The sequence below is a fragment of the Thamnophis elegans genome, chromosome 6 (genome assembly GCF_009769535.1).
Source record: "Thamnophis elegans isolate rThaEle1 chromosome 6, rThaEle1.pri, whole genome shotgun sequence".
Taxonomy (NCBI): domain Eukaryota; kingdom Metazoa; phylum Chordata; class Lepidosauria; order Squamata; family Colubridae; genus Thamnophis; species Thamnophis elegans.
The window spans coordinates 18357462-18631302 of NC_045546.1; the positions used below are offsets into that span (position 1 = coordinate 18357462).

The 273841-nt window shown below is 39.4% G+C and overlaps 7 protein-coding genes across 11 annotated transcripts in view; 4 read left to right on the forward strand and 3 right to left on the reverse strand.

Moving 5' to 3' along the window:
• Positions 1–19506: 19506 nt before the first annotated feature.
• RAB39A (RAB39A, member RAS oncogene family) lies at positions 19507–25504 on the forward strand. Its single transcript, XM_032220214.1, has 2 exons — positions 19507–19838; positions 25078–25504. The coding sequence occupies exons 1-2, from the start codon at positions 19507–19509 to the stop codon at positions 25502–25504; spliced, it is 759 nt and encodes a 252-aa protein (XP_032076105.1).
• A 7244-nt stretch (positions 25505–32748) lies between these two features.
• On the forward strand, positions 32749–64804 carry CUL5 (cullin 5). Its single transcript, XM_032219588.1, has 19 exons — positions 32749–33163; positions 38693–38802; positions 39530–39629; positions 40739–40915; positions 41525–41666; positions 43707–43852; positions 43934–44014; positions 44958–45051; positions 49689–49819; positions 51189–51296; positions 52885–52949; positions 54204–54336; positions 55443–55574; positions 56156–56279; positions 56491–56666; positions 56769–56930; positions 57266–57384; positions 59095–59218; positions 61882–64804. The coding sequence occupies exons 1-19, from the start codon at positions 33140–33142 to the stop codon at positions 62074–62076; spliced, it is 2343 nt and encodes a 780-aa protein (XP_032075479.1). The 5' UTR covers positions 32749–33139; the 3' UTR covers positions 62077–64804.
• Positions 64805–69571: 4767 nt separating this feature from the next.
• On the forward strand, positions 69572–91641 carry ACAT1 (acetyl-CoA acetyltransferase 1). The gene is made up of 12 exons (XM_032219454.1): positions 69572–69698; positions 73566–73613; positions 74948–75065; positions 75871–75966; positions 77168–77268; positions 78447–78590; positions 81336–81486; positions 85237–85332; positions 86243–86356; positions 87473–87537; positions 88871–89028; positions 90355–91641. Exons 1-12 carry the CDS (start codon positions 69663–69665, stop codon positions 90473–90475), a joined length of 1248 nt encoding a protein of 415 aa, XP_032075345.1. The 5' UTR covers positions 69572–69662; the 3' UTR covers positions 90476–91641.
• A 2393-nt stretch (positions 91642–94034) lies between these two features.
• On the reverse strand, positions 94035–116155 carry LOC116510533 (protein NPAT). 3 transcript variants are annotated; one of them, XM_032220132.1, is made up of 18 exons: positions 115915–116155; positions 113485–113603; positions 112636–112696; positions 112056–112128; positions 110829–110869; positions 109496–109717; positions 108540–108621; positions 107840–107942; positions 105674–105765; positions 105496–105583; positions 105105–105204; positions 104296–104421; positions 101764–103365; positions 99719–99834; positions 99516–99621; positions 98458–98503; positions 96338–97424; positions 94035–95305 (listed from the first exon to the last, which is right to left on the reverse strand). In XM_032220132.1, the coding sequence occupies exons 1-18, from the start codon at positions 115949–115951 to the stop codon at positions 95231–95233; spliced, it is 4176 nt and encodes a 1391-aa protein (XP_032076023.1). In that variant the 5' UTR covers positions 115952–116155; the 3' UTR covers positions 94035–95230. The 3 variants fall into 3 exon arrangements, with proteins under 3 accessions (XP_032076023.1, XP_032076022.1, XP_032076024.1); XM_032220131.1 differs by having other exon boundaries at positions 94035–95308; XM_032220133.1 differs by lacking the exon at positions 113485–113603 and having other exon boundaries at positions 94035–95308; positions 115915–115993.
• A 96-nt stretch (positions 116156–116251) lies between these two features.
• Positions 116252–187854, forward strand: ATM (ATM serine/threonine kinase). The gene is given in 73 exon segments (XM_032220134.1): positions 116252–116411; positions 120306–120417; positions 120498–120610; positions 121086–121231; positions 121988–122152; positions 123708–123873; positions 124580–124818; positions 125464–125627; positions 126131–126300; positions 126389–126760; positions 127336–127524; positions 129070–129165; positions 130110–130329; positions 130680–130805; positions 133747–133872; positions 139256–139345; positions 140523–140691; positions 142058–142257; positions 143537–143619; positions 143697–143860; positions 144687–144754; positions 144877–144939; positions 144941–145005; positions 145292–145412; positions 146286–146412; positions 146415–146449; positions 147236–147396; positions 147708–147718; positions 147721–147854; positions 147856–147954; positions 148983–149094; positions 150401–150525; positions 151132–151192; positions 151195–151296; positions 151299–151329; positions 151900–152022; positions 152024–152072; positions 153021–153185; positions 153413–153427; positions 153429–153467; positions 153469–153547; positions 155858–155921; positions 157403–157606; positions 157716–157857; positions 158865–159041; positions 161380–161568; positions 165436–165512; positions 165812–165961; positions 166897–167005; positions 167999–168087; positions 168172–168274; positions 168689–168837; positions 169557–169661; positions 170144–170263; positions 171548–171782; positions 173116–173302; positions 173688–173800; positions 173896–174113; positions 174610–174817; positions 176883–176973; positions 176976–176986; positions 177986–178144; positions 178382–178520; positions 178922–179004; positions 179173–179313; positions 179902–180018; positions 181386–181535; positions 182582–182747; positions 183987–184073; positions 185296–185410; positions 185637–185700; positions 186871–187007; positions 187096–187854. Coding segments are annotated over 72 exon segments (9138 nt in total). The 5' UTR covers positions 116252–116411; positions 120306–120345; the 3' UTR covers positions 187280–187854.
• Positions 187855–188538: 684 nt separating this feature from the next.
• On the reverse strand, positions 188539–210581 carry C6H11orf65 (chromosome 6 C11orf65 homolog). Its single transcript, XM_032219930.1, has 9 exons — positions 210538–210581; positions 209271–209388; positions 206771–206863; positions 204608–204661; positions 204068–204268; positions 199134–199270; positions 193037–193207; positions 191970–192025; positions 188539–190450 (listed from the first exon to the last, which is right to left on the reverse strand). The coding sequence occupies exons 1-9, from the start codon at positions 210564–210566 to the stop codon at positions 190365–190367; spliced, it is 945 nt and encodes a 314-aa protein (XP_032075821.1). The 5' UTR covers positions 210567–210581; the 3' UTR covers positions 188539–190364.
• A 23049-nt stretch (positions 210582–233630) lies between these two features.
• The window catches only part of EXPH5 (exophilin 5), a 62722-nt gene continuing 22511 nt past the window's right edge, over positions 233631–273841 (reverse strand). Inside the window, exons 3-6 of one of the 3 annotated variants that reach the window (XM_032219388.1) lie at positions 273570–273741; positions 248002–248059; positions 244631–244748; positions 233631–240725 (exon numbers count right to left, since the gene is read on the reverse strand). In XM_032219388.1, coding sequence (XP_032075279.1) covers positions 235966–240725; positions 244631–244748; positions 248002–248059; positions 273570–273741 — 5108 coding nt within the window. In that variant the 3' untranslated portion in view covers positions 233631–235965. Of the gene's footprint in view, positions 240726–244630; positions 244749–248001; positions 248060–248891; positions 249024–254189; positions 254501–273569; positions 273742–273841 lie in introns of those variants that run through there. The other 2 variants (XM_032219389.1, XM_032219390.1) reach the window with 2 other exon arrangements.

The window sequence follows — 273841 nt, forward strand, 5'->3', positions numbered from 1 at the left end:
TGCCTTCATAATGAGAAAGACGAGACAGTCGACCACTTGATCAGTGGGTGCAGCAAAATTTCACAAACTGACTACCTACAACGCCATGACTGCGTTGCTAAGATCATTCACTGGAAATTGTACCAAAAGTTTGGATTTGAGTACAGCAAAAAGCACTGGGCCCATCAGGTTGAGAAGGTTTTGGAGAATGAGAAAGTCAAGATCTTGTGGGACTTCAGAATCCAGACTGACAGGCACTTGGCCCACAACACACCTGACATAACAATAGTTGAAAATAAAAAAGTATGGTTCATTGACATTACAATACCTGGAGATGCACGAATTGAAGATAAACAGCAAGAAAAAATCACAATGTACCGGGACTTGCAAATTGAAGTTGAGCGACTATGGAAAAAGAAATCGTCTGTTGTCCCGATTGTAATTGGAACCCTTGGAGCAATACCTAAAGGGCTACCTCACTATTTGGAAATTTTAAATTTATCAGACTTGAACATTCTGATTCTACAAAAAACCACCCTACTTGGAACAGCTTATATCCTCCGACGTTACCTTAACAGTTCCTAGGTCCTTGGTTAGGACTCGAGCTGTTGAGCTACCAACCAGCCCCAAAGGTTGTGAATCTTACCAAAGCTTAACCACACAATATTATTATTATTTCATTAAACATGAAACTCAGTCAACTGAACATTTAAAAATGTATCACAAATATTGACTGGCACTGAGGGTTGATACTGGTTGCTGCCAGCATCCTAGTTATCAACCTATTTATTATATACTTTATTCATTAAACATGAAACTCAGTCAACTGAACATTCGCAAATACCATTGACTGGTGCTAATGGTTGATACGGGTTTCTGCCAATGTCCTAGGTATCAACCAAGTACCTTCTTAAGATGTGCAATGTGAGAGACCGCCTTCCGCCAATTACCTCCCTGCGACCAATTAGATCTCACAGATTGGGCCTCCTCCGTATTCCATCGGCCAGCCAGTGCCGGCTGGCAACCACAAGGAGGAGGGCCTTCTCAGTAGTAGCCCCGACCCTTTGGAACGAACTCCCCGTGGAGATTCGTACCCTCACCACCGTCCAGGCCTTCCGCACAGCCCTTAAGAACTGGCTAGCCCGTCAGGCCTGGGGATAAGGATAGCCGCCCCTCCCGAATGATGAATGTATGTTGCTTATTACTTTTATTATATGTGTCTACGTCATTGTTTGTATTCCCCCTCCCTGATTTTATGTGAGCCGCCCTGAGTCCCCTCAGGGAAAAGGGCGGCCTACAAATGTTAATAAACATCTCAAACAAACAAACATCTCAATGTTCCGAGTACCGCCGTTTTTTGCAGTTCTGCTGGTGTTATTGCAGGAAGCTGCAATTTGTTGGTGTATCTTATAAAGTTCTTGGACATGGTACCAAGTGCCCCAATGACAATGGGTATCACTGTTACATGTTTCATCCATAATTGGGTAGTTTCGATGGCCAGGTCATGGTATTTCATATTTTTTTCCAGTTCTTTTTCTTCGGCTCTGGCATCTCCTGGTACTGCGATGTCAATAAATTGTACATTTCGGCCTTCTACAATCATGATATCTGGAGTGTTGTCCAAATGAGGGTCCATCTGTATTCGAAAGTCCCACAAGATATTAACCTTCTCATTTTTGGTAACCTTTTCAACTTTGTGCTTCCATGACTTTTTGGATATAGGTAAGTCATATTTTTTTACATAATGACCAGTGGATTAATTACCAATTCGGTGGTATCTAGCTTTGTAATCAGTTTGTGCAATTTTGCTGCATTCACATATTAAATGTGAAACAGTTTCAACTGTTGTTGTTGCAAAGTCGGCAGTTTGGATTTTTATATCTTTGTTCTCATGGCATTAGTTTGTAGTGCTTGTTCTCGAGCAATGAGGATTCTTTCTTGATTGTTCCCATCTTAAGCCATGTCCATGTCAAGTTGTTATCACATTTCCCTTCCATGTTTTTCAAGTGCTGTCTATGCAAAGCTTTGGTTTTTATTATCATTATTATACTTAATTCATTAAACATGAAACTCAGTCTATTGTTGTGGTTTTTATTATCATTATTATACTTAATTCATTAAACATGAAACTCAGTCTGTTGTTGTTGTTGTTATGCACATTCCTTCCGTTTCTACAAAACAGCAATCGCAGCTTTGCTGGCTTGTGAACCATCATGGTTATTCCTACAGTACATGGGAATTTTTACTAGAGCCGTGTAAAATAGCAGGAAAGAAGATGCTAGTTTTCCAGCTGTCCAAAATTCTGCCTCAAGGCAGAATAAGGATAGAGGGGAAGCAACAGAGCCCCCAAACCTGGCTACAGTTTTTCAACAATTAGGTAGCTACATTTATGGACAGCCTTATTTGTTATTCTATGCATTGTATTTTAAAGATAAAGATTCCTTGGAGTTCAGATTGATTCCTGGTGACTCTACCTGTGTTTTTTTTTAAATCAAACAAAATATTCTTTTGACTTTCCAAGCTAGCTGAGTGAATTTCAATGCAAATACTAGGCATGTCTGAGCTTTGCTTGTTTCTTCTAACATCAGCCAAAGTTGGCTAGCTGGTGCCATCTGCTGTGTTCTCCTTTATATTTCTTACCTTTTTTCCAAGAATTTCTTCATTCTTCCATTGCCTCTTCTCCAATATAAGCCAAACTCATATATATATATACTGTATATATACAGTATATATACAGTATATATATATACTGTTCTGTTCAAGCTTGTGGACAGTTTTCATTTGGTGAAATGATTCCTGATTGCTGGGCCGTTTTTTGATAACATTTAAACAGAAGCCAATCTGATGGTTAAGGTGCTAGCCTAGAAACTAGGAGTGTTTGAGTTCTAGTCCCACTTCATGGAATCAAACTTTGGGTGCATGGTTACGATGGTTTCAGGCTCTCTGGGATCCTGGGATTGTCATTTGAGACCTTCTTAGGGAGTTTCTGACAAAGTCAGTGGATTCACTTAAAAACCGCTTGCATACCATCACTCTGCTAAACAACTAATTTCCACAACACAGACAAAATATTGACTTAGACTGTATTACTGTTATTCTTCTCATCCTTCCTATTACCTATCTCCTTTTCTGCTTATGACTATAACCTTGTTGCTTGTATCTTTACCATTTATATTGTTTTATTTAGTTTCCTAGTATGATTTTGATTGCTTATTTAGTATCCTATGACTATCACTAAGGGTTGTATCTTATGATTCATGATGAATGTATTTATGACAACTATGAACATGATTTATCACTTATATATTTTAGGTACACTGAGAGCTTAAGCACCAAAGGCAAATTCCTTGTGTGTCCAATCATACTTGGCCAATAAAGAAATCTATTCTATTCCATAGATCTTCAGTGATTTGCTTAACAATGATGGCAAAAAGCTCGTAAAATGGGGCACAATTCGTTTAACAACAGTCTTACTTAGCAATAGAAATTTTGGGCTCCATGGTGTCTTAAGCCGAGAACTACCTGTGGTCTTCTGGATCACATTTGAGATGCTGTTTTAACCCATAAACAACATCTTATGAACCCGAGGTTACACGTCATGTGCAGTCGTTGTGGAGCAAAAGTCGCTCGTGTCCGTAGCATCCCAAAAGCTACACATGACCGGTGCTAAATGGGTGACAGGGACCAGAGGCAGGCGTAGTGCTGTCCTGGGCCTCACAGCCATGGCAAACAGAGAAGTATCAAATCAAATAGTCTAATATAGTGGTGTTAAATTGGCGGCCTGTGGGCCGGATGCGTCACGTGCAGGCCACGCCCACACCAGGTCCGCGAAGGGGGAAAACACCGCTATACATCATGTGATGGCAACCTGAGGAAGTGAGTTGGACACCTGTGATCTAATACATATTTGTATGTATACAGGTAGCCCTCAACTTACAAGAGTTCATTTAGTGACTGTTCAAAGTAACAGTCGTGCTGAAAAAAGGGACTTATGATTTATGTTTTTCACCCTTACAACATTGCAGCATCCCTGTGGTCACATGATGAAAATTTAGATGCTTGGCAACTGGTTCATATTTATGGCCGTTGCTGTGTCCCCTGGGGTCATTTGATTCTCCTTTGAGAGTTTCTGACAAGAAAAGTCAATGGGGAAACCAGATTCAACTAACAAGCTTGTTACTAAATTAACAGCTGCAATGGTTCACTTAACAACTGTGGCCAGAAAGGTCGTGAAACGGGGCAAAACCCACTTAACAAATGTTTCACTTAGCAAGATAAATTTTGGGCCCAATTGTGGTCATAAGGCAAGGACTACCTGTACTGCAATGCGTAATAAAAATGGCCATGTAGCAACTGGTGATATTTTGGGAAAATTACTGCAGACGGTTTTATTTCTCCAACTAGTTTTAACCCAAGAACATTATTTTCCTTGCAATCTATGAAACACCCTTTATGGTAGAATCAGTGTGGCACATACTGTAGCAGACAATGTCAGAGAGCAGGCTATAATGGAAGAAAAGCAGAGTGAGGGTAGTCTGCTGTAAGTGCACACAACTGGGAGAAGAAACTTCATTGTTATACACATAATTCTCAATATACAACCACAATTGGGACCAGAATTGCTAAGGGAGTCACAGCTGATTTTATTACTTTTTTTTGCCCTGGTTATTACCATATTTTTCAGACTATAAGATGCACCAGAGTATAAGACGCACCATGATTTTGAAGAGGTAATTTTTTTAAAAAAAGTTTTTGCACTCTGCAGGCCTCCCAAACCCTCTGCATACCTAGTTTTTTGCACACAAAAAAAGGGGGGGGGATGCAGAGCTTTGGGAGGCTGTAGAGTGCTCCTAGGGGCTGGGGGGGCAAAAATGAGCAAAAAATGGCAATTTTTCACAAAAATGGGCCATTTTTTGCAAAAAAATGGGGGGCATGCAGAGGCTTTAGGAGGCTTGTAGAGTATTCCTGGGGGGCTGGGAGGGGGCAAAACCAAGCCAAAACAGCCAGTTTTTTGCTCATTTTTGCCTTCACGGGTCCCCAGGAGGCCTCCCAAGCCAACTGCATGTCCATTTTTGCAAAGGGGGAGAGGTTTCGGGAGGCCAAAAATACTGTATTCAGTGTATAAGACATCCAGATTTTCATCCTCTTTTTAGTGGGGGAGAAAGGTGAGTCTTATACTTTGAAAAATATGGTGAGTGAATCATGGCAGATGCCCACAGAATCATGTCATTGTTAAGCAAATTCATTTCCCGGATTGACTTTGCTTGTCAGAAGCTGGCTAGGTAGGAAGGTCGAAAATTCACATGACCCCAGGAGGTTGCAACCATCATAATCACATGCAAATTGCCAAGCACCCTATTGTTGATCATGTGAACATGGGGATGTTGTAACAGTTGGGGGTAACCTTTTTTCAGTGACGTTGTAACGTCGAATGGCTGTTAAACAAAAGGTTGTAAGTAGATTACTATCTCTAACTTGATTTAAATGGCTGTAAGTATGCACAGTTCCCACTGTGAAATGACCTCTTACGAGTGAAAATGTGAACCATTGCAGAGGTTTCAGCAGGTTTCATATTCAGCAGGTTCTGACCAGTTCTGGAGAACCGGTAGTGGAAATTTTGAGTAGTTCAGAGAACCGGTAAATACCACCTCTGACTGGCTCCGCCCCCATCTATTCTCTGCTACCCAAGTCCCCTCAGATCAGGAGGGAATGAAGATTTTGCAGTATCCTTCCCCTGGAGTGAGGAGGGAATGGAGATTTTACAGTATCCTTCCCCTGAAGTGGGGAGGGAATGGAGATTTTACAGTATCCTTCCCCTGGAGTGGGGAGGGAAAGGAGATTTTGCACTATCCTCCTGGAGTGGGGAGGGAATGGAGATTTTACAGTATCCTTCCCCTGGAGTGGGGAGGGAATGGAGATTTTGCAGCATCCTTCCCCTGGAGTGAGGAGGGAATGAAGATTTTACAGTATCCTTCCCCTGAAGTGGGGAGGGAATGGAGATTTTACAGCATCCTTCCCCTGGAGTGGGGAGGGAATGGAGATTTTGCACTATCCTCCTGGAGTGGGGAGGGAATGGAGATTTTGCAGTATCCTTCCCCTGGAATGGGGAGGGAATGGAGATTTTGCAGTATCCTTCCCCTGGAGTGGGGAGGGAATGGGGATTTTGCAGTATCCTCCTGGAGTGGGGAGGGAATGGAGATTTTACAGTATCCTTCCCCTGGAGTGGGGAGGGAATGGGGATTTTGCAGTATCCTCCTGGAGTGGGGTGGGAATGGAGATTTTGCAGTATCCTTCCCCTGGAGTGGGGAGGGAATTGGGATTTTGCAGTATCCTCCTGGAGTGGGGTGGGAATGGAGATTTTGCAGTATCCTTCCCCTGAAGTGAGGAGGGAATGAAGATTTTACAGTATCCTTCCCCTGCCATGCCCACCAAGCCACGCTCACAGAACCAGTAGTAAAACAAAATTGAATCCCACCATCGGACCATAGCTCTATATTTGTTTATCACATGTATATTTGCCACCCATTTTTAGGAGCTTAGGAGCTGCATGCATGCTCCTTCCCTTTTCATTTTATCTCACTACAGCATGGTAAGTTAGGCTGAAATAGCGTTACTTTTCAAGGTCACAAAATAAGTTCCACAACAGAGATTTCACTCTCGCTGCTGCACCTGGGCTCAGCTGTACATTGCATGAAGCATTGTGTCGTTATTGGGCTTTGTTTTTTGTTTTTTGTTTTACCTCCAGGCTATTTTTGCTTTGGGGTTTTTCAGGCCACTTTTATACACTTTTTTTTTCTTCTAAAAATGTACTGCTTTTTCTGAACAGTATTGATTCAGATGTACTGACTGCACAGCATTATAACTCATGCCAGGAGGCTCGTCTTTAAAGGTGTAGAACGGGCTCTGCAACATTTCCTCCCTCGTAGCTTCTGATGAGTCGAATTTGGCCTGGAGTGATGAGAAGACATTCAGCAGGTGGGAAATTCATGGTTGTCTTCCATTTTCTCTCTGCTGGAAACGGATGTTTGATAACAGGGTTTTGCAAGACTTCCACTGCCCTTGAAGGAGGAAAATACTCTGCTTTTACACAAAGCATATCCTGGGTGGTATTTTCAGATACACTGGTCCATTTGTCCCAAAGAGTTTGCATTTTGATGCTCTTCCATTATTCCAATAATAATGGAATAATTGTTAAATGGATCTGGTTTCCCCCCCCCCCCCCATTGACTTTGCTTGTCAGAAACTTGCAAAAGGGAATCACATGACCTCAGGACACAGCAACTGCCGTAAATATGAACTAGTTGCAAGCATCTGAATTTTGATCACGTGACTACAGGGTGCTGCAATGGTGTAATGCAGTGATGGTGAACCTTTATGGCACCGAGGGCCGAAAAGGTTGCACGGAAGCATCATACACTCACATCGCAGCCACGATCCAGAAAAGCCGAACTTCCAGATTCTAGCATGCAGGCGCGCCCGACAATCAGCTTGTTGGTGTGTATGTGCATGCCGGTTTTCGGCACTGGCGTGCTTGCAAAGGGACTGCGCTCCGGAAAAGCCAAACTAGGTTCTGGGATGCATGCTTGCCTGACAATCAGCTGGCTGGCATGCATGCGCATCCTGGCTTTTGGCACTGTTGCACACACAAAGGACAGCTGATCATTACACATGCATGGAGCCCAGGAACCTAGAAGACAAACAGGCAAGACTGCATGTGCTGGCCGACATGGCTTCATGTGCCACTTTGGGCATGCCTGCCATAGGTTCGCCATCACGGGTGTAATGCATTCCCAAACCAAAGACAATGCACATTTTAAGGCAATATGTGAAAAGATCGGGTTGTAGATCATTACTTTACGTGAGAAATAAACTTAAAAATTAATGAATGCTTAGATTAACTAAAATAAAAACTTCACTTTACCTGTAGCGGAGTTTTAAAAAGTGCAAAAATACACAAAATGACCACAGAAGCTAAGGTAAGACTGCAAGGGGATATAGACAGAGCTACTGCATAACTAATGTGTCATCCTTTGTTTCTGTTGAGAAGGATAGCAAGTCATGAGGCAACCGACACTGACAAGTTCGAACCTGTGTGTTGAGTACCAAACAAATGGCAAGTGTGGGACAAAATTTTCTTGTGCAAATATGTTGAACATTCGATGAGTTTCAAAGAAGTTGAGTATCAAGCAGGGATAGGTTCCTGCCAGTTCTAACCTCTTCTATAGAAGAGGTTCCACAAATTTACCGTGCCATTTAGAACCGGTTCCAGCTCCCTCCCCCTGCCCATCCGCACCACACTTGCCCGGCCCGCCGCTCACTGATTGGCTGGCTCACCAATCACCCCGCCAGCCTCTAAGAGTCCTGTCTAAAACTTAAAGTGTTAAAGCTGTCAAGTTTGAACACCCCTAGGGTTTTTTTTTTTTTCTAAAAGGTTAGAGGTGCAAGGGTCTTGTAACTTGACAGCTTTAAGACTTGCGTGCTTCAAATGCCAGAGTTTCTGAGCCAACATTTTGGTTGCTAAGCAAGAGTGTTGTTAAGTGTGTTTCATCACATTTTACAAGTTGGCCATGCCCACCCAGTCACATGACTGCCAAGCCACTCTCAGTCACATGATTGGCAGGCCACTCCCACCCAGTCACATGGCCAGCAAGCCATTCCCACAAAGCAGGCCACACCTATAGAAGAAGTTCTAAAAAAAAATTGAAACTCACCACTGATAACAAGGTACCTGTTGTGGTCTGCCAGCGACCAGCGGAGTTGGCAGAAGAGTCGGACAGTAAGGAAGTTTGTGAGGAGCATGGGCCAGTGCCTGAGGCTGGGGAAGGCTTTGACGAGGGCTCTGTGTTGGAGACAGAGACGAGGCAGAGGCTGTCTAGCAGTGATCAGGTGCCTATGGAGCTAGACAACAGTGAGGCAGAAGAACAGCTAGAGCCTGTTCCCAGTATGCGCATGCACAGAGCTGCCAGAAGAAAAGAACAACTCAGAAATCAGGGTATATTTGGGAATAAAGTCACAGGTGGAAGGTGATTGGCCCCTCCCATAGGAAATAAAAGAGGAGCGAAAGGGGAGTGGGCTTTTGCAAGAAACTATTTGTTTGGTCAATCATTAGATTCATTCAGGAATGTGAAGATCTGTCTGTGAATCTCAGAGACTCTGTGCCCAGTCTTTCCTTGCACAGCACCTCGTTTGGAAAATATTTACGTGGCAGCTTTCCAAGATAGATAAAGTCTGTGGTCATAAATATTCCTTTGAAAGACTGTTTGTCAGGCCTTGCTGAATGTGAATAAGAGGAATTCACATTGGTTTAATAAAAGGGGTTTTGTCGGGACCAGGACTCTGCCTCGTGCTTTTTGGGGAAGCCCAGGTCAGAACAGTACCACTGTACTTCGTTGTTGTTGTTTTTCGAGGAAGCTATCTCACTACATGGAATAAATTGCTCAAAGCTCTTTCCTTCTCATTCTGTCTTTGCAGAGCATTAAAATGCAAAGCACATGGTGTTCTTTCTCTCCCTTGTTTTGTCTGGTTCTAAGAGACATGGCCCTGAATGTTTATCCAATTGAATGTTTGATGGTTGGTACTATAGTATAGTGCTTTACTTTCATCAGTATTCGTCCCCTCCTTAAATATAGCTGGTAAGAAAATAGTTTGGAAGAGGTTACATTTAGGCTGGGCTCAAAGCCAAATGCTTTTAAAATTTCCAGTTTTAAATCCTTACTTCAGATGCCCATAAACTCTTACTGGAATTAGAAACAATTCCAACATTTTTTTTAACGGAATGTGTTTTAACAAAACATCACTGTGCATTTTACTCCATCGTTTCAACTGGATATTATTATTAGAAATATTTAAAGAGAACTCGTTACAGTACTTGAAGTCTGAGCTATTTTACACCATTAATTGCCTGGTTTGAAAGATTTCTAGATGGCCGTTTTAATTTAAATAAATTTTATTTGAACAAAAAAGAAATGTCAGTCAGAAAACAGCAACTGTTTGTTAAGACAAATAAAATATATCTTCAATCTACAACTCTGTATTTTGCTACTTTTCCTTCCATAGAATCGTAAAGTGCGTGAATCAGAATGGTTTTCGTACAGCTCAAAAAATTTTTTGGGAAAAACCCAGTGAGGGGAGAACCATAGTATGTCCTAAAATAGCCAGCTCCTGAAACAACTAAATGGAGCTTAATATCCAGAAAATTCATAATTCTGATAGCTTGCCTGTAATCTTCTCCATGGCCCTTTTAAAGGGGGGTACCAAGAAATAAATGTAGGTACTCCACATGTAGTGTACAGTGCACTGGTGAAATTCATTTTTTTTCACTATTGGTTCTGTGGGCGTGGCCTGGTGGGCGTAGCAGGGGAAGGATACTGCAAAATCTCCATTCCCACCCCACTCCAGGGGAAGGATATTGCAAAATCTCCATTCCCATCCAACTCCAGGGGAAGGATGCTGCAAAATCCTCACTCCCTGCCCACTCCTGGAGGAAGGATATTGCAAAATCTCCATTCCCATCCAACTCCAGGGGAAGGATACTGCAAAATCTCCATTCCCACCCCACTCCAGGGGAAGGATATTGCAAAATCTCCATTCCCATCCAACTCCAGGGGAAGGATGCTGCAAAATCCTCACTCCCTCCCCACTCCTGGGGGAAGGATACTGCAAAATCTCCATTCCCACCCCACTCCAGGGGAAGGATATTGCAAAATCTCCATTCCCATCCAACTCCAGGGGAAGGATAATGCAAAATCCTTACTCACTCCCCACTCCTGGGGGAAGGATATTGCAAATCTCCATTCCCTCCTCACTCCAGGGGAAGGATACTGCAAAATCCCCATTCCCACCCCACTCTAGGGCCAGCCAGAGGTGGTATTTGCTGGATCTCTGAACTACTCAAAATTTCCACTACTGGTACTCCAAAACTTGTCAGAACCTGCTGAATTTCACCCCTAGTACAGTGGAAATATTACTTCCCATGATCTGGATGTTAATGCAGCCCAACATCTCATTGGCTTTAATAGCTGCTGCACAACAATGCTCGTTCATTTTAGCTGATGGTCCACAAAGACTTCTAGATTTTGTTTTTTCTTCCATGTTTTATTTATTTTATTTATGTAACACTAAAATTCCATTGAAAAGTGTGTGATCTCGGTACAGTTTTTTTAAACAATCATAATCCACATATTTGTTGTTGAATTCTTCATAATAATATTAAAAATATAATAATATAATAACAATAATACTTGACATCTTCTTTAACAACTCCCATTAATATTTCCTCTTTTTATATCTCCTCCTTTCTGACCTGTTTTTTGTTGTCTAGCCATTGATAAAATACATCCCATATAAAAAAATATATTCAGTTTCTTCTGTATCCTTAATAGTGAGTGTTAATCTATCCATTTCTGCACATTCTAATATTCATCTGACGGAATCTCATCATTTTTCCATTGCTGTGCAAATACATTTCTGGTTGCAGTTAGTATATGTAAAACCATATATATAGTCTTTATCATATTTTTCTGGTATAATGCCCAACAAGAATGTCTCTGCTTTCAAGTCTATGTGTTGCTTTATCATTTTTTCCAACCAAATATGTATTTCCGTCCAGTATTTTTTAGCTTTGGGGCATGTCCACCACATATGATAGTATGAACCAGATGATCGATTATACTTCCAGCATTTAGCAGATCTATCTTTATACATTTTTGCTAGTCTTGCCGGTTCAAAATACCATCTATAAAACATTTTATACAGATTTTCTTTGTATGCAGTTGATACAGTTGACTTCTAGATTTTGTTACATGTATTGGTATCAAGTCAGATATCCCTATCTAGCACCTTTGTTTTTCCTAACCAGTTAGAGAACTTAATATATGTTATGTTTTAACACCATCTTCTTGGATCTGAATGTTGAATAGAACATTCTATTTTGAAGGAAGACCAGTTAACATTTTGTTCTTTTTACTGTCTTGGCTTTATTGTTGCTTATAATCCTTTTAAATGTTTGTTCCTTCTAGAAGTGTTGTTTCTTAGGCAGCAACTGAGGTTTGATTCATCTTAGAGCATATGTGCACCACATGCTTAAGGTGCTCCTGTCTTCTAAGCCAATTTAAGAAAATTGATTTTAGACTGAGCAGCTATGGCATCAGATTTCAAGTTGTTTAGTATAGAAAGAAGGTTAACATGTTCTCCCATTAGTAATGTGACCAGACGTCCCGATTTTGGTGGGATAGTCACGATTTCTAACAATTTGTCCCATGTCCCGCGGCATTTTTAAAAAGTCCTGATTTTGGCTTCATGTTGAAAGCACAGTGGATTTGCTTAAGAAATCCTAACCGGGGCAAGACAAAAGACACTCTGTCTAACCTCTCTCTGTGTCTCAGTACTTTCATTGAAGATATTAAAACGTTAAAGCAAGAAAACAGAACCCCCCGCCCGCCGCTTTTACTTCCTTTTATAAAAAAGATGACCCAGTACCATAGAGCTCCAGGAAATACTTTGGCTAGAGAAGTAGCGACTGTTCCTACCTGGATTTCCTGGAGGGAGGGGCACGGAGGTTGGCTCGTGTGGGAAAAATGGTGGCAAGGTTTCTTTGAAAAATATTTCCCTGGGACTAATTTCACCATTTTAATTTGCTCAGTTCTTTGTATTAACATCTACATCATTCTGGATTGACTTGGAGTGCCTGCCTGCTGGTAAGTGAGCCGGGTTTTTTTCTTTTATTTTTTAATATATTTTAAAATAATATTTTATTTATTGTGCATAGAATTTTTTAAAATAATTTTATTCTGTGTGGATTCTTTTTTTAAATTGTCTTAGACTATTTAAAAAAAGGTTCTATCCAAAATAAATTGAAATAAACCATTTTTAAAAATTCTATGCACAATACTTTGAAATAGCCTTAACTTTCAAACAGTTAATTTAGTGACCAAAGTTACAATGGCATTGAAAAAAGTGATTACCATTTTTCACACTTAGCAACAATTGCAGCATCCTCATGGTCACGTGATCAAAATTTTGATGTTTGGCAACAGTTACAATTTATATTTGTAAATTGTAGTTATGTTGAAATAAAAAAAATATTACAATACTATTTTTGCGTTGTATGAAAAATTTTGTTGCTCCTTATAAAATGTTTAATCAAGCCCCCCCCCCCAGTCAAAGGTTTCCCTCTTTACCAATCTGAAAATCTGCTCACCTTACCCATTAGGCAATCTTGCTACTATGTCTTCCCACCATTTTGTTTTAAGATACGGTATTTTTCACAGTATAACACTCACCAAGATTTTGAAGAGGCAAATAAAAAAAAGTTTTTGCACTCTGCAGACCTCCCCAAAATGGCCCATTTTTCACAAAAACAGGCCCGTTTTTTGTCAAAAAAAAATGGCATGCATAGCCTTTAGGAGGCTTGTAGAGTGTTCCCAGGGGCTGGGGGGGGGGGCAAAATTAAGCAAAAAACAGCCCATTTTTTATTTATTTCTGCCCTCTCCAGCCACCAGGAGCACTCTGAAAATCTCCTAAAGGCTATGCATGGCCATTTTGGGGAAGGGGGTGGGGCTTCTGGAGGCAAAAAATGATGTATTCAGTGTATAAGATGCACCCAGATTTTCAGTCCCCTTTTTGAGGGAAAAATGTGCGTCTTATACTCCAAAAAAAATACAGGTAAGTCTTCCTGGACTTAGTTTTTGTATAAAATGTACTTATGCAAAGTTAAAATTCATACATAAAGTTAAAGCAGCAAAATGCACATATCTGCAAACAAAGCGTCATACTTTAAAATACAGTACATATTCCTTTCTTACCATCCTTTGGGTTTCTAATGCTGTTTTTATCAGTTAATGCTACAACTAGGAGGAACGTGTGCTTTGTAAACAGAAAGGTGTTGGTTTAGACATAACTGTTATTCTTCTTGTGCCATATCTGTCATCGGACATTAAAGATCATGTTGGCAATCCTATTTTTGTCAACAGCCACATGAAAAAATGCTGCTGAGCTTTGTCCAAAACTGTCACTTAGGTTTTGAAGCCATTGTGTTCTTCTTCTGCCTGGACTTCATTTGCCTTCAGTTTTTTCCTGGAGGATTAAGTGAAGGATGCCATATTTTTTATGGGTGTCGCATCACATGTCCAAATACTCTAACTTCCGCTTTCTAATGGCTTTGATGATTTCCCTTTGCTTTCCCAGGTGCTTTATCACCTCCTCATTTGTGATTTTTGTCAAACCAGCTTATACGTTACCGCTGCCTGATAATTTAAAAATAAAAAAATTGATTGCGAGATCAAATTTGGGTCAGTGCCCAGGACTGGGGATTTACTCTTCCGAACTTTTGGACTCATGCAGTTCCTATATCTGGAACTGTTCTTCACTACCACTAGAGGCCACTTGTGAACAGCGGCCAGTCAAAAAGAGCTGATATGTTTTCATTTACAGGTTAATTTCTGACCTCTATTTGATAAGCGTAGTAAGATTCATATTAAAAAAAAAAACCTAAAATAACATGCTGGAAAAAAAATCTTGTCTCTAAGTCCCATTATACAGAAGTTGGATCTGGATACTAAGGCCAACTATATAATGTATGCTAAGTACATAACATAGACATAATGCAAACATTTATAGATATCCACTCTTCCTCCTCTTCTTCCCCACTCCAAGCTAACACACTATACCATGCTAAGCCATAAGGTTCTTGCTTAATGGGTGGCATTAATCTGGTCAGTGTGGTTTTGTAAACGACATCTGAGAGCTTTGTATGACATGGAAACCCAGCCAATTTTAGTTTATTTACTTAAACATGGTTAAATAAATCATAGTTTTGTGATGGGTGAAAATCTCACATTTTCTCTTTCTCCCTCTCTCTCTCTCTGTCTCTCTCTGTGTGTCTCTGTCTCTCTCCCTCCTCTCTCTCCCTTTTAACTCACAATCTACTCTATAGTGCTAGGTTGGCTTGAGGGTCCCCCATCCATGCACTTCAAGCTCAGCCAACCCCAGATACACATTCTTAACATTTTTCTCATAACATGTTGCGATTGGTTAATTGATTGTATTCTTTATTCTGTATTGATTGTGATTTTGCAGTATTTCTCAACCTTGGCAACTTTAAGATGTGTGGACTTCAGCTCCCACAATTCCCCAGCTATTGTTCCATGATTTTTCACTAATTATAAAAATGTTGATAGGGTACTTAAAAGACTAAAAGTACATTCACACATTGTTTAAATATACCAGATGGGGAGAAACACGTGCCGAAAAGTAAACATTACAGAGAAGCCCAAAAAAATGTTTGCAGCTTTGTATTGTGCAAAGTGTGAGCATATTACCTACTAGAACATTTTGGAATCCACCAACATCTGTTGACCTTTCTAATTTAGCCCTCAGACTGTTAGACATAGGAAGGAAGAGATTCAGCCACTTGCCAGAAATAATACATTTATTATCCTCTATCATTTCAGAGCCTTTTTACAAAGTTTTAGCTGATTCATCAGTGGAGTTTATTTTAACAAGAAGGATACACAATTTTGGTGCTCTTCAGATGCAAACACTTGATTATCTAATGCTTCTTTAGTTTTCATATATGCCTATACAGACGGCAAAAATAAAATACAGAACTTGACAAATTATTTGATTTAAAAATCATTGTGAGCTTTGTTGATGAGAATGTAAAAAATATCAAATTTATTTATTTCATTATTTACCTGTAATGAAATGTGGTTGTTATATGCCACACAATCCACCCAATAAAAGCTAGATGACTCAGCAAATAAATCAAATTTGATATATCAAATATTTGATGTATCAATCTGATGTTTTCCAGATATACTTACTTAGTTCATGTGATCAAGAAAGACATGTGGTCTTTGGTCTTTTGCATAAGGATGAGAATAAAGAGAAAAGCAATACTCTTGTGGGATTCCTCCTAAGTAACATTTTACTGACAAATGTCTTTAGCGCACCAAGCCCAGTTTTCCAATTGGGAACATTAGTTTCTTTTTCTTTTAATATAACACATGCTGTTCCATCCAATATGAAAAAAAAACAGAAAAAAAAAGAATAACAGAGTTGGAAGGAACCTTGGAGGTCTTCTAGTCCAACCTCCTGCTTAGAGGCAAGAAACCCTACACCACTTCAGACAAATGGTTATCCAATATCTTCTTTAAAACTTCCAGTGTTGGAACATTCATAACTTCTGGAGGCAAGTTGTTCCACTGATTAATTGTTCTATCAGGAAATTTCTCCTTAGTTCTAAGTTGCTTCTCTCCTTGATTAGTTATAATGACAGAATCTTGCAAGTCTGAATGCATTTTTGCGTCTCCCATTTCTTTATCTTCATGAAAACCTGGGAAGGTCACATATGAAATGCTTTTTTAAAATTACATTTCGAGTCCAGACTTCGTTTATTTTTATCTGACTGTTGTGCCTCGGTTGCAATTCTTCCCCGTATTTCTGATTGGCTGCCCCTGAGATATTGGAACACTGCTATCATGTCTCCCCAGTCCTTCTTTTCATTAAAGTAGACATACCCAATTTCTGCAGCTGTTCTTCATATGTTTTAGCCTGCAGTCCCCTAATCATCTTTGTTGCTCTTCTCTGCACTTTTTCTAGAGTCTCCACATCTTTTTTACATCGTGGCAACCAAAACTGGATGTAGTATTTATAATGCCTTACCAAGACATTATAAAGTGGTATTAATACTTGCATAATACAAACTCTTTAAACACTCAATCAGGTCTTAAAAGTTTAATATCAAAAATCAGATATATGATACAAGGTCTCTGGGATATGTACAAGAGGCTTTTGGCTCAAGAAATGTAACCATATTTGGTTCTCATTGTTGTGGCAAGAACGTACAAGGCAGAATAATGTATATGCCATCTACAACTTCTGAAGGAAGGTGGAACATAAACCTAATAAAATAACAAATAAAATGCAGGAAGCATGAAGCAAGATACAATAGATTTCAATGCCAGAAAGGCTCACATTCAATCTGGTTTGTGCGCTGCCATATTTCCTTCCCAAAATCAAGTACAAACTATCAAGAAATCCTGTTTTCAGTTTGCCCTCCCCCCAAGGGGGCATGATAGTTGGGTGATTAAAGTGTTGTATGATGGGTGAGCTCCCATTCTTGCCCCAGCTCCTGCCCACTTAGCAATGCAAAAGCATGCAAATGCAAGTAGATAAATAGATATCAATTTGGTGGGAAAGGTAACAGCATTCCATGCACCTTGGTATATAGTCATACTGGCCAAGCATCTTTGAACAATGCTGACTCCCTCAGCTAAGAAATGGAGTTGATCCCCACCCCTAGAGTCTGTCACAATTCGGCAGTGTGTACATATATGCATATGTATGTATGTATGTATGTATGTATATGTATATATGTGTATATGTATGTCTGTAAATTATGTGTGTATATGAATATTTATTGAATTAAATATATATTATTTATTAAAAATTGAACACAGAATAAAGAAGGATATGTTTCATTGTTTGAAACATCCTTTATAAGGGAGATGAGTGGTTTGATTTGTAGATATACACATATACATATATGTGTGTATACACACAAATGCATATACACACACATACACACAGAGTATATATGCATGTGTGTGTGTGTGTGTGTGTATGTTTGACACCCTGTTTCCCTGAAAATAAGACCTCCCTAGATAATAAGCCGAATCGGGCTTTTGAGCGCATGTGCTAAAATAAGCCCTCCCGTGAAAATAAGCCCTCCCAAAAATATTGCAACACAGCAGCAGCCATGAGGTGACCATGCTCACCACCTACTGCACCTCAAAAATAATAAGACCTCTCTGAAAATAAGATCAAGTGCTTATTTTGGGGTCAAAAGTAAGACCCTGTCTTATTTTCGGGGGAAACATGGTGTCTATATATCAAACTTCTTAACTGTCCATTTCCCTTAAAGAGTAACTTTTAAAGAATGAAACCTATCCCTCTTTATTCTGTATTATTATTATTTTTCAAACATGTATTATGCAATCCCAAGTGGAGTTGATTTAAATCAAAACATTCAATAACTTTTTAAAAAATCCCCCCTGTTGAAAATCCTAAAGCAGCTTCAGATGCACAGCCCAAGGCAATAAATATACAGCCAAGTGACTGATGATGATTAGTTTTCTTTTTAGTGGTCAACTATTGGTTGTTCCTCTTTTGATGTAGCAATGTTCCTTCTCTTACTGCATGCTAATTCAAAAGTGCAGCTGGGGATACCAGCTTGCAAAATGTGAAGCCAATTTGCATTTTACGTCCAGTTTTCTCAGAAGGCTGCAGTTTCTTTCTCTCCCCATTCCCCCAACATAGAGACATACAGGCATTTGTATTAGGCATGCAACCAACTTGTTCTCAGAAAACAGGCTGTTGTGTTTTGTTGCTGATGATGCATTCAGTTTTTAACACGGTGCTGAATGGATAGCTCCCCTGCCTTTAACCTCTGCTCCATCTGCCTTAGCCGACTTTCTTCCCTATTTAAAAACAGCAGCATGGGTGCCAGAGTATGCTGGCAAAAGCCAAAGGACCACACTAGCCCCCCCCCCCACACACACACTATCCATTGTATGGTGACAAAAAAAGAACTGTTCAACTTGTGATGCAATGGGCAAGGAGATGAATCAGGACAAAAAAAATAGACTTGTATTAATTATTGGAACATAGACAATGTGGATTTAATTATGCTGAATGCGATGTGTTTAATAGAGGCTGGGTTTTCTTTTATTGCTGAAGTAACATATGTCTGAACATATGCAGAGTGCCTTCTTCTGGCTAATGGAAAACACAAGCACAGATCAAAACAGGAGGAGGAGGAGGAGGAGGAGGAGGAGGAGGAGGAGGAGGAGGAGGAGAAGAAGAAGAAGAAGAAGAAGAAGAAGAAGAAGAAGAAGAAGAAGAAGAAGAAGAAGAAGAAGAAGAAGAAGAAGAAGAAGAAGAAGAAGGTGGTCTACTAACTCCCATCTCACAAAGGTTGATTCCATGGCATAGACCCACCTATCAGCCAAGAATGAACAGTTTCTCTTTATCTCTCTCTCTCTCTTCTTTCTTTCTCTCGCTTCTTTCTTTTTCTTCTTTCTTTACTTTCTCTTTCTTTTCCTTTTCTTTCTTTTATTTCTCTTTCCTTTTTTCTCTTTCCCTTTTCTTTCTTTCCTTCTCTCCCTCTCTCATCTCAAGAATAAAGGCTCTGGACAAGCCCCGCCTTCCCCCTCCCCTCCCGCAACCCACCAGGGACAGAAAATTGGAAGGGCGAACCCAGCCCCCTCCCACCGCTGCCCCCAGCCTTCCACCTCGCCACTCGCAGCGTACAGGAACAAAGAAGCGCCGAGCGAGAAGCAGCGTGGCAAGGCGGGCGAGCGGGACGGCGGACCAAAGGGAGAGAGGGAGTGAGGGTCTCCAGCCCTATCGATCCCCCGGCGACTTTCGGCTGACAGCCCCGGGGGGATCTCCGTCTTTTCGGGTCGAGTCCTCCCGCCAGATCAAAAGGCACCTCCCTCCCTTCCTCCCTTCCTTCCTGCTGCGCCAATGCCTGGGATAGGGGCCGTGGGAGCTCGGTGCAGGCACCGCCCGAGAAGGCGCCCCGACCAGGCCAAGGGGAGCGGCCAGCAGGCGGACGGCAGCGGGGAGACCGCCATGGACGCGGCCATCTGGATCTACCAGTTCCGCCTGATCGTGCTGGGCGATTCCACGGTGGGCAAGTCTTGCCTCTTGCATCGCTTCACCGAAGGCCGTTTCCCGGGCCCGATGCACTGCGATCCCACCGTCGGGGTGGATTTCTTCTCCCGCCTGGTGGAGATCGAGCCGGGCAAGAGGATCAAGCTGCAGCTCTGGGACACGGCGGGCCAGGAGAGGTTCAGGTACAGCCGACGTTGGCCCCGGACGCTGCTTCGCTTTCCCGCCTCGCTTTTGCTGGCATCGCCTTCCAAAATCTCTTTTTCTCACTCTTTCTCTCTGCTTCTCCCCCCCAAAAAAACTGAGTCCGGAGGAGAAATAGTAAAACGGATTCCGCATCCTCTGGAGCGTCTGAGGATGTGCAGAGTGCCACTCCCTAGCCACGCCCACTTTTGCCCCTTGCGTCTCTGTATATGTGTGTGTGCGCGCGCGTCTATGTGCATGAGCGCGCGCGCGCGCGTTCATTCACAAGTGTGCTTGCGGGCTAACTTTTTACTCACTTTATATGCGGGCCCTTATCTGAGCCTCTAGAATGGGGGAAATTAACTCCCCGTCAAAGGGACATATAATTTGTGGCTTTCGCGTGATACCCGAACTCTGTGCTTGTGTGAGTGTAAGAGCGTGTAAGGGGTGTGTGGGAGAGGCAAGGGCAAGGGCTTTGCAGCAAAAAAAAATCTTTTTAAAGGAAACAAAACACTTTCTGGCCTTGGTAGACTTGGGTAGCTTCTGAAATGAAGGTGTGCTTTGTGGGCAGCCTGTATCCCTGGTCAAATGATTTTTGCCACCTCCACCTCCAAAGCCTCAGCTGCCCCCCAAAAGTTATAATTAAACAAGCAAGCCTTGTTTTTTTGATCTGGTCCCTCTTTGATCATTCGGAACTGAAGAAACTCCAATCGGACAATGGGAAGCATCCAAACGATTCATCCGTGAGACATTCCATGCCATGGGAAATGTTGGTAGGCATTTGCTGACACAGCTTTGAAATCGATGGATTAGCCAAGGATAAGGCAGTGGCTATTAGTTGTATTCGCTATAGTTGTATAATGCTCAGAGGCAATCTTAACTCTGGACACTAGTTGGTTGCAAAACCCAACTGGAACTGAGCATCTGCAGTAGAGGGATGAGGTCACACATGACATCAGTTATGTAATTTGTACTCACTGTGTCATGATGACATCATCACCGCTTAGAGCTGTGGTCCAGCTGGCAGCTTGAAGCTGGATTTTCTAGAAACAGGAAATCAACAAGATACACCTGTCTGGCTGATTCATATTTACTTCACGCAATACATTACGCTCCAGTTAACTGAAATTGCTGTTTGTGAAATTAATCCTAACTTCTAACCTATTTATTAAGTTTATACACGTATGCCCTCGACTTAACAATCACAATTGAGCTCAATGTTTCTGTTGTTAAACAAGGTAGTTAAGTGAATTTGGCTCCCTTTTACGACATTTCTTGCCACAATTGTTAAGTGTATCTGACTTCCCCATTGACTTTGCTTGTCAGAAGTTTGCAAAAAGTGATCTTGTGACACCGGGACATTGCAACCGTCATAAACACGAGTCAGTTGCTGGAATTTTGATCGTGTGACCATGGGGATATTGCAATGGTTGTAAGTGTGAAAAACAGTCATAAGTCACTTTTTTTGTGCTGTTGTAACTGAACGGTCACTAAACAGATTGTTGGAAGTTGAGGATTACCTGTATCATAGACTAACCACAACAAAACTAATAATTTGTTGTTGTTGTTATGAAGTTGTGTTCAGCCCATCGTGACCCCATGGACAATGTTGTTGTTGTTAGTTGTAAAGCCCTGTCTGACCCATTGCGACCCCATGGACAATGTTCCTCTAGGCCTTCCTGTCTTCTACCATCCTCTGGAGTCCATTTAATCCCACACCTACTGCTTCAGCGACTCCATCCAGCCATCTCATTCTCTGTCATCCCCTTTGTCTTTTGCCTTCAATCTTTCCCAGCATGAGGCTCTTCTCTAGTGAGTCCTTCCTTCTCATTAGGTGGCCAAAGTATTTGAGTTTCATCTTCAGCATCTGGCCTTCTAAAGAGCAGTCAGGGTTAATCTCATCTAGAACTGACCGGTTTGATCGCCTTGCAGTGCAAGGGACTCGCAGGAATCTTCTCCAGCACCTTAGTTCAAAGGCCTCAATTCTTTGGCATTTAGCCTTCCTTATGGTCCAACTTTCACAGCCATACATTGCAACTGGGAAAGCCATAGCCTTGGCTATACACACTTTTTGCTTTTGCAGGTGATGTCTCTGCCTTTTAGTATGCTGTCTAGATTTGCCATAGCTTTCCTCCCCAAGAGCAAGTGTCTTTTAATTTCTTGGCTGCAGTCCCTCATCTGCGGTAATCTTGGAGCCCAGGAAAATAATTAATAATTTTTTTATTATTTAGTTAATAATATGCACACCTCTCATTCCTGCTGACAAAGAGAGAGGGTGGTCTGGAGAGACAGATGATACATAAACTGAATTAGGCTTGTGGGTTAGTTTCTCAGTTCCTGGGAAAGGCCAGCTTCTATCCAGATGCTTCTGTTTGTTTTGGAAATTACACCTTTGTTGCTATTTGGGTGGCTAACAAAGGCTAAAAGCATTTGAAAATGTTTTTTTTAATGCAGATGAATAGTACTAGGCACCAAATCAGAACAATAGTGCAGTAATAAAAATATAGTTGTAGAATAGTAACAGACTGAAACAAAGCTGGAAAGGTTCTGACTTCTTTTTTAAAAACAAAAACGAAATTTTATGGGGCCAGACCTATGAACAAATCACAGGCCATCCATCATCTGGGATGTGCGAAGCACTAGTGAGAAAAAAAATGCATTTGATTACATCTAAAGAATATTTTGCTCATCATTAAGCCATTGTGATCAGCCATTCACAGGTCCCCAAGTCCATTTTCATTTCCCTTCCTTGTCATATACACTTCAGGAGTCCTCAACTTATAGCAATAGCACTTAGACTTATATACTGCTTTACAGCCCTCTCTAAGCAGTTTACAGAATCAGCATATTTCCCCCCAACAATCTGGGTCCTCCTTTTACCCACCTCAGAAGGATGGACGGTTGAGTCAACCTTGAGCCTGGTGAGATTCGAACTGCCAAATAGCAGGCAGTCGGCAGGCAGCAGAAGTAGCCTAGAGTACTGCACTCTAACCACTGCGCCACTGACACTAGGACCAGAATTTCCACTGCTAAGTAAGGCAGTTTTTAAGTGAGATATTTTATGACTCATGGTTGCTAAGCAAATCATAGCAGTTGTTAAATGAATTACATGGTCATTAAGCAAATCTGGCTTCCCCCCCCCCCCATTGACTTTGCTTTATTTGTCTGAGGCTGGTTGCAAACGGCATTCAGATGTTCACAAGAGAGTGCAACCATTTTAAGTACATGCTAATTATGCCAAGTGCCTGGATTTTGATCATGTGACTGTGGGGAAAGCTGCTATGGTCCTAAGTGGGAGGAGTGATTATAAGTCATTTTTTTCAGTGCCATTGTAACTTCAAATCATCGCTAGTATTTTCTAATAATGCCTCCAGTGTATATATCCTGAAGTTAGAAGTACCACTGGAAATGAACATCATGGTTTAGGCTGTGCTTTGCTTTGCATCTTGTTAGTATTTTTTAAAAAATATTAAAACTACTTTTAAAAAAACTGGGGTAGAAGTGAGAGTAAGGAGCCTGAGATGTAATGGATATTCTGAGTCTAATACATTTTTATTTAATATTTGCATGGAGAAGTTGTGAAATTTGACAGGAGGCTACACTGGAAGTATCTATCCAAAAGGCTATTTTTTTCTTAGAGGCTGGTTTATTTATTCCAGCATCACATATGATCTGGAGACATGGAATAGAATAGAATAGAATAGAATAGAATAGAATAGAATAGAATAGAATAGAATTCTTTATTGGCCAAGTGTGATTGGACACACAAGCTCTTTTGTGCATATGTTCTTGGTGTACATAAAGAAAAATAAAATAGGATACATTCATCAAGAATCATAAGATATAACACTTAGTGATAGTCATAGGTTACTAATAAGCAATCAAATCATACTAGGAAACAAATAAAACAATATAAATTGTAAAGATACAAGCAACATGGTCATAAGTGGAAAGAGATAGGTACTAGGAAGGAAGAGAAGAATAATAGTAATACAGTCTTAGTAGATAATTTAACAATGTTATGGGGATTAGTTGCCCAGAATAGCTGGCATTGATACCCTGATTTACCTTTGCACAAGAGGGCAAGCTGGACCAGACAACAGAATCGTCTGTTTTCACTTTAATTCTATCCAACTCTACTGGCATCCATAGAAGGTGTGAGTGTGGCGATATTGCACATCATTTCAGCACTGATATAATTCAAGGTCAAACTTGGCACATGTACCGTATTTTTCAGAATATAAGACGTAACGGAGTATAAGAGGCACCAAGGTTTTGAAGAGGCAAATTTTAAAAAAAAAGTTTTTGCACTATGCAAACCTCCCAAAAATGGCCCATTTTTTTGCAAAAATGGGCCCAGTTTCCTCCCCCCAAAGGCATAAATAGCCCTTAGGAGGCTTGTAGAGTGCTCCTGGTGGCCCCCCAAAAGTGAGCAAAAACTGGTCCGTTTTTTGCAAAAACAAGCCTGTTTTTTGTCAAAAAAATTGCATGCATAACCTGAAAATCAGCCTGATTTTCACTCATTTCTGCCCTCCCCAGCCCCCAGGAGGACTCCTACAGACTCTGCATGGACATTTTGGTGAAGGGGCGGGGTTTCGGGAGGCAAAAAATGCTGTATTCAGTGCATAAGACGCACCAGATTTTCAGCCTTTTTTTTTTTAGGCAAAAAGGTGCGTCTTATACTCCGAAAAATACTGTACAGGGCGGGGCATAACCTTTTCCTAGGGGGTCACAGCAACACTTGTAATAACAACACAAATAATTCATACACCATTCGAAAGCCCATCAAAAACTGAGTTTATTGACACGATTTAATAGTCAGTATGACCACCATTAGCCCTTCGAACAGCATTCAAACGAGGTGGATTGATAAACGTCGCTCCAGCATCGCGAGCCTCTCGAAAGGCAATGCATTTTATTCTGTCAATGATCCTTTGTTCTTCCGAATCGAATTTTCCAGCCATTCTTAAAGCAAATTTAACATTTAATAGCTCATTCAATTCAGTTTTTTATGGGCTTTAAAATGAGGTGTCGCGGAAGTTGTAAACTGCTGTCGATCTTGCTGTGACCCCCCCTAGGAAAAGGTTATGCCCCACCCTGTATGTGTTTATTATTTTGAAAAAAGCAACATGATCCTGCAGATACTCATTGTCATTCCCCCCCCCCTATTGTTTTTGAAATGTACACAATTAAAAAGTGTAATATTCTTGCTGAGCTTGTCTTTCCCTTTTAATTTTACAGGTCAATCACCCGTTCCTATTACCGGAATTCAGTTGGCGGCTTGCTGGTGTTTGATATCACAAACAGGTCCTCTTTTGAACATATATATGATTGGTTGGATGAAGCAAAAATGCACGTTCAGCCTTTCCAGATTATCTTTATCTTGGTGGGACACAAATGCGACTTGGAATCAGATCGCCAGGTTACAAGAGAGGAAGCTGAAGAATTAGCATCTGCCTGTAGCATGAAATACATAGAAACATCTGCCAAGGAAGCCACAAACGTTGAAGAATCATTCACTATCCTCACCAAGGACATATACGAACTTGTGAAAAAAGGAGAGATTTCAATACAGGATGGATGGGAAGGGGTGAAGAGTGGTTTTGTTCCAAATGTTGTACATTCCTCAGAGGAAGCTACCTCACTAGGAGAACAATGCCCTTGCTAAAAAAAAATTTTTTTGCATGCCATACAACTTAACGAAGGGTTGGAGAAATAAGGCAACCGTTTGCAAAAGATCATTTTAAAAGATGCGTTAGATCAGAAATAAGTGATCTGTGGCTTCTGAGATGCTTATAGCTCCTAAAATACTTACTTACGTGTGGCTTGCAGGATTCTATAAGGATCATAAAGAATCAACAGCGTTTGCTTAAAAAGCAAAGCAAGCTTCTAATCGTTAATTACGGGAGTCAGCCAAGTCGGTGGAAGCAAAAGTGCAGGTTTTTATTTTAAAGAAAGGAAAAATTATTTCGTTTTCATCTTTTGCAACTTTTTGAAAGACGTATATAACTATTTTCTACAAGGCCGACTCAGGTTTATTTATCATTTGTTGCTAACAGGTTTTTTCCCCCATATGTTGTAACTATGAATATTGTCAAGAAAAGTAAAGCATGGCCATCATCACGTGTCCTTCACAACCACCATGTGCATGAAATAAGATGTATAAATCACATGAATTCTCCATATTTTTCTCACTGTGGACCTCAGGGGTACCCATTCCTTTATCTGTGGTTAACTTTTCACAAAAGAAGCTCCAGTCCAGGAGGGGACAATCTTTTTGGGACAGAAAGCACTTGAACACCTAGTGAAATTGGTGCGAGATACACTAATTTATTCACGTTCACTTGTGCTGTCCCAAAGGTGCTTTTTCAGGAGGCAACTGGACTTTCTTGATTTATTTTTTGAAGACATTTTGCTTCTCATCCAAAAAGCTTTTTCAGCTCTGTCAGGATAGTGGGGATAGTACTACTCAGATGACCCTGAGGACACAGATAAACTACCAAGGGCTTCAATGACCCTCTAAAAGGATGTAAATGACCAGCTGTCTGCGAGGAATATAAATCCTTCCATTTCCTATTATCCTGTCAGAGCTGAAGAAGCTTCTTGGATGAGAAGCAAAACTTCAAAAGAAAAAAAAGAAGAAAGTCCAGTTCCCTCCTGAAAAAGCACCTTTGGGACAACTATGACTTGGATGACTGAGAATCTCCATAGACATTCACTTATACTCTTACACTCATTCTTCCTCCAATTGTGAGAAGTATCTCACACCCAATGTCTTTCCAACTTTCAACCATTTTGATGGGGTTACCGAGTTGGAAGAAAGTAAAATCTCACTCCCAAATTAAAGATCCCTCTGAAGATTATTCTGGGAAATAATGGTGGGATGCCTATAGAGACCGCCTTCTGCCGATTACCTCCCACAGACCCATTTGATCCCACAGATTAGGCCTCCTCCGTATTCTGCTGGGTGGACATGGCCATGGTGGGCATGGCCTACTCGGCTTTTCTCGAGCCTCAGGGAGGGCGAAAACTCCTCCCCCGGGCTCTGGAGGCCTTCCGGAACTTCCGGGAGACCTGTTTTTGCCCCTCTCCAAGCCTCCACATAGACTCTGCACTTACCAAAATGGGCCCTGTGGAGACTCCTGGGAGGGGTGGGGTGGGCAGGGCCAGCCAGGTGTGGGATTTGAAGGTTCTCCAAACTGACCATAACTTTAGCTACAGGTTCTCTTGAGCCCGGGCGAACCTGTAGCAGCCCACCCCTCATTCCAACTGAAGAAACCTTCAGATCTGTGGAGATTCTCAGTCATCCAGGTGCTTTTTTTCTTCAAAAGGCAACTGTCCTGTTGTTGTTGTTGTTGTTGTTTTCCTTGAGGAAGAAGAAGAAAATGATTTGGTTCTCAGCAGAGAAGCAAAACATCCCTCCCTCGTTAGAACTGATAAAGCTTCTTTTGATGAGAAGTGAAATGTTTTCTTCTTCAAGGGGGGAAAAAAAACCCCAGCCCTTGGCTTTTGAAGAAAAAAAAGCACCTTTGAGACTTACAATACAATAGCAGAGTTGGAAGGGACCTTGGAGGTCTTCTAGTCCAACCCCCTGCCTAGGCAGGAAACCTTTCTTCAGACCCTGTCTGCCAAACAATTTTGGCTGGCAGGGTCTAAGAGGAGAGAGCCTTTTTGATTGTGGGCCCCCCACCCTTTGGAATATTGTCCCATCGATCAGCCCCACACTTGGACCTTTCAGAAGAGCTTTGTAACCTGATTCTGCTGACTGACCGAGGGCCCTGATAGGGACTCTCAATGCTGGGGGTGCCTGGAGAGGGTGAAAAGAAGGTCCCCACCATCATGTCACCTGTCCTCTTGATTTGTTCTTTAGCCTTCATTTAATGTTTCTTGATTTGTAATTCTTTTGTATTATCTGTTTATTACGCTGTAAACCACCCAGAGTCGCTGCTACAGTGAGACGGGTGGCATATATGTTTAATAAATAAAGGAAGTAAATAAATAATTGCAGCAGAAGTGGAGGAGGAGAAGGAAGGACAATGTAAAAGTGGTAAATTTGCTTACCCTCGCTACCGGTTCAGAAGCAGGAGCGCATGTGTGTGTGTGCTTGCTTCGCTCGTGTGCGGCACTTCTATGCATGCATAGAACCTTTTGCGCATGCACATAATGTTCATGATGACGTCTGGGCAGGTGGGCGGAGCTTCCCGCCGCCGCCACTACTGGTTCGGCCGAACGCAGTGGTGGGTTCCGAATCCTGTCACAACTGGTATGCTGTGCACGGGGCCAGGCGTCCTAGATGGGCATGCCACTGCCCTGTGACACCTAGCTGCTCGGAGGAGGTCATGCAGGCGCTTCTCCCTCCTACTACCGGTATGGCCATACCAGGCTGTACCACCCAGAACCCACCACTGGCCAAACTGGAATGAACTGGCAGAATACCACCTCTGGTGGGGATGCAACTTCAGTGCCCCAGGCCTAAACAGCTTATGGCACGGTAGTGGGCCACAGCCCAGGGTTGGTGTCCAACGTTGGCAACTTTTTAAGACTTGTAGATGTCAATATGGCTGTGTTAGAAGAAATATCCATCTGGCTCAGTTCCAAGCCAGGAGAAAGGCACTGGAGACAAAATGGAGGATGGAGGCTGATTGGAAAGAGAGCCCATTTATTGATGAAGCAGAACCACCAAGCACGTGTGACTCTGGGTAGCTGACCACATGGAGTTCAGAGGGAGGGGCATTTTTACCTTCTCTTAGGCTTTGAACTTGAGCTTACTGTTCCTTTGCAAGAACATGTATTCTATTGGCTGTTATCAGATTCCTATGGGCCATGTTTGTCTGAGCTCCCAGGTTTGGTTGAAGCCCTGGAGGGTGATGAGGTAATGAAGAGGTTTGTGTTTTGAAAGGGTGTTGGGCAATTCCTATTGTGGATTAATGGCTTTGTCTTGGAGGGACATGTCTTAATCCCATCATTCTGGAGCTGAAGGTCTTTGGTCTTGTAGCTAGGTTGGCCCAGTCTTTCTTAATGGACACCAAATGTCTGTTGGGGGCAGGGAGCTGAAGCTCTGAGTTTCTGTCTCCTTTAAGATTTCCATTTCTCTTTTAGGGGGAATATAATATTCTGCCTTTTTAATATTTCCTAAAACATTTCCTTCTTCTGGGAGGGGTGGCTTCCCACAGCTGTCTGGGGAATTCTGGGAACTTGAAGTCCACAAGTCTTAAAGTTGGACACTCCTGCTCTAGACAATCTGAAATAAAAGCTTTGGAGTGCCAACCAAGATTTGGAGGGAATTTAATGTTATGATCCTTGCATTAAATGTTGACATCTAGTGAGAGCCAGGAAGCTTACGTTTTCCATAGTAGCCCCTGCCCTGTGGAATGCCTTTCCTTTTGAGATCTAACAGAATCCATTTTCTTAACTGCAAAGAGGTAGCTTGACCCCAGGCACTATGATAGTAATACATGAAAATAATTGATTGGTGATGGAATAATGGAGAAATCCCCTCAACCAAGGCTGCCCCCTGCTGTACTCCACCTTACTAAAGGGCTACCTACTCCCACACGTTTAAATTTTTTTCAACTAACACATGAAACATGTAGGCCTAAAGAAGGTCCATGCGTCTCCAAATTCTTTCTCCCCCCAGAATGCTGATTATAATGCAGGCTACTAAAACAAATTATCCTCCAGATACAGGAGTGGCCTGTTAAAGGGACGGAGAACCACCAAATACCACTCCTGGCTGGCCCCGCCCACACCACCCCTCCCAGGAGTCTCCATGCGGCCCATTTTGGATGCAAGGTAAGTGCAGGGCCCACGGGGAGACTCAGGAAGAGGGAAAAACTGGTCTCCCAGAAATCCCGGAAGGCCGGAAACGGGCCCATTTCGGGCCTGCAGAGCCTGGGGGAAGCAGTTTTTGGTCTCCCAGAGGCTGGAGGAAAGGCTCCGGAGCCTGGGGAAGGAGAACCCCCCCCCCGCCACCATGGTGCAGGAGGCTGCCTAGCCCACACCCACTATGGCCACACCCAGCCACCCAGCAACCGAGCAGTGTTGGGGACTTTCACAAGGAGTGGATTGAGGCTGGAGTCAGTGCTTCAAGAGCCATCACACACAGAAGGATCCTGGACATGGCCTTTTCCCGACAATCCTCTCCAGGCTGCGGTCATCCCTGCTGCTTGTGCACCTTTTTCTTCCACACTTTTCCTTGCCACATAACTTTCTATTAATGTGCTTTGATACAGCACTTTGGGAGCATTCAATGTCTTTTGCAATTATCTTTTGAGGCTTTCCTTCCTTATGGAGGGTGTCAATGATGGTTTTCTGAACAACTGTCAGGTCAGCAGTTTTTCCCATGATTGTGATTCCTACTGAACCAGACTGAGAGACCATTTAAAGGCTCAGGAATCCTTTGCAGGTGTTATGGCTTAATTAGCTGATTAGAGTGGGACACTTTGAGCCTAGAATATTGCACCTTTTCACAATTTTCTAATTTTCTGAGATTGTGGATTTGGGATTTTCATGAGCTGTAAGCCATAATCATCATAATTATGACAAATCACGGCTTGAACTGTCTTGCTTTGCATGTAATGAGTCTATCTCATATTAGTTTCACCTTTTAAGTTGCATTACTGAAATAAATGAACTTTTGCACGATATTCTAATTTTTCAAGTTTCACCTGTATGCATGGAGAAAGCATCAAATTCAGTCTCAAACATCTCCAGGAAATGGAATGAATTTCAATTCCTGGTCCCGACACCAACACATTGATGTTGTTTCTGTGGCAAGCTGACAGCAGTCTGCTATTGTCTTCTTGTGGGAGAGTTTGACCATGACCTAAGCTAAGCTGGCTTCTGCAATCTGCAAATCCTAGCCCTGAGATTTCTCAGTGATCTTCTTCCAAGTTCAGTCCTACTTAGCTTCCAAGACAACATGAGGTTAGGCATGGCAATCTTGTCCCAAACCTTGGGTTGCTTCTGTTAATTGGTTAGATGGATGAAGCATAAATCAGCATAAATATCATCTTGTTCTTTGCAATGCTTATAATGCAATGCCATGCCACACCAATGGATTTTTCTTTTCCAATTGCAATGCTTTAACATTGTTGAAATTACATGTGGCAAAGAAACCAAAAACGTGTCACATTAGTAAATATTTTTTAGATTTCTTCTGCAACTCTTATTAACAATAAAATGTAATAAAATTCTCTTTCTGAATCTTTAAAAGTCAATGAAAGAAATACTGTTTAAAACAAAACGTTTTTCTTAATTGTCTTGTATTATTCATAATTATATTCCATTTGGGTTAGGTAGAAAATTAATTTTTTTTCATTTAACAGTGGTGGAAATAAAGTACCATATTTCCATAATAAGTAAAAACTTAATCAAATATATAAACCTGCTTTCAGATATTTGTGCAAAAAAAAAAAATCCCTAAAGGAATAAGGATCGATACATTAGCCACACAGTCATATTTTTGTTGCACAAACCAATAGGATACAAAGATTTTTTACTGAGCAGATAAAGATGGCCAAATCTTCATAATGGAAGATTTTTCAACTTAATGACATTATATGTTTCCTAGATGTCTTTCTCCATTGGCCAATCTATTAATCTAGTTATGAATATTACCTGAATATTGATCTTTAGTGCAGTAATTCACCAAAAGGTTTGCAAATTGGCAAGATAGCCATAGAAAACCTGAGCCGGTTGCTTTTTTGCAGGAACAATGGCAAATCATTTCTGAAATAGCAATAGCACTTAGACTTATATACCGCTTCATAGCGCTTTTACAGCCCTCTCTAAGTGGTTTACAGAGTCAGCATTTGGCCCCCAACAATCCTCATTTTACTAACCTCAGAAGGATGGAAGGCTGAGTCAACCTTGAGCTGGTGAGATTTGAACTGCCGAGCTGCAGCTACCAGTCAGCTGAAGTAGCCTGCAGTACTGCATGCTAACCACTGCACCACCTCAGCTCTGTGATTACTTGCCAAGAGAAGTGCAAGGACTTGCAAGGCAGTCTCTGAGAATCAGACAAGACCGAAGGGAAGGTGGTGGCGGTGAGAATCCAAAGAGTTTGCAGACTGGCAATAAAAGATAGCTCTAGGAAGCATCAGTTTATACATACATTTTATTGACAATTTTAAATACAGCAGTAAAAACTAAACTCAGAAAGTAATAAAGAATTAAAAAGTGCCAAGAAAGTAAAAGGAAAGAAGACAAGGAAAAGGAAAGAGTGAAATAAAGAAAATACACTCAATTACCACTAAGTGTGGTAATTCTTCTACCTCCTATAAAGTTACAAATGGATATCTATGTCTTCACCCCATATCCCACAGCCAAACCAATCCAAACCAACCATCCAAACCAAGGGTGAAATTCAGCAGATCCTGACAGGTTCTGGAGAACCAGAAGCCAAAATTTTGAGGAGAACCGGCAAATGCCACCTTCGGCTGGCCCCCAGGAGTGGGGAGGCAATGGAGATTTTGCAGTACCCTTCCCCCTGGAGTAGGGAGGGAATGGGGATTTTGCAGTATCCTTCCCCCAGGAGTGGGGTGGGAAGGAGGATTTTGCAATATCCTTCCCCCAGGAGTGGGGAAGGAATGGAGATTTTGCAGTATCCGTCCTCTGAAGTGGGGAGGGAATGGAGATTTTGCAGTATCCTTCCCCCTAGAGTGGGGAGGGAATGGGGATTTTGCAGTATCCTTCCCCCAGGAGTGGGGAGGGAATGAGGATTTTGCAGCATCCTTCCCCTGCCACGCCCACCAAGCCACGCCCACATAACCGATAGTAAAAAAAAAATGAATTTCATCACTGATCCAAACCAACCGAGCGCTGCCGACCTTTCTCCCCTGGTTCCTCCCAAGAAAGGGAAGAATGGCCTCCGCTCGGTAGGTGGCGCTATGGCGCCCGAGCCGCAGCGCTGTCTCTCCTCCGGATTTGGACTTGCCTCTCCTCGGCACCGCATCATGCGGGCTTGGCCGGCCCCTCGCGAGGAGCCGGAACGCCGCTGCCGCCGCCGCTATTCCAGCCGCCAGACCCCGGACTCCCGCGGGGCCGCCGTCGCCATGAGGCGCTGAGAACCGCGGCCCGCAGGAAAGCCCGGGAGGCCGCTCCGCCGCCGAGCAAGCCGTCAAAGCCGAGAGTCGAACCTCGCCTGGCCGCTCGCTCGCTCCCTCTCCCGCCCGCGGCCCGTCCGAGACCATGTAAACCGGAGACCGGCTAAAGCCCGAAGGCCGGCCCCGAAGAGCGGGGAGGGCGCCGGAGCTGCTGGCTCGGGAAGGCCCGGAGCGCGCGTGGGTTGGGGGGGAAGAACATGGCGACGTCTAATCTCTTAAAGGTGAGAAGAGGGAGCGAGGCGGGCACCCCTTCGCGCCGCTCGGCCCGTCCGGCTACTAGCTCCGGCCCCGGCTCTGAAGGAGCTGAGGAGAGGAAAGGGGAGGGAAGGCCGTCAGGAAAGGGAGGAGTGGCCGAGGGAGTCCTAATCAGTGGGGCTGGAAGGACGGGCAGCGAGGGGGAAGGTGTTGTATATGCGTGACCCGCACTAGGCTTTAACTTCCCGCCGTCCCGTGAAGTGAGCAACCTTCGTGGTTCACCTCAACAACCTCAAGCCAGGAGCCACGGTTGGCTAAAAAGAGCGGAGCCCCCCACCCTTTTTTAAAGCCAACCTTGTCCGGAGAAGAGGAACCCCGACCTAAGAGGTCTGATCTGACCCCGTGCGGGTGTAGAAAGAGAGTGAGGGGCTGGGTTCATGTCAACGCGCTGAACCCGAGATTATTGCCTGAATGGACTCGGTTACATCACCATATAAACCATCTAAGATGTCTGGGGTGGTGGGGGTTGTGGTACCTCTTAATAATAAAGCAAATTAGCCTGTTGGAATGTCACTTGGTGTGTTTGTGGTCTACGCTCAACCCCTGTAATAATGGTTTGTGGATGAGAGTGCTGTTATTATTACTCTTGTTAGTCTAGATAATTAGTCTAGATTATTATTAGTCTTTTATGGTAGGTAGGTAGGTAGGTAGGTAGGTAGATTAGATAGTGATAGATTAGATAGAAGTGGAGTAGATAGGTACATAGATATAGAATAGAGATAGTTTAGATAGTGGTAGGTAGGTAGGTAGGTAGGTAGGTAGGTAGGTAGGTAGGTAGGTAGGTAGGTAGATAGATAGATAGATAGATAGATAGATAGATAGATAGATAGATAGATAGATAGATAGATAGATAGATATAGAATAGATGAGAGATAGGAGAGAGAGAAAGATGGATACATAGATAGGGATAGATAGGATACATAGCTAAAACTCATCATGCCTCCTGTTTTCACCACAACTCTGCCAAGTGGGTTGGGCTAAGGAGGGAGAGTAACTGTCTCTAGCTCTAAAATTTAATGCAGACTGAGCCATAAACTAGCCCACCAAATTTTAACCTTACAGTATTGTGTGAACTGTTCAGAGAATTCAAGACTAATCTGAGCTAGGTGAAACAAGTAGTAGCATAACGTAGAACAGAATAAATAGAAGCATAATGTAATTTTGTCTATTACTAGTTATTATAAAACATTTAGTTCATATACATTTTTATTTTGCATATATGTAATATGCCTATTTTTATGAAATAAATTATTCAATTATTATGAGCAAGAAAGGTTTGGTTAATGGAAGTAGATTACTGTCAATCATTGCACACAATATACAAACACGTTAAAATAACTGAATTAAAGCATATTGGAGAGATGGGAAACATTTCAACTATGTTCAAAAAATAACAAAAAATATCTGCACCAGAAATCTCTCTAACTTTACTCTCAATAAATATATTTCTAGATTCTCTTGAGGCAGGACATAAAGAAGGATCTAAAAGATTGCTTTTAGATGTGTAGAAGAATAAGAAAATAAACAGCATACATTCATATGGCTCTTATTGTATTATTGTCCTGTTCATATTCTTGTAACTATTCTTATAAATCTAATCTGATGCATGATGAATCTTTGTGAAATGCATTAGCTTCTCAAAATTTCTAGTGTTTATGAATAGAATGGATGTGCTTGGAGATGCCAACGTTATGCAGCTTGGCCATCTGTGTAAATATTGCATGGTTCTGGCTTCTAATATGGTGGGAGGAGAACCACATGGATTTTGAGAATTTATCTTCATAATATTTCAAATTATATGGAAATAGAAGCCTACCCATAGTTGCTTCTTCTAGGTTTCCGAGTGTCTTAGTCCTGGCTTGCTTAATAAAACTATTAAAATGTAAATGTGTGCAAAATGAAATTAATACCATTCTTGGCACTTATCCAGCTGGTAGAAGGATCCTAAACCACAGATTCTTACACTTATACAAGAATGAAAGCAACATGAATTATGGTTCTCCATAGATGTATTAAAATTCACACATCACGTTGGGCCTGACTTATTAACCATGGTTTTAGAACAACTTTCTTTTGACATGATTTATACAACACATTAAGCCAAAGTTTAAAAAAGTCATGCTACGGCTTAATGCAGAACATATTAGTTTTATGGATTAACTTTCATGCATTAATTCCTCGTGCATTGTTTCAAAATGGCCTACACTGTTATTAAAAGTGGCTTTAAGAAATAATCATGTTGAATTATCTGAATTTACAAATTTTGTTAGTTATACATAACTAAGTCTAGATAATTTTTTACTATTTATGAAGTGCCAAACATTAGTTCCCCACTCTGTTCAATAAGAAATAGATTGAAGATCTATTTTGATCAGTGTTTCGCTATAAGACATAATCCCCTCCCAGGCAATATTTATTTTTACAGCTTTTTTAACATTGACTTCTTGCAAGGCTTTTATTTTGTTTCTACAGTGAGCAGCCTGATTTGTTGAATCAAACCACTTAGTTTACCTATTATGATTAGTGAAAAAAAGTTGGCTGCTGATATTAAGTCTTTCTGGAGGAATGTTGAGTTCATCAACCCCCTTTTTCCTCCTCAGTTTGTTGAGCTCTGATCCCAGCTACTGCCCTGTCCCTTCCTTTTTCTCCTTCATATTTTCTCTATCATTTAGTTCTTGTACCCATCTTTCTAGTCAAGAAAGCATTGTGTGTGTGTGTGTGTTCATAACATCATTAGGTTTGTTTGAAATTCCAGAGTGTAAATTAAAATATAATATCTTATGGCTAAAATGCATTGGCTGCATTTTTATAAATATTTTTTTTGAGAATAAAATCCTTAGTGGAATCAACAGGTACATGCTGTGACATCTTTTCTCCCCCTTTTGTGCAACTTCATACAGTTGGTACTGCTGGAATATCACTTGTCCCAGTTTCTTTGTAGCTCTATTATCTATACAGCCCTTTGTTTCTTTGCTTTATTTCTGCGTCCAGTGGATCCTGCAAACTAAACAGCTGTTGTATTTCACCTGCCATCCAAGATTCCTAACTTCCAAGATTTAAAAGGGAGAAGAAAGCGAGCAGAAACACATTTCTAAAAATTGGGCTGATACAAATTCCTTGATTATATCACCTCTTCTTATCTCCTTGTAGTAGAGCTACACTAGTGAAACAACAACAGAAACAACAACTGCCAAGTTTGCCCAGTGTGATAAGCCATTAGGAAACCTGTTTAATATCTTATGTGAACTCAGTTATTTTGGTTAGTAGACTTTGCATTATAATTTAAGTATGTTTTACAAACTCATCCAATTGTGATTATTCAGTAAACTGTAGTAAGCCATATTATTGGTGTGAAATGTTGAACTGATCACACTGTGGAAAGATGGTTTGCAGTGCGCATTGTAGTTATATTCGATGATCTTTGGAATTACTTTTCATCTTCATTCATGCTCTAGACTCATAGAATAAATTATTTCTAGAAATAAGCGCATCCTCGCTGTAATGTAGTAAAATTTTTCTTGAGAGGTAAAAATCCAGTAGTATCAGTAAAGTTCTTGGCAATAATGATGACATAACATGGCTATATGAAGGAAATAGCATAAAATGTATAAAATCTTCCATTATATTAATTTAGCTAAATAGTAGCCTTAGTGTTTATGGTATATGATCTGCCGACAGTACTCAAAATATGGTAACATTTCTTAAGCTTTGTGACAGTTTATGACTGATTATGTTCATTTCAATTATTGATATTTAATTAGCAGTGCTAATGTCTCTTTTCTTGAAAAAGATTTCAAGTTGAGCAATGAGATTTTGTTCAGAATCAGATATGAAAATGTTGAAATCAAGGGAGGAAAGAAAGGCATGGTCTATAAAAGTACTTTATAAAGAGAATAGTGGAAATCTTGCTTACTAAATTAGGAATCTTGTGGGCTTTCTTTTTGTTAGCGTACAATGGAATAAGTTGGTGGAAATTTGTTACATAGGTACAGTAGTGTTTGCCTGCATTTGCACAAAGAATCTAAGCCATGGGTTGCTTAACTGTAGTTTACTTAATAGCTTATAATGGCTTTGTGTAAATATCTGCAAAGGTAAAAGGGGTTAGGCAACATAACATTCTATCATTATAACGCCAGTCAAAAATGTTGTTAAAATAGCAAGGGATTTGTTCGTCTAAATTTTGTAAAATTAATTGATTTCATGAAGATATTCTGTTTCTTATATACACAGTATGTTTATATACTTATTTGTTAAATAGATTTCTATGGCCACCCAACCCACACATGGTAACTCTCAACAGCATTAAGAAAAGAATAATTCAGACACTGTGTGCTTAATTTGAATGTTCCTTGTGGACCTTCTCTGTCACATTAAAGGAATTACCATGATGATAATCAATTGTAGAGAGTCAGCATTCGTGATATGATCATGTGTTGCTTTTGAAGGGGTATTTGTGGGACAGAATCATGTAAAAGACCAAGAATGATGATCATATATGTAGAAGCAAACCCATAAATACAATAAGTGTAACTTGTCATTATTATATCTTACTTTTGTATGTTTTTTCAATTATGAATGTCTCTTGAATTTTTTCTTAAACTGAAGGGTTTTTTTTTTAAAGTAATCCACAAAAGAAGAACAAGTAAAGAAAAACACGATAGGAGCAAATGGTTAGAAATATGTAGCAAGTTCCATATTTTTAGAAGCAGGTTTATAATGAAATGGTAATAATATTTGATATCACTGATTATTTTTGTATAATTAATTATGTACTATTTTTGAATCTAAAATTTCAATAGAATAGCAACATCTTGCAGCAATTATTAATCTTTTCTGTCTTTGAGGGGTTCAGCGTATCAATACATAAACCCCATTGCTGTCAGCTATATAAAATGCATTTTCCTTTCCACCGTATATTTTGATATGGAGATAGCACTTTTTCAGATGCATAGACTAGATTGAGAGCAATTTGACATGAGGTCCTTTTGTGCTTATATGGATCCAAAATCATTGATTGCAAAATATAGTTAATATGCAAATTGGATTCATATAAAAATGGTAGATTCCTAGTACTGTACTTTGTAGTATAGACTATTATCTAGATTACAATGGTGTTTTAAGTCTATTTGTTTCTTTTAACAGTGTTTCATTATGATTTAATAATACATCCCCTGGATATTCCAATTTTACATAATTGGTGAATCATGAGCTATTCATTCAGAAGAAATGGGAACTAATTTTCTTACATATTTTAAAACAGTGGCACTTATCATATTTGAAATATGAAGCTTTTTATTGTTACTCATGTGTTTTATGCTATTTATTGTTACTCGTGTGTTTTACACCCACACATACACCCACATATATATATACTATACATGCTTGTTTGGAAACAAGTCCCACTGGGAAAACTTCTGAATATGGTTGAGGTGTAACATTCACTTCTATTTGACTAAAATCTCTTTCTCTCTCTCTCTCTCTCTCTCTCTTTAAAGAATAAAGGGTCACTTCAGTTTGAAGACAAGTGGGATTTTATGCGCCCAATTGTTTTGAAGCTTTTACGCCAGGAATCTGTTACTAAACAACAATGGTTTGATCTATTTTCGTAAGTAACTTCTGAAATGTCTATTTCTTGGAATAGAAAAATATTTATGTATTATTTATTTGTTCTGCAGTGTCTTATCAGAGCAGATGTTCAAAGGAAGACACTTCAATGGATTTCTCACGGGAACTTGTTTTAAATACTTCTGTGCTGATTATTAAGGGCTATTGAAGATCTTACATTTACAGTCAAAGCAATTAAAATGAGGCATCATATACTAAAAGGCATAATCTAGGGGAAAAAGACAGCTTATTAACATATAGGATATTAACTTGTATCTTTAGCTTTATTTGTGAAAAGAACTTTGGTTTAGACTGCTTGGGTTTTTATCTGCAAATAAAAATATGAGAATCTGATGGCTTCTTTAATTAATTGAACTTACAAGCATTAATTGGGAATTTCCATATTCATTTATTCTAATATGTGTATTACATTTCAAGAAGATAATATTGTTTTCTCCTTTCCCCCACCTTTAGTTATGATCAGCATAGTATTGTTGGACCCAAATTGTTGGGGGCAATATGATGACTCTGTAAAACCGCTTAGAGAGGGCTGTAAAGCACTGTAAAGCGGTATATAAGTCTAAGTCTTAAGTGCTATTGCTATTTAGTTAGGGTTTTTTTGGGGGGGGGTCTGCATTTTTCGTGCCCACACGTAAGCAATTTATTATACAACACCTAAAATAAATTGAGAAGTTATTTTAACTTGATTTGATTTGCATATTTTCTAGAGATGTCCATGGAGTTTGTTTGTGGGATGATAAAGGCCCAGCGAAAATACATCAGGCCTTGAAAGAAGATATCCTTGATTTTATTAAGCAAGCACAAGCGGTAAATTAAACATAATTAGCAAGTATTTTTAAACAATATATTTTTGTTAGATTTTACATCCACCTTTGATTTAAGAATTTAAACATCTCACTCAAATGCCTCTTGATAGGATACTGTGTATTATGCAAACAAAAAAGTCAGTATTGTAACATCTAAACTGTAGTTTGAACTCAAAGCAAGTTAGTCACTGTAAAATCAGTATAAATGTTTGTCGATTAATCAGTGCTCAATTAAAATAACAAGTTAAGTATGGGTAGTTTAGTATATATATGTATACTTAAGTTAGTTTCTTTACATATTTCATTATCTATCTATCATCTATCTATCTCAATATTAAACATTATACTGCCATCACCCATGTTTGCTTGAGTCTAAGTCTCCAAAATACAATTAAGACTAACCTCTGAACCAAACATTCTGATTGTGCTATGTGTGCATGGGAAATTGTGCACCTCTATTTTTCTGAAGAGTTCTTGATAATGCTTCTATGTCAATCAAATCTCATTTTAAAACTCAAATATTAAAGAACCACATTTTATTGTTTCTTCTTCATTTATATTCAGGAGCTCATTACACATTTTGATACCCATTCTCAGTTCATTTATGTTCCCTGTTTAGAAAGCAGCCTGTGAAAACATCATATTATTAAAGGCATGCATTTTGATTGGCTAAAACTATAATTTTCTATCAGCTGCACTTGGAGTAAGTACAGCTGAGCATCAAAAATTATCAGAACATATTTCCAAATAAGCATGCCTAGTATCATGCCATACAGTATATGATTCGCAGTTTTGAATACTTTTCAGATTATTCCTTCAGTGGCTTGGTAACTTCTAAGGCTTAGGCATAAGAAGCTGGCATCTTAAGCTCTCTTTTATCTTCTTGATGTTTTTCTTTAGCAGTTGTTTCCTTAATTTCAGGCACATTTTCTAAAAAATATATGTTGTCATGTTGATATTTGTGTGTTTGTCTGTGTATATACTCACACACACATGATGAATTTAAACCTCAATATCCCAAATGAAATGAGTGGGAGCGTAATGTCCATTTGTTCATGAAGTGGAAATTCTTTGCAAATGTATTTATATTTGCCTTTATCTTGCTTTCAGAGGGTGCTCAGCCACCAAGACGATACTGCATTACTGAAAGCCTATATTGTAGAATGGCGTAAATTCTTCACACAATGTGATATCTTACCCAAGCCATTTTGTCAGTTAGAGATTACTCTCATGGGTAAACAAGGCAGCAATAAAAAATCCAATGTAGAAGACAGTATTGTACGGAAGGTAAGTGCTGGGTTTCGTTGTAGCCTTTTTTCATGGTGAAACAGAAGAATGAAATACTATACCACTAGTCAGTAGGTCTTTTGGGGAACCAATAAGATAGGACTAAAGAATATGCAAAGTTTGATTCATCCAGAATAAACCTACATGAAGATTTTTCTTTAGAAAAGTAAAAGTAAATAGTAGGAGATGGGAAAAGTTAAGTCAGATATAACAAACCTGAGATTATTTTTAATAAGTAACTTGTTTTTAGTGCTTTTGAATTTTATCTATGTCAAGGGCAAATTTCAAATTCGCATCTTTTTTTGTTTTCAGAAATGAGTAATTTCATTCAGAGTCTTCACCTCCAGGGTAACTGAATACTAATTGTGCCCTCTGCTTATAAATGCAGACTCAGTTTTAAATTATTGAACCATAGACCTCATAGCCATGGCACACTTTTATTTTAAAAAGGTCATTTTTTTCTCTTTTCTCCCTCCTGGTTGAGAGATTTAATACAATTTATTTTAAATCTGCCAGATCCTTTATACCTAAAAATAAAATAAAAGTTATGTTTTGTGTTTTAGCAATTGATCCATCATATTTGCTGTTTAATTATTATTGTATTTTTAGCTCATGCTAGATACCTGGAATGAGTCCATATTTTCAAACATAAAAACTCGCCTTCAAGACAGTGCAATGAAGTTGGTCCATGCTGAACGGTTAGGAGAAGCATTTGACTCTCAACTTGTCATTGGTGTTAGAGAATCTTATGGTATGCCTTGTTATGTAAGACTATTACATTATATATGAAAAGTATTCTAGCATTCTTCAAACACTACAGTGTTTCCCAGAAAATAAGACAGGGTTTTATTTTCTTTTGACTCACAAAATATGGCTGGGCCTTATTATCAGGGGAGGGCTTATTGTTTTGGGGTTGCCAGGAGACTTCTCTCTTGCAAGGGGGCTCCCGAAGAGCCAGGCATAGCCTCAGGGTCAAACGGCTGTGTTGCGCTGTCGCAGCAGCGCAACACAGCAGCCATGAAATGACCATGCTCACAAGCAGCCACCCGGCAAACCCCCTTTCCAGCCAGGCACAGTGCCATTCACTGACCTAGGGGAATCAGCAAGCCATGTGAGCTCCTGTTCGCCTCCTGGCTCCCGCGGCTTGGCGCTTTTGGAATGCCCCTAGGTCAGTGGATGGGGCTCTGCACGGCTGGAGAGGGGGATTGTGCGAGCAGCTGTTCTGCTCCCCGCTCACTTGCCTCCCAGTCTCACGGTGCCCTTGCCCAACTCTCCCAGCAGAGCCAGGCCACCTCCGCTGCCGCCACCCTCCGCCACCGTCATCCCAACATGGCTTTTTCTGTGGCTTCCAAACCACAGAGGTAGGATACCAAGTCCTCTGGCAGTGGCTGCTCTGGGAGTACGCTCTATGGTTGTGGGCTGCTGTTGGCTTGGTGCCTTCGGGATACCGCTAGGTCAGTGAGTGGCACTCTGCCTGGCCGGAGGGGGGATTGTCCAGGTGTCTTATTTTCGGGGGAGGACTTATATTTTTGCCCACCCGAAAAATGTTTCATGGCCTTATTTTCAGGACATATCATATTTTCGGGAAAATGATAGTAAAACGATTGCTAGCAAGCATACTTAACAGCGAACATGTATCTTTAATTTTTTTTAGAAATGCTTAGGAATAATACATATGTACAAACGTGTGTGTGCATAATGATTTAGGTCATTGCAATAAAAGTAAATTAGTTTTCTTAATACCAATTTAATGCTTAAAGTTAGAACTTTAAGTCTCCATGTGAAGTTGAAATGATCAGGAAACTGCAGGGCTTTTCGCATTCTTCAAATTTTGTCTTTTCTCATCTGGTAAATAAGGGTTTACACCAAACACCTCAGTGGAAATTTGTTTTAAATTACCACATTATTGCTTTTTGCATAGGAAAAGCTACAAAATGGAAGTTAAAAAAAATCAAAAACCATGGTCTGGGAATATGAATTAATTTAAGATGGTAGCTACACTGTATTGCCAAAAGTATTTGCTCACCCATCCAAATAATCAGAGTCAGGTGTTCCAATCACTTCCATGGGCACAGGTGTATAAAATCAAGTACCTAGGCATGCAGACTGTTTTTACAAACATTTGTGAAAGAATGGGTGGCTCTTAGGAGCTCAGTGAATTCCTGCGTGGAACTGTGATAGGATGCCACCTGTGCAACAAATCCAGTCATGAAATTTCCTCGCTCCTAAATATTCCATAGTCAACTGTCAGCTGTATTATAAGAACGTGGAAGTGTTTGGGAACGACAGCAACTCAGCCATGAAGTAGTAGGCCACTAAACTCGTCCAACATCAGTGTATGACCTCACAAATGCGCTTCTGGAAGAATGGTCAAAAATTCCCATAAACACACTCCTGAACCTTGTGGACAGCCATCCCAGAAGAGTTGAAGCTGTTATAGTTGCCAAGGGTGAACTGACGTCATATTGAACCCTATGGATTAGGAATGGGATGTCACTTACATTAAGTTCATATGCGAGTAAAGGCAGGTGAGGGAATACTTTTGGCAATATAGTGCATGAATGTAATATAGTCAGTCCAAAAACTTTCAGTTTACCTTCTGAATTTAAAACATCAAGAACAGCTTCTCCAAAATAGATTTTATTATTCCCCAAATTACTTGAGAGTAGCAATTTTATATTCAAATTATTATTGTTTATCCAACTCTTGTTGCCATTGTCTTAAGAAGATTAAGTATATTTCTTAACAGGGATAAGAAGCAATTACTTTAATTTGATATTTCTTGTTACAGTTAATCTGTGTTCCAATCCTGATGATAAACTCCAGATTTATCGGGATAATTTTGAAAAAGCATACCTAGATTCAACAGAGAGATTTTATAGAACTCAAGCCCCTTCATATTTGCAGCAGAATGGCGTACAAAACTATATGAAATATGTAAGTGAGAAGGTGTTCTTTTGAAGAAGTCTGTTGGTTACATATTAATATTTTAAGCAATGATATTCTGTTTCTGCACAGGCAGATGCTAAACTAAAGGAAGAAGAAAAAAGAGCACTACGATATTTAGAAACAAGGCGTGAATGTAACTCTGTAGAAGCAGTAAGTACTCTTTTAATAATACTAAGAATTAATATGCTAAAAGATTTAGTAAATTAAATCACTACTTATACAAGTCTGAACATACTCAACCTTGGTTTTTTAAAAAAAATCTAGTTATGGAATATCTGAATGTATTAACATAGTAACCTATATCATGTGCAATTAAAAGCAGAAATTCCATAAGGTCAAAGATTGTTCTCTGTTGCAGAAGTTGATGCAAGATTATTATTGCTCTTTCCAAGCAGATTCTTCTGTTTCTAAAAGTGTAAACATACAGTTTCAGAACCATGAGAAAAATTGTGTTTGTAGTTCTTCGTTGAAATTGTTCTTTTAAGAAAACAATGCTGACTGATTTGTAAATATGAAAAAATGTGACCTTCATAATAAAGATTGCACTGATAATTGTTACCTAGTTGGGTAATGAACCACCTGCAAGCAAATAACCAAATTCAGAGAGCACTAAGAATTCCATGGTATACTAAAAAAAAATTATATTTTATACTACAAATGTGTAACAGTACATAGTACCCTCTCCCAGCACAGTGCATTCTAGGACATAGTGGATATTAAATATATTAGGAAACTACCAGTCTTGGAATATCAGAAAGTACATTGTGTCACTTGCTTGATCTGCTGATTTAGATACCAGAGTTTTGATGCCACTTGTGTGGTTTTGCCAGCTAAGACTTCCAGACTCTCTTTCAGATCTCAGAAGCTTAAGAATCACTATTTTATTTATCTCTGCAGATGTGTTATTAATAGTATTTTAATACTTCTTCATGTTCCTTAACATTCTCCTCTTTAGATATTGTATACGTCCTGGGTGGGAGAGGAGGCTAGACTCATTGCTTTGTAATTCAGCATAAATTTTCCCATTCCATGCAAATGCATTGAAACAGTGGTATTCTGTGTACATTTGACTGTTAACTTCTTTCCCCCTCAGCTTATGGAGTGCTGTGTAAATGCTTTGGTGACCTCCTTTAAAGAGACAATTTTAGCTGAATGCCAAGGCATGATCAAACGCAATGAAACGGAAAGTAAGTGAACCTGTGAAAGTAAGAGAATATGTGTGTCCTCCCCTGGTCCCTACAGTTAGTTGGAGTTAAAATGGATTAGAATTATTTTGTTATTGGAGACATAAGGAAAATACAGTTAAAAGTTATTCTCTTCCCGCTACCATTTTGGTTACATATGTTAATTTATAATGCAGTGCTAGTTTCATTTTTTTAAATGTTTTTTTTTAATTTAAAACAAATACAGCATCCTTCTTTACATGCTATAGAAAGTGTATCAGTTGGTTACAAAAAGACTTTCGTGCATCTCTTCCACAGTCAACAAACATAATTCATATTAACTTAAGTATTTTAACTCAAATATTTATACATGTCACCATCATTATATTTCCATTTTCATTTGACTATAATTGTTTAAGCGTCCTTCATCATAAAATATACCAAAATTTAATGCATAACCACATATTGGCTTTTCAATTACTATTTTTAAAATCCTCCACTAACACTAAATCCTTATGTCATATTCTAGCTAAACATCCATAATATTTAATAAAGTTTTCTAATCCTCCTTTCCAAATCACTGTTTAAAGTTGACATCCAGTTTCCTTGTGTTATACCCATATCTATGTATATGTTGTTATTCTTATCCCTCCTTTATTTGGCTATATCCCCCTAATAATCAAAACTTTATTTGTATCTAACTTAGTTGTTGTTATTATTATTATTATCATCCTTTATGTATAATCCAAAGGGATTGCTAATCTTCCTCACATGGGTACCATTCAATATTCATATCCAATTATACTCATCATAACACTACACATTGTATACATTAGTAACATCAGTTGTTTATTTAAGCTATATCTATTATCAATAAATTTCACTGAGTTTAACTAGTTTTAAATTATGTTCTTCCATCTATCAACCTGTGTCTTTCCAATAGCAAAACAGTCTCATATCTTCTGCCATTTGTGGTGTCAATCCTCTAATCATCTTGATCAGCTTTTTATAGACTTCTCTTAGCAACTCCTTGCTTATAAGATCTCTCATATAATCTTTCTGTTTCCTTATTCAGCTTATCTTTGATTGTCAGCAGTGTTATCAATGCTTTTGCTAATAGAATTTCTCTCTTTAAATCCATAGATTCTTTAGTTTTTTCTTCTTCTGTATCTTGCCCGCTAGAATAGATTTGCTGTCCATTTAATTCCTCTTTCAGTATTTCATTCTTTCCATTTTCAGAAACAAACCAATTACCATAAATATCAGCAGGTTTAATCTCTTTATATTCATTTTCCACTTCGATTTTTTGAGTTTCAATCACCCCGTTTTGCATTTGATAGACATCCTCAATTTTTTCATCATATTTTATTGTTATGTGCTCTAAGTGTTCCAGTTTTTTCTCTATTCTTTCATATATATTTGATAATTTCTGTATTTCTGAAAGTATCTTTTGCAAATTTGAGACTTCTGTTTTCTTTTGAAATTGTGCCATTCTAACAAACCACTCAGCGGCAAAAGTATTGGCTGCGGTCACAGAGCATCGAGACCGTACGACCATCTCATCGCGACATTGGCTCCTCCTCTGTTCATTTTTGTCATTACTTATAATCGGCCCTTCTGAGATGTTAGAACAGTTGATCTTTAAAATTGGTAGATAAAATAGATGGATCTGGACGCTCATTGCTCTTATTAGTGAGATAAGGATTCAGTTGACTTGTTCCTAGTCCATCTCTTTTATCACATATTTATTTAATGCAATTCTTTGTCTAATGTTGTTCTTGAACATGAGTTACTCTAGTAACATCTGGGAACACAATTCCTTTCTAAACCCTTTATACTTACCCTATTATATAAGTTCTCTCTTTATTTAAATATATTGGTTTTTCCTGTCTTGAGCACAAGGGTAAATCTGGTGGCCTAAATGGCCTCTTCCAACTCTATAATTTTAATCAGCCTTTCAGGATTACAAAGAATTTGCTGTTTAAATATACAAGTATGTCTTTAAGCCGTAGGAATCCTATTAAGCTATGCATCTTTTTGTCTAGGGCTTGTCTTGAAACCATTTCCTCTGTATTATTTTCCTCTTTTTTTAAAAGCAGAGTGAGCCAATTACAAAATTTGGGAAAAATGAATTAGAGACACCTAATGTTTATGTTACAGTCCATAAATATACCCTATGATTACACAGTGTATTCTATGTAATAAGAAAATTGAAAGCTGTTCCTGATTTGAAACGGTTCTTATTAGTTCAGAGTGCATTTCTAATTTCCAGAGTGTAAGCTAGGCTTGGCATCTGACCTTAAAAATAAGTCTGGCTCCCTAACTTGACAGCAGTTGCTTGGCATTCACCCAGGGCTGAATATAGTAAGATATTATACCTTATGCAAATATATTGCTTTTGGCTCTCAAGGGGAATGAAATTTTATGGCAACGATAAAGACAGCTTGGTGACCCAAATAGTCTTTGTTGCATAGTCCTATAAAAGGCGACTGGAAGTTGGTGCATAAAGCAGCATTTCCCATATAGCTCATTCGCTCTCTGAAGCTTGTCTTGAATAGTATAAGCCATTAAACATTCCTGTGAAGCTAATTGGATATAATAAACGGCTGTGCAAAGCGGTTGCACTAATGCTGTGCAGAGCAGTCCTTGAAGCATTAAGGCAGCCATATTTTTTGGAAGGCTCATGTTCCTGCGTTGAAGGCTTTTTGTCCTGCCCGCATACGTAACTCTACCCACAAAGCATCTGTGCATGCACAAGCTGCCAGCACAAACTTTGAAGCAGCTTGGAGAGGGTCTAATCCACTCTTTAAAATTCTTTGCATAAAATTCTTTGCATAGCCCCAAATTATTAGGAAGCATTGTGTCTGCTTCCTAATCCAAATGATTTAATCATGATTTGTCTTACATTTACCTGGCATAAATACATAATAACAATCCATAGCGAATTTGTTGAAAAAGCCAACTCTTAGATATCTTCCTATGAAGGACCTTTTTTAAATATGGGATGGGAACTGGGTTTCTGGTTGCTGTCACTGACTTCCACATTAATTATAATATTATTAGAATTAAGCTGATTTATCCTTGAGAAACAATGCTGAGTCTCAGTTAAATTATTTGAACTAAATTCCTAAAACATAAAACTATATATGTCCTTGAAGTCTTGGGTAACTTCAAGGACATATATAGTTTTCTTGGTACAGAAGTGATGGTATAGCTCCTATATTCTTCTGGACTTATTGACTCCTTTCCCAAATATCAACTAGGATTGATTCTGCTTGGCTTTTCAATATAAATCAAAGTGAAATTGATACTACCAATCAGGACAATTCTCTGTTAACCAGAAACAAAACCAGAAGTTAATCTTTCGAATTCAATTTTCAAATCTGCAAAATAATTTTTCTTCTTTTCCTTTCTCTCTGTAAATTCTCTTTACAAAAAATATGTAGAGTATCTTCAGCAAATAACATATCCCATAACAGTTTATTATTGCATAAAGTTTTGAGGATCAAAGTCTGTTTTACTAGGTGTCCGGAATATAGTCCTAAAAATGGATATACATTCAGTTATGTTGAATTGATTACTACAGAGATGGCATTTAATAAGAAACTTTGGTCTTCTTCTTTCCTGAAAAACTGAGTTATCAGTCCATTTCTCAGAAATTAGCTGAATACCAAATTTTCTTAGCATGTAATACAAGAATATCTCTATCACTTCTAACCACTGTTAGTGATCACTATCTCTTTACCATTTTGATTTCTTTTATAATTTCTCACCTTCCACTTACTATTTGTGTTTATGTGAATATATTTGTATTATTTCTTCAGGCCTATATTCAAATGAGATGGATTGTAACTTATAAATCCTCATAGAACAGTGGTTCTCAACCTGTGGGTCGGGACCCCTTTGGGGGTCGAGCGACCCTTTCACAGGGATCGCCTAAGACCATTGGAAAACACATATTTTTGAAAAAATATGGAAAACATAAAATAATTTTATGTTTAGGGGTCACCACAACATGAGGAACTGTATTAAAGAGTCGTGGCATTAGGAAGGTTGAGACCCACTGTCATAGAGTAACAAATACAACTGTCATTAAAGTGCCAGAAGATTCTTTTGTTCCTATATTACAAAAGACAGAGTAGAAATAGTCTTTGGGAAACAGGAATTTCTTAATACAATATATAGTTTCTAAAAGTTGTGATTTGTATTATTTTATATGTATTGCAGTGTTAAAAGTGCTATGAGGGAAAAGAAAAGAGGAAATCGGTTCAAGGAAAGAAAAGAGCATGATTTTCAAACCAAGTTCTAAGTTGGGCAGTCAGGAATTGCAGGAACCAGAAGCTTGGAACAAGCTCGCTATTTAATTTCAAATCAGACTTCCTAGAATTTTTTTCAGTAGTTTGTCAAGTTCATTTAGAAAGTTAGGGCAACATGAAATCAACATTCTTAAAAGAGAAAGTATTATTTAAGTCAAATTCATCGCGAGGGACTTTTTATATCGTATTTTTGTCAACAGTGAACACTTCTACAAATCTCCTTGGCTTGCTTAATTTGACAAGAGTAGTGTATAAAGAAGTATACTATATAAAGAAAAGAAAGTTGGACAAGTGAATTATTACTATGGATTTGACCTGTGACTCTTCAATATGTTTTATCTTCAGAATTACATTTAATGTTTTCTTTGATGGATAAAGTTCCTAATGGAATAGAGCCTATGTTAAAAGATTTAGAAGAGCATATTGTTAATGCTGGATTAGCAGATATGGTAGCAGCTGCAGAAACTATTACTACTGTAAGTGAGCATTTTCTATTTTTATCCCTTATCTCCTCTTAGAATGTTTGCTAGAAATACCAAGAGTGTTTGGCAAAATAAAATCTTATATTGCCGAAATTAATGTGAAAAAAATGAATGTTAAAGTCCACTAAATTAAATAGGAAAGTACTACAACTTCTTTAAAAATTAGAATGCAAAATCACAAAGGATTTCATGGTTTGGAAGCTGTGTTATCTGAATGAGACACTCTGACTTTCACCTCATATTGGAAAGCAGCCTATTTTATTTCTCTGGCTTGTTCTGAGAGCAACAAGCAGGAATCCTGACTTTGAAACATTTTGTTCTATTTGTCTTTTTTTAAAAAACTAACTATCACTTGAAAGCATCCTTGCTTGCAGGAGTAGCCAAGCTAACAATTGGAACATAGTCATTAAAGTGAAGATTGGATGTAATGCCTTACAGTGCTCTCCTTCCTTTGCTTAGATGTTCCTACTGTGAAGCCAACCGGTTGGCAGCTTCATCCAGTGATTCATCCAACATCAGTGTTGCCATCCATAAAGGAGGAGCAACCTTTGATTTTTACTGTTTGTTCTTATAAAACAATTATTGCATCTGAATTAGCTGCTTAAATAGAACATCAGGTAGTTGAAATTGATAGTTAAAGTGGAATGTAATGAAAAGACTTTTATTCAAGAAACATATTTTGTGGCAACTTCTTATGATTTTTTTCTATTGATAAAAAGAGACAGGTTAAAAAACTGATGAAGATAATTGTATGTTTTGAGATAGCATTTTTATTTTTAATTTGCCATCACAATTGCTTTATTCTGACAGCTGTTTAGCCAAAAACCTTCACAGCTGGTGCAGCTAATTTAATGAAGTTAAAGTAAAAAATCTTTTCCTTACCCCCACAAATTTGGCTTAACATTCAGGCTGTCAAAGAGTCAACAAAAACTCTTAACACTATCGCGGTATCTTGCAACCTATGATTTTTAGGTATGTTTGGGTGTTCTATTCTAAATCTGGATGGGTGGCAATTTGAATTGGGTAATCTGGTAGAGTGAGCCTGGTTCATGCTGATGCCATGTGGAATCGTGGCTAAAGAAAACAAGAAAATTGAAAACAAGTGGAAGAATGTCCCTATTGGGTTGGCAGCTAGTAACTTTTCTGGAGGCTAACTTGCACAAAGTGTGATTTTATGAGATATAAACTAGACCACAAGAAATAACTTGTACCTTATTCAATAAGGCTTATTGTACTATTCATGGGCTCATGACTGCTATATCAGAAATGCAGTTGAAAAAGGGAGGGTGATTTCACTTGATTATGATTGATTGCTTTTTTCCCCCTCCCATATTTTAATCTTTGTTTTGCTTTTCAATTTTAGGATTCTGAAAAATACGTAGAACAATTACTTACACTGTTTAATAGATTTAGCAAATTAGTTAAAGAAGCTTTTCAAGATGACCCAAGATTTCTTACTGCTAGAGATAAAGTAAGTCACCAGTTGGTTCTTGTTTCATTTTTTTGATGATATATGTTTACATGTATTTGGTTTTTTAAAACAGTAAGTATTAAAAAAGCCAACACAGTTCTGGGCTACATAAACAGAGGGATAGAATCAAGATCAGGTGAAGTGTTAATACCACTTTATAATGCTTTGGTAAGGCCACACTTATATGCATCCAGTTTTGGTTACCATGATGTAAAAAACATGTTGAGACTCTAGAAAGAGGGCAGAGAAGAGCAACAAAGATGATTAGGGGACTGGTTGCAGGAACTGGGTATGTCTAGTTTAATGAAAAGAAGGACTAGGGGAGACATGATAGCAGTGTTGCAGTATCTCAGGGGTTGCCACAAAGAAGAGGGAGTCAAACTATTCTCCAAGGCACCTGATGGTAGAACAAGAAGCAATGGGTGGAAACTAATCAAGGAGAGAAGCAACTTGGAACTAAGGAGAAATTTCCTGACAGTTAGAACAATTAATCAGTGGAACAGCTTGTCTCCAGAAGTTGTGAATGCCCCAACACTGGTAGTCTTTAAGAAGATGTTGGATAGCCATTTGTTTGAAACGGTATAGGGTTTCCTGCCTAGGCAGGGGGTTGGACTAGAAGACCTCCAAGGTCCCTTCCAACTCTGCTATTATGTTGTATTGTAATTAGTCAAGATGTTTATGAAATCATACAAGTAAATTGCCAGAAATTGGGCTTTCTGTAGAGATTTAAGTATTAAGATAACTGCAAGATTTTATTTATATATTTGCATTGCTGTACTTGTAATCTTGCTTTAATAAGAAGATTCATCAGTATCTTCATGAAAATCATGAAGAACAGTCACAGGGTAGAATTTAAAATAGCAACACTTCATATTTCACAAAAAATGAGCAAATGCCTCTAGCATGACATAGTATCTTACAACCGATAAATAGCATTTTAAAATATATTGATAGGCTAGAGAAAATGTCTGAAAATAATAATGAAATGTAATGCCTCCTAATCTGGCAACAGTACTTACAAAAATCATTTTGGAATATTTGTTGATTACAAACTAAATAAAAGTAAAGGTGCCTTCCAGGGATAACATGGCTAACTTTCTCCCAGCTAGGAAGTTAAGTAGAAACAGACCTTGTTAGCATGTGGATAAGACATTATCAGGGAGTCCCGCTGAGTCATTTTTGCCAAGGATCACAGAAGTAGTAATATCACTGTATACTTTACTTCACCATGAAGATCTAAAAATATAAACAGATTCCAGCAGGGCAACAAGATATAGATAAAACTTCTGAACCTGTGGGCTAATTTGGTGTATCCAGACTTACATCCATGTCCCTTCATTTTTTCTGTCTTCTTTCCCCCTTTCTCATGAACAGAAGTTTGAAGCAACAGTAAACTTCAAACTTCCCCTGAAAGTAGTGGTTCTTAGGGACATTTTCTGTGTTTTGGCTGTTTTCCCAATGTGATACAGGAATTTGGTTCTTAAGAGTGATTGTTTTAAAATTAACATATTTTTGTTTTTAAAGACATACTTTGGTATGAAAAAAAGTAGATTGAATGCCTGTATTTAATGCTTTATTTTTATTTTAGGCATATAAAGCAGTGGTTAATGATGCTACAATATTTAAACTTGAATTACCATTGAAACAGAAGGGGTAAGTAATCTGAATGAGTACTTGGCAATAATAGAATGTAATTTTTGTTTATATTTTGAATGGATATTTAGGATTGTCCTTGTTTTCTGTAATACTTGGGCAAACTTAACCTAGGCAATCCGTGACCCGTCAAAACCGTGGTCCACTAAAGCGCGCCCGATCAAAGCCCGTACGTGACGTCATCAGCAGCGCGACAAATAAAATTAAAAATAAATTAAATTAAAATTAAAATAAAATTAAAGCAAGCCGATTCACATAAAGGTAAGGGTTAGGGTTAGGGTTAGGGTTAGGTTAAGGGTTAGGGTTAGGGTTAGGTTTGGGTTACGTTAAGCGTTAGGGTTAGGTTTAGGGTTAGGTTTAGGATTAGGTTAGGGTTAGGTTTAGGGTTAGGTTTGGGGGGGTTAGGGTAAGGTTTTCGCGTTAATTTTAAATTTACTGCTCACAGCGTGCCGTTTTCGTCGCGCTGTGATGACGTCACGTACGCGCTTTCGTCGAGCGCACTTTAGTCTACTGCGGATTTGTGGTGGAACCAGGCAATCTACAAACCTTGAAAAAAAGTGCACAAAAGCATGCACATAGTACTAAAGGTATCTCAGATACTCAGATATGTATATCTTACCTATCTACTCCTAAAACACATTACATTAATACATTATTGTTCAGGTTTAATGCATTTCCAAACCCTGTTACTGATAATGTTGGTGATAACCATAAGATAATATTAAAAAAAGAAATATTTCTAGACATTTTTGCTTATTTACCTGGAACTATGGTTGTCATTTTGAAGCACATTAAATCGGTAATAGAAAATGACTTGACAATTCCTATAGGATCTTACAATATTTAAGTTTTCATTTATTTAAAAAATTACACATTTATTTCTTTATGATTTTTGACAAATGTATATTGTCTTTTTATGTACACTGAGAGCATATGCACCAAAGACAAATTCCTCGTGTGTCCACTTGGCCAATAAAGAATTATATTCTATTCTACTCATTTCTCATGCAAATTGAACTGCTTTTCTGTAGGTTCCCATATCTATTTTATTTTATATTTTTATTTATATGTAAAAATTAATATAGTCACTTTGAAATAAAAGAAATAAATTTATACAGTGCAAACATGTAAAATATTGATTGTTTTTACATAAGGCATTTCCCCTTTTTTGTTCATAAAATAATGAGTTTATATAATGGCATGAAACCAATGTTAGTGATTCTGTATAACTTTTGGCTACTATTTTTTCCTTAGTGTTGGATTGAAGACACAACCAGAATCCAAATGTCCAGAGTTACTTGCAAATTATTGTGATATGTTATTAAGAAAAACACCACTAAGCAAAAAATTAACCTCTGAAGAAATTGAAGCAAAACTTAAAGAAGTGGTATGTTCTTTTTTTGTTTCTAGTTTTTATTTGAGAGAAATAAATGTGAAGGTTGGGTAATTTCTCCTCAATGTCTTTCTGCCTTTCTGCTCTCAAAACTATCAGAACATAGTACTTTTTCTCTAAATCTGAGTTAATAGCACTGAGAGGTCAGTTATGATTAGAAGTGACATGTTGATTTAGTCCTTAAAATAGTTGCTGATGAGGGCAAGGTGTCATCCATGATATAGCTAATGGTTATACATCATTAGTAATGCAGTCCCTATACTCTTGAGCACTGAAAAGATTCTACTGATTGTATGATATTCCCCTAAAACGTAAGTTTAAGATTGTGATTGAAATCTTCACTGGATTTAAGTGAAACTTTCAATCCATTAGTTGTTGCCAAAGTTTACGTCAAAGGTAAATTTCTAAATAAGTAATATTTCCTTCTTCTTGATATTGTTGACATTCTGTTCCTCCCTGGAGAGAGAGGGAAAGGGAGAGAGGAAGCCTGCTATATCTACAATTAAATTTCATCTTAGGATATTGCACGTTTTAGGTTGGAAAGATGCTTTAGCAAATGGCCATCTTTCAAAAATGAAACTATCTCAATATATTTTATTTAAAGCTATGCTCTTTTTAAAATGTGATACAATAAAGGTTGTTTTATTTAAATCTTTTTGAAATCAGATGACATAGATTTTTAATTATCTATCTGATCATAGTAGGAGTTTGGTCCTATCAAACTAGTGGAGTTTCAGTATATTAATATAAACTAATTTGCACCTTGGAACATTTCCTATCACTGATTAGTGATCACAATCCTTATTGGCAACTAGCAATCATGTTTCATTTTGGGGCTGTTCATATTCAAACATTTTAAGCAGCGGATAAGGTATACTGCCTTATGATCACAAACATATTTTTGCTATTTTTAAATATGAACAAAAGGCAGTATTATGGATGCATCAGTATAAATGAAGTGATATATATGGTGACTGAATATGTTGATACATATAGGAATTTTTGAAGGGTGGTAAAATATATTCTGGAAATGCTGTTCTGCAACAGGAGTAAATACTAATAGCAATCATAAAAATATGTATAATGCTTTTTAAAAACAGCTATTGGTACTCAAGTATGTACAGAACAAAGATGTTTTTATGCGATACCACAAAGCTCATTTAACAAGGCGTCTTATATTGGATATATCAGCAGACAGCGAAATAGAAGAGAACATGGTTGAATGGCTGCGAGTAAGTTCATCACTTCTATTGTTTACTCTTTTCTTTAGAAAGCATAGTTTTTAATTTAAGATCACACAAACTGTAAATGATTGAATCTTACATTATCTGTAGCCTGGTCTTTAGTTTAATGTGAGCAAACTTTTTATTCAATTTTTTAAAAAGTAAAAATTGAACTTAGAACTTTGTATGTTAAGGTACCAACAATGATTTAACAAAGATTTATATAAACAAAATAGCTAGTTGGTCTGTAGTTTGAACCCAACCTCTTTTGCTTCCCCCCCCCGCCCCTCCCCATGCATGAATGTGAAGAACTGATTAATTTTTCCACTTTAGTACATTATATGTGGGAAATAAGTTGTTCTTATGTTAGTACGTGGATATTGCTAGTTGTAATACCTTCTCGGAGTTGTACAAAACCACTTGGGCTTTGTTATGGTTCAAGAGGCTGGTTTGAATGGCCACTTCACTTGCTTTGCAAAAAGTCTTTGAAATGATTTTGCATGGGCCTAATAGTTAACTAAAAAGATCAGTAGTAAGATTTTACTGTATTTAAATCATATAGTTATTGCTTCAATCCTCTCTCTGTGCAGGAAGTGGGTATGCCAGCAGATTATGTAAATAAATTGGCAAGGATGTTTCAGGATATTAAGGTATCTGAAGATCTCAATCAGGCCTTCAAGGAAATGCACAAAAATAATAAACTGGCCCTCCCAGGTACTTTTTATACTTGTTACTTTTTAAAATTCTCAGTGTTCTAGTAAGCCAAGATTATTTATATTTGTTTATCCTGGTTGTTGTTTTTTTGTTAATAAATATATTGGATAACTATAATACAAAATTGTGCATTCAGTTTCTTTGACTTCATACATTGGTTGATAGTTTTAGTGTTACTTGGCTGAGCTTTCTGTTTTTGTTTTCTGTACAGCTGATTCTGTGAATATTAAAATTTTAAATGCTGGGGCTTGGTCCAGAAGTTCTGAAAAAGTTTTTGTATCACTGCCAACGGAATTAGAAGACCTTATCCCCGAGGTTGAAGAGTTCTACAAAAAGAACCACAGTGGCAGGAAGCTTCACTGGCATCATTTAATGTCCAATGGAATTGTAAGTATGTCACTTCCTTGCATTTTGTATTTCTGTTTGGTTTTGGCATCCTGAAAGTATGAGTGTATTTAAGCTCACTTGCTAATTTTTGGTCATTAACAGATAACTTTCAAGAATGAAGTTGGCCAGTATGACTTGGAGGTTACTACGTTTCAATTGGCTGTGCTTTTTGCATGGAATCAAAGACCCCGAGAAAAAATTAGCTTTGAAAACCTTAAACTAGCAACAGAACTTCCAGATGCTGAGCTTAGGAGAACTTTATGGGTAAGTCTTCAGCTCTTCAATAATATGATAATAGCATTGTGGGAACATGCATATTAATGTGAGAAACGAAGAACAAGTCTTAACCTTTTCTACTTTTAAAATAAAATCTGTCTTTGAAAGTAGGCTTGCTGGTATCGTTATTATCAGATTACATTTCAGAATGATCAAATGTAATACTTAAGGCTTTTCTTTAACATCTAATTAAGGTAACTAAAATTGCTAGCTTTTGATTATGGAATTAAAAGAATTTTGTCAATGAAGGCATGACAAAATTTGATCTCTATGTTTGATCTAAGATCTGATTTTCATGGTCTTTTTTCTCTCCTAATTTACAGTCTCTTGTCGCATTTCCAAAGTTGAAACGTCAAGTTTTGCTGTATGAACCTCTAGTCAATTCACCCAAAGACTTTACAGAGGGAACTCTCTTCTCAGTGAACCAGGAGTTCAGCTTAATGTAAGAAGTGATAGCTGGCTTACTCACAAATGTTTTATAGATATCCAAAGATAACTTTTAATATTGAATGGTTCAACTGCTCTTAAAGTTGAACTTTGCGATATCATTAGAATTAAGCTACATTTTTTTACAGTTTGAAATTGTAAGAGTTAAATGTTTTGATATATCTATATTCAGTTTTAGAAATACAAATATTTCCTTTTTCCTGATATTTCCGTTTATTAAAACTATTATATTGACTGAAGACTGGAATTTAAATATTCTTTAAATCCTTTTAAATCAAACAAACATTTAAATTTTTCCTTGTTTTCGTCGCTTAAGTATTCCAGTAATGCACTCAATATTATCCTGTGGATTGCCTTCCCTGGGCCATAATCTTCTGCTTCTGAGAAAGTTATTCTTAGCCCACTAGAATTTTTAAAATAGTACTGTAGATAAAAATTCTTAGTGATTGCAATTGATGGAAATTGCAAACTGGCTGTTAAGCCAGTTTGCAATTGAATTGAATTGAATTGAATTGTGTTCCAGTGGCTGCTGCAATGGCCAGAACTTTGAGGAAAAGTTGTAAATCCCTTGGTTTAATGCCATCATAACATCATAATAATCCATATAGTCTCTGCATGGATTATTGTTAGCATATGAATACTGAAAAATATGATATACTACGCACAGTATAGTTTATATTAGATGGACATCCATATAGTAGCAGTGGGGTTTTTTATGTTTCTAAGGTAGAATAGCAGGACTCCTGAGTTCAGTTTGAATTCTGAAAATACATGGCATAACCATGCAGAATTATTGGTAACAAGGCAGAACAATTCTTTTTGATACATTTTCTTCCAGCTCCGATATTTTCCGAGAGTCTCTTATCCAAATACTAACCAGGCTTGGCTCTCTTAACTGCCAAATGTAAATCGTAATAGAGAGACTGTGCAGAGAAGAGATAGGCCAGGTAAACAGACTTAGTTGTTCCCATGCACATGCCACATTCTCTGCTGACATTAAGGACAATGTAGTCATCTGTGCAACCAAAATCATTTTGTATGAAGTTTGCACGTAAATTGTTGTTTATATTGCCTTGTGGAGATGGCCTTGTACCTAGTTAAGAGTTCTCATTAAAGGTAGGTCAGATGGCGTGGAATAATATAATTAAAAGTACTAAGTACTAAATCCAGCAATTCTCAGCTTGAAGTTTATTTTTGTGATAAACTATTTTTTAACTTCAGTTCTCTTTCATATATTGTGTTGAGATTGTGTTGTAACAAAAGTTTTTTAGGCAATATGCAATATTTGCAATTAGATTATACTGTTATGAAGAACACAGAATAATATGAGTAAAGCACTTAAATATTAAGCATTTGTAATATTGATTATAGTGTTAGAGCACATTATTTTGTTAGTAAATATTAATTTCCTGTTTTGTGCTTTCAGCCATAATAACGTATAAATATAAAACAGTTAAATCTTTGTGAGCAAAATATTAACAAATCACGAAAAGCCATTAAATATTCAAGTAAATGGAAAAAACAGGATTGCTTTCCTAAAAATCATTGGAAATTGTATACGGATACAATTCCCAATGTCTGTATTCAGTTTCAAATCTCTGTAGTCCAAGTAGCTGCGTCTCTCAAATCGTCAATAACATCCACTGATTAAAACTAACCTATATATGTTTATTCTTTTTTTGCATTTCCTGTTTGGTTTTTTCAGAAAAAATGCTAAAGTTCAAAAAAGAGGTAAAATAAACCTTATTGGTAGACTGCAGTTAACAACAGAGAGAATGAGGGAAGAAGAGAATGAAGGGATAGTCCAGTTAAGAATATTACGAACCCAGGTATGTTAACTGACCATAGGTTGTTGCTTTGTGTAATTCTGGAACCTAAGAGATATAATATACAATTATGGTTATGCTGTTCAAAAAGTAGTATTTTGATACTTGACAACCCCCCCCCCCTTTCCTTCACATTATGTAAGTAGATGAAAAGTAGAATTGATGCTATAGGCGCGTGATGGCACGCGTGCTGGAAGTCGCACACCGAGCCATCTCTCCAGGCATGCCAGCCATCACCCGTTGCTCTTCTGGGTTCTGTCGCACACATGCACGCCGTCCAGCTGTTCTTCACGCATCGGGAGTGGTGGAAACCGGAAGAGCAGCTCCCTGGCCTGCATGCTCGTGCCAGGAAACTAAGCTTCCAGTTTCCAGGGCGCACATGCGCACCAGCCAGCTGGTCTTTGTGCGTGCATGTGCCCCAGAAACCGGAAGACCAGGTGACGTGCGCACATGTAGAAACTGTAAGCTTTGCTTCCCGGCGCACACATGCATGCCAGAGAATTGCTCTTCCAGTTTCCGGTGCTCCCACGTGTAAGCTTAGCTTAAACGTGGGAGCACCGGAAAGTTCAACAACACTGGTATAGGCTGTGGAGATTCATACATTCAACTGTCTCACTTTGTCATCAGAAGGGCTTCACAAAACAAGCAGGTGAAAAATAGTTTTTCTGCTAAGTTACAAGACACAAACTGAAAACCAGAAACTTCAAGGAAGAGAGTTTGAGTAGATTTCAGTATATACAGTGCAAAAAAGAAAGAGTAGCAAGAAATCCAGGTTGATATTTTAATACTTCCACTTAAAATTTCTTAGTTGATAGGTACAACAATGAAGATTTGGGAGCCATTTCCAAGGTGCATTGCATGCTAAAGTTTACCAACTTCCACATTACTAGGCACATACTACCCAGATGACATTATAAAGGTGTTACTAACAAGTGCCCATTAGTAGAATCTGGCATGAGGGGATTATAAATAAGTATAAATTTGTAAATTAGAAAAAAACATAAAATATAAGTTTCCTGGTTTTGAGGGGTGTGTTTGTATGTATGTCATGGGGAGGAATACATTGTCCATCAAGCTGATAGTCATCAGCCTGTAACTGGCTCTGCAGTGCCATATGGATATTCTAGATCACTTTGTAGCTTGCAAACTATAACTTAGTTTCCAGTTTACTGGTATTTGTATGCCGCCCACTCCCAAGGGACTCAGGTTTGCCTCCAGCTGTCCTAATCACAACTCTGAGTGCTCTACTTCTTTCTGTGATCCTTCTATCCCAAGGCTGTCAAACTCAAGTTTCATTGAGGGCCGCATCAGAGTTGTGTTTGATCTTGGGGGGCTGGGGTAGGTGTGGCCAGCTTAATGTCACTCGGGTTGGCACCTGTGGTGGCCCGAGCACTCTGTCAGCAAAAACGGGCTCCCGACTCCATTTTTTGGCTGCAACATCCTCCTGCAACCCTCTGCCAGTGGAAACGGTGTGTAGCCCTCCCGAACTCCTTTTACACTGGCAGACGGTTGCAGGAGGCTGTTGCAGCCAAATAAAAAATAAAAAAAAATGGAGCTCGGGAGCCCATTTTCGCTGGCAGAGGCACTGTGGGTTGACCCTTCACTGTTTCCAGGGTGGCCCCGCAGAAAACAGTTCTAAGCACCCTGCAGGCTGGATCCGGGCTGCGGGCCTTGAGTTTGACACCCCTGTTCTATGCCATTTTGCCTGTATGTTGGATCATAAATAATGCTGTCCCACACTTACAGAGATTAACTAAACCTTCCCTCAGATTGGCACTTTCTAGGTGTGTTGAGAGTGCACCTGCCAGAATTCCCAAACCCCGTGAGTGCTAAGTTGTAAATGTAGAGGACAAGGAAAATGACCTTAACAGAAATATACAGGCCATGTTGCCTAGTCCAGAGAGTCTACATGTATTTTTAACAAAGTCAATTTCTTACTCTCTATATTGGAATAGCTAGTAAGACCAAATGAAAATTGTCTTCTACATTCGCTCACTAGAATATAACCTGCTTTTTCAAGTTATGCTAAAATATCCATTTAGCTGTTTCCTAGATAACTGATAATATTGCTAAAATAAATCCTAGGCCCATGATGGCAAACCTATGGCACGCATGCCAGAGGTGGCACGCAGAGTCTTCTCTGTAGGCATGTGTGCCGTCGCCAGCTGCTCTTCTGGTTTAAAACACAGGGCGTTTGGGGGGCCTTTTTGGGGCTGTTTTTCAAACTGTTTTCAGACCTGAAATTGGCCCAAAAAATAGCCTGAAAATGGCCTGAAAAATGCCCCCCAAATGGCCAAAAAATCAGGCATGCATGCACCGGCTAGCTAGTATTTGGGTTTCTGACACTCGGGCGTGCACATATGCATGCGAATACACAGGCATTTCGGTTTGGGCACTCGGTGCCAAAAAGGTTTGCCATCACTGTCCTAGGCAATCAGGCTGGTGAGTATGTATGTAAAGAGGTTCCTTTATCTAAGCTTGTCTGACCTTCCCAGTTACTAAAACAAACTCTTCTAGTTGACAGAAAACTAACACAGTGACCTAAACAGATGCTTGTGCAATTGTGTATATGGTATCTCTTTCAACTTGTTCGCTACATCCACTTTGCTTATCTTGGACAAATATATCCAAAGTGCAATTTTCCCTTTTTCTCTTTCTTTTTTTAGGAGGCTATCATCCAAATAATGAAAATGCGGAAGAAAATTACTAATGCTCAACTTCAGACTGAATTAGTAGAGATATTAAAAAATATGTTCTTGCCACAGAAGAAAATGATAAAAGAGCAAATTGAATGGCTTATAGAACACAAATATATCCGAAGAGATGAATCTGATATCAATACGTTTATATACATGGCATAGCTTAAGGATTTACTGGAAAAGGCCAAGAAATGTGCATTGGGAGTGGTTTGGGCAGAAAAAAATATACAAGAAGACTGTGCTGTAAAAGGACTTGACCTGCATTACTTACTCAAATTCCTGCCTTACCTTACCAGAGGACTTCATTTTGTCAATCTCTCTCTCTCCTTTTTTTTTCCAGTTAGCATGATGGTGTTCCCCTCATCTTGTGCACATTTTTAACAGCATGCTGGTTTTGTGGGGAAACAACATTCACAGAGAGCCCATTGTGAGAATGTTAGGATTTGATTTGCACCTGGAAGAGAACAAAATCTGGGATTTTTATATTACAGAACTTGCACAAAGAAAAAAAAATTCAGATATTCACGCACTGAAAAACTTGCTAGTTTTCATTTTCACATAAAAAAGAGAGAAGCAAATAGATTAGATGTAGCACTTCACACTTTGTGCTTTGGAACAACTGCCTAAATGTACTGTCCTCCTTTTGATCTCTTCCCCATGTATAATATTTGAACAACACACAAATGCATCACATCTATAGATACATATTTATCTGTTAGCTTAAACAAGTGCTTCAGTATGAAAATTGGATTGGAATACTGGGATGCTAGTAATCCTAACAGGATATATTACATATGTCATATAGTTTGCTTCAATCTCCCCCCTCCCTCCTTTTTTAATATTCACTTTATTCATCGAAAGATGTGTTTGTAGTGGAAAAAAATATTAAATGTATTTGTTATACATTTAATATTGATATTCACTACTTAGTATGCTTTCAGAAAAGTAATGCATTAAACATAACCAGTACACAGTTCCCTCAAAATTGTTACATTTTGACAATTCTTATATATACCTTTATTTATTTGAAAATAACTAAACGTATGTTTTTACACGTAATCATACTCTGAAGAAAAAAAGTGTGGAAGAAGGCATGTCTTTTTGTCCAGTTTGACCAGATAACAGATTGATCAATTGCATAGGCTGTTCACTTACTCTACCAACAACAGTCGTACCATAGCCCCATAAGTTTAGTGGGATGTATCAAACCCACCATTAGTTGAAGGCCCTTTTCTCCGTTCCTTAAAATTAATCTGCCTCAGATTTAAGTGAAGAAACAAATACTAAGGCTGTGAAATATAGTTTAATCTATAGAAAGCAAAAAAAGTACAGAATTTCAGATTAAAATAAATGCTAGTAAAGGACTCCCAAGTTTTTAGCTTCTCTAAATGATTTCCTACTGTGCCATATTGCTAGCCCCTCTTTGCAAAGCTACGTTTGAAATTTTAGCAGTGCATACGAGTTTTGTCATCTTTCAGTTGTTACATTAGACTATGGCTGCTAATTGGTAGAAAAGTAAGATCAAGACAGCGTAATTGTGGGCCAAATGAATTTAGCAGTGCCAGGAATATAATCCAGTGGAAATGGAAATCAGTTCAGGCTGTAAGGTTTTCTTTTTCTGATTTCTCGTCTGTACTCCCTTGTATACAATCTTCCTAAGTAAATTCTTAAAAAGTGCATGATATGTCCACAGGGGAAGGAAAATTCGTCCCCATCCTCCAAATTGGAAACTGAACTTTGAATTCTGCCTCAAAACCTTGCACTGATGCACACATGCAGATTATAACTTCCACCTGTAATGAATGTCCCAGGGTTAGGTTGAGAGAACCCTACCATATTGCAGTGGAGAATTGCAGACATTCGTGGTTATGAAAAAAGCAAGTAAATGAAGACAGGGTGCTGACCTGAAGTTTCATCTTCTGTATTTATGTGCATTTTTTATTACTTGTAGAACAGAGATTAATATTTTTTAAAGCGCTGCAAATTTAACATAGGATTGTTAAAAATCTCAATTTCAAAATGTTGTGAATAAAAGTCAGAAAAAAGTTGTATATATTATCCAACATTCAATATATGCTAAAGGAAAAAAAACTAAAATTGATTTACCAAGAAGTCTTTTGTACATGCTACAAGATTTCCAAAACTGCATTTGATTTGGAAATAAAGTTAGAAATGGGTAGAAAAAGACAAAAAGTTTTTTTTAGAAAGTATGTACATATTTCTAAAATTCTTTGGTAGAGTCCTTTTGACTTTGCTTCCTGTTACTTTGGCTGTGAAAGGAGCAGGCATGCGGCATTGAATATCCAACCAGCCCTAAACCTCATATTTAATGACGTCCAAATGCTAGCAATCTGACTTTCAGAATGATTTCATTTCTTAGCAGGGCAAGTCTTTTAAAAGTTACATTTTGTGTCTGACTTCTAACTTCCTTTAGGTTTAATGAATAGCTCTTCAGAATTACCTCTCTCTGCACTTCCTTTTGCCTCTTGGAAACAGAGATAACTGATGCAGTGTAAGAGATATTTTTTGAAGGGAAAATTGCTAGGCACCCCAGGTACACATGGAATAGTTTTTGGAGCACTCGTGTGCCTGGATGTTGCTAATGGAAGACTGTCCTTATTTACATTAAAAATATTCATTACTTGTGTCTTACCTTTTATACCCATTTCATTCATAATTTAAGTGAGTTCAAAGCCAGAAAATATAACGAACAATATGCTATAAATCCTAGTTTCAGTACTTAATACAAATTGGAATACATGCCATGTGAAACATGATTCAAAACTCACACCAGCAATTTTCTTCCAGCTGCAGCATCACATTTAGCATTTCTGCTCGGACACTTTCAACAAGATGCCCTTAAGGCGAACTTTGTTGTGAAGGTAGCTACCTATGGCTTAAAAAAATATACGCAGAAGTATGGATACTTTCACATCTAAAAGTAATGAAATAGTCCTTGCAATATGGCACTTTTCAAGCTGATTTTTTTAGCTTTGGATTATTATTTTTGTTCCCGCCAAAGACCTAGAATAAAGAGGTGCTGCTTCTAGGGGGGGAAATGTTGCCACAAGCATTGCCACTGTGGTTTGTATTAGGTTATATTCTAAATGTGAAAAAATATTCTATGAAAAATAATGTGAGTTGCATTGATATAATTATACTTACAAAATGTTTTGTCACAACTAATGAGGTTCATACTCTACTTCGAAGTCTTCCATTTTTTCCTTAATCCCATTGATGTCTTCGTGTACTATATTCATTTATTGTTTTTCTTGGGAGCATAGTATAGTTAAATTTAAGTTTTAGTGGTGGTTCTTTCCCCTTTCCCTGTTTTTTTAAAGGAAACATGACCTGAGTAATCATAAACTTTGGATTTTATTCACATTATGGTATCAGTTGTGGAAGGTACACATAAAAATACAGAGGGGAGAATTTTGATAGGTTCATGGACAAATTTTGGTATCTTGAGTGCAAAATTATTTTCATGGAACTAGTTGGAATGCTGTGTTTGTAAATTCAAGGTTCTACGTGTGAAATAAAACAGTACTCAAGAGCATTTCTGTTAATAGACTATATGTAGCCTGGAGTGCAGCGCAAACTTGAGTTTCCAAGGTTGTAATATCTATCTACATATGGTAATTTACAGTTTGAATGTATGCCACTACATATGAGATAATGCTGTACAATTTTGACTGGTAGCAGTTTCTTCTTGTATGGCAGTCTGGCTGAACTATTTTGATGTACTGCTTAATTTTTGGATTTTATTTTTTAAGTTGTATAATTTATTTTCATGCAAATAAAATGTAATATAAAATATTCTAAAAACAGTATCATTACTTTTTTGTTCTAAGGATTTCTTGCATTTATGTCTACCCCACATCAATAACCATATTAACCAAGATCTGAAAATGGCTTCCTCAGCTCTTTCCATGTTTTGTAGGATTGGGACCTACTTGATTAATCCTTTAGTACCAATTTTGTTTGCATGATATGCTAAATCATGGTTAAGTAAACTGATTAATCTAATTTTCCAGGTTCACACAATCATAAATTAAGCAGGTGTGCTGGATTTGTAAAGCACTTTACAGTATTGTTACTGCATTTTTGCTTCAACAGTTCTTCAACATATAGAATAACTGAGTTTACTAGAAGTAGGTGGAATATAAAATGTAGATTTTGAATCCCAGAAAGGGGACTTTTTTAAAATGTGCCTTTTCAGATGTGCTACAATATACAACTCTTAGGGAGAATTCAAGCATCAGCTTCTCCCCAAGCTAATAGTAAACTACTTATAAAATGGAAGATAATTTTCAGGGTAATTTGTAATTTGGTGCCCATTTGGGCCCCAAGTAATATGGGAAATTAATATACTGAAAGAAAGTTGCAAATCACTTTAACATTATAGCCAACAACAACAAAAGAGCATGTGTGGATGGTCAGCAAAATCCCATTAAGGGTTACCAGAGATAGGAACATATATATTTTAACCTGGATCAAATAAACTGACTTTATAATCCTTCCCTTTACTTTAACAATCTTGGTCTTTAATCCCTTAAAATAATGTCCTAGTATTTGATTTCATTTTTTTCTTTGTTTTTCCAAAATTTACTGACTGTGATCAATCAGTGGAATAGCTTGCTTTCAGAAGTTGTGCTCCATCATTGGAGATTTTTAAGAAAAGATTGGACAGCCATTTGTCCAGAATGTGATAGGGTCTCCTGCTTGAACAAAAGGTTAAACTAGAAGACCTCCAAGGTCCCTTCCAATTGTGTTATTCTACCAGAGGCTAAACAAACAGATTGAACTGTTTTCTCAGATTCTTGGACTTAAGTGAGTGAATTGTACTATGCTGTATTCAACTGATTTATGTTTGTTCATGATTTAAACAGTCTTTGTTTTTTATAGTTTTTATTGTCTTTCTCACTTGGCTAAAATAATATTTATGCATGTTCAAGCACTTTGTAAGCAATTCTTACAGGAAGAATTGTGCTTTTGTTACCCAATCCTCTTTTTATAACTTGTAATACTCCTCTGCTATCAGTGCGCAATCAAATTTAAAACTCTGGTGAATTATATACTAGAGTGTAATGTGATAAAAACTTGTAGAAAAAGAATGAAGCCTAGGAAGTTTTCCTGTTATCTCATTATTCTTTGTTTCTAAAATCTGCTGTGGTATCCAGGCTACAGTAAACATATTTGGTGAAGCAATCATAAGCCAATGATTAAAGATGGATCCCATTATTTTAAGTGAAAAGGAACCAGAGGTGGCATTCAGCCAGTTCTGACAGGTTCTGGAGAACCAGTAGCAGAAATTTTGAGTAGTCCAGAGAACCGGTAAATAGGTTGGCCTCGTCCCCATTGCCTCCCAGGTGATTTTCTTTTGTTGCCCTGAACAGGAGACCAGCTGGAAAGCAGGTTAATGCAGTGGGGAGGGAATGGGGATTATGCAGTATCCTTCCCCTGCCACGCCCACAAAGCCATGCCACGCCCACAAAGCCATGCCACGCCCACAAAGCCATGCCATGCCCACACAAAGTCATGCCCACAGAACTGGTGGTAATGTTTTTTGAATCCCACCACTGAAGGGAACATAATAGAAATCCTACTAATTTCAGATTATGTGATTTGTTATAAAATATAAATTGTGTGTGTGTGTGTGTGCATGTAAGAGTATATTTCTCTGTATATATGTGTGTGTGAGGGTGTATGTATATGTGTTAAATTGAGAATTCAAAATTGTGCTGGAGATTACATCATACTGTTGTGCAGCACACTGACCAGGTTTCCTCATTTATTACATCTGCATGATTTAATAGCCCATATGTGGCTACTCATGTGATGCAAACTTCAGGGGTGCTGTTTCTACACCCGACATCCACTGGGTTTCTGTATTTCCTTTTGACTTGAAAGATGTCACATTTGGAGGGAGGAGGACAACTAAACCATCCAGAGAAGACAAGCTGTACATCCACCACTGTCTCTGGTTGATGCTTATTCTGCTGGGTGCAAAGTCGCAGGAGAAACACTTTGCCTTTAATAAACTCACAGTCACAAATCTGGACAACACCATTCAGCTTGTCAGCTCTTCAAGACAGACTAGTAAAGAAACGGACTCCTCAAGATATAGAGCAATGTTTTTCAAACTTGGCAATTTTAAGATTGCAGATTTCAATTCCCAGAATTCAATTCCTAGCCCTGGGCTCAAAAATTCAGGGAGTTACAGAGATCTTAAAGTTTGCCAAGTCTGAAAAACATTTATTTAGGCTACAGTTGCAGAATCTTGGAAGTCTGACTCAGTTTTCCCTTTCTTCCTTTTTATACTCCAGGAAGTTAAGGCAAAGCTATTAAGGATTTCTTCCTAATGTTTTACTTCCCAAGCTTAAAACATGTTTTTACATCTGTTGCTGTAGGACTTCTTCAACGTGACCCCTTTGGCTCGCTGCACAGCAAGGACTGAAACCAATGCACCAGACTCCAGATTGGCAATCGGAATTGATAGGTTACCCTGATAGACTTGTGCTAATCCAGGGAGAGGCGGAGAACACTTTTTCTTGTGTGTGGGGAGCATGTGCTTTTAAATCAGTGTTGACTCCTGGTGGCTGTTTGGACAAGTCTCTGCAGTTTCTATGGCAAGGTGGGGTGTTTTTTGGGGGGGGGAAGTGATATGCCACTGACTGCTTCCCAGGAATCAAGAGAGGAACTCAGCGCTCTAGGGTTAAGATTCATTGGCTGCCCTCTCCCCTCTTTTTGGAAGAGCTTTATAGCTCCTGCTGCCTTAAGAAAGTTCAAAAAAAATCCAGATCATCCTGGGCACCCTTTTTTTGAACTATTACCATCTGGCAGACGGTAGACAAGGACAAATAGACTGAAAAACAGCTTCTATTCCAGAGCAGTAACTATGCTGAATTCTACTGTATAGTGCAATATTAATGCAATATCAGGGGTTTTAATTCAATTGTACGGAATGGGAAGGGTGTGTGTTTGTGTTTTTATTATTTTTATAGTTTTCTTATGTATGATGTACACCGAAGATGGCATTTAATTTCGTTGTACGAGGCGCAATGACAATAAAGTAATAACAAGCCCAAGGTCATACCCGCTGGATTTATGCCTAAAGCAGGGCTAGAGGCAGCGCTTTTACTCAGACAAGGAGTGGGCTGGGGAGATCACTCCCATCCCATCCTGCCTTGATCTACACCAGCTATTCTCCACCTGGATCCTTCGGAATCTGTTAGACTGGTGGTTTTTCAAATTTGGCCATACCGTCTGGGGAATTCTGGGAGTGGATGACTATACACCTTAAAAAGTCAGCAAGTTTGAAAGACGCGGAGTTATATCCACGTTGCTCAGACATAGTCCCTCTTGCAATCAAAGCAACTGTAGTCTTTTTTTCTTCCTTGCAGGCGTTTCTTTCATTTCCTACTTCTAGGGTTCTCTGACGTCACCTACTCCCCGCCTCTTGCAACGGGCTCGCCTCTCTTCTACTGGCCCGCCCTCTTCTCTTCTCTTCTCTCTTTCTCTCTCTCTCTCTCTCGTGCCTCCAATGGAGACGCTCCTCGGTGAGCCCGCCCACTTTTCCCTCCCAGGCGCCTGGATTCGAAGGGAGGCGATTGGACGAAGACGGCTGCCCTTCCTTGCCTCCCCATTGGCCGGGCTAGGGGGCGTGGCGCTCGTGCTGGTGAAGGTGACGGCGGAGGTGCTCCTTGCTGTTTCCAGACGTTGAGGCGGTCGAAGTGCGGACGGCAGGGATGCAGTGCGGACGGCAGGTAGCGAAGCCCCTTCGGGTGAGTAGCGGCCCGGGACGGAGCCGGGAGACCCCGGAGATACATGTTTGGTCGGGGTAGCTTTGGGGGAGGCCCCTCGTCGTTGACCGCCACGACATCCTTCCTCTAAAGGAAGAGGAGTGTGTGTGTGTATGTGTGTGTGTAAGGTGTGCAAGCTATGCAAACTGCATGTTTGTTTGCCAGAAGGTCGAGGGTGGAAGAGGATCCCCTGCATTTAGGGAGCAATCCGCCAGCTTTCACGTTGATGGGAGGTGTGACTTGTTTAACAATGAAATACAGATAGTCCTCGATTTACAACGATTCATTTAGTGACCGTTCAAAGTTACACCGCTGAAAAATGTGATTTATGACCGTTTTTCAAGCTTACAACCGTTGCAGCATCCCCGTGGTCACATGGTTTACCTACAGATGCTTGGCCATTGGCTCACGTTTATGACGAGTTGCAGTGTCCTGGACTCGTGTGATCCCCTTTTGCGACCTGACAAGCAAAGTGAATGGGGAAATCAGATTCACTTAACAACCGGGCTACTAATTTAAGAAGTGCAGTGATTCACTTAACAAATGTGGTGAGACCCATCGTAAAATGGAGCAAACTCACTTAACAAATTTCTCACTTAACAACATAAATTTTGGGCTCAGTTGTGGTCGTAAGTAGAGGACCACTTGTAAATTCCTTGGACAAGTGGTTGGTACAGGGCACGTCTCCAAATTTGGTGTCTCTGCTGAACTGGTTGACTGGTTGATTGATTATGTGCCATCAAACGTTTTCAACACCTAGCAACTACATAGATAGATTTTGGGTCTCCCAGTGATCAAAGGGGTCCTCCCTGCCACTGTCCCTGAATTTTACCACCTTGCTGTGGTCATCCTCTTCTCTTTTCTTCCACCTTTCCCAGCTGTTCCAGAGAGCTGGGTTTTGCCTAATGGGTCCAAATTAAGATAATTTTAAACTGAACCTTTGGGCTTCAGACAAAAACTTTGGGTTAATTTGTTGAATGATTGATTTATTTTTGATTGATTTATTTTGTTTTGGCTGTCCACAGTATTCTCGGAAGTCGTCTCCAACACAGAAATTAAAATGCATCAATACTCTTGTGGAAGTGATTCATAAACTTTATAAACTTTATTCTCTCTATCTCCCTCCCTCCCTCCATCTCCACCTCTCCCTCTCCCTCCAACACTGGTGATCTATTTTTGGAAAAATATAAATGTTCCACAAAGTGACTGGTGGAAATAAGGAGGAAAGGAAAAGATCAAAGGAGTCAATCTTTTGCTTCTTCCACAGTGTGTTTGGATTAGCTGTGATGTTAGTGGAGATTTAGCACACTTTAATTTTTTTCCAGTGAAACAGTTGTGTGAGGAAACTGTGTGCAGCATGTAATATTTCTCTGTGCTAGGAGAAGACTAACTGGATTCTTAGCTTCCGATTCAGCTCTTTAAAGTAACATTAGTTTGGTTTGAAATGCTTTGTTAAATGAAAGGTATATAGTGTCCATTGCTTCCACTCTTTCTAGTAATAGTAAAAAAAGGCAGTGATCTCATGGTGGTCTCATGTGCAAGGGGTATTAATGAGATGTGACACCTCCCCTTTTTGGCAATAGATGTTCTCTATTTTTTTTCTGGGTAGTTCTCAAATTTGCTGCTTTGAGTGTGATATTGTTTCTATAACTGGAATCATTTATGAATAGGACTCTTGTGTTTATCATTTGTATGCAAACAGATAAAAAGAAGAATTAATCAGTAAACCCACGATGCCGAAATGTTTGCTATGGCAAAACAGTTCAAATAAACTTAGATACAGAACCCAACTTTAAGCTTTAAATAACAATTAGACAATACCAATAGAATCAGAGCAGAGGTGGGTTGTTGCTGGTTTGGCCCGGTTCTGCCGAACCAGTAGTTGCGGCGGGGGGAGGCTCCCACCCGCTTCTGTGCACGCGCATGAGCAAAATGATAGTAAACTGGTTAGCAACCCACCTCTGAATCAGAGAGTAAAATAAGCAGCACTCATCCATCTAGGCTACTACACCCAAGGACATTTTTGCCATTTTACAGCAACTGTTGCTTAACTGATAAGAATCTAAGTGTTAAAATATTTCTATTTATGTGGTAGAATGCTACCCTGAACTACTGGTATCCATTGTAATATGTGAATAGGGAAAAAAATGTATGGAAATGTTTGGAATGTGTGAGGTTAGGAAAGCCACACAAAACCTGTAAATAACAAGATTTGATCAATGGACAAGTACAAAATAAGTGCTAAGTCCAGGCAAAGGGTATCAAGTTGGAAGAAATGGGTGAAAGGTCAAAAAGAAGAGATTGTGTATCAGGATATTGTAAGGAAAATAACAAAAACAGCATTGTTCTGATGAAAGAAACGTCCTTCTGGGTTCGGCTCCAAGTGGGGAAAAAGACACTGGAGACAAGGAGGCTGCTTGGAAAGATGGTTTATTGGTGGACAGGACCACCATGGCTTGAGCCCTGAACAGAAAAGGTGATCACATGCTTCAATGTTGGTGGAGAAGAAGAGAAGGAAGGACTGAGATGCTGAGTCCCTGGTTTTATGCCCTCTCTGGCCTTTGATCTTGAGCTTGTATTCTGATTGGTTGTCAGACTCCCATGGGGCCATGCAGGGGCAACTCTCTATAGGCTGCATTTTGAATCCAGGTTTGGTTGAGTTCTCAGATGCCATGTGGCGAGTTGGGTAAAGGGCCAATATTATCATGCCTTAATCCCATTCCCCTGGAGCTGAAGGGGAGAAGTCTTTATTATGTAACGGGACTAGCTAGGCCTTCTTAATGGCCCATTGACAAAGTGGGGATGGGCAGGAAGCTACAGGCAGCTATTCTGTCTTTTAAAACATGTTTCTTTCTTTTCACATCCAGAGAAATATTCTGCCTTTTCAATATTTCCTAGGATATTTCATTTTTCTGGGAGAGGGCTGGGTGATAACTTCCTACAATTCCATTAAAATCAAGTTGAGAAATCAAGCGGCTATAACAAGGTCTATTGAAACACATTAGATTCCTGGCAATTGACTGCTTAACTCACAGGCAGGCCAAAAGAACCAAGAGGGGACATAGTTCAATATACCTAGAAGTAGATACATCCCTAGGAGATGGCAAGGCAGAAGTCAATAAAAGTTCTAACCTTACAGGGGGTGAAGGAGAGTATCAGTAGCTGTATACATTCATCATCCCTTTCTTTACACTCACTTTGGGCTACTTATCCAGGTATAGAAAATGTGAATGAAATTAATGAATGACTTTTATTGTAATAACTTTGTTCATGTTTCCTACTCTATATCCTCCACCGCTTTCATGTCTACTTATGGATCTCTATGCAGTTTGTATTATGGAGCATCATGTCCCAAAGGTGCTTTTTTGAAGAGGTAACTGGGCTTTCTGGTTTTTTTTCTTTTCTTTGAAGAGGTTTCACTTCTCATCCAAGAAGCTTTTTCAATTGTGACTGGGTGGTGGGGAATGGAAGGCTTGTCTATTCCATTCCAATCCTTCCATTCCCATCATCCAGTCAGAGCTGAAGAAGCTTCTTGGATGAGAAGCAAAACCTCTTCAAAGAAAAAAAAATCCCAGAAAATCCAGTTACCTCTTTAAAAAATCACCTTTGGGATAATCATGACCTGAATGACTGAGAATCTCCATAAGCATATAGAGCATAATATACCTTTAACAATGAACATACTTAAATTTTAACAGTTAGGTATCACTGGTATGATTCAGTAAACCATTATCCTTCTTGATGATCTCTAGTCCAAAAAAATGTGACAGTAGTGTAGACCTGATCTTTCTGTTCTGCAGGTTAAAAGTTTATGCCATATTACAATAGATGCTGTAATCTGTTTTGCAGGCATTAAGATTTTCAAGCCGAGGCTACTCATCACAACGTGGTTTAAATGTGAGTGTTGCTAAAACAATATCATAGAATAGTGGCTCCAAACTATGCTTATTTGATAAAGATTTAGTGTTTATCTACTAGATGTAATTAGAAAAGCACGGGAAAGAACAATATATTGTTGCATGTAGTTTTGTTCTAAATACACTGCAAAAATACAGTAAGCAACACTAAATTATTAGTTTTAATGCATTTCTAAAATTACGTGGCTTTCTCAGACCTCTGATGCCAAAATAAGCCAAATGGTGCCTAGAATGCCACAGATGCTTTTGCTATAGACTAGTTATAATTTGACTCACATATATTGTCATAAAACCTTTACTATTTTCCTTAATCCTTGAAACTATTAATACATTTAAATTATCATACTTTTTAACCCTCTCTTGAAAGAACAGAAAGTTTAGGAATGGTTTAGGTTGTTTAATTAGCAACTGTAATTTTGCTGAGAAGTTAGTATACTGCATTTAAATAAATATATTTTTCGGTTTGCAGGATGCTCCTGAGGGGTTGAGGTCCCCCCAAAACAAGCAAAAAAACGGCCCATTTTTTGCAAAAACAGGCCCGTTTTTTGTCAAAAGAATTGCATGCATAGCCTTATGGAGGCTTATAGAGTGCTGCTGGGGGCTGGGGGGGGGCAAAAAGGCCGTTTTTTCTCATTTCTGCCCTTCCCAGCCCCCAGGAGCTTTCTGAAAGCCTCCATAAGCGTATGCACGGCCATTTTGATGAAGGGGCAGGATTTCGGGAGGCAAAAAATGCTATATTCAGTGTATAAGACGCATCCAGATTTTCAGCCTCTTTTTTGAGGAAAAAAGGTGCGGTCTTATTCTCCGAAAAATACGGTAGATTTGTATCGCTTCAATAATCAACAGTATACATTGAATATTCTTAAAAACTAAAACAGGGGTATCAAACTTGATTTCATTGAGGGCTGCATCAGGGTTGTGTTTGACCTTGAGGGGCCAGAGTAGGCCTGACAAGTGTGGGTGTGACCAGCTCAACATCACTCGTGTCGGGGGCACCTGTGGTGGCCCAAGTGCTCTGCCAGTGAAAACGGGCTCCTGAGCTCTGTTTTTGGCTGCAACAGCTTCCTGCAACCCTCTAACAGCGAAAATGGAGCTTGGGAGGGCCGCCAGCGAGCTCCTCGATCTCCATTTTCACTGGCAGAGGCACCGCAGGCTGGTCTTTTGCTATTCCCAGGACGGCCCCGTGGGCCAGATCTAAGCACCCCACTGGCCAGATCCGGCCCCCAGGCCTTGAGTTTGACACCCCTGATCTAAAGTATAATTCTGAAAACACTTTCACTTACACTAAACAGATGCAATGCTTTTCCTTTTCAGGAGGTAGTTATTGTGAGTGCTGTCCGGACACCAATAGGATCTTTCCAAAGTTCCCTTTTCTCACTGCCAGCCACTAACCTTGGTTCCATTGCAATTAAAGGAGCAATAGAAAAAGCAGGTACGTAAAGAAGGTCTGGTTTTGCTTTAGTCCTATTATTTAATCTTATTCATTTTACCAGTGAAGATAATGGAGTGAATTGAGATGGTGAAATTCAAGTTTCAAGTTTAATTTTATTTATAGGCCGCCCAATCCCGGAGGACTCCGGGCGGCTTACAGAGAGGGGAAAGAAAAGAAAAATAAAATAGACATGTTAAAAAACAACACAGATACATTCATTTCAGTCGGGGCTGGACCTCAACAATGAGGTCAACAGCCCCAGGCCTGCCGGAATAGCCAAGTCTTGACAGCTTTTCTGAAGGCCATGAGAGTGGGTGACGCCTGGATTTCTGGGGGTAGTTCGTTCCAAAGGTCGGGGCAGCCACAGAGTAACACCAAAGATACCTGTTGTAACAGTATATTCTTCAGTATGTGCTCCTAAGATTCCTTTCTTTCTTTCTCACTCTTTTTTTCTGGATTATATAAAATAGTCAATCCATCTTAACCTTCTTGTATTTATCTGAAAGGTAAGAAATATGAACATCAGTGCACTGAATTTTATAGTTTTGAACCAATTTTTGCTTATTAGAGCTTTAATAGCAAAAGACTTCTCTAGCTGCATTCGGCTGGATGCCATTATGTACAGTACATGATTGATATCTTTCAGAGGGAGTTTTCTGGGAGATTCCAATTTTTGTTTGCTGAATTTTGCACATTCTGTTTTCTGAGGAGACACGGGTTACAGGTGTCTTATTTTTGAATCTTTATTGGACTTAAGTTACAAAGCTATCCCTTCCATAATTATCATACATATTCCTCTTATTAGGTATCCCTTCTCAAGAAGTGAAAGAAGTATACATGGGAAATGTTATCCAAGCTGGAGAAGGACAGGCTCCTGCACGACAAGCAACCCTTGGTGCCGGTACGAAGATTCTTTCCATTATTTGACATATATCTGAGATTGATTTCAGTAAATAAAAACGTATTAGATGCAGTTAGATCAGGGGTGTCAAACTCAAGGTCCGTGGGCCAGATTTGGCCTATCGGGGCTTAAATCTAGCCCACGGGGCTGACCTGGAAATATCAAAGGACCAACCTGAAGTGCCTCTGGCGGATAAAATTGGCTGCGTGCGCCAGAAACGGCCCACCAAAAGGACCAAAAACAGGGCCAAAAACAGCCAGCAGAGTGCTGCAGGTGGCCACGGAGGGAGAAAATGAGGCACAGGGGGGACGCACACAGATCCCCCACGCCCCATTTTGGCCAGCAAGGTGCAGCAGGAGGCCACCCACCTGCCCCCCTCCCCCGCCGGCCCATGGGGGAGAATTAGAATGCTGATCCAGTTTGACACTCCTGAGTTAGGTAGTCTCTCAAGGTCTGTTTGTAATATGCTAAAATGAGCCAGCAGTGTGCAGCAGCTGCCAAAAAAGCCAACACAGTTCTAGGCTATATAAACAGAGGGATAGAATCAAGGTCAGGTGAAGTGTTAATACCACTTTATAATGCCTTGGTAAGGCCACACTTGGAACCCTGCATTGAGTTTTGGTCGCCACGATGTAGAAAAGATGTGGAGACTCTAGAAAGAGTGCAGAGAAGAGCAACAAAGATGACCAGGGGACTGGAGGCTAAAACATATGAAGAACAGTTGCAGGAACTGGGTATGTCTAGTTTAATGAAAAGAAGGACTAGGGGTGACATGATAGCAGTCTTCCAATATCTCAGGGGTTGCCACAAAGAAGAGGGAGTCAAACTATTCTCCAAGGCACCTGAGGGTAGAACAAGAAGCAGTGGGTGGAAACTAATCAAGGAGAGAAGCAACTTAGAACTGAGGAGAAATTTCCTGACAGTTAGACCAATTAATCAGTGGAACAGCTTGTCTCCAGAAGTTGTAAATGCCCCAACACTGGAAGTCTTTAAGAAGATGTTAGATAGCCATTTGTCTGAAATGGTGTAGGGTTTCCTGCTTAGGCAGGGGGTTGGACTAGAAGATCTCCAAGGTCCCTTCCAACTCTGCTGCTGTATTGTATTGTATTAAATAGGAGACGTTTTTGTGATACGTCATATTTACATTTTGCTTGCAGTTCTTTTCATTATTGTCTAATTAGTTTATCTTTATTTGGCACAGGCTTACCAGTTTCTACTCCTTGCACAACCGTCAACAAAGTTTGTGCTTCTGGAATGAAATCTATTATGATGGCAGCTCAGAGCTTGATGTGTGGGAGTCAGGTAGGATATTCTGTACTTTCACAATTTGTGTGTGTGTGTGTGTGTATGCATGTGTGTGTGTGTGTGTGTGTATATGTTGCATTTGTGCTGATAAATAATACATACATACATACATACATACTTTGAACTTTATTTCGAGCTAAAGAAAGCTACAGTTCTTAGTCTACAAATGACCGTTGTTGGTTAAAAAAGTGATTGAATTATTGAACTGATACTCTGAACATCAAATGAAAAATATCAACGGAAAGATTAGAAAAATATTTCTATCCCAGTTGCTGGTGACTGAATTTTTTAAAAAAATGTGTAATGTATCCTTTTTTGGAAAGGCTATTTTTACTACTATTTATTTCAGTATTTCCTAATTTACAAGAATTATGCACAATTTGATACTTTGTTGATCAATAAATGAGCATGTTATATGTTTAGGTGACTTTTAGATTTTTTTTTCTTTTTATTTGGTTTTTTATTTTTTGGTTTTGGTACATTGCTTTTTTGTATTGTTTTAATGGATATTTTAAAAACAAAATATTGCAGTAAAATGAAATATGTCAGTGAGGTTTTTTTTACATGCATACACACGTGGAAAATTTTAATATAGGTCTTTCAGTTTTTGTCTGCAAGAAGATACAAAGCTTAAATCCTTCCTTGCACTAGTAGACTTCTGCTAGCTCTTTATTTAGGTCCTTTTTAATTTCAGCGCCCTCAGAATTTTCTACATAAGTTTGAGGGACCTCTGGAGTTATTTGGAAGTGACGTATTCTCTCTTTCTGCTCTATCATGGACACATTTCTGGTGGTGGAAGTGTACAACTGGATTCAATTCCAAGTATCATCTTTTAACCTCTTGCGGGGTGGAATCTGGGCAACTGAATGGAGCTAGCAGAGTGTTTTAATGGCCGGATGCCGTCCTTGTCGCCAATGCATAGTTTTGTTCAGGAGATATATTCTCAGTGTGCCCACTCAGAGAGAGAAATAACTGCCTCTACCTAGGATCGAACTTACAGCCTCCTGATTGTGAGGCCAGAGTTCCGCCTCTAGGTCACTGCACCACTCCATTCAATTCCAAGTATCTCTTTTCATGTTGTTACATGCATGCATACGTGTCTGTCTGTCTGTCTGTATGTATGTATGTATATGTATATGTATATGTGCTAAATAGCTGTAAAATCTACTGAACAGGATGTGATGGTGGCTGGAGGGATGGAAAGCATGTCAAATGTCCCTTACACCATGACCAGGGGAACAACGCCTTATGGAGGAGTAAAGCTTGAAGATTTGATTGTCAAAGATGGCTTGACAGATGTCTACAACAAGATCCACATGGTAAATGCTAATGTCTTGTGGTTATATTTCATTTTTAAACTTTTAAATCATTTTTCAATAAAAACAAATTGCTACACTTCATTTAACACATAGCTTTTCCCAATCCTGATGGCACAGAGTTGGAAGGGACCTTATAGGTCATCTGGTCCAACCCCCTACTCAAGCAAGAGACCCTACATCCGTGATGGTGAACAGGTGGCACGTGGAGCCATGTCTAAGAACACGCAAGGCGTTGCCCTGTCAGCTCCAGCACGCATGCGCCTGGTGGCCAGCTGATTTTCGGCCTTGATTTTTGGCCTTTTTTCACCCTCCGGAGGGTTTGCTGAAGCCTCTAGAGGGCGAAAAACTGCCCAATGCACAAACTGGAAGTTTGGGGACGGACTTCCAATTTCCGTGTTTAGCAGTTTTTTCGCTCTCCCCAGGCTCCTAGAAAGCCTCTGGAGCTTGGGGAGAGCGAAAAATGGACTCACCGGGCCCACTGGAAATCGGAAAACGGTCCGTTTCTGGCCTCTAGGGGGGTGGGGGAGGCTGTTTTCGCCCTCCCCAGTCTCCCAAGAAACGGCCCGTTTTCCAATTTCCACATTTCCATGTGCGCATGTGCAGGGCAGTGTGTGTGTGTGTTGGGGGTGTCATGAGTTCATGTGCATGGGGCACGGCACAGGGGGGCACTGAATTATGGGGGCACTAAATCATGGGGTGAGTGGGCACGCGAGCATGCGCGACTGCACGCACACATGTGCTTTTCGCACTCGAGGCAAAAAAGGTTTGCCATCACTGCCCTACACCATTTCTGACAAATGGCAGTCCAATCTCTTCTTGAAAGTCTTGGGCAGAACTGCATCTTATAGAATGGTGCCTGGCCCAGAAAGCAACAGTAATTGAGTTTTTCTTTTCCTGTTTTAATCACATATCCTATTGTCATTATTTTATAATTGATGGCCATTTATATGAAGCAGACAATAGTCAGACAAATGACTATTACTAGGAATGGGAGAACTCAGCAACCGAATGTTTTATAAACCTCCCGGAGGTTTTGGGAATTGAGCAACGTATCAATTTTAATCATAAAATAGAATAAAATATAATTTGAGTGCTAGCCTCTTTTGGAATTGTTTCCACAAAGTTCATAGAGTTAGGTGCCTGGTATTCCATTGTCACAGTCACAGTTGTATCTTTTATTTGGACACTATCATTTGCTACTGGGACATGGCTATGCAAGTTGTTTAGCTAGACTCTAATATTCAAATATTGGTTATCTCTTCACAATACAAGAGACTTTTAAGAAGCGCTGTGCGTATTGTTTTTCTGTTTTAACATTTTAAAAAAAGTTTTCCCCCCAAGTTAGCTTATTAGTAGGAACAAACAGGTAAAAGCTTATTTTGATTACTTAGAAGCTGTTATCAGAGACTCTATGGACCCGGGATGTCAAACTTGATTTCATTGAGGGCTGCATCAGGGTTGTGTTTGATCTTGGTGGGGAGGGGGGAGAGATGGCCAGGGTGGCTGCAGCCAGCTCTACATCATTCATGTTGGGGGCACCTGTGGGGGCCCAAGTGCTCTGCCAGCGAAAACGGGCTCCCGAGTTCCGTTTTCGGCTGCCACAGCCTCTTGCAACCCTCTGCCACTGAAAATAGAGCCCGGGAGGGCCACATGTGGCCCTCCCTAGCTCCATTTTCATTGGCAGAGGGTTGCAGAAGGCTTTGGCAGGTGAAAACAGTTCGGGAGCGGCTTTTTGCTGGCAGAAGCACCGCGGGCTGATCCTTCATTGTTTCCAGAGCGGCCCCCCAGGCCAGTTCTAAATACCCCGTGGGCCGAATCCGGCCCCCGGGCCTTCAGTTTGACAACCCTGCTATAGGCAAACACTCTGCTATCATGAACACCCATGGAGTTGGTGGTTTACAATCTTCTAAAATTACCTGAAAGGCTAAGGCCTTTTTGCTGCAGTAATTTAAAAACCTTTTTTCTATTCAAATCGTTTTTATTCCTTTTCCTATTGGGGCATAATTAATAAAAGTCATCTCGAGTATGATCAATTGTAACTCATCACAGTTGTAACTCATGATAGTTGTGAACTAAGTGGTCACCTGATTTGTATGACTTTTTTTGCCCTGGTTGTTAAGTGAATCATTCTCATTAAGTGAATTGGTAGTTATTATCCACTGGGGGTTATTAAGCAAACAGATGGTTCGCTATGGTGCAGTTTTCCCAAAAACTGGAAGTAAGTGCCAGTTTTGTGCAAATATATACATAAAATGTGGCTATGTGTCCATGGGACATTGTAAATGGCCAGAAATGTGGTCTGATTGCCTAGCGCCCAAAGTCTGATCATGTGACCACAAGAGGGGTGACCGTCGGAATTTCGAATCTGGGTCATATGTACCACTCAGGGGGAGCCTGTTGAATGGCTGTTAAGTGACCAATCATAAGTCAAGGACTGTCTATACTATTTTAAAGTTCCAGTGAACATGAGCAAAGAAAGTTTAAAATAGTACAGGTACTATACATATACTACGCAGAAGTTCATTTATTCAGTTAAATTATCAATTGCTGAAAAAGTTTTAGTTCAAAGCTGCTACCCATTACCTTATAATGCATGTGATTTGAATTAATCTTAAATTTCATTAGGAATTTAAGATTAATTCAAACCACAGGCACTATAAGTAAATTATATGCAGCATGAGGTACGGAAATGATCTCTACCCTTTACAAAGCCTCATATGTCCCTTTCCCCCTGATTTCCCCCAGGGTAATTGTGCTGAGAATACCGCTAAGAAATTTTCTATATCACGGGAAGATCAAGATACTTACGCTATAAAATCGTATACCAAAAGCAAGGAAGGTTGGGAATCTGGAATATTTGCCAAGGAAATTGTGCCTGTTACTATTTCTCAAAAAGGTAATATGGATTAATATACAATACCTTCTCCATTTTAAATTGTTTTGATACATGGCATGCTTCATTTTCCGAATGTGAACTCCAATATAGTAGCAGTAGAATGGATAAGAGGACTTCGTTTTTCTTTTTTTTTTTTTTCATTTTCAATTTTGTACATTCACTTATATACGGGATATTTGCAATAATAATAATATAATAGTAAGAAAAAAAAAAAACCCCAACCTAAACACAACTCATAAACCCAACCTATCACTTTCATACACCCCTTCTTCTCCCCCTCCAACTTTCCTTTCTCCCTCCAACGATCACCCCTCCTACTTCCCTTTCCCCTCCTATCTTCCTTTCTCGCCTTCCTCACCCTCCTTCCCCTCTCATCCTCCTTACATTCCCCTCTTCCTCCCTCCTTACTTCTCCCTCTTCCTTTCCTCTACTTCTCACTATGGTGCATTTCTCTATTCCTTACGCCAAAAAGAAAAAAGAAAGGAAAAAAGCAATAAGAAAAAAAAAGAGAAAAATAAAAAGAAAAGATAAGGAACAACAGTATACAAGTGTATTCTTCTTATTCTATATATTGAAACTATATCTCCACCCACCCACCCACCCCCAATGAACCCCCCTCCCTAACCCCCTCCGACTTCCCAGGTCACACACCCGGCATAGTTCAGTACCATTCACCTTCAAAATATCTTATTAACAATAATAATGAAAATAAAATAAAAAAAACACTCCGAAAAAGAAAAAAAAAACAAAAACAAAAAAGTAAATAAAAAAAAATTGAAAAATCTTTTGCATTATGCTCAGCCTCCCATCATTCTTAAAATTTAAACAGTGTGAGTCATTCCATTTATATTTTGTCCTCGTCCCTTACTTCTTGGATATTTACCCCCATCTTCCTGTAGACTCTCCAGATAGCCTTTCTTAACCTTATATTCAGATGTTAGTTTATACAAAAATCAATTTATCTTCATGCTTTCGCTACTCATCTTCCTATCCTTCGTTTCATGTCTCCATTCCTCCCAAGCCCAAATTGCATAAGATTAGGATCTCGCTCTTCACTTTAAAATCCTGAGCTTTTTATGTTATACTTCAAACATGTAAATTCATAAAATGTGTGCCCAAAATCCATACCAGTTCGTTCAATCCCAAGATCCCTTCATCAATATCCCGCTCCTCCTTCCTTTCTGCCCCACTCTTCCCAACTCCATTCATCCCAAACCGCAATTCAAATAAATCTTAGTCCCCGCTTTCCTCACAGAAAACGCTTCATGCGCAGTTTGGATTGAAATTCAAATAAGTCTTGTAAAAGTCCCGTATAATATCTGTCTAGAATAAGCAATGCTTCTTTCCATTCCTCATCAGTACACAGCTTTGCCATTTCATACCAAACAGAAATCCTAAAGTTTTAATCAGTCCAAAAGCTTAGAAAGTATTTTAAAGACGTCGCTGGGTCTATATTCTTTACTCTTCTGCCCTTCCGGAAAGAAAAGGCAACCCTCTGCCTTATAACCACGTGTCCCGCTGCTTTGAGAATATGACTGAATCCTCAGTTTCCGCTCTTCTGCCTCTCCAGTAGGGGGAGAACAACTCCCTCCTTCTTGTAACCAAGTGACTTGCTGCTTATCTTTCCTTCACCTTGTCCTTCCGCGTTTCCAAGTGAGTCAAGAAGCCCCGCCTTCAGAGTTTTATAATAAAAGTCCCGAGCTTCCGAAACAGAATTAATACGAAATCTTTGATTTTCAAATGTAACCGTGATTCCAACTGGAGCTTCCCATTTATATTTTATTTGACGATTTCTAAGTTCTTGGGTTAAAAAAGTATAACCTCTTCTTGCTTGCAGCATCTGGAGCGGGATCTCTTTAAAGACAAACAAATCATGACCATCGATTCGTAGCCTGTTATTGTAAAATTTTTGAGTAATCGCATTTCTGGATTCTCTTGTGAAAAAGTATATAATTATGTCTCTTGGAAGCTGTCGTTGCTCTGCTACACGCGAATTCTGGCGATAGATTTTTCGAATATTCCAATCAAAATTGAGTCCCGGACCTCCCACCGCTTGGCTGAAAGCTTCTACAAACGTCTGTTTCAAGTTCTCTCCTTTCTTTTCGGGCAGTCCTCTAACTCTTATTGCAGACGCCTTTCTGTTATAATTTATCATTGTAAGTTGTGTTTGAGTATCTGAAATCTCTTGTTGTAATGCTTGGATATTAGAAGTCAATTTAAAATTAGCCCCCTCCAAAGTTTCCAATTTCGTCTCCATTTCTTCAATATAATCTGTTAAAGTAGACGTGACTTCAAACATATTCGCATTTATCTGGGCAATTTTGGTCTGTATTTTATCGCATAAATCCAACACAAATTCTTTAATTTCTTTTCTAAAGTCATTAATTATTTGAAAGAGAAGCTCCTGTGTCAAGGAATCTCCAGTAGGTGGCGTAGGAGACAAAGGCAGCGATTTGGTAACAAGTTCTTTAAGCACGAGGGGGGAGGATTTTTTTGCCTGTTTAGACCTGGGAGACATTATAAATAAAATCTGAGAGTAGACAGATAAACAGTGTCTTCAGCTGGTCAGTTCTCCATAAATTATTTGTAGATTTGGCTCATTAATGAGTAGCGGTCTCCGGGGAAATAAAGCCAGTTAATTACGTCATCAATCACCAACACAGTAAAAGCGCCATTTTGTATCCCAATTGCGCAGAGAAGTTCAAAGGAAAAACAAGGCTGGTGTTTAGATAGTTAAAAAAAAAACACATCACAGAAGTGAGACCCGCTCGTATTATCTTAAAAACAATTTATCATTGTCCTGAGTGCGGGAGTCGGCTGTCTAGGGCTGCAAAAAGGCAGCTGCAAAGAACTGGCTGGAGATAAGAGCTCAGTTACGCTGGAACTATTCTCTGTTCGCAGCCCAAAAAAAAAAGGAAAAGGGCTGTGAACTACGAATAAATCCTAACACCTGAGCTTCTGCCTGCCCCTTTCTGCCCGAAAGGGATGATATCTATTGATCTTAATTAGATATACAAACCAGAACTTTAAGAGGGGCTCCGTTGAGCTCCTCGGCGACAGGCTCCTCCCACAGGAAGTCTGGACTTCGTTTTTCTTAACTGTTATTTGATTGATCTCTAATCAAATAATCTCCATTAATACATATTTGAAGAATTATAAGTAAAACATAATTTAAATCAGAATGTTCTGATTTTGATGATTTCAATGCCTTAACTTAAATCAATCCGCTCATATACTAGAGCTGTGATGGGGAACCTATGGCAGGTGTTCCAGAGGTGACATGCAGTGCCCTCTCTGATGACACGCGAGCCATTGCCCCAGTTCAGCTCTGCCATGCATGCACCTGGGCCTCCCGCCGGGCATCTGGTCTTTGGGTCTGCTTTGCATGCACGGGAGCCGTGCGTGCATGGGGGGGGGTGCATGCGGGACGCTGTGTGTGCATGTGCAGGATTGGGGGTGGGTGTATGAGTGGGAGGGGCAGAGCGGATTGCATTTTGGGGCTTCACGTGCACTTTGGGCACTCGGTTCAGAAAAGGTTAGCTATCACTGTACTAGACCAATGGAATATGAGATGGACGGGGCAAGAAATAAGATGATGCAAAAGATTCTTATGTGTTCAGCTGTCTTTTAAAAAATAAGAAAATTTTAACATTCAGCAGGTCACTGATAAAACTTGTTTGCTGGGTTGGACTTTGACTTTGGTCAAAGTTTCAAATCTTTTTTTTTTTTTAACTCAAATCTTTACTTTAGGGAAACCAGACACACAGGTTAAAGAAGATGAGGAATACAAGCGTGTTGACTTTAGTAAAGTTCCAAAATTGAAGACAGTGTTCCAAAAAGAAAATGGTAAGATTTGATATCCATTTTTAACGTGCTAGAATTTATTTCAGATCTTGGCTGTCTATGGTTTTTTTAAAGATAACAATAACAAATTTCAGTGGTATCAATACTCTTCCTATCTTGCATCTTCAAAGTTTCCATAGAGTGTCACGCATTCCAATATTTGAATGTCTTTTGCATGACTGTTCTACAGAGGGTTAGTTTGCAACCTATTTCTTGATTGATCGCTTGTTTAAGATTATCCCAGCTATGTTGGATTTAGACTGCTGTACATTTTATGACCATCATTTGACAGCAAGTGAAGTAGGAATTGATGACACCATAGGATAGTGCTTCTCAATTTTTTCCTTCATTGCTCTAAGCCAGGGGTGTCAAACTCAATTTCATTGATGGCCGCATCAGGGTTGTGTTTGACCTTGGGGGACCGGAGTGGGTGTGGCCAGGGTGAGCATGGCCAGGTCGACGTCATTCGTGTCAGGGGTGCCTGTTGTGCCCCGAGCGCTCTGCCAGTGAAAATGGGCTCCCAAGCTCCGTTTTTGGCTGCGACGGCCTCCTGCAGCCTTCTGCCAGTGAAAACAGAGCTCAGGAGTGCTGCGTGGGTTTTTGCTGGGAGAGGCACCGTGGGCCGGTCCTTCGCTGTTTCCAGGGCAGCCCCACAGGCCAGATCTAGGGCTAGATCTGGCCCACAGGCCTTGAGTTTGACACCACTGTTCTAAGCCATTTATTAGAAAGCCCTTATTTATATGTCCCTGCTATGATTGGTTAATTGGTTTGTGTGTCATTACCCAAAGGAAAAAAACTTTTATTCAATTTTGGTTAGTTTACCCAGATTTAGGAAGCGCCATTGTAGGAGAATGCATTATGCTGTAATTGTTCTTCCTAGTAAATTGTTTTCCCTTAATGAATTTTTTTCCAGGAACAGTCACTGCTGCCAATGCTAGTACGCTGAACGATGGAGCAGCTGCTTTGGTACTGATGACTTCAGAAGCAGCCAAAAGACTGAATGTGAAGCCATTGGCTAGAATCGTAGGTGAGAATCATCCTACCCTTTGGTGAAATCATTATATACAAGTAGTTCTCAACTTATAACAGTTCATTTAGTAACCACTCAGTTACAACAGAACTGAAAAATGTGGCATGACCATTTTTCACACAGTCATTGCAGCATTCACATGGTCCAAATCCAGATGTTTGACATCTGACTCAAATTTATGACGGTTGCAGTGTCCCGGAGTCATGTGATCCCCTTTTGCGACCTTCAGACAAGCAAAGTCAACGGGCAAGTCAGATTCATTTAACAACCGCGATTTACTGTTACATTTACTAATGTAACAACTGCAGTGATTCACTTCACAACTGTGGCAAGAAAGGTCATAAACGGGGCAAAATTCACTTAACAAATGTCTCACTTAACAACATAAATTTTGGGCTCCATTGTGGTTGTAAGTTGAGGGCTACCTGTATTTATATTTCCCTGAGTAAGACTAGTGGTGGATGTCTTCTTTTTATTTTGTTTTATCTGTGGATTGGGCAGGAAGGACAGATTTTTGAACAAGTAGTTTCAGCCAATTGCAATTTTGCCAAAAGCCAACATTTTAAAAAAATCCGAGGCTTTGGAACCTTTCGGTGCACTTCTCTTGTATGGACTTTTTAAAGTATCTTTTAAGACAGGGGTATCATAGCTAAGGCCCATCGCCTACATCCGTCCCGCAGGGTGCTTAGATCTGGCCCACGGGGCTGCCCTGGAAACACCGAAGGACCGGCCTGCGGTGCCTCTGCCAGCAAAAATGGAACTTGGGAGAGCCGCACGCATCCCTCCCGAGCTCTGTTTTCACTGGCAGAGGGTTGCAGGAGGCCGGCACAGCTGAAAATGGATCTGAGGAGCCCTTTTTCACTGGCAGAGTGCTTGGGCCACCATAGGCGCCCCCAACATGAGTGAGGTCAAGCTGGCCACACCTACCCCAAATCCCCGAGATCAAACACAACCCGGATGCAGCCCTCAGTGAAATCATGGAATGTTTTAAGGAATGAACTCTGAAATTGTGTTCCTGATAGAGGAATCATTGCCAGAATAAAATTCAATATTACGAAAAAGCACATTTAACAACAGGTTTCTTTTCTAATTCGTGTTTCTGTTCTTCTGAAGGTTTTGCAGATGCTGCTGTTGATCCTATTGATTTTCCCATTGCACCAGCACATGCGGTTCCTAAGGTGACCATCTCCTCAATCATTGCTCCCCATTTAGTTGCTCATTTAATTCTGCATTTAGTCTTCAGTGGAAATGTAATATAACGGAGTTTAAAATTAATTTCTAAAGTAGATTATCTGCTTTAGGTTTAAAAACAAATCTAAACAGTTATAAAAATTAACTACTTTGTGTTTGTGGTTTGCATTTTAGTTCTGATTAGTTTTGGAGAAATTAATGTCAGTTTGTATCTGAACAACTGAAATAAAATAATCAAGTGACTAAGTGACACTGCCACACTAGACATAATATTTAATTTAACATAATGTAATGTTTTCTGCTCACATTCTACTTTAAGACTGTGACCAAATGGGTCCATTTAGCATCTGGTCTAATGAAGAATTTTAGAGAATTCAAAAACTTCCTTTGTCTTATAAATACTATTATATTATGTGATATTTTAATTTACCAATATGTAAGCTTTGATATTTCAATGAATTTGGCTGTTTGGATTAACTGCAGTCTTTGCAAAGTATTTGCTCTTGTTCTGGCTTTGACAATATTTATGTTCTGTGTTCTGCAATGATGCAAGACCACTTATTGAAAATCAATTATATCCTCCTTTTTAGAATTCAATAATTAAAATAAAAATAAAAGGACAATTGGGACTGGAATTTGTCACTAAGTGACACAGTTGTAAAGTGTGACATCATGTGACCACGCTACTTAGTGATTATAGTTCCAGCATTTCTAGTTCCCACTGCTAAGTGAATCCCATGTTATGCATGGCATTATGTGGTCATCCATTTTTACCTGCTGACTTCCCCATTCACTTTGCTTATTGGAAGCTAGCTGTGAAGGTCACAAATGGAGAGATCATGGGACTGTGGGATGCTGCAAAGTTGTAATTGCAAGCTAGTTATTGGCCCCTTGATTGTGATCATGTGACCAATGGGTCACTGTGATAGCCAGAATTTTGAGGATTGGTCATAAATAACACTTGCTCACTGCCATTGTAAGTTTGACTGGTTGCTGAATGAGCAGTCATTCCCTTACTGCAATTGAACCGTAGATTTAGATAGATTGAATTGTTATCTGTAATTTACGGCTATGTTTGTGTGGTTTTCAGTATTTTTAAAAATGTGATTCTATTTTTCTAATTGTAATTAAGTTTCAGAATCTGTGTTTTTAGCTTCAAGGTTGAGAATTTTCATTTATTTTATTTATTTTCTGCTTTTTACTTGAATTATTTGTGGGTGTGTCAGGATCTGCTCATAAAATTCTGATAGTACAGCAAACAATATAAATATTATCTGTAGATACATACCAAGTTTTAAATAATGGTATTTTTCCTTTTAGTTACTTGCTCAGACAGGACTCAAAAAGGAAGATGTTAAAATGTGGGAAATCAATGAAGCATTCAGTGTTGTTGTCCTAGCTAACATTAAAATGCTAGATATTGATCCACAAAAGGTAAATATTCATGGAGGAGCAGTCTCTTTGGGACACCCAATTGGGTAAGTAAAAAAAAAATTATCTGGTAGTGGGAAATAATCAATCTTGTAGAGATAGTCCTCAATTTATGACTAATTGATCCCCAGTCATAAGGCATGCTAGTCATTAAATGGTTAATCGTGTGAATGCATCTAATTTTATGACCTTTATTGTGGAAGCTGTTCAGCCAATGAGTGCTTTTTGACAAAAACTGGAAGTAAATGCCAGTTTCCAACAAAAAATATCATAAATTGTGGTTGAGTGCCCAAAATATTATCACAATTTATTTATTTCACATCTTCCTGAAGTCACCTAACTCTCAAAAGCTATCTGTTTCTGCAACTATTTAATATAACCCAATACTGGGTTTTTAGTGAGATCCTTGCAATGTATTTAAATCACTGACAATTAGCATATCTTATACTGATTTTATTTCCGAGTAATATTCGAAGTACAACTCATTGAATACTTGTTCTTAACACATTGTAAAATGCTACATAGAAAATATTCACAAACTATTACTCAGATTTAAAAATCTCTTAAGAGATTTTTTTAGAGATTAAGCAACTAAGTGCCTCCAAATATTTCTAATATTAATTTGCATTTGCCCAGTATCCAGTAACACTAATTATGGGAGATGTAAGCTAGAAAGATTGGACAATAGAAGATTGCATATGCCCTATTTAAAGTTCCAGTTGTGCTGGAATGACAATTCATCTAAATAGTACTTACTTGAGAAACCTAGAATATTAGGAACACTAAACATTATTTGCTAGACTTTGTCTTCAAACTCAAAAGCAGTTGAATTATCTTTGTAGGAGTAGGAAAGCTATGACTTTCTAGAAATTTTTAGACTGCACCTTAGATCTTAAAGTCTTTGAATTTGCCACTTGAGATGATAATAGGAATCAAGTGACTGTAGGGTCTTCACTCCCTGCTCATGTATCTCTGCTTGGAACACAGTGCAGTATACACGAGTCATCTGAAAATCATTGTTTTTTCTGTTCTGCATTAGATAAAGCAGTGATCTTACCCAGTACAAAGCAGTTTTATTTTAGGGTCCCTACGCCCTGTCATTCTACAACTCTGACTTAGCGTCTTTCACATGGTAATCTTTATTTCTCGCTCTCTCTTTCCTTTTGACCTAATCCATATCTCGTCTTCTCCTCCTGGTGCTCAACACACACTGTTAAACCTTTGTGAGAAAGGAAGTGAAACTATCTGAATTAAACTCATTATAGGAACTATATGCTTAAACTGACTAACAACACTTGTTTACACAGCATAAGCTGAAAAGGCTAAGCAAAGAATCTGACTTAAAACTCTTTTCTTCTTCTTCTCTATTTCAGGATGTCTGGGGCAAGAATAGTTGTTCACATGACTCATGCCTTGAAACAAGGAGAACATGGCCTTGCTGGGATTTGCAACGGTGGTGGTGGGGCCTCTGCAATATTGATCCAAAAGTTATAGCTTCTGATCTCAAGCTCTAAGGCCCAACTTACGAATAGCTGTTACAACCGGGATTGGAATTGCAGTATAGAGGGTTAATTGTTAATTGTAATTAATGGCATTGTTCAACAAAATTATGTCTTCTTATTATAGCATGTTTTCATGCAAAATGTTTTTTTATATCTTGGACTCTAAAACATGTTAATTATCACCCAGTGCTGCAGCTATCATAACTATTTTAGAAACTTATCATTTGTCCTGCTCTCGTCACCGAATTTTAGACATTCTTTTGCTCTTTTCCCTCAGCCTCCTAGAATGAGGACAGTGGTTGTGCCATGCGTAATTTTGCCCAGAAAACAACTGCTTGGTTGGAGGAAAATAGTATAGAAGTAACACTGGATTATGTTTCCACAATTGGTAGAAATAAACAAGAAAGGCTATTGAATAAATATTTACCATACAACAATAATGAATTGAAAAGCAATCTTTGCCACTGAGCATTGTAGCTCTTCTGAAAGCTTACCTGTATGTACTCGCTTATACTTGTAACTGAGGAAAGTATGAAGGAAAACCTTTCAACTTGTAATAGCACATCACATTCTAGAAAAACCATTCCAGATAGTTAAGATGGCAATTGAACTATAAACAAGTTAAAATAGCAATTAAGGTCTGATATCTATAGATGGTTTCTGCACGATACAGCTTCATTCTAATTTACATACTATTGCCCATTAAAAAAAACACACACGCAGTGATGAGTTGTTTTGTAACTACTTTGCTCATTCAGCCTCATATATTTCAGTATAGCAAAAGAAAGCGGAAGCAGGGATTCGATTTTTAATAAGTACAGCAATATTCTTTTGCTTATGCAAAGCTTGATAAGAATTTTTCAATGAAAGATTAGAATGAGGTTGAAGACAGCATGCTGTCCACTGTGAGAAATAAAATGACCATTGGATTACCTGAAGGGTCCTTTTCTGTATGCTGCGATGAGAGTCCAAACATGGGTTAAATTCTGTCTGACTGCCCTGGACTGAACTGAAAGATCTTTAGCCACGTCTCCTCTTCTGGCTCCTCAGATTTTTCGATGAAGGCGTGGATCTGTAACACTGTTCAAATGTGGTTCCATTGAATCTTGTTCTTAGTTCAAGTCAACATAGTTGCATAAGTCAAGTCCGGTAACAAAGTCACAATTCCACAACAAGAAATGCAATGCATGTACACATGGAAGCTGTGTGAGAGAGAAACCCTAGGGCGGGGTTGGACTCTCCTTGCAGCGTACAGAAAAGGACCCTTCAGGTAATCCAATAGTCATTTTCCTGTATGCTGCTTGGAGAGTCCAAGCATGGGACATATCCAAGCTAAATGTTACTAGGGCAGGAAGAACCTGAATCAATGGTCTCTCCAGCGGTATGAATACCCTGAAGGACTTGTCTCCCAAAGGCTGCTTCCGCTGACGCAAACTTGCCCAATTTGTAAGCTCGAACAAACTGGGATGGTGAAGCCCACATAGCCGCTCTGCAGATCTCTTCTATGGGCGCTTGAGTCCCCTAGGCTACTGTGGACGCGGCACTCCTCATAGAGTGGGCTCTGATACGGCGTGGTACCTGTTTAGACTGGAGCTGATAGGCAAGGGTGATGCAAGCACGCAACCATTGGCTGATGGTGGCGGAGGTGACTTTGCACCCCATGGTAGCAGGTTGAAAGGAAATGAAAAGCGATTCCAATTGCCTGAACGCAGCCATGCGCTTGATGTATTTGCGAATGGTTCACATCCAGCTTGTGCCATCTTCATTCCGTCTTGGGTGAGGACAAAAGTCCGGAAGAATGACTTCCTGGTTTCGATGAAACCAAGAGCTGACCTTCGTAAGAAATGAAGAATCTAAGCAGAGAACGACCCTGTCTGGATGTATGACACACAGGTCCTCCCTGACTGACAAGGCTGCCATCTCTGAAATCCTATGTGCAGAGGTGATAGCGGTAAGGAATACTGTCTTGAAGGTTAGGTGCTACAGGTCACAGGTATGAATTGGCTCAAACGGAGCCTTGACTAGAGCCCAAAGCACAACATTCAACTCCCAGGTTGGGTATCGATGAAAGACTGGGGGCTGCAAGTTGGAAGCTCCTTTCAGGAAGCTGCAGACCTTGGAATGATGTGCTAGGGATAGGTGGGCGCTGGGAGTGAGGACGGTGGACAGTGCCGCAACTTGGCGACGTAATGTGTTGGCCGCCAATCCCTGGTCTAATCCTTCTTGCAAAAAATCCAAAACTTGTGGTATAGAGGCTGAAGCGGGGTTTATCTGCTTAGGTACGTACCATTTTGCGAAGGCTGACCAGGTGGCCTCATAAATTCTGGTAGTTGATGGTCGACGTGCTGCCTGGATGATTTGGATGACCTTTGAGGAGAGTCTGTCCCTGTCTAGGAGGTCCCTCTCAAGTGCCAAACGGCTAATTGCAACCATTGAGGCTCCAGATGTGATAGGGCCCCCTGGATAAGAAAGACCTCCTCTGGAGGAATCCTCCACGGTTTGGTGATGGAGAGGCTCACGAGGTTGGCAAACCAGGTCTGTCTGGGCCAAAATGGTGCTACGAGAAGAACCGTTTCCAGAGTGAGGAAGTTAAAAGTTAAATTTCTGTTGATATTTTGGAATCACTTAAAACGTGTCCATTGGGCTAGAACTGAATTGAAAAATCTGGGGAGCCGGAAGAGGAAGCGTGCCTAAAAATATTTCAATTCAGTCCAGGGCAGTCAGACAGAATTTAACCCACGTTTGGACTCTCCAAGCAGTGTACAGAAAAACAGGATCTTTTTTATTGCTTAAACCTCTTGAAAAATACTTTCATGTGTTGGAAGTACATAGATTGAATTGTTAAAACAGCTGAAATGCTATTTTTGAATTCTTGGTAGTGTTATTTTTAAATATCTGGTAGATGTTGAATAGAAATACTGTATATACTCGAGTATAAGCCTAGTTTTTCAGCCCACTTTTTGGGCTGAAAAAAGCCGCCTCGGCTTATACTCGAGTCAGTGAAAAATTTGCCCGAAATGGAGGAGAAAAAGGGGCGGGGCCATGCCGCTGGGTGACACTCGTGAATGGCCCAGTGCCCCTGTGAGTTTCCCCTCCCTCTGTGTCAGTTTGCCGCGCAGCGCGCACCGCACCATCCCCCCTCCTCACGTTCTAATGTAATGCAGGGCTGTCTTACGATTCCCCTTCCTCCCCCTCCTGCCGCTCTGCAACGATGTCCCACCTCCTCCTTGTTATGGCAAGCAGCCACATAGCGATGTCCCACCTCCTCTGGTACAGTGATCCAATGATAGGAATCACTGTGCCGTGTGTCATAGGAGGCGGGACATCGCTCCCGCGGCTGCACGGGACATCATCATCACAGCGGGACATCAGCATCATGAGGTGAGTGAAGTATTTCATTGAATACACCGCTAGTTTACTGTTTTTCTTTGAAATAAATATTCAAAAACATTATTGGTATCTATTTTTATTTTTGAAATTTACCGGTAGCTGCTGCATTTCCCACCCTAGGCTTATACTCGAGTCAATAACTTCTCCAGTTTTTTGTGGTAAAATTAGGTGCCTCGGCTTATATTCGGGTCGGCCTATACTCGAGTATATACGGTATCCAACCTTAAACAAAGTGAACCTGATCTATATTTAAATATCTTTGTAGTTTTAATTGAATGCAGTCATTACTGCTGTTACCCTCTTCATACATTCAAGGCTAAAAGAGAGCCTTGTATATACATGCCTGACAATTTACAACCAGGGAAATGAGGATTTTACATTATATAAGAGAGTTGCCAAGTAAAAAGATTGTTCAGATTCTCCTCAGATTTCTTCTGCAAGGACACAGGTGCAGCATGCACCAAGAGCTATACTGATTGAGCAGTTCTGCTTTTCCACTCATGCTGTTTTAATTGTGTGAGATACCCACTACTGCAAATGATGCCACATCCTCAGGATATATATTTCAATTTTCACTTGCTTAAACAAGCAAGAGTTTAACAAAATTAACTCTGTACCCCTCAAGGCAAAAACCACATCCCTAAGTAAATTCTATTGTGTAAATGAGAAGTCTGTTAAAATATCTATGTATAGTAAGAGTTGAAAAGTATTTATTATGATAGATTACTGCTAAGGGGAAAAAAACAGAAAAGGAAACAGGAAAGTTCTCAATACAAAATCAGCTGAGGTTTTCTGCTACAGACCAAGCATTACAGTATATACTCACAGATAAACCCACTATGGATAAGTTGAACCCAATTTTTGAGGGGATGCTTTTTTGGTGCCTACTGTAAATTCTCAGATCATCTGCAAGTATACACAGTAAATCTATTCATCCATATCCAACTCTATGAAATTTGCTTTGATTAAACCATGGGGTCCAATCCTAGGCACACAATCTAAAAACAGCCCACAATTCAGAGGTCTTGGTTCTAGGCATTTTTATGATAAGGTGTCTGACACCATGAAACCCTGCTAAAACAATTCTAGAAGAACATAGTCAACACGTGGTGTTAATAAAAGTAGCATTTTGTTCTTTTACAACTTGAAAATCTGTACAATAATTACATGACAAAATAAACTACAAATTTAACATAGAACCTTCAAAGGCTCACTTAGAAAACCTCCATTAAGTTCTTTAGATCCAGGATGATTTTTGTTTCAGAAGTTGAATTTTGATGGATTACGCAATATAATCCTAAATTTGTTCTCCTCTTCATCAAGTTGAAGAACATCTGTGCTTGAATACAGCTGGCATTTATTCATCATAATGCAATGATAATAAAAATTTATCCACATCCATTCCTGCAGGAAAGGCAATTGGTAATTTCTTCTGCTGAAAAAGAAAATAATATATATAAAAATATTTATTTATGGCTAAAATCTCCATAGAACAGATCATTTAAGCTCTCATCTTCAGCAATGCCTATGTTCAAAAGCATCAAACTTTTTTCTTCTGATAGGAAGACTGCTCATGCTCCCTTTTTGTAAGATGTATGCTAGGTAGCACAAGGAACTATTCTTCGTAGCACCTAACTGCAGGATCCCTTATGCCACGGGTGTCAAACTCGCCGTGTTACATTGCCGTCACGCGATGTTTTTCCCATTCAAGGAGCTGGGGTGGGTGTGGCCTGGGTGTGATGTATCCAGCTGTGGGCTGCCACTTCGACACCCTTGCCTTACGGATTCTAAAGTAATTGCAGTTTTAAGAATTAAGCTTCAGCCTTAAGCACTGTTGTCAGTATCATAAGCACTAAGCCAGTTTATTTAACAGCTGTTTCATACCAATCGGTGATGATGTATTATCACTATAAGTAAGAACTTATTCTATATCAAAATTATTGATATTTTCTAATTTTATATCTTTTAGGAAGAAGTTACTTTTAGTCCTATCTTAATCAAATTCGTATCCTGAAAATGGCCGAACTTAATAGATAGAAAAGAGAAAGGCTATATGCCATAAACCATTACAAAGACAAGAGGAGGCTTTTCTTCCCCAAATTATAGGAATACAAGTAGGAATTGTAGGGAAGCTGTTCCTTGTCCACATGTAGAATACACTGGAATATTTCCCATAATTTGCTGTTAAGGGATTAATTGAGCCAATTTGGTGCAATGGTTAAGGCACTGGGCTAAAAACAAGATCATGAATTCTAAACCTGCCTTAGGCATGAAGCCAATTGAATGACCTTGGTCCAGTCCTACCGTCTTACCCTAAGAAGAAAGCAAGGACAAACCACTTCTAAAATATGATTAAAAGACACAGGAGGACAAAATGGGGGATTAACTGTTATTCTTCTATTCGTAGTTCTCTGCCAATCTAGAAATAAAGTCATGCTGTTAAATTAAAAAAAAAACAGCTTACCTTTATCTTCTTTTTCTTTATGGGCAGTGCAAAATTCTGAACATCCTTTTTACTTGTAGTCCGGGAATTCTTTTCACAATCCACCGAGTCTTCCTGCTTTCTTTTTTTCGCTGCACTTCTTATAGACTTAAACTGTTGAGAATTGTCCTTCAGTGGAGTAGTTGTACTAGTCCTTGCAATAGCGGCACGTGAAAGTATCATCAAAGTGTGGGCAGCCATGCTAACACTGTTTTCACTACCTGTTTCACTTGCTGGGCTACAAGCCGGCAGATCAGGAGTAGCTGGAGGAACCATGATCCTTGGTGTTGTACTATCTTCATTATACCTTTTACAGGTTGGGGTCCTTATATCAAAGGTATCGTCTGAATGTCTATCACTAGTACCTGAAGGTGTACGGGGTAGTGGCAGTTCCCCATTTTCAGGTAGCTTACTAGCAGGACTATGCCTTTGAATATCATACAGCATTTCCACAGCTTGCTTAGTTAAAGGACCGGTCAAGCTATTGACTTGACTGGGAGACTTTGTTTGCTCTTTTTTAAACTCCTTTGAGGGTAAAACGACTGTGTTTTTATTGTTGGCATTTGGTTGAAGCCCCTGTTTTTTAGTTACTTCCTGAGCCAAGGAACAATTCTTCTCATGATGAAGACTTTGTTGGCTGTTGGATAAGGATGCCACCTCCTGAGTTTGTGGGACAAGATTCTTTTCTAATTCATTCTCTTTGTTCGCTGTCTGCTTTCTTAAAATATCCGATGCTAGTCCTGGACCTGGACATTTTTTCTCCAGTTGGCTTTCCTTTACAGCTAAATTTTTGCTAGTAATATCTGGCTTACATAAAATTCTTGGCAGAGTTCTTTCACGTTCCCTCTTGCTAGGTTGAGTTTTTGTTGATGAAAGCAGAGTATTAGAAGAGCTTTGACAGAACTTAGAATTCTCATTCTTTTCTTTTTGTGATGCTTGGGTGGTATCAAAGCAAAGCACTCTTCTGTGACTGCCATTTTGTTTGGAACCTGGGCTTGTAGTATCAGCTGCCACAGTTTCTGGCTTCTTTTTCAAGTCCACACAAATATTCTTGTCTGAGTTTCCAATTCTGGGGGAAAAAAAGTATTTGGCAACTTTGCATGAAATTTCTATTTTTATTATTTTTGCTATCCAAAACCACTGCTCAGTCCTGAAATTGGTTTGAACTCAATCACCTCTAATAAATAGATTTAAGGATGATATAAAATGTTAAACTTTTTAAAATTGTTTTACTTTATTGAGATGAAGAGAAGAATGCATAAAAGCATATGTTGTTTAGATGTCTATGGAGATTCTCAATCACCCAAGGTCATGGTTGTCCCTAAGTTGTTTTTTCTAAAAGGCAACTGAACTGTTTTCCCCGAAAATGTTTTGTTTCTCATCCAAGAAGCTTCTTCAGTTCTGAAGTGAACCGTTTTCAGAGAAAAAAAAAATCCAAAGTCCAGTTGCCTTTTGAAAAGCATCTTTGGGTTATTTTGTTTAAGAATATTATTTTTATTTATTTTTCCTTTTAACTTTTACCTATATGTATTTGTAGCATACACAAAAAAACAGTTAGAACTGTCTCCTCAGAGTATGTGACAACACTACTCTGAGTCATTGAAAATGATTAGCATGAAGATCAGAACACTAGCCTGAAGTGATTTCAGGTAATACCTTGGCTTATGGCCAATTCGTTCAGGGACTTTTCAGTTACAATGGTGCTGAAAAAATGGACACAAACGAACCCTTGAAATTCTGGCCATTGAAGTAATAAATCATGTGATTGTGGTCTGGGCACTCAGGATCCCAGCTCACAATTACAACATCCTGTGATCAAGATTTGTGATCTTCTCTGACCGCTTCCCATGAGAAAAATAAATGGGAAAGCCCACAGGGAAAGTCATAAATTGCTCCCACCCCAGCAATGCTTTCTCAATTCCAGATCACTCAAATGAAGAAATATGTATGAATTGATGTTTGTCGGTAACTCCCAAGATTATATTCTGCAATTTTGTAAACCGAAACAATGGCTGCTGGTTATAATGAAGATCAGCCAGTTTATACACTTCTCCATGTCCAGCAATAATACAAGCTAAGAAATACCACACTGCATAACTGACCTCTGAACTCGAGAAACAGGTTCTGATCCACTGAACACTGGCTTTCCTAAATGATTAAGGCAAAAGAAATATTTTTTACTAATAGCATTCAAGAAGCATTGTTTTAAACTAAGTCACAAAATATTTTAGGGTTTCATTTTGAGTACAGAACCCACATTTTATTTCTCAAGACACTTTTAAAAAATTGAAGTGCATATAAAAAAATTCACGAGGGTATGAGTCTTTACAGTCTTCCTTAATGACTTTTTCCTACTCTCTAACCTGACTGCTCTGAGGTAGTGAGAGATAAGAGCCTCTTGCAGATTTGAAGATGTGGATGAAACTGCGTGGGTTTCAAATAAGCTAACGCCGAAGTAAAATAACTACTTGGAAAATAGTTGCAAATAATCCATGCGGCATGGTATAAATATTCTATAAATCAATCATATAATTCTCAACATTTGGGCAGTCATATTTCAGCACCCAGAAAATTTCCCCAAAAGATGTGGCATAGCTGGTCATCACTGGCTGCCTTGAATGCTTTCTGGGTGCAGAAATGGAAAATACATGAAAGAGGATGAAAACAGCTAACTGCATAATTGAAACAGAGTTGGATTTCTTCAGCCAAGACTGCAGCTGCATATAGAGCTAAACATTTCAAGCCCTTGAGCAATACAATGCTCAGTCCAGAAGAACTTGTAAGCCCAGCATTTGGTCCAGCAAAAGAAAAGCTTCTCCATCTATGTCTAGCTGCAAATCTACACTGAAAGTTGTTAATTTCCAGATATGCAGCACAATTCTTTGCTTTTGATCTTATCAATCCCAAACTGCCCTAAAACATTGATTCAAGACTCCCTTGGATCAGTTAACAAAGCATTGACTGCAGGCTGAGGATTCTTTAACCCAAACCTTTTCAGTAATAGTAAAGAGCCTGAAAAGCCCAAGGAGACAAGATGGAAATTTCATAAATGGCTCAATGACTACAGGATGGAACACAAGCTGCCCAGAACTATTATCTGAGATCTCATCTTCAGCAAATGGAACTAATACAACCTTGTGCTGTTATGCCCTCTGCTTACCTCCTCCATTTGATTTACTTCTTGGCATCCTGTGAGATTTTGGAGGAAGAGGAAGCTTAGGAATACCTCCGCTGCTCAATGAAGTGTGCACTGGCATACGCAGAATCTTTAAAAAGTGAAAGGAATAGCAATCAAGTTTTCTAAAAGTATTTTTAACTTTAAAAAAATGAAAACAAGTGTTATTTTTCAAACACAGCATTTACCTGACGGGAAGGATCTGACAGTGCGTTTCCATTTTGCCCCATTATAGATACAGGAATCATTCCTACCATTCCTTGCAATACAGGCTGTATCGGAGAAGCAATTATAATTGCAGACCCTAAAAAATTAAGGTATCCATGTGAACTATATAATTTTATATTCATCTTTTTCACTCTCCTAAAAGTCAGTGAAAATACTGAAGACAAATTTTGATAACTGAAGCTATGTAAATTTAACCTAGTAACCTTAGAAGCTATATTTAAATAACTTTAAGCAGTCCAGAGAAAGGACAAGCTATGAACAGCAAAAAATGTAGTGCCAACTAAATAAACTGACTTTAGTTTGATGATGGTACAATGAAAGGTTACAGCGCTAAAGAAAAACCAACAGCAAATTACAACACTTTCTAAAAGCAGGTTCACATAGTTTTTTCCCACCTGGAGTAAGTCTACCTCAGCTTTGCAGTCTTTCAGAGGAAGTATCACCCCCGCTGATGCAGTCAAATTTTTTATTAGCCATTTATTTCAAATATGAAAAACATGGCAAAGCTGAGTATAAACAAGAAGTAAAAATGGAGGTGTAAATGGACATGAACAAATGAATGAGGTCCATCTGTATTGCCTCTTTGAGAAAAGCAGGGCTGGTATCATTTTTATTCCTTGTGAGGTTCTAGACTTCCTTTCATTTTGTTCTTCTATTCTCATCAAGTGCCTTTTACTAATTTCTGAAATATAAACTAGACTGCACAGGTTTTACCTCCCCAAAGCCTCTCCAAGGTCTTACATAATCATAACTACAATTATTATAGGCATGCAGAGAACTGGACAATCCAGGAACGGTTTGTTCTAGAGAATTCTAGGACAATCTGCTTCCTTTGGGATTGTCATGTTCCAAAGGGGGAGTTTCTCCAAACTAATTGCTTCAAGATGTTTTAGATATGTAATATGGCAGATGGGATCTTTTGGGATCAAACCACCTTAAAACCACTTCTAGTTCAGACTATTTATTGAACTTCCATCTAAAAAATTACATGATCTGAAGGATAGATATATAGATTTCTAATATAGTTCCCATCTCAATTTTTGCAAATCCACCATTTATCACTTCCAGTAATGCTTAAAAGTTTGTGAATCGTGTTGAATTTGCTAAGTTTCTGCATAAATATTACCTAAAATGTGATCTGTTCTCCACACAAGTGGAGAAAATCTCTATGGAGATTTTATCCATAAATCAACATTTATTTTTTCAATACATAAATGAACAAGTATGCTTTTAATTCACTAAATTGAATTCTCTTTATCTAGTTTTAGGACTTATATTGAAATCATGTTTTAGGTCATATTTATGTAGAAATATTAAACTTCAAAGAAGCTCACAAACTTTAAGCATTGCAGTATTTATACCAGACATATTATATTGTATATGCTTCAGTCAAAAATACTGTGTAACTCACACTTTTAAATATAAAATCTACTATTAGAATTTTTTAAAATATTGGAAGAATGCTGAAGAAAACTCTCAATTTGTAAACAATTGAGCATTAGCTATCAAGAAATAGTAGAGATTAAAAGATTAGGCAAACCTTTACATATTGTTATTGTACTTTATTCTATGAAATCAGGATATGACTTCCAGCTTAAGTTTAGTCGCTGCAAAAACCAAAAAAGGCTTCTATGTGAGCCTTTCTGTGTGAATATTTTATTGAATCTTTTATGGTCCTTGATTTTGATCAAGTCAGAAAGTTAATTTCCATGACCCAACTTTGGTTTGGTTTTTTTATTAAAAATCCAATGGACACTGGTGTCACAATGCTAAATGATATGGAATCAAGGGTTCAAGAATTGCCAATAAAAGCCAATTCACTTACAGCAATTGGTTACAAATCATGATTCAATCACCATCATGTAAATTTTGTCCATGTCATTTTTTTTTAGTATCAGTCTCTATAATTTTATTTGACGATTTTAAATTACCTTCAACCAACAGAACATTGAAATCCAACTGTTTTAAAATCCAAGCAAACATTTAGTTGTCCATAAATAATTACCCTGTGAAAAGTTTGGAGACATTGGTGGGTTCATGGCAAACAAACCGTTTGTCCTAGGAGGTGTCCGTAACTGTGGTGGCATTGGGACTTGTGATGCAAGAGAAGTTGAATTGCCCGGAAACATAACTAAATTTGATGGAGTAACATTAGTACTCAATGCTGTCGGCTCAGATATACAAGAGGCAATATAAACACTATTGGAGCTTCCAAAAGATGTGCTTGTGGCTGGCATCAGTTGGATAAATTCTCCATCCTTGGAAACATTACTTGTGCCAGCAACTGAAAATACTGTACAATCTTCATTTTGTATGTTGAGGGAACTCACAACAGAATCTTGAGATCTGAGAACCAAAAGATTCTGTTCTATCAGAGCTGAATCTCCAGGCCTTTCAGACTCTTCGGCTGTTACAGATTTAGATGTCCTTGTCATCTTGGATGGCGATTTAGCTGGAGAAGACAATATTATAGTTGGTACGTTTTCCCCTGTAATGCTGGAAACAGCATTGTTTAGTTCAGTGTCTGATGAAATGAATGGATCATCACTTATAATAATATTTAAAGAAACAATATTAGAAGGCTCTGCACCAGTGCCTTGATTACTAGATGAAACACCCCCAGTAACTTTGTTTCCTGGGCTTGTTTCATCTGCTGGATCTGGACGTGGAGAATGACATTCACTGGATGTAGTGGGATTGGCCTCAACAGTTGTTTGTGTAGGTCTTTCATTATCAGAAGTTAAAAGTAAGCTCTCGGCATCTGCTTTTGTAGATGATGATGGTTCCTGCATTTCTACCTGTGTTATTTCAGTATCCTCCAATTTCTGTTTTCCATATTTTAAGCAAGGCTCTGGGTCTGTAGCTGGAGCATCCAAATTAAGACTATTGGAAGTACCAACAACTTCAAGCTGGAGCTCTACTACATTTGGACTGGACGCTTCAACCACAAGTGTTGTACAAGGTTCTGATTCCAACTTATTTGAGCCTTGACAATCAGAAGAACTTGGACTGTTTCGGTTGTGCTGGGCAGATACAGGAAACACAAATTGGTCTGTGACCTGCTGTAAATTTTCAGCAATTTCTTTTGAATGGCTGCAATTCACACTAAGTTTGTTCACTGTTTCACTTTCATCAGCTTTCAAGGAAGCAAGCACTTCTGCATCTGTTTTTTCACATAGCATATGATTTGGCAAAGAACAACTCTCAGTTCTATCGGATAAAGCTGTTTGTGAAGTATCCAGCTGATTATATGGCAAATCAGGTAAGTTCTGAACACTTTGACATAATACATCCTTTTCAATTCTATAATTCCTTGTAGCTGTTCCTTGTTTGCTGTAAGAATCTAGACTGTGCTCAGTACCAGGAAACTGATTTTGCTCAGATTCAAAGGTAGGTTTTGGCTTAATTCTTTGGTCGGGTGTCTCCATTTCAACTGATTCACTTTGATTTCTCATTTCAGAGCCTGAAGAAAATTCTCCAGATACTATAGTTTGTATCTTTATATGTTGTTCTAAAGTCAAATCATGTTCACTGCAACTAGTCTTTAGGACACATGCTTCTTTTGAATGATTATCTGTATATGATAGACTTTCATGGGAATTATCATCTGCAATATAAAAATAAAATGAATTTAGTAAAAAAAAAACAGATTTTAAATTGAATTATTAATCTTCTGTATATTTTTGTCAGGACAATGTTTCTTGACAGTTATTTTTAGCCTTTTGGGTTCTAATTTTTAATGACAGACTGAACTAGAATCTCTAAAGGATGAGCTCAATAATATCAGGATAAAAAATATCCCTGTCTACCTTTTGCAAAGGACATATTTTAGAGCACAGTATAAATCTGCATTACTCATTCACTGAATGCATTTGGAATATTGTATGCAGTTGTGTCATTGCCTCTTAAAAAAGGATATAGTGGAACTGAAGAAGGTCCTTTCTGCAAGAAAGTCAAAGAATTGGTAACAAATAATCGTGGTTACATATGAATAAATAAATAAATATAGTAACTAGATATAATGCATACAAAACTATACATTTGAAGCAAACAAGAATTCTCTTTTGCCTCAAGGCAAATCAGAAATGGATTTCTTTCTTTCACTATTATGAAAAAAGTGATATATAATCACTAAAGTCAACATTTTAGCAATGGCAGGTATTCTAAGCTGATTTATGGAGAAGGAAAAACGGTATTAGACAGACGTCAGGCTATATAAAACAATCCTTAAGTTTTTAAAAGGAAGATAGAAACTTAATTGTAACTCAAATTTCAATTCATCAACTTGCAGCCTGACCTTATATGAATTTGCAAAAAGCTAATTCCATGTATTTCAAAAGGAATTACTATTCTTTGCACAATAAAGACATATTTAGCATATTATAATCATTATGAAATCTTCTGGACCCACAGATGGTATTCAATTTTATAATAGGCATACTATTACCCCAAATATCCATGATTGTATGTCTTTAAATCAATAATAGTCTTGTATGTCAAAGAAACCAGATACTGGAAGTATTTTGGAAATGCTTACCAAGTTCCTTAGTGCCAATATAGCTTTCAAGTGCTTTTAGGTTTTCTTCATCCACCAACATTGAATTATCTGTTCCATTCTGTGTAGGAATACCCTGAGAAACATTTCTACAATTCTTCGTTTTACCTGTTTAAAATAAGAAAAAAGTCCTAACTTCAACATAAGGTAGAAGAATCCAAATCAATTCCTTAAGGGTACATTTTTTGTCATCAACTTCACACTTGAAACCATTATTTAGAAATTATGTTTGGCCCAAAATGAACAATATTTGTAGAGGGCGCAATCTAATCTATTTGATAATCTAAAACTCTAAGTAAATTTGCACTGAAATCTTAATAGAATTATTTTGATGGAAGGCAATGCAAAAACTACTTGTTTGTATGACAGAAATATCTAAATGACAAACAATAAAGAATAGCTTTTCAAATCTCCCCTAGTTATGTAATTTCTAATAACATATTTTGGAATTCTAGAATTGCAGTTAAAACACTTTTGAAAAATGCAGGATGGGAAAAACTGAAAAAGTATGAGAATCTGCATTGGAACTGTGAAATTATATGACAGGAAAACTATACTATCATTTTAATGAAAGAGTTCAATCAGACTAGTAACTAAAGTTCTTGAGATATCAGTTTATATTTTCGGTTAAAATACAGTATATGGACCCAAAGGGTTGATTTAGTCAAAGTGCAAGTCTTTCATACACTCAAATAGTTTTCTTCTCGGTCCCACTGAGTTCAATGCAGATGACTGGAAATATCTCACCATTGTAAAAACCCATGATATTTAAAGTGAAGAATAATCCATACCAAAATCAAATATATCAAAGAGTCCTTGAAATGCTGGATCTGATTCTGTTTGTTCCAGAATCTCCTGGATGGCTTCTTCTGTCATGTGAATTTCACCTTGCTAGAGTGTAAAAATAATCAAATATCAGTTAAAACATATTAGTTTTCTCTATGTGAGCAAAACGATATTCTGAAAGCTGGTGCACAATAGGCTATCTATCAAATTCAAAGATTCACAGAAGTACTGTTCTTTGTGGGCCTGTCTTAATCAGAACTGAGAAAAGGAGGAAAAAGTAGGCAGACAAATGTACACCCTGCAGCTTAGCAATTTATGTAGCTCTTTGAGCAAAACCCTAATTTATTTGCTACTTATAAGACCCAAATACTGTATGAATTAAAATCAGATAGTTACCTGAAGACCAAGTAATTCATCAATCGAAGACTCTTGTATTGTTGGACCACTTTCCACCTGTTTTGCTGTATGAGACATATTGCCATCGCTGAGAAAAATGAGTAAATATTTAGTATATTTCAGAAATACTGTAACAATAAGGATCTTGAATAGTTTTTTTAAAAATTAAATCTATTACCTGCCCAAGAACTTATTAATATTTTCAGCTAGCTTCTCCTGAAGACATTTGCTGCTTAGAATTTTCTCTCTGGCATTTTCAATAATCATTTGCTAGGAAATAAATTCAAAGTAGTCCAAATTTATGTTTTTATAATGTTTACAAAAGAAAAATTAACCCTATCAGCATCCTAATAATCTCTCACCTCCGGTAGGTATACTCTCCCATATACTGTATAATTTCTTAACTGGCACATCAAATATGACATGTGTATTGATCAGCTAAATCTTAAAAAGTAAGAAATTGTTCCCAATGTCATTAATTTTTTTATTTGATTTGATTTTGATTTTAATTTTATTTGTATGCCGCCCTTTTCCCTGAAGGGACTCAGGGCGGCTCACAACTCAAAGGGAGGGAAAAAAACAAAGTTACAAAAAAACATAGAAACCATACATAGTTAAAAAAACAACAACACAACAATCATACCATTCGAGTGGGGCAGTGAGTCTTTAGCCCCAGGCCTGTCGGAACAGCCAGGTTTTAAGGGCTATGCGGAAGGCCTGGAGAGTGGTGAGGGTATGAATCTCCACGGGGAGTTCGTTCCAGAGGGTCGGAGCAGCCACAGAGAAGGCCCTCCTCCGGGTAGTCGCCAGTCGACACTGGCCGGCTGATGGAATTCGGAGGAGGCCTAGTCTGTGGGATCTAATTGGTCTAGTGGAGGTAATTGGCAGTAGGCGGTCTCTCAAGTACCCAGATCCAATACCATGAAGGGCTTTGTAGGTGACAACTAGCACCTTGAAGTGTACCCGGAGATCAACAGGCAGCCAGTGCAGCTCGCGGAGGATAGGTGTTACGTGGGTGAACCGAGGCGCACCCACGATCGCTCGTGCGGCTGCATTCTGGACAAGCTGAAGTCGCCGAATACTCTTCAAGGGCAGCCCCATGTAGAGCACGTTGCAGTATTCCAGTCTGGAGGTCACAAGGGCACGAGTGACTGTTGTGAGAGCCTCCCGGTTCAGGTAGGGACGCAACTGGTGCACCAGGCGAACCTGGGCAAATGCCCCCCTGGTCACAGCTGACAAATGGTGTTCAAGAGTCAGCTGTGGGTCCAGGAGGACTCCCAAGTTGCGGACCCTATCTGAGGGGCGTACTATTTGACCCCCCAGCCTGAGAGGTGGAACACTTGGCCAATTAGTAGGAGGGAAGCACAGCAGCCACTCGGTCTTATCTGGATTGAGTACAAGCTTGTTAACCCCCATCCAGTCCCTAACAGCCTCGAGGCCCTGGCACATCATGTCCATCGCTTCATTGAGTTGGCACGGGGCGGACAGATATAGATTTTTCTACATACCTCTAAACTGTAGATGCAGTTCCTTAAAAAGGAAAAGACCTAAGGCTGTATTTGTAGCACGCATATGATACAGGTAGTCCTCAACTTACAACTGTTCATTTAGTGACTGTTCAAAGTTACAATGGCACTGGAAAAAGTGACTTATGACCATTTTTCAGTTACAACCTTTTCAGCCATTCCCCATTATCATGTGATCAAAATTCAGATGCTTGGCAACTGATTCATACTTATGACCACTGCAGCATCTTAGAGTCATGTGATCCTCTTTTGTCATATTCCCTCAAGCAGTCACCGAGGAAGCCAGATTTACTTAACAACCAAGCTACTAAATTATCAACTGCAGTGATTCACTTAACTGTGGCAAAAAATACTGTGAAATGGTAAAAAAAATCACTTAATAAATGTCTCACTTAACAATTGAAATTTTGGGTTCAATTGTGGTTGTAAGTCAAGGACTACCTATACCTACGCAACAATTTGGATTATGAAAGTCATCCTGTAAACTCCCAACCATCTTCTGCCATAATATTCTTGCCATACAGCTAATAAGAGCTTATTCAATTTGACCACAGCCTTGCATTGAAACTCTTAAGGACTAAAAATATTTGCCCAAAATGCTATTAGAATCCCTACCCCGAAAGAAAGGAATAGTATTTCATGCTAACATGGAAAGTTTTAAAAGAGAAAAATCTCTGTACATCAAGTCATATATCAAACTGGGATAATTAAACCAAAAAAGGAGGAGGGTAAAAAAAAAAAGGGAAATATGAAGTTTGTTTAAAAAAAATATGGCTTACGGGAAGGTCACCATCAATACGTTCTAGTTGCTCACTTACTTCTTCCATGGGCGAGCTTTCTTTTTCCACTAGAGGAGACTCTCGTAAGCTACAATTAGACAAATGTGGTCCTGATGCGTTACTCCTTTTCTTCTGGGAGTCACTGAAATATTTTAATTATTGGATGGGAAGAACATGTTATTAAGGCTACAACTTCATGTGCTTCTGCATTACCTTATTTATTCATGCTTCATGTTTTGTTCAACATTACATTAATATGTTTCAGATAAATCCAATGAATCCAGTGGAATTGTAATGGAATTGGATGCATAATTTGCAGTCCAGGTGGACATTGATAGAAAGCAAATGTGAGATGTAATAATTTGACCCAAATTCATAAACATGTCAGTGGAAAGGAGATTAATATGAACCAAGGACCACGTACCTCTTCTCATTTTTCACACCTTTCCTTATGCACAAGATGTACATTCTGAATAGGCAACATAGCCAAGGTGGCGCAGTGGTTAAATGCAGCACTGCAGGCTACTGCTAGATCAGCAGTTCAGCGGTTCAAATCTCACCGGCTCAGGGTTGACTCAGCCTTCCATCCTTCCGAGGTGGGTAAAATGAGGACCCAGATTGTTGGGGGCAATATGCTGACTCTCTGTAAACCGTTAAAGAGGGCTGAAAGCCCTATGAAGCGGTATATAAGTCTACTGCTATATGTTACACTATAAATACTTAAGCTGGAAATTGTTACCTTTTTCTTTTTCCTGGAGACAATACACTTGAGTTAAGCTTTCGCTCTTGGAGTGCAGAAACCAAAGTGAGGGACTCACCCGCTTTTAAAAAAAAGCATTTAAGAACAAAATTATATTAAGCATTGATTTGTTTAAGATGTTAAGGGTATCAATAATGAATCATCATTGTCAGTACTAAGAAAATGAGTGTAATACTGATTGGAAAAAACAGCACTCCCTTTTTGAATTTAATTTAAACGTGAGATGTATAAAAACCTAAATAAGAAGAAAACAACTATTTTGTGCTAGTTGAGAACACAGCACAGTTTAATTTTCCATTGGAGAATGTAAGGCAGGGGTGTCAAACTTGATTACACTGAGGGCCACATCAGGATTGTGTTTGACCTTGGAGGGGACTGGTGGGTGTGGCCAGATTGGGAATGGTCAGCTTGACATCATTTGTGTTGAGGGTGCCTGTGGTAGTCCGAACATTCTGCCAGTGAAAACAGGCTCCCAAGCTCCGTTTTCGGCTGTGACGGACTCCTGCAGAGCTCAAGAGAGCCGCATGTAGCCCTCCTGAGCTCCGTTTTCACTAGCAGAGGCACCATGGGCTAGTCCTTCACTGTTTCCAGGCCGGGCCTGTGGGCCAGTTCTAAGCACCCCACAGGCCAGCTCCAGCTCCTGGGCCTTGAGTATGACACCCCTGATGTAGGTGGGACTTAAAGGACCAGAGAAGATGTAAGGAGGCTCTTCCTTAATTTTATATAGCAATGATTAGAGTATTTAGAAACAGAGGGGATCACATACAGTAAGGTAAGGGTGAAAATAATATTTTATTTTCAATGGAAACAGTGTTTTTATATTCCCTATATTTCGTGGCAAAAAGGACATCCTATACGGTTATAGTCACATGGCTTTCTCAACAGTTTCCTTATAGTTTGTATCCACTATTCAAGAAAATGTTCAGTAAACTTACTATTAATTTGCCTTTCCTGAATTTGGGCCTGGTGTGCAGAAGGATTCAATGTTGTCTGAACGACACTTGAAGCTGGTTTAAGAACAACCTGTGTGGCTGTCATTGTAGTGGAAGTTAGTTGTCCTGGCTGAAAAACTGCAGGTGATGATCCTAAATTAGAAGAGGCTGACTGTTGAAGGCACTTCTGCTTTTTCATCTCTGCAATTGCACTTCTAGTGCGACCTTTAAGTAAATATTAAAAAAGAAACACAGAAACTTACATTATTTATTTGGCAAATTTATATGACTACCCATCTTATGTATATGACTATGAGCAAAGTACAGTGTCTAAAAATGCATAAATTATTAAACAAACATAATTAGATGCAACTAAATTAAATGTTTGATAATTTCAGGAGCCAACTAAGTTTTAGAGTCAGCTTTGGCATTGAAATAAAGGTGATTGTTTTTTGTTCCTTCACTCATCACTAATTTTGATCCAGAAAGCATTTATTCATCTGTTGGCAAGGCATTAATGAATGCTGTCATGATACATATTCCAGTTCAGGAATGTATGCCACATTTTAGGATTATATAATCTAAAATGAATGGAAATTTACTGACTTAATACATGGCATTTTTTTGGATCATTTCTAGATTGGCGTCATAGGTGTATCTCCTGCTATACCTTCTGATTATTTTTGTGGAAAGAAGTGGAGAAAGTATGTTTGCTTGCTTATTTATTAAATTCGTATGTCAACACAATCTACAAGGATTGTCTGTAGTAAACAGCAATAAAATATCTAAATATACAATATTAAAATATCCACAGTAAGAATTTAATAATACACAACAATATGGAGCCATAAAGACCTTAGATATCTTTATCAGGTCATTTAAATAGCTTAGATCATATCAATTATCCCCAAATCCTTTTGGGAAAAGCTATTTTAATCAACTTTTGGAAAGCTATAAGAGGGGGGCCTTCTCTAACTGCCAAAGGGAGGGTCTAATTGCTATTATTGCAGGGGGGGGAGCATCTTCAGGCCTTAGCATTCCTCAACTCATATATAGAAAACTAGAAAGCCTTTTCCAGAAAAATGGAAAAATATTTCACAGAGATGATAGAAGAAAATCTAGGGAGACTGTGCTGGTAAATAAATATCTAACATCTGGGTCTTGTATCCAATATTTATATTATATAGTCCAATATAAAGCAGCTACACTAGCATTCTTTGTTAGAACAATGTCTCAGTGAAATTAATGAAATTGATTTCTAAGTAATTATGATTTAACTGTATGAAAGGCTTTTAATAGTAAACTCAAGCCACATAAAATAGTTTAAAATACATACTCCGTTGATTAACAGAAAATCCAACTGAATTCTGCATGCTCCTGCAAAAATTGAATGTTTAGTTTGTTAAAATGTAACATATAAGTACATAAAAATTATATTTAGAATATTTATGTGACAACCACATGTAGAGAGATACTTGCAAAAAAAAGTTTTGGTTGATAGATTTCTTATTTGTTTTATTTTAATATCATATAGCATAGGAATCAGTTCCTGGCAGCAAGTACTATCCTGTGATCTTGAACTATACTGAGATGGGAAAATGCTGAAATTGTGCAAACTTTAGGGCAATCTCACCAATGTAGTGGGAGGCTACATAATACTTTAGCAACTACATAAACACTGTAAAAATTGAAATTTTGAGTGATTTCAGTGAAGAGCATGAACTCTCATAAAGTGTGATCTCACAAAATTACAGTACAAACATTTAAAATGGGACATTTATTTTTTTAAGGGCTATAGGAATTACAATCTTGCTGGTATCAAACAATTGACTGAGGACTTCATATGGGTGTTCTGCAGTTATCAATATCTGCTTTAATTTGACACATTATATACACATTTATCTCATGGATTTTTTTAAAATGACACTTTAAATTTTTTTTAAAAAGCAGTTGAATTATTTTAACTAAGACCATAATAATTTACTTAAATGACAATGCTTATTAATTTAATTTAGTAGCTTTATACACCATTCTAGTTGTCAACTGAGTAGCTAGCATTCCTACTGTATATGAATATGATGGAAATAACAAATATAATCATCAATAAACAATATTAAAAATATTCATATACTGAACAATTATACTCTTGAATAAACATATATTCTTATACAAGTAAAATTCCTCTTGAATCACCTCAAAGTCCTATTGAAATAGTCATGTTTTAATAATTTCTCTGAATCCCAATAGTGTTATTTTAGCATTTGGATATTGTTTTATAAGATGAAGATTTTATAAAATATAATGGATAGCATCCAATTAATTTTTTTTATGCTAATGAAGCAACATTTGTCAGTAGTGTTCAAGAAGGGACAATTTCGCCTGTTCCTCACCACTGCACCCTTAACGAGAACCACACTGGTTTCATTCAACAAGTTAGGGTTGTCCATGGGGACATCAATATGAAAAAACTGCAGTATCAAGAAAGCATGTGAAACTGAATTCTCAATTAAAAGAATATAAGCAGAGTCAGATTTACAGACGATTTGCACTAAATTCAAATTACCTGATTTGAGAAAGTGTATAATCTAGCTTCTTCCATAAAGATGACATCATTGCTGGAACATCATTTGTTGTTTCTTGAAAAAAATTATATATACTTTTGTAAAAAATTTAAAAATATTACAAGTGGAAAATCTGTAAATCAAGTTATTCAACCAATAAACTATATTTCTAATATCTAATTTATTTGATATTTGATCTCTATTTATTTCATTATTTTTCACTTAATGTGATTGCTATTGAGGCGCTTTTCCTTTCTGCTGCTTAATGATCAATGTCATTTAATTTTATTTTTCTAATTGATATGCTTTTTCCTATTTCATAACTACAGATAGTCCTTGACTTCATTTAATAACTGCCTTGCTTAGCAATGGAAATTCTGATCCCAACTGTGGTCCAAAGTTAAGAGCTTATGTCTTTAAGTCATATTAAATTTATTTAAAGAGCATGATTTCAATGCTTCCTATGATTCAATAAATATATAATTTAATTGTATAAGATCAATAATCTTTCAATATAGTCAAAGCAAACCAATGCTAGCAATAAAATGTGGCATGTATTTCCCACTGTTTACTCACACCTACCTTTGGATTTCATGGTTATGTACTCATTCAATATGGTAATCAAGTTTTTTCCAAAGAGAGACTGAGAAGAGAAAAAACAATATTAAACTATATCATAAAACACTGCAAAAATGTCACTGCAAAAGTGTCAAGTAGTGACAGGCAGAAGATATCAACTACATGAAGCAGAGTAGAAGATCAGCTTCATATGAAAACTATAGCTATACCCTATTATAACAGAATCTTGGAAATCTGATTGTGCTACCCCTATTCTCCTTCCTATACTCCAATGAATGAGAGGGGCATTGTGAATTGCTTCTAAATATTATGTGCTTCCCAGGGGTTAAAATGTTTCATTCCCCTGCCTAATATTGGTTCTTACATATTTGTCACAAGGTCATCTCCTTTACTCTCTACATATGATAAGGTAGGAATCTGAGGGAGGCCACTTTCAGGATTGGCCAATTCAATGGCAAGATTGCTCTTGTTTGCCAGACCTCAGCATCCATCCCTGATGTCATTGGGTCTTCACTGTCAAAATACTTCTTGGAACACCCAGGAAGAGCATCCCCCTAGAGATCTCTACAGCTCCCACCTTGCTCGTCTGCAAGAGATCCCTAAAAACATGACTCTTCTTGGTTTATAGTGTTTGAATGCGCTCCTTTAAATTGGCAATGATATGGAACAAAGTTGCTTTGTTCTCTCAGACAAATATTGACTTCTTTGTGTCATTCTGGAGTTGGGAAGCCAAGGTAGTCAATAAATAAATTAGACTATACATTAATTATTCCAGACACGCTTGAAAAAATGTAGCAAGATTTAAGACATTATAAAGAGAAATACTTTTTTCTGAAAATAAATGCTACTTACTAGTAAACAGGCTGGTACAAAGCCTTCCCCTGTACAATGCTCTGCATATTCTTTTAAATCTGAACTTTCCAGTATAAATGCTCTGCATGTGACTAAAAGCTTTTCTTGCTGTAAATAACCTGAAAATACAAGCATTTTTTTTCTAATCTATGCATCATTATGAAAAGAAAAAAAACTTTAACATTTGTTAATATCAAGGTATATGTTCTTGTTTTAGAGGCATTTATCTACCTGGAGTTGTAAATAAAGATGTACACATAATATTCCCCATGTTACTTCAAACAACACTTTCTGTGTATGGTTGTGTATGGCTATCAGTTTTTATTAGTTTTGCCTTTGTCTCCCTCCCTGTTCTTTCTACAATGTTTATGTTTACGTAGTTTTTAATCTACTATCACTGTATTTTATATTTTGTAAATAATTTTAAATGCCTTTGTATAGGAAGTGAGTCAATCTATTTAATAACTTGTGGCCTGTTTTCAGAAATACTCTCCCTTTAAATGTAAACAAATCTACTCTGCATTATTTAAGGTTGCACAATTAAAATGGAAAGCCTCACTTGATGGAAATAGATTCTGAATGATTCTGCATTTAGTAGGTGACAATTTATACAAAAACTTACAGTAACATTTAAATAAACACGGATTATATTTTGTACACACATGCAGTGTTATATTTTCTGAAGGATGTGCATCATAGCATAAATTCTAATCTGTTCAAACAATTATTTGTAGCCCTTTTGATCATCTTTCTGCAAATCTTTCAACTTTATGGACTGGCAACAGTGCCAAAAATACTATAAAAACCATAGCCCAATAAACCCACAAATGGATTATTCTAATTTAGCTATAAATACAAAACCTTTGGGGTGGAGATAGTCTGCCCTGATTAGACAAAAGAAAACAACAATATTGTACAATGCAAATATCCCAAAATATAAAGAAGTTATTTCAGCTACCCACTTGCCTCTGTCCAATGTGAAAGCTTGCATCTACTATTTTATATATTGCCTTTAAATACCCAAGTGTCTGGTTGAATTTCAGCTCTTCAGTATTCAGAGAGACCTTCCACAAAAGCGTCAATAATTACAGGTAGTCCAAAAGTTACGACCACAACTGAACCTAAAATTTCCATTGCTATGTGAGAAATTTGTTCAATTAGTTTTGTCCCATTTTATGACTTTTTTTTTGCCCCATTTGTTAAAAGAATCAGTGCAATTCAGTGGTGGATTTCAGCCAGCGTTACTGCTGGTTCACTCGTGCCTGGATTTTGCGTGCGCGTGCTGGATGCACAGTTCAATGGAAATTGTTCTGCGCATATGCAGAACTAAAAAAAAATAAAAAAAATGGCAGTGATTGGGGAACTGTTCGCTGCCAGTTTCGTGCCCCAGGCTGGGATGCCATTACCGGTTCAGCCAAACTGGTAGGAACCCATCTCTGGTGCAATTGTTAAGTTAGTAACACAGTTGTTAAGTGGGTCTTGCTTTCCCATTGACTTTGCTTGTCAGAAGGTGGCAAAAGGGGAGCACTTGATCCTGGGACACTGCAACCATCATCAATATGAACCAGTTGTCAAGCATCCGTATTTTGATGATGCGACCATGGACCGCAACCGTTACAAATGTGAAAAATGGTCGCTTTTTTCAGTGCCATTCTAACTAATCAAGGAGAGAAGCAACTAAGGAGAAATTTCCTGACAGAATAATTAATTAGTGGAACAACTTGCCTCTGGAAGTTGTGAATGTTCCAACACTGGAAGTTTTTAAGATGATGCTGGATAACCATTTGTCTGTAGGGTTTCCTGCCTGAATAGGGGGTTGGACTAGAAGACCTCCAAGGTCCCTTCCAACTGTTATTCTATTCGAACTCCGTACAGTCACTAAATGAACTGTTGTAAATCGAGGTGTGTGTGTGGTTGTGTATAAAAAAGAACCAACTCCTCAAACTCAATCTGGTGAGGCACCAAACGATGCAAAACCTTGTCGTATTTTAAGGACCAGTCAAGTTTGGCAAGGAAAGCAGATCAACAACAGCCACACGGAGGGCGGGCTCCGAGGAAGAAGTTCAGGAGGGAGAAGGGCGCGAAACGTCAACGACCCTTGGGTGCGATTCTGAGCGGAAGGGCCTGGCCGCCTCGGAAAGTTTCCCCGTCTTTCCTTTGAAGAAACGGCGGGGTGTGTGTGTGTCTCCCTTACAAACCTGCCAGTCCTACACCGGCGCTGCCCGTCTTCCTACGACGCCCTGAACCCCCGAATCCTTTCACTCTATAGCCCGTTGGCCGAATGAACCCAGGCCGCGGGGCTCAGCATTTCGTCCTGAGTGAGTCGTGCGAATGATCCATAAAAGCGGGTCAACTGAATCAACCGGATGAAAGAAAAGCGAAGAGGGCCGCGCCTTCTTCCTTCGGACCCCCGTCGCCCTTCGCGCTTACCTAGCACCAGACGGGCCACGTCAGACGGCAGTAACATGGTGAGGGGGAAACGACAGGACTCCGTCTCCTCACCCAACGCCGGCGGGGCGAGAACGACCCTTCACCCCCACTTCCAGCACGGCGATACGGATTCCCCCCACCCCACCCTCCCCCGGTTTCTCAACTCGGGAAAGGCGCCCAAAACTTTCCCTCAGAGAGAGAGAGCGCGGAAGCCCCGACCCGCCTCTGCTGTCTTCGCTTCAAGGCTTCCGATCCGACAGCCACAACAAACGCTTTTCCGCTTCCGGGTGGGGACGGGCATGAAAACGTTTCCCGCTTCTCAGCTCCCCCGGCGGCTGTTCGTTGTTTTGCCCGCTCTTCAATCTCCCCGAGGCCACGTGGGCGATGGAAGGGCTCGGAGCTGCCTGAGCGCGCGCCTGAGGGCCCCCCCACCCCACCCCCGGAGGGAACGTTGGCCGGAGCTGGCCCTCACGAGACCCCGAGCGGGTGTCATTCAGGTCCGCTCTTTGCTTTCCCGCGCGAGCCTCCCCTTGAGGCGTTCTCGCGTTTCTGTGGGCGAGGGAAGGGGGGGGCTTTGCCGCCTATTCAGCTTCGTGTTTTTTTATTTTTATTTTATTTATGTATTTATTTCTGTTTGTTTGTTTAGTTTGTCGCTCATGTACAAGATAACAGGAATAAGAATATACATAAATAAGAACACAGGAAATGGGTACAAATAAATGGGTGGAGTAGGACAGGGACCTTAGGCATGCTGGTGCACTTATGCACGCCCCCTACTTTTTTATTTATTTACTTATTTAGTTGATCACACATGTACAAGATAACAGGAATAAGAATAAACAGGAATAAGAAAACAGGAAATGGGTACAAATAAATGGGGACAATTGGACAGGGACGTTAGGCACGCTGGGGCGCTTATGCACGCCCCCCCCTTATTAGGAATGGGGAGAGGTCAACAGTAGATAGTTTAAGGTTAAAGTTATGCGGGTTTGAGGATGTAACAACAGAGTCAGGTAGTGCGTTCCAGGCATTGACCACTCTGTTGCTCTTTTTTGTTTGTTTCACTTTCTCTTTCTCCTCCGGTGAATGAAAACATTGGTTCAATCTCTCTTCCCTGACCTAGCTTTCTCCCGCAGCTCGGATCATCCTGGCCCAACAGGGACAGTCATAAAAGGAGGACTTGGAATTGTAGTTGAGGGTAACTTGGTGTAGTGGTTAAGGCATATAGAATACAATAGAATTCTATATTGGCCAAATGTGATTGGGCACACAAGGAATTTGTCTTTGGTGCATATGCTCTCAGTGTACATAAGATAAAAATATTCATCAAGAATAAAAAGATACAACACTTAGTGATAGTCAAGGTTACTAATAAGCTATTAAATCGTACTAGGAAACAAATAAAAACAATATAAGTTGAAAGATACAAGAAACATGGTTATAGTTATAAGTGTGGAGAGATAGATACTAGGAGGGAAGAGAAGAAGAATAGTAATACATTCTTAGCATTTGGGAAAAACTGTCCTTGTGTCTAGTTGTTCTGGGTGTAGTGCTCTATAGCGTCGTTTTGAGGATAGAAGTTGAAACAACTTATGTTAAGTATGTGAGGGGTCTGTAGATATTTTCACAGCCCTCTTTATGACTTGTGCAGTATACAGATCCTCAATGGAAGGCAGGTTGGTAGCAATTGTTTTTTCTGCAGTTCTAATTATCCATTGAAGTCTATGTTTGTCTTGTTTGATTGCACAGCCAAACCAGGCAGATATGGAGGTGCAGATGGCAGACTCAATAATTCCTCTGTGGAACTGAATCAGCAGCCACCCAGCGACCCCCCTTTCCAGCCAGGCAGAGCGCCCCTCACTGACCCAGTGATATCCCAAAGGTGCTAAACCGCATGGTTCTCTGCCCTCTCCCCACCTCCCGCAGCTTGGTGCATTCGGGATATCCTTAGGTCAGTGCATGCTGCTCTGCCCACCTGGCAAGGGAGGTTGCACAAGCGCCTGTTCCATCCCCAGCTCGTGTGTCTCCCAGCCTCACCATGCTGTGGCCCAGCTCTTCCTGCAGGGCCAGGCCATGGCTGCAGCGCTCCGAGCATAACCTATTCTCTGGCTTCCAAATTCCAGAGATTCGCAGCCGAGTCTTGCGGCCGCTCTGGGAGTACACTCTATGGTTGTGGACTGGCTGCCGGTAGAACGTACTCCCAGAGTGTACAACCATAGAGTATATTCCCAGAGTGGCAACTTCCAGAAGGCTTGGCATCCTACCTCCGTGCTTTGGAAGCCACAGAAAAAGCCATGCAGCGGCAGCAGGTGGCAGCAGCAGCGGAGATTCCCTGGCTCTGCAGGGAGAGTTAGGCAAGGGCATCGTGAGGCTGGGAAGCGCTCGAGCGGGGAGCGGAAAGGCTGCTTGTGCAATCCCCCTCTCCAGCCATGCAGAGCCCCATTCACTGACCTAGGGGCATTCCGAAGGCGGCAAGCCGCGGGAGCTGGAGGGCAGTGAACAGGCGCTCTCATGGCTTGGCAATACCCCTCGGTCAGTGAATGGTGCTGTGCCTGGCTGGAAAGGGGGTTTGCTGGGCAGCTGCTCAGCTGCTGCAACAGCGCAACATAGCCATTCGACCCTGAGTCTGTGCCCGAATCTTCGGGAGCCCACTCGCAAGAGAGCAACCACCCGGCAACCCCCCTCTCCAACTGGGCACAGCACCGCTCACTGACCTAGTAGTATCCCAAAGGCGGCAAGCAATGCGAGCCTTTGCCCCACCCCACCCGTTCCTGTGGCTTGGCGCCTTCGGGATACTGCTTGGTCGGTGAGTGGCGCTCTGCCTGGCCAGAAGGGGGGGTTGTCCAGGGGGCTTATTTTCAGGGGAGGGTTTACATTTTGGCCCACCCGAAAAATGTGGCATGGCCTTATTATCAGGACATGTTGTATTTTCGGGGAAACACGATAGTTGGGTAATGAAATATCTGCAAGAAAACAAGCAAGCTCAGAGAGCACCAAGGATCCCTCACTCAAAATATGTGTTTATGAAATTTTCTTGAGAAATAAGTAGATTGTATTGAAGTAACTCATTCAGAAATGTTTGAAGCAATCCATACATTTTCCACAGTAAGCATGCTTTACTTTCCTCATCCCATGCTTTATTTTCCTCCCATTCTCCTCCTACTCTGTTTGATAACTAGATTTTACTTGCTTTATCAATTCTGCTTTGTCTCCCCCCCCTCTGTTCCATAATCTGCCTTGATTGAATTGTAGATTGAATTCACATCTTCTCATGGAATCACATGTATGTCAGGATTTATTCAGCAAACTACAATTTATAGATTTGCATAATCCCTGGAATTGAATAACCATACAAATCAAACTCACTAACTTCACATAGTATGCTAAATCAAAATTAGATAACCTGTTTTAAGATTGAGTGTGCTTTGCAAACCCAATCTCAGATTATCTGAGCTTTAGGCAAGTGATGTCTCTTGTCTCTTATTCTGCCAAGTATACAAATACAACATACTGACCATTTGAATGAAAGTTTCATATTAATACATAGCACTTGGGATTTATTTATCTACTTTTATGCCTAAGTAATGGTTTACTTAGCCCAGAAAACATTCTTTTTATTAATCAAAGCAATAGGTATATGCTTTTCAGTGCCATCACTTTTGCAATCTTTTTGTTCGGGTCACTTGGTCCATACTTTTCTCATTTATTTGGCTTCTTCTGACCCTTTTGATCTCAACTATCATTATGACCATGTCTTTGCTTCCCCATTTTGTTTTGGATTTGTAGAACTTCTATCTTAGAACAGAAATCCTTTAAAAAAGCTATTCTCTTACTAAAATTACCAGAGGACCTGCAGAGAGGGGCAGCCAAACCAGAGCTTACCTTGCTATCTTAAATTCTCGTGTTTCTCTGAGAGAAAAATCAATTTGATACTACACTTCCTTTGTAGATTGGATTTCTGCCCAACAAGCCTTCCATCAACCAACAGAACTTTAACAGGGTCCTTTAAAGAGTTGGATTGCTAATTACAACCTCAAAGATGCTCACATTTATACAAATTGTATCATTATATATATAAAAAAGGTTCTTAACAATTGAGGTAAAAATCTAGGGTTGTCTGTTCTCTAGAATCTTATCAAATAACCAGAAATAATAATCCCTTAGAAACTGTGTAGTAGGTAAATTTTTTAAATATGTATTTTTTAAATTTTATTTTAATCATTTAATTTTTATGAAATGCGTTATGATATGGGTGAAAATACTCTCCTTTTTGAAGAACAGTCAACTTAGTGAAAAGATGTTTTACTAGCTCAAAGATTTTAAATGGATTAATTCAGTTAAGTTCTTACATTTTATTGTTAACCTCACAAATTTTGATTTTATAAACTTAGGTTCATATTGGATGTACATTCACAACATCTTGGTTGAACCATGAGTCTTGCAATTCATGAACTGCTGACTTGCTGTCATCAGCTTGGAAGTGACAAAGCTATGGAAAGAAAGGTAAGCTTAATTCCTTTTTAAAAATATGACATTGTGGTAATGGAGTATTATATATTTTTTGTGTTTCTGTACAAATGCAGAAAGAAATTGAGAAGTTCAAGCGTCTTATCTGTGATCCGGAAACAATTCAGCAGCTGGATCGTAATTCTGATTCCAAACTTGGAAAACAGATGAACTGGGATGCTGTATTCAGGTAAGATATTTATTGTATATCAAAACAAAAAGCCCCTCTCTCTGGCTCTTATAAATAAATAATAAAATAATAGAGTTGGAAGCAATCATTTAGACCACTTTGGCCAGAATTCAAAGGTTATTGACAACAATAGTTTTATAACCTATCTTGATCCCTCAGTTTTCTTAGTCTCATTCCCTAGTTGCCTAGATCTTTATTGCCAATACTTTTTTTTTTTTTTGCCAATGCCATGTATTAAACTATACTTCACCCTGAAAAATGTGGTGCAATGTGAGTAAGTCACTTATTTCATGTGTAATTAGTTATCCAGGTGGATTTGTTATTTTGCCAAAGTGCAGGCAGTGGAGAATTACATGGCACTTTGATAGTAAAGAAGTTGGCAGTATTGGACAATAATGTATACTGAAATATGTGATTGCTTTTTGTCTAAATAGTTTGTGCAATTATTGACAGTATCTTTTCATTGTTTTTCAAGGTTTTTGCAGAAATATATTCAAAAAGAGGCTGAGAGTATCAAACTAGCAAAACCAAATACCTCTGCATCAACCCAAGCAACAAGAGAGAAAAAGATGAAACAGATCAGTAGTTTGGTTAAGTATTTCATCATGTGTGCCAATAAAAGTGAGTATCTTGTAAAAATACTTAAGGCTTTAAAGAGTTGTTGAAACAATATCTGTCCAATAATAAATAATGGAGATTGCGTCAGTTGTAATGATTTACACTTGTTTATATTTTACTTTAGACTGTTAATTGCATTGAGCATCATGTTGGTAGTAAGATGTTATAATGAAAATCCTGTGGATAAAAGGCTGGTGTAATAAATGAAAAATGCTTGGCTTTTTGGCAATTGGGAGCTGCTCCACTTTTTTAACCTTGGTAAAATATAGTTTTGCAGGAGGATTGGTGGCAATAATTGGCAGGAATATAATTTGTAATTGTTATTAAAATAAAATTCAAATTGATTTTGCGTTCTGTATTCTCAGTTTGGAGAATTGGAATATCTAGATTGCCCTTTATTTGTTTTTAAGATAAAATATTAACCATTTTAAAAATATTAATACAATTAAATTAGGAAATCAAGAATTATACTGTACTGTTGCAAAGGTTCAAAAGATACACAGGTTGCAAAAATTATTGTTTTATTTTGTTTGGGGAATAGGAATAGATTTTGGACATGATTTCATATTTCAATTCCATGAAATATTATGCACCTAAATTATACACCTATAATTTGTAATTATATAATTTATAATTATACATCTAAAGAACATTATTCTTTAAAGCTTTGCAGATATAGTGAATCTTTTCTGATCCAACTTGCAAATATACTATTTCTGTTTTGCTAAAAGCTCAACTATATCTTTTGTTTCTACACAGGAGCCCCCAGAATAAAATGTCAAGAGCTTCTGAATTATGTAATTGAAACAATAAATGAGTCATCAAGATATGCTATTTATGGGGCCGATTGTAATAGCATATTACTTAAGGACGTTCTCAAAGTGAGGAAATATTGGTGTGAAATATCTCCACAGCAGTGGTCAGGTTTGTAGATGTGGCTCTTGTTTAATGTTGACTGGACTTGTGCAAATACTTAGGAACAAGTGCTCCTGAACTTATATAATTCTTCTGTAGTAGCCCAGAAAAAAATATAGTTCTGTGTCCTATCAAATAAACAGGACTGCTTCAATTGAAACTAGTCAGGATTACTGTCAAGATCTTAAATAGCATTCAGTGGGAGATAACACCTGGAGCCTTCTCAGGAAATAAACAGTTATCTCAAAGGTTATCAGATGGTTGACAATGCTTGGACTTCTAGTAATGCCTTTTCTGCAATTTTTGCAAATTTCTCATTTATTAGTGTATGTTAGTGGTCATAGAAGTCATAAGGGTAGGAGAAGATGGAGTCCTCAAAGTCCAAGGCTGAAGAAAGGAATCCAGGGGTTTGGCAGTGGTGGGTTCCGGATCCCATTCCTACCGCTACGGTTGGAATAGGCCTGGCGTCACCTACATGGACGCGTGCAGCGCACGCATGTGTTGTAGCTGCCAGTGACTTCCACAAGCCTCCGCAACGCTCCAGCTGCTTGGCGGAGCATCGCACAGGTGCAGTATGCGTCATGCGCTTGCATGGAAGCGCCAAAGGCTTTAAAGGACAGGTAAGGAACTCGGGCGAGCAGGTGGGCCCTCCGGAGTATCAGAACGGAACGATACCCGGTGCTCTGGGCAGGCTCCGGTATGCCCGTACCGGGGCATACCACCTGCAATCCACCACTGGCGCTGGGCTGATCTCTTATCCCATTTGAGGCAATATGATTTTGACTTCCATAAAGTACTATTGAGTTATCACTAACATATAGAGGACAAAGTTTGTATATTATGACTGCATAACTTACTGTTTGGGGGAGATGAATTTTCTACCAATCAAAAACAGAATACCTATCGTCTGTTAATTGTCTCTGTCACTGAATGACATTCTTTTCCAGCTCATATTTTTATACTTTCTGAGAGTTCAGCTTAATTTGATTTATTAAATTAATAAATATTGCTCAGATGTTATTAATTTATAAGTTACACCTAAAGTTACATTTAATATGATACTTGGGTAAGTGCAACTATTCCTATTCAAAGTAGGAAAAGTGCTTTGGTAGTATCAAGGACAGAGTCTCTATGCCTTCAGAGGCTCTTGAAAGTTGTATATACTTTTTTTTTGTTTTGGATCCAAAGAATTTCACATCCAAAGCAACTGTGTTTTCTTGTTAACAAACTTTTCTTGTTAATCAGATTTTAATCTGGTTTTATTAATTGAACTGACTTTATTATAACTCAGAAAAGTATTCCTTTGCTCAAATAAAGGTTGCTGGGTGTGCTACTTCCTAAAATTCCTTTCAAACAACCAAAATATGTATGGTCCCGAATTATAGTACCATTGCGGTGTCACTAGATCTGTTCCTGTAACTCCTAGAGTTCTAAATATAAATAAAATGCAACTCATTTAAAAGAAATCCAACTCTGCAATACAAGAATGAATAGCTGAAAGCATGCAAAATGTTTATGTGTCAATTATTTATAATCTCTTTAATGAATTTGATTGCTCCTCTAGATCTTCAAAATCTGTACTTTAAATTATTTCTCAATCCTTCTGGAGATGTTAACAAAGTTTTGGTGGCTAGAATAATCTATACATTAACTAGAGGCCTCTGTTTCCAAACTAACAAGTTCAATTCAGATATTTTGAACGTCTTCTCAAAAGCTGTACATCGTGCAAGGTAAATAGCATTTTCTTTGCTGAATTAAATTTGAATATAAAATGATAACTGACTAAACATCTTTTGAACTTAATTTTCCATTAATCTGATAACTACTGAGCTCATTTTAACATTTAAATATTTTCTGTACCATTCTGATAGGACAAATGTTTCCAGTTTTTGTAACTAGTTTTTTCTCTCCTATTTTTATTGTGGCTAAATTTAAATTTTAAAAATTGGAACTCTTTATGAAATAAAATGTCTTTAAAGTTTGCTTCTACTCATGAAGAATTGTAGCTTTGATACCTGCTTGGTCCAGTGAAGTAGTTTATAAAAGGCTGCTTCTGAATTCAGGATGTATTATAATTTCTGTTTGATCTTTTCTGAAAGGTAGAATGTATTACAGTTAGTGAGTTCTGTAGTCATAATCTATAGACACCTTTCTTTTCCTGACAATAAAAAGTGACTAGACAGATTTGGAATTATTTGAAATTGCTGATCTATCAGTAGCAGTTTTCAATAACTAATATTTTCTAAAGTTTTATGGTGTGCATGACACCTTTGGATCTTGATAATGCTGCTTTTATAGTAATAATTGTCAAGGTGTATGCTACTATAGAGAAAGGAAAACAAACAAATAAAATATATTGTAGTTCTAAGCTTAATCATAGATCCTAAGATTGGATTGCTTAGCATCTGATAAAAATATGCTTTATTTCTATTATAGGCAAGAAAGAAACCTTGCAGGCCTTGAACACATGTTTGCAGCCATTAATGTGTTTCTCCCCATTTATGCAATGAATTACCGCATGCATGTTTGCAAAACAGGAGAGGAAATTCTATCAACTGTGCTTTTTATATGGGCTCAGTACAAACCAAAAGATGCTTTGAAGAAGCAGATCATTCAATTTGTTCAGTTTCAGATTTGTGTTCATCATCCAAATGGAGCTAAAACTCAGGAAGAAGGTACATGGGAAGCTTTGAAATAACAAAGGGCTTTATGTAATTTTTGTATTTTGTCACTGAAAATGTTTCAGAAGATTCTGGGTCAACCTATTCTATTTGTTTGGGGGGCCTGATCAATGTTTTGTAAAAGAGATAATCAGGAAATCATCAGATTAAAATGGAAATTATTCTGGAAAAAGATAATGCAAACCATCTATGCAGTGATCTGTCTCTCTTTCTAAGTCCCTATAGCAAGATTTTGGAAGTGGCTTGCCATTGCCTACTTCCTAGGAATGAGAGACAGTGACTGGCCCAAGACCACCTTGGTCTGTGACTGGCTTCATGTCTGGCTTGGTCTGTGACTGGCTTCATGTCTAAGGCACGATTAAAATTCATGATCTCCCATTCTTTAGCTTGATGCTTTAACCGTTACACCGAAAGGGCTATCTCTATATTTAATTACCAGTAATCCAGCATGATCCAGAATTGATCTGGGACTGTGTATCTATTTGCATATGTCATAATTTTTTACAGTATTGCTTGCTTAAGTATTTAAGTTTTTGTTTAATCTTTTAACAGACATATGTGTTGCTAATTAATAATGAACTCTTAAATTCATATCTTTTCTTTTGCAAAATTATTTTTTTCTAACTCTTGTACAAACAGGAGCATACAGCTCAACAAAATGGCAACATACTTTATACAACCTATATGATCTGTTAGCTAATGAGATAACTCTTATTAGCAACCGAGGAAAATATTCTTCAGGCTCTCACAGTATTGTTCTAAAGGACAACCTGGTTGAGTTAATGGCTGATTCTTGTCACCAGGTAAGTTGTCACTATACTGTCATATGGTTGTTCTAAGTTGGGTTGTTGTGTAACCTAACAAAGTACCACCCCAGGGCAGTGCAAAGGAGACCTGTCTGCTTGATCTTCATAGTCAGTTTTCTTAACTGATTAAAAAGAAAATTCTTCCAGGGTTCCAGGGGATGTGGCTGATGATATTCCGTTGTTAACAAGAGCTGACATTATCAGCTTTTTTTAAAAAAACTGGAAGGTTTTAAGGAGCAAAATTGATTTGTTAAGCCTCATGGAAACTTAATAATACACATTCTTTCTTTAATTTACTGCAAACTTATAGCAAACCATAAGAATTTAAATTTGCCAGTATGATCTGAAATTATTCTAGTTTTTGTTTTGGAGATGGGGTTTACCTTGTGGCAATGGATTGACTATTTCATGGTCTTAATATTTTTTTTTGTACTACACATCAGTTGTAAAATATGTAGCAGTATTTCTTTAATTCTTTAAATATCTTTTTTTTAAATAAGGTGTTTACTGAAGGCACCAAAGTCTTAGAGGTAACCCAGTCATATGGAGTTACTCAGCAAGAAGATGGAAATGGAGAAGGGCCATCCAAACGTAGAAGAATTGAATTAGGATGGGAAGTGATTCAAGAACACTTGCAAAAATCGCAGAATAATTTTGATGTCATACCCTGGTAAATGAAAGAAAAACAGTTTGGTTTATTTCTGAAATGTGTCTATTATTAGTGTCCTCTTAATAATCTTTGGTGTTCTGTTTTCAAGGCTGCAGATTACCACCAGATTAGTATCCAAGTACCCAAGGAGCCTTCCTGACAATGAGCTAACTAATTTACTTAATATACTTTACCAATTATTACTTCAGCAACGTCGAGGAGAACGGACCCCTTATGTATTAAGATGTCTTAAAGAGGTTGCTCTGTGTCAAAGCCAAAAAACAGACCTCAGTATCACACAGAAGTTTGAACTGCAGCGAACATGGTCCAGAATTTGGTCTTTGGTAGATCGAAGTCTAAACCTTCGACAAACTGAAATGGAAAGCTTTGAATTGCTTGGAGTCCTATTCCAAAGAAATTTAATAACAATGGACAAGGAAATTTGGAGGATATTTGCAGGTTCTGTATGCAAGCCATCAAGGTAAAATGAAACTTTTTGATACTCTATGATTAATTGTATGTTAATTGTAAAGGAGTAATCTAGCATTAGTAACTCATGTCCTCCAGCGATTTTGACTCTTTTAGTTCTGGCCAATGATGAAACATTATGTCAGTTGTTACAAACATGTAACATGATTAAATGGTCTGCCCTTGCACTACAAACACTAAAAATTTAATTAAAATGTCTACATTTTATATTTAGTAAATTATTTTCAATCATAAGTCCTGTTTAGCATAAGTAGTGGTACAAATGGAGGAGAATGATTTTAGCATTGTTGTAACTTCTACCAGCCATCTTTGAATAATAAGTGTGTTCTCATCTGGTGTTCTGAATAATTTGGGTATCTAACCATACTTTATTTATTTATCAAATATGTTTTTAATTAGACTTTAAAATTCTACTTACCATTCCAATTTTGACTGGTGAAATTTGGATTAACGTGGTTTTGGTCATGGGGAGAAAAATATTGGAGACTAAATTCCCCACACTGGTGACGTTATATGAATATTAGAGCTGTAAATCAAGTGCTTGTACTTACTGTTATTATTTGATAGTTTTGCTGTACAGTGTTTAGCATCAGCAATGGCAGCTTTGGAAATACCCGAAACTTTGAAAACTGGACCATTTCAGAATGATTGGGAAGGAAATGCAACTTGTACACTGAAAGAACGAATTGTAAAATGGCTTCTCCTTGTGGAAGAAGTTATGGAAGACAGCATGGAACTCCCTCCAGTTTTGTGCAGGTATGGACAGGAAATCAAGTCACCTAAAAGAATTAGTTGTTCATTGGAGGAAATCAAAATTTTCTATGTTTGTTTTTAATTTCACTTTGGTAAGTGAGTTAAGAGCATTACTTTGCTGAAATTTCATAGTGGGTTAGAATTTAAATCACCTTGCCTTAAAATGTTCTTAGTTTTAAGAACTTGTAACAAATAATTGGTTTGAAGTCAAGTTTACAAAAGTACAGTAATAACAAATCACATTTTAATGAGAACTTTTAGCAGAGCAAACTTATCTCACAACAGTTTGATTTCTATATTATTATGTAGTTAAATGGCATGTAAATACATAGTGTTTTAGGAAGGTTATATAATATTTTCCACTTGTAACAAAATATCCAAATATATATTGAGGAAAATGTCTTTAACTGCAAAAGACAGGTCCCAGGATTTAGATTCCTTCTTTAGCTCTTGTCCTGGAAAATGTCACTTCAGTTCCACCCTACCCTAAACAGGAAATAGTGGGCGACTTCCACCTCCTACCACTGTTTTTACTTTTACTTTTTCATTTTCATTTGGTTTAGTATTTTGTAAACTTTTAGCAATTGGTATCCTTTTTCTTTTCTTCTGCGTAACTGAAAAGCACATTGTATTGTATCACAGTCTACACAGATAAAAGGATATAATGTGTTTCAAGTGTAGGAGGCTAACAATAGTCTATTGAAATGGTCACTGGGACATTTATTACTCATGCAAAAAAAATCAAGTATGTTTAGAAACTTGATGCCCACATTTGTTGAGTATAACTCTTTCCTGATTATCCAGCAAAAAAGAAAGGATATTTTTAACTCATTGTAACCTAATAGCATCTCATATCTAGATAAATATTTGTCTAGTGGAACTAAATCTTGCCCCTTGGTCCTTATTCAGTTATTTTCAGCTTTTCATAATATGATGGACATCACTTCAGGATTTTTTTTTTCAATAATTGCTTCCTTGAGTTCTTGTAAACTCCTATTTGTGTCACCTGTCATTTAACCATCTTGTCTTCTTTTGGCCTCTGATGAATTTTTCCAAACATCATGGAACTCTTGAATTTCTCTTGTCTTCATATAATGCAGCAGTCTCCAACTTTTGCAGCTTGGCTGGCTTGTGGGGGGGGGGAGAAGGGGAATTGGGCCACACGAGTGGTGGAGCTGCACATGCATGCACGCCAGCCTTGTTCTGAATAGACCATGGCCTGGTAGTGTGCCACAGCCCAGAGGTTGGGGACCCCTAATATAATGTATAAAAATATTTTAACTTCACTAATTGTGAAGTTAAAATCTGTTCCTTCCAATAGCAAATGGGTTGTTCTATAAAAGATTGTTCTATTAATGATTTTGCTGGGCATGATGGAAGTACTAGACGAGGTGGGCAAATAAGTCAAACAAACAAGTACTTCCTACAAATACTTGATGCACAGTGAAAAATTAGACTTTCATGTGCATCTTCTGTTGAATCTATTAACACTCCAGCATTCAAACATGAAATAATTCCATTTTTGTTGTTGTTTTTTGTTTTTTTCAGTGACTTTCCTAATCTAGAATTACAGAAAATCCTTGTAAGTCTGACTATGAAAAGTTGTAGAGCAGCAATGGCATTTTTCAACAATGCACCAGAATGGTAAGTTTTTTTAAAATTAATGAACACATTTTTTTATCTCTGTAGGTTGGAGATGTCTGCTTTAGGCACTACCTCACACTAGTTGTCTGCTATTTAGCTCATCTCTGTTCTAGATACATTGCTCTAAAATACAATGTTTAAATACTGTATGATGTGTCATACAAGCCATAGGGATCAAACTTTGGACCATAAAAGCTATTTTAGATGTAAAATTAAAAGCCAGCGAGCCCCATTATGACTGAGTGTCTTGTCTTCTGAACCATTAGTATTCTTTGTACTTTTGCCTTGGTCACCTTCTTTGCATATACTTTGCATGCCTTTTGATACACAGTACAGGCAGTCCTCAACTTTTGACCACAGTTAAACCCAAATTTTCCATTGCTAAGCAAGACAGTTATTAAGTGGATTGCCCCCCCCATTTTACGACCTTTCTTGCCACAGTTGTGAAGTGAAACACTGCAGTTTTTAAGTTAGTAACACAGTTGTTGTCAAAGGATCACAATAGGTGTTCGCATGACCCCAGGACACTGCAACCATCATAAATACATGCCAGTTGCTAAAGGTCTGAATGTTGATCATGTGACTATGGAGTTTCTGAAACATAAGTGTGACAAATGGTTATAAGTCATTTTCAGTGTTGTTGTAACTTCAAATTGTTACTAAGTGAATGGTTGTAAGTCATGGACTACCTGAACCTCCACAAACATAGTTTAAAATGAATTATTGAACACTGATGATAATAATGCATCTGGTTTAATGATTGAGTCATCCATTTTCTAACCAGTTTGGGCCTGAATAGGTATATTGAGCAGTAAATTGCACAAATTTCATGTACCGATCTCTTAAATCATAGGAATTTGCCTTTCTGGGTGGGAGGGTAGTTTAACCATTATTGGATTATTAACAAGTGATAAATAAATGAAAATACACTTTATTTTATTAAGCATGGAACATAACCAAGAGAAAGAAGAAACCAGTCCTTCAGAAATTGAAGCTTTTTACTTGCAGACAACCTTCAATGAAGCCAATATTTTTACAAATATGGCAAATGTATCGGAAAACAAACATAGTTCTTGCCTCATTGTCAGTCAGAAGCTGGAAGAAACTTTAAAACACAATCTTATGATGATGTCAGACCAACTACTTTGCAACGTTTCTGCTGAGGTAAGCCAGAAAGAAAATTGTGTTCTTTGTTCATTGTTGAGGGTTTATTAAAGTCTGACTTGTTCCCCGTATACTTATGAGTAGATTAAGGTGTTGGTAAAATTAATAAAATAGATTACAGGTAGACTGCTTTTTAGACTGGGATTGCATGTGGCAATTTGACAGCAAATCCACTTACCAGTTGTTCTCAAATCAAAAAGTTCATGGACAAACCAATCTCACCATAGGGGTTTGATTTGTTCACAAATGTGAATATCCGTGACCAGTTGGAAAATATTAGTTTAACAAAAATCCAAATTAAGCTCCAAGTGAATTGAACATGTTTTTTGATGGGTTTGTTTATTTTTCAGACTATACCTGTGGAAATGAGAATGCGTTGGACCAGTATCCTGACTGGTGTCCTTGGCTGCTATTGTTATGCTGGCATTCTTACAGAAGAAGAAGCATGTAAATTGGATTTGTTTCAGAAAGCTAAGGTAGAACTTTTTGACTTAAGCTCAAGTAATTGTTCCTAGTAGATATGAAAAAGCATTCATATGATTATTAATCTCTGTGATATAATTTTAAGAATTACATGAAGATATCTATAGTGTATGAGCTACTTCAGGCTTCATCCTCTTTTCAATTCATTTTCTGCCTTCATCTTGGATAATTTTTCTCCTCAGTCCTTTATAGACTTCTGTTTATCTGCTTATTTTAAATCTCCAGATGGGGTAATGGTAGGAAAAGAAGAAGACAAGTTTGCTCTAGGAAGCAAAGAATTTGCAAATGAGATCAAGGAATTCTGTGACCTTTGGAAAAGCATTAAGAGAGTGCCTGTGTTTTTATTATTGACAGTCCTTGCTTAACAAAGATAATTGGGAGTAGAATTTCCATTATTAAGCAATGCAGTCGAAAGTGCAATGTCACATGATTATACTGCTTAATGACAACTATCCTGGGAGTCCCTGTTTTCATTTATTAAGTGAGAATCATGAGTTGTTAAGTGAGGACCTCCTTGCAACATCCTGCGAATTTCCAAAGCACATTCAGCGTGGAAGCAGGAAGTTGTAAGTCCCAGGAGGTTTATCTGGTAAGAGGAAAATAGCCACTCTCAGGCAGATGCATAGGTGGTCAGTATGACAGAACTGAGGCAACTGCTGCCAGGTCTGGGAAACTTAACCAGTGCAACTTGACGATTTCCCTGCATTGACTACTTGTGGGAAGCCAGCAAGGTTGCAAAACACATTTGTATGACCATGGAATGCTGCAAATACGAGCCAAGTTGCCAAGTACCCAAATGAACATAGGGGTTTGGGGATGGTCAGAATTTTGAGGATCATTTGTAAGTATCATTCATTCATTCATTCATTCATTCATTCATTCATTCATTCATTCATTGCCATTATAACTTCAAACAATCAATGAATGAGTAGCTGTTAACTGACAGTTATTCATTCATTGTATTACTTTGCAAAATGTTTAGTAATAGTAACCAAGCAAAAATCCACCTAATTCCTTAATAGCTACAGTAGTAAAACAATTTGATTTATGTTGTATCAAAATTACTCAAGAATGCATGTTGTTGTATGTGCATACTTACTAAAATTATTCAAGAATAAATATTTACTGCAAAATATAAACATGAATAAAATTCCCATATGAAATACAGTCCCCGGAGTCTTGAGAACTAAATTGTCTCCAGTAGTCCATGAATGAAATTTCATCCTCTTATAAAAGTTCTAACCACTTATGTGAAAGTGTTATGAAGCAATGGCGTGAAGAAGAAAAAATTAGATTTTAAATACCTTAAAGAACGTGTGATTGGGTAAACAGATCTCCCCATGCATCCTCAGTACCGGAAATCTGAACTCCTAATCAAAATCATATATTCAGCACTCTAGGAATGTAGAGGCATTGAGTAATTATGCAAAAATCTAGTTCTCTGGAGAAGACTCTAATGTTGAAAAAGGAAAAAGAGGAAGACTAGTTACAAGGTAGATAGATTCAGTTATAGTGGTGATCATCATGGAGAAAACCCATCCACATGATTGCTGAAGAGTTGACATTGACTTGATGGTACATAATCAATTAAATTAGCAGTGAATAAAAACCTGATTCTTGCACTGATTTTTCAAAGTGTTCAATCTGTTATAATATTTAAGAGCCAGTATTTTAGGAGGTAAAATATAAATCAATTCAACTTACTGTTCTTAAAAAGCCTATTGAGCACAAATTGAAAATGCAGGGTCTTCACTGAGACACTGTAGTTTAGCCTTGTGATTTCACATGCAAAGAATTGACACATGAGTAAAGCCTATCTGAAAAAGCTAAGCATTTTGAAATATTGGATACATTGCACTTGTTTCTTTGTTCTTCCCTTGACAAATCCACTTCACATTTATGGATCTTTATCTGTAACTCACAGCTTCCGGAGAAAACATTAATTTATCTTAACAGCATAGTATTTAAGTAGTGCTATATCTTTAATATATCAGAAGAACAAGAATTAGTAGATTTATTATTATTTCTAAACCTTTGTTAATGAGAAGATTGAAATTAAATCTTCTTTAGCATTGTTTCTGGGCTTCAACTTCACATATATATGTGGAAAAAAGTTGTCTACAATTTATATACTTGTCCCGAAGTATCAGTTCTCATTACTTATATAGGTAGTAATGATGTTTGGTTGCATTTTCCCAGGTTGGGTGTGGAGATTCAGTTTCTCGATCTATCTAATGAATATGGCCTAAGCAAATAATTTTTTGGCTTACATAAATTTTATCCTGGTAGACTTTAACTTTTAATTTTGTCATAATAATTGGACTCAGCACACAAATGTGAATACTGGCTAGGTAGGTAGACCAACATTCAATGGGGAAGCCGGCAGGAAGTTCTAAGTCCAAGGAGGTTTGCTAGCAGTCTGGTAGTATTTCATTATCAAAATATTCACTAATTGTAGATGAATGCAGTTTGAAGGTTGGACCTTTTCAATCTCTTTTTAGGGTTTTTTTTTTTGAAAAATTAAGATATCTTGATAAATTACAAAACATGCCGTATATTAATGCAGTTAATTTATTAACATAGTTGGTTCCATTTAGCAGTTTTAAACTTGGTGATGGACACAGTGAATAAGGGCAATGTACAGTATATCCATATATGTATGTATGTGTGCGTATGTATGTGTATTTATGTATATATGTATATACATATACACACACACAATGAAACGTCTTAAATAATTTCATTTTATTTCTATAAAAATAATTTCATTTTATTTCTATAAAAATAATTTCATTTTATTTCTATAAAAATAATTTCATTTTATTTCTATAAAAATAATTTCATTTTATTTCTATAAAAATAATTTCATTTTATTTCTATAAAAATAATTTCATTTTATTTCTATAAAAATAATTTCATTTTATTTTTTTACAGTTATGTTTTAATTATGTGGAGGAAAGCATTTCTCAGTCTAAAAACAAGCTAAATGAAGATTCTAGAATTGTTTCATTGAGGAATTTAATATTGCAGTGCACAAGTTGCTTATGCAACTGTACCCAGGTAAGACATTTGTTGGTTGTATGGCAACCTGAGTATGAGCAAAGTTGAAATCTATGTATTTATGCCTATTACTAACTTACGTGAGTAACTTATTTATAAGACCAATTTGTTCATTTTTATTATATATGAATGTCCATATATACTGTATTTTTAGGAGTATAAGATGCACTAGAGTATAAGACGCACCAAGGTTTTGAAGAGGCAATTTTTTAAAAAAAGTAGGTAGGTAGATAGAGGGATAGAGAGGGAGAGAAAGAAAGAGAAATACAGTAGGAAGGTAGGTAGAGAGAGTAGGTAGGTAGGTAGATAAAGGAATAGAAGAGAGAGAAATGGAGAGAGAGAGAGAAATACAGTAGGGAGGGAGGGGGAGAGAGTGTGTAGGTAGGTAGAGGGATAGAGAGAGAGAATGTTGTTTGTTTGTTGTTGTAATGTTTATTAACATTTGTAGGCCGCCCTTTTCCCTGAGGGGACTCAGGGCGGCTCACATAAAATCAGGGAGGGGAAGTACAAACAGTGACATAGACACATATAATAAAAGTAATAAGCAACATACATTCATCATTCGGGAGGGGCAACTATCCTTGTCCCCAGGCCTGACGGGCTAGCCAGTTCTTAAGGGCTGTGCGGAAGGCCTGGACGGTGGTGAGGGTACGAATCTCCACGGGGAGTTCGTTCCAAAGGGTCGGGGCTACTACTGAGAAGGCCCTCCTCCTTGTAGTTGCCAGCCGGCACTGGCTGGCCGTTGGAATACGGAGGAGGCCCACTCTGTGAGATCTAATTGGTCGCAGGGAGGTAATTGGCAGGAGGCGGTCTCTCAAGTATCCAGATCCACTACCATGCAGGGCTTTATGAGTGACTAATAGCACCTTGAAGCGCATCCGGAGATCGACAGGTAGCCAGCGCAGCTCGCGGAGGATAGGTGTTATGTGGGTGAACCGAGGTGCACCCACAATCACTCGCGCGGCCGCGTTCTGTACTAGCTGAAGTCGCCGGATGCTCTTCAAGGGCAGCCCCATGTAGAGCACATTGCAGTATTCCAGCCTAGAGGTCACAAGGGCCCGAGTGACTGTTGTGAGTGCCTCCCGATTCAGGTAGGGTCGCAACTGGCGCACCAGGCGAACCTGGGCGAATGCCCCCCTGGTCACAGCCGTCAGGTGGTGGTCAAACGATAGCTGTGGATCCAGGAGGACTCCCAAGTTGCGAACCCTCTCTGAGGGGTATAAAATTTGACCCCCCAGCTTGAGTGATGGAATATTAGTCGAATCTTTGGGAGGGAAACACAACAGCCACTCGGTCTTTTCTGGGTTGAGCACAAGCTTGTTAACCCTCATCCAGTCCATAACGGCCTCAAAGCCTCGGTTCATCACGTCTGCCGCTTCATCGAGTTGGCACGGGGCGGACAGATACAACTGGGTATCGTCCGCATATTGATGGTATCTGATCCCGTGCCTGCGGATGATCTCTCCCAGCGGTTTCATGTAGATGTTGAATTGTAGGGGGGATAAGACCGAGCCCTGAGGCACCCCATATGTTAGGGGCCTAGGGGACGATCTCTGCCCCCCCACTAACACCGACTGCGACCTGTCCGAGAGGTAGGAGGAGAACCACCGCAACACGGTGCCTCCCACTCCCACCTCCCGCAGTCGTCGCAGAAGGATACCATGGTCGATGGTATCGAAAGCCGCTGAGAGGTCAAGGAGGACCAGGATGGAGGAATATCCTCCATCTCTGGCTCTCCAGAGATCATCGGTCAATGCGACCAAAGCGGTTTCTGTGCTGTAACCGGGTCTGAAGCCTGACTGGAAGGGGTCGAGATAGTTTGCTTCCTCCAAGGACCGTTGGAGCTAAAAGGCCACCACCTTCTCAACAACCTTCCCAAGGAAGGGAAGGTTGGAGACCGGGCAATAGTTATTAAGAACAGCTGGATCCAAAGATGGCTTCTTTAGGAGAGGTCTCACCACCGCCGCTTTCAGTGCGGCGGGGAAGGTCCCCTCCCGAAGAGAGGCGGTCACAACCGCCTGGATCCAGCCTCGTGTCACCTCACTGCTGTTAGTAACCAGCCATGAGGGACACGGGTCCAGTACGCAGGTGGAGGCACTTACAGCCCTCATGGCCTTGTCCACATCCCCGGGGGTAACATCCTGAAACTCAACCCAGAGATGTTCTACCCAATCCTCTTGTGCCTCGGCTGGAGCTGCGGGGATGGAGTCCAAGTCCGACCGAACCGAGCAATTTTGTCCGCTAAGAATTGGGCATAATCCTCAGCTCTGCCCTGCAAGGGTTCCCCCGCTTCCCTTTTATTTAATAGGGAGCGGGTTATCTTAAACAGGGCGGCTGGGCGGGACTCAGCGGACGCAACCAAGGTGGCTATGTGAGATCTTTTCGCTGCCCTAAGTGCCCTGGTGTATTCCTTGGTGCAGGTGGTTACCATTGCTCGGTTCGATTCGGACTTATCGGACCTCCATCGGTGCTCTAGGCATCTCCTCCGGCGCTTCATCTCCCGGAGTTCCTCGGTGAACCAAGGGGGTCTCCGGGATCCGCCGCCTCGGAGCGGCCGTAGTGGCGCAATCCGGTCGAGGGCCTCCAATGCTGCCGAGTGCCAAGCAGCAACCAGAGTCTCTACCGGACTGTGGGCGAAAGTATCAGGAATGACCCCAAGCTCCGTCTGGAACCTTAGCGGTTCCATAAGTCGCCTGGGGCGGAACCACCTGGTCGGTTCCTCCTCCCTACAGTGGGGGTTTGGTCTCCGGAAGTCGAGCCTCAGTAGGCAGTGGTCTGACCACGACAGGGGTATGATGTCGTTACCCCTCAGACCAAGGTCACAAATCCACTGCTCCGAGAGGAATACGAGGTCGAGCATGTGACCCGCCGAATGGGTTGGGCCCCGAATTACTTGGGTCAAGCCCATGGCTGTCATGGAAGCCATGAATTCCTGCGCCCCATCAGAGTTTTCACCGAGCGAAGGCAAATTAAAGTCCCCCAGGACCATCAACCTAGGGAACTCAATTGCCAGCTCGGCTACCGACTCGAGGAGCGAGGGGAGGGCTGCTGCAACGCTGTTGGGAGGCAGGTACGTTAACAACAGACCCACTTGACCCTTGAGGTCCAACTTTATCAGCAGAGACTCACACCCGAAAAGCTCCGGAGCAGGGACCCTACGAGGAACTAACGACTCCCGGATAACAACGGCCACACCCCCACCCCTTCCCTGGGCTCTCGGCTGGTGCAGCACCTGAAATCCTTCTGGGCACAGTTCTACAAGGGGGACTCCTCCCTCTGGGCCCAGCCAGGTTTCAGTAATACATGCCAGGTCTGCCCTCTCGTCTAAAATTAAGTCCTGGACGAGAGGAGCTTTATGTACCACAGACCTGGCATTTAGCGACAGCAGCCTGAGTCCAGGGTCCTGATTACTTGCGCCATCTGGTCTCGGAGTGGGACTCATAGGGCCGGAAGGAGGGATCTCTGTGATGTAGCGAACCTTCCTTCCCCGGTAATGGCCTGCCCTAAAGTCCCCGCCGTATCTGCCCCTCCCTGTTACGACCGTAATACCCCGACCCTCTCCCGTGTCTCTAGTCCCCTCAACCACCCCCATGGCCCCCGCTTCTCCCGGCAGGTCCTCCGAATCAGACATACTCATTCACTCACCCAAGCAGTCCCCACAGAAAAGTTAAAAACATATAAAATACAATGATAATAAAATGATAAAAGTGGGATCATTCACTCAACCACATACAATCCCATGCACTCATCATACCAGATAAAAATTGCGCGGTTGTGCGAATTGGTGAAGGCAATAGAAATAGAAAGAGGTAGAGAAAGAGAGAGAAATACCGTAGATAGCTAGGGAGAGAGAGGGTAGGTAGGTAGGTAGAGGGATAGAAAGAGAAATACAGTAGATAGGGAGGGAGAGAGAGAATAGGTAGGTAGGTAGAGGGATAGAGAGAGACAGAGAAATACAGTAGGTAGGTAGGGCGAGAGAGAGTAGGTAGGTAGGTAGATGTTTCCAGGTGTATTTATCCATATGCTGGAGAAGGAAATCGCTGACAAACCTTAAGACTGTTTCTGCTGGCACAGCACTTGATCAATGTAATTCTCATCAGTTAAAGAGCTTTCCAAAAGGGAAAAAAAAGTTTTTGAACTCTGCAAACCTCCGAAAAATGGCTCGGGTTTTGCAAAAACGGGCCATTTTTTCAAATAAAAGGCATGAATAGCTTGGGGGGGGGGCTTGCAGAATGCTCCTGAGGGGGGGGGGGGCAAAAAAGTGCAAAAAACAGCTCATTTTTCATCAAAAGAATTGCATGCATAGCCTTATGGAGGCTTATAGAGTGCTGCTGGGGCTGGGGGGGCAAAAAAAGGCCCATTTTTTGCTCATTTCTGCCCTCCCCAGCCCCCAGGAGCTCTCTGGAAGCCTTCATAAGGCTATGCAAGGCCATTTTGGTGAAGGGGCGGGGCTTCGGGAGGCAAATAATGCTGTATTCGATGTATAAGATGCACTCAGATTTTCAGCCTCTTTTTTGTGGAAAAAAGGTGCGTCTTATACTCGAAAAATACGGTACATATACACTCCCAGTTATTTTGCAGAAAAATATGGAGGTATTGTTTGATATAATATTGAAACTGCTTTATTATTTTAGTATGTGCAATGAGATTTTTTCCAAGTTGTTCTTTCAATTACTGTATAAGACCAAAAATCGCTAGAGAGGTTTTTATTTCTTGTGAGGCTGAATCAGTCAGATTGACTTCAGTGAAATTTAGGCAGCACTGCTTTGAAGAAAGAAGTTTGATTCTGAAACTGATCCTTGCTTTTCAATAGCAGTTTATTTCAGGTTTTATCATACAGCTTGAAAATTTGTTTTTAATAATGCTTGCTGCCTTTTTATCTAGTGTAATTGTACTTGGGTTATTTGCATTTTACCTGAGCTATTTGCTGCTCATTAAAAGCAGCTTAATCAAGTTCTCCAATCTTAAGTATTATCAGCATTCAGACCTTGGGGGTCTGAATTACAAGATGCATGGGGAACTGATTACAGTTTACTACAGATTATTTATAGTACAAAAAGCCAAATACTTCATTATAATCTTTTACATTTTTGTTTCTTTCTTCTGCTTTTATTTGTTGTGTATTTAAATTTAGTGGCTGTCCAACTCTAGTAGATGCAAAGCAATATACAAAACTAAAAAAGACAAAAACAGCTAAAAGCATTAAATCAAAAAGGCAATCCAGGCTATAATAAACTAATACATAACAAACACAAGAAACAGGGGCCACTGAACAAATAATAAATATCAACCCTAGGCCTTGGACTAAAGCCAGGTTTTCAAAGCTTTCTGGAAATCTAGGAGAGATGGCGATATTTATCTCTTCTATTCTTTGTTTCAACAGAAAAATCCCAAAAAGAGTTTGTCTACTATTTTCTTGCATTTGTTAACATCCAAGTTGATGGATGATCTTACAAGTATCTGCAAACTTATGGTGAGTAGATATGATGTGATGTTTGTTTCCCTTCCAGAGACTGTATATACCCAGCATAGCAAACCTATGAGTTCAGCTCTGTCGCACATGCATGCGTGCCTCCCGCTGGCCAGCTGGTGTTTGGGTGTCTGTTGTGCATATATGGGGGAGGGGGGAGGCACGTGTGAGGGACTGTGCGTACAGGAAGGGCGGGCATTGCATTTCGGGGGTTTGGTTTTCCTTAACAAATGAAAAATGCTATCTCTGTGCTTTTCCACATCTTTCTCTTATATCTCTCTATTTGTACACTGATACACCTTTATCAGTGGCAGGGATCAGAGGTATTTCATTGCTATAATTAATCTCTTTCAGTTAGATAAGCATCAGGTGAGCAGGCACAGATTTTAAAGTTCATTCTACTTGAGAGAACAATACTTAATGCAGAAGAGTAAGTGCTGTGGAAAATTTGAATGGAAATATCTAGTGTCTATATTCCTCTTAGGAACTGTACAACAGTTTTTCCTCTACCACTCTTTACTTCTCAAAATAAAAAAAATTAACTTACCTCTGGCAAGTGGTAGATTAGCTAAGTACATTTAATCTTGCTACTACTATTTTCCCAATTAGTAACACTGTCAAGTAAGTAATCAAGTAATTGCTTGCAAAGTGTGTAGCACATAAGGGTTAATAATTTAAATCCTTGTAAATAGCTTATTCTAGTTTTATATAAAGCACAATGAAAAATTTCAGTAATTTTCATATAATTATTAAGCTGTAGTCATATTGGTTTTATTGGTTTTAGGTATTAAAAACAGGAAAACTGATCAGGGATAAGTAAATTTCCCAGCCAAGTGAAGTCAATATGAAAAACCTAGCTCTATTGCTTTGCTTAAATTGGTTAAATTATAATAGTAATTACTGAATTCTAAAATTACTTTCTTAGCAAACACCCCATTTTATGGAAACCTTATTATACAAAGTAGCCAACCAATATTTAAACATTAATGAACAAGTGGAAGTGAAGCTTCTATACCGAAGAAATATTTTGGCAAAAGGATAGATGTCTAATTTTTATCTAGAGGTATTTGTACAGAAAGGATAAATGGATGTTATTTATAAAACTATAAATTTATTACATATTTATTATAATGTATTGTTCTCATTATAAGAGATGGTATGCATAAATGTCTTCTATTAGATGTTTTCTATTGGAAAGTCAAGTGAAACTGGAGAAATTGACTTAATGGAAGATTTTCCTGACGAAAGTAGAATGGAAGAGGGAACCCAAATAGTCTTTGATCTATTTGATGATGAGTGTACTGAAGTTGGTGAAGTGAATGAAGTTGGAGACGTGCACACCTTGACAGGTATATTCAATCTGTTTTATGTATATTTTTGTGTAATTGAATGCTTTTAGAAAAAAATATGTTTGAGTAGTAAGGAATTATAATTCAGGTACTTGAAGCAACTTCAAAAAATACACCAGATGTGATACTACGATTTGTATGAGAATTTGTAAACTAAAGGCTTTTGTGATGCCATATAGCATGGGTGTCAAACTCGCCGTCACGTGATATTTCGTGATACTTTTCCCATTTGCGGAGCTGTGGGGGGGCATGGCCTGCACGTGATGCATCCAGCCTGCGGGCCACCAGTTTGACACCCCTGCCATATAGCATTCACAAGATTGACAGCTTCTTCTTGGATCATGTTACTCCCTTAAGGACCAAAGAGGAAGTAAGTAATTTAGTAAGTCCAATTGCACTCACATGATTTTCTGCTTAGTGATTGAGTTGTTGGTCCCAATTGTGATTACTATGAGAAGAATACCTGTATTTGTGATTATTGTCTCTTTCAGAACTCAGATTTGTGTGTCCTTTATCAACTGACATTTCTTTACAAGAGTTTATTTCTAAGCAAGAGTAGATTATCACCATTTCGGAATCTGTTCAGAGTTTTCTATTTTTTTGTGTTGGAGATTCTCAAGATGTTTCTTTGTGATAGGAACACATAACTTCTCATTCATTGAATTATAATATAGAGTATAATAAAAAATTTCCTTAGTGGCAGTGAGAAGTCTACATCAAGGCATGCATCTACGTTTAGAGTATATAGATACATAAGTGTAATTAGAACATGTAGACCAGGAGTGTCAAACTGACGTCCTATGGGCTGGATGCAGGCCATGCCCACCCCAGCTCCGTGAAGGGAAAAACATTGCAAAAGATCACAGGATGGCAAAGTGACACCGCGAGTTTGACATCCATGGTGTAGACCGAAGACTTGTACTGTCATCCAATGGTTGAAGACCTTGTATATTTCATCCCAGGTATTGTTTTGGAGATGCTTAGAGAAATTGCCTTATGACAGGTTTTGAAAAGACTGAGGTGATGAGTTCAGTTAAAATAACCCTCAAAGCAGGACAATGCTGCCTATCTAAATAAACAAGGTATAAATACCAATTCTGTGGCTGTTTTAAATTTCTACAGGCTGACCATTCCCATTATATTTCCCCCATGCCAATGTTATGTTAGTACATTTTTTGTAGTATTGTTATATTTTTACTTTATTTCATTGTATATGTGGCAGCCAATGTACTGATTCATAGAAGATAAGCAGAAGGAATATGCATTCTGATTAAATGCAGTTGCTTATGGCTTCCTGACAGATAATTGATTGTAAGTTTTGAGAGCTGTCTTTTCATAGCTTCTATATGGTCATCATATTGAACAGGTGCCACAAGTCCATTATCAGAAGAACATCTATCTAAACAGGATTTGCTTCTTCTTGATATTTTGAAGTTCTTGTGTATAGCTTCCACAGCAACCACAAAACAAACAGTTCCCTTTAGATGTTCCGAAATTTGGAGGAAACTCTTAGTGCTAATAGATGGAGATTCATTTGATTTTATTAAACCTCTACATTTACATGTGGTGAGTATAACATTATTCTGTTTAGCCTTCTGTTTTTAATGCTGTTGGAGTGTTACCTATTAACTTATTTTATTTCTATACCAGCCTTTCTTTCAGAGAAATTCAGAGTGACAAAAATCCTCAAACAATAACACAGTCTTAAATAAAACCATCAAAATTAAATTAGCTGGGACTACCTTGTAAATATCTGGGTTATTAGCTGTTCAGGATTTTATATACTAATTTAAGCAGCTTATATTAGGGCTAGTAGCTCATGGGTGATGATAGCAGCAATTTCAGGACCTGTTTCTCTTGAAAATCAAACAGCTCTCTTCCACTCTAGATGCAGCTTCCAGACCTGGTGGAGAGGTACGAGTGTAGAGTGCATTGTAATTATCTAGTCAAGAAGTTATTGGGATATGGATCATTGTGCAGGGTTTATAGCTGTATACTGCCAAATCTGAACATACAGATCTGCTGTAGATCTGCTTTAAAAAACAAATGTTGACAACTGAAGGATTCTTTTTGGTGTATTATAAATCATATTTTTGTATCATATATTTTTGAATAGCATACGTATATGTACTTATATAACAGTGTAAGTAGATTTTAAGAGATTGGATAACCATTTGTCTGAAATAGTATAGGGCAGAAATGGCGAACCTTTTTTTGCACCAAGTGCCTAAACTGGAATGTGTGTGCATGCAGATGCATGGGCGCGCACCAGAGCGCTGGAAACCCCAAAACCAGCTGACCAGTGCGCTGGCCTGCTGGTCTTCGGGTTTCCGGCATTTGCATGTACACTGACCAGCTGGTCTTTGCACATGCCAGAGGACTGGACACTTGAAAACCAACTGGCTGCTATGCACATGCCTATTTTGGGGGTTTTTTCAGGGCAAAAAAACAGCCTGAAAAATGTCCTGAAAATGGCCCCCAAAAGGCCCAAAAGCGGCCTGAAAAATGGTGCTCACGAAGACCAGCTGGCACGCCGGAAACCAGATGAGCAGCTGGTGACATTGTGCGTGCCCACAGAGAGGGCTCTGCTGCCACCTCTGGCACGTGTGCCATAGGTTTGCCATCATGGGTATAGGGTTTCTTGCTTGAGCAGGGGGGTTGGATTAGAAGACCTCCAAAGTCCCTTCCAATTCTGTTGTTTTGTTATAAAAGAATTATATCTTCAATATATATTTGCTCGCATGCTAAGTATAAAAAGAGTATAATTTGTTACATTCATGCAATTGTACATAAACATTGGATTATTCCTTTCTGATACTATATCTTTAATTGTGGTTTCTTCTAGTATTTAGTCTTGTTGAAGGAACTTCCCAGAGGAGAAAATCCCTTACCTGAAGATTATGTTGTCTCATTAGTCAAGCTTCTACCGTAAGAAAATAATCTTGTTTAATAAAATTATTTGCTATATATATTTTGAGATACAAATATGTAGTTATTTCTTTTAGGGATATATGTTCCTTTTATCGCCGGGATCAAGATGTTTGCGTAGCAATATTACATAATCTTCTTCCAATGGTTAATATTTTGGGAACTTTCAGTAGAAATTCTGAAGATCTGAAAGAAGCCCGGTGTCAAGTCTTAACTGTTGTTGGAGCATTTGGTAGGTTAAGTGCAAGCTCAACTCCAAATTATTTGCTATTAGGGTAGGATTGAAGGGAAGTTCTTCCTCAAGGCTCACTATGACATGTTTCATAAACATTTTACAATTCAACAATGTCAGATAATTTTCTCTTGGTCTACAACTCCCTTTATGGGGGAAAATGTTACACAAGGGGGTAATTTGACAATTACAGAGCATGAAGCATTTTAATAGCAGTGAAGTAAGTGCAGAACTAATTATTTTATTGTCTGGGGTTTTCTTTCATTTGTTTAAGTAAAATTAATCATAAATATGCTTAAGTATAAGCATATTTATTTCAATCAAATTTAGTCCTAAATGTATTCATTCAATCTCAGTATTTAAAGACAGTGAAACCAATTTAGTTAAATGTTTCTTAATAGTATGAGTCTTAAATTGAGTTTCTACAAGAATTTCCACTAATTTTACTGGCAGTTATTCTGAAATAGCTGGGATTTGTAACTTAAGTGTATTCATTCATTCAGTTTTATACTGCTTCGCTCCAAGGACTTGATTATTTTAAAACACAAAAGTAATTTATTTAATGCAATTCAAGCTGTAATACTCCAGTGGCAGCAATATATATCTTTCAATAAAATTTAAGAAATAGTAATTGAACAAATGGTCCTTAGAAATGCCAATGTACAGTTTAGTTTAACTTTTCTGAAATTTAAAAACTAACAAAAAGTTTTTGAAATTTTATAAAAACTTATACAGTATATTTCAAAAATCCTAAAAACAAATTGGATTTTAAATTTGACTTTTTTAAAAAAAGGGTTATATTTATTATTAACTGCTTTCTATTTCAGGCATTTAGCAAATGAAGGAAAATGTTCAGTTCCTTTAAGAATTGCTTTAGTGAATTGTATGACAGCCTTCCTTCATGTAAGTAAAACTCCAGAAGCATTTAAGAGGTACTATTGCTGCTCTTAATACTACTACTTATTTAGGTTTCCAAACCTATAAAAATATAATGAGGATATTTCCTTTTTTCCATTTTTTCCCAGGCTGACCCTGGTTTAAAGTGGGCTGTGCTTACAGTTAAAGGTGAAATCTACCTGTCAGAGATGCCTTTCGCAATTCCTTGCAGATAACAACTTTCAAGTTTGCACAATTGCAGCTAAGTCAGCAATCAGGTATACTGTACACAGTTTTAGAGCTGCAGTTTGTCTCTAGTTTATTAAAATCAACAAGATTAACATCTATTGCTAGTTTATTAAAATTACTTAACAGTTTATCTTTCAGAAATATATGACATGAAAATAAATTTAACAAAGTTTTACTTTGTTAAAAATTATTCCAGAAGGAGAAAAAAAAAAACCCATAGGAACAAAATGGAAACAACACAAATCTTATTTTATTTTAGAAAGAAAGAATATACACTTTAATTCTAAAATGCCTTTCTCTCTGCTTGATCATAAGTTTGTTCCAAGATGTGAAACTGAGAGAGACAACTGGTTTAGTGAAAGGTCTTCCTTTGAAGTTCCAACAAAGAGCTTTTGAGAATTTGTACATCAAAGTTCAAGAAGGAGCAAAAACATTGGTAATAATTATTACTAAGCATGCATGAAGATTTCAAGTGTAAGCATTTCCTTCACTTATTGATCCAAGAGTGTCTATTTGAAAAGAATTTGTGAAAAACTTTATCCATGACTCTTCCATCTGATTTTCCATCTGGCATTTTCTTTGTTGGTTTCTCTGCTTGTTCTGTAGTTTTATGCCAATGTTCCCTGTCCAATCGTCCCCTTCATCTTTCTTCTTACTGCCCTTCTGCTCTCATTTCTTCCTGCATTTTTCCTGATAGCTTACCACCTTTCTTCTTCTTCTATTCCGCCCCCAAACTCTTATCCTACTTTTTCCACCCACATGTCTTTACCCACAGATGTACATGTTTTTGTTCCCCTCAAACACACTCCCACTAGCCCCAATCTCTTCCCATTCTACTTTCCAATCTGTTGTTGCCCTACTCACCCTCAATGGTATTTTCCACTATTGTGCCATCCTAGCCTTCCCATGAGACCTCCTGGCTTGTCATTCTTTTTTCTTAGAAATATCTTCAGAAAATGACATTTTTAAGGCACTGGCAGATAATTCAGATTTAAAGGACAAACTAAATGCTTGGTAACAAGAGAAGGAGATGCATGGGAATAAAAGACACTTGACATGACATTACCCTGGACACTTGTGCCATGTCAGACTTTACAACACATAAACATTTTAAAATACTTGAATATTTTAGACTGGTTATTTTAGGTTTATCAAAATTTGATCCATCTTTGTATTATCTCTTTGATCATTTGTTACACCTGTGTTGGGATACTATTTTATTTTTACAAAACACCATAATAAAATTATGTTATAACTAAAAAAAAAATCCTTTCACTTTGTGCTTTGTCGATGAAGGCACATGGTACAGGGAATCAAGAAAGCCATCCTGATGACGAGCATAACAGCAAAAACAGTCCTACTCATGTTAATAACTATGATTTTGTACAGCAGTCCTGTGTGTGAGAAACAAGCATTATTTGCTATTTTCCAGTGTATTAAGAGAATGGATTAGATCCTCAGCTCGTAAGGAAGGTAATTACTGAATTAAAAGGGATATGTTCAGGTGCCTGCAGTAAATATTGGTATTCAGATTATAAATAAATGAAAGCACTTTTTATAAGGAGGAATATAAGCATAAATTATATTTTTTCCAGGCCAGGATAGTCAGGGATTACATGGCCTGAATTGGCTTAATAAAGCAAAATGAAAACAACCCCCACCTCGCCAACTCCTATTATCTTCTTTTTCTGTTCATGATTCCAGTAAGGAATCTAAACATAAATAGCTACTTACAGTTGCCACATGATCAGAAAGATGGCATGATCTGTACCAGATTAACATAACTTTTTCCAGAATCTGTACATGGTGGCAATTGTTGCCATGTGGAAGAAGGCAATGCAGGAGTTCGAGGGCCTCACAAAAATAGGAACATTTTATACTAGCTGAATTTTATTGATGAGTTGTTTGAAGGTGGGCAGATTCTGCTTCGGTCTTTACAGTAAAGATCCAATTTATAATTACCTCTGAGGGTGAGGGGTTACTTTTTTGCAGACAAAGAATTTTTGTATACCTGTGTGGGTGAGGGTGAGCATGTGTGCATGCAGATATATAACTATGCAATAATGCACATATGGATAGATGGACACATAAGATAGATAGGTGGCTAGTACTGACGACAGTTATTGAATACTTACCCAAAATGGGAATAGAAATACGTTCAGTGACAAATCACAAGGCACATGTTCCTTATCTTATTGCTGTAAATATTAATGGCATTATATTTGACTATTGACAATCTTATTTATTTTTCAAACACAGGTTTTAGAAAATATTTCTGGCTCTTTTGGCTATAAAAATACAGAAGATTTAATGAGCACCCATTTAGATTATCTTGTATTTGAGTGGTTAAACCTTGATTACAGCTTGTCTGATTTCCCATATGTTTTGCTAAATTGCTCTACTTTGGAAGAGTTTTACAGGTATGCTTCTAAATCATACATTCTCTTGTAGATTGATTGCTGCAGCATTTATTAATTGATTGGTTATATTCTGAAATAAGCTTAATTTTACTTTATTTTAGTGCAGGGAAAAATGTATTAATTAATTTTGAAAGTGTGATCTAATGCATTTGAAACAAGGTTAAGTATCCTTTTCCAAGGATGGAAAAGACAGTTGGCCCTTATTTAATTTAAACTGGCTGTTTAAAATAATACTTTGAGAATTCAATTGTTACATATCAACAGGATTTTTATGTAATTTCATCATAATTCATAGAGATATTTAATTGCAGGTCCTGTTATAAATCTTGATTCCACAACTAATAATTAGAGATCAGTTTAAAGAGATAAAATCCATTGCCAGCCACATTGAAATGGAAGAGCGTCCTCTTCTGGCGCAGTGCTTCCCCAAAATCCTTGTCAACATTCTTCCTTATTTTGTCCTACCAAAACCACGAAGATATTGAATTCACACAAAAGAGCAATACAGCTTCTAGAATCTATGACATGCTGAGAGATGAAAATTACTTAGGAAAGCAGGTATCTTTAAAAAAATAAAGTTTGATTTTATATCCTTGTAGTCTTAAATGCAAAGAATTTGAATGCTGTAAGATCCTAAGTTAAAAAAAACACACATCAATTTCTAAATATACTTCAATTCCTGGGCAGAAGTAAATAATTTCCATTTCAGAAAATCACTAAAATTCATAGCATTCATGTTTAAGTTATTTGTTAATATATTTAATTTTGTCTCCTTTTTAAGCTAAGCAGAACCTTTGCTATTAGTGTAGTGTCATCAGCAGCTTTGGCCTTATTTTTTCAGTTTACTTTTTTCATTCTTAAATTAGTATCAGTTTAAAATGAGACTGGATTTTATACTGTTGATTTCTCTCCAATCTAAGCGAGCTAGCAATACGGTGTCCGCTCTATTTCTATTTTAAAAACAAATTTATAGAAAATTCTCCTATTCATAGATAAACCCAGTTCTCAGAAGACATCTACCCTAAAGACTTCTCATTATCCTTGGTAATTGCTGTGACAGAAAATGTCAAGAACTGCCTGGGTTTCTTAAGCTTTATTGAAGTTTCAATTTGTTTTTCATTTAGCTAGTGATAGGGCAGTACTTCATTAAGTCTTGGAATTCTGTTTTCATATATTGCTCTGCTATTTAGCGCAGGCTTAATTTTGATACTTTCCAGTGCTGGAATAATGAAGAATAATAGGTAGAAAGAGAACGTATTTCTATTGGAATTGGGTTGTGCTCCTCCCCTATTTTCCCTTTTAAGATGTATTTTGAGTGGAGTAATTCCTTAATCTAGACACCAGCACTTATTTTTCCACTTTGTTTCAGAGATTTTTTTATTAGTTTGTGCCTCAGGAAAAATGTTTTTTCAAAAGACATTTTTTTTCTGCTTGGTGGGAAAACATAGCAAACAAAAAGCAAACTAAACTATTTGCATATTTTATTAAATATAAAACCAGAAGATTGATAAGTGAGATAGCGTCCACATTAATTGCCTTTCATCTTTAAGGCTATTAAACCTGTATTTTGTTTTTACAGCTGACAGACAGTTTATTTTCAAAGCAGCTTACCAGAAATTGTGGTAGAGGTGTGGATGACTCTACATGAACCAATCAATATCAAATCAGAAGAGAATTCTGACTTATTAAGTTTACAGGGTACAGTTTTCCTTTCTCTGTTAATGTGTTGTGTACTATAATTTTAAGCGAAGTTTTCTTTACTGTCATGAGGATTCCATGTCAAGCAAAAGTAAAATACGTGTAGTCCTCTTTTAACAACCATTTGTTCCAGCACTGTTTGAAGTTATCATAGTGATGAATGAGGCTACTTACACCAAGTCCTTATACACTGCAGAGCCCCCATGTGATCCAGGGACATTTGGCAGGTCACTTGCATTTAGTACAGTGTGCTTCAACTTCTCCCACCCACCTATCTACCTCTTATCTCTGCCCTTTTGGCTGCCCTGTGTTCCACTGCTCTTACTGCCCCTTGCCTCCCTGCACACGGACACAACAGACACACACACACCACACACACACACACACCTGTCCCTTTTTCGTCTTCTGCCTCCTGCTGCTGACAAGGCATGCCTGGCCTTTCACGAGGTAGCGGCTGGCCATACAAGGCTTTCCTGAGTGCTTGCCAAGGCCTTATTAATTTCAGTCCTATTTAGGGTTGTTAAGCAAGGACTATCTTTAAAAAAGGAATGGCAATTTGAAGTTTTGTGGAACTGTTTCCTCTTGTGTCTAAGATCATTTGGGAAAGAGATACATTTAGAAACTGGAGATCTGTTTTGTAAAATATTACTGCAACAGATCATAACAATTTCATTTTGGACAACAAAGATTACTTTTTACCATATATACAAAAATGTGATTCCCCCCCCCCCGTCATGCTTCAGTGCATTTCAAATTTATCTCTTTAGTGATATTTCAGCTGATGATATCTATATTCAGGTGTCTTTATTGTGACTGTTAGATAACCAAACATGTTTTAAAACATCTGTTTATTTGCCTGAGATAGAGTGCTTCAATGTTTCCCTGCAGTTTTTGGGGCATGGATTTTCAGAAGTGATTTGTCATTGCTTCCTTCTTAGGGCTGAGAGAGAATAATTGGCCAAAGATCATCTAGCTGACTTTGTGCCTAATTAATGATAAGGAGATGCCCATTATTTCCCAGTTTCTAGCTTGATACTTTAACTGCTACACCAAACTGACTCTTTCATCTATCATAAATCCATATAATTATTTGAAAATAATGAACTTCAGGTCCTGATTAGATGAACTATAGCAGAGGAATCCTATTTGTAAATTAAAAATGTATGCTGAAGTTATTCTAATATAGATTTAATCTGTTTTCGCCTATGAAGTATACCATTCTCATTGAATTCTATTTAGTGTCATTTAGACTATATCCTCTTCTTCAAACATTTTAATATTTGTGATCTTTTCTATTCTTTCAGAGACCTGGATCCTGCTCCAAATCCTCCTTATTTTCCATCATTTATCATCCAAGCTACATTGGATTACCTTAATAGATGTTTTAAAATGAAGTCTAATGGTATTATAGCAATCCTTTCTAAGAACCCTGTAAGTAACTGATGCTCAGTTTTGTGTTATGGTCACAGTATTTCTGCATAGTATGTTTTGGCATTTTAATTAGTGTGACTATATACATTATATATTTTAATACTGGACATTCCTTTGAGCATGGAACTTGCTATAAATGTGCAACATAGGCAGAAAAAATATATGTCTACAAAAAAGGTTATGTAACCTTTTAAATCTAATGTCATTACACTATTTAATAGAATAATAAAACAGTGATGACTGTAGCTTTTCTTTCAGAGTTCTTTTATTTATGGTCTTGAATGTAATCAGTAAATTAGTGTTAAGCAAATTAAAATTAAAGAAGCTAAGAAATTCTAGTAAATTATTTGCATGTTGCTTGTTTGGACAAACAGAATAATAGTGCTTGGTTTGGTTTGATGTACAAATTAAGTCAATAGGGATAATGATTTAATTGTATAAGCAATAGCTCACATATGTCAGACTTCTTGTGATTCAATAATTCTGAAAGAGATGCGTGAAGCATATTCATATGAACAGTGATCTAATAAGGCATGTTTATTTAAGAATAAATACTTGAAGTAAGTTGTATTTAACATTGATCATGTAATATTTTCTTTTGTGTAGGCGTCATTCCACAAAATTTTATTTGCTGTATGGAAGCAGGTGTCTGGAACAAAAAACAATTATAAAAACATAGAATGCTTATGATATATCATTTTTTTGTAAATCTGCTGTTGAAAGAAATAAAGGCTGGCCTAGGTGGTGCATGGGCTTTTGTACTGCGGGATGTGATTATTCTATGATTCACCACATCAGCAACAGGTAAGACCATTCTATGCTATTCTGTCTTTACATAGATTTCTGTTCAGTTCTATTTCATTCATTTGTTCTTATCCTGGTCAGTCCTCTAGTGCAGAACTTTTTAATTGTCTGGCTTTTGATTTGGAGAGCATATTAAACAAGTTTTCATATTATGTTTGAGCTTAGACTAGCTATTCTCCTTGTCAAAGTTAATTTTCCCAATTCTTGCATGAACCAGGAATATGGCTTAAAGAAACACTAGTTGTTAAATACTCTAGTATGGTTTGTTTGTTGCTTGTTGCTGTTGACCCAATTAGCAATTGATTAAAGCCTGATTAAAGCAATTGATTAAAGCTATGTTTGATATAGAAATATAAAGGAAGATAAGGTTGTATGATCCCAAATCTTTGCTTCAATGTTTAGCCCATAGTGTATTCCATTGTATTCCATTATTTTTTTATTTGAAAATGTATAGCTAAGATCTTTGCCTTTTGTAAAATATTTCTATATTGTCCTTATTATGACCATATCTATAATAGAAGCAAAATCATTCATGTGTGTTATTAGCTATTTTTCCTATATTCCTCTTAGGCCAAATCCTCTGACAGGAGTATCGCTCCGGAGCTTCTTGCTCTGTTGTGACCTTCTCAATCGTGTTTGTCACACAGCAGTACAGTATTGTGGGGATGCCCTAGCAAGTCACCTCCATGTGTCGTGGGTACACTAATCCAGTTGTTGGAGAACAACCTGAAACTGAAGAAAAGGTATATTTCTAGAGGAACTACTTGCTAGGCATTTGTTAATTGAATTTTTGGAATGCAACATTATTAACTTTTCATCCAAAAGTGTGAATGTTTTAAGTTTGTAGCTCACCTTTGAATGATACAGAAGTATGCTTGATCGTCTTTTTTCCTTGAAAGAAAAACCCATGTGTGTCATCAGAATTATAAAATTAAACCATGATTTATGAAACAAATAGTGTCAGGGACTAATTAAAGAATCATCTGAATTGCATTGCAGTTATGATGTTGGAATCATATTTGGTAATTATATTTTTGGAAGGCTATAAATTTATGTTTGCCTTAATCATTATCAAAAATTATGGTAGCATCTCCTCTCCTACATGGAGTTCTTATTTATCTGCACTAACATGTTGTTTGGATAAAATAAAGGGAGAGCCCCCAGATGAGTTGCCAAACTGAATCATATTGCATTGTTGAAAAATTGCAGCTGTAACTTTTGTTTTTCAAACAGACAATGAGGAGCTTTGGATGTTCTTTCTTTGTTTGCCACAGAATATGAGGAACAAGCTTTGTCTTTATAAAACCTTTTTTTTTTGCTATATAAAATTGAAGTAAAAATAGAAAAAAGTATCTGTTTAGTTCCAGAACTGTTATGAGAAATGGTATTTTTATTCAGAAATAAATATTTAATAATTTATTCCAGAAAACTATTCAGAATTGAAGCCTAAAAAGTTCAGGCCTAAGCCTAACCCTGCTTAGCCTGGGTTCCTGGACGATGAGAGAAAAAGATACAAAAATCTGTCTGTTTCCTTATCTATCATGGCCATAAAGCTTGGTTTTGGTAGAAATAAATATGGACTGCTAATATAGCCATAGTTAAATTGTGTGTTAATTCTGTTTTTAAAAAATGAAGAAGTGGTGGTTGCTATAATTGCCATAATTGTTGCTGTACTGTTACTTTATTTTTAGGTCTTGGGCTTATTGAAGTATCTAGTGATAGATAATCAGAACCATGAATATTTGTACCAAGCAATCAAATTATTAGATCCATTTCCTGATCATCCCCATTTTAAAGAACTGCGGGCCACTCAACAAAAAATTAAATACAGCACTGGAAAATTTTCTCTTTTGCAGGTAATTTCAGATTTAAAAAATGGAATCCAAGGCAATGTTTCATATTGCTAATGGAATCTCTTATCCTATTTGAACTAATATATTTTACTGTTTGGTTATTTATGTCAAAGCTCTTACATCATGAAGTTATTTACAATTGCATCATGTATTAAAATTAGATTTGTGTCTCAGATTTTGGGGAGTTAAATTTATGAATTATATCTTCCTTGTCAAATTTATGTTTGCAGGAAATTAACCATTTCCTTATCGATAAATATATCTGATTCACTGTTTTTAACAAGAACTTGAAGGTCTAAATGAACTGCATAAACAACTAGAAGTTCGTAAAGAACAAATAATGGAACTTATGAAAAAATTTCAGGGTATGGATTTCTAATTCTGATTTATCTTTGTATTTTGATTCTTTCATTCTTTTTTATTTTCAGAGATCTAAAAAGTAATTGAAACATTTATACTATTTCTTATGTAACAGTGGAAATTATATCAGTAGTTCCTAATGAATTTTTGGAAAAAGCATCTTTCTTTCTCTTTCTTTCATAATGGAGAAGACCCCTTTTAATCCAGGGGTCCCAACCTGTTGGCCGTGGCCCAGTAGTGGGCTGTGGGATGTTTGCAACAGGGCCGTAGAAACGGCTGGCATACGCATCCTCAGTTGCTCAAGCAGTAGGTGAGAGGCATGCATGGACTCCATTTGCGTAAGCAGCAGGGCACTTGTGCACATGGCTTATGCATATGGAAGTTGCCGCATGCATGCTTGGACAAACCATCCTCTCTCCTCCATCAGTGCCCAAGGCTGAAAATGTTGGGGAACTCTGCTTTCATCCCCACAATTTCTGTTTTATCAGTAAAGGATTTTCTTATAAAGCAAGTCTGCTTAGGTGTTACTGCTAGTCCTCAACTTAATTGGTCGCTTAATAACTGTACGAATTTACAGTGGGTTTTAAAAGAAAAACACCTTATGACCTCAAAGGTACGATGCTATGCCCTCTGTCATGTAATCACATTTCGGATACTTTGCAACGGGGTTGCAGCATCTAATGATCACATGATAATGATTTCCTATGGTTTTTGCTGTTTTGCAGCAGAAAAGGAGGGGAAATGCCAACATGAACTTCTGGTAGACAATGTTCCCTCTAAGCTGCGTGCCTGCGCAACCGCGCAGGTAACGAGAAAACACCACGCACAAGTTTCAAACTGCAGCGCAGTTGTTTCTTAATGTCTTTAAATGTGACTGAAAATATCCCCCCTCCCTCCCTTCTCTCTCTGCACTGAACTCTCTCCTCCATCTGGTGATTGGTGAAATCAAGGAAGACTCTGCCCGGAGACCGATGACACTGCAGAAGGGAATTCCCATTGGTCCTCTGGGGCTTCGTCGGTTCCTTGGAAACGGGATTCGCTCGTTGTAGCCTGTGTTTTCTGCACATCCGAGGTTTCTCAGACTGAAGCCCCATTCTGAGCTTGGCAGTTTTTCTGGGAAGCAGCATGGAGTTGGACTGCCTGAGCCAAAGGGGTCCACAGGATCTTGAGACTTGATTTTTGAGCAGTACCAATCCATTCCACTCTTTACTTTCCCTTTCTGTCCTTCTTCTATCTTCCTTTCCTTTTCCTTTCCTTCTTTTCCATTTCCTTTCCATTTCCTTTCCTTCTCTTTTCCTTTCCTTTCTCCTTTCCTTTTTCTTTTCCTTTCCTTCCTTCTTTTCAATTTCCTTTCTCTTTTCCTTCCCTTCCCTTTCCTTTTCCATTTCCTTTCCTTTCTCTTTTTCTTTCCCTTCTCTTTCCTTTTTTTTTTTTTCTCCTTTTTTTTTTTTTCCCCTTTTCTTTGCCCTCTTTTCTTTTTTCCCTTCTTTTCTTTCTACTTCCCTTCTCCTTCTTTCTGTTTCTTTTTTTTCTTTCTGTTTTTCTCTTCCTTCCCTTGTCTTTTCTTTCCTTTTCCCATTCCTTTCTTTTCCTTTCCTTCTTTTCCATTTCCTTTCCTTTTCTTCTTTCCCATTTCCTTTCCCTCCCCCTCCCTTCCCTTCCTCCTTGGGGGTCTGAGAGAGGGGGGACTCTTTTCCTCCTTGCCCCCCTCCCCAACTCTGCTCTGATGGCTATTATGGCTAAAAAAAATTCAGGTGCTCAGGCATGAAAATGTGCTGCTCAAACACTATACTTTCCAGACACACTGAAAAAAATTAGAGGGTACATTGCCGATAGAGAAAGAATAATTTGTATGCTTTGCTTTTTAATTAACTGACTTAATTTATACTTCAGCAATGCAAGACATTGAATGTAGGTTACTGGAAGGGGGGGGGGCTTCTTCTCAAATGTTCCATCAGCTATCATCATACATGAATGCTGACAAATGCTGACAAATCTTTTTAATAATTGTTATTGAAGCAAAATAGATATATCCACCTTTTTAATCTAAAATAAACCATCTCTAGTAAAGACTGTGTTTTCAAAAGGAGTAGGAATGTGTTGTTACCTGCCTTTTAAAGGATGTTGAAGAAAATGCCGGACCAACATCCCTGAGCACATTTTTAACAGTTTGCTAATAAATGTGCTGTCTTTTTTCATTTGTTTCTCTCCTCTTTAGAAAACAATATCAGAGAAAACAAGCTCTTGAGTGCTAATATATAATTGATACCTATGATATTACAGATGCTTCTATATACATTTCTTTTAAATGTTAGAAAATCCAAGGGACTGCATTATAGTGAAGCTGATGGCATATCTGTTACAACTCTCAAAACAACTGTACATTCTACTGATGCTATCTTGGGTAAGTCATCACTTGTTTAAATGAGTGATGGTTTTTAACAGCTTGCTTTGGGTAATTCATGGCTTGTATAGCATTACATAATTAAAGAAATCTGAAAAAAGCAGTTGCAAACCGTACACGTTTAATACTGTTATTTATATTGATATTGTATCTTTGTATTTCTTTAAAATTACTTGATTTGTGGAGGTATTAAGCTTTGGGAATTAATTATCTCCTCAAATTGGGAAATATGTTTTTCCTACCCTACTTGCAAAAAAGTAAAAGCTTGGAGGAATATACTATATACAATCAAAATAGAGCTGGAAAGTACCTTTAGGTCTTCTAGCCCAATCCCGTGCTCAAAGGAGACCTTATACCATTTTAGACAATGACTATACAAAGTATACTATATCTCTTCTTAAAAACTTCCAGTGATGAAGCATCCACAACTTCTAATGGCAAGCTGTTCCACAGTTTAATTGTCCTCACTATTATATGTGCTTGGATTTTAAAAATTGGGTGTACAAAGTTTGTTGTCCATTGATAGCAAAGCAGGGTGTCTGGTTTGCATCCTTGATTCTGCCTACTGTTATTTCTCTGCCTATTGCATTTTCTCCCATGGACACCAGCTGTTACTGGTCCATACATTCAGTTGAAAGTAATGTAAAATCTGATTCAAACTAGATACTGAAAAAGTAAATGATGACACTGTGAAAGGAAAGTGAATAATCTAGGCTTGTACGATTACATATGCTGGCCATAAATATCCATTTCTATATTTGTCAAAAGCACTGCATCCCTATAGTTTGCCTACCATCTATAGAATGCTGAGTACTATTTACAAAATGAAGGATATTAAATTACTGTACTGGATCAAGATTCTAGGTGGTCCACATTTACCAACTGCAGTTGGAACCAACAATATGGTCATTAAGTGAAGTGGTTACTAAGTGAAACCACAGCAATGCTTATGGACTTACTTCAACTTTCCTTTGTTTTATAGACCTGTGAAGGTGGTAATGTGAGGATTGTTCATAGTTACTTTTTTATGATAATCATAACTCTGAACATTGCTAAACAAGGACTATCTGTATAGAATGTATGTATGTGTGTGTGTGTATGTATGTGTGTGTGTGTGTGTGTATGTATATGTATGTTGTGTGTATATATTATATATATATTATATATATATATATAATATATATATTATATATATATTTCTTGTTCTACATTTAATTAGTTCAAGTTCATTCAATACCTGCTGAGAATATAGCTGTTGCCAAATCCCCAGATTTTCGGTTATGATGTTTCTTAGTTCACTGAACAGGAAGCTACCTAATAAAGTACATATAAAAAGAAAATGCACTTATATAAATTTATGATACATGCATATATTGTAAGCACTATGCAGCTTCTTCCCTGCAGAAAGTTGTCCTCCTTGCATATTGACTTCTCTTTGGATTCAAGTATTCAAAAGCCACCTAAATAATGTTAATGTTATATTTACAGAGGCCGTTGGAAGTTGTTTGGGAGAAATTGGTCCTATAAATTTTTCTACCATAGCATTGCAGCCCAGTAAAAATGGACCTAGTTCCAATACATGTGATCTATTTGAAGACAGAGAACTTCAGTGGGTGTTTGTAATATTAACTCTCATAAATAATTCTTTAATAGATCAAAGGTAAGTGTATAGTGAACATTCAACACAATGTGAATGTATTGCTGGTTTGGGGGTGTTTTTATGAGGGTAGTAGTTAAATTGCAAAAAAAAAAGGCTTTTTTACTTTCAGTATTGAAGTTCGGTCAGCTGCTGCTGTTTGTTTGAAAAACATCTTAGCGACCAAAATAGGACATACATTTTCGGAAATGTACAAAACCCAAGCGGATACAATGCTGAAATACTTGCATCCTTTCAGAACATCTAAAAAAAAGGTACTGTAATTTTACGCCATACAAAATTAAATGAAGAATCCTAAATTTTCTTCCTCGGTTAGAGAGAACATAAATTAGGGGGCTAATTTTACCCATTTTCAACACAGGTCTCTAAATATCCAGTTGCAAACTTCTCTATTGGGAAAGCAGGATCTCTGTGCAGCAATTTTTCAATTGGCTCCAATCTTTCCCATATTTTCTAGTTAATTTAGGGTAGGAAGGTAGGAATCAGCTCCTCCTCTGAAACTTGTAAACTGTTTGCTCCATATACAAACTTTAGGACATAGCAGTCATTCTGTCCTCCAGTAAGAATAAGCTATGACTCCTTCAGCAAACCAGATGGCCAGTTATATCCACATCCAGAGTAGGATTTACTGTGTTTTTCTTAAGGCCCAGTGTTTATAAAGTAGATTCTTGACCTCATTATTCTTGCCTTTTTGTTGCTCCTTTTTCAACTGTCTTCCAATCAGTAAAAAGAGAAAGAAAGTTAAGCAGCTGCTATTTGCCTTGTGTTCTTTGTGGCAATCATACAAGTTGGATGTAGATGGAGAGGAGAAATGTATGGGCAATGAATGAAGATTATTTTAGAATTATAGGATTGAAAAGGGGTCCTCAAATCCAACTCCAGAGCAGTATTCCAAATTAAAGCATTCTTGATAGTTTGTTGTACAACTTCTATTTGAGCATATTTCAATTTTGAAATCTGAGGAAAATTTTATGAACACTAGTAAAAAGTATTTTCTGTACAGCTATTTATAAAATGGATATCAAGGTAGAAAGTGGGAATTCAAGATGTAATTATTGATCCTACAGAGCAAATAGAACACCCATAAACCTCAGAAATTACTCAAATCCAAACGCACACAGTAAATAATGTTTTATGCAACTTTTTGTGTTCTCACGGTAGCGTATGTGATATTGGGCAAATGGAAGAGATAATAATTAAAGAGGCATTAACTAATTTAATTTTTTTCTCACATTTATTTCTAAACAATAATGTTATTTAGCTCTTGGAGGTGCCTGGAAAGGTAAGAGAAACTCCTCCAGAAGATCTCGATCGTACAACCTTGTGGATTCCTTGCAGTGAAAGTCATGAAATTTGGATTAAGACCTTGACTTGTGCATTATTGGATAGTGGAATGATAACAAGTGAAATCCTCCTGTTGCTGAAGCCTTTGTGTCAGGTAAATTAGATTGGCAGGACTACATGCTATAGTAAAGGTTTTGTTTGCATTGTTTTTAAGAGTTATCTTGATAGGGTACTATATAAACACTTGAATTAAATAAATTAAAATAGTTCTTTCTATAGTGCTTGTTCAATGACCAGATGTCAACCTTGCAGAGTAAACCAAATAGGAATCACAACCAGATGAGCTACCGTGTTTCCCCGAAAATACGACATGTCCTGCTAATAAGCTCAGATCTGGTTTTTGAGGTGGGTGTAAATATACGCCCTCCCCCGAAAATAAGCCCCAGTGAAAGGATGCCATGGCAAGTACAGGAGGAAGCCCTTCCCTTCCCCAGTCACCTCAGCACTTCTCGGCTCCTTAATCGGATCAGTTGAGCCGATCTGACTGCCATTCAAAAACAGCTGATTTGCAGGTGTGCTCAGGCCATGGCCTCCAGCAAGTGCGGCTGCTTTTGCCATCGATTACAGCCACAAACGCAGCAGTAGGCCAAGTGATGCACCCACGCACCTTGCACCAACCTTCCAAAGGGTACTGTAGCAGCAGTTATCGACAATTTTTTAATCATTATTTCATCCCGACCCACGTGGCCCAGTGAGCCACTGGATCGGGACAAAATAAGGGTAAAAAAAATGTGGATAGCTGCTGCTACAATACCCTTCGGAAGGCTGGCTTGAGTTTCCTGCTGCAGAAGTGGCTGCGTCCGAGACTGCTTTTGGGAGAGGAGGCAAAGGGGAAGCAATCAGCTTCATCTCACCCTTGCTCTCAGCCCCCCTTCGGCTGAGCTCAAGCAGAGAAGTGGCCTGCAGGGTTTCAGGAACAAAGTTGAGGCTGACAGGAGTCAGGGCAGGGGGGAATGTCCAGTGTGGCCCCAGCGCTCTTCTTTCCTTGGAAATGGAATCTTGGGTGGGAAACGGCATTCCCAGGAAGGGTGGGTATGTCGGTATGTGTATAAAAAACACAAAGCGAGGGAGCCAGCAGCCACGGATTAAGGAGCTTTGTGAAACGTTACGCCTACACACAAAGTTTGGCAAGGGAGGGAGAAGAGATACTTAGCAATAGCAATAGCAGTAGACTTATATACCGCTTCATAGGCCTTTCAGGCCTCTCTAAGCGGTTTACAGAGAGTCAGCATATTGCCCCCAACAATCTGGGTCCTCATTTTACCCACCTCGGAAGGATGGAAGGCTGAGTCAACCCTGAGCCGGTGAGATTTGAACCGCTGAACTGCTGATCTAGCAGTAGCCTGCAGTGCTGCATTTAACCACTGCGCCACCTTGGCTCTTCCCTCTCTTGGCACTGTTTTGCTTGAAAATATTTGAGAATCAGCCAGAGAGAAGGAAGTATGAGCCCTGCGAGGAGAACTGCCGACACTGCTGCCTGCAGAGACACAGGCAGAGCGAAGTTCATTGAAGACCTCTCCAGCCAGCCCACAAGACTATCTGAAAGTGGAGGGGGGAGATTTCCTTCTCTTCCCCACCGTCTCTTTAGCGAGAGGGGTGGCAGGTGGGGTGGGGGAGAAGTAGAGGCGTGGAGCGAGACGTGGCTTCTCTTGTTGTCTCTTCTCCCCCCACCCCACCCCCCACCAGGCATGGCAGGCTTCCTCTGCAGTTTCCAAGCCGGAGCAGAGAGGAGGCAAAACGCTCACCCCTGGGGATAAATCAGATGTTTCACTGGAGAGACTGCTCCACGCCAATCCAGGCTTCTTAAATCTTTCACTCCTCAGATTGTCCCCCTCACAAAGAAAGCCCAACCCAACACAGGGTGGTGACAGGACACGTTAGAGCAGTGCTGGCCAGCCGCTTGGCTGGCACAAAGAACAGGGAAGGGAGGCGATGGAGGTGACAGGACATGCAGTCCCATGCTTGCTGCCTCCTGCATCCCCAAAATAAGGACCCCCCCCCCTGATAATAAGACCAAGGTCATATTTCATGGGTCAAAATAAAATAAGACCCTGTCTTATTTTGGGGGGAACACGGTAATACTAATTATTAAAGCTACATTGACCAAACCTTGCAAGTCTGAAAATATAATCCCTGCCCCCCCCCCCACACTCTCTTACAGTCCAAGGAATTAGGGAGGATGTCTTCTGTACCTCTTGCCCTGCCCTCTATTTTGGTGTGGGTTATGCTGTCTTATGTGACCATTCGCTTGGCTGTGTCTCTCTGACCAGTCTCCCAAGTTCTTTCCCACATACCATTATACCAATGTTTCATTTTATTTTAATAAGGAAATATGCATTTCTTAGATACTGTGATTGTCAAAATGAAAATGACCAAGAGCCAATATGAGGACATAATTTGATGTTCAAAACCTTATTTTGCATTTCTTGTAGGTTCATGCTGATTTCTGTCAAACTGTCCTTCCTTATTTAATTCATGACATCTTACTACATGACTCAAATGAATCTGGACACAATCTTCTGTCTGCACAACTTCAAATGTTTTTCATGACCTGTTGCAAACACTCGTCATCCAGTAGATCATCTACACCTGCAAATTCAGATTCAGGTATGAGAACTGAGGCTTATCTTATGCTAGAATCTGAGATAAACTGTGAAATGTTTTGTTTCTGTGGTGCAGTAGTGGCTATGCCAGCCAAGAAATAGCTCCTGCCAACCTAGCAGTTCAAAAGCATGCACATGCAAGTAGATAAATAAGTACCACTTCAGTGGGAAAGTAACAATATTCTGTGCCGCCTTGGCATATAATCATGCCGGTCACATGACCATAGAAGTGTCTTTGGACAACACTGGCTCCCTTGGCTAGGAAACAGATGAGCACCACCCCCTAGAGTCAGACATGATTGGGCAGGGGAAACCTTTATCTCTAAACAACATAAAAGTGGCAGCACACACAACTCTGGCAGGAGATTATACTAGAAGGTAGGAATTGTTAACATATTCATATATCGTTAACGATCTAATTATTGGTAGTTGTAATACCTATCCTCTTATTAATACTTGAACTTTAGACTGAGTCTTTAAAACTTACCGTATATACTCGAGTATAAGCCGACCCGAATATAAGCCGAGGCACCTAATTTTACCCCAAAAAGCTGGAAAAGTTATTGACTCGAGTATAAGCCTAGGGTGGGAAATGCAGCAGCTACGGTAAATTTCAAAAATAAAAAATCAGTGTTATTTGAAACTCAAAGTTATGTTTATTCAAGGGACCTGCTTAATTAAAGTGTTCTATAATATCAGTATGACTTATAATACTGCAAGTCTGCAATATTAAAATACTTGTATAGGGGATCCCCGGGATCCCCCGAAGAGATCAAATCACAACCAGTATGCCACCTTCTTGGTATATTGTTTTTATTTTCACTGAGTTTTTAAAAATGAGCATTATTTCATCCTTTTTTTCTTTATGTTTGATTGGTATCTGCAATTTGTGTTAATTCTGTTCATACATATAATATAAATGAAAAACCCAGCTCTCTTAAAAAATATTTTAAGTTCTTTCTGGTGCTCCCTTTTAGAATTGGCCAACTAATATTTCTGTTCACCCAACTAATGTCAGGCAGAGTTAACTGAAAAAGTAATTTTCATGAAAGGACATTTTCCTAGGATTTTAATTGTTCTTACTGTCAGATTGCTCGTTATTTCCAGCTTGAGTCTCCTTCTGACAAGTTTCCATTGCTTCTTGTCCTGTCCTCAGGTGCTATTGGTGCCGCCGCCTCCTCCTCCTCCAACAGCACCAGCACATTTGCTGCCCAGCGCTGCGGCTGAGGTGAAGCCGCCAAAGCTCCCGCTGGCGCCCCCGCAGCGTTGGGCGGATATCCGGCAGTGCTGTTGGAGGAGGAGGAGGCGAACCAGCCTGCCATCGCCGGCCACCGCTAGCCCCGCCGCTCTTCCCACCCCCTTCCAAGCCCCACAGTCCAGCGGATGGAGCAGCGAAGCCCCGGGGGTCTGTAGAGATTGTCAGTCATCCAGGTCACGGTTGTCCTAAAGGTGCTTTTTCAGGCAACAACTGGGCTTTCTTGGGTTTTTTTGGGAAGACATTTCATCCAAGAAGCTTCTTCAGCTCTGCCACTATCCTACTTCCCCACTATCCTGTCAGAGCTGAATGGTGAGAAACGAAACGTCTCCAAAGAAAAAAACAATAAAGTCCAGTTGCCTCCTGAAAAAGCACCCTTGGGTTGATCAGTGATATTGAGAGACACGCTGCATTTACCTTTAATTTTCTTTCTTCTAGCCTTCTGAAGCGGGCAAACAACTCAAGAGAAACTTTTGCAAATTCATACAAGTCCGAATTTACATCATAAAGCATTGTTCTTCCACGTCGATGAAGTTTAACTCTGGCAATTGCCTTATAATATATTACTTTCTCCGGTCTTATTGTTTTGCAGGGGGGGACGGGGGACGAGTGTTTAACAACGCCACCCGATAATCATTTTTTATTGTGCCCCACCCCTCCCCTACAAAGCGAGTCTGCGCGGCCGGTGGAGACAGCCGACCTCCTTCCTAATCAGGAAAAGTCAGGCGCGTCGAAACTTCGGTAGCTCTCCGCGCTTCCTGCCATGCTCCGAGCCGCGGCTCCTCTCTTCGCGGCCTCCGACGCACCGAGAGCGGGAGCCCTCCAGCCGCCCAGGCCCAGCCCCTGAGGCGGTCGCCCGCTGCGATAGCGAACAAGTGCAACCTCTTCCTTCGGCCGGACTGGGCTGAAGCCGCCGCCGTCGCGCGCTGCTGCTCTTCCTGCCTCCGCGCTTGCAGCGGTAACGGGCGGCGGGGTTGGTGGAAAAGGCGGAGGCGGCGGCGGAGGCGAAGGGAGGGAGGCGGGGAGAAAAGAATGGCAGCAGCCGAGGAACCCGGAGCGGCACCAGCAACAGGGAGCAGCAAGGCCGGCGAAGGGGAGCCGGCGTCGTCTTTCCAGAGCCGCCTGTGGAGGAGCCTGCAGCTGGGGGGCAAAGGCAAAGGCAGCAGCAAAGCGGGAGCCGAACGCCGCAGTGCGGACACCTCGTCGTCGCTTCCGCGGAGTCGCGCCGCAGCAGCCGGCCAAGGCGGACTTGTTAGCAGGGGCGTCGTCGTCGGTTCCAGGTGGGGCGGCTTGAGGCGTCGAAAACACGTGCTGGACCGCGTCTTCTCGTCCTCTCAGCCCAACTTGTGCTGCTCCTCGGCAGAGCCCCTGGAGGGCGTGAGCGCCGAGGCCGGCTCTGCTCTGCGCCGCCTACGCGAGCATCTCCTTCACCACTCTCAGGGCAAAGGGGGACAGCAGCAACAGCAGCACGGCCGGGGGCTGACGACCCGCCCGCCTCTCCTTCCTCGACCTCTTCGGCGGCTGCCCCCGAAAAGGAACGGGTAGTAGGCGGAGATGGAGCCCTCAAAGCCGAGGCGCAGGAGAAGCCTCCGCAGCCGCCCCGACTCGGAGCTCACCTGTCCCATCAGAAGAGCTCTTCTCTGCCCGGCAACTGGAATCCCCTCTCCAAGGGATCCCGTGCAGAAAATGCGGGGAGCAGCAGCGAAGCCCCGGGGCTTCGCTGCTCCATCCGCTGGACTGTGGGGCTTGGAAGGGGTCGGGAAGAGCGGCGGGGCTAGCGGTGGCCGGCGATGGCAGGCTGGTTCGCCTCCTCCTCCTCCAACAGGCAACAGCACTGCCGGATCCAGTTGTAGACTCGAGTATAAGCCGAGGCGGCTTTTTTCAGCCCAAAAAGTGGGCTGAAAAACTCGGCTTATACTCGAGTATATACGGTACTCCAAATTGAGCTGCCCTTGAAGACTATCTGGAAACTACAATGTTTCCAGTATTCAGCATTTCTAGGTTCACCCACATTATACTCTTATTTTGTGAACTATGGACCAGGTTGTTTAGGTGACTGCGTCTCCCCAAAGACATCTGCCTGTCCCCCAAGATTGGATACGATAGTCATGTTCCAGGTGCCTTTCCTTAAATTGTGCTATCTTAAGAGGCCTATGAAGCATTCAACAGAACCCTCTCCCATGCCCTGTGGAACAGCCTTCCCTTGAGTTCTTGCAGGCCACTATCAATTAATGTTCTAAAAAACACTTAAGATCTGTTTTTACCCACAAGCACTGGCAGAGGCATGGGGAAGAGTGTGTTGTGAAGGGCTTCAGAAAGTTTAATGGTAGTGGCAGGTATTTTGGGGCTGAGGGGTGTTTGTGTGTTACTGCTTTTGTCTTATTGATTAGATCTCTCCATCCAGAGAGTTAGATTTAAGATGGGCAGCCATATCTCTTTTTAAAATAAATACATTTAATAAAACGAATAAAAGAAATTCAAAACCACTTTGAAATTTAAAAGTGGCATTCCTTGGGATTTCTTTTTCAGATTCTGTATATTGTAATGTAGGAGTTATTTTAAACTTATGTAAATCTATCTTTCATTAATGAGTTGAATTACTGTGAAGATGTTGTTTAATATAGATTCAGAAACTCTAGTTCATTTGGATAAAATCTCGAAGAACAATGCTTGCTGTGGTTGACTACTTAAGACATCAAAAAAGTAGGTTGAGTTCTTTTGTTGTCTTTATTTTAATCTATTATTCTTTTATTCAGAAAAATAAGACAGATTTTTTTTAAAAAAATAGGAAGTATACAGTAATTGTTAAAGTTGAAAATTATTCTATCTGAATTTTTTCTATAGATTACATTAATCAATTTCTTGTTTATTATGGCATTATTTTAATTTAAAGCAATATGTATGGCAAATCATGACAAGACTAATGTAACTCATATATGTGCCTGCTTCATTTGGGAAGAGTGTGGTAAAATGAGACAATTGGGTTTGTTAATTGTTTTTATCCAGGAATCCTTCCAGTACCATCTTTGATGACAGCTTCTGGCTGGAGTTAAGCTATCTGCAGGTTGCCATGGTAGCCCAGTCTTGTTCTGCTCACTTCACAGCTTTGCTCTATGCAGAAATCTATGCAGACAAGATAGGCAGACAACAGGAAAGGTAGTGTTAATTGCAGTCCGTTCACGTTTATGATAAATCTGTGATACAACTTACACAAAAGTGTGTGGCTTACAGACCTCTCTCACCTTGAAAAGAGTTAACTACCCTGCTTTTTTCTAGTTAAACTGATGTGCAATGCTTCAGATTTGAAGAGAGAAAACGTCTTTGGAGCACTTATTGGTAGTTCTTTAACCAAATGGATCTTTTCCTGTATCACACTGAAGCTGAGTAGGGCAATCACGTGATCCTGAGAAAAGACAGAGTTGCTTGAAGAAATTGAATAGGTGCTTTGTGGGTGTCATGCATATTCTAAAGCTGCTCTGCTTCTTTCTTTGAATCCAAAGAATTGCACAGCCCACAGTAATTTCTTGTGCTATTGGTTTGAATCATTGATAGTTTCAGCCTATGGAAAATATTGTCAAGAAGCAAGAATGTCAAATATTACAATTTGGTTTTTCCATTAAATATGATCAGGAAAACCACGAATCTCATCAGAACCAAGATTCCTCAGCTGTTCCTCTCATAATATTAGAATCATTATTAGTTAAAATGAGCTTTTGCCAAGAAAACAATTATTTTAGTTCATAGATGTCACAATTTTTTCATTTCACTGAGATTTCACAATTAAAAGAGAAGTATAGTATTGCTTTATTTGTTGAAATTCTAACAAGTGTAAATACATTAAATACAGCAGTTCATTTCAAGCTTTTTGGGTGATTAATTTATTTTATAAATTTAATAAATAAATAAATAAATCAACAAGTGTAAAATACATTAAATACAGCAGTCCATTTCAAGCTTTTGGGTGACTGTGCAGACCTCATCTAATACATCAAGCAAATGGGCATGATTATTGGTTGTGATTTTTATTTTCTGAATGCCCAAACATGGTATCAATTCCACTTGGACATCAGTTTTGAATTCTTTTTCTACAGGTCTGTTTCCAAAGCAGCTAAGAAACTAACATTTGAAGAAGGAAGTCAGGATTCAACACTTACTTGTTTAAGTGAGAAGAGTAAAGAAGAAACAGGAATAAGTTTGCAGGTATAGAATTTATTATAATGTACTTAAAAGTAGTTAGAAAGGTTATGTTTCAATGTGATTTAATAAAAGTAATGCATATAATTAGCAGTACTACATTGTGATGGCACTTAGAAACAAATAATTTTTGTCATCTTTTAATGGTGGATGATCACTTCCATGAATTAGCAACCTTCCCCAGATATATAATAGTTAATTCCAATTTCAAGCTATTACTATCACCTGTATTCCAAAACCTAATTCAATTTTCAACAAACATGATGTTAGAATTTGGTAAGATTATTTTATTTAAGGTATCATTTGTAGGTTTCTCTAATATGTATCTCAAAGAGATGTTTTATACATGCAGATAAATATTACACAGTAATATTACACAGTGTTTCTCTGAACAGCAAGCTCCATGCAATAGCACAAACTTTTCAGACTCTTATCTGTTTAACAAGTCATTCACTTGTCCATGTGCTAATAGTTTATAAAATGGTCAATGTCAGTATTAATTGTACCTTCTATGTTTAGTTGACTGCCACAATGTTTTTAAATTCATGTCTTAAAGTACAGGTAGTCCTTGACTTACAACAGCTTGTTTAGTGACCCCAAAGTTCGAAGTTACAATGGCACTGAAAAATGTGACTTATGACCATTTTTCACAGTTTCAACCTTTGAAGCATCCCCATGATCATGTGATCAAAATTCAGATGCTTGGCAACTGGTTCATGTTTATGACCATTACTGTCCCAACGTCATGTGTCCCAACGTCATGTGATCATCTTTTGTGACTTTCTGACAAGCAAAGCCAATGGGAAAGCCAGATTCACTTAACAACCGGGTTACTAACTTAGCAACTGCAATAGTGCACTTAACAACTGTCACAAGAAAGGTCGTAAAATGGGGCAAAATTCACTTAACAGATGTCTCACTTAGCAACAAAATTTTGGGCTCAATTGTAGTTGTAAGTCAAGGGCTACCTGTATTCAAGACTTACTTTCCTCCCCTTAGGACCTTCTTATGGATATATACAGAAGCATAGGAGAGCCTGATAGTCTCTATGGCTGTGGTGGAGGAAAAATGCTGCAGCCATTGGCCAGGTATTAATTATATTAGAAAATTAACTTTATTGTGAAAAAAAAAAGAACTTAAATGAATGTTGTTGTGTCATGTTATTTTAACAGGATAAGAACCTATGAACATGAAGGGATGTGGGGGAAAGCTCTGGTAACCTATGACCTTCAAACCAGCCTTCCACCTTCAATTCGACAGGCTGGATTGGTAGAGGTAATAAAAATGCAAAGTTGTTGTTAAATACTGCTACGGTGTGTACTTTTGTGTGTTGTATAAAATGTGTTGCATTTTGGTTTAGCCTTTTATGCTGCTTAGACTCATTTCTGTAAGATGGATTCCTGTATTGAATTATTTAAATGAATAAACGTACACACACAAAAAGCAAGTTAGTACTTTATTAATAATGCAATTCCATTAACTTAAAATAGTTGTTGTAAATTCTATGACCTGTTTCATTGAAAAGAAATCAATTAAGCAATAATTAAGTGTAATCTTAATATAGATTAATGGTAAAAATAAGATACTTGCAAGCAGTAAATATATGTTGTTTCTAATCTAGATTGGAAGTGTTTTCATAAATTAGAGTTGATGTATACTATATTAACATTACGTTTCATTGATTAATAGGCTTTGCAGAATTATGGGCTATGTAATACACTCTCCATCTACTTAAAAGGATTGGAACAGCAGAATGAAGAAAGTTCCATAGAATTACAGGAGATTCGTTACCAGGCAGCTTGGAGAAATATGCAGTGGGATCAGATCTCCTCAGTCAAGTAATGCAAGTTATCCTGAATTTGTTTTATTTATTTATTTATATATATATATATATATATATATATATATATATATATATATATATATATATATATATATATATATATATAATTTTTATTTATTTATTTATATATTTACATACACACACACATACATATATCATATGTATCATAGATAGAGAGATAGAGATAGAGATAGATATATAGATATGTATATACATATCTCTACGTACGTATGTACGTACGTATATAGATAGAGATATAGATATATGAGAAACAGAAAGTTAATGGTTTTTAGACCATGATTCTCAACGATCAACAATTGTTTATTTTCAAGGGATTATGGAAATAATTTCTTAATTTGTAGGAAATTTGTTAATTTCTTAAGACACGGCTGTAGTTCTGAACTATCATGGCTATAACAGATACAGTAGTAACACTCATACTGGCATTGGACAATTAACTGTTTCATTCACTTTATGTTTGTTTGCAGTAAAGATTCTTACCTAATCAAAGTGTATCTGGGAAATGTCTGTGGAGGTCTGATCTAAGAACGATATTTGGCTGTGTAAATTCTGTCTGTGGTCTATGATTGAAAGCGTAGTTCTGATATGGGAAGCTTTGCAGATCATGTTAACCACTATTGGAGTTTTTAGGCTTTATGAAAATGCTTATTGTAAAATTTAAGTCAATAACTATACTGGTGATTTTACTTTAAGAGATGAAATAGAGCAACGAGGCTATCATGAATCACTGTATGATGCTCTACAATGTCTACGGGACAGAGATTTCTCTACCTTTTATGGAAGATTGAAGTGTGCCAGGTAAAAAGCCAGCTTTAAATCATGTTTATGTTGTTAAAGTATTTTGTGAATGTCACATTTGCTAATGTGTTGCAGTTTTAATTAGCTGATAGATGTGCATCATCATGTTCTTTTGGGATGTTCTTTCAGAAAACTTCTGCAGCATTTTTAAAAAGTTAAACATTTTGCTTACAGATGAAATCATACAACAATGGAAATCTTGACATACAATACATTTGGAAAATCAGCAGTAAGACATAAATCCTTATGGAGATGTAATCTGTCACTTTAAAAGAAGGTTTTCCACTCTAGACAAAAGTATTAGTCATTTTTTTGTATGTAACATCAACATCAGCTTTGCATGTGTTTTATTGAATAAGATGCAGTTTGATATCTGTTATTTTTAAAGTTGTTTTACGGTTAAATGAAATAATTTCTGCTTAATGGCTTTTGAGTTGGTTTGCCTATAAACAGTGGATTATAATTATTTCTTTTATTTGTAGAATCAAAGAAGTAGAAGAGCTACTGAAAGGCAGCCTTGAGTCTGTATATTCATTACTGCCTACACTCTGTAGGCTGCAGACAATTGGAGAGCTGGAATATGTAGGACAACTTTTCTCTGGGTATTTACTATTTCTTTATACATTATATTAGTCCTGTGGATAGTTTTGATGCTTTTCCTGTGTAAAATCAAAAGCTCTTATATTCTGATGCTTGTAAGCTTAAGTAAAAATTTAAAAATATAATGCATATTATACTTTTAAAAGTAATTTAATGAGTTCATTAAGTAGCATTTTTTGCCATTGGCTGGTCTCAAAGACAGTCATGCTTAACGTGAAATATTTAGCACAATAATATACTAGATGTCTATTGATTTCAGAGAGTGCTATAAGCATAATTAAACCTGGATCCAGCCAATAAGGATAAATACAGTCTTTCTAACTTTTTCTAAACCTGACACTTTATTAGAGTAACTTAGATGAGAGATAGGCAGTGTAGAAGTGAGATAAACAAAAACTACTTTTAAAAAAATGTGTACTATCTGTTGCAAATTAGTAAAGCTTTGGAGGCTTATTCTTCATTGATTTACCTTCAAACGCCTAAGTGATTTCGCTCAAATCTTAAGACATTAAGAACTAAAACACTTACTTCTTTATTCCAGCTTTGATTTGGTACTTATATACACTTCAAAACAAAAGTGTGCCTAAATCAGATTTCTGAGCAAACATGAATTTGAATGTGAAAGGTATAATTAGTTTCCTGCATTTTACTTATATATTAGATTTATAAATAAATAAAGTCCCCACATGTAAACATATGGAGGGTCTTATATACAGTATTATTGTTAGGTATGACTGGCTAAATGTAACATTACAATTTTAAAATGCTATATTTTATTTGGATATGTTATTGCAACATAGCAACACTTTCCAAGCATCCCCAGGCTATCATTTCTTTCATTGGAATAAAAGCAGCACTGCAAGCACCAATCCTTTTAGGAATATGTGCAATATTACGATATGTGTAGGAAAGGAGTGGTGTTTGCACCCTCTCTCACTGACACTGCTTCTTCAAACAAACTCCTGTAAAAGAATAATTCTCTCAGTCCAGGTAGTTTTTCATCTGCTTACTAAAATTTAATATAGAGCAGGAGTGTCAAACGTGCGTTGTCAAGTTTTCATCACATGATATATCGTTGACTTCCCCCCTTCACTAAAATGGGTGGGCGTGGCCAGCACAGGAGGCATCCGGCCCACAGGCTGCAAGTTTGACATCCATGATATAGAGATTTTAATTTCTCACTTGCCATTTACAGCTTGCTCCTAGGTTTCAGACTAAGGACTAATTATAACTAACACTTGATTAATGTTTAGTCAAAGTTTCTTAGCTTTATTCTTGTGCTTCAGGTCGGAAACTAATAACCAGTTGCATAATTTGCATCTGAAGTGGGCAGAAGCAGTCCAACTTCTTCAGGATAGTGACTTTGCTTTCCAAGAGCCTATTATGGCTTTGCGTACAGTAATTTTCAAGCTTCTTCTGGAGAAAGAAAATGAGAATGACCAAAGGGATTGCATTAAAAACATTCTCACTGAACATCTTGTGGAACTATCCAAATTGGCTCGAATGGCAAATAATTCACAGGTAAGAATCAACTGAAAATCTGCCTTAACTATTCCCTAAAATATAGGCCTATGCTTTTTATTAACATGCAATATTGAGTGGATAAAGGATTTTATATTTAGTCAAGGATTCTTCATAGAAACTTAGCTTGTCATCTGGAAAGTTAATAGCCCGGGTTCAAGATCTGAGTGCTGTGTGTCAGGGTGAGCTCCTATTACTTGCCAGACCGCCTTCTGCCAATTACCTCCCTGCGACCAATTAGATCACACAGATTGGGCCTCCTCCGTATTCCATCGGCCAGCCAGTGTCGGCTGGCAACCACAAGGAGGAGGGCCTACTCAGTAGTAGCCCCGACCCTTTGGAACGAACTCCCCGTGGAGATTCGTACCCTCACCACCGTCCAGGCCTTCCGCACAGCCTTGAAGAACTGGCTAGCCCGTCAGGCCTGGGGACAGAGATAGTTGCCCCTCCCGAATGATGAATGCATGTGCCTATTGTTTTTTATTACATGTGTCTATGTTATTGTTTGCATTTCCCCCTCCCTGATTTTATGTGAGCCGCCTGAGTCCCCTCAGGGAAAAGGGCGGCCTACAAATGTCAATAAATCAAAATCAATCAAATCATAGCTTCTGCCTACCTAGCAGTTTGAAAGCATGCAAATGCAAATAGATAAATAGTACCACTTCGATGCTGACCACATGACCATGGAAATGTCTTTGGGCAACTCTGGCTCCCTCAGCTAAGAATGTAGATGAGCAGCATCCCCTAGAGTCAGAATAACTGGACAGGGGAAACCTTTACTCTTACAGTCACTAGCACACTTTCAGGATTTTTCATTCCACAAAACTTAATCATGAATGTATCTTTATGCTAAAAAAGAAGCATTGTATAGAAATACATTGTTGAAGTAAACATCAAGATTCTATTTTGATGTTTGTTCATTAGTAATACCCCATGAATATCCTTTCATCACGAAGTAGACAGTTGCAATGTCCCAGGATCATGAATTCCATCTTCTGTAACCTCCTGTTACACAAAACCAGATTCACTTAACAACCATATTAGTACCTTAACAACTGTAGTGATTCACTTAACAACCGTGACAAGAAAGGTCATATAATGGGACAAAGATTTACTTAACCATTGCTAGTTTAGAATTTTGGGATTAAATGTTGTTATAAATCGAGGACATAATTTAAAGAGTGGTAGTAAATCGTGCATGGTGTATTGTGAGCTATGTTTTCTGAAATAGAATATTATAACTGGCTTTGTCTATCTCGATTCCAGAAAGATTAAGGAAAGTATTACACCACCCAAATGAAAGTAAAGTAAAGAGTTTTTGTGTTCGTTTCAGCTTCCAGACAGAGCAATATATGAAGTTAAACAGTACAGTCTAACCAGACATGGAGTATCAGAATGGAAATTGGAAGAAGCTCAGGTGTTCTGGGCTAAAAAGGAAGAAAGCTTAGCACTGAGTATTCTAAAGACATGATCAAGAAATTGATGAACATTGGATTGAGGTAGTATCATTTATTTCACTGGTGGGTTGGTAGTATAACATTTTTAAAATGCATGCCTTGTTTTGTTTTGAGAACTATGTGGTTCAGAGGTGGTATTCAGCAGATTCTGACCAGTTCTGGAGAACCAGTAGCGGAAATTTTGAATAGTTCGGAGAACTGGTAAATACTACCTCTGACTGGCCCCGCCCCCATCTAGTCTGATCAAGAAAGAATGGGGATTTTGCAGTAACCTTCCCCTGCCATGCCCCCCAAGCCACACCCATAGAACCGGTAGTAAAAAAATTTGAATCCCATCACTGATGTGGTTTCTATTAAATAAGAAGAGCAAAGTATATGAAGAAACATATCAAGTAAAAAATATCATAGTAAAATACCTGATCTGCATTATTCTTATTCTAAGGTTGAGAAGACCCCACATCTGAATTAATTTACACAGAATGCTTGAGGTTATGTGGAAGTTGGTTAGCAGAGACCTTTTTAGAAAATCCTACCATCATTATGCAGAACTACTTGGAAAAGGTAATGTATTGCAGTGAATCCTATAACCTGTACAAAGGATTTGAAAATTAATTTGGTTTACATTGTTCTATTATTTGTTCCTCACATTGCTCCAGGCAGTTAAAATTGCTGGGAATCACAACGATGACAGCAGCGATGAGCTGAAGAGAGGAAAGATGAAGGCTTTTCTCTCTTTGGCTCGCTTTTCGGATACTGAGTATCAAAGAATTGAGGATCGTATGAAATCATCAGAGTTTGAAAATAAGCAAGCTTTGTTGAAGAAAGCCAAGAATGAAGTTGTCCTTTTAAGGGAGCATAAAGTTCAGACTAATCGGTAAGGCTCTTAGCTGAAGCTGGCCATGTTAGTAAATTGATTGAAGCTTTTAATAAGTGATCATGGACACCATCGTATTTTTCAAACATTAAGATGGCATCCCTGCCCAACTTTTAAATAATATGTAATAAAATTGCCACCTGGTATGATAACTAAATCTATTTCTCAAGGTATCTTGAGATTTTAGCCATTTAAAATTTTTAAGCACAACTTATTTGTTCCTATTTTTAGGATGTTTTACATGATATTGTTCGTTCCTTTAAATAGCTGCAGGTATGCAAACCAACGCTACTGTAATAAAAAGAAAATTAAGATGGCCCTGGTCTTTTTAACTTGGAACTCTTTAATTTCATTGTATTATCCTGATATTCTTGGAACAAGTGGTTTAAGAATGAGCTTCTTGCAGGAAAATTGTATAATTATCTTTGCATAATCATAATATTTAATCAGAGGAGTTTTTGGATGGAGCTTTTATTTCTCATTTTGTACCACTTAGATATACTGTGAAAGTTCAGAGGGAGCTGGAACTAGATGAATGTGCAATTCGCGCCCTGGAAGAAGATCGCAAGCGTTTCTTACGCAAAGCAGTTGAGAACTACATTATGTGTTTATTGAGTGGAGAAGAGCATGACATGTGGATCTTCCGTCTCTGTTCTCTCTGGCTTGAGAATGCTGGACTTTCTGAAGTCAATGCAATGATTCAGGTTGGTCTTGCTGAAGTCTGCTTCATGTTAGGGTTGCTTCAGATTGAGAGCCAGTTTGGTACAGTGACTAGGAAGCAGGAGACTGAGTGCTTGGCCTGCCTTAAGCACAAAGCCAGTTGATTGACCTTGGGCCAGACCCTCACTCTCATCCTAGGAAGAAAGCAATGGCAACTACTTCCAAAAAGAATTATTTTTCGGAGTATAAGACACACCTTTTTCCCTCAGAAAAGGGGGTGTAAATCTGGATGCATCTTATACACTGAATAAAACAGTTTTGGCCTACTGAAACTCCACCCCTTTGCAAAATTGGACGTGCAGAGGGTTTGGGAGGCCTGCAAAGTGCTCCTGAGGGCTGGGGAGGGCAAAAAAGAGCACAAAATGGGCTGTTTTTGCCCTCCCGCCAGCCTCCAGGAGCACTCTACAAGCCTTTCAACCCTTTTGCATGCCGTTCCCCCACCCTGAAAAATGGCCTGTTTTTTGCTCGTTTTTAGCGCCTCCAGGCCCCAGGAGCCTCCCAAAGCTCTGTATGTCCCCCCTATGCAAATTTTTTTAAATTTACCTCTTCAAAATCATGGTGCGTCTTATACTCCGGTGCGTCTTATAATCTGAAAAATATGGTGCTTAAGTGAGATGGATGGTGCAGATAAGATAGATGATAGACAGACAGAGAGACACATTGCTCAAAAACCTGTTAAGACTTATCCAGGCAGTTGGCAGGAATCAGTGTTGACTCAAAGGTGCGCAGGCACACAAACACACATTTGAGGATGCTGCCTTTATATTGTGAATCTTTAATTTGGATGCTAAGCCTTATCATGTAAATCCAGTTTTCGTAAAAAATAAAACAAACAACAAAAAACCTGGGCATGTTGTCAGCTTTATTTGGATTTTACATGTTTTGTGCATCTTATGCTACATCTACAGTTTATCAAAAATCAGAACAAGATTTTCATTGTATTATTTCATTATTGTTGTTGGTGTTTACTAGATTAATATAGTTGATTAGTTTGAAAGATACTATCTTGTTTTTCTCCCCACATAGAGAAATGATTAGAACTAAAGCATTGCATTTGGCACACTCCTCGTTTCTTCTCTCTCACTCTCATTATGCCTGCCTCACTTCATTAGCCTTTGTTCTTGGGATATGTGATATGGTTATCTGAATTAATTAGCATCAGCTTGCCATCTTAATAGCATTTTCAATTGTTACTTTTTCAGGCTAGTATAAGAAAGTATCCACCTTGCATAAACACCTAATTGTGTTCCACATTGATTCATATATACGAAGCATACCTTAATCTTTTGTAGCTTTATTTGGTGCGTCTTTGTTTATTTTTCAGTCTGGTCTATAATCTGGTAATCTATGGTTGCCTCTATAGCAAGGGGAAGAAAACATCCAAAGGGGTTTAGATATAAAAGAGATCTGCTAGTCTAGTTAGCAACCAGTATTATGTTTGCATGGCTTTCTTGGGAAGACAAGTAGTCCTTGCTTAATGACCTTAATTACCAATTCCATTGCTCAATGAAGCAGTTGTTAAGCAAAACAGATCATGACTGCACCAACTTATGACAGCGGTTCCAGCAGTCCTGGTTGTGATTGTTAAGTGAGTACAGGAGTATTGACTTTGCTTCTCAAAAGAAAAGGTTGAAAGTAGTGATCACAGGACCACAGGATGCTGTAACCATCATAAATGCATGAGGATTGCCATGCACCTGAATTGCAGTCATATGAGCACAGGACACTGCAATAGTTATAAAGTGAACACAAGTCACAAATAATTGTTTTCAGTGCTGTCGTAACTTTGAACAATCACTAAAGGAATGGTTGTTAAGGGTTATTAGATCCCAAGATCAGATTAGTATAATCATTTTCTTTTACTGAAAAGATGATATTTCCACATTTAAGTGATGAGACATATTAATAGTAATGGATTATAGCCATTCGGTCTGGCATTCATAAACTTATATAAGCATCTTACTCTGTAAAGAAGTCTGTCAGTGTTTAAATATTAAATGCACTTTCCCATTTTGTCTCTATTTTACATGCTCTTCTGCTGCACAACAGAAGGAGGCCCAGAAAATCCCATCCTACAAATTCTTGCCACTGATGTACCAGCTGGCTGCTCGAATGGGAACCAGGATGAATAAATTTCATGAGATTTGAATAATGTAATTGATCTTCAATTGTCATGTTTCTTCCTCGTATTATAGAGTTTTTGTTTGAATTTTAAATAGGTACGGTAGGAGAGCGGCACAATTTTTTTTTCTTAGAAAGTATGTGGACAGTTGAGCTAGTAGAATCCTTTCTAGCTTGCTTTAGATATTTTGAAAATGCTAAAGGATTTAGCAGGGCCTGCCTTAAGGGTCAAACAACTTGTCCATAAATACTCACTGTGACATATGTTATATTAGTTAAATGTTTTTGATGGGGTGTTCCCCAAAAAAATAAGTAGTCCACAGTTCAAAGTTACAGTGGCACTAGCGAAATGGACTGTCCTTGAGATAGTAGGTCCTTGAGTTCTGTCATTGTGTCCATGTGATGATATATCCCAAAGATCTTGTACTGCCAATCATCCCTCCTGCTCTCTGTAGTACACACTTGTTTGGAGCACTCCCCTCCCCTTGTGGCCTCTGCTGGCTCATCTGTAGCCTCCAGTGCTGCCTTGCGCCCCCACTCCGATACTTCCTTGACCCCAAAAAACTATATATGGTACCCAGACCCACTTTGGCAACTGTACTTCCTGCATTCTTTGCCTAGGATTCCCAGCTCTTCCTGCTTAATGACCCATGCATCCTGCATTTACACAGCACCCGGGACTCCTGACATTGCCTTTGCTAAGACATGTGGTCATGTCATGTCATAATTTATGACTGCATCACTTGGCAGTGGCAATCCCGATCCCCATTGTTGTTGTCTCCTGCAGACCACTTGTAAGTGGGATAAAAACTAACTTTCATTTATGTAAATATAGTGAAACTGAAAGTAAATTAATTAACCTACAGCTAATATAAATCTTTAGGGAAGAGCCATACGTAAGGCTTTCTGGGTCCATGTGTACTTCTGAGTTAAAGCATATTGAACATTATTGTTAAAGCTTTGATGCTTGTTTAATGTTCAGTTCATATTTTATTTAAATAATCAACTTTTTAAATATTTTACTTGAATAGCTTATAGCAAGAATTTCTCTTGACCATCCACATCACACTTTGTTTATAATTTTGGCATTGGCTAATGCCAACAAAGATGAACTCCTGACCAAGCCAGAAGTGACTAGAAGAAGTGGACTAATAAAAAATGTGCCAAAAGAAACATCTCCTCTTGACATGGTACTTAAATTTAACTGACTTTGCATTATTTCGGGTTGTAAAAAATAGTAAGCTTTGTTAAAGGAATCATAGAGCATGTTATCAGCTTTGAAGATGAGGATACAATATTTTTTCTTCTGCAATGTTTTCTATTTCCTCATATCAGATTTATTTATGTCTTTGATTAATTTAAAACTTCACATTTGAATTTTATTTTTGACTTCCTTTTTTTTAAATAAAAAACACCTTATCTTGCAGGATCGAATGGAGGCTGCTAGCAGTATAATTAACATTGTAAAACGCAAAAGACCTGATATGGTGTTAAAGGTTGAAGCCCTTTGTGATGCTTATATTACTTTGGCAAACATGGATGCAACTCCCTGGAAAACCCACAGAAGTATGTATTGGGGGAATTGGGTGCTTTGAATTAATTCATTCTTAGTTCGAACCCCATAGTAAAGGGGACTGTATTCTGCCAACAATGTATTTTACTTGGAGTATATTGTATATGAATGCTGTATGTTGTAATATTTTTTTCCAATCTGCTATGTCTAGCAGATGAGAGTTGATTTATTTGGCAGGGTATAAATCCCAAAAATAATTGTTAATTAAAATAAATTGATTGATAGTGGCTAAGTAGAACCTCTGAAATAACTTTTGATAATATCAGAAATGTATTCTGAACTTCTTCATTCCCAAAACATTGACTATACTATGACAAAGGGTGCTTGCCTCAAAGTTATATTACTCAATGAACAGCAAATATTTATTAATATGAGATTTGTATTGTTTATCCAGAAGCCATAAATATTCCTTCCGATCAACCTCTAATTAAGTTAAAAAATCTAGAGGATGTTGCTGTACCTACCATGGAAATAAAGGTAAATCAATTTAAGTTACATTTAAGTCTCAGTAAACATTTTTGTCCTGTTGTGTGTGAGCAGCAGAGAAATGAAACATTCTTTATTGTTCAGTTGAAAATTTCAATTAGGGGAGAGACAAAATTCAAGAAATATCTACATTTCATCTAAATTTCTATGTGGTTTTAGGTGGATCCTAGTGGCAAATATGAAAATTTGATTACAATAAGATCATTCAAACCAGAATTTCGCCTAGCAGGCGGGGTCAATCTACCCAAAATAATAGATTGTGTTGGATCAGATGGACAACAGAGAAGGCAGCTTGTGAAGGTGAGTTCTCTGTTTCATTATGAAATATGAACAGGATTATAGATGTGGCACTTTTGTATACTGCCAAGTTCTTCACATCAGAATAGGTATAAATATTCAGTCACAATATACATACTATTAAGTTTATTTCTTCAGGAACATTTTGGTATGGGAGTGCATACATAGAAACGTCTGTTTCTTCCTCCGGTACCATTCTGAATTTGCACTGTTGGGTCAGGACTTTACCATGGGGGCTTCTTTATATTTTATTTTACTGTATGAAAATTTGGATAGTAACAATTTGAATATGATATTGTAATGAGTTGTGTTTTTTTTCACAAGGCTAACCAAAGTTTTTCCACACTTTTGAGCAATTCCAAAGAAAAAGAAGGTTCATCTGAAATTGCAGTTTCAGTCTCACTCTCATTTAGAATGAAAAGTTGTGTGGAGACTTTTTTTTGTGATCATTGCTGTCCCTAACACATTTATATGGATGTAATTTCTATTTGCTTCTCTGAATGTACATAGGATCAGATTATATAATTCTTCATTTACATTTATTCTGGGGACAATGCTATTCCTATTGTCTTTTTTTAAAATCTCTTAAAGGGACGTGACGATCTGAGACAGGATGCTGTTATGCAACAGGTTTTCCAGATGTGCAATACTCTGCTACAGCAAGATGCTGACACCAGAAAAAGAAAACTGACCATCCGCAGATACAAGGCAAGTTTTGCATAAAAATGGCCTGCTGCGGATATAATGTTGGTGCCCTGAATGCAGGAGGAACTGCCCGGTACAAGACCATTAGTTCATCTGCTGTTTCTCATTAATAACATCTAGAATAACTGATGATTGCAGAATCTGACCCCCAGTCAAATAGGTTGCCAACCTTTCTCATCCAACAGAATAAGTGTTTGCCTAGTTTGGAATGACTTCCGCAGGATAATAGCAACTTTCCAGAGCCTGACACAGACCTTGCCCAGCATCTGATGCTTGGGAATCTGCTGAGGATGTAGCCTGGGGCCCTTCTTTATTATTCTATTTTTGTTTGGAGCAACAGCCAAAACTCTCTAGACAGATTATAATATGTTTTTAATTATTTTAAATCATATTCATGCAATTTAAATTTATATATTGCTGGACTGATATCCATTTTGTTCAGTGACAATGTACAATGACGCTGAACAAATAGTGGTTACAAAGTTCATCCCTGAACAAGGTTGGAATCTTGAGTGCTTGGCAATCCATTCCCATTTAACTGGTTGCCAAGCGCCCCGTGGTGTTTGATTGCCATTTCTAGCCTTCTCTACTGGCTTCCTCTGAAAATCTTTGGGGAAGCCATCAGGAAAGGTCACAAGATGCTGGGGAAATCTTCTCCCTTGTGAACCCCATCCACCCCCTGGACTCATGCCATGCTTCTCACACAACCCCACCCACACATGTGGTGCTTCTTGCACACACTACCTGACCTACACAGCACCTTTCACACACACCCTTGTGCACATTCCGTGATGTGCACGTTGAACATCCTTTCCCGCCCTTGTGTACCTTCATCAATCTCCCTCACACCCAGGCCGTACCTTCCATACCGCATTGCTCTTTGCTTATCTGCCCATGGACCTGGGACTTGCAACTTTCTTCCTGTTTCCCCACTGGCTTAGGCTATGGAAGCCAGCAGGAGATTCACCTCACTTAACAACGACGGGATTCAGTTAACAACATCACTAAGTAATGGGGCAATGCTTTATGACTGCATTTCTTAGTGATCAAAATTCCAGTCCCAATTGCCCTTGTAAGACAAGGACTACCTGGGTGAGCCCAGAAAATATAAATAACATATAGCAATATATTTCTTCTATCTAAAATAGCAAATCCACTACTGAAATGTATTACAGTTTGTTCACAACTGCTGAATCTTCCTCTTGTTGCGGACTAGCTTTAAAACAATCAACTTGTACATGTACCCTTTCTTTCCTTTTTATCTTGAGCGTTTTCTTCTATCTTTCCAATGGTAATGTGTTCTCTAGCACTTTCTTGATTAACCAGAGATCATATAATTCAGAATGGATCTGCTTTGTCTACCTCTTTAGGTTGTTCCCCTTTCTCAGAGAAGTGGCGTCTTAGAGTGGTGCACTGGCACAATTCCTTTGGGTGAATTCCTCATCAATACTGACAGCAGTGCTCACAAACGCTATAGACCACAAGACTACAGTAGCTTAGAGTGCCAAAAGAAAATGTTGGTAAGTCTGCTACATTAAATCAAGTCAATTAATGCTTCTTCATTTGTAGAAACTGGACGTAAGAAAATAGATGGAGTAACAGAAATACAGTTGTCCACATGAGAGACAATCATGTTGTCAAACAGTGGTCCAGGATTCACTAAGAAAAGTAATATGACCTCAGAGACTTTTATCATGTAATAGGAATTTGGTCTTCAAATCAAATTTAGTTAAGCAATGGTACAGATGGGTCAAACTGTCAAGTATATTGACATAATGACACATTGGCACAGTGAAACCAATATGAAATCAAGAAGAAGAAGGACATAGCATATTTGAAACCCTAATTGCGAGGAGAATGTCTTCAGATGCGATACTACCCCTGGAAAAAAATATTTCCTTTTGTAGCTGTCTGCCTTCCCTCACTTTGTGATATGATGCTCCGATGAATTTGGAAGCCATTTTTGGCAGATGATCATTTCTTTTGGTATCTCATCCCAAGGTGTTTGCCAATTAAAGCTAAAATAAGCATTTTGAGTTGACCCAGAAATGGCTCCCTGGCAGTGTCGATAGGATCCTACTAATTAGTTCCAGTTGCTGTGAAATTTCTGTACAGTTTTCAAAGATAGCACTACATGTAGTCTCTGCAATAATCCAGACAGCATTACCAGGTTCTATGGCTATTCTATTTTAATTGCAGAACTCTAGAAGATCAATCAATGGCAGAAAAAAGAAAATCTCCCATCTGGGTATTTTTTTATTTGTTTGTTTATTTATCTATTTTAAAGGTTCTCTTGCTGTCCAGATGAGGGAGCCCTACCAAATTCAGTACTTTATTCACCACATTATGGTGTTTCTTTACAATGTTAACAGACTATCTTGTGCTCATTTTCATATGCATTCATACTTTGTAGGAAAGAGATGTTATTTTCTTGTGTAATTGCAAGGATAGTTGTATTTGAAAGCATTTTTCATACCATCTCTATTCATATACAAAAGAAACTACACTCAGAATAAACAGGAGAAAAGAAAGAATATCTCTAAACTATTTGTGGTTTCCTTCAAAGGATGCACAAAAGAAAGATTTTGAAGAAAAATATACTCTTTTCATGGATATATGCCAGCATTTTCAACCTGTGTTTCGCTATTTCTGTATGGAAAGATTTTTGGATCCAGCGGTATGGTTTGAGAAAAGGTTGGCATACACTCGAAGTGTTGCCACTTCATCTATAGGTATTATAAAATATAATAAACTGTTTTATGAAGCTTCTTATCATATTTACTATTAAATGAAGGAATTTTATTAATTTTCTATGAAGAGTTCTTTGCCAGTGGAGTTGCTGCAGAGAAAGAGTGGGCAATCTGGAGGCAACAGTAGCTATAAATGGAGACAAACTTTTGATGATTTAACTTTTGGGAATGGGCAAAATCTAACAGTAAGCTGGTTCTTTGGAGATCTGGGTAAAGGCAAATTGTTTCTTTTTGTCCTTTGGAATGGAAGGGGAGGGTTAGTATTATTTTAAACTAGCAGGTGGCATCTTTTAGATGGTCAGAAGTGCTCCAATATTTATCAGGAGGACAAGAGCCACAATTGTAGGATGGATAATGTAAAGGGCACAGGGAAGCATCACACAGATGTTGTCAGCCACGTTCCACCCCACCCCCCACCAGTTGTTTGCATCTGGGCTGGCTGGCTTGCTTATATATTTGATTAGTGGATTGATGCCTATAGCCACCCATCTCAACAGAAAACTCTTTTAACATATATAAAGTGTACTTTGGAAATACACTGTCATTTTTATATCTCAAAATCATGGATATCATTCCACTAATAATTGACAGTTGTGATTGGAAAAGTTTCTGGCTGCCAGACTAAGAAAGGCACAACACTCCACGTAGCTCCATCCTTCCTTTATTGAGGTACTATTTGTGTCTTTCCCTTTCAAAGGCAGGAAACTACACTGCTGATTTTTCAGATAGGATTCCAGAAACTCCAAAATGGGTTTGCAGAGTCTTAACTTCTAACCACTTTGTGTTTTTTAAAATGATGAACTCATTTTTGGTAACTTAAATTTTAATAGATTGTGTAAATAGTTACTTTTATTATCTTTCTATTTTTATTGAGGTGTTTTATTTGGATAGCTAATGAAAAATAAACTATGTTGTGCTTTGTTAATTAGAGTTTAAAATATATATGTTGTGTGTATTATCAATACAAAAATATAATTGTATGAAACTATTAGCTCTGTACCAGAGCTCCATACAGTATATTAGCTATTGGCTGTCTGCAGCTTTTTATTCCCCTTGAAAGGATGTTTCTGAAATCAGGGCATTATTGGTGCATTGGATTGTCTTGCTAGATTATGGTGGGGAAATGGAAGAAATCCACTCTTCATATTTGCAGTAGGCTTTAAAAAAAATAAAGACTGGATACAAGTACTTCTGGATTAATTTTGGATCTTTCCATTTCAGTTGGCTACATACTTGGTCTCGGAGACAGGCATGTACAGAATATTCTGTTAGATGAAGAAAGTGCAGAACTTGTACATATTGATCTAGGTATGTACCAAGTAAAGAATCAAGTGTTTAGATTTTGATGCGAATCCCATTCAAGCATTATAAAAATAAGCAGGTTCACCATTCTAATTAACTCTGCTCTTTCTCCTGCGTATTGCATTGTTGTCTGACGAAGAAAAGCCTCACAGGTATGAAATGGTGCATCATTGCTTGCGCTAAGGCTTTTTGCCTGAAGGATAAAGCTATCCCATGAACAACATTGATGTAAGAGGGGACGTCTCAAGTTTCTAAACATCAGCATAGGGATTTACCATTTATTGAGTCATAAAGGAAGGAACAGTGTAACATGAAAAAAGAATGAAGTAAAAAAAATGCAGAAGTTATACCATGAACTCCAAAAACATTGACAAGATTGATTATATTTCTTCTTGCCCCTGTTTTTGAAAAGACACAACAAGTAGACCTCAATTTACAATGCCAATTGGGGCCAGAATTTCCATCCCTAAGCAGCGTAGTTATAAAGCACAATTGCTTGGTGACAGCAATCCTTGCACTCTTGGTTGCTGTTGTCTGTTGAATCTCATAGTCATTAGGTGAGGCATATTCCTACCAGCTTCTCACAACCAAATCAGTGGGGAAGCTGACAGAAAGTTGCAAGACCCAGGTGCTCACAAGCAGGATGGCAGGGAAGGTAAGTGGCTGCCCAGGTGCAAAATGACCCAAAGATGCCAGGCAGTTGCCGTGAGGGTAGGGGAAAGTGCACAGGTAACAGGGAGGTGCAGCAAGGATCTGGGAGTGTGAATCCAGAGTGGCTAGGAGATGGTGCATGAATATGGGAGCTTTATTCCTATGACTTGACCTTCCCTGCCAGCCTCCCCATTGGCTTTCTGGAGAAGCTAGTGGGAAAGGTCGCAAATAGAGATCACATGATCATGGGGCAATGCAGTCAGTTGTAATTGCAAGCCTTTTGCCAAGCACCCATATTTCAATCACACGTTCACAGAAAAGCTGGGACACTGGAACGCAAAGCCCAGTTATAACCAGCGACGTCATTACTTTGAATGTTTGCTAAATGAATGGTCGTAAATGGAGGACCACCTGTGATTTAATAATCATTAAAATATGTACTGTTACCTCATTGCTGCAATTACCAATTGCATTTTCTGACATTTAAAATATATATTTTAATGCTGTATTGGTACATGAAGGCTGGGGAAAGTGCTTTTAAAAAAGCCTTCGACTTCTGCTTTCTTTTCTCCATTAGGTGTTGCCTTCGAGCAGGGCAAAATCCTTCCTACTCCAGAGACTGTACCTTTTAGGCTAACAAGAGACATAGTCGATGGCATGGGCATTGCTGGTGTTGAGGGGGTCTTCAGGAGGTATTTTATTCCTTTCAAAGCATTTTAGCATTATGTATGCCAGGATTTCAGTTTTTACAGTTTGGGAAATTGAATTGGTAAGAACTGTTTCCATTTATAAAAATGTGGCCCATGTGAGCTGATTGTAAATTTTTATTTACCTAGAAAAAATACATTGTAAGATTTTCTATAAAAGTTAAAATAGAAATTGGTTTTGACATTAAAAATCTGTTTGGAAATCATTTAGATGCTGTGAAAAAACTATGAATGTTATGAGAAATTCTCAAGAAGCCCTGCTAACTATTGTAGAAGTAAGTGTTTTTTGGCTTAAATATAACATTGAAAGTAATACTTATATTAAATATACTTTGGTGTGTTGGACTACTATACTCCATATTTAATATTTTGCATCCCAAAAGACAATTTAGTTGGTATCTAGCTTAAAAATTCTGATTCCTCTCCTATCTCAGTGAATATTGGAATGGAGGTAATATAATACAAATAGTGCATCCTAATTGAAACTTGTTAATGTCATTCTGAATTCATGTTCCAATAAAGCAGACTTATAGTACAAGAAATATTAGACTGACATTCAATCATTTTAACACCAAGTAAAAAAATAAAGCAGTAGGCCAACCTGGGAAGGCATTCAGAAAGATTTTCGTGTTGTATTGCTTTGAATCTGATGATACAAAGATATGGCAAACAGCAGGCACAGATTCCAGAAAACGGACAATAGTTTACCATGAATCATGTTGGAACTTTGAATTAAGTGCTAAGAGAATCTTTCCATCTAAATTGCTATTTGAAGGCTCTTGAAGGGATATAAGAACCTAAATAATGGCCTGCTAGATCGGACCTCTGCCCATCTAGTCCAACAGCTTGTTCTCAACTGTAGCCATCCAAATGCACAACAAGACACCCAGGAAATGGTCTTCAGAGGCAGTCACACTGCCATCAAAGCTGACAGCCCTCAATCACCATGACTTTCATAAATTGGTCCGACCCTTTTTTGAAGCCAGCTATGCTGGTAGCCAGCACCACATTTCATGGTAGCAACTTCTCAAATTGAATTACATATTGTGTAGTAACATTTATCAAGTGTTGGTTTGGGAAGGAACTGCAATCTCCTTTCCAGTTGCTATACTCCCCAAATAAATAAAAAATCCATATACTTTACAGCCGTAGAATCCTTGAATGAGCATTCTTCCTCTCAGTCAACAGAGAATAAGAGCCAGCAACAAAATATAACACTTGGGATTGCAAATTGAGGAAACCTTACCTCTATTTACTTATTTGATTTGGTTATTTGATGGAACCAGAGTTCAATAGCTGAATTTATGGGTTGAACAATTCGGAATTTCCCCCTAAAATGTTAATTTAAAAATTACGCTACACAGATAAAACTAATACTTTGCTATAAGAGATGGGCAGTGGAATGCTCTGTTTAGAAACATAATTGTGTCTCCTTTGATATTTAGGTGCTTCTATATGACCCTCTTTTTGACTGGACCATGAATCCTCTGAAAGCTCTATCTCTGCAGCAAAGGTCAGAAGATGAAGCTGATGTCAGCTCCAACTTCAGTAGTGCTAATCAAGGATGTAACAAAAAAGCAAAGTAAGGAGAAATTTTATTATTACTTTGTATTTTTTGTATTTATGAATTAGTATCCATATGCCTCCTAAAACCATTGTTCTCTTCTCAGTAATGAAAACCAGTTATTTAATAAAGTGGCAGAGCGTGTTTTGATCCGACTTCAGGAGAAACTTAAAGGAATGGAAGAAGGTACAGTGCTCAGCGTGGCCGGCCAGGTGAACTTCCTCATACAGCAAGCCATGGACCCCAAAAATCTTAGCCGCCTCTTCCCGGGATGGAAATCATGGGTATAAATATATACTATAAGGAAATAAGACATGACCTCCAGAAGTGGTTACAAACATTTTAATGGTTCCTGAGGAAGGTAGAATTAATATTATATTAAAAATATTACATGGAAAACGTTGAATCGAAAAGCGTTACTCCATTGCAATTATTCCAATGTGATGAAAGCAATATTAGTGTTGCACTCTAAGCCCTGTCCCTGTTATAGATAGATAGATAGATAGATAGATAGATAGATAGATAGATAGATAGATAGATAGATAGATAGATAGATAGATAGATAAAATGAAAGCAGTAAGATCCTGTGGATGTCCCAGGAGGATTTGTCTTTTGCTTGCATTGGTATAACTAGGAATATGTCTTCCTGATCTTCACCCTCAGACAAGAATTTCAGGAAATTAACAATATTACAATTTGCTTTAACAAAAGAAAAATATTTTTCATAAGCCCCACTTCTTGTTTGGTTTAAGAATGTCACTGGAGCATAGTAGTTCTTATTTTCTACTACTTTTAAAATGATCAAACTGACATCAAGCCTGCCTGCAAAACGGCCAGCTTCCTTTCTCCGACGAGAGAATGTACTCAAGATGAAAACGTGCATCATCCATGCATGTTAAAGATGATGCTGTGCATCCTGCTATATAAATATTTAGGGATTTCTCATTTATATTATATATAAAGTTGTAGGTTTTCTAAAAAATGGATAACAGGAAATTGTATTTATATACAATTTGTATATACCGTATTTTTCGGAGTATAAGATGCACTGGTGTATAATATGCATCAAGATTTCGAAGAGGTAAGAGAAAACAGCTTTTGTCCTCCCTGACCCCCCAGGAGTACTCTGCAGGCTTTAGGGGGGCTGGGGTAAAGCAAAAATGCCTCCATTTTTGTGAAAATCAGGCAGAAAATGGGCTGCTTTTCCCAAAAACAGAGGCATTTTTGCCTTCCTTCAGCCCTACTGAAGCCTGCAGAATGCTGCTGGGGGAAGGCAAAAACGCCTCCGTTTTTTTTAAAAAAATGACTCTTTTTTTGCCCATTTTTCGCAAAAACAGGAGCATTTTTGCTTTCTCCTAGCCCTGCTGAAGCTTGCAGAGTGTTGCTAGGGGCTGGAAGAAGGCAAAAACGCATCCATTTATGCGAAAAATGGCCCATTGTTCACAAAAATGGGATGCAGGCAGTGCTTCGGGAGGTCAAAAATGGCTGTATTCGGTGTATAAGACACAATATTTCCACATTCTTGGGGGGGGGGAGGTGCATCTTATACTCCAAAAAATACGGTTTATACAATATATATAATGTATGTGGTTCTGAAGACATTTCAAAAAAAGTAGGAATTCACAATAACACGTACAATCAGAAATAATTGCATAGTGCTACCTAGCGCACTACTTTTCATTATTACTAAAGAGTGTAGTTCTTTGGCTTGACAAAGTGGCATAATCTATCCTACTTTATGCTATAATAATAGGGGAGGGGAGAATTACCCCCCCCTTTTTTTACACGTGAATGTGAATATAGATTTCTTACAAACAGAATAATTCCAGTAACAGTTTTAGTTTATACTAGCAAGAAATTCCTATATCCAAATAGTACAGTAATCTTGTTCTATATCATGGAAAAGACTTATTTTACATTTCATTATTGATTCAATTTAGTTCAGTAATAAGCTAATCTTTTTTGTTGTAATTTGTATGTGCACTTTGGAACCTGGAGGAAGTTCCTGAAGAAACTTAAAATATATTGTAAACACTGTTATAAGCACATGCTTTTTTTCTTGAGAAACTATTCATGTGGAAGTATTTTTTTATTTGCTTTGCTGTTTGTGTATTGATATGGTTGAAAATGCAGAGGTCCTAAAAAGTGCCTTTTAAAATATACAATAAAGCCAAATTCTTTTGAACATGCATTTCTCTTGCATATTCATTTGTGCATAAAGCCATAGTGAGCTATAAAAAGAATGGAATAATTTTGTCTGTTTGCCTTTAAATTGGTATGTGGTGAATTCATATTCATATTGTAGCTGACAGGGTGGGAAAGCTAATATTTCAGTAGAGACAGCCTTGAATGCTCAAAATTTCCTGCTACTGATTTTTTGCTCAAATACAGGTAAGGAGCGCGGGTGGGCGAGCGGGTGGACCCTCCGGAGCACCATACCGGAACGGTACCTGGTGCTCCCAGCAGGAACCGGTACACCCGTACCGGGGCATATCGGTCGTATCCCAGCACTGGTAGCTAGGTAGCAGATAGATAGACAGACAGAAAGACATTTTTATGCAGAGCAATATCTTTATAACTTTCACGGTTGTGTGGGGAATTGTCTCAATTGTAAGGCAAACACAAACATGCAGAATACATAAATTCATACATATGTACAAAACAGTACATTTTCTGAGAATCCATAGGAATTTTATGCTACAGAAGGTTGCCTAGTCAGGATATGATCAAGAAATAAACTCAGGCTAGAACAAGACTTTTTACCACACAGTAGTCCATAAGTTTTTATATGCACTCTATCTACTTCTAATGTCAATCAGTGCCTCCTTTAAACTCAATCCCTTTCCTCTCTGAATGAGAAAAAGTTCATTCACTTTGGGAGCCCCTTACCTTTTAACTAACATTCCAACTACAGTATAATTGCTTTGGTAATGGCTAAACACAGAAACACATGGTCGTTCAGGTTGTTTAATAGATTGATGCCAAACTTCAACAGGGACCTTCTTCTGTTATCACTACCAGTGTTGTTTCCATATCTTTGCTCACTTATATGTAATACCTTAAGTTCATCAGAATTAAAAAAAATGATTAAAAATAAACCTTGGAGAATTAATTGTGTGTATTACAACAGACGTGTCATTTATCACAAAATAGGAAACTAAATAACTTTAATTTCAAATTTCTTTACATTCATTACATTTTATGTTAATATGTTATGGTACATTAACTTGACAAATGCATAGATTCCAACTTTTTATACCGGGTTTCTATTTGATTATTGATACTGTTGTGACTGATGAATGTTCAGTTGTCAGATATATTTTTTTTTTCTTCTGCACCTATTAATGTGAGTTGATAATAAGCATCTCTTTTAGTCTACATTATGTGAGATTGCATTATTTCTTCGATTTTCTTTGGTATCAATTCAGAAACGTTATAGTGTTGTTGATTAAACTGGAAAGCTAAAAATAAACATACAAATGAATATACAATAAAACCAACTGTTTCATAAAAACACAAATATATTTTAAACCATTTACAATGGAAAACTGAATTCAGGTATTTATCCATAGATAATATTGTACAATAGCAACACAAAGTGTAACTCCCCTGCATTCCTAGAAGTTATACCCAATTCAAATTTACTGAATTTAGATTTATTCTTAAATTATACAGTAATGTTGTATAGGCATAATATTATTTTAAGGAGTTTATTTTCTACAATAACAGGCAAAATTTGCATCTGCAATGTTATATATTTATCCTCTTTCAAATTGTATTCTATGTCTATTTTTAGGGATGAGGTTTGAGATCACGAGCACTCATTTGAATTTCTGGAGAAAAGATGGCATAGTAGACAAATAGTAATATATATATATATATATAAATAATCTTCAACAGGTCATATACTCTTGGAAATCTTAATTCTTACCAAATTGATTTCAGATATTTGATTGCACCTAGAGCCATGATGGCAAATCTATGGCACACATGCCACAGGTGGTATGTGTAGCCTTCTCTGTTGGCACGCGAGCCATTGCCCCAGCTCAGCTCCATAGTGCATGCATGCACACCTCTTGCCAGCCAGCTGATTTTGGGGTCTCTGCTGTGCATGTGTGGGGTGCATGTGGGAGACACATGTGTATGTGCAAGGGGGATCACAAATGCATGTGCAGGGGTGGGGAGAGGCATACCCCTTACCCCGTTTTTAGTCCCTGGAGGCTTCAGGGAGGCCTGCTAGCCCAAAATAGGCTGTGGGGAGTGCAGCAACCCCGTGCCACATTTTTGGTCCCAGGAAGCTGCAGGGAGGCCTTCTAGATCCAAAATGGGGCATGGGGTGTGTGTGTCACGCATGCATGTTGGGAGAGCACAAGGGGATCACATGTGCATGCATAGGGGTGGCGGGGCACATGGCGGGGTGGTGTGCGTGCATTGTATTATGGGTGTGGCCATTTGCACACATTCAGCATGCAATGTTAAAAAGGTTAGCCATCACTGGCTTAGAGACTTGCTTCTCTAGAAATAATGAAAGCTAAGATTTCAATGTTAGTATCATTTTTCTGCATTTATAAAATCCACATATATTTTAGACCCTCTTAAAGGAATATGTTAGAAATGTTCCCATAGCAAATCCCACAGAAGAAATTATAACTAAGATCGAAATCGACTATTGTATGATGAGCATGGCTACCAACCCAATTCCAGTTCATATTTGTTTTAATCTACTTTTTCAGAATACGAATTAATTCTGGCATAATTTTTGTTTAATTAATTGAATTCATTAAAATTTTAATTAATCAACCAAAGATTTGCCTCCATAACCTTATACACCTAATTCTACAGAGAGGTATCACCAGCTGCTCTGCCATCATCATGGGTCAGTCTCATGTGCTGCAGAAGTCTTTAATTACCCATGTAGTTTACGATCGAATACTTTATCTAGATTAAAATTACATAAAGAATGAACAGCAAAAGTTTTACCGTGAAAACCTTCTGAAGACTTGCTTGTTCCAACTTCTTTCCATAGTTTAACATATCTAGGTAAACAATAAGCAGTGAATAAAATGGAGCAGTAATAACTTGCAATCCATACTTTAGAGCAGGGGTATAAAATTCGCAGCCCGTGGGCAGGATGCATCATGCACTGGCCATGCCCACCCCCGTTTTAGCGAAGGGGGGAACAGTTGCGATATGGCACGAATATGCGAATTTAACAGCCCTGCTTTAGAGAAGCCACAGAGTTCGACTCCTTATCAGCCAAGCCAGGGTGAAAGGTGTGTGTGTGTGTATATATATATATATGTGTGTGTGTGTGTGTGTGTGTGTTTTATTTGTGCTGATAAACAAAGGCAACAGTAAAAATATTGGGTTTCTGTCGTGATGGACCCTTGTGACGAGCCGATTGACAGAGAATGGAAGCAGTTAGCTTCCTCCCATAATTGGGGCATACCAGGGGTTGTGACTTTATATATATTTTTATATATATATATATATATATATATATATATATATATATATATATATATATATATATATAAACACACACACACACACTTAAACACTTAAATCTCCCAACTCTCAGAAGTTAGTGTTACACTAAAAATTGCAGTAAGAATTATATACATACATACATACATACATACATACATATATATATATATATATATATAAACACACACAAAAACACACACACTTAAACACTTAAATCTCCCAACTCTCAGAAGTTAGTGTTACACTAAAAATTGCAGTAAGAATTAAAAATATCCAAATTGCAAAAAACAAAACAAAGGTGAAACAATAAGAGTAACAAAGGTGTGCAAGAGGTGTTACAGAAAAGCTTTTATTAAATAATGTCCTATATTACTGCTTCTCTCTCTCTTTCCCTCTCCTATATATTTTGTGACTTGATTGGTACCTATGCATGAAAGAAAGACTAAATGATTAACTTATTAATATAAATTGATAGTAGAACTCAAAAGCTAAAAATGGATAATTTTAAAACAACAAGATTTAGAAAAGTAATGAAATATGAACTTTAAAACCATTACTCGTCATAATTCAATGCATTTGTCCACTTTAACATCTCATCTACTTCCCATTCCATCACTTGATCTATTCCTTCCTTCTCCATGGACTCGATTAACCCTTCTGTTGCTCTCTGAATTAAAGCAATTGCCTCAGGTTTCTCTGTTTTAACTTGCAGATTTTCTCCAAAGTACCTAGAAAATAGAAATAAGCATTTTCATTCTTAATAGTTACAGCATTTTCATTGAATATTATTATAATTAAATTTATTTGCCACCTGCCTCTTAGTTTGAGGCAACTATATGTCTTTCTCTTCCCTTTCAAGGTAAGCAATGTTATTCAAAGGGCAGACAAGGAGGAAGGAACAAAAATTAATGGTATTAGTTTGATAGATGAATAGAAGTTAAAAGAGCTGGTTTGGTCTACAGAGCCAGTGATTAAGGCACTGGGTTGGAAAACAGGACGCCATGAGTTCAAGACTTCTCTTAGCCATGAAAGGCAGCAGTGTGACTTTGGGCCATTTACACTGTCTCCGCCCAATTTACCTCAGAGTTGTTGTAGGGAAAATAACAGGAACAAAGTGACAAAGTTAACGGCTTTGAGTTATTTTCAAAAACAATAAGGGCAAGAAATAAGCAAATAAATAAATAAAAATAGGAAATTAAAAGCCTGAGGTAAAAAAGGGAAATGCAACGAAGTCTAGTTTACATCAACCCTATCATTATACTTCCCCAAAGATTTCTGTTCCTGCAAACCATCCTTCGTTGTTCAACATCCATATACAACTTCACTGCCTTTTAAGTCTCGCCTCCTTATTTGGAAGGAATTTGATAAACTCTATCCAACGGTGACCTTGTCTTCCGCTGCTTATTTGCTCTTCCTTTACATGTTTCATTTCATAATTTGAACCTCATCTTTTTCATATTAGTCATTCATTTTTATATTCTATCGACATTTAGTCTATACCCATTCATCCTTGATCTAGCCAACATTCACTTCCATCTGCCCAAAGGGACACATTTTCACTTTTTTCAACAAATACTGTTTCCTTGAAACAAATTGGGCTACCCAATTCTTTTCTATTGCCATTAACATTCCCTGAAATTTCTACACTTTCTCCTCTGTAGTAATCTTTTGCCATTTATGGATAATTTTAATCCATTTTTGCCTTGAAGCACAAATCTCTCGAGTACAGTAAACTTCAAATCCATATTTACTACATTATACAACCCAACATTTGTCGCGAATCACTTGGGTTTTAGCCAACAATACAGCTTCGTCTGCCTAGAAAAATACACATTTCCAAATGAAACATCTCTAACATCATCTCAAGCAGTGCAGAGACATAAAATAACCAAGGGGACATTCATTACATATTACCTTACTCCTTATTCAATATCAAAACTATTTCCTAATCTTCCTGTTTCTTCTCACATGTGCTTTCCTTCCCTCATATATTGTTCTTTCTGCATTTGATAGTAATTTTCAAATCCCCATTTGTGCGAAACAAGGATAGTCATGTTTTATTTAACACATCAAAAATCCAACAAATTTATCACATATTGTTTTCAAAAATTTACCAAAGAGCAAAACACTCTTCTGTACTTCCCCTGCTCAACATAAAACTTCCCATATTTTGCCCATTGTTATTCTTCACATTATTTTGATCAAAATTCTTCCAAATACCTTCCCTGGCATAATAAACTAATCCCCTTTGAATTTTTGTATTAATTCTGGTGCTTTCCTTTGTAGAGGGAACAATAACCCTTTTACAGTGACCAGGCACAGGGGCAGTCTACACACTTCACAAGTTGCACAACAATTCGGTAAGAAAATCAAATCTACATTTAACACTTCTTTTGCTACACATAAACTTGGCAACTTGAAGCATGGCTGGGTATGTGTGTAATTCTGGAAATTGATCTCCACCCATCATAAAGTTGCCAAGTAATGTCAATTGGAAGACAGCAAGAAATCACAAGTAGCAGTAAGACAAGATCCTCACTTAATGACCAATGAGGTCCTTGCTAAATAATGGTAACCAGGACTACCGTACTGGCAGCACTAAGTGGCACAAACACAAGGTTTTTCTATTTATGACAGTGTTGCTTAACAACAAAATTTTCAGTACCAGTTACCATTGTTAAGCTAACCTATAAAGGTAGTCCTTGACTTATAACCATAATCAAGACCAGAATGTCTATTGTTAAGCAAGGTGATTGTTAAGTAAATGGCACACAATTCACAATCTTTTTCCCATTGTTAGGTGAATCACTTGCAGTTGTTAAGTTAATAATATGGTTGTTAAGTGATTCTGCTTGACATTCACTTTGCTTGTCAGAAGCTGTTTGGGAAAGTCGCAAATGGCGACCCCATGACCCCCTAGGACATTGCAATTGGGACACTGCAACCATCATAAATACATAACGTAAAGGTAAAGGTACCCCTTGCACATATGTGCTAGTCGTTCCCAACTCTAGGGGGCGGTTTCAAAGCCGAAGAACAAGCGCTATACAAAGACCTCTCCGTGGTCATGTGGCCGGCATTACTAAATGCCAAAGGCGCACGGAACACTGTTTCCTTCCCACTAAAGGTGGCTTCTATTTTTCTACTTGCATTTTTACATGCTTTCAAACTGCTAGGTTGGCAGAAGCTGGGACAAGTAATGGGAGCTCACTGTTACATGACGCTAGGGATTCGAACCGCCAAACTGCTGACCTTTCTGATCAACAAGCTCAGCGCCTTAGCCACTGAGCCACCGCGTCCCTCCATAAATACATACAAATCAGCATATCCCCAAATTTTGACCACATCTGTGGGGTGCTGTGAGAATTGCAGGTGCAAATACAAGCTATAAGTCACTTTTTCCAGGGTTATTGTAACTTTGAACCATCGCTAAACAACAAAGTTGAACACTACCTGTACAATGTATTCAGATGGCAATATAGTTTTAATTTCTTTGAAACCATGTTAATAATAAAACATGCAAGTAGTTTTCCAACACATGACTAATCAGCCTTGAAGAGTTTAGTCTTTGCAAATTGATTAATGTTTTGATACATACTTGTTAGCAATTAATTCATTTATACAATACAATACCTACACAGTACAATGCAAGGGGAGAAGTGAAGGACACATGTAGCATTTAAACTCTACATCAGGGCTGTCAAATTCAAGGTCGGGGGGCCAGATCCAGCCCATGGGTGCTTACATCTGGCTCACGGGGCTACCCTGGAAACAGCGACGGACCAGTCCGTGGTGCCTCTGCCAGTGAAAACGGAGCTCGGGAGGGCTGTGTGCAGCTCTCCTGAGCTCTGTTTTCGCTGGCAGAGGGTTGCAGGAGGCCGTCGCAACTGAAAATGGAGCTCGCAAGGGCCGTAGGCAGCACTCCCAAGCTCCGTTTTCACTGGCAGAGCGCTTGGGTCTTCACAGGCACCCCCGGCACGAGTGACATTGAGTTGGCCACACCCACCCTGCCCCCCCAAAGTCAAACACAACCCTTAATGCGGCCCTCAATGAAATCAACTTACAACAACACTATGATATATTCTGAGACCCATTCAATTAAAAAAATGATTATGAAAAAACTCAGCATAATAAATTATCAGGACTGATTTCTTGACAAGAAATTCAAATGGTTGCCTAGGGAAGCACGAGTTTTAAGAACAACTACTGCACAAAGCACACTGTGACAGATGGATGACAACTTTCTCTGCCATTAAAAAAGCCCGTGGCATGTTCCAGTAAATGTATCCATCCCTATGTAATGGAACAAAAACTCATTCTCTGGTTTCTGCTCTACCAAAATTTATTGACTGATTCTGATTCTGTACCAGATCTTGGCAGAAACCATGTGTTCATTGTTCACTGTGAGAATCACTATTTGTCTTGTACATTCTCTGTGTGCGCCTATATAAATTAAACAGAAACCTGTGATCTTCAGGTGATACTGAACTTCATAATTCCCGAGAACTGGAGCTGCAACCGACAAAATACTATCTCAAAAGCCACAGAGTTTTGATGCCACCTGGCCTCTCATCTCTTAGAACCTTGTTCACCTGTTGTGTTAAAGAACTGGTGCTCTAAGTTAGAAATACCCACAGCTGCTCACAAAATAACACACTTGGAAATAGGTAATGACCACCCAAACTGTTTATTTATGTATTAAAATTAATTTAGCCAGTTGACTGACAAACAAGGAATCCCCCCCCCCAAAAAGCACTGGAGGGCACTGTTGTATAAGAAGCGATCCTCTTACGAAAAACCATGCCAAGGGGGAAGGCAGTCTTCCAATGCTGATTTAAATCTGCACTGTTTTATTGTTCTGTTTAAACATAAATAAACAAACACCCGGAGAACCACTATATTTGACTACTATGCTCTTTCCCATTTTTTTTTATTTCAAAAAATTAACTCATTTAAAAATTTTAACTTACAACTTTTTAAGTTATCTCAGAACATACTGTATATGGTCTAGTTAGTTATTGTGGCAATGCAGTAGTTTAAATATTTTACTCATCCTCCGATGTTTTAGGGCTACAGGTAGTCCTCAATTTACCAACACAATCGGGACTGAAACCTTGGTTGAGGAACAAAATAGGTCGTTAAGCAAGAGGCCCACGTGACTGCGTCACTCAATGACTGCAATCCCAGCATTCCCGGTTGTGGTCTTTAAGTGATCTCCTGGGTTGTTAAATGGAGCAAAATAATTGCCTGCTGAATTCAACTCCCATGGGAAGAAACTATTACAGTGAGTTGCAGGAATGGACCTCGGATCTTCAGGATCGAAACTCTGTTTCTGCACCCCGCCAAAGAAATTAGGTTCCCCTTAGTGTGCAGAAAGGAACTGCTCTAGTGGCAGGGGTGGGTTCCGGCTGCTGGTACTGCCGGTTCGCTCAGGGATGTGCTGCATGCGCGTTCATGCGCAGTACTGAAAAATGCTTGTGCGCAGAAGCAAAAAACAAGATGTCAGTGCCTATGACCCCGCCAAGAAAACCAGTTCAGGAGTGTGGCAGGCCGAGTTACTACCTACTCAGCCAAACTGGTCTGAATCAGTAGGAATCCACCTCTGTCTAGCGGGCTGTAGAAACAGAGCTGGCATCTTCAGGATTGGAGCTCCTTTTCTCCACCCCACCAAAGGAGTTCAACTCCCCTTGGTAGACAGCTACTACAACCAGCTCCCAGAGGCAAGACAGAGTTCTCTCAGCAGGCAGCAGCAACTTGTAACCTTCCCTGTTGACTTCCCCAATGACTTTCTGGGGAAGTCAGCTGAGAAGATTGCAAAGGGTCATCACGGGGCGCCTGGCAACCAGTCATAAATGTGAACAGTTTGCCAAGCACCCAGAATGTAACCCAACACTTGGAAGTCTTTAAGATGTTGGATAGCCATTTGTCTGAAACGGTAGAGGGTTTCCTGCCTAGGCAAGGGGTTGGACTAGAAGACCTCCAAGGTCCCTTCCAACTCTGCTATTGTATTGTATAACCATGGAAATTGGGGGGGGAGCAGCCTAATGCTTTACAATGGCTTTATGGGAGTACAATACCTCTTTTGGAGGCTATTGTAACTCCGAACAGTCATTAAATGACCAGTCATAAGTTGAGGACTACCCATATAACTTTTACTAGTTTGACTGAATTTGAATCAGTGATGGCTTTAGCCTATCTTAAGTGGAGGAAGGTTAACTTAGAGGGAGGCCTTAGTTCTGTTGCCCTATCTTGCATATCATAGTCTTTTTGAACTTCTGCAAAAACCTGATGGATTTCCATGACGGTAATGGGGGGGGGGAGTTCATTCAAACAACGCCAATATTTTGTTACTAGAGCTTCACCTTTTGATCAGAGATTGCAGATTATTATTTTTTTGAGCTAACCAGGTTCTCTGGCCTGAAAAGTTTTACACTCCCCAATCTAGATGAATGCAATCAATAGAATTGGCAAAAACGGTTAACTGATGATTTATGGCAAGCTATTTCCAGCTGATGAATAGCTCTAGTTTAATAATGATGGATTACCATTATATTAGCATAATATGGCTGAATGAATGAATGATAATTAAAAATCACTAAGCTGATAAAATGAAAATTGACCACTCTTGTGTTCAGAATGTCAAGTTGCTGTAACTCACATTTTTTCAGCCACGCAATTTTTCTTTCCTTTCTTTTTTTTACCATGTTCCGTTTCCTCTGCTGAGGAGAATGGTGGAATTCCTGTATTTTGGTATTGTCTTTCGTTGTTAAAGGATCCACACCCTTCCAATACTGAAATATATTGTTGAAAACCGTTTCACATTTATTAGAATATCACTTGTCAAGGCGAAATACCTTTAAGACAACTGCTGTTCTGCCTCAGTTCCCCTCTCTCTACCAATATGCTCCAGGGTTTTAAGGGCCCAACTTGCTGATGCTTCCAGAGACAGAGACAATCTGGAGCATGGCAATGGCTGTGTGTTGTGGCCCACCAGCAGCCAGCAGATCTGGCACCAGATTCGGACAGTGAGGAGGTTGGGGAGGAACATGGGCCAGTCCTGGACTCTGAGGAAGGCTCTAATGAGAGCTCTGCATCGAAGGCAGAGATGGGCCAGGAGCGTCTGACAGTTATCAGCTGCCTTCGGAGTCAGACATCAGTGAGGCAGACGAACAGCTGGAGCTTGATACCAGTGTGTGCATGCGCATAGCTGCCAGGAGAGAAGGGAACAGCTAAGAAACAAGGATTGACTCAGGAGTAAAACCACAGGTAGATGGTGAATGGCCCCTCCCATAGGGAATAAAGAAGAGCAAAAGGGGAGAGGAGTTTCCAGGAGACAATTAGTTCAATTCATTAGGGTCAAGATCTGTTCCTGACTTCTTGCCAAGTATTGTCTGCTACAGAGTGGCGTTTGGAAGATATCAGCCTGGCAGCTCTCCAAGCCTGACAAAGGTCTGTAGTTGTGAAAGACTGTTGGCCGGGACTTTGCTGGAGAGGAATTCACTTTAAACTAAATAAAAGGGGTTTAATCGGGATGAGGAGTTGGCTTCGTGCTTTGAGAAGCCACAGAACACTATGTTTGAATAGTCTGCTATGTTAAAAAGGCAGGTTGCTAAATTGGTATTGATATTTCCCCCTTCCAATTCTACATTGTGCCTCTTATTAGGTTGGCAACTCTTAACACTGCTGTGAGTCAGTTGGTTGAAATGGGCATTACACAAGTAAAAGGAAGTATGTTAAAGGTAAAGGTATCCCGTTTCCAGGTGCGCCAGATTCTAGGGCAGTGGTTCTCAACCTGTGGGTCGCGACCCCTTTGGGGGGTCAAACAACCCTTTCACAGGGATCGCCTAAGACCATCCACCTCCACTGTCACTCATGCTCAGGAGCGCGTCCTGAAGCGGCAGGTGCATGAAGAGCGCTGGGTGGTGAATCAGCCTCTTCCCAGCTCCGGGCACAACCCAGACTCTGCCCTGCCTGGTCTACACGCCAGGGAAAGGCCGAGGCGCTGAAGGGGGAGAGAGACGGCTTCTTCTGGGTGGCGGATGAGCCTCGGCTCCGATGGACTTCCAAAGCGAGCGCGGTCGGCAGTGCCATTTCAGCCTAGCCGCCTGCACAGGGGCTCGAAGGTGCCCAGAGAGCAGGAGACCGGCAGGGCAGTCGAGCCACCCGCTTCAGCCAGCGGGATGGGCTCTTGCCCAGGCAGGCGCATGCCAGGATTCAAGCCGCCTTGGGCCTGGATGCTGCCTTTGCCACCCCCGCCGCCGGTCCTGTCCTGCGGGCTAAACTGAGCTCGGAGGCTTTTGGGGCCCCGGGAAGGGCTGGCAAGAGAGGCCGGAAGGGAGGACAGGCACCACCCACCCATTCCTTCCGTCCCAAGGAATTCCACTTGGGATGGAAGAACAGTTTGATGTAGCTTAAGCCTCCATTTAAAATCCCATTTAAAGGGCAATTTCTTAATCTGTGTTAAGAAAGAAAGAAGGAAAGAAAGAAAGAAAGAAAGAAGAAAGAAAGAAAGAAAGAAAGAAAGAAAGAAAGAAAGAAAGAAAGAAAGAGAAAAGGGAGGGGGGAATGGAAAGAAAGAAAGAAAAAGAAGAAAAGGGAGGGGAGAATAGAAAAAAGTAAGAAAGAAGAAAAGGGAAGGAGGAATGAAAAGAAAGAAAGAAGAAAAGGGAGGGAGGAGTGGAAAGAAAGAAAGAAGAAAAGGGAGGGAGGAATGGAAAGAAAGAAGAAAAGGGAGGGAGGAATGGAAAGAAAGAAGAAAAGGGAGGGGAAAATGAAAAGACAGATAGAAAAAAAGGGAGGGAGAAAGAAAGAAAGAAAGAAAGAAAGAAAGAAAGAAAGAAAGAAAGAAAGAAAGAAAGAAAACTGGGTGGGTGGATGGGGGGAACGGAATGTAAAAAAAGTAAAATTAACCAAGTGAAACTCATGTAAACCATGAACTACTGCTAGTGGCAGGCAGTAAGGTTGTTTTATCCTGGAAAATCCCAGCCTGGCTGATCTTCTCCCAAACCAAGATTGGCAGATTAATCACTATGCTTTAATTATGTTCAATTTGTAATAATGAAAATACATCCTGCATACCAGATATTTACATTACGATGCATAACAGTAGCAAAATTACAGTTATGAAGGAGCAACAAAAATAATTTTATGGTTGGGGGTCACCACAACATGAAGAACTGTATTAAAGGGTTCGCGGCATTGGGAAGGTTGAGAACCACTGCTCTAGGGGGTGGTGCTGATTTCTGTTTCTTAGCCAGGGGAGCCAGTGTTGTCCGAAGACATTTCCATGGTCATGTGAACAGCCTGACTAGATGCCAAAGTGCACAGAACACAGTTATTTTCCCACTGAAGTGGTACTTATTTATCTACTTGCATTGGTACACTTTTGAACTGGAAAAGTGCTGGAGCTGGAGCGAGGAGCAGGAGCTCACCCCATTTCAAGGTCTCAAACCCCAGCTGTCAGCATTCCAGCTGACAAGCTCAGTGTCTTTAACGGCTGACCCATTTATACTAAGGTTTAACCAGATGTTGTGGTTGATTGAAATTTGTTGGTTGGGATTTTTAGAAATTTTGACAAAATTTGCCTGTAAACTAAAATCCCCTTTTGGGATTCAGCTACCCTATGGAGATGTATTTTATTTAACTTTTTAACTTAACTGAAGAGGGGGGGGAGGCAATGATAGCTAATTATATTTCCTTTCAGAAACACCTGAAGCAAAATTATAGAAAGTAACAAGAATTTTTCTGTTTTGGATCAGGGTTCTCTGATATAAACCTTCTAAAAATACCCCTACATTCTGAGTTGACAGCATAATGCAGCCTTTTTAGTACAAGTAGTGCTCAATGTGCAACTACAACTGAGCCCAATATTTCCATTGCTAAGTGAGTTTTGCCCCATCTTTTGACCTTTCTTGTCAAAGTTGTTAAGTGAATCACTGCAGCTGTCAAGTTAGTAACATGGTTGTTAAGTGAATCTGGCTTTCCCGTTGAGTTTGCTCATCAGAAGGTCGCAAAAGGTGGATCAGGTGACCCTAGGACACTGCAAACCATCATAAACACATGCCAGTTGCCAAGCATCTGAATTTTGATCATGTGGCCATGGGGATGCTGCAGCAATTGTGTGAAAAATAATCCTAACTTACTTTTTTCAGTGACTTTGTAACTTCTAACAGTAACTCAAGGACTACCTGTAATGCTGTATAAACTAAAGGTAAATGTTCCCCTCGAGCATATGTGCTAGTTGTTCCCGACTCTAGGGTTGGTGCTCATCTTCGTTTCAAAGCCAGCGCTGCCCGAAGACATTGTGGTCTTTGTGGTCATGTAGCCAGCATCACTAAACACTGAAGACGCACGGAAAGCTTTTTCTACTTGCATTTTTATGTGCTTTCAAACTGCTAGGTTGGTAGAAGCTGGGACAAGTAACGGGAGCTCACTCCATTACGCAGCGCTAGGGATTAGAACCACCGAACTGCCAACCTGTCTGATTGACAAGCTCAGCCACCACGTCCCTCAATGCTGTATACTTACAAGATTAACCTGTATTCTGTATACTTAGTAAGATTAACCTAGCAATAGGTTGCTTTGTAAATTAAAATCAAACTCAGCTTTTAAAATAAAATGCCTATAACCTATAATCTTTCAGACGACATGTAAGAAAAAAAGAGTCGAGGCAAAACATTATAAGAAGGCAGAAACAGGGGGAGGAAAGGAATCGATAGGAGGGATTGAAATGCAATTGGTTGAATTAGGCCAAACAATTTCTACAGCGTCTGAAGTAGAACTGGAGGAGAGATTGATGGAATAGCTGAAAGGGAAGATAAATTTCCTGATCTCAGAGCCGTATCACAGATAGTCTCCCCTTTGTGAATTGTTGGGTAGTTGGTGATCTGTAATACAAAGTGGATGTGGTGGCTCAGTGGCTAAGATGCTGAGCTTGTCTATCAGAAAGGTCGATAGTTTGGTGGTTTGAATCCTTAGCGCCGTGTAACGGAGTGAGCTCCTGTTACTCGTCCCAGCTTGTGCCAACCTAGCAGTTCGAAAGCACGTAAAAAGTGCAAGCAGAAAAATAGGGACCACCTTTGGTGGAAAGGTAACAGCATTCCATTCACCTTCGGCATTTAGTCATACTGGCCACATGACCACAGAGACGTCTTCAGACAGTGCTGTCTTTTCGGCTTTGAAACGGAGATGAGTGCTGGCCCCTAGAGTTGGGAATGACTAGCACGCATGTGCGAGGGGAACCTTTAGCTTTAATACAAAGTAGAGCAGAGGTGGGAAATCCTGTCTACTTCAAAAATTCTCTCAACCCCCATAACCCTTGAAACCTGGAAACCTTCCACAAAAATGGAGAAAATACATAATAGAAATAAATACCAACTCCGTGAAGTATTCTTTGAAGAGACTGGAAGGCAGCCCGACATCATTTTGCACAGTTTTTCTGTGCTTTTAACACTAAGAAACACAGCCACCACAACTCTTTGAAATGTGTCAAGTGGAAGGAAGTCATCCATCACAACCTATGCAAACAATCTTTTTGGGGAGGGCTCATAGAGGAACCAAGTGAGAAATTAAAATATTTATTGTCTTACTCTAATGGAAAGAAGTCTCCATCCATTATTCTCGATACGTTTATACCAATCACTAGTACTTTCATTAACGCTCCCTTTCTCCATCTTCCTTAGATTTGGTTTGGTTACAATCTTCGCGTAGTCTTTGGGACTATTTGCGCACAAATCCACAATAGGTCTATGAGTAAATATTTTATAATATATGCTGGGAGGAAACTTGTCCTGCAAGGAAATGTCCAGTTTAAAAAATGGTAAAGGGAAAACAGGTTGAGGTTGCTGCAATTCGTTTTTACAGATCCTTAGGGATATTACTTATAATAGACCTGTAAATGTCTATTTATTAACAAGGGATAAAGTTCTGGCATAAATTTCAAAGAACTCACAGTACGCATTTTAAAGTATGAAAAAACCATGTTCTTTATAAATTTGCATTTTATGTATTATATTAAAGTGCATACTTGCACATGTGCACAAAGACATACATACATACAGATATAAACACTCATATTTTTACACTTGTTTTAATTATTATTACAATATAATTATTAAATGTAAACTTACCCCACCTAATCTGAATTTAATATGAACTCCTGCTGCAGCATCTAAAAATTCTGCCTGTAATCAAATAAGATTTTACATGCAATAGCATGCAAACATTTTTTTTAAAGTTAACAAGCTTCATTACTCTATATATCAAAACCAGTGATAGAATATTGCAGCTTTATAAAACAAAATCTTTTTTATTGGAAATAAAGAATAAAACAATTGACTTTAGAACCTCATTTTTAATAGGAAAGATGATCTTGCTTTATTTTACCTAATTCCTGAAAACTAGGTTTAATTTTTGAGAGAGTCATTTTCATTTGCCGTTCTATATTTATTCTGAATCAATATTTGCAAGCACAGACAATCCCAATTTGGCTGTTGGCTACTGTGGGCACAACGGAAGAGAGTTCTATCAGCAACTCAGCTGTGAATACAACTAAGCAGGTTTCCACATGGAAAGCCAGAACACTACCAGAACATTCCTTAGGAAAGAGCAACTACAGGCTCTTTATAACCTGTGGATTTCAACTCCCAGTGTTGCTAAGCTAACTGGCTCAGGAATTCTGAGAATTGAATCCTAGGGGTCATAAAGGGCCCATAGCAGAGGTGGGTTGCTCCCAGTTTGGCCCGGATGTGGGAGGCTCTGCCTACCCGTCCGGACACTTCTGCGCATGCGCAGAAGCTTCAAAGTCATGCGCAAGCACATGTACGAGCGAACTGATAGTAAAAAAAAATGGAAACCCACCACTGGGCCATAGTTACCCATCCTTTCTTTAGGGTCCCCTTTCCACTTTCTTTTGACAAGGTAGAAGAGAAATCTGACAGCAAATCAGCTTTATGTAGGTAAGCAGAATGATCTATCAGCAGATCAAAGCAAGCCAAGTTCATTGTGCTTTTTTCATGCAAAACTGGAGCCTTGTCTGAGTTCACCCCAGTCTTTGCATGGCAAGCCCAATATCCATTTGCCCAGGCTGAGATGAAGTGAGTGTTGGCAGTGATTCTGCTTTGCATAGGCAAATCTGAGACCTCCTGCCGCAAAATGGTAGTTAGCAGTAAATAGAGAAAAAAGAGGGTTTAGCACATACCCTGTTTCCCTGAAAATAAGACCTCCCCGGAAAATAAGCCCAATTGGGCTTTTGAGCGCATGCGCTAAAATAAGACCTCCCCCAAAAATAAGGCCTTCCTGGAAATATTGCAACACATGAGGTGACCACGCTTACCGACCCCTGCATCTCAAAAATAATAAGACCTTCCCGAAAATAAAGCCAAGTACTTATTTCAGAAGTCGAAAGAATATAAGATCCTGTCTTATTTTCAGGGAAACACAATAGATATGTAGCTTTTAAATCATACTGTTCGACAACATTTTGGTGTGAATAGAGAAGATGGGAGAAGGCCGACTCCGCTGGTATGGACATGTCCAAAGAGCAGCACCTTCACCATGGTCAAGATTGCCTACTAAATAGAAGTCAATGGCTGGCAACCTCACAGGTGTCCAAAACAGAGAAGGCAAGACACCAACAAGAAAGATATGCAAGCCACAGGCCTGCACCCTGGAGACACAGCTTACCATGCAAAGTGGCACTCAATGATCTAAAAAGTGGACCCTCAACCTGCAGGAATACACTAGGAAGAAGAAGAAGATACCGTATTTTTTGGAGTATAAGACGCACCTTTTTCCCACCCCCTTCACCAAAGTGGCTGTGCATAGCTTTTAGGAGGCTTTCAGAGAGCTCCTGGGGGCTGGGGAGGGCAGAAATTTTAAGCCTCCTAAAGCTATCCATGCCCTCTTTTTTTCACAAAAAATGAGTCCGTTTTTGTGAAAAACAGGCCATTTTTTGCTCGTTTTTGCCCCCCTCCCAGGAGCACTCTACAAGCCTCCTAAAGGCTATTCATGCCCTTTAAAAAAAAGAACGGGCCCGTTTCATGAAAAACGGGCCATTTTTGGGAGGCTTGCAGAGTGCAAAAACTTTTTTTAAAATTTGCCTCTTCAAAACCTTGGTGTGTCTTATACTCCGGTACGTCTTATACTCTGAAAAATACGGTATGTAGCTTTTTAAATATTAACCACAAACTTTGATTATACCACGTTAAGCCACATTAAGAGGCACACTGCTGTTAATGTTAGACACGTTATGGAGCAGCATTACCTTGGATCAATTATAGTTTAGCCCTTACCTCTCTAGGCTCAATGTACTTCATAAGTTGGGAAGGCTCCCCATATTGCTTAAAGCCTATAAGCTCTTTATAATATTCAAATACACCCATATCCTGGAGGGAATAGATAAATGCAGTCTAATTATAAATACAAATATTACATTTGCCGACACTTTGCGCACATCAACATTTCACCCAACCTTCCTCTGACACAATTATTAATTCATATTGTTCTGATTGTATCTTATGGTGTCCACGGAAGTGGTGAGATTTATTTGCTTGCTTGCTTGCTTATTACATTTCTATATCTGCTCATCACAACCAGTGACTCTGGCCAGCTTATACTTGTAAAACTTTAAAAACAATTCAGACAATTAAAAATAATATTATTTAATGTTTAAATAATTCTATTTAAAATAATAGAAACATTCAGAAATAAAAGTAAACAGCAGCCAAGGTAATTAGCCAATTAACTATGTAGCCACAAATGGGGCCCTTAACATATTCAGAACCCAAGGCTCAGGTACATAGGCCAAGTTTTAAAGCCTTACAAAAGGATAGCAGGGTTGGGGCCATTCTAATTTCCAAGGGGGGAATATTCCCCAGAGCAGGGGTTATTGTGGAAAAAGACCATCTTCTAGTGCCCCCCGACCCTCAGACATTCTCTGGCTGATGGGATCTGTAGCATGCCCAATCTGCTAGACGGAATTATTGTGTTTCCCCGAAAATAACACACGGTCTTATTTTCTTTTGACCCCCAAAATATGGTATTGGCCTTATTATTGTGTTTGTGTGTGTGTGTGTGTGTGTGTGTGTGTGTGTGCTTATTGTTTTGGGGTTGCTGGGTGGCTGCTCTCTTGCAAGCGGGCTCCTGAAGAGCTTGGCGCGGGGACGGATGGACACAGGCACAGCTTCAGGGGAGAATGGCTGCGTTGCGCTGTCGCAGCAGCGCAACACAGCAGCCATGAGGTTGCCAGGCGACTGTTTGTGAGCATGGTCACCTCATGGCTGCTGTGTTGCGCTGCTGCGACCATGCTCACGAGCAGTCACCTGGCAACCCCCCTCTCCAGCCGGGCAGAGTGCCACTCACTCACCTAGCGATATCCTGATGGTGTGAAGCTGCATGAGTGGCTGTCCCCCCCGGCTCCTGCAGCTTGGCACCTTCGGGATACCGCTAGTTTGGTGAGTGGCGCTCTGACTAGCTGGATGAGTGGATTCTTCAAGGTGCTTATTTTCAGGGGAGGGCTTATATTTTTGCCCACCCCAAAAATCTAGTATGGCCTTATTTTCAGGACATGTCATATTTTTGGGGAAACACAGTAGATGGGTAGAGACTGTTGGAAAAAGGCAATCCCTCAGCTAACCCTTCATGTGTTCAAAAAGAAGCTCAAGTATTAAACAGGCGATTGATATCAAGACTTTAGATATGGTCTCCAACCTTTTTCAGTTCCGCGGACTGGCAGCAGAGGGAGTGGTTTCACATGTGCAACCTAATCCCACACCATGCACAAATTGAGTTTCACGTGCTCGCTTGCCCCTTGGGTGACCAGGTTCCGAACGGGCTGCGAAGCCGGGGTTGGGAACCCCTGTCATAAATGACCTCTTCTGGCTATAATTCAACTCATCATAGCTCCACATTCTCCAGATTAAATAGCGCTCTTTTTAATTTTTTTTAAATTCACTGTTGGATGCCATATCAGGAAAAAGTGCAAACAGTTGCCATAACTTGATTAATGATGATTTATTGAATAAACCATAATTGGCTGGCTTCACACATATTCTTAAACCATCAACCACAGTTTACATACCAAAACTGCTCAATTCACATATCATGGTTAGCAAAGAACTACAACTCACTTCATTGTTGATTATGATGTGTGAATCCCTGGAGCGATGGGAAGGATAGAGATTTTTTATAGATATAAGGTGCCCCCATCTTCTGCAGCTTCAAGTCTTCAGCCACAAAAGGGAACAAGTGTGTAGATGCAATATGACATCTTGTCCCTTAAGAATGCAACAATCGTGGGACCCACAATTTCCAATCCATCCAAAACATGTAGATGTTTACATAAATACACTTGAAAAAGCATATTACTCAAAAAGTGTATTACTCTAGAACAGGGGTATCGGATTCAAGGCCCAGGGGCCGGATCCAGCCCGGGGAGTGGTGGTGTACTTAGATCTGGCCCATGGGGCCATCCTGGAAACAGCGAAAGATGGCCCACAGTGTTTCTGCCAGCGAAAACGGGTTCCCAAGCTCTATTTTTGGCTGCTATGGCCTTCTATAATCCTCTGCCAGTGAAAATGGAGTTCGGGAGAGCTCAGCATATTGGCAGAGTGCTCAGGCCACCACAGGCACCCCCACACGAGTGATGTTGAACTGGCTATGCCCACCCCGGCCATGCCCACCCCGGCTCCCCGAGGTCAAACACAACCCTGATGCGGCCCTCAATAAAATCAAGTTTGATACCTCTGCTCTAGAATGAGGGATGACAGTGTGTTTGAAGTATTGTCAACTTACCAGCCATTTTTTCCAAGTTTTTTGAATTATATATGCTGCTTTATTCCTATTCTCTTCTTTCTTATCATCGAGTAATTCTATAAGATTCTTTGGATTTATAATACGTTTTCCAGGCGTTCTTAAAACAAAATTTCCATGATACCATTTATGCTATATTATCAAATAATTATTTACATAATAATATTGGATTTTTTTCTTATTTTAAAATTCCCCTTTCCAACATTACATAGACATAAAGAAGAGTTTCAATATTATATAATTTATATAAAAGTCCAAATGACTTTTAAAAATGCAAATATAAATAGACCAAAACCAAATCTGGATAAATGATGATAAAATCACAACCAGCAGCTTCAGCATCAATCTTCAGTATTGAGGACACTGAATACAGGTCTAAGGAGACAACTTGAAGTTTTACACCAAACACTAAGCACTACCAATCAGGTGACCATGCAGGAAGTAGGACCTGTATACATAGCAATAGCACTTAGACTTATATACTGCTTTACAGCCCTCTCTAAGCGGTTTACAGAGTCAGCACATTGCCCCCAATAATTTGAGTCCTCATTTTACCCATCATGGAAGGATGGAAGGCTGAGTCAACCTTGAGCCTGGTGAGATTTGAACTGCCAAATTGCAGGCAGCCAACAGTCAGCAGAAGTAGCCTGCAGTACTGCACTCTAACCACTGCACCACTGCAGCTCATAAAACCTAAAGGACTCCTAGAAGAGAAGAGTTGAGACTCACCCCTTTTCAACTTACTGTCCTAAACCTCCTCAGCCACTAGAGCAGTGCTTCTCAACTTCAGCAATTTTAAGATGTGTGGACTTCAACTCCCAGGATTCCCCATGCTTGCTGGTGAAGGTCTCATCTATCGTAAAATAGCTGAGGTTGAGAAACCTAGAGAAAGCTTTGCGTTTGGCAACTTGGAGTCTATGTCTGAAAGTGAGATCTCTTTATTTTGCAGCCTTCTGGGTGTTCAGTAACTGCAACTGGTGAAAATGGTATAATTTCCCATGACACTGAAGCAGGAAAAGTGCAAAGATTATAGTTTTAAAATAGCCCCATTACAATTAACAAGAAAGAAAACTTCCCTTAATCCACACACTGTTGGCTTTATTCACTGGTGTCAAATGACGCCAGCAATGTAAACAGTGCATCCCTCAAAATTATACCATGCATTTCTCCATAGTAAACATCAAATGATTGCCCACCCTGCTAAAAGATGTAAATACATACTCCTGCTATGGGATAATTACAGTCTTACCCATATTTTTTCTTGGAATCGTCCTGCATTGTACTACTATGTTGGGCTCTGGGGAAAAAAATTAAAACCGTGGATTACTATGCAATTCTTGACTTAGGGGAAAAAAATGCTGATAATTTCCATGGTTTAATATTTTATAGCATGAAGGGGGATAAAGTTGCTTTTATTGCTGAATAGCACTCATTTAAGTATATGAACATTGCGGATCATTAGCATATCTAAAAGGAATAAAAAGGAAAAAAATAAAAGGATACATAATAAAAATTCTTTAATATTTGTAGCTCAGAGTTGAACAGAGGTCCTTGATGCTCTCTAAATTTGATTGTTTTCCTTCAGGCATTTCATTACCAAACTAGGTAACATCATCAGTGCTCTACTGAAATATCTACAAAAAAAAAGCAGCAAGTTCAGATAGCACCAAGGATTCAGCAAACTGTTTAGCCTGTGGCAGTATTTATTAAAGTGTGGTCCTTCCTATGAGAGGTACCTCAAAAATAATAAGACCTCCCTGAAAATAAGGCCAAGTGCTTATTTCGGGGGTCAAAAGAAAATAAGACCCTGTCTTGTTTTTGGGGAAACACGGTAGTCTCACAGAGGCCTGTGAAATCAAAATTATTTGCCAGTCTATGTTGAAAAAAATGCATTAAAACAATTGTGAGATGTGGTAGCAGCAGCAAATGCATCAAATTAATTTTTAATACAATAAATATCAATAAATATAACCCATACAAGCAAAAGCTCTTTGAGGTTTCTCCATAACTTTTTAAAATGAGAAGGGTATCCCTAGAGGGAAAAGAGATTAAGAAACTTGATCTGTAGTTTGCTTGTAGTTACTAACCAGAGGTGGGTTACAAATCCTGGCGGTAGCAGTTTGCTTGTGCTTGCGCGCATGCTCGCACATGACACTTCTGTGCATGTGCAGAAGTTTCTGCACATGCGCAGAAGCGTCCGGATGGGTGGGCGGAGCCTCCTGCCACTGCCACTACTGGTTCGCCCAATCCGGGCCAAACCAGGAGTAACCTACTCTGTTACTAACAGATTTCAGCAATTGGACTATAAAAGTTCTTTTTATCACATTTTTATAGTCTGTAGGTCTTATTTTGAAATGACATTGGCAATAAATTGGTACTTAACCAATTCCTTGTTTTTTGTGCTTTGCTTTATTGAGCTTTTAAAAAGATTACAACTTGTGAAGGCTCAGATAATGATTTTTAGCAATAAAGTATTCAGACTTTAGAACTTTCTAGGAATAAAGTATTTTTAAATTGAGGTATGCATATTGGGGATTTTTTTTTAGACCTAATGCTATTGTACATTTAAGAGAATTCAGTATAGTGTAAATGTAACTTTTATGTGCTCAGGAAACCAAAACATTCATGTGATTTGCTTTATTGTGATATCTGCTTTATTGCGGTAGTCTGGACCCAGACACGCAATATCTCCCAGGTGTGCTATGGTTTAAGAAGTGTGTGTGAAGTAATCCAGAGACAGATAAAAATTTTCAGAGCATATCAGATGGAATGGAAGCCCATCCAGATGGAAGTGTTTAATCATTTAAAAGACAATGTAGAAAGATAAAATTGAGTCCTAGACGTATCTAGATTAGATTATTTTTGGAATCAACAATTGTACACTGTCTTTGAAGATGGTTTTCAACCTTCCATTGGTTAAAATCAGATTACATGCATACATTAATTCCTTTGTTATTAAGTCATTGCTACGGTATTAAGTACTACCTACCTTGGTGCCAACCTCAATTCAAAATTATTCAGGGCCCAGAATAAGCCGCTAACTCTGCCTGTTTTCCATAGGAAGCTGGACGCAGATTAATTTCAGAACTTCCAGTATTACATTTTATCAGAATATGGTTTATTTTCTGAAAACCAGAAATCTAATAGTTTCTAATCTAATATTCCAATTGGATCTTCTTGGTTGCTGGTGCCATCCTGAAACACTGAGAGGTCTGTTTCATCTTTAGTGTCATGGAGTTGCATAATGCACACCAGGAAAACAAACAAAGCCACGCACCAAATTTGAAAGCTATTGTGAGTTTGGCAGGAGAGTTGATGGATATTTTAACCCAGGGTTTCCCAAACTTGGCAACGTCTAAGATGCGTGGACTTCAACTCCCAGAATTCCCCAACGCAGCATGGCTGGTCGAGGAATTCTGGAAGTTGAAGTCCACTTGAAGTTCAGAAATACTGTTCTAAACCTCCCTGGATGCAACCCTGTTCCCCCTCGGCCGTCCCGCTCCCTGCTTCCGATCCCGAAGCCTGCCTGATTAAGGTGGAACCGGGCCGGATCCCAGCGTTACCCTTCGATCTCCGGCAGAGGCGACTTCGGCCGGTCGTTGGAAGCGCTTCGGTTGCCACAGCAGCCGCCTGGCGTTGAGACGCAGACGGCCGGCCGGGGAACGCGGCTGGCCTCGGAGACCGACGCTGCAAAGTGTCGAGCGTCTCTTTTTGCGCGGGTTTTGTCTCCATTCTGCGCAATTTTGTCTCCAGCTGCCAACGCAATGCCTTCCGCCCTGCAGGAGCCCCCTCTGTTTTGGCTATTTTGTATTCCTCCTGCAAAAACAGCTCATCAGCTACTTGCTCTCGGTAGAAAGGGGAATAGAATAGAAATAATAGAAAATTAGAATAGAATATATTTTATTATCACTTTAAATGTACAAGAACAGGACAGGAACAACAAGAACAGAACATAAAGGATAGGATAGGATAGGATAGGATGGATATTATTATCACTTTAAATGTACAAGAATAGAACAGACAGGAACAACAAGAACAAGAACAGAATATAAAGGATAGGATAGGATAGGATAGATTTTATTATCACTTTAAATGTGCAAGAACAGAACAGACAGGAACAACAAGAACAGACTATATAGGATAGGATAGGATACAAGAACAGAATATAAAGGATAGGATATATTTTATTATCACTTCAAATGTACAAGAACAGAACAGACAGGAACAAAACACAGGAAGAACAAGAACAATATAAAGGATAGGATAGGATAGATTTTATTATCACTTTAAATGTGCAAGAACAGAACAGACAGGAACAAAACAGACAGGAACAACAAGAACAGACTATATAGGATAGGATAGGATACAAGAACAGAATATAAAGGATAGGATATATTTTATTATCACTTCAAATGTACAAGAACAGAACAGACGGGAACAAAACACAGGAAGAACAAGAACAATATAAAGGATAGGATAGGATAGATTTTATTATCATTTTAAATGTACAAGAACAGAACTGACAGGAACAACAAGAACAAGAACAATATAAAGGATAGGATAGGATAGGATAGAATTCTTTAATGGCCAAGTGTGATTGGACATACAAGGAATTTGTCTCCCTATAAGATCCCATTGTACATAAAAGATATGTGATAAATCATGATCATATTCATCATAAATATATTCATCATGAATCATAAGATACAACACTTAGTGATAGTCATAGGATACTATTTATTTTTCTTATCAGCAGTTTTTGCTGTCTTCCTATAACCCTGTGCCTACAGTAGATCCCAAATGGAAGGGATCCAGATAATCCGTTTCCTCTGGAGCCCTCTGATACTGCAGTCTAACCACCTTTTTTTCCAATCACCTTGCCTCAGAAAGTATTAATAAGTGAATAATTTTAATAAAGGTGATTTTTTTTTCTGGCATGGATTTGCGTTTGTGTACATTTCTTCAAACATCGGTCGTGAATAGAGTACCCACACCTGCATTCTGAAAATAGGATGCCTAGCTAAAGACTACATGGAAAGCTAACTAACAAGAGTTATTGTGACAATAATTGTGGCAAATGACAGCCTTTAAAAACTCCCTGTATCCCAACATAGTCTTGATAGGACCAGGGATAAATCAAGAAAAGAGAAGAGGGCAATTTGTTATTTATTACTATAAAGATCTAAATATTTGGGACAGTTTTAATGTGAAAACTATTGCAATAATACTGTTAATTAAAAAGTGAAGTTTCAAAAATTACATATAATACAGTTACTTAAAATATAGCTGAAAGTGTTATTTTCCTTAATACTGGACTGATGTCTATTCTGAAGTTCCAGTAGCAAATAGCAATACCACATAGACTTATATATCGCTTCACAGTGCTTTACATCCCTCTCAAAGCGGTTTACAGATTCAGCATATTGCTCCCAACAATTTGGATCCTCATTTTGCCCATCTCGGAAGAATGGAAGGCTGAGTCAACCGTGAGGCTGGTGAGATTTGAACTGCCAAATTGCAGGCAGCCGCAGCCAATAGAAATAGTCTGCAGTACTGCACTCTAACCAGTTGCGCCACCAGTACTAGCCTATTGGTTAATACAATTGGCTCATGGAGACTCGTGCTGTTTTCATTACTGAAAAGAAAGGACAGATAATCCTAGACCAATGACCATAATGGTGCCTGCCCATCATGATTGTTATTCATGCCGATTGTAAAGCATGTGACTGCCCCAATTTTAAAACCTCTTTGGAGGCAGTCATTAAGTGAGCACTGCAATTGCCGCGGTTGTTAAATGAATGCCAAACTGAGGTTTCATTATGGGCCTGGTTTTGCCAAAACCTTGAAGGAAACCATTGTAAAACGTGGTGGTGTGACCATGGGGCATTGCAAATGGCAACAAATGCAACCCAGTTGCTGAGTTCCTGAAGGGCAGGTGACATGACCATGTGTTGGGGGGGGGGGGTGACTGTTGGAACCTCAGATCTGAACCCACCCCAAATCTGGTAAGTCAATCAGAATTTAGAACAGTGATGACTAACCTTTTTTGGCTCAGGTGCCGAAAGTGTGTGCATGTGTGCGACAGCGTGCGTGCCCACACTCATAATTCAATCCCCCCTCCGTGGCCCACTGCACATGTGCACATGACCCCCACCCCATTTTGGGCCTAGCAGGCCTCACTGAAGCCTCTGGAGGCTGGAAATGGCCCTTAGGCAGGCCTGGTAGGCTTGTTTTTCGCCCTCCCCAGGCTTTGGAGGCTTTCCTGAAGCCTGGGGAGGGCGAAAATGGCCTCCCCCGGCGCCCCAGAGGTCCTCTAGAAGCCGGCAATGGCCCATTTCTGAACTTCCATTAGGTCCAGTAGGCCCAGTTTTCACCCTCCCCAGGCTTCGGAGGCTTTCCTGAAGCCTGAGGAGGGCAGAAATGGCCTCCCCTGGCCCCCAAAAGGCTCTCCAGAAGCCGGAAATGGCCCATTTACAAACTTCCAGTAGGAACGGTAGGAGGCTTTCCTGAAGCCTGGGGAGGGCGAAAATGCTCCCCTCCCCAGCCCTTCGGAGACCCTTCGAAGGCCAAAAATCAGTGGCCGGTTCCGGGGCCCTCAGAGCTGGCTCCATGTGTCACCCGTGGCAGCGTGCCATAGGTTCACCATCCTAGATTTAGAACAGCCACAAGTTGAACAGGCAACTTGTAAGTTGTAAGTCAAGGATTACCTGGATGTAACGTGATTCAGAATAATTATAATTTTAGTGGAGAACATTTTGACTTGCTTTCTCTCACCAAATTAATGAACGAGACCTGCAGCCAAATAATGCTCATGTAGTCTAGCAAAGAGGCCTTTAACCTTGCAAGGTTTAATGTAATTAGGTCGGGCTGTATTGTCAGTGGGGCTCATCAAAATATTTACTATTTGAATAGTCTTGGCAACTTTAAAAGGACACGCCCCCTGATTTCATTATGAGAGTTACGCAGCCAAACGTTTGACATATTTAAGTGAAACATGTTATTCTTTTAGTAGGCCACTTTGTTTTTTTTAAGAGTTATTAATTTAAACAATGACCAAGAGGCAGAATCGAATCAATGCTATCTGGATCAATGATCCATATTCTTAGCAAACAGGAACTTCTTTTATTTGAGATAAGCAATCACTGAGCACCGTCTGTACTATTAAAAAGTATGGATAAGTCACATTGTACTTATCTATCCGGAAAATAAGCTCAAATGAGCTCACACAAGTTACTCTTAACGAAATCAGTACCGAGTTACAGTCTTACAGATTTCCCCCGTGTTTATTTCCTGTGCACATGGCAAAACAATGTACCACAAAGCTTTTCTCATAAATCAGAAGTTGCTTTTTAGTTTCAACCAGATTACATCTCGCTAAATCCTTTTTGATGGTAGGAAATTATCTGGCTCCTTTGAACCGACATGTAACTTGCTGTGGTTGCTCACTTCCATTACCAAGCTTCAAGGGTTGGTAGATTCATGCAAGCTTTCATTTCCTGTTAATGGGAAAGAGGTCTAGTCACCCAGCAACATCAAAAGACGTTCCTCTCCAGTGCAGAGTGACCTAATTTATGGAGCCTGTTGGGCAACTTTTGGGTAGGTGTGCATTTGGAAATCAAGATGCAACTTGCATACATAACACTGAGACCCACAGACAGATACACTAAGTCAGGAAGCGGTGATTTCACCTGCCTCCCAAGCTATTTGTAGAGAATGCAACTTTTCATTTGCACGGCCTGCCGAACATGCTAATCAGGCTTTTCCAGGGAGCTGCAGCCATAGTTTACGGGGAAGGTAGCAGAATAGGCAAGATTAATTCGGATTTGAAATTCAGAGAGGAGATGGATATTCTATCCATCTATTTCTCATTGGGAGTTTTTGTGTTTGTGTGTGTGTTGTTCTGACTGAGGCTTCCCAAGAGCATGAAACAAAGTCCTTGTCCCGGCAAAAACCCCTTTTAATAATTTATAGTGAATTCTGTTCATTCACAGCTGGCAAAGTCTTTCAAAGAAGGATTTATGGTCACAGACCTTATCTGGCTTGGAGAGCTGACAGGCGATATCTGCAAAACTTGGCAAGGAGTCTCAGAGAGCCACTAACTCATTAAGTGAACTAACTGTGTCCTGCAAACTCCATCTCCTTTCGCTCCTCTTTTATTTCCTCTGGGAGGGTCCATTCATCGTCTGGCCTTACTCTCAAGTCGACCCCTGCTCTGTAGTTGTTCTGTTTGTCTGTCAACTCTGTACATGCATACACTGGGAACAGGCTCCAGCTGTTCGTCTGCCTCACTGATGTCTGACTCTGAAGGCAGCTAATAGCTGGCATATGACTTTGGCCCCCTCTCTGCCTCCAATACAGAGCCCGCATCAGAGTCTTCCCCAGACTACAGGACTGACCCATGTTCCTCCCCAACCACCTCACTGTCCGAATCTACTGCCAGCTCTGCTGGCCACTGGTGAGCCACAACATGTGTGTGCACATGCGCCATCAAGTTAGTCTTGACTCCTGGTGACTATATGGAGAAAGCCATACAGCTTCCACTGCCTTCCTCCTATAGCTAAATCCAAATCACCTTATGTAGCAGTGTTTTTTAACCTTGGCAACTTGTAGATGTGTGGACTTCAACTCCTACAATTCCGCAGCCAGCCACAGGAGATTCCAGGAGTTGAAGTCCATACATATTCAAGCGTCCAAGGTTGAGAAACAGGGTTGAACCCTACAGTCTCTTTATTTTTATTCTCGTGCCTTTAAAAATAACTTCTATATTTATCTCTCTATCTATATTAAGAGCTAAAATCCTTCCAGCTTCGAACTAAGACTTTAAACAGCAGCTAAGAGCTCTACAGAGTCCTTATAGTTATGTAGAGCTTTTAGAATACATTCTTAACCTGGAAAGTTGCCTTTAGCTCACTTTGAAGTGCCAGCCTACTTAACAACAAGTCCTTCACAAAAACAGTAGCCTTGACATAGACAGCTATGTAAAGTCAAGCCAAAACTTTTGTTTTAAACAAATGATATAAAAAGGAGCCTCTCCCATTTATACTTCCTTTAACATTACAGATTACAGATTAACAGAATGGAAGAGATCTTGTAGGTCATCTAGTCCAACCTCCCAACCCCCACACCAAGCAGGAGACCCCACACCATTTCTGACAGATGGCAGTCCAGTCTCTTCTTGAAAACCTCCACTGATGAAACTCCCACAACATCTGAAGGCAAGGTTGATTGTTCTCACTGTCAGAAAATGTCTCCTTATTTCTAGGTTGAATCTCTCCTTGAAATATGGAGAAATTTTCAGAGAGTGAGAATTTTATAAGGCATTTGGGAAAGCTATGTTTTCTCAGTTAACCCTTTCAGCAAGATCAACTTCCGGGCCTTGGTTTTCAGGCATTACAATTCCCATTGTCTCCTACTTGTGATGAGCAGGGCTGATGGGAACTGAGTGTAATCCAACATCTGAGGACTCAAAGTTTGGAATTACTAATTTAAATCAGCAGTTCCCAACCTTTTGGGGTCCATAGACAGGTAATGGCGGTGGGAAAAGGGAGGGGAAGGTTTTATGCGTGCAACCTAATTCTGCGCAGATGCAAATAAAGTTTCACCTGCTCAGCCACCGTTTGCGCTGCCTGGTTCCTAACAGGCCACGGATTGGTGGACCGGGTGTTGGGAACCCTTGATTTAAATCATAAGATTGGTCTACCTTAGACAGTTCTGGCAAGGATTGCAACATGGTCTACCTTGGACACTTGTAATATGACTTCCATCTCCAAGTTAGCATAAATACGCACATCGTTGAGGACAGTGGTGGGATTCCAAATCTTTTCCTACCAGTTCAATGAGGGCATGCTTTGCGCGCATGCGCAGCACTCAAAGACCGTCCTTGGTGTCAGCGCTGGTGAACTGAGCTGTGTTTTAGCTCAGATGAGGCGCGGCAATCTACTCTGCTACGTGAATCAGCTGAGCTAAAAATCAAGGGAATATAGGCCAGGGAACGGTGGGGGCAGAAGGGTGGGGCCAACCAGAGGTGATATTTGCCGGTTCTCCGAACTACTCAAAATTTCTGCTATTGGTTCACCCGAACCGGTCAGAACCGGCTGAAGACCACCTCTGATTGAGGAGATATAATTTCACCCTATAGGTAGTCCTTGTTTAGCAATCACAATTGGCAACTGGCAACTCGGTTGTTAAGTGAAGGACATTAAATTGCATCAAACTGCACGTAACATTGTTTTGTAAATATTTATCTATGCTAGATTTTACAGCTTTAAATGTCATTAAAAATCTTGCATCACTGTTGCATCACACGCTTTGGCACCACTTACTTAAATTTCTTCCCTAGAAGGCGTTTTCCTGTGGCAATTGCAGTGCTATCATCAAGCTGAGGTACAAATTCTGGTATTTCAGGTTTTCTGGCTTAGTGTTGAGCATATTTCTGAAATAAGTAAATCTGGCTTGAAAGGAACTGAACAGCATGTTATTAAAACAGAGTTTTCTCCCCTTTTCTATCTGAATCTTCTCTTTAACCATTATCCTTTACACTTCTTCACTTCCTCATTTTTTATTTTATTTATATATACAATATATACATACACACACATACATACATACACAATATTACAACATCTATATATTGTAAACCAGTGATATAACAAATACAGATCTTATGAGACCAAACATCATTAAAGGACTTCCTTCTGATTAAATTAGAATTGTCATGCTGTGGGATTAAAAATATGTTAGAAATTCATGCTCAAATGCTTAGGCATTTTCATTATTTGTAACTCAACAGAATGTGGGAAGGAAAATACATAAAAGGACTGTGCCTCTGTAGCTGCCCGTCAACACAAGGTGAAACAAATGTTGAATAAAATAATTCCAAGAATCAAGTGACATGTTACATTCGAATAAATAGCTTAACGGAATAACCGAGTTGGAAGGGAAGTTGTAGGTGGCCTAGTCCAAACCCCTGAACAAGCAGGGGATCCTACACCATTTCAGATAAATGGCTGCGCAGTGTCTTATTAAATGTCTCCAGTGTTGTAGCACCCACAACTTCTGAAGGCAAACAGGTCCACTGGTTAATTGTTCTCACTGTTAGGAAATTTCTCCTTAGTTCTAGATTGCTTCTCTCCTTGATTAGTTTCCATCTATTAGTTTCCATCCATTAGGTTCCATCCATTTGGTAAACCAAGCTTAACGTAAGCTACAAAGCTTAGCTTGGTTCACTGAAGTAATCCATGTTTTGTGTACACACAGTACCCACTGAGTTTTTCTCATGCGGCTGTGATGGTCATTAGTTCAAGGGCTGGTTGTTAGTCCACTTTTCAGCACTGTTTTAACTTTAAATGGTCAGTGAACGAAAGCAGGTGAGCCACCGTGCTCCATCCTGTGAGATGACAATGTTTAATGTTTACAGGTAGTCCTCAACTTATGACTACAATTGGGATCAGAAATTCCATTACTAAGCAAGGGGATTAGTGAACCACACCCGAATTTAAGACCTTTTCGCCACAGTTATTAAGTGAAACATCCCAGTTGTTCAGTGAATCACACAGTTGTTAAGTGAATCCATCGTCTTGCTTGTCGGAAACCACTTGCAAGGTCACAAATGAAAATAATGACCCAAGATGTCAGAAATACATGCTGGTTGCCAAGCCTCTGAATTTTGATCATGTGACCATGGGAATATTGCAACCGTTGTAAATGGGAGGATTGTTCATAAGATGCTTTTTTCAGTGCCATTGTAACTTGGAAGAGTTGCCAAATGAATGGGCCAAGAAGGGGTGGGATTCTACCGGTTCGGACTGGTTTGGGGAAACAGCTCCGACAATCAGTTGAGAGCGAACCAGTTTGCTCTGACGATCAGGTGCGTCCGCCTGCCCGCCTCTGAGCTTTACTGACCTATATCTTCTCGGCTGTTTCGCGCGGTAGAGCGGATTGCCGCGCCTCAGCTGTGTTACTCCCCAGCAGTAACGCGGAAGGTAAGTTTTCTTAAAATTCTGCACGCAAAGCGCACACTCACCAAACTGGTTGTTAAACTGGCAGGATTCCACCCCTGACCGAAGGGTGTCTTTCCAAAAGGCAACTGGACTTCCTTGGTTCTTTTGTTTGAAAAAGGAGCTTCTTCAGTTTTCTTTTTGGATGGAGAAGCAAAATGTTTTCAGAAGGGAAAAAAAAACCCAAAGTGCTTTGCTTTTTGGAAAAGCACCTTTGGGACAACCGTGACTGGATGATTGAGAATTGATTTGTTAAATGAATAGTTGTTTACCTGTAGAAATGACTTGGAATGCACTTGATGTGCCAGAACATACCAGGTGCGTAGAGACAATTGGAGATCTTCAGGTCCTATGCCATGTTGCAATGTTAGTTCCAGTTTTTTCATATTTATTTGTGCAACCATCTCTTCAATATGACTTGCTCCAGAGCAATAGTCAGTTGCACTTTAAAACAATTAAGGAAAGGAATTTCATAATTTGGGAAGCTAGCATGGAAACAGGTCCAACTTCTCTGACATAATTTTGGTCACTTAGAATATGGCTTGTAATGGTCTTTTCGTAGACATAACTATTGGCATGCAACGCAGTTTATGAATAGTTTAGCCCTGAAAAAAAGAAATAGGTTTTAAAAGATAGAAAACAGCAGCATTAGAAATCTCTTTTGTCTTCCGTGATTCCAGTGCTGTCTTTCAAAAGTCACAATGTCTTTTATCTGCATCAGGACTTTTTCAACTACAGTATTTAGAAATAAGTGTAGATAAATATCTCTTAGCAGATTAATGTTACTAAGTTGAATACTACCTGTTTTGATATATTGCAGTTGTGATCTGCTCAGTTGATATTTCATCTTCCAATTCCTTTTTCCCACAGGAAAGATGAGAGAAGATATTTATACTCCTTCAACATTGTTTATAGCTAGACAATGTTATTTCATTCTTCTTTTCTTGCAAAGATCATTACTTTGGCTCATCTTAATTTATTTTAAATGGTATATAATAGCTCCATAATGCCAGATCCCTATAGATTTGGATCTTGACCTGTTTCCATGCTCATAATATTGAGAATCCTCCTTAAATATAGGCTGTTATCTAATAACAGGTAAGGGAACCAACAGGCTGCAACTGTTCCATCTAAACTCAAATGGTATTTATTCCATGGAAGAAGAAAGGAGAAAGAGGGTCAACACATTAGCAAAATGTATTTTGACTCTGAACTATATTGTGACCATACTGTGATCAAACTCCACTCCACCCAGCAACTGGGCAGAGAAATTTTTGAAGCCCATCCCTGGTTAGATGTTTATAGCCTTATGTGAAGCAGGAGTTATTCTCTGGAAAACACTCCCTCTGTTTTATTATCATATAGTCAGAAGATTAACTGAACTTGGGAACAAGTTTTCCCAGTCTAAACTGGAAGAGCTTGTGCTGATCAGGTGTGAATCTGCAGCAGAACCAAGCCTGATCTTTTTCAGCTGAAAAATAATCTGGACTGTTGAAGAGGCTGGGAAGAAAACCATCAGATTGGCTTTGGAATAATTCAATGCCTCTTGAAATAGACACAGCAAAAAGTTGAAAGGGCATAAGACAAAATTGAGAAAAAATATATGGTTCATGTGGGAAGTGATAATAAACAACTCATGAAGAGTAAAGACCCAGGAGAAGATAGCTTTGATATACAGCAGCAAAACAAAAATGTGTTCCTGTTCAAAGAGTACATGCAAATATGAGAAAAAATGGATTCAATTTAAAAATCCATTTTTTCACAATTATGTCAAATCCTTGGTTCCCAACTGAATCAAAATCATCTCTTCCTTTCACCTCTCCCTTGAAGTTCTCGGATGAAAGTTAGAATACATATGTCAGCCGTATTGTTATCTTGAATAAACCAAAATAAACCCCGATTTAGGCTACATGTGATTCAATGTCTTTTCTTTTTAGGTACTCGATTCCCTTCCAATTGTGCTGCAAATGTTTATTTATTTTTACTTATTTAGGAACCTACATGGCTATCTATCTTATACAAGCTAACACTAAGCAGCTGCCATAGTATTAAATAAATAAATAAAAATTAATCCCACTATAGCACCACATATCCCAAACACCGTATTGCAACATACCCGTGGCTGCTTCATGCTCTTATATTTTGCTAGGCTTGTGTCTATCCTATCCCAGATCCATCAGCTCTTCTCAGCCTACCAAAAGGCTAAGCGTTTGTAATACACAAATCATTTCCTACTACTTGAAAAGGCAACACATAAAGCTGAAATAAGACCCTCAAGATCGCCAAATCAGTTTTTTTTAAAAACCCATTCAAAAATAATCCAATTCCTTCCCCAAACTAGGAAACAAATGGAAAATTCAAGTTGCACATGCTTGAATGATGTCTCTGTCTCCTATAGCAAGTCATCCAATTCTAAGTCTAGCCCTTGAAATATTTCTAATATTTCTTCCTTGGATATTTAAATTTTGTAGCCAGTTATCTTTCTTGTAAATTTGTTAAAGATAAACTCCTGCTAACTAAAGCATACTATTTGCTCTTCCAAAAATACTCTTTCCTTTTTACCTCTGTTCTTCTGCACAGATAAATAGTTTGTGACACCACGCCAAGTTCCAAGGCTTGAATGGGTGACAAGCATCTGTATCTGCTCTGTTTGTGGAGATAGGTAGAGGACCGGGTGTGTCATTCATCTTCCAATCTTCAGCAGGCCAACCCACAACCCTAAGATAGAATTTCACATCAGGGAGATGAACATAAAAATCGACTAATGAATCATTGATCGGATATGCTATTATCCATGGTTTGACTTCAGCTTTCATGTGTTGTGCTTGTAGCCACTGACGTTCAAGATATTCATTCAAGGAGAAGGAGAGCCAGTGTGATATCGTGGTTAAGGTTTTGGGTGAGAATTGGGGTTCAAACTCCTTTTTAGATGTGGAAGCTTCCATGGAAAACTTTGGGCCATTCTTTCCTGGCACACCGTTCCTCACATGGTTCTTGTTGTGGAGATAAAATGAAGAGAGATTTTCTTGACTCCAGCATTTGGAAGGAAAGTGCAATATAAGCAATATATAAGTTAAGGTAAAGGTTCCCCTGCACATGCGTGCTAGTTGTTTCTGGCTCTAGGAGGCAGTGCTCATCTCCATTTCAAAGCCGAAGAGCTGTCCAAAGACATCTCCGTGGTCATGTGGCTGGCATGACTAAATGCTGAAAGCTCATGGAATGCTGTTACCTTCCCACTAAAGGTGGTTCCTATTTTTCTACTTGCATTTTTTACGTGCTTTCGAACTGCTAGGTTGGCAGAAGCTGGGACAAGTAATGGAAGCTCACTCAGTTACATGGCGCTGGGGATTCAAACCATTGAACTGCTGACCTTTCTGATCGACAAGCTCAGCATCTTAGTCACTGACCCAACGCATCCCTGTAAGCAATATATACAAGCAATAAAGTGAATAAATGGAAGCATAAAGTACCTGCATATGCAGGCACTGCATATAGAACGCCAACTGCATGTTTTTCCGTCACACATGTCCTTGGGGTATTTAATCTGAAGTGCTGTATATAACCAAAAAAGTTCTCTCTCCGTCCGTCCGTCCTTCCTTCCTTCCCTTTCCTTTCCTTTCCTTTCCTTTCTTTTCCTTTCCTTCCAAATCCCACTCCAAAGAATGTTTCTGCTTTTTAAAAACATGTTTAATTTTGATAACACATTTACAAAAAAGAAAAATAAGAAAAACATTGCAAAATTAAAAAGATGTAATGTTATATATAATGTCTTGAAAGTACCCATGTATCAGTGGTGGGATTCAGCCAGTTCGCCCTATTCGGGAGAACCAATTGGTAACTTTCTAAGTAGTTCAGAGAACCGGTTGTTGGAAGAAATCTCCTTTTGGTTTTTCCCACTTTACAGGACTAATCCTGTAAGGAAGGCAGGAAGGAAACATTCTGGTGTTGCTTCTAGCCTAATCTTTATTGCCCTGCTTACAGAAACTGCCTCTCTGGTTAACCCTTATTACATTGGAACAGCTAAGGCAAAGCGCCCATCGACCTGAATGACCTTGGGTTGGCCATGCCCACCCAGTCACATGACCACCGAGCCTCACCTACCCAGATGGTCATTAGGGCAGAGAACTGGTTGTTAAATTATTTGAATCCCACCACTGCCATGTATCTTATTTTTCCCATACCATAAAAAGGCATGCCAACCCAATTTCAAGTCACGTCCCTCCAATGTCAATAATCTTGTATTTCTCAATGCAATCCATTCTTTCATGCACATTAACACCGCTGCCTGGTAATACAGTTCCTAATTTGGTATCCAAAGCCTCCTCTCATTCTTGCATCCTGTAACAGTTTTTACTTAATTCTTGCTTTTTTTGATGTTGAGTAATCTTTAGTTTCTTCTATATTTTCAGGACACAATTCAGCTAAAGAAGACTCCTTTGTATAATCTGTACATTCCTCTTGCATTACTCACTGTCTTAAGAATCAGAATTTAAATTGGATGGAAATCCAAGAATGGAAAGCATATGCAGTTATATGCATATCACGGTGAAAATGAGTATGTAGATTTTAATGCCATTTCATTTTCATCCTGTGTCTGGTGGTGCAAATATTTGGAATACAAAAATATGGGAACAGTCTGGAGGCAAATCAAATTCAACAGGATATTGAGGAAGGTAATATTTCTTGCAAATGAGCTAGACAGCGCAATAACAATTGAATTTTTCAACCAACCTAACACCAACCTTGCAACTGAAGTGAATACATTTCAGCCAGCTTATACTATGGTCTAAAACCATAGTATTTGCAGACTGTACTAATATAAAAGTTTCCCAATATAAAATTTCCCATTTCAAAGTTAGAATCCTGTCTCTGAAGGAGGAAAGGTGACCAAGCCTAGGGTTCCTGGGATGCTGACCAAAAATATTTTTATGATGTAACTTGAAAAAAGTTGTTGTGCCATATAGAAATATCCAATGGGTTGAAATATGATTACATTCCTATACATGCCTGTTATATTAGACATTAATAAGTGAGTACCAGTAGGAAATACCTTCCTTGGCAGTGGGGAAAAATACCCATTAATCTGAAAATATTTTGAAGTCTATGTACTTCCCCAAGGATCAATTGATAGATGTGATTATTATGGCTAGCAATGATTATGGAGGGTCTTTTTAACATTTATGTTTTATTGGGTTCTACTAATCTGGGAGCGGTATGCTCAACAAGCTTGTTGATCAGAAAGGTCGAATCCCTAGCGTCATGTAACAGAGTGAGCTCCTGTTACTTGTCCCAGCTTCCACCAATCTAGCAGTTCGAAAGCATGTAAAAATGCAAGTAGAAAAATGGGAATCACCTTTGGTGGGAAGGTAACAGCATTCTGTGCTCCTTCAGCGCTTAGTCATGCTGGCCACATGACCACTGAGATGTCTTCAGACAGTGATGGTTCTTCGACTTTGAAACGGAGATGAGCACTGCTCCCTAGAGTTAGGAACAATTAGCACATATGTGTGAAGGAAACCTTTACCTTTACCTTACTAATGTGGATGAAATATCAATATATATATTGCTAGTCCATGTATGATATGCCATATGCTAAACAAAAAAACAAATTGTAATGAACCACATGGTCGAGGGTTTATGAAGAGTTGGACATGACTTAATAGCAATAGCAGTAGACTTATATACCGCTTCATAGGCCTTTCAGGCCTCTCTAAGCGGTTTACAGAGAGTCAGCATATTGCCCCCAACAATCTGGGTCCTCATTTTACCCACCTCGGAAGGATGGAAGGCTGAGTCAACCCTGAGCCGGTGAGATTTGAACTGCTGACCTGCTGGTCTAGCAGTAGCCTGCAGTGCTGCATTTAACCACTGCGCCACCTTGGCTCTTAATGACTGAACACAACAATAATAAACCATGGCTTGGGTATTTTGGCCAAATTTTTGTGGGACTTGTTGCATATCAAATCTCTGCTGAAGACCAATACTAGGAAATGTAGCAACATTCCTAGTAATATAGTTTTCTAATGGAGTTGATAAAATATTTCCTCAAATCTGAGATCTTTTAGAACAAGGGTGTCAAACTCATGGCTGGTGGGCCGGATACGTCATGCGCTGGCCACGTCCACCCCGCATTTTAGCGAAGGGCGGGGGAAGTTGCAATACATCACATGATTTAGCAGAATTGGGACCCCAGCCAATTAACTGGCGATTCCTTGAAGGTAATTATTATAAAATACTCTACAAAGCAACCATATGCTTGTGTGTCAAATGTACCCACTATTACAACATTTAACAATTACACTTCATGTTGCACAAATCTAACTTCTGCTGTTCTAAGCAGTTCCAAACAGGATAGAATAAAATACAATTCTATTCACACCTGTGTTGAGTACTCTGGCAGGATTTTCTTCATTCGGCAATTAACCAGGTGCTTACCCTTCAAAATGTAAGAAGACTGAGCTATATATACGTACATTGCAATAAAGCATTTTCATGTTTAACACTATCTCAGCCCTTCCATACAGCTGATATTGTGTTAGAAAACATCCATTCATTCCTATCTAGAAGTTGTGGGATATGAATCTGGATTATTTCTGTTTGAGAGATTGGTTTGTCATTTAAAATGATGCACTTCTGAAAGGGAAAAGAGGACAGAAATAACTTTAGACAGGAACACTTTTATCTAATCAACATTCAACGATATATTGCTTCTGAAAATGAGGCATTGGAGGGGCTGATAATATAAATGTGCAGAAAAACAAAAGGTGCACAAAAAACTTCATGTAGAAATTGATGGAATCTGGTGAGTCATAACCAGGGGTGGGATTCAAATTTTTTTGCTACCGGTTTGTGGGCATGACTTGGTGGCCGTGGCTTGGTGAGCATGGCAGGGAAAGGATACTGTAAAATCTCCATTCCCTCCCGATGAGCTGGGGCTCGGGAGTTAGATAATAGATGGGTGCGGGGGCCAGTCAGAGGTGGCATTTACCGGTTCTCCGAACTACTCAAAATGTCTGCTACCGGTTCTCCAGAACTGGTCAGAACCTCCTGAATACCACCTCTGGTCATCACTCTTCATGAATTCTCTGAAATCATGTGATTCCTTGTGAAAACTGCCACAAATTCATGACAGCATTCAAGGCAATTTCCTGAATTGTTTTAAACTGACTTAATTCCATGTGATCCCGTGAAGGATTTCTGCTGACCTCTGAAATAACTAGATTTCCCTCAAGTCTGATAATTATGGTCAGAGATAATCCATAATTCCCATTTGAAGCCAGTTAAGCCAATAACTATCACATCTTGGAACCCAAAAAACCCCATAGATTAATTTTGCATCCTTTTTCAGTTTGGTTTGACTCTACCATCAATTAAATATACTCAAAGTCCTCAAGCTCTAGGATAATAGGAGAAAAAAAAGAAAGCCACTTAAAAACATATGAAATACAAGTCGTGAGCCATGGTATTGAGGTAATAGAATATTCTGGAACTCTGTTGGATCATTCACAGTGTACAAGATTTAGAAAAAAGCAAAGCCTTATTCACCTAGATTAACTTCTTTCTAAAATAATATTTTTTTTTATAATTAACACCTTTTATAGACATGCTGTAAAAATCATTAAACAAGAAAATAGCTTTCCACATGGAGCTACATATCCTCCCACGCATTCAAAATTAGCATTTGTCCCTTCATTAATGTATAAAATATGGTCTTTCTTGTTTAAGTGTCTTCACAAAAGGTCTAATTATGTATAAACCATTAATAAGTGGGTGTACCACAGCTGCGTCACCTTTAACTGTTGGATGACACGCTAGGGATTGCATGCAAAAACATGGGCAGAGCCAAAACCAAGAAGTTTGGTATAATTTTAACTTACAATTACAAACATACAATTAAAAGAATTTTTCCTCTTAAATTTAACCATTTTCTTCTTACCCACACATTTACAATGTGATGGCAACTTCTGGAGTAACAGGAGACAGACAGAAGGTAATGGAACAAGAGAAGGAGGAGAACCTTCTTGTTTTATATATAACTGGCAGAGCTATGAGCTGCTTCATTCTGTGCCAGTCTCTTGCTGTTATGGGAATTGCATAACCAAATCAGAATAGATCAGGGGTGAAAAACTCATGGCCCACGAGCCGCGTCAGGCCCATGGAGTGCTTAAATCTGGCCCATGGGGCCAGCCTGGAAATAGCAAAGGACCAGCCGTGTTGCCTCTGCCAGCCAAAATGGGCCTTGCAGGGCCTCTGTGCAGCCTGTTTTTGGCTGGCAGGGTGCTGCTGGCGGCCGGGGAGGACAAAAACGGGTTATGGGAAGGCCTCACGGGGCCTCCATGTGGCCTGTTTTTGGCCAGCAGGATGCTGCAGTAGCTGTCTGTCCTGGGTCTCCCACCCCCCACCCCCCTGCCCATGGAGAACTACAATGCTGATCTGGTCCTTGAAGAAATCCAGTTTGACACCCTTGGAATAGATCAATAGAATTGATAAATAAATAAGCAGAATTTCTTGAATTATGAAACCCTTCATATGGTTGCTCTTATTCTAATCACCTCCCAGATCAATAATTGCAATGTGCTATACACGGGGCTTTTCCTTAAAAATCGCTTGGAAACCGTAGCTGGTCTAGAATGTGATGGCACGGGCAGTAAATGACATGTCACAGTATGGGCATGTGACATCACTGCTCCATGGACTGCACTGGTGGCCATCTGGCTTCCGGATACAATTCAGGGGCCTCATTCTTTGATATAAGGTATATGGGGTGGAATGCAGTGGCTCAGTGTGTAAGACACTGAGCTTGTTGATCAGAAAGGTCAGCAGTTCAGTGGTTTGAATCCCTAGCACCGCATAATGGAGTGAGTTCCCATTACTTGTCCCAGCTTCTGCCAACTAGCAGTTCGAAAGCACGTAAAAAATGCAAGTAGAAAAATAGAAACCACCTTTGGTGGGAAGGTAACAGTGTTCCGTGCGCCTTTAGTGTTTAGTCATGCCGCCACATGACCACGGAAACGTCTTCAGACAGCGCTGGCTCTTCAGCTTTGAAACAGAGCTGAGCACTGCCCTCTAGAGTCGGGAACGACTAGCACATATGTGCAAGGGGAACCTTTACCTTATGGTACAAGATATGATTATTTGAGAAACCCTTTACTTGCCCTTTATGATCCAGGAGAGAGGTTGCCCTTTTAAGTCACCTTACTGGGGCCTCAGAGGTGTGCCTTCTCTGTGGCAGTGCCTGCCCTGTGAGATATCATCACCCCACAAAGCTTGATATGGTTGTCACCCTTATGATCTTCTCTAAGGCAATGAAAACCTGGTTATTCTTCCTTGGGCAGGTACGTGACCCTTTGTACAGTTTTTATCATCAATTTATTTTACTGCTCTGACTTCTTATTGGGAAGTTCAAGTTCTGAATGTGCTTATTCTTACTTTTCCAACTGAATTTTAAGTTGGATTCCACACAAGAGAAGAAATAACAGCTGATATATTTCCTTTGTAATATAGTACAGGTAGCTTTCAATTGATGAGCACTATTGATTAGAGGGACGTGGTGGCTCAGCGGATAAGACACTGAGCTTGTCAACCAGAAAGGTCGACAGTTCAATGATTCGAATCTCTAGCGCCTCGTAATGGAGTGAGCTCCCGTTACTTTTCCCAGCTTCTGCAAACCTAGCAGTTCGAAAGCATGTAAAAATGCAAGTAGAAAAATAGGAACCACCTTTGGGAAGGTAACAGTGTTCCATGCGTCTTTAGTGTTTAGTCATGCCGGCCACATGAACATGGAGACATCTTCGGTCATCGCTGGCTTTTCGGCTTTGAAAAGGAGATGAGCACCGCCCACTAGAGTCAGGAACGACTAGCACATATGTGTGAAGGGAACCTTTACCTTGATTAATTAATTAAATGTATTGGCCGCCCATCTTACTATAGAGTAACTCTGGTTGGCTTACCGTCATAAAAAGGTAGCTATGTATATAAAAATATAAATAAGATAAAATCATACATTAAAATCTAAGGACACATGGGGAGCGTGAAGACTGAGTGCAGGTAGGTGCAATCTGTTGCTACTTGATCAACCACCTCCACAATTGAGCACAAAATTTCTGTTGTTAAGGAAGACCCCTGTTAACTGAATTTGGCCCTTTCATGCCACAGTTGTTAAGTGAATTACTGCAGTTGTCCAGTTAGTAACAAGGTTGTTAAGTGAATCTGGCTTTCCCAATGACTTTGCTTCTCAAAAAGTTGCGAACACAGAAAGTTGTCTGTATTGAGTACTTTACACTTTGCTGCAAGTTATATTTTGCATTGCCAATACAGAAAAACAGCAGTAATGTATCTAGAATGAATGAGCAGATCTTATGGGCTGCAGTAGGAGAAATGGGACCTAACAGCATAGATCTGCTGTTGAATTATTCTCAATATTTTTTGCTATGGAGGAGATATTTGAATGCTGTTCTTGACATATGAGCCCAATTGGGACTAGAATTTTTATTGTAAGTAGTTTCATTTACTTCCCTCCCCTCACCCTCCCCTCCAAACCCCCACCACCCTCCCCTCCCCCGACTTCCCAGAACCAATACAAGGTATAAATCTTTAACAAAAACATTCTAAAATAAGCTTAAAAAGAAAAAAAAGTTAATAACATCTTTCACTTGAGCTTTAACTCCTCCTTGCTAGGCTAGCTCTAAACAATTTATATCATTCCTGGATTCTTTAGTCATAAGCTATCTGAAATTTCTTAGTCCCGTATTTATTTTCAGTATAATCAATCCATCTTTTCCACTCCAGTTTATATCTCTCGTTTGAATGGTCCTTAAGATATGCGGATATTTTAGCCATCTCAGCTAGGTTTCTTACTTTCAATGTCCATTCTTGAATAGTAGACAAATCTTCCTTCTTCCAGTATTGCGCCGATTGTAAGTAGTTTCAGTCGTAAGTCGAGCCACCCATGTGACTGAACCTCAATTTAAAAAAATTGTTTTTACAGTAATGAAGGATTCACCACACAGTTGTAAGTTTGAATTATGCAGTTCTTAAGCAAATCCCTTTTCCAATATCAGCATTCCTTTGCCAGATGTTAGCAAAACAGTCACACCTCATGGTTGACTGCAGAGTGCTGCAAATAATCGCAAATGCCAGCCAGTTGCCAAGGGCCCCAAAGTGGTCATGTTTTACAAATGGCTGGAAGTGCATTACACATATATTTCCAAGGCAATGTAACTTTGAATTATCCTTAACCAACTGATCGTAAGCCAAGGGCTAACTTTATAAGTTGTGTTTTGCAATGGATACTGCAGTTCCATAGCTACTGTTTATTATGTTACTGGAACTTGTAAATAGGCTGGAGGAGTGTTTGCACTCATGTGCTGTCTTTGAGCATAGCTTCTGGGCACAACTGTGTAAATTGAGCCAGAATGAGATCTTGCTCCTATGGAAAGGATGAAAAGGAACACTTCCATTGGGATGATATTCCATACAATTGGGTGAAGGATTGAGCATGCAGTTTCTTCTTTGAAAGAATTGCTAAATTGTGGGAGCATATTTCAATGCCCAGAATATTTGTCTTTGTGGGATGCTTGGTGCTCTCTGAACCTGGTTGTTTTCTTGCAGATGTTTCAATACCCATGTTAGGCAACATCATCAGTGCTCTGCAAGAAAACAACCAAACTCAGAAAGCACCAAGGACTCTTCATTTCAACCTTGAGTTACAAATATTCTCCTTTATTGAATTACATCTTAATTTGGTTTATAACTTTCGGTACTGATCCAATGCATTGTTTACTGCTTAGAGTTTGTTAGAGATTTGTACTATGTTATCCAAGTATATTCCATTGAAAGTTCTATAGGGATAATTATCTGCACCTCCTTTTTTTACATGTACTATACTTATCTTTCTTAAAGCCAGAGGTGGTATTCAGCCAGTTCTGACTGGTTCTGGAGAACCGGTAGAAAACATTTTGAGTAGTTCACAGAACCGGAAAATAGGCTGGCCCCGCCCCCTCTGCCTCCCAGCTGATTTTCTTTTGTTGCCCTGAACAGGAGAACGGAGCTGGAAAGCAGGTTAATGGGGTGGGGAGGGAATGGGGATTTTGCAATATCCTTCCCCTGCCATGCCCATAAAGCCATGCCCACAGAACCGGTAGTAAAAAAATTTGAATCCCACCATTGTATAAACCAAGAGAAAAATAACATTTTGTAACAACGAAATAATTGACCTAAACACTTGAATCCATGTTTGATGTCACAATTACAAACAGGTCATTCAGGCATGTCTGCCCTGAAAATTAATCATTTATTAAGCATTCAGAATGAAAGCAGAACACAAACAAGAAAACCACTTTGTGAGTCAAGTCATAAATATAGTCCATTTATTTAAAAAACATTGGTACTCAATATTAATAGCTTATTCCAAATGGAAAAAGAAAGGAGTTTCCCTTACTTATATCTAAATGTGCTTGCACTGCAATATTCTGGGAGTTGTAGTCCCAACACATTTGAAGATACAAGGACTGGGGAAGGCTTGCATAAAACACAGGTGGTCAACATAAGACAGAAAAACACCAAATTTCTTGGGACAAACTGCTAAACTATAACTAAACGCCTAGTGTTAGTATAGTGCTAATATAAGACTGCTGTCTGTTGCCTGGTTATTTACAAACAAATTCTATGAAATTGTAGAAGGGACCTCAAATAGTGCTCATAACAGCGTGGCACTTTTTCATACTTTGGACTTACCTACTTACTAGAAAGTCTTTCTAGTAAAAAAATGGAGAGATGGTTTGGAAAATGCCACCAACCAAATCAGTCTTAGAGTCCAAAATTGTTTTAAAACCCCATGAAATTCATATATTTTTGAAGGCAAACCAGAAGGTTTGGAACTATCTGCATTCCTATTCTCCAAAGAAGGGAGAAAACACACCAGTCCTGGAGTTAATATATTTCTGTTCCCATCTGCCCTTCAATTTCAGCCCTGTAACATTGTTCTAGCTAGCTGGACTTTGGAATGAGTGGTTCAGTTGCCACAGATTGACTTTCCCCATCTGTAACAGGGGTTGTACCTGCCCATACAAGCAAACACCAAATGGTAGTTTGCATTAACGAGATCAGGTTGCATTGAAGGATTTTCGCTCGTCAGTGGAATTACAGTTTTGTTTGTACAGGTAGCGTACTGTAAAAACACCTGGATACCTAGAACAGAAACTCACCAGAAGAAAACATGGCCTGAAATTTGATCTCAAAACAAACAACATATTTATAATGTACAAGAGAACAAAAGTCATAATGGCAAAGCACAGAAAGAAAATACTAAAGAACAGTTTTGTATGCATGTAAACATATGCCCTAGCATGACTTTTTGACTGCTCTCTGAGCTTGTCACATAGAAGTATTTTCAGTTAAAAAAAAAAGCTTCAATTAAACATTTACAAAGACTAAAGTTTTTTTCCAATACAAAAAGGTATACAGCTTAATTAGGCCATATGCACAATTAAGGCACAGGTTTTTCCCCCCAAAATAATTCACATTTAAGGAACATATTTTTGCCTGAACAGACCATTAATTAGAATCTTACTAGAATGGTTTCATTTACATGAACTAAAATATAAATATATACTTTAGAAGTACTTTCAAGTATAACTGCCATACTAAACAAATATTTAAAAGCATACTGTACATACATACTTCTTTAACGGTATTAAGCATTTCAGAATATCCTATTTTGTACATAGACTGATTTAAAAAAACAAAACCAAACCAAAGTGGAAATCAGTGAACATGTAGCATTTTAAAATTTCACTGTTTTGAATGAGTCTCTTGCAATAGCTTTAGCATGACTTGAAACTACCTCATTGAAGTAGTTCCTTTCACTTTAATGGGGTTTCTAATAGAACACATATTTTCCAATTAAAGGAATATATTCTCATATAGGATATTAATATACACATATTCTGAATCTTCCCCTTTCTCCCTAAATATACACATATTCTAAATCTTTCCTCCCCCCCCTCAAAAAAACCTTGAGACGTTTTAAATTTGTTGAAACACAGAAAGGCCACGAATGGGTTGAACGCAAACATTCAATTGCTGATGAATGCAGCCATGTTATGATTATGTACCAAAATTGACTGGTACAAGAGACCCTGCTCTGAAAAAAACAGGCATGCCCATTTGAGAACCAGTAGGACAATTCTTTTATTCTTTCCACTGCCATTGGAGATTCAAATGGGCAATTTTACCATTTAAAACTAATTTATAGATCACTATAATAGCTAGGTTCACATAACTCTTAACTTATGGCTTGGTTTATTGAATAAACCACGGTTGAATTTAAACAACACACACAAAAAAAGCACACCACAGTTTATAAGCCACCGTGACTTGAGTTCATACAGCACCTTACCCAAATATAAATAAACCAAATATATTACATCTCTGCAGAGTTTCTATAACCTGAGCATTCCCCCGATATGTGGACCTTAATTCCAAGAATATTTCTTAGAATTCCAGGAGTCCACGTATTTAAGGCAAGGCAGAATTGTAGAAGACGAGATCAGTGCAATATGTCCATTTAGTATCTGAATTCAAATTAGCGCATTTACAGAAAGCTAGTCAGGTTTCCAGTCCCTACTCAACCAACAAATCAGCTAGTAGTAGGCAGTTGCTTTCTACCTCTGTTGAGTCCCTCATAGTTCTGATTCTTTCTCATACTCATGCAGATAATACTCATCATCTGTGGTGGTGTCGGTGTCAGAGTCAGAATCTGAATCTGAAGAATACGCAGAGGCTTCCTTGTGGAAATCAAAAGGTTCATTTGGGAACTGTTCCTCTGTAGCACTCGATTTCAACAGCTCCAACCCACACAAGGAGTACCCACCACCTTCCCTTTTAATAGACCCGGAGTTCTTTAAAAGACACGGATTCCACAACCGTCCTTCCGTGAGTGACCTCTTTATGTTATCTAAGAAAGTCTGTTGTTGTTCTTTCCCAAAAATACCAAATTCAATTGAGGGGTACATGATACGTCGTGAGCCAAAGGTCCTATTATTCTCGTTGTAGGTGTCCCAGTTTTCGTTTTCATCACAGGACAACAGTTCAGAGTAGGACTTAAACTTCCGATTATATCCGGGCTGTGTCAGGTTGTTTCTGGGGGGCAAATAATCATGGAGGTTTGGGGTATAGGAACTTTCAGAAAAATGTCGTTCACGCTGCATTTTGTCGAGATTTAGAACTGGCTTGGCACAGGATTGATTTATATTTTTAAAGATGTCTGAGTGCTCATTATCTTGATAATCATCACATTCTGTATGAGAAGTTAATTTTTGCAGTGGAGACACATTTGCCTTTGAATTATTTTTAATGTATGCATGTTTATCAGATAAAAGTGGAAAAGATGAAAGCTCACCAACTTTACAATGACCTCTTTTAGGGGGGTAAGCATCCATTCCTGAGAAAATGGGATGGTTGTTATTTTCTAAAACTTTGCTACCTGTCTGTAAATTGTTGTTTAGCACAGGCATAATTGATTTTGAAAATGCGATGCTAGAATTTTGGATGGTCTTTGTATTTTTATTGCTTGGCCCAGAATGTTCTCTTTTCTGGTTGCACAAGTTTGTCAAAGGCCTCCTATCTTCGTTAGCTTGCAATTTCTTAGCTTCCACTTTACTCAGCCTTGGAATATCAAATTCATCGGGTAGAGAAACCTGATTTTGATTCTCATTCTCTGTTTGCTGAGAGTCATCGGGCGAAATCAACAGGGGATGGTGGCTGCTCTTCTCTAAAGGAAGTGCATCGTTTTGTGGAAATATGCAACTTACGTGTGGCTTGGGACTTGAGTTTTTCTTATTAGAAAACTTCCGACTTGTTCTGCACATGGCTGCCAGTTTGTTTTTAACTGAAGACCTATTTTTCCTTTTTTCTAGGTCATTAACTTTATTTTTAAGGCCATCCAGGGCAGGCTTACTTTCAGGTAGTAAATGCTCAGGCATTTGGGTAGGACCTGAAGGCTGATCTTTAGAGCTAAGGATCTCATTGTCGACCCAGACTCTTTCAGACCTCTGAAAATTTGTGCCAACTTTGTGGAGGACGGGATTTGGGGGCATCTCCTGCTGTTGGGGCTTTGAACATTCTCCCGCATTCCCTTTGGGGTGAATAACTGAATTAGCTGAAAAAGCAGCATCCCCTGGCACTGTTAAATTCTGGGAATCTGAATGCATCTTGGTTGTTGAAATGGACATTTTTTCATTTCGGACATCTTCATTTCTTGGTGGAAACCGATGTCCCCTTTCGGAAATAATGCGACATATATAACGAGCCCTTTCTTTGATCTCTGCAGCATTTCTCATTTTTTCTTTCGTGACATTTACTTGGGGGTCAACTTCTGGATACGCAGTAGGCTTTCCATCCTGGATAACGCCAATTAAATTGGAAGGAGGAACACTTGTTAGTGCTCCAGCAGATGGCTGACTGCAGCCAGGACTCCCTTTCTGACCATTTACTGCAGAAGAAACTGCAGAAATATTCCCCAAAGAGATACTTTTGGAATTTAATGAGTTAAGATGTAAGCTTTTATTAAGTTTTGGTGTCTCTGTCCATGGAGAAGAGTGCCTGCCAAGGTGCAGGTTGGACAAAATATTGGTGTTAAGTGTTCCAGTCTCTTTTCTGCTGGGTTTGGGGCCATCCACAGGTAGCCTATTGGAAATTGCAAGTCCCAGCTCTTCGGTTCCTGATACAGCTATTTCTTTTTTATTATTCATTGAACAATGTGCTTGAGAAATATCTGCTGTTCCCACAATGGAATTTGAAAGTTGGGGATCTTTAACAGGGTTGACTGTGTTTTTGAAATCCTGCTGTATATCAGGAGCAGGCATTTTGTTAGAGGAAATAACTTTCTCTCCTTTTTCCAAGCTGGATGGAAAAGCTACTGTTGTCATACCGACACGAACTTCATACCGCTTTTGAGGGGTGTCGGATTTTTCAGGGGGCGAGGATGAATCTGCCTTTTTGGCATCTCCTAGGAAGACGTCGCACAAAGCTTTGGAATGTTTCTGTGGTAAAGTATAATAAACTGAAATCAGTTCTTGGTATTTTACATTATCTTCATCTATGCTTACGGTCAATGTGCTGGTGGTTTTATATTGCTTCAAAGGGTTTTCTGCTTCATCCTTTTCAGGAGAAAGAAAAATTGCTTTCTCTAGACCAAGCATCTCATCTCTTTTTTTCCTCTTGCTGCCAATTATAGCAGTACTCCCTGATGGGCAGTTAGGAGCTTGGATTAAATGCATGTGGTACTTTTTAATTTGTTTATTTTTTTCTTCAGCCATTTCTTTGGACGATAGGTTTAAGGAGGAGCAGGAGGAGCTGAACAAAGACCTCTTGTCTCCCTTACTTAAATTAATATTCCCAAGCCTGTTGGGCACATGGGCTTCTATGTTATCATCCCCCAGGCTCTTATTTCTGAAAGGAATTTTCCTCGTAGGGGTAGAAATGCGTTCTTTAGAGAGATCACTGCCATCAATACTAGCTGATTTTTTATATAACGTCTTAGGCGTTTTAGGAGATTTGAGAGGGCTGCTGCTGGGTGAGCCGCAAATACTATTACTAGTCGGATATCTAACAAATCTATTCGGTTTGTGGAGTGTTTCAGCATAAGAAAGTGGGAAATCATTGTTTGGAAGTACTTTGGGATCTTCGGTGAAAATTGGGTTTAACATCCTGTCAGGGTTAAATGCTTTCAAAGTTGACAACTGGGGTTCCTCTTGAGGTTTACTTCGAAGAACCGACAGCTTTGAAAGATTAGCATGCAGGTGTGGGGGGCAAGCTTGCTTTGCACTGTAGCTTTCAGTGCTGTTGTCTTCATTTCTTTGGCCGTTGTTAGTGTGAATATTTGATAAACAAATGTTTTCATTGCATCTTGAGGAATTTGCCTTGGCTTGCCTTTTTGAATTTAATATAAAAGGTGGATGGAGGGAAACACTCATAGGAGGGGTAGCTTGAGAAGAGGCTTTAGGAGGCGACATCTGAGATTCAGTTGGATTATTTGTTTTTACTTGTCCAAACGCTTGGATGAATGTTGGCTTTTTTATGTCCATGCTATCCATTTTGACTGACTGATCAGCACCATTCACCTCTTCCATGCCACGCATTTTAGAGTTTTTCTTGGTCTGAAAGGGTTTAACAACTGTCTTTAAAGGAGCTTGACTATCTCCACTAAAATGACTTTGACTTGGGGCTCCATATTCAGTTTGGTTCTCCGAAGCAGCTGAGACATGAATTGGACATTTTTGCACGCCTTTTGAGCACTTTACCAACAATTTGCTAGTTTCTCTTCCTGGATGGTCCCTACTCTTTGTGTATTCTGAAGCACAGTCACGCATATGTTCACTTTGCCATACGTCTCTTTTTTTCCGATAGTCACATCGCCGGTCAATCACCTGTTCAAAGTTTACATCAGGGACACGGTTAGCATCCCTGAAATACTGGTGATTATTAGGTCTAAAAAGATATTCCTCCGTTCTTCCAAAAGGAAAATTGTTTGGGGACGGATTCATTCTACCACGAAATGATGAGTATCTGTAACATGGTTTGGAAACATTTTTCAATGGATGCAACACATAATTCTTCCGATTGTGGAAACACAGAGGATCTATATGTTTCTCGGTGAATAAAGGATGGCTCTTGTTTGGTATTACTTGTCTGTAATTCATTTTTGACATAATGTATATATTTCTTGCATTTTCCTCTGGAGAAAAAGGATGTCTGTCTTCAAACGTGGAGTTAAATTCTATTAATGACTGCGTTCTACGAAGTCTGTTTGGATGTAGTGAATGTGTAGAAGACTGTGGCATATTCCATACAATAGATGAAAGAGGAGTCCGTCTGGAATGATTCTGGAAGTTGACTTTTGGGAAGTCCATATTGTTTTCCAAATCATGCTGTAAGGTACCGGTGGAAAACCCATCAGCAGACATCAAAGACGAGCGCCTTGTAAGGCAAGACAAAGAGTAACTTCTGCCCATTTTATTCTTGCACATGAAGTTCTGAGGACCAAATCCATTACTGTATGATCCTGATGGAAATGCCAACCTATCTTCTGAAGAACGTCCAAGAGAACAAGCAGAATATCCTCTCTTCAAAAAAGAAGATCTTTCATCACACAAATCCCCATATATGTATTTGTCTGGGTGATGCTGCTTCGTATAGTTATCATAAAGCTTCCTTGGTGTGAAGAGAGTTTTGTATTTATCTCTGGCTCTTAATGTCCTTGTTCTATCTGGGAAAAACAAGTTTTGGTCATTTCTCTGTACTTCTCCAAGGAAATTTGGTTGCACAACAGTGGAATGATGATGGATTTCTGGTGCTGTAGAGCCATAGTTAGTTGGAGTTCTTATATTCATAGTATCTTGAGATTGTTCTTTTGCCAGCTGGTTATCCAGACTGTCCAAAACTAGTGAAAAGAGAAGGAAGGAAGGAATTAATTTTATTTTTCAACACTGACATAGATCTACCTGTTGTGAGTTATGGTTATACATAAAATAAAACCTCTATATATCTCTATTTTAATTAAGACACTAACATAACAACAGATACACTTAAAAGTTTTTGATGCACACTGTCAGAGGCATTTCTTAAAAACACAATATTTTTCTCTCGCAATCATTCTAAGAGCCTTTTGTTCTTTTTATTGAACTGCAATTTTCTTACAAGTTAAAACAGGCTAAAATAATAGAAAACATTACCAAAATTAGTACGTTAGATTGCATGACTGTTGTTCCATGTGTTGTTGATTTTTCTCTAATCTGAATTTAAAGCTTGTTATGGCACATTCTGTTGAAAGCAGTTTGCAGAATTCATTTGCATCCTGACATACAATATACTTGGTTAAATGAATATATACTTGCTTTCTGGCTGTTCCTTTGGCTGAAATATTAAATCCAAATTCATTTCAAGAACATTTTCTAACTGCCAAGAATGTGGGGAGATTAATTTGCAAAGTATTTTCACCTTGGGGATACAAGGGGTAATTATTATTTTTTTGTGCTGCGTGTGTTGTCCTGCACCTACCATTCCTTAGTTCACTTAGGGGAAAAAGCCCTTTCCTTATCAATTATTTAACTGAGGTACAAAAAGAAACACTTTAAAGGAGCTATCTCTCCTACAATGACTTGCCGTGGCCTCTGAAGCACCATCTAATATCACCACTGAAATTCAGCAACAATCTGACAATACTGTCAGTGACATTTTATGTGCTTTTCAGCGTAAATTAAGGATCAAAGCGGGTTTTAAAACATTTATTTTACCCCTAATCTTCAACCTCAAAATTGAAAAGAATGGGCCTATTCTGTGTACTCTGGTGAGGCCACCTTATGCCTAGCCATACACTCTATCAGTGGTGGGTTGCGGCCGGTACGGCCTTGTACGGGCATACCGGTAGTAGCCGGGAGCAGCTGACAGCGTACCAGTTCTTTTGGCCACCTGCATTCTATACCAGTTTTTAAAGCAACCAGCCAATTGTGCATGCGCACAGTGTGTGGCGCCTGCGCCACCTCGAACAAGCAGCTGGGTGTCACAGGGGCGGTGGAGTGCGCATGCGTGTGCAGCGCATGTGCATGTAAGGATGCGCGGCCCCGTGAGCACCGTACAGGTAGCAACGGGGAGAGGAACCCACCACTGGTCTCTATGGCAGTGTTTCTCCACCTAGGCAACCTTAAGGTATGTGGGCTTCAACCTCCAGAATTCCCCAGCTAGCATTGGAGGTTGAAGTCCACATATCTTAAAGTTGTTAAGGTTGAGAAACACTACTGTAGGGGCTCAAAATCTGAAAACATGAGCAGCCAAGCGATGAATAATTTTTTTCTCTCTCTTCTGAGAAGAAAAATAAAAATATTTGAATATTGGAGAAAAAGATTAAGGAGAAGCATCAGAAAGTTGAAGAGAGTCCTGGAGTTTCTGGAGGGATTATTCTGGCTCTTCTCTGATCATCTGATCTTCTCCACTTGTTTTTAGGGAGTGCTTTTCCTGTCTTTACCTGGATGGGTAGTGAGGATTACCCAAGTGCTGCACAGACTGTACTATAGAAGCTGCACACAATGTTAAATAGCAGGAAGAGGAAGCTTTGAGGAAGCACAGCAAGAAAGAAGATGTGCCTCAAGGACTATCATTCACTCTCCACTGGTTCAGCTTTATAATTCAATACAGCCTTTTCAATCACACTAATACAACTAACTGTATGTTGGTTGGTGGTGGGTTGTTTGATAGTCTTCCTGGACAACGAGACCCAAGTAATGTCCCCCATGCAGTGACAGTAGTGCCACTGTAGCTATCCAAAGGACATACTCAAAACTTTTGATGAGTGTCAGTTCTTGTCTGGGTAGATTGCATTAACGCCTGAAGGTAAACAGGATGGCTATAGATAAATTGGAAGGTAATAATCCCATTATATGATTATCTAATCCATTTATTACTCCACTCAGAGGATCTTAGTGAAACTACAGGGCAGTCTGCCCCAGGCTACTGTCCTATACATATCTTTACTTCAACTCCTAGAATTCTTGGAAAGCATTGCCAGTAGATTGACTGGGAACTGACATTTAGCACATTTGGAAAGCACCAACGTAGGCCACAGTGGCATTACAGGTGGTCCTTGTTTAACAACTGCTTATTCAGCGATTGTTCGAACTTATAATGGTGCTGAACAAATGGCAATTACGACTAGGCCACACACTTAAGTGTCATAATATCCCCGCAGTCACATGATCACAAACCAGGCATTCAATACTGGTACATAATTACATCATGGTATCCAGGTAAGCCAAGGTGGCGCAGTGGTTAAATGCAGCACTGCAGGCTACTGCTAGATCAGCAGGTCAGCGGTTCAAATCTCACCGGCTCAGGGTTGACTCAGCCTTCCATCCTTCCGAGGTGGGTAAAATGAGGACCCAGATTGTTGGGGGCAATATGCTGACTCTCTGTAAACCGCTTAGAGAGGCCTGAAAGGCCTATGAAGCGGTATATAAGTCTACTGCTATTGCTATTGCTATCCTTCAGCCGTGTGATCACCATTTGCAACCTTTTGCAAGCTTCCTACAAATGAATGGGAAGCCAGCAGGAGATCACAATTGTATTATAAGTATTAAAAGTATCACGTGATACCCCCCGTTTAATGACCCACACTTAATAATGGTGAATAGAATACAATAGAATAAAATAGAAGTGAGAAAGGACCTTGGAGGTCTTGTAGTTCAACTCCCTGCTCAGGCAAGAAACCCTATACCAGCGATGGTGAACCTTTTTTGGCTCATGTGCCATAAGCGGGGGGAGCGCAGGGTGGGTCATGCGTGGGTGTGCCGCACCCATAATGCAATGCATGACCCCCCAGTGCACATGCGTGCATGACAGACACGACCCCTCATTTTTTGCATTCTTTTTTCGCCCTCCCCAGACTCCAGAGGCTTTATAGGAGCCTGGGGAGGGCAAAAACAGCCTCCCACTTCCCCCGGGAGGCCTCAGGGACCTTCAGGAGGTTTTTTTTTCTTTAAATCTTTTCTTTAAAACTTGCAATGTTGGAGCACCCACAACTTCTGGAAGCAAGTTGTTCCACTAATTAATTGTTCTATCTATCAGGAAATGTCTTATTAGTTTTAGGTTGCTTCTGTCCTTGATTAGTTTCCATCCTTTGCTGCTTCTTCTGCCCTCAGGTGCTTTGGTGAATAGCTTGACTCCCAATTCTTTGTGGCAACCCCTGCGATATTGGAACACTGCTATCATGTCACCCCTAGTTCTTCTTTTCATCAAACTAGACATATCCAGTTCCTACAACTGTTCTTCATATGTTTTAGCCTCCAGTCTTCTAATCATCTTTGTTGCTCTTCTCTGCACTCTTTCTAGTGTCTCCACATCTTTTCTACATCGTGGCGACCAAAACCAAATGCAGTATTCCAAATGCCTTACCAAGGCATTATAAAATGGTATTAACACTTCACCCAATCTTGATTCTATCCCTGTTTATGCAGCCTAGAACTATGTTGGCTTTTTTGGCAGCTGCTGCACACTGCTGGCTCATTTTTAAGTGATTGTCCACTAGGACTCCAAGATCCCTCTCACAGTTACTACTATTGAGCGAGGTACCACCTATACCATACCTGTGCATTTGGTGTTCCTTGCCTAGAAGTGCTGAATTTCTGTGGCTAAATGCTACATTCACATGACATTGCCCTTTCTGACCAAGTTACTTGGTAGGAGACATTTCATCATTAACTGAGGACTAGCGGAATATAAGAATGTTTTATACGGTTGTACCACTTTCATACCCAGAGTTTGCAGGTCATGTACAATGCGGAGCATTGAATTTACCTTTTAAAAGCTCATTTTCCAACTCCTCATTCCACGTTGACGTGTTGTCCATCACATCAGCTATGTTTGCATCGAGGAACTTATTTGTAAGTTCAGAGGGCAAAGAGGAGTTGCACATCTGGGTTTACGAAGAGAACAAATGAAGAAAACATATAATTTTTTCAACCAAACAAAGCCATTAAATACCTATCTATTATTACAATTCTCTTCTATGGTAATATTAATAGTATTAATATGGATACAGAGGTGGCCTTATTTCAACATTTGCACATTTTTCTCTCTTGCAGATAAACTGCTTTAGCACACCTTAATTTAGTTCTAAACTCGTCAACAATTAAAGCAAATGATGCAAAAATTGGCCACATCTGCAACAAATAGGGGGTAGAAATTCATAATTATAGTTTCCAAACATTACAGCTGAAAAGCAATTTTCTGAATGAATAGGCATGCTCTTCTTGAATGGAAAAGAAATCTTCTTGGATTTATCACAATTATTAAAATTAAATTAAAATATACAAATATCAATAATGTTTTTTCTAAATAAATTCTTTCCTTGTTTCTAGTACCTAAATGAAAGAAAAATACGAACAGAGGTATACTGTAACCCTGGTTCAAAGAACCAACAATATTTTGGCTAACCGTTTTGGTTAACTGATTATAATCAAACTTCTTCACAGAATCTTGCATTATAGAATTTTGGTCTTGTGGTTAAAGCACCAGGCAAGAAAGTGGGGAATACACAACATGGTTATATACATACGCAATAGGCAACCAACATCTCCATCTGCTTTCAAAGCAATGCCTAGGTCTCTTCCTTCAATTACAGGCTACTTAAATAATTAAATTTGCCCTGCTTTCTCATCTACTTAATCAGCAGAGTTTAGGAATCCGACTGTCCTTTGGGGACAGGGCAATGTTCAGGAATTCTCCAGCACTTGCACCTTACAGAAGACTTTAGCAGGTACAGCAGGTGGCAACCACATTGGAAAGAAACCCCCCAATTCCAACAAATGCAATATTTTATTTAGTCATTTCAAATACAGCCACCTGCTGTAGCCGGCCAACAGTGCTGGCAGCAGAGTCGGACAGTGAGGAGGTTGGGGAGGAACATGGGCCAGTCCTAGAGGCTGGGGGAGGCTCCGACGAGGGCTCTGCGTCGGAGGCAGAGAGGGGGCCAAGGCCATCTGGCACTTCTCAGCTGCCTTCGGAGCTAGACAGCAGTGAGGCAGAGGAACAGCTGGAGCCTGTTCCCAGTGTGTGCATGCTTAGAGCTTCCAGAAGAAAAGAACAGCTGAGAAATCAGGGTCGACTTGGGAGTAAAGCCACAGGTGAATGCCCCCTCCCATAGGAAATAAAAGAGGAGCAAAAGGGGAGTGGGATTTTGCAGGAAACAATTGAATGTTTGTTTGTTCATTCGTTTTAGGAGTGTGAAGATCTGTCCGTGAATCTCAGAGACTCTGTGCCAAGTCTTTCCTTCCACAGCACTTGCGTTTGGGAAAAATTCACATTAGTTGAATAAAAGCGGTTTTGTCGGGACCAGGAATCTGCTTCGTGCTTTTTGGGGAAGCCTACGTCAGAACACCACCCATATTTCAGGCAACTCTGAACGGCTCCCAATCGAAGATTAAAAGACATGTAAAGCCACTTGAAAAACTACAAAACCCAATCAATTAAAACATAAAGCATTTAAAATAACAAAACCTGGGGCCAATCCATGCTAACGTGCCATTCATTGTGTAATTTTCTTCCAACACTTGGAAAGAAAAGCCAGGTCTTCATTATATCACAAATACCAGCGAGAACTTTGTAAATAGAGTCTGAAAAAATCTTAAGTTCTTGCATGAGCTAACATTCACACTTTGTTAGTTCTAAACTTTGAACCTGTATTTGCATATTAGAAAGGGACGTATTTTATTTCCTGTCAATTTTCTTTACTAAAGGTAGTCCTTGAGGTAGAACCATAACTGGGGCCAGAATCTCCATTGTAAGCAAAGCAGTTGTTAAATAAATCACGCCCAATTTTATCACCTGTTTGCCTTTGTTAAGCGAATCATTGCAGTTGCAAAGTGAATCTCACAATCATTAAACAAATCCAGTTCCCTCATTGTTTGTTGGAAGCCATCTGGGAAGGTTGCAAATGGTAAAGAGTTGGCTGCCACTGGTATGCCTGGGTTCGGAGAACCTCCAAATCCCACCCAATTGACCCCTCCCCCTCCCAGGAGTCTCCACGTGGCCTGTTTTGGACGTGAGGTACTGCAGGGCCCATGTGGAGGCTCAGGGAGAGAGGGGAATGGCCCTCCTGGAAGTTCCATAAACAGACTCGTTTCTGGCCTCCAGAGCTCAGGGGAGGCAGTTTTCGCCTGCCGAGAGGCTCATGGAAATCTTCCAGAGCCTGGGGAAGGTGAAACACCCTCTCCCCTGCCATGGTGCAGGAGGCTGACTAGGCCACGCCCACCATGGTATTCTACTGCATTGATAGTGATTGTGTTAAAGTATCAAATTTAAATATTAATATCCTCGTTAACTGTTAGAGTTTGCTTGTAGCGTTTCAAAACTCCTGTTTTTCTCTCTGTGAGATGTCCTGGTGGTGCCCTTTCCACATACCAACAGCTTAACTTAACACAATCCCTATCTCAATGCAGTAGAATACCAATTTGAGGGAGCCTGAATGTGTTTTCAAAATGTGAAGTATACCTATGGTTGAAAGGTGTTGGGGAACCTTACCACAAAACAACGATGAACTCTTAATTAATACACATTTAAGCCTGTGCAAAGATAAGAGAGAGGAAAAAGGCACAAAGAAATCTTCCCCAAAACTTCCGGGGTGGGGGGGAATGCAAAGGATTTTGTAGCGAGGCAACTGGAAACTCGACACAAAACACTTTCTCCCTCCCTCTCTTTTTCTCCCTAACTGTCTCTTGAGCCCAAAAGGCCGGGGTGATGAGTATTTCTCCCAAAGGCCCACGAGGAAGGGCCTGGGACGGAAGAGGCTGAGTACCATTACCCAGAATGAACAGCTAGGACCCTAACAGCGTAGGCGAAGTGGTAGAGCTGGATGACTGGGGGAGAAACCCTGGGGGCGAAAAAGGAGCGGCGAAGGGTAGGAGAACAGTCCCATTCCGCCTGGAGTATGCCCACATTATGTGACCCGGTAGAACGGGCCAATATGAGGACTTCTTCCTGCTAATTCTTTCTCACCCTTTAAAGAAGTTTCAATAGGTTAGGGTCAAATTGGCAATACTTCCCAATGTACTTAGTATTGTAAGTATCAAGTCTTGATCATCACTAAGATTCTGCAAAGCAAGGAAGCAAATATGAAATGAGAACTATTGCTTCTAGCCCTTGGATCATAAAACTGTTAAATGACCGACCGTTGCCATTTCTTCTGCTTTGAAAGATGTGACGGCACCTGAAGTCATGTGGTCATGTCTGTAAAGAAGAATTTAAAGTGTTAATTTGTCACTGCAAGCATCAAGTCGTTGCGATCAGAATCAGAAGTAAAAACTATCTATATTGCCTGAATATCAGGAAACTTCACATTAAACCACCCTGATAAGAAAGTAATATTCCACTGCAATCCTCAGTTTATCTTTTGGGGGCAAGGTCTAGAACACACAGCAAAATAGTAAAACAGGAAGTCACAAAATTGCATTTCACATGAATTTAAGATTTTTATTTTTATTTTCCTTACTGGATTCATGGAAAACACTATTATGATTTATTAAAATAGCAATGCTTTGTTAATTGAACATTATTATCTTAATTCTTGCATGTAAGCCATAATACAACTTGATTTTGTTCAGCACTGCAGTCTATAAATCTTGGTTATCATTTCAAGGATGTAAAGTTTCCTGCCATGGATCTCAGTATTTACATAAATTACAGTTTTATTACGTCTGTTTAATGATTCTGGCACACCTTAAACCCAGGGGAATTTCAGGATATTTGCTAATGCCAACATACAAAAATCTCAATTACACTATTATGTTATAGTGTCAAAGTCTGTTATTACAGTATTATAATAGTTCATATTATATTATGAATTCACATTCTCTTCATTGCATCTTTACTCTAAAATGGCACAGGTTGCCATAATAGGTGATACTGCAGCAGTTTTTGTTCTAAAACAAACTATAATGCCTTTATGATTTGGAATAAAATAAATTATTGCTACAATCTGGATTAGAATAATCCTCGTAGAACCTTAATCTAAACTTTTGAAGAATATAGATTTTTCATATAGAATTATAGAGATACTTACTTTAGATTCTCTAACAGAAGGCATTCTGAATGGTGAATCTTTGTAGTTGATTAATACCGTTTCCCCTAAAATAAGACCTCCCCGGATAATAAGGTTTTGAGCGCATGCGCTAAAATAATGTTGAATGTTGTTGAATGTTGATTTTATTTATATGCCGCCCTTTTCCCCCGAAGGGGACCCAGGGCGGCTCACAACTCAACCAGGGAAGGGGGATACAAACAAAAATTTTTAAAAAAACAGCACAAAAACAATACATAATTAAAAACACACAGCAGTCATACCAATTCGAGACGGGGGCAACAGTTCTTTAGCCCCAGGCCTGTCGGAACAGCCAGGTTTTAAGGGCTTTGCGGAAGGCCTGGAGGGTGGTGAGGGTTCGAATCTCCACGGGGAGTTCGTTCCAGAGGGTCGGAGCAGCCACAGAGAAGGCTCTCCTCCGGGTAGTCGCCAGTCGACACTGGCCGGCAGATGGAATTCGGAGGAGGCCTAATCTGTGGGATCTAATCGGTCTAGTGGAGGTAATTGGCAGCAGGCGGTCTCTCAAGTACCCAGGCCCAATACCATGAAGGGCTTTATAAGTGATGACTAGCGCCTTGAAGCATATCCGGAGACCAATAGGTAGCCAGTGCAGCTCGCGGAGGATAGGTGTTACGTGGGTGAACCGAGGCACACCCACGATCGCTCGTGCGGCTGCATTCTGGACAAGCTGAAGTCGCCGAATGCTCTTCAAGGGCTGCCCCATGTAGAGCACGTTGCAGTAGTCCAGTCTACAGGTCACAAGGGCGCGAGTGACTGTTGTGAGGGCCTCCCGGTTCAGGTAGGGATGCAACTGGTGCACCAGACGAACCTGGGCAAATGCCCCCCTGGTCACAGCCGACAAGTGGTGTTCAAAAGTCAGCTGTGGGTCCAGGAGGACTCCCAAATTGCGAGCCCTGTCTGAGGGGCGTACTGTTTGACCCCCCCAACCTGAGAGATGAACGCTTGGCCAATTAGTAGGAGGGAAACACACCAGCCACTCGGTCTTATCTGGATTGAGTACAAGCTTGTTAACCCCCATCCAGTCCCTAACAGCCTCGAGGCCCTGGCACATCACGTCAATAAGTCCTCCCCTGAAAATAAACCCTCCCCAAAAATACTTAAACGCATGCGCAGCCAGTCTCCGCCATTTCCTCTGGTTGCTTACCAGACAAACAACATGAGGTGAGGAGGCGAGGCCAGAGGGGGGAAAGGGAGGGAGGACATGCCCCATGCACCCCACATGCCCTTACCTAACAGCTGCTTCCACAACCCTAGCCACTGTGCCCCTTCTGTCACGCTAATGACCGCCTAAAAGAGCGGCAGGTCCAGCAATGCGCAACACAGTAGCAGCCATGAGGTGACCATGCTCACCACCTTCTGCACCTCAAAAATATTAAGACTCCCTCCCCCCGAAAATAAGGCCAAATGCTTGTTTCAGAGGTCGAAAGAAAATAAGACCCTGTCTTATTTTGGGGAACACACGGTAATACATATCAGTTCAAACTCTTGCCTATCCACAAGAGTGTGGTAACAAAGTTAAGATGGATTTTACCATAGTTAGAATGGATAATTATTCTTAACCAAGATTTATAGAATTATAAATCTGCATTATAGAATTATAGAAATATTAGAATCTAGGGATAGGTGAACTGCAGCCCTCAAGTGAAGCACAAAGTCCTTCAAATTCAAAACATTTCAAATGTACGATGCTGTGTTCCATGCTCAAAACACCTTGCTGCATGTCTGAGATATTTGTGATGTTATTCTGACTACTCTGGAAAAGTTTCAAGCTTCAAACAGCAATAATTCAAGCTGGAAACACCTGTTTCAAATAGAAAACAGGTGCTTCAAACTAAAAGCATTCCTGGAATGACTGGAACATTTCCAGTCACAGATAACCCATACTGAACCTGCAACAATTGTGATGTCGAACCAGAACATTTCATGCTCAGGGGGGAAAAAATCCAGAATATTTTGCATCCATCCTTGTGTTCCTCTTTTATGGGTCTCTGGGATTCTTTCTGACCCAGAGAGCTGAAAACGAAAGCAGTCTCTTGCCATGTGGACATAGGAAATAGATGAAAACTGTGCTGCATATCCTAAAACAGAATATCACATTTAAAATAATGCTCTACCCAAAAACCTTGAACTAGGTAGCAAATTTTGGGAGTCATCCACATTATAGCACTTATGAGGTCTATCCTTATTGCAATTTTTATCCAAGCGACCCTAACAAGCAGGATAGCTAAAGGCAGGGAGGTAGCCAAAAGACAGGAATACGGATGTGCTGCACCACATCTAGCACAAATATATCCATGTGTTACTCAACAGGGCACTAGAATTCCCAGAAAGTCTATATAGCCAACAGTGAAGTCTGCTGGAAGATATCATTTAATGAGAACCCAGAAGAACACTAGGTGCCTCCCAGAGGTGGGTTCCGGCTTCTGTTACTACCGATTCGCTCAGGGATGAGCATTGGGCATGTGTGCACTTGATGCATGCTATGCGTGCATGCACAGTTGTAAAAATATTGCTTCTAGGCATGAGCAGAAGCAAGAAGCAAGATGGCGGTGCCTATGGTGCCACCAATAGAACTGGTTTGGGGACGTGGCTAGTCGAGTTACTACCTACGTGGCCGAACCGGTCCGAACCAATAGGAACCCACCTCTGGTGCCTCCTTTCTAGTGGAAATTACGTGGCTCCTTTTCTAAACAATACAAAGACATTGTACAGTGGAAACTATCAAGCTGTTCAAGGTAATGCAAGTTGGAAAGTTCTAAAAATACTAATTATTTTTTGGAAAGTTGGATAATTAATTTCAAGAGGTCTTCAGCTGGAGTGGGACTGCTTCACTACCTTCCTCTTTGGCCTTTTTTAAATTCAGCAAATTTCTTTTTAATGTTTTAATTAATCCTATAGGAATGAAATGATAGAAGTTTGGAAAGTCATACTACACAGCTCAAAAGAAGCATATATTGATCGTTCTTAAGTAAGCTTCTGGATCCATTTATTTATTAAGCATTCCCAGCAAACATTCTTCCTGGTCTTTATATTTCTAGTTTCTAGCTGGTTTTCTAATTCTTTCTAGAAGCAACTCATACTGATGCAGGTACATAACCACATAGACAGTATGTAGGGTTGGCAAAATAAACTTTGTCAGAGAAAAAAGATGAAAGCTGGCATGTACGTATATCCAAAGCACATTAAATTTAAGTGGGAGCTAAAACAACACAGTTGCAGAATGGAATTTGAATACTCGGGATTCCAGTCATTCCTTATGTTTTCAAACTCCGCCCCCCCCAAGTTTTATCCCTTTTTAACTTCTATAAGGTAATTGGCAAGTCCAATTCCCCCAAATTGTTCCACACTGTTTCTGATTTTCCCATCCTGCTAAATAGTTATTTGCACTTGTGCAAAATTTGGCATTCCTATAATATACTTGGGGATGCGGTGGCTCAGTGGCTACGATGCTGAGCTTGTCGATCAGAAAGGTCGGCAGTTTGGCGGTTCAAATCCCTAGCGTTGTATAATGGAGTGAGCTCCCATTACTAGTTCCAGCTTTTGCCAACCTAGCAGTTTGAAAGCACGTAAAAATGCAAGTAGAAAAATAGGGACCACCTTTGGTGGGAAAGTAACAGCGTTCTGTGCTCCTTTGGCATTTAGTCATGCCGGCCACATGACCATGGAGACATCTTCGGACAGTGCTGGCTCTTCGGCTTTGAAACGGAGTTGAGCACCGCCTCCTAGAGTCGGGAACAACTAGCACATATGTACGAGGGGAACCTCTACCTTTACCTTACAATATACGTCTTTAAAGGAAATTTCTACACAGACCATACCTCTTCCCACTTAATGGGAAGTTACAAATACATACTTCTCCCACCCCCAAGAAGACAGTTTGACGTCTAATATGGCCTGTTCTCTAGAGCCATTTTTACAATCCTTGCTCTTTTTGTTTTGCAATTAATACAAATCCTTGAAGGTTTGTGAGTGGGATATAGATTAGGTTCCAGGGATGTATCTGAGGCCAAATGAATGATTCAACATTTAGACTTATTGCTCCTGGGGCTTTTCTGCAGATCGATAGTGGGAGATACTGATGGCCTCAGTTGGTATGAGTAGAGGCAAACAAATTGCAAATATTAAATATTAAAGCTCTTGTGAGCTTTTTTTATTACTACTTTTCAGAAACTATACTAAGAAGCTCCGGCTCAAACCAGCCAGGGCGTCCAAATAATGCAGCTTCTTGCTTCTCCTGTAGTCAAGCAAATGCCCTTCTAGCCATTTCCCAGGCAGGGGGGGAAAAATCATTTACTGAATTTTTACTCATCTCATGGCTTTTTGAAGGCATTAAAAAAATCTTTAATTCCTTACAGTGGGAAGTTATAAATTCCTAACATTAAAAACAATAAATCAATTATTACCGGCGGATATTATCTCAACAGCTGGCTAATCCCAACCAGTTTATCCAAGCAGAACACAGGTTAAATCCAATAAAACTTCCCGTTAGTTTCACATTCCCTAAGCAGAAGTGAAAATTGCTTATAACGCGATTGCCTTTAATACTGTTTCACCTTAGAGCTGTTGATCTATCCAAGGTGGTGAAATGAAAGCAATTCATTAACAAGAGTAAAGAATTTAATCTCATTCGTTATCTATAAGTCTATAGAAAGGTTCATTGCCTAATTTTTCTTTCAAGCCTCTGCCAGAGAGAAACCACACTTACAGAAGAGGGGGGAAACAACAACAACTACTTCTACATTGACACTGCCATTTCAACTATACTTGCTGTAAACTAGATCAATATAAAGTTACGCGATTAATCCAGTCTTTTAATTTCACTATTTTAAAATGCACCAAGCAAATGAACTGGGAGGGCTACCTTTTCCACATGGCTGTTTATTTAATCACAATCCCAAATAAGAAACGATAGATGTTATTGTTTTAGAGGGCATAAAGGATGAGAAACCAGAATCAAGGTAGGACAAAAATCAAGGTAGAACAGAAATCAGAAAATCAAGGTAGAGCAGAAAAGGGGGGAGAGAGAGAGAGACGTGTAACCAGGAGAGAGAAGAGTAACACTCCTCCACCCCCCACCTTCAGAGCAATCCGATGATTAATTTAATTTCATAGTAAACAAAGTGGAATGAAAGCAGGTTGCTAAACAGAGCAAAGTGGAACAAGCTGGAGTTCTAGTTAAATTTCCCTGCAATCTCCATGTCTTCTGAAGGTGCACTTTTCTCCCACCCACCTTTCCATGTTGAAAGGGGTTTTGCTTACCACGTCAACAACTTTCCGTGCCAGCAACAGTCTGTGCTGCCACTCACATCATTGGTTATCTTCTTACTTGCACTTTGCCTCTCAAGCGAAACCTTCAGAGCTCTCTCTCTCTCTCTCTCTTTCTCTTGGTTTGCAATCCACGCTTTAGTTTAGAGACCCATCGCAACCCCCTTCTTTTGCCAGCCGCTTTTCGTCCACCGGGAGCCAATTGTGTATTCACGGAAGCTTCCACTTTATTGTGCTTCAGCAGCAGCAAGTATAAACTGGCTCGCTGGCATGCTTGGGGTGTCTGGATGAATTTTCCCTCCCAGATTGCTTTGTCATTTATTTGCAATGCGCTCGCAGGCAGGGAAGAACAAGTTGAAAGGTCCAAGTGCCTGCAATATTTTTTTTTTTTTTTTGCGGGGGAAACTGATGGACAGATAGAAAAACCCAGCTAGATTTTTACACCTGCTGATGTGCGGTTTCAGCTGAGAGGAAAAGTCCTCAAAACATTTAAGAGCTGGGGCGTTTATTCCTAAACTTGTCAGCTAGAAAAAAATCTAAAGCTTAAAAGTCGTCTTTTCAACCCTAAGATTCCCTTTGTGTAAGATCGGTTGAAAGGCAGCAGCCCTGGGACTTCTAGATCAGGGGGGTCAAACGCAATTTCATTGAGGGACACATCAGGATTGTGTCTGACCTGGGGGGGGGGATATGGGGGCGCGTGGCAAAGGTGGGCATGGGCGTGGCCAGCTCAATGTCAGTCGTGTTGGAGTGCTGTGGTGACCCAAGCACTCTGCCAGTGAAAACGTGCTCCTGAGCTCCGTTTCCGGCTGCGATGGCTTCCTGCAACCCTCAGCCAGTGAAAATGAAGCTCAGGAGAGCCGCACAAAGCCCTCCTAAGCTGCATTTTCACTGGCAGAGGCACCGTGGACCGGTCCTTCGCTGTTTCCAGGGCAGCCCCGCGGGCCAGATCTAAGTACCTGTGGGCTGGCCCTCCTGAGCTGCGTTTTTGCTGGCAGAGGGTTGCAGGAGGCCATCGCAGCTGGAAACGAAGCTCAGGAGTCCGTTTTCACTGGCAGAGGCACTGCAGGTGGGTCCCTCACTATTTCCAGGGTGGCCCCGCGGGCCAAATCTGAGCATCACGTGGGTCAGATGCGGCATGTGGCCCTTCAGTTTGACATCCCTGTTCTAGATGGAGGGGCTCTGCCCCAATTAGGGTTCAGTACAGCCAGTCCTTGGCTTACAACCATTTGTTTAGTGACCGAAGTTACAATGGCATTGAAAAAAAAATGACTTAGGAACATTTTTCACGCCTAAAACAGTTGCAGCATCCTTGTGGTCACATGATCAAAATTCAGACGCTTTGGAAGTGACTCATATTTATGACGGTTGCAGTGCCTCGGGGTCACGGGATCATCTTTTACGACTTTCTGACAAGCAAAGTCAATGGGGAAGCCACATTCACCTAACAACCACGTCAGGAACTTAATGACAGCAGTGGTTCACTTACCAACGGTGGTAAGAGAAGTCGTAAACTGGGGCAAAACTCACTTAACAACTGTCTTGCTTAGCAACAGAAATTTTGGGGTCAACTGTGGTCATACGTCAAGGATTACCTGTACTTTGGTTAGAGTTTTCCCAGTTGCAATGTATGGCTGTGAAAGTTGGACCATAAGAAAGGCTGAGTGTCAAAGAATTGAGACCTTTGAACTATGGTGAATGGAGAAGACTCCTACGAGTCCCTTGGACTGCAAGGCGATCAAACCAGTCAGTCCTAGAGGAGATTGACCCTGGCTGCTCTTTAGAAGGCCAGATCCTGAAGATGAAACTCAAATACTTTGGCCACTTAATGAGAAGGAAGGACTCACTGGAGAAGAGCCTAATGCTGGGAAAGATTGAGAGCAAAAGAAGAAGGGGACGACAGAGAATGAGGTGGCTGGATGGAGTCACTGAAGTTGTAGGTGTGAGCTTAAATGGACTCCAGAGGATGGTAGAGGACAAGAAGGTTCTACCACAAAACCGCAGACGACAAAATCGCGGTCGACGAAAGCGCGTATGTGACGTCATCACAGCGCGACAAAAAAGATCGAAAAATGTAAAAATAAAGCTAAAACCTTCCCCTAACCCCCCCAAACCTAACCCTAAACCTAACCCTAAACCTAACCCTTAACCTAACCCTAAACCTAACCCTTAACGTAACGAAAAACCTAACGCTAACCCTTAACCTAACGCTAAACGTAACGCTAACGCTCTAACCCTAACCCTAACCCTTAACCTAACCCTAACCCTAACCCTTAGCCTAACCCTTACCTTTATGTGAATCGGCTTGCTGTAATTTAATTTTTATTTCAATTTTTTGATCTTTTTTGTCGCGTTGTGATGACGTCACATACGCGATTTCGTCGACCGCGCTTTTGTGGAATGCGCTTTTGACGGGTCACGGACAAGAAAGCCTGGAGGAACATTGTCCATGGGGTCACGATGGGTCAAACACAACTTCACAACTAACAAAAACAACAACCTGTACTTCCTTAAGTCAGGAAAATGCATTCATCTTTTGATAACCTCAAGAAGTACGTTTCCAGCTCCCCAACCCTGAATTATTCAGTCTGGCTTCCCTAGAAGGAAGTACCAGATAATGGGCAAATAGCAAAATCCCTGGAGAAGATAAGATACATAACTTTGTCATTTTTTACTGCGAGCACACCAACCCATATTAAAAATGAAAATCTGTTGCCTGCTGTCAAGAGAAAATGTATATATCTACCCAAACACATATATAACACCCATATACACATGCTATATACATACAGAACTGGTCTCGGAGGAGATAATTTTGAGTTAGATGGACAAGCTGGCTGGATTGGTATGGAGGATTTCTATGTCAATGCTTACTAGAAAGCTACTGAAATGTTCCTCTGAGAATAACTGAGTTGGAAGGGACCCTGGAGGTCTTCTAGTCCAACCCTCTGCTCAAGCAGGAAACCCTATACCAGGGATATCAAACTCAGTTTCATTCAGGGCCACATCAGGGTTTTGTTTGACCTTGGAGGGGGGTTGGCATGGCCAGAGTGGATGTGGCCCGCTTGACGTCACTTGTGTCGGGGGTGCTTGTGGTGGCCCGAGTGCTCTGCTAGCGAAAAAAGGTTCCCAAGCTCCGTTTTTGGCTGCAATGGCCTCCTGCAACCTTCCGCCAGTGAAAAAGGAGCTCGGGAGGGCCGTGTGTGCAGCCCTCCCAAGCTCTGTTTTTGCTGGCAGAGGCACAGCGGCCCAGTCCTTTTCTCTTTCCAGCCCTGCCCCATACCTTTCAGACAAATGGCTGTCCAATCTCTTGTTAGAAATGTCCAATGTCCCACAAGTTTTGAAACTTGTTTTATACCGGTATCCCAATGGCATTCCATCAACAATTCATTGAGACATTACTGAGAAGAGTTTCCCGTCCGATCACCGACTGTAAGTTTGAAAAAATGCAGGCTACAGCAACCTCCATCACTTCTATTAAAGCAAGCATGAATTGCCTAGTTTCCTCCTTTCAGCCTGACTCAAGGGTGTGAAATTGGGGGCTCGTGGGCCAGATGCGTCACGTGCTGGCCACACCCATGCCCGGTTTAGCGGAGGGGGGAAAAGTCGCTATATATCATGTGACGATGTCCTGATGATGTCACTTTGACTGTTCTGACTTAGGCTACACAAAATCATGAAGCAGACTCCTTGTTCTGACAAAACCCCTTTTTATTAAGCTAAAGTGAATTCCTCTCAATCACATCCAGCAAAGTCCCGGCAAACAATATTTCAAGGGTGAATTTACAACCACAGAGCTTATCAGGGTTGGAGAGCTGCCAGGCCGATATCTTCCAAACGCAGTGCTGTACAAGAAAATAATTGGCAAGGAATCTCTGAGTCACAAACAAATCTTCACACTAGTTAAGCAAACGAATTGTCTCCTACAAACTCTACTCCCCTTTTGCTCCTCCTACTGCTATTCCCTATGGGAGGGGCCATTCACCATCCACCTGTGCCTTTACTACTGAGTTGGCCCTTGTTCCTTAATTGTTCCCCTCCTGGTAACTGTGCGCATGGCGCACATCAGGAACAGGCTCCAGCTGTTCTTCTGCCCCACTGATCTCCGACTCCGAAGGCAGCTGATAACTGTCGGACAGTCCTGGCCCCCTCTCTGCCTCTGATGCAGAGCACTCCTCAGAGCCTTCCCAAGACTGCAGGACTGGCCCATGTTCCTCCCCAACTTCCTCCCTGTCTGAGTCTGCCACCAGCTCTGCTGGAGGGCCACAACATTGACCTCCCTGGCCTAACTCATTGCAGCTCCCCCAAATCCCCACTTCCATTCATTATGAATAAATGTAGCAGGAATTCTACCTTCCCCTGGGTCTAGTTTTCCTACTTTCTGGGAACATTTCCTCCATTATTAATGTGATGTGACGGGTCAAGTGAGGGCTATCAGGAATCCTGTTTCCAATGCCAGAAGCCAGGAAACAAGTGCCGGTTTCCTACTCACCAGGTTAATAGCAAAACAGAAACTACAACTGCTGTTCCTGAGTCAATCAATTGCTTTTCAGCAGATCAAAGAAACTAGAGACTCTCATGCTTCAAGGCCTGTGCCGCCCTTCAATTACATTAATAGAAAACTGAGGTCAGGAGAGCCAAAATAGGCACAACCCAAATGGCATTACTGAAGAAAAAAATAACACCTCAGTGGAATGCTAAGCTTTAGGAAAGTACAAAGCTTTTCTTTTAAAGGCATTTATGGGATAATGATGCCTTTGCCCCCAATTCATCAGAAACCTACAAAGATTTAGAGCCAGGTGGCGCAGTGGTTAAATGCAGCACTGCAGGCTACTGCTAGATCAGCAGTTCAGCGGTTCAAATCTCACCGGCTCAGGGTTGACTCAGCCTTCCATCCTTCCGAGGTTGGTAAAATGAGGACCCAGATTGTTGGGGGCAATATGCTGACTCTCTGTAAACCGCTTAGAGAGGGCTGAAAGCCCTATGAAGCGGTATATAAGTCTACTGCTATTGCTATTGCTATTGCTATTTTCAATGACCAATACATTGCAGCAGAATAGTGAATATTTATCTTGGAATACACATTATTTTCCCAGTTGCAATGTATGGCTGTGAAAGCTGGGCCATAAGGAAGGCTGAGAGCCAAAGAATTGAGGCCTTTGAATTCTGGTGCTGGAGAAGACTCCTGTGAGTCCCTTGGACTGCAAGGTGATCAAACCCATCAGTCCTAGAGGAGATCAATCTTGATTGCTCTTTAGAAGGCCAGATCCTGAAGAGGAAACTCAAATACTTTGGCCACCTAATGAGAAGGAAGGACTCACTGGAGAAGAGCCTAATGCTTGGGAAAGATTGAGGGCAAAAAAGAAGGGGACGACAGAGAACGAGGTGGTTGGATGGAGTCACCAAAGCTGTAGGTATGAGCTTAAGCGGACTCCAGAGGATGGTAGAGGAGAGGAAGGCCTGGAGGAATGTTATCCATGGGGTTGTGATGGGTCAGACATGACTTTGTAACTAACAACAACAACACATTATTTTCTTGGAGAAGAAATATTTTCAGAAAAAAAATGAGAATGTGAAGATCTGTCGTCATGTTCATATCCTTCCAGCCACATGAACTATCCTCATATTTTTTCAAAGCAGGAACTAAGGCTGCTTGGATGACCAATATCAGTACTAATGCAGGGCCCAGGAAACAGAGCCGATGTCCCTTACATCTGCTTTCTCTGGGTAATCTAGAGGTAATCCTTGATTTACAGCTATTTTAATAACCATTAAAAGCAAAGGCATTCTACCGGTTCGGACCAGATCACCCGAACCGGTAGCGAAAATTCTATTTAGGATACTTTTTCCGCCAAAAGCGCATGCACAGAAGGACCTGTGCATGCACGGAGGTGCTCGTGAAGAGCGCACACGCATTTACATTCGTGAACTGGTAGGGAAGTCTATACCATCCCTGATTCAAAGTTATAACACCACTGAAAAAGTGACTTATGTCCAACCACTTGTCGCTCTTACAACTGTCACAGCATCCATACTGTGTGGATGAGCAGTCATGTGATAACATTTTAAGCCCTTGTTATAATAAATACATGCCAGTTGCCAATTGCAATGTCTTGGGATCATGTGATTTCCATTTGCAACCTTCCAAGGTAGCTTCTAACAAGGAAAGTCAATGGGGGAAGCTAAGTTTGCTTAACCACTGCAGTGATTCACTTAAAAAGTGGGGGGGAAGGTCATAAAATTGGGCATGACTTACATAACAATTGGCGTACAGATAGTCCTAAATTTGCAACAGTTCATTTAGCGACTGTTCAAAGTTACAACGGCATTGAAAAAAGTGACTTACGACCGTTTTTCAACAGATACAACCATGTGTAGCTTCTCCATGTGTATAAAATTCAGATGCTTGGCAACTGGTTCATACTGAGGACCGTTGCTGGGGAAGCCAGATTCACTTAGCAGCCAGGTTACAAACTTACCAACTGCAGTGATTCACTTAACAACTGTGGCAAGAAATGTAGTAGAATGGAGCAAAATTCATTTAATCAGTTCCCACTTAACAACATAAATTTTGGGCTCGGCTGTGGTCCTAAGTCGAGGACTACCTGTACTTAACAACAGAAATTTGGGTCTCAAGTGTGGCTGTTGAGGACTAGCTGTACTAAGCAGTCATGCATCTCTCTTTTGACTTCTACCCTGGCTGTATCACATTACGGAACTGTGTGTTAAATAATCAGAAGTGGCCAACCATCATCTCAAATTGATCTGAAATAGGCAAATCAAGCATCTTCTACAAAGTAGTATTTGAAAACCAGCATTGAGCATTTATCTTCCCAAGTTGGCCTCTCCTGTAAGAATTAGGTTTCACCTAGAATTGCACAATTAGAAAAGCCATTTAGGGCGAGGTCAACATTCTACTCAACCCAACAAACTAAATTAAGTTTTTTCCAGACAAATGCCTATTTAGTCTCTGCTAGGAACACAACTAGTGAAGCAGAACTCATCACCTCTCCCTATAATTGTCTCCATTTATCAATTTGATCTTGCTGTTAGGATGTTTGCATAATGTTCAACATGAATTTCCCAACACCAGACAAACAATCAAGCAAATAACAATACTCAATCAAGGAACTACTAAGGAGGAAACCACACCCCCAACAACACCAGAAGGGCCAAACTGCTGTATACAAAGAGGGAGCCAACCCCACACTTAGCAGCACTTAAGGCTACAAACAAAACCGCCAAGCTCAGAAAGCACCAAGCATTCCACATGGATTTGCTTCCTGTAAGATATGATAGTATTGCAGAAAAGTTCTGAGTCTTTCCTAAAAGGTTTACACCTAACAATGGGCAGGAACATCTCACACACAAACACACACACAGACACACACACACAGACACACACAAAGACATACACACTGCTTATAAGGAATACTCTTTTTTAAGAAATAAAAAAGACTCGCGTTGTCTTGACCAGTTAGTGCAGTGTTTCTCAACCTTGGCAACTTGAAGCTATCCGGACTTCAACTCCCAGAATTCTCCAGCCAGCATTCACGAATGCTGGCTGGAGAATTCTGGGAGTTGAAGTCCGGACATCTTCAAGTTGCCAAGGTTGAGAAACACTGAGTTAGTGGCAGACTAGTGAAAAAAATCTTTTTTGACAGCCAAAATGGTAAAAGAGAAAGTTAAGAATAGTTATATAAAACAATGTTTCAGTTGTGCTATTTCTTCTTTATATGAAAAGCCATCTAAAATCTACAGAGCAGATTTTGCCTATTCCATCACGATAGACACATTTTGGGTTTTGGGGAAAGTTTAGAACTTTGGAGGTTCTTCAGTTGTTTTACTCTGCATGCTTTTTCTGTTGTTTTCGAAAAAGCCATTTTGAAAACCAAACCAAACGCTCATGGAAAGAAATATGTCTAAATTCAGCCTTCCTCAATTTTACAGAGTGTGGACTGCAATGCCCAGAAATATCAGCATGGCCAAAGCCATTTATTTCATACCATTTTATACCCCTGCAGAGCATAATACAAAATATGAACACTGTCGGGCGATTCTCTAGCTAGGATTCTGCCCAGTTTGGCGAAGCCGCAAATGCCACCCCTGGCTGGCCCCTCCCACCCCTGGCTGGCCCCTCCTACCCCACCCCTTTCAGGAGTCTCCATGGGGCCCATTTATCACGCCAGGTAAGTGCAGGGCCAGCTCAGAGGCTTCGGGAGGGCAAAAAATGGGCCTACTAGAAGTTCCTGAAGCCTGGAAACGAGCCTATTTCCAGCTTCCGGAGCCTGGGGAGGGCAAAAAACAGGACTACTGGAAGTTCCAGACATCTGGAAACGGGCTTGTTTCTGGCCTCCAGAACCGAGGGGAAGCAGTTTTTGCCCTCCCAGAGGCTCGAGAAAAGCCTCTAGAACCTGGGGAGGGCGGAAAGTGCCCCCCCCACCATGACGCAGAAGGCTGACTAGGCCACACCCACCATGGCTACACCCACCCAGCAACAGGGCAGCCACCCCATTTCTGCAATTTTTGAAGCCCACCCCTGGCATCATGTGCTATTATGAACCTGCCGTCTGTCACGCATTTGGTAGATTGAAATGCATAAAGCTTGCCTGCCACTTGCTCCAAAACAAAAATTAAGAAAGCATCAAAATAAAGCAAAGCAAAGACCAACCCAACCCAACCCAGCACATGTTTTCTTTGCTCTGAAAGAGATTTGATAATGCAGAAGTTGGCAAGTGAAATGCGGTCATGGTGAATAAAATGAGATGGTTTGGGGCTGGTTCAAGAATTGGTAGATACAAAACACAGGATGAGAAGCTGCGCTCTCTCTTGAGGATTATATTCTGTGCATAGTGATGGCATCTTGACGGTTTAACAACCAGTTTGGTGATTGTGTGCACACGCTCCGCGAGTGCGCACAGTTTTAACAAAATTTAATCCCACAGATTAGGCCTCCTCCAGATTCCATCAACTAGCCAGTGTCGACTGTCGAACCCCCGGGGGAGGGCCTTCTCTGTGGCACTCCGGCCCTCTGGAATGATCTCCCCATGGAGATTCGGACCCTCGCCACCCTTCAGGCTTTCCGCAAAGCCGTTAAAACCTGGCTGTTCCGGCAGGCCTGGGGCTGATGAGTTCCCAGCCCCACTCAAATTGTTGCGGCTGTTGACGAATTTTTAATCTGTTTTCTATATTTGTCTTGTCTTCTTGTTTTTTGTACTTCCCCTTTTCCCTATTTAGTTTGTCAGCCGCCCCGAGTCCCCTCGGGGAATAGGGCGGCATACAAGTTCAATAAAACTAAACTAAACTACCTTCCACGTTACTTCTGGGGAGTAACAGAGCTGAGGAGCTGCGAGTATCAGATGAGAGGATATAGGTAAGTAAAGCACAGGGGCAGGTGGGCAGGCATCTGAGGGTCAGAGAGAACCAGTTCGCTCCCAGCTGATCGCCGGAGCTACCTGTTTGCCCAAACCACTCCGAACTGGCTGAATCCCACTCCTGCCTGTGCAGCTTCAATCAGAAGAATGAAAGTGGTTTTTATTAAAGCTATGTAAACAATATCAACAAAATAAATAAAAGTCTCACTAACATACAGTCCCGAAACACTAACGACGACACTAACAGCAACAACCATCACTAATTCACAGTCCAGGTGCATTCTCTATTGACCCATAAATCCTCATGCCCATATTAACACATTGACAGTGGGACACAGCTCTTATTTCTCAGGATAAGTGATTCCACAGGCGGAATCTATAAGAGGAATTATTACCAAATAACAATAATTTTAAATAATTTTGTAGGGTTAGCTCTGCCTTATCTTGACAACTTTGTTCAGCTTTTTTTGCTTTGTGTGTATTTTCTTGCTGACGTCTTGGATAAAGCTAGACATAGAGAACTTAGTTGCCAAGATTGCCTACGTGGGTGTGTGTGTGTGCATGGTTCTGGTCACAAATTTGGCTTACATTTCCTTTGTATGCCAATCTCTCCTATTCTTATTTGCAATCCCAGCCAAGTTATTTGCTTTAGCAGGAAAATACTATTTATTTACCATTAGCTCCACAGAAATGCTGCTTTTGTACTACAGGTTACGGAACTTTCCATCTGCACACTGTCTTGGCCACTGCACTTGTGCTCTCAGGAATTCCTCTTTAGCCGAGATGGCAAAACTTTGGTACGCGTGCCACACGTGTTATGTGGAGCCCACTCTGCGGGCAAGTGAGCTGTCGCTCAGTTCAGCTCCACCGCACCTGCGTGCATGCCCCCTGCTGATGAACTGATTTTTGGGTCTTGCCGCGCATTCTGGAGATGCGCGTGCATGCACATGGAGTGCGGTGCCCCCCGTGCCCCGTTTTTGGTTTCAGGAGGCTTCCAGGAGGCTTGCTAGTGGGGGGGGGGGTTGTGTGCATGTGCGGTCAGGGTACCGGGGGGGGTCATGTGCACATGAGCTGTGTCGTACTGCATTATGGGTGCAGCACGCATGCGATTTCGGCACACTATGACAAAAAGATTAGCCATCACTGCTCTAAAGCTTTGAACTTGGACACTTGACAGAATCCATGCTCCATTATGTGCTTGCTCATCAATAGGATTTAATGTTAAATGCCCTCTTGAAGGTGCTACATATGCCAGCAAATTTTACCTAGTGACTCGAGAGAATATTTATGATGTAACCAAGCGTCATATGGAGTTCCTTCCCACATCAAATGGTTCAAGTTTAAGCAATTAGATTACAAGATTATCTGCCCACCCAGGCTTTGAGTAATAGCTGTGTGTTTCTGTCTGGATTCCACAGTTGCCCTGTGTTAGATGAGGAGGGGATGAATCCCACCTTCATTTTATTTATCTCCATGACTGATTCCAGTACCGATTGCAGAATTTCGTCTGTTGCTCTGTCCTCTTCAAAAGAGTATAGTAGGCAAAATTATTATTTCAGGAGATGTTAATAAAACATGTTGCAATCAGTATAGTGATAGCATTGTTTATTTATGCATCACGTGACACTCGATGGGAATGATTCCAAATGCTCTTTGCAGGCAAGGATTACATCATACCAGGCCTGAGAAAGTACGTGTAATGTAAATAACACCATCCCACACAACACTAGGGAAGTCCAATTTGTTGTAGCAGAGTGTTTCTCTAAGGCTCAGTGGTTAAGACACTGAACTTGTCGATCAGAAAGGTCTGCAGTTCGGTGGTTCGAATCCCTAGCGCTGTGTAACAGAGTGAGCTCCCGTTACTTGTCCCAGTTTCTGCCAACCTAGCACTTCGAAAGCATGTAAAAATGCAATTAGAAAAATAGGGACCACCTTTGGTGGGAAGGTAACAGTGTTCTGTGTGTCTTTGGTGTTTAGTCATGCCAGACACATGACCACAGAGACGTCTTCGGAGAGCGCTGGCTCTTTGGCTTTGAAACTGAGATGAGCACCGCCCCCTAGAGTCAGGAAGGACTAGCACATTTGTGTGAGAGGAACATTTACTTTAGTGTTTCTCAAACCTGGCAACTTTAAAATGCATGAACTTCAACTTCCAGAATTACACAGCTAGTAAACCAGTATTCCCCAAGTTTACACATTGTAAAGTTGCCAAATTTGAGAAATACTGCACTGTTCTAGCAAACACTCTGTCTCTGCATTTAAATGTTGTTGTTTTTCAGTCGCTAAGTCTGTCTGATTCTTCATAACCCCTTGAAGGCTTCCCTGTCCTTCCCTGTCTCCTGGCACTTGCTTAAATTCATCTTCATTGCGACAATGACACTATCTAACCATCTCATCCTCATCTCATCCAATACTACAATTCAAAAGCCCCAGTAGGAAGTTAGCACCCACCCCACTCCTAGAAAAAATGAAATATTAAAAAGGCAGAATATTTCCCCTAAAAGAGAGGCAGAAACTCAACCCCTGTCCCTTTTGTCAATGGGTCATTAAGGCCTGGGCCAGTCTATTCTACATAACAAAGATCTACCTCCTTCAGGCAGAGCCATAATAGGAATCCCAAAGCCCTTTCATTACATCATCGCCCAGCAAGGCTCAACCAAGCTTGGGACTTAGGACAGCATACAGAGTTGCCCCTGCATGGTCCCATGGGAGTTTGACAACCAATCAGAATACAAGCTCAAATTCAAAAGCCCAGAGAGGGCATAAAACCAGGGCAGTCTCAGCATCTCTTCCCTTTTCCCCCAGGACCTCAAACCATGTGGTCCTGTCCACCATTAAAAAACATCTTTCCAAGCAGCCTCCATGTTTCCAGTGTCTTTCTCCTCACTTGGAACTGAACCCAGATGGACATTTCTTCCAGCAACTCAGTTATTCAGCATTCAGCCTTCCTTATGGTCCAGCTCTTACACCCATACACGAGAATATAAGAATTACAGGCTATGAATAGCAGCTAAAGCAAAAGGAATATAAACATTTTGGTAGGTGGGGCAGCAATGAATTTTTTTTGCCGAGGGTGGGGAGATCAAGGGTAGGGATGCTATTTTGCTTTATTGCTGGGAGAGATTTTGAATTTTTTTTAAAAAAAACTTTGTTACACCTATTATAGTACATAGGTTGCATTTTTTCCCAGGCATTCCGGGTCTCAACATTGTAAGAAATTATTCTTTCAGTTGCCAGCAGTTCTGGTTAGGTGGGCCGCAGAGAACACAAGCCAGAGGTTCAGAAAAATGCAAGTTATCTATCTCTAAACTGCAGGGTTATGGGAAAAATGAAGCAAAACTCACACCCAGAGCAAATGTCCATCAGAAGTATGCTGTAATCTTTGGCCATAATTGAAGCTTTGCTGGAACAGTCAAAATCACCCTCTGCTTCAGCATTTTGTTTCTTCGAAGTGCCACTAGAAAGCATACAAAATCCAAGTTTGAAACTAATAGCGCCACCCTGTGGCCTGGACCCAGTTCAGACTTACAGCTTCAAAGTTTGAGTGTTTCTCAATTTCTGGATGACTTGCAATTTCCAGAATTTGTCCAGCCAGTACCAACTTTGCTAACAGTATTCTTTAATAACCCTGAAAGAGCAAATCGAGGGAGTGAAAACAACCCCACTCTTTATGACCTTTGCGTATTACTTAGATAAATTCTTTTCGTTGCTGTAAAGAATCTTCTGAGGATCTGTTACAAAAACATTCCGTTGCAATACAAATATTTGCAATAAAACTGTAACACGAAATCCCTTGAATGCTGTGCGTGGTAAGATTTCATCAAGTTTTTTTGACTATTTGTTGTTTCTTTTCTCTAAAAAGGAGCATCTAAGGTAAAGGTTCCCCCCACACATATGTGCTAATCGTTCCTGATTCTAGGGGGCGGTGGTCATCTCTATTTCAAAGCCGAAGAGCCAGCGCTGTCCGAAGACCTCTTCGTGGTCATGTGGCCAGCATGACTAAATGTTGAAGGTGCATGGAATGTTGTTACCTTCCCACCAAAGGTGGTTCCTATTTTTCTACTTGCATTTTTACATGCTTTCGAACTGCTGGGCTGGCAGAAGCTGGGACAAGTAACAGGAGCTCACTCCATTACGCGGCACTAGGGATTCGAATCGAACTGCTGACCTTTCTGATCGACAAGCTCAGTGTCTTAGCCATTGAGCCACCACACAAAAAGATGCAGCTACTTCTGCATTATTCAGACTTTTTCAAACCATTAATTGGCAGAAATGTCAAAACATGTTTGACTATATAACCATGCAAATGCCGTGATTTATGTACAATACTTGTCTCAGATAAGGATGGTATTTATACAATGTTACCGTGTATCTGTTGTCATTTTGACATTATTGTGATATACTGCAGATGCGGATTTGTCATCACTGCACACAACTCTCAAACTAGGAAACAAGATCATACTAGCAATCTGATTTCATACAAAGATTAAAAATGCAACTTCCTAGGCATTAAAACCTGCTGAAATAAGGAAATTGTTCAGTGCCTCTTCCATCCAACAGCCTGACAGTTCAGGTAGGTCTCTATTAATGAATGCCAGGAAATGGATGCATTGGTTGGTGCATTGGTTCAAATGCTGTGTTGCAGGCTAACTCTGCCAAATGCCAGCAGTTCGATCCTGACTGGCTCAAGGTTGATTCAGTCTTCCATTCTTCCAAGGTTGGTAAAATGAGGACTCAGATTGTTGGGGATCATATGCTTATTCTGTAAACTGCTTAGAGGGGGCTGTAAAGCACTGGGAAGTAGTATGTACATCTAAGTGCTATTGCTATTATTTGAATTTGTATTAATCAAAGCGGTATTGTTATAGAAAATATGTTAATCAGTTCTAGCCTGATGGAAATAGGCAGTGAAAATATAATATGTTAATAAAATATTACAGTAAGAGAGAAAATAGAATGCATTTGTAATGTAGATTTATGGTTAACTTTCTATAGAAAGCAAAATAAAAGAAAAAAAATCAACTACAGATTCTGTCATCCAGGCATGTACCATAGATTGCTCCATTTTAGCCTTGCTGTGACCATATTCACATTGTTCAAGTATATCGAATTTTTACTCTAATGCAATAATGAGCCTCTTTTTAAAATTTGTACTGTTTCCTCTGATGGAATTTTCTTTTCCACCATTTTACACACACAAAGATTAACACATGAAAAACCCAATTGCAACGGCGCATGCACTAACCTTAGTTGCCCACTCACTGGCCATGCATTCACTGAATTTTGGGTCATGTTAAACACAGCCGGCGTCAATTTACAATTCACACTACATCAAATATTGCATTGTTTGAACTTCTGCTAATTGTAACCTACCTGTGCTTCAATCTCCCTGCCGATCTAAAATTTCCAGACAGTCTCCAAACCTGAGAGAAAGCCTTCTCCCTCTCAAGGGTGGCTTTAACAGGCACCCACAAGAGATTCCTCTCCCCTTTCTCTCCTACATAGAAAGTGGTCTATCTAGGTATCTTCTGAATCAGAAGCTAAAGAGGCAAGTCGGATGGACTGTTGGTCAGAGGAGAAGGATGACCAGGGACCTAAGCAACTTCAGGTTGAGTAAAGTAATGGGACACCGTGATGGCAGCTATGGAGTCAGAACAGAGGTAATCTTCTCTGAAGAGGTAAACATTGTGGCACAAGAGGGCAGCCATGGACCTCGTCAAACCACAGCAGTGACTGGCATTATGGAAGACCAGTCTTAGCCTTTAACCTTCCACCACCTCTCCAACTCCAGACTTGCGTTCCTGTTGCTCCTGTCCCTTGTCCTTCATTTGGACCAGCTCATGGAATCCTCAGAGGTTACAATCTCTAGAGTTCTCTTTGGAAGGTTATGACATAACAGTTACAGTTTTCAAACTGTATTTGAATAGTGTTCTCTCTGCGTCAACTGCCACACGACAAAATGGCTGTTCTTTTAATGATAAATGCAGAATTCCAGCAATATGGAGGAAGCAATATGAAGGAAGCAAGTGTTCCAATATCTCAGGGGCTGCCACAAAGAAGAGGGGGTCAATTATTCTCCAAAGCACCTGAGGATAGAACAAGAAGCAATGGGTGGAAACTAATCAAGGAGAGAAGATACTTAGAACTAAGGAGAAATTTTCTGACAATTAGTGGAACAACTTGCCTCCAGAAGTTGTGAATGCTCCAACATGTACGTTTTTAAGAAAAGATTGGACAACCATGTGTCTGAAGTGGTGGAGGGTTTCCTGCCTAAGCAGAGAGTTGGACTAGAAGACCTCCAAAGTCACTTCCAACTCTGTTTTTTCTATTTTATTCTAAGGACAGCAGAGAAGATTAGAAGAAGATTATTTCCTATCATTCAGAATACTGCTTGTAAGTGCTAAGACACTTCTATGCCTGAATTGAGAAACATGTCAAGCATGTTCTTCCCAACAACTCTGGTTGGGGATTGGAAGTTTCCCAAGAAATTGTGGGATATTCCAGGAAGCAACCAACTTGGCTTTGGGATTTAGGTTTAGAATAAATTTCTACCCTAATTTAGATATTGTGTTTAGTTTTAATTTATTTTGTTTATGCTTAAAGCGTTATTCTCTTATTCTTATTTCTCTGAATAAGTAGAGCATTCTATACAGGTTTAGACTAGTCTCCAGAATATTTATGCTATTATTTCTTTTTAAGTAAAATTGAATTTGGAAGCAAAGCTCTTCCCCAGCTTATTAGAAATAGTGGACCAATGTCATCTTTGAGGGAGGGTTTTTTTTTGGTAAAGCAAAGTTTGATTCTATTTATCTCCAAAAGTAGAAAGGAAAATTGAAATCTCTATTCATGCTCCTGTATGCTACTGGGCCAGAAAGCTGAAATCCCCACCCCACCCCACCCCAGTTTTATCTTTTTATTGAATGTAAGGCAAACCAGATAGAATTAAGAGGGAATGCCAGATGATCGCCCCATGGAAAGTATATAGACCCTGAGGGCTTCTGTGAGAGAAAATTTGAGACTCTTGCTCTATGGACTCAGCTGGGCTGCTACATAGCGCTATCTGTGGGATAGCAATGGCAACAGCACTTAGACTTATATACCGCTTCACAGTGCTTTACAGCCCTCTCTAAGTGGTTTACAGAGTCAGCAAATTGCCCCCATCAAGTTGGGTTCTCATTTTCCCGACCTTGGCAGGATGGAAGGCTGAGTCAACTTTGAGCCGGTGAGAACTGAACTGTCAAACTGCTGGCAGCCGGCAGTCAGCAGAAGTAGCCTCAGTACTGCATTTTAACCACTGCGCCACCATGGGATAGAATGAATGCTAGATGACATCTAAGAGCAGGAATAGCAATAGTAATAATACAGGTAGCTTCAACCTTCGACCGCAATTGGGACCATAATTTCTGTTGCTAAGCAAGACGGCTGTTAAGGGAGTTGTGTCCAATTTTATGACCTTTTTTTTGCCAGTCACAAGTGATAATCAATAATACCAGAAAAACAATGAGAATGAGAATGAATCCTGTCCTTTATCCACACACATCGATGTTAACAGACTCTATTTAAAGGCAGAGAGCCCCCGTTTTTTTCTCTTTCATGAAAAATAGCCATTTCCTATTTGAGGACTTAATAAAAGAAACCCAAGTTTGTATTTAGGGCTTTGGACCGAAAATTATAAGCCATAAATTAATGAATACAACAGAGTATAGTTTCAGGAATTATGAACTAATTTTTTTTAGGGCTTTTGAAAATCTTTTCACGTACTACATTGATCTAATTCATTGTTTCCACCCTCATGACCTGTATGAAAAATTTATATAGACCTATTGTTTACCGCTATGTTTAATATATGCACTCATATAAATTAAATTGTTAAAAAAAAAATCTAATAAAAAGTCCATATGCAAGTTTTGCTGACAACTTGCAATTCGGGTGGTAATTCCTCTGTGGCTTTTATATAGTCCACTAAAGTCTCTCAAAATGTCTGACATTACTGAACAGCTATGCCGAAGTAGTTTGAGATAAAAGGGCTCAACTGAGTAGTAAAATACATAGCCTGCATACAAAAGAGATTTGGATCTAAGAAGTAACATCTGCAGATTGAGGGGGGCGACCTGAAAGCCTGCAGATTTACTGTTATTGCTATATACAATAGATAATATTGAGCATGATTAATGAGGCAGCTTCCTCTCTTCCTGAGTTAGATATTTGGAAATACTCTTGTACAGTCTTCTGTATTTCTGCCTCTTCCCATGGGGTAATTTAGATTAATGATGACAGCATAGAAGGGCTAAGTAGTCAGGTTGTTTATTACAGAATTCTCGCATCTAGTGTCCTTCAGATGCATTCAGTTCAAAATCTCCCAGCTAGCCTGGTCAATGCAATGGAATTCTCTGAGTTGGAGTCCAAGAAGTTGAAATAGGGGAAACCGATTGCTCCAGGGTTCCAAATAGCATCCAAAATTAAATCAGGGTCCGAGGCAAAAAATTCCTCAAAGTTCCAATTTATTAAAAGAGCCATGTTGGCACACCTGGGAAAACCTGAATCTGAAAGCTTCCAGGTTTTCCCACCCAGGTGAAAGTCCAAGATCCTGCACCAACACCCACAAGTTCATCACATGGTCCAATCTTCCACTGCCATGAAGGCAGAGTCCACCCATCCAGTTCTAGCCAGGTGCAGAGACAAAAGATGACCTTGAGTTTCTAAGAAGAATGTTATTATGGCTACATATCACTCAACTCCGTATAATCCCCACTCCCATTTTCCCACAATAGAAAATGAATAGTAGCAAGTGTGGCAGGCCTGAAGTCCAAAAAGAAAAGATGGCTTGCAGACCTGACAATTGCTTTGTGTCCTTAAGAGCCATGAAAGTCCTTTCAAATCTCTCACCAAAGGTACAATGGAAGTACAGATAGTCCTTGACTAACTATGGTCACTTAGTGATCATTTGAAGTTAGGTTAAAAAAAAAAGTAAAGGCAAAGCAGTCCCTGTGGATTTTACTCCATTAGTGTTTGCCGATCATAGGGGGCAGTGCTTATCTCCATTTCAAGGCTACTGAGCAACCACTGTCCAAAGCTATTTCCACAGTCAGGTGGCCAGCATGACGTCACAGAGTACTTTTACCTTCCTACTTGAGTGGTACCTATTTATCTACTTGCATTTGTATGCTTTCGAACTGCTAGGTTGGTAAGAGCTGGGGTGAGGGCAGGCACTCACCTGTCGGGTGAAGCTCGGGTCTCGAATCTCGGCTGCCAGCTCTCCAGCCAACAAGCCCAGTGTCTTAACCGCTGAGCTACCGTGCCGCTTGTGAAATTAGGATAGACGCAAAAACACAGTACTTATGACCCAGATTCTAAATCCTAATGACTCCCACCCCATAATCTTGGGATCACATTTTGGATACTCGACAACTAACCCACAAATGTGCAGCATCCCACAGTCATATGACCATGATTTATGACGTTTTTGCTGGAAATCAGCATTTACTTCCGGTAAATATATAGGAAATTCACATATATATGAATACATACACACACACACATACACACATAAACATATATACGTACACACACACACATACATACATATATATAAAGACCAACTAACAAAGGTAAAGATTCCGCTCGCACATGCGTGCTAGTCGTTCCTGACTCTAGGGGGTGGTGTTCATCTTCGTTTCTAAGCTGAAGATCCAGCGCTGTCTGATGACAATTCCGTGGTCATGTGGCCAGCATGACTAAATGCCAAAGGCGCACGGAACGCTGTTACCTTCCCACCAAGGTTGTACCTATTTTTCTACTTGCATTTTTACATGCTTTTGAATTGCTATGTTGGCAGAAGCTGGGGCAAGTAATGGGAGCTCACTCCGTTACATGGCGCTAGGGATTTGAACCGCTGAACTGCTGACCTTTCTGATTGACAAGCTCAGCGTCTTAACCACTGAGCCACCATGTCCCCTAAATAACAGAAGGGATCTTCAAATGGCATAGGACGGTTCTTGCTTACCGTAAAGAGTTTTGCTGCTGCTTTTGTGGAGAGTTTAAATGCTGCTTTCTGGATTTCCTGAAGGATGAGAACAGAGAAGCAAATGGTGTTCTCAGTCCTTCTAGTATGGAAGTGGATCCAGGTTTCTGAGCTTGTGGGACTTCTAAAGCAGAACCTTTTGTGTTTGCAGGATCTGAAAAAGAAAAACTAATGTTAATAAAAGATACAGCCATATATCGTACAAAACAGTCATGATGTTCTGTTCTGATTATTCAATTTCTAGAGCCGTACAA

Bases quoted from the DNA above. Each gene is read 5' to 3' on its own strand.
- ACAT1 (XM_032219454.1), top strand. From the start codon at position 69,663: ATGCAGTGCGGACGGCAGGTAGCGAAGCCCCTTCGG. The intron at 75,066-75,870 runs GTACGTAAAGAA...TCCTCTTATTAG, and splicing joins AGGAGCAATAGAAAAAGCAG to GTATCCCTTCTCAAGAAGTG. The intron at 77,269-78,446 runs GTAGGATATTCT...TCTACTGAACAG, and splicing joins GCTTGATGTGTGGGAGTCAG to GATGTGATGGTGGCTGGAGG.
- RAB39A (XM_032220214.1), top strand. From the start codon at position 19,507: ATGCCTGGGATAGGGGCCGTGGGAGCTCGGTGCAGGCACCGCCCGAGA. The intron at 19,839-25,077 runs GTACAGCCGACG...TTAATTTTACAG, and splicing joins GCGGGCCAGGAGAGGTTCAG to GTCAATCACCCGTTCCTATT.
- LOC116510533 (XM_032220131.1), bottom strand. From the start codon at position 115,951: ATGTTACTGCCGTCTGACGTGGCCCGTCTGGTGCTAG. The intron at 99,835-101,763 runs GTAATTATTTAT...TTAATTTTTTAG, and splicing joins GTCTCCAAACTTTTCACAGG to GGTCTGCAATTATAATTGCT. The intron at 99,622-99,718 runs GTAAATGCTGTG...CACTTTTTAAAG, and splicing joins TGTCAGATCCTTCCCGTCAG to ATTCTGCGTATGCCAGTGCA.
- C6H11orf65 (XM_032219930.1), bottom strand. From the start codon at position 210,566: ATGCAGGACGATTCCAAGAAAAAATATGG. The intron at 209,389-210,537 runs GTAAGACTGTAA...TTTTGTTTTAAG, and splicing joins GATTCCAAGAAAAAATATGG to AACGCCTGGAAAACGTATTA. The intron at 193,208-199,133 runs GTTACAGCAACT...TCTATTTTCTAG, and splicing joins GCGTGGCTGAAAAAATGTGA to GTACTTTGGAGAAAATCTGC.
- CUL5 (XM_032219588.1), top strand. From the start codon at position 33,140: ATGGCGACGTCTAATCTCTTAAAG. The intron at 40,916-41,524 runs GTAAGTGCTGGG...TTGTATTTTTAG, and splicing joins AAGACAGTATTGTACGGAAG to CTCATGCTAGATACCTGGAA. The intron at 56,667-56,768 runs GTAAGTATGTCA...GGTCATTAACAG, and splicing joins ATTTAATGTCCAATGGAATT to ATAACTTTCAAGAATGAAGT.